At 54.5% G+C, this 216,218-nt stretch overlaps 14 protein-coding genes and 1 long non-coding RNA gene across 21 annotated transcripts; 8 read left to right on the top strand and 7 right to left on the bottom strand.

The window, feature by feature from the left end:
• Nucleotides 1-14,293: 14,293 nt before the first annotated feature.
• Nucleotides 14,294-26,653, top strand: POU2AF1 (POU class 2 homeobox associating factor 1). Its single transcript, XM_021540483.2, has 5 exons — nt 14,294-14,309; nt 23,617-23,744; nt 24,679-24,721; nt 24,800-25,071; nt 26,342-26,653. Exons 1-5 carry the CDS (start codon nt 14,294-14,296, stop codon nt 26,651-26,653), a joined length of 771 nt encoding a protein of 256 aa, XP_021396158.2.
• Nucleotides 26,654-30,126: 3,473 nt separating this feature from the next.
• LOC116184458 (NF-kappa-B inhibitor delta) lies at nt 30,127-39,132 on the top strand. The gene is made up of 7 exons (XM_031506857.2): nt 30,127-30,198; nt 31,287-31,433; nt 34,248-34,299; nt 34,874-35,040; nt 35,380-35,496; nt 38,695-38,859; nt 39,061-39,132. Exons 1-7 carry the CDS (start codon nt 30,154-30,156, stop codon nt 39,130-39,132), a joined length of 765 nt encoding a protein of 254 aa, XP_031362717.2. The 5' UTR covers nt 30,127-30,153.
• Nucleotides 39,133-56,719: 17,587 nt separating this feature from the next.
• Nucleotides 56,720-63,319, bottom strand: POU2AF2 (POU class 2 homeobox associating factor 2; the record flags this gene model as incomplete). Its single annotated transcript, XM_031506817.2, has 4 exons — nt 56,720-57,112; nt 58,288-58,589; nt 59,271-59,313; nt 63,080-63,319. Coding segments are annotated over 4 exons (978 nt in total), but the record flags the coding sequence as incomplete, so codon positions are not given.
• Nucleotides 63,320-69,646: 6,327 nt separating this feature from the next.
• Nucleotides 69,647-74,927, top strand: HINFP (histone H4 transcription factor). The gene is made up of 9 exons (XM_077788015.1): nt 69,647-69,869; nt 70,344-70,570; nt 71,307-71,418; nt 71,845-71,997; nt 72,508-72,585; nt 72,678-72,798; nt 72,888-73,026; nt 73,109-73,233; nt 73,791-74,927. Exons 1-9 carry the CDS (start codon nt 69,707-69,709, stop codon nt 74,302-74,304), a joined length of 1,632 nt encoding a protein of 543 aa, XP_077644141.1. The 5' UTR covers nt 69,647-69,706; the 3' UTR covers nt 74,305-74,927.
• A 4,884-nt stretch (nt 74,928-79,811) lies between these two features.
• Nucleotides 79,812-92,815, top strand: ABCG4 (ATP binding cassette subfamily G member 4). 3 transcript variants are annotated; one of them, XM_021540490.3, is made up of 15 exons: nt 79,812-80,245; nt 81,654-81,891; nt 84,393-84,510; nt 84,586-84,718; nt 84,921-84,971; nt 85,109-85,254; nt 85,510-85,633; nt 85,826-85,940; nt 86,085-86,221; nt 86,303-86,401; nt 86,537-86,705; nt 87,194-87,294; nt 87,838-87,996; nt 88,090-88,208; nt 88,290-92,815. In XM_021540490.3, the coding sequence occupies exons 2-15, from the start codon at nt 81,663-81,665 to the stop codon at nt 88,513-88,515; spliced, it is 1,926 nt and encodes a 641-aa protein (XP_021396165.1). In that variant the 5' UTR covers nt 79,812-80,245; nt 81,654-81,662; the 3' UTR covers nt 88,516-92,815. The 3 variants fall into 3 exon arrangements, with proteins under 3 accessions (XP_021396165.1, XP_021396164.1, XP_021396163.1); XM_021540489.3 differs by lacking the exon at nt 79,812-80,245 and adding an exon at nt 80,329-80,446; XM_021540488.3 differs by lacking the exon at nt 79,812-80,245 and having other exon boundaries at nt 81,618-81,891.
• A 1,257-nt stretch (nt 92,816-94,072) lies between these two features.
• NLRX1 (NLR family member X1) lies at nt 94,073-102,062 on the top strand. Of its 3 annotated transcripts, XM_077788014.1 has the most exons (14): nt 94,073-94,152; nt 94,760-94,790; nt 94,890-95,040; nt 95,136-95,263; nt 95,441-95,501; nt 95,859-95,956; nt 96,148-96,764; nt 97,152-98,566; nt 99,366-99,452; nt 99,536-99,787; nt 99,880-100,156; nt 101,503-101,530; nt 101,748-101,812; nt 102,012-102,062. In XM_077788014.1, coding segments are annotated over exons 4-13 (2,958 nt in total). In that variant the 5' UTR covers nt 94,073-94,152; nt 94,760-94,790; nt 94,890-95,040; nt 95,136-95,142; the 3' UTR covers nt 101,750-101,812; nt 102,012-102,062. The 3 variants fall into 3 exon arrangements, with proteins under 3 accessions (XP_077644140.1, XP_021396166.2, XP_077644139.1); XM_021540491.2 differs by lacking the exons at nt 101,503-101,530; nt 101,748-101,812; nt 102,012-102,062 and having other exon boundaries at nt 99,880-100,503; XM_077788013.1 differs by lacking the exons at nt 94,760-94,790; nt 94,890-95,040; nt 101,503-101,530; nt 101,748-101,812; nt 102,012-102,062 and having other exon boundaries at nt 94,145-94,152; nt 99,880-100,503.
• NHERF4 (NHERF family PDZ scaffold protein 4) lies at nt 100,106-104,713 on the top strand. The gene is made up of 10 exons (XM_021540494.2): nt 100,106-100,156; nt 101,503-101,530; nt 101,748-101,812; nt 102,012-102,223; nt 102,379-102,565; nt 102,648-102,784; nt 102,858-103,062; nt 103,225-103,421; nt 103,829-103,999; nt 104,158-104,713. The coding sequence occupies exons 2-10, from the start codon at nt 101,520-101,522 to the stop codon at nt 104,200-104,202; spliced, it is 1,230 nt and encodes a 409-aa protein (XP_021396169.1). The 5' UTR covers nt 100,106-100,156; nt 101,503-101,519; the 3' UTR covers nt 104,203-104,713.
• Nucleotides 104,714-105,746: 1,033 nt separating this feature from the next.
• Nucleotides 105,747-107,144, bottom strand: LOC110475963 (uncharacterized). The gene is made up of 2 exons (XR_002466346.2): nt 106,886-107,144; nt 105,747-106,156 (listed from the first exon to the last, which is right to left on the bottom strand). It is a non-coding gene; the product is annotated as an uncharacterized LOC110475963 (long non-coding RNA).
• A 236-nt stretch (nt 107,145-107,380) lies between these two features.
• CBL (Cbl proto-oncogene) lies at nt 107,381-144,314 on the top strand. The gene is made up of 16 exons (XM_021540495.2): nt 107,381-107,624; nt 113,938-114,185; nt 124,635-124,781; nt 126,015-126,171; nt 127,629-127,750; nt 128,199-128,336; nt 128,753-128,840; nt 129,231-129,362; nt 130,381-130,584; nt 132,528-132,659; nt 133,493-133,882; nt 135,021-135,115; nt 135,559-135,714; nt 136,210-136,313; nt 136,961-137,143; nt 139,575-144,314. Exons 1-16 carry the CDS (start codon nt 107,478-107,480, stop codon nt 139,853-139,855), a joined length of 2,724 nt encoding a protein of 907 aa, XP_021396170.1. The 5' UTR covers nt 107,381-107,477; the 3' UTR covers nt 139,856-144,314.
• A 1,357-nt stretch (nt 144,315-145,671) lies between these two features.
• MCAM (melanoma cell adhesion molecule) lies at nt 145,672-155,559 on the bottom strand. Of its 2 annotated transcripts, XM_077788011.1 has the most exons (15): nt 155,451-155,559; nt 151,603-151,730; nt 151,282-151,495; nt 151,121-151,191; nt 150,948-151,035; nt 150,673-150,852; nt 150,468-150,595; nt 150,165-150,324; nt 149,953-150,074; nt 149,559-149,697; nt 148,886-149,007; nt 148,668-148,806; nt 147,860-148,004; nt 147,370-147,487; nt 145,672-146,774 (listed from the first exon to the last, which is right to left on the bottom strand). In XM_077788011.1, exons 1-15 carry the CDS (start codon nt 155,515-155,517, stop codon nt 146,745-146,747), a joined length of 1,851 nt encoding a protein of 616 aa, XP_077644137.1. In that variant the 5' UTR covers nt 155,518-155,559; the 3' UTR covers nt 145,672-146,744. The 2 variants fall into 2 exon arrangements, with proteins under 2 accessions (XP_077644137.1, XP_077644138.1); XM_077788012.1 differs by lacking the exon at nt 147,370-147,487.
• A 9,882-nt stretch (nt 155,560-165,441) lies between these two features.
• RNF26 (ring finger protein 26) lies at nt 165,442-169,009 on the top strand. Its single transcript, XM_021540484.3, has one exon. It carries the CDS (start codon nt 165,442-165,444, stop codon nt 166,828-166,830), a length of 1,389 nt encoding a protein of 462 aa, XP_021396159.2. The 3' UTR covers nt 166,831-169,009.
• A 4,240-nt stretch (nt 169,010-173,249) lies between these two features.
• Nucleotides 173,250-174,638, bottom strand: C1QTNF5 (C1q and TNF related 5). The gene is made up of 2 exons (XM_021540486.3): nt 174,415-174,638; nt 173,250-173,929 (listed from the first exon to the last, which is right to left on the bottom strand). Exons 1-2 carry the CDS (start codon nt 174,626-174,628, stop codon nt 173,412-173,414), a joined length of 732 nt encoding a protein of 243 aa, XP_021396161.1. The 5' UTR covers nt 174,629-174,638; the 3' UTR covers nt 173,250-173,411.
• A 2,198-nt stretch (nt 174,639-176,836) lies between these two features.
• MFRP (membrane frizzled-related protein) lies at nt 176,837-181,533 on the bottom strand. The gene is made up of 13 exons (XM_077788065.1): nt 181,385-181,533; nt 181,194-181,305; nt 180,891-181,019; nt 180,442-180,603; nt 180,121-180,364; nt 179,916-180,046; nt 179,664-179,788; nt 178,742-178,828; nt 178,468-178,616; nt 178,164-178,294; nt 177,722-177,856; nt 177,500-177,627; nt 176,837-177,398 (listed from the first exon to the last, which is right to left on the bottom strand). Exons 1-13 carry the CDS (start codon nt 181,436-181,438, stop codon nt 177,174-177,176), a joined length of 1,812 nt encoding a protein of 603 aa, XP_077644191.1. The 5' UTR covers nt 181,439-181,533; the 3' UTR covers nt 176,837-177,173.
• A 2,021-nt stretch (nt 181,534-183,554) lies between these two features.
• USP2 (ubiquitin specific peptidase 2) lies at nt 183,555-197,882 on the bottom strand. Of its 2 annotated transcripts, XM_021540496.3 has the most exons (13): nt 197,647-197,882; nt 193,384-194,138; nt 186,559-186,609; nt 186,197-186,320; nt 185,296-185,407; nt 185,107-185,217; nt 184,891-184,955; nt 184,698-184,801; nt 184,538-184,618; nt 184,345-184,423; nt 184,139-184,246; nt 183,823-183,943; nt 183,555-183,731 (listed from the first exon to the last, which is right to left on the bottom strand). In XM_021540496.3, the coding sequence occupies exons 2-13, from the start codon at nt 194,095-194,097 to the stop codon at nt 183,644-183,646; spliced, it is 1,758 nt and encodes a 585-aa protein (XP_021396171.1). In that variant the 5' UTR covers nt 194,098-194,138; nt 197,647-197,882; the 3' UTR covers nt 183,555-183,643. The 2 variants fall into 2 exon arrangements, with proteins under 2 accessions (XP_021396171.1, XP_021396172.1); XM_021540497.2 differs by lacking the exons at nt 193,384-194,138; nt 197,647-197,882 and adding an exon at nt 189,117-189,340.
• Nucleotides 197,883-199,213: 1,331 nt separating this feature from the next.
• THY1 (Thy-1 cell surface antigen) lies at nt 199,214-204,573 on the bottom strand. Its single transcript, XM_021540498.2, has 4 exons — nt 204,441-204,573; nt 202,162-202,243; nt 201,722-202,057; nt 199,214-201,158 (listed from the first exon to the last, which is right to left on the bottom strand). Exons 2-4 carry the CDS (start codon nt 202,196-202,198, stop codon nt 201,046-201,048), a joined length of 486 nt encoding a protein of 161 aa, XP_021396173.1. The 5' UTR covers nt 202,199-202,243; nt 204,441-204,573; the 3' UTR covers nt 199,214-201,045.
• Between the last annotated feature and the right edge of the window lie 11,645 nt (nt 204,574-216,218).

The following is a 216,218-nucleotide window of genomic DNA, read 5'->3' as shown; positions in this document are numbered from 1 at the left end:
ATTGTTTGGGTTGGTTTCTTGCCAAGTGTTTGTTTTGTTTTGTTTTGTTTTTTAAATTATTATTATTATTATTATTATTATTATTCTCCAGCACTCAGTTCCCATGAAAGTGCCAACAGCTTCCCCTCCTTGCTGGGAGTTAATATTTCATTAGCATAAATCATTCTGTGTCTTCTGGAGTCTGACCTAATTTCTCCATGGCTACAAAGCTGCATCTCAGCCTTCCTTGCTGGGGAAATTCAGCACCACTTCCTTCTGCTAAATCCCTAAAATCCCTGCCACTAAAAATTTAACTCTTTAGCATCAGGGATTTCACCTTTTTGTAGCAAAATCCTTTTACCTTTGGCACAGAAAAATGGGAGCACGCTCCTGAAAACCTGAAATTTTTAGGGCCATGCTGGCCAGAGGATGGAAATACCCATTAAAAAAATGTGGATGGAAAAAGAGGATGGAAATACCCATTAAAAATACCCCCCCAAAAAAGTTACATTCTCATAAAAAAGGTTCATAACTCTCACTTCAAACCATAGACTGAGCTGTTAAAATTAAGGAATCCCTGATTCCAGCAGGGCTTTGCACAATGAGTGCTGAATTCCTGCAGGAAGCAGCATCTTGTTCCCAAAAAATGACATTATGATGCAATTTTCTAGGATATGCAGCTGGCTGAGGGCGAGTTTGGGTAGGGAAATGAGGAAAATGCAAAAATACAGGTGTTGCTTGGAATTTGCTCCTCTTTATCCAGGGTTAAGAGGCTAATGGAAAACACAGCTCACACAAGGGGGATCTTGGCTAAAAGAAAAATAAAACATAATAAAAAGGCAAAAAATTAAATATTTACCCAGTGAGGGAAATGCCAATTGCCAGGTTAAATATGCAGGTTCTTTGTTATCATTCCTATGATTCCAGGACAAAAAATCAGAGGTGAAGGAGGAGTAAATACCCAGGAAAAACCCTCCACCTGTGCAAAGCCAGAGGGGACTTGCCCACCTGGAGAGCAGTGACCCCCAGGAACACTGGGATTAATTCCCATCCCCTCCCACCCCAATTTTAGCCTGGTCCAGGTCAAGTTTTATGTGGGATTTACGCCTAAGAGCCACCAAAACCTAAAGGTTATTCCCCAGTATTCAACATGGGCTCTAGTGAGTGGTGGCTGCTCTAAAATTCGGTGCTGAATGGAATTTTCTGGAGGAAATTGTTAGATCTCCGGGTAATTCACAACCCTGAGAGGGGCAGAACCAGATGAGAAGCCTCAATTTTTTTATTTTTTTTTTTCTGATTTATTTTCTCCTAAATCCCCCTATTTTGATGTAGAAATAACTTTGAAAACTGCATTAAAAACCCATCAGATCACGGTGCTCTCGTGCTGGGAGATGCCACCTGAGGGGGTGACAGCTTTTCGTGACTCTGCATTCATGTAAATAAATCCGAGAGAAACTGCTGCTCCATGGAACCCCATTTCAATTTGCATTTCCTCTCCAGAGGCAGAGAGGAAGTGATGGAGTCAGCAGAACTCACTGAGGGAACCGTTCCATTGCTCGTGATCCAAACCTGCCCCGATTTTACCATTTCTGAGCAGTTTTTCTGTGGTTTTCCTGCGGCTGGGATGGTCAGTTCTGCCCATCTGATTCCTTGCAGGGCTGGATTTTAAGGAGACACATGGAAAACAACGCCATAATTCACGTTATTATCTTAAATATTTAAAAATCCCCAATCTGATCCTCAGCGATTGGCTTGAGACTAGCAGGATTAAATAAAACTCCGTGTTTTTCATATTTGTAGTCTATTCTTAAACCTCAAACCCACTCGAGCTCGTGTTTGCAAGTCCTTCCCTGCAGCTGAATTTGCCTTTTTTAGAATTAATTACAGAAATACTCTCACCCACTCGATTGCAGGTGCTGCTTCTTGAAGAGAAATGTGAAATGTCAAAAATTTCAAAATAAACCAGAACAGTTGGAAGGAAGGGAAAAAAATGAAAAATCTTGGTGCCTCAGGACTGGCAATGAAGTAGCACAGAGATATTTCAGTTTTTCACCCACTTCTCTCAGATAATTGTTAATTTGCTCCTGATTGAGCAAATCCTACTTTTCCTGCAGGACGAGTGGTGGATTTTAGGGTGAGTCACATCCAAAGGGTCACAAAAAAAGGAATGGTCCCCATAAAACAGGGCCCAGGCAGAAAAATCCCCATAAAACACGTTTTGTCCTGCCTGGCTGACTTCATTCCCTGCAGGGCTCTCTTCTGTGAGCAGAGTAAATGTTTGGGCAAAAGCTCCAAATAATCCAAAATTGGATTATTTTCTCTGGTCCTGGGATTATATTATTGGAGGTTCCTGATGGAACTTAGGCTTGGTTTAGTGGTTCTGTGTGGTGGTAAAGTTGTTTTTTTCAAACTTGTGTTTTTCAAGACTTAGTTTCTTGTTGTTTGGTTTTAAGGCAGTTTATTGTGTGTTATTTAAAAGCAGATTTTTTGCTTCCTGAGTCCCGAGTTTTTCATAGAGATGTTATTATCTATGACAGAATTTTGAAAAGATGCACATATTTAGCAATATTAAAAAACCAATTTACACCAAGGGTGGGAACAGCAGGAACCTTTTATCCCTGAACCATGACCTGGGTGCTCTGTCAATTTGGGTTTGGTTGGCTTTATTTAGCTAATTTGAGTTGGTTTTGTTTGGTTTTTTTCAGACAGAAAAATCAAAAAAAGCTCATTCATTTTCTGAGTGTTCAGTGGTTTAATGGCAGGATGGGATTTATTTTGCTGTGCTTTGGCTCTTTCTGCCTCACTGAAAAATCTGAAATGTTCCATTCGCTGTGGCTGCCGAGAAAATCCATCGAGTGTTGACAAAGCTTGGAAGGGAAACTGAAAAACAACATTTTTCCTGATATGAAAATATTCAGCACCTCAACTCATTTGTGTATTGCCTCCTAATGTTTCATTTAGAAGTCGCAAAGCCAGAGGAAACATCAGAATAAATGAGTCACAATATTTTTACAATATCGAGAGCTTTGGCTGGGAAAGTCCACGTTGACCTCACTTGCAGCAACCGATGGTTGAAGCAGCACAATCTGATTTGTTTTGGTTTGTTTTGTGTTTTCTCTTTTTTTTTTTTTTTTTTTCCCCTCTGATGTTATCAGAACAGAAAACTCCATGCAAATTTTGGAGAGCCCTCAGCAGAATGTAGATATCCGTGCCTTACCTCGCACTTTCCAAAGGTTGCAGAGAAATTAATTATTGCTGAAAAAAAGATTTTTTTTTTTTTTTTTTTTGCTGCCTGCCAGGATTTAGGGAATTTTTCCCCTTTTCCATGTGAGAAAAATCTGCTCTGCTCCATCCTCTCCGCAGGTGAGCACGAGGTGCTGTTTTTCCCAGGAGTGCACAGGATGACAGGCTTGGAAAATTGGTGTTCTACAGCCAAGTGTTTCCCATACTTGGCAAATTCTCCCCCAAAAAAGTGATTTTTTTTCCCCTGAATATATTCACCTGACCACAGCCTGCACTCGTGATGCGCTTGAGCTCACTGCCTGTAACTGGGAGGGAATAAATGATTTTAACATTGTTCAAGGTGTGATCCAAACCACAGATCTGCCCTTCTATCAAGAAAAAACACCTTAAATTATTATTTTTTTTTTGGCCTTGTCTAATAGGAAAAGAAAAAGACTCCAAAAAACAACCACAAATATGTCCTAATATTTGGGTTTAGGTCTCCTAAAATGTGACATTTGCAGTTAAAACCAGTGCTGGTGTAAAAGTGGACAGGTCCCAGCATCATCCAAAGAGAATTTGGGTTCCAGGGGACATCTGGGATTTTCCTTGGATGCTGAGACTTTCCAGTGCCATCAGGACATGGAATTGCAAGGGAAAAAACATTTTTTTTTTAATGCCTGCAGAATTTATTTCCACTTTTGCCCACATGCATTGTAATTTCCCCTCAATTTCTGGTATCCATGCAAATCTGACATGTTGTAGAGCATGGAAAGACAGAAGGGATTCCTGAAATTTGTGGTTTTTCCTGATATTTTCTAGTGGGTTTTCTTTTTTCCCCACTAGAAAATATCAGAAGTGGTAAACCAGGTTTGTTCCAGTCTTGTTTTATTGGTTATTTTTTTTTTACTTATTCAGCATTTTGTGTGAAGGGAAATCCCCAAATTCTCCTTGCAGAACTTGGATATTCCAACAAAAAAACCCCACCTGAGAGCGAAAACGAACATTTCACCGTGATAGCCACAACACTTGAGGTTCCTACACCTCACACTGAGTGTAAAATTGAATTTAATCTGATTTTTTTTGGAGATTTGGGTCAGCCAGGGTTGCAGGAGTGGCAGTGCAGAGGCGAGCAGGAGCTGAATGAATTTTGGCAGGTGAGGATTCCTGAGGCCAGACTCCCTGGCAGGGTAAACGTCCCTCATTAATATTTCCCTGGCTCAAAGCACCTTCAGAGGTGAAATTGTGTGGAAAATAAATAACTGCAGAGTGTGCAGAGCTGTTGACAGGCAAACAAAGGGGGGAATTAAATGGAAAATTAAATGCCTTCATTGGTTCTTGCAGGAGAATCATCGAGTTCAGTTCTAGCTGGTTTCTCTACCTCGATTAAACACAATTAAAATCACCCATGAGAGCCCCAGGCACTCAGAGTGGGGAATTTTCACAGCTGAGCCCTCCAGAGGGAAAATCCTTATTTTTTCCTCTTTATTTTTATCATTTTTGTGCATCTGGAGTAGGAGAAAACCCCCTTATCTCTCTCTGCCCTGCAAGAGAGGAGGGAGATTATCCAAAAATCTGTCGAAATGATGGTGAGGGAGCAATCAGAATTTTAAATGGGAATGTCTGGTTTGAGCATTTTTCTCAGATACATTCTTTGCTGCTGATGTTGCTGCCATGATGATGAAACTTTTAAACATCTGCTGCGTTTTATATCTCCCTTTTTTTAAAAAATAAAAAATTAATTTGGGTTAAAGAAAAAGTCGGCAGGCAGAACTGGCTGACAGAAAATTCATGTCTGCCGAGGGCATTTCTGCTTTAAGGGGGGTATTTTATAAAATGTGTCATAAATCTGCCTGTGAGTCCTGACCAAAAATCAGAGCAAAATTCTCTGTTTGCCCTGGGACATCTTTGCCGTTGATGCACTTTCCTTTTTTTTAAAATCATGATTTACGGGATGGAATGAGGGGCAAACCAGGTTGTTCCTGATTTTTTTTTTTTTTTTGAGAAATAAATAAATAAATAATAACAAAATAAAGACATTAAAGAAATAAAATTATTTATTTCCCTCGATTTTACGATTTAATCCGGAGCAGCAGGGAGGGGACCAGCAGGTGGCAGCTTCACCCAAGGAATGCACATGTGTAAAGCTAAATTCCAGGATACATGCTGACTGCAAAACTTTTGTTTTTAGCTAAATGATGGCTTTTGCTTGAGCTTTGTCGTTCATTTGGAGTTTGTTGTTTGCCATTTGGAGTTTTTGGATGGTCGTGCTGCATTTTGGGGACAGTGACAGTGAGGAACAGGAGGAGGAGGAAGAGGAGGAGGAGGATCTCGCTGGGGTCACGGGGATGCTCTGGCTCAGTGCTGGTGTGGGTTCAGTGGGTTTCTGACACAAACAGGGATTGTTTGTGTCAGAAAATCGAGTTCAGATTCTGTCCAGCACCTCTGCATCCCAGGCTGAGTCTGTTTGTGTCAGAAAATCCAGTTCAGATTCTGTCCAGCACCTCTGCATCCCAGGCTGCGTCTGTTTGTGTCAGAAAATCCAGTTCAGATTCTGTCCAGCACCTCTGCATTCCAGGCTGAGTCTGTTTGTGTCAGAAAATCGAGTTCAGATTCTGTCCAGCACCTCTGCATCCCAGGCTGAGTCTGTTTGTGTCAGAAAATCCAGTTCAGATTCTGTGCAGCACCTCTGCATCCCAGGATGAGTCTGTTTGTGTCAAAATCGAGTTCAGATTCTGTCCAGCACCTCTGCATCCCAGGCTGAGTCTGTTTGTGTCAAAATCGAGTTCAGATTCTGTCCAGCACCTCTGCATCCCAGGATGAGTCTGTGTCAGAAAATCGAGTTCAGATTCTGTGCAGCACCTCTGCATCCCAGGATGAGTCTGTGTCAGAAAATCCAGTTCAGATTCTGTGCAGCACCTCTGCATCCCAGGCTGAGTCTGTTTGTGTCAGAAAATCGAGTTCAGATTCTGTCCAGCACCTCTGCATCCCAGGCTGAGTCTGTTTGTGTCAGAAAATCCAGTTCAGATTCTGTCCAGCAGAAATGGAAGGGGGAATACATGGAGTGAGTAAAACACAATTTTTTTCCTATTTCCCCTCTCCCCCAACTAAAGGACCAAGCAGAGAACGACTCTGACAGCGGAGACGAGCTGAGCTCTGGGGTCAGTCCTGCAGGCAGAGCTGTCCAAACCCTCACACTCCTCATGTCCTGGGAAAAGTAAACGTCCCGAGCTCGCAGAGGCAGCTGCACCTCAGGGGGCTTTCCCAGGGGTTTGGAGGAGAGCACAGAAAAGTAAATGAAGCCAGGGGAGCTGTGAGTACACTCCGAGCTCGCTCTTGTTCTCTGCGCTCTCTGCCCGCTCCTCCGCGGGGATTTGGGGCAAGGAGGGCAGAGGATGATGCCAAAGCTGCTGGGTCCCGTTCCCCCCGAAATTCTGGGGGAAAATGTGCTCAGAGAGGCCTCTGGATGTGATTGTTTTCCAGAAGGTGCCACACAAAGGGGACTTGGCTTTCCTTGTGACTCACTTTGGGTTTGAACTTTTGCCTTGGTGGCAGAGTCAAAATTTGTGTGCTGAATGAGGCAGGTGGAAGCTGTGGGACTCAGATTCAGTGAAAGGAAGAAACGGAGAGTTTCTATCCAGGCAGAGGCCTTGGGACTCAGATTCAGTGAAAGGAAGAAGCTGAGAGTTTCTAGCCAGGCAAAAGCCTGGGAAATAATGTAACTAATTCTTTATCTCTCTTGTTTTTCACACTGTTTATACTTAAGTTCTATCACTGTGCATCAAGCACTCTGCACCAATGCTGTGCGTTGTTTTCACTTCAGAACCAATGGATTTGGTCCTTGCAGAGCTCTGTATAAAGAGTGGTGTATTTTGAATAAATCAGAGTTTTACTCTCACAGCCTTCTGACTCAGTCTCTTCATTCCCATCCTGCCTTGACAGCGACAGAAGCAGCTTGATTTTCTGACCTGATGGTGGAATATCAAGCACCCTTGGCTTGAAGAAATGCTGGGTGTTGGGTTTTGGCAAGCCTGGGGCAATAACTGAGTGTGGAAGGAGGTGCTGGAGCCTCTGGATTGCTGCGCTGAGCTGGGCACAATGTGCCAAGGGTGAACATGGCTTTTCCAGAAGGGTTTGAGATGGGTTTGCTCCACTGTGTGAGCTGAGCACATGGAGTGGGAGCTCTAAAATGCCTTCCTAGGACTTGCCTTGGTTGCATCCAGTCAGAAGCACTGTTCTCAGAAGCTGAATTTGTGTCAGCAGTAACAGGAATTTGGAATGAAAGCCTCTTCTGCGAATGGTGAATGTAGGGCGTGAGAAGCAGCCCTGAGCTCGTGTTACACACCTTCCCTGCCCCTCAGTTGTGCTCTGCGAGGAGAAAGAGGCCATGAAAAACCCCTTAAAATCCTGCTCTGCTTTGGCAGGCTCGGCAAAGAGGGAGCAAATTTTGGGCAAAAACAAATCTTCCATCCATTCAGTGCAGGACAGGCAAAATCTGCCAGCCCAGAGGGAACATGGAACTTTCTGCTGTGTTTATTTCCCACCTCAGGCTGTGTGGGAATCCAGAGCATCCCTCTGGCTGCCCTGGAACCCTGGCAGGGGTCAGAACCCCCCTGGACAGAGCCCCCAGAGACACTGGCTGTGATCTCTGCCCATGGAAAAGAGTTTTCAATCTTACAGGATCAATTACCAGCTCTGAGTGTTTGATATCAGTAATAATTAAGTGTGGCACGGGTGCAAAAGTAAAATTTTAGGGTTCTAGATGAGGGGTCCAAAGGGGACAAGCTGGAGGAAATTGGGTGTGCCTTGTCCTTTTTCTCCTTCTCCATGCCCTCCATGTCTCACTGTGGTGTTGGCATTTTTCTGTTGGTTCAGGCTGGGGACACACTGTCCAACGTAGGTGACAGATATTGGCACGTTCTTGTAAATGCAGCCCAGGGAGTTTCTGGTATTGAATGTTTGTCACATCCCACTGAGGGCAGAGCCCCACACGCTGCCCTGCAGGACAGAGCTGGGCAGGGCAGCAGAACATGTGAGAGATAAACAGAATAAACAACCTGGAAACCAGCACAGACCAATTATGGCTTCTGCTTTGGCAGGGGCTGACAGACAGAGACTTTCTACAATCTCAGAATCATCAATAGCTCAGATTCTGACAAGGCTGCCCTGGGGACTCACCCTGGCAGCTCCCACAGCCATTTCAGTTTTAGCCTTAATCCTGTTTTCCCTCCGTGAATCATTGGGGAGCAGTATTTGATTTCTGTCAGCGCCAGGGGTTTGTTTTTGGGGCGGCTCTGTGCCCGTGATTTCCCAGCAGATGCTTTTGGGTGGCCGCTCTGCCCCGTGAGTGCTGCTGAGCACAGGCTCTGCCAGCCAAAAAACCACCAGGGTGGTGCTGCTGCAGGTGGGGAACTCACAGAGGTGCTGCTGCCCCTTCTCCTTTCAACCCAGGTGCTTTAGGAGCCTCTCTGATGGAATTTAGGTTTGGTTTAGGGCTTTTGTGTGGGGCAAAAGTTTCTTTTTTAACTTGTTTTTCTAAATATTTTTTTTGTTTGGTTTGTTTTTTTGTTGTTGTTTGGTTTTTAAGCAGTTTATTGTGAGTTATTTAAAAGATTGTTTTTTTGGGTTACTGTGGTTTGGTTGGTAGCTTAGGTAGAGGCACACACACTCTTGACACCTTCTCTGTTTGTTGTTTGTTTTTTTTTCTCCCCTCACCCCTGGGTTGTTATTCGTTTTTATATAGTATATTATGTGTTAAATGTTTATAGGTTTTTTTAATACTTGTTATTTACATTGAATGGTGCTTTTTTATTTTAAACTAATTTATGAGTGCTAACATCATTAAGAACATGGAGGTAAGGAAGAAGAAAGAAGAGGAATAGGATTGGTTTATATTTTTCTATTTTATTTTTTTTACTCTTATGTATAGAATAAAAAACCCCCTGTACAGGTGTTAAAACTCCCTTGTACAATACTAAAAAAATATTCCCTCTACTTTGTGACTACTTCTACTCTAATATCTAAACTTTTGTGACTTCTTGTTCTTCCTGCAAGGTTGGTAACTCATTCCATGGCTCAAACCCAAAATCACAGCTGTTTGCAGCTGTGCCAGGGTCTCAAATGCTTCTGACCAGGGCCTGGAACCTCCAAAATGTCTGAGGGACATTTTGAGTTCTGACACCTCTCAGGGAATTTCAGAATTCATTGAGGCCGTGCTGGGCTGGGGCTGTGGGAGCAGCAGGAAGGGACAGGCAGGAGCAGAGCTGAGAGGAAGGGGTGATCACAACAAACAGTGCCATAAATATTTCTATATTCTGAAATGTGTCCATCTCCTTAAATCTATAAGAAGTGCTGGGGTGGTTCTGCATCTGTTTTTTGGAGAGGGTGGAGCAGTCACATCTTGGAGATCAGGAATACACCAGATCATTTCCTAGGGATAAAAAATCCTGGGGAAAGCTCTTCTAGTACTTGGTGTGTGTTAAAAACCCCACAGGTACTTGCTGATGGGGAATTCTCACCTTGCTAAGTGCAGACAAAATATGGTTGAGTTGGATATTTTTTATTTTCTCTTTACTCCAGAACTCAGAATTTTCTTGAGGATGTTTAGAAATATTTTCACTCAGGCAGAGTTCTGAAGGGTTTCCCCCTTAAATATTCATATTATTTCCTTTGTGCCTGATGTAAAGGATAATTTATTGTGTGAAAAGTTCCATGTAATAACCCTGGAGAGGAGCTGGGACAGGCCAGGGTCAGGTCCTGGCTGCCTGCAAGGGTTCTGGTGGTTTATTCTGCCCAGGGACTTCGTCTCCAGTGCTGAGCACACACCAGGGCTGCATCATTTGTTCCTTATCAAAGCTGAGGAATGAATCAGAACTCGCTTCAGAGGGCGCAGTGGGAGGTGTGAGGCTGATATCGATATTAAAAAACGAAAGAAGAAGAAGAAAAAAACCCAAGAAAACTCAGTTTGTTGCACCACGCTCGTTTCAATGTTAATTATGGGACTGAAAAAAAAAGGGTGATGCACTTCTTGGGAAGCACAGGAGCAGCAGGACCTTGCTCACTGGGCTGGCCCCAAAATTTGGCCTCTGCTCCTGGGCTTAGTACAGATTTTTTTTGTGACTTTGAGCAAAGCTCTTTTGTTGTCTGATCACCTCATCCATCCCAGAGTGAGGAGCTTTGCTGCTTTACTGCAAAAAGGGCTGAGGGGTGGGATTGGGGTGGCCCAGAGCTCAGGGAATTCTCCAGGTGAGATGTTCCTAAATCAGCTGGCTGGAACACGTCCAGCCCCTCTGAGCTCTGGTTCTGGGTGGCTTCCTGCAATATTTTCCCTTTCAGTATCAAGCTACAAAGTCAAGGCGCAGATTGTAGAATTTGTGATCTGAAATAACAAATCTTGCCCAGCCTTATGTCAGATTTGGTTGCCTTAAATGAGACTCAGATTTCCATTTCCTCTATTTTCCCTCTTGATTAGGAAAGGAGTATGAGAACCTTTCCTAGGCACGGTTGTCCTCTAAACTCTAACAAAGATCCACTTATTAATTTTTGTGTTCTCAAGGTAAATGTTTGTGTTTGCAGACCACAAAGCTTTCTGAAATATCAAACTACTCCTTATATATTCCTACCTCTCGTAAGGATTGAAATGCTAATATTGACTTGTTTAAAAACAAAGGAAAATAAACCCCACACCCCACAACAACAACAAAACCCAACACTTCTGTCAACAGCATTAATCCAGTCTGGGGAGAAAATCTCTGATTCCCTGGAGCTGGGCTGGTCAGACAACACCAAAGAGCTGAGGGAGTGAATTAAAGCTCAGGTTCAGACTGGTAGAAAATCATTGGGATATTTCTGTTTGTCACCCAAAATTCTTGCAGGGCTGGACCAGACCAAGCAGAGCCAGCTCTTGGTTTTAGTTCCCCTTAAGAGCAGCATCAGCTCAGAGGATAAACCCGTTTTTTGCAAAGAGCTGAGCTGTGAGATCACCAAAAATCTGCTTTATTTCCATCCCTTCACCCTTCACCTGCACTGCTGGGCTGAGGAGGAGCAGTGCAGGAGGGATGGGGGGTGGAGGAAGGGTTTGCCATGAAAAAAGGGGAAGGATGGATGGTCTGCAACAGTTTTGAGGCTCCAGGCTTATTTACAGACCTAAAGCTGATCGTTTATAATCATTCACATTCACATTTATAAACCTGAATAATGAATTACAGAGTTTTCAGAGGAAGAGGTGAATATGATGTTTCTGATCTTTGTCTCTGCTTTTGTCTCTTCCTTTGCACCTCATAAATGAATGGTCCCTATCTAAATTGCATTTCTAAAATGCATTAAATGAGGAAAAATTCATATTTTTACTTTGCTTGGTGTGGGGTGATGTGGCCTTTTATATCTTAATGTACAATTGAAGTTACTTTTTGGAGAGCGATTCTTTGTTAAGCACATCAAAAGTTAATCTAAAAACCATGTGTAAAATATGGAAATGGATTATTATCAGCCACCAAAACAGTTTTATCTGAGGAAAACATGCCCCTTTTCTGCAACTTCCTCATTTTAGATGTTTATTACAATAAGACTTTATCTGCCTGGCTTTGTATTTTTAAAGTATCGATGTAAAGACCTCAAAACCTGTTTAATCCTGAGTTATTTTATCTTGCCCACAGCTTTTCTAAGCTCAATTAAAGCACAGTTAAGGGCAGGATGATAAGCACATATAGATTCTTTTAATATGAGTCTGTATATTTACTTTGGGCTGTGAAGCAATCTGCCTTCAGCTGCACTCCAGCCCCGCTGTGTGCAGAGCCCAAATGTGCACAGAGTTCTCAGGGTGAAAAGCCAGCCCAGAGTCCTGCCTGAGCCCTTCATTTCAGGCTCTGGAAAATAAAATGATCTGGTAAATAGAAAAGCAATAAATGTACCTGAGAATGAGCAATTCCATTTGGTCAGACCCCACTAATGGGTGATTTCATTGTGCCTAGCAGTGAATATCCCAGGAGCAGAAAGCTCAGGGCTGACAGACATTGCCAGTGAGATCTTTTCCCCACACAGTCTCTGCAACCAGCCAGACACAAAGGGCTTCACTGAAAACCTGTAATGCAGCACTGCTACAGGGGAGCAAGAAAAGCAAAAAGGGACAAAGATATTCTTGCATCTGTGGCCAGGTTTCCATCCTGGGCTTTGCTCTGCTCCAGTGGCTCTGTGCTGTCAGAATCCAGGGCTTTCCACAGGAAAATTTCGGCAGAGAGCACTTCAAACCCCCCTTAAATGCTGCTTTTCCTCCAGCCAAACTCCAGAACTTCCCCTGGCATTGCCCTGTCCTCCAGGCTTCCAGCAAAGCCAGGGAACTCTGGCTTTCAGCTTGGATTTGTCAGGAAGAGATTGTGCTGCTGCACTATCTTAATTCTGCACGTGCAGGAGGTTTCTGAAACGGAGTTTCATTAGGTTAGGGAGAAACACAACACAGATATCTCACAGCCAGGAGGGCCCTGAAATGGAGTTTCATTAAGTTAGGAAGAAACACAACATGGATATCTCACAGCTAGCAGGGCCCACGGTTCCTTTGTGCCCTGGAGTGGCTGAAATTCCGGTGGAACCAACCTTTCCTGGCTCCACTGGGAGCTCCAGCCCAGCCTGGCTGTCTGGTTTTGCAGAATCAGCTGTTACTAAGCACTTCAGCAGCAGGGAGGATGTCCCAGCGTGGTACTCAGCAGTAATTCAGATATGCAAAATGTGGCTGAACAATGCCCTCGTGCCTGAGAACAGAGGAGGTCGGGGCTGCTCTGGAGGGCAGACATGCACATCCCTTCATTCTTTCCACTCCACTTACTCTGGGGTTTGCTTCTTTTTTTTTTGGTTTTTGGACAACTCTTTGAAGTAGAGTGAGTGCAGTTAAAATATTCATCTCATTAATCTGTGTTTCCCCACTAAATGCAGTCACAGAATGGATCTGTTCCCAAGAGGTGCCTGAAACACCTGAAAGCATAAAATTCCTTTAGCAGAATTCTGGCAAAAAAAAACTCCACCAGATCCTGCCTTGATTTTTTAATGGGAAGAGAAATTTGGGTGAGCAAATTTTTGGGGTAACTCAATGATTAAAAACTGAACAGCAACATGGGACTGACAAGATCCTGACCTCACTGTGCAACTCCAACAAAGATTTCTCTGGGAATGAAGCTCCTAAGTCAGTGTGAATTGTGAAAATTGATCCCAGGGGACTGATTTTTAGAGGGAAGAGGGTTGTGCTCATGGTGTGGATGGAATGGTGCTGTCATTAATGCCAAGAAGTTCTCCAGGCTCCCATAGCCTTCCTCCAGCTTTGCAGGCTCTTCTGGAAGGGCTGCTTCTCCCTGGGTAGGAAGTGTTGTATTTTGACAAAAAACAAAACAGAAAAAAAAGGGGTTTCTTTTTTAAATTAAGGACGCCCTGACTTAATGGGGCTTGAAGTGTTTACAGGTGTTTCCTCACAAGTTCAAATTTAGTGGCCCCGGGGAGTTGAGATTCTCATAAGGCAGGAGCAAGCATTAAATTCTGGGTTTTAGAGGGGTGGCACATTTAAAGAGCCAGGCTGGCATGGCCTGGCGGCTGGTTTGGCCGTGTGAAGACAAGAATTGTGCCCCCCAGAGCAGCAGAACGTGAGAAAAATCAACCTTCACTGCCCCAAGAGGTCAAAATCTTCCTAAAACCCCTTTGCTGCTGCCCAACCTTTTGCCCTGAGTTTGCAAATTTGTGGTGAAAATCTCAGGAGAGGCAGGTTCCACCTTTGATGTTTCAAACCCATCTCGGTGACAACTTTTTTATGCAGGACATCTCTTCAGAGGAGCTGCTGAGCGTGGGGAAGGAGAAGGAGGAGAAGAAGAAGAAGAAGAAGAAGAAGAAGAAGAAGAAGAAGAAGAAGCAGCAGAGCAAAGGGAAAGCGCACAGTGGCTGTGGTTGGAGGGGTGATGATGTCACCGGGCTCAGTGGGAACACGGCGCTTTTAAAAAGCTGAAAGAAACATCCTGACCCTCACTTGTCACATCCCCACCCAGGAGCCACACACAGGCACACAGAGCCCAGTTCTCCTCAGCCAAGAAGGGAGGAAGAAGCTCCATCCCAGCACAGAATGCACTGGCAAAAATGTAAGTGAGCTCTGCTTTGCTTCTCCTACCTCTGGTGGCAGCTGAGGGTTGGGAGGGATAAGGCAGCAGAGAGTGGCAGGGGAGGGGATGCTCAGGGATGGCTCGAGGGAGGCCAGTGCTGAGGTGTGATGCTCATTTTCCAGCAGGGATATGAGCTCGGGGCTGCTTTGTTGGCTTTCATCACTATGAATCAAGTGGAAGACTATGATTCATAAAAACAATAACAGGATGCAGGTATTATATCAAAGGTTACGGTGGTTACGTAGCAGAAAATTTTCCTTCTGAAAAGTGAAACCTGTGAGAAATCTTATTTCTGTGCCCTCTTTTTTTTTTTTTTCTTTTGATATGTACTTCTTACAGCTAATTAAAAAAGATAAGGAACAAAGCAGTTGAGGGCAATACAGTTATGACTTTACAGGAAATCAGTTTTCTTGTTTTCAAGATAATTTCGCTCCTCTGGGCCCACCTTTGCTGGAGTAGTTTACTGATCCTGCTCCAGGTAGGTGTTTGCTTCTTGCAAGGTTTTCATTCTCACTCTTATCACCACCATATCTCACTTGTCATCAGGAGGAGATGCTCATTTTGGCACCTGTGCTGCCACCCCTTGCCTCTCACCCTGCTGTTCCATTAACATAGAATGGTACAACACACCTGAGTGGAAAAATTAATTTCTTAAACCCTTGCCAGTGACTTATCTGACATTACTCATCTATTTATCTCAGCTTGTAGGTTGTTCTGCTGCGTGTAGTAAACCACCCATGTGCCTTGGTGAGCTTTGAAATCCATTTCCTCTATTTTTTTTCCTGCCTTCTTTTTTTTTTCTTCAGCTGAACATTTTGGAAGCTCAAATGTGTATTTAGGAAGTTTTGTTTGTATTTCCCCCTTCACCTTGAGCAGTTTTCAGGAGAAGACGTGGAAAAAACTGCAAGATGATTCCATGCAAATCCTGATTTTAATCTTTCAACTCAGAAGTCCCTGAATGGTTTATTTGGGTTGGTTTTTTTTAATTCCTGCAGCGACAAAGCAATGCTAACAATAATGCTGTGGGTAGGGGGAAACTGGGAACTGAATTGATGTTTTTATTTTGCTTTTTTCCTTTGACACTTGCAGGAATTACAAATCCAGTTAGGTCAGTCACTCCCTGATGAGAATTTGTAGACAGCTCCTGGCCAGTGTCCCCTGAGCTTGTTAATCCTCGAATCTCCCTCCTTTTGAGGTTTTGTCAGAATTCCCTTTTCCAGCATGGAGCTGTTGGGAATCTGGTGGATGCTGCTGCTTTTCCAGGGCATTTCTGGCTTTGAGGGCAGGCAGGAGGGGTGTCCTGGGTGAGCCCTGAGCAGATCCAGGGGCAGATCCCGCAGCTTTCAGGGGGAGCTGGGGTTCCCAGTTTGGTGTCACCTCTGTTTGCTGTCAGTGTGACCAGCTGGGACCTTTCCCCTGTGTCCCCACGATGTCCCCACCCACCCATGGCCTTGCTCTGGAGCAGAAATCGATGCACAGGCAGCTCAGGTGACCTGGGAACTTTCCAAACTGAAACCCTGAGATTTGACTCATTTGGTGCTGACAACACCAAGATTTTGGGTTCAGCCCCTGCACGGGCCATTCACTGCAGTGTGGATGATCCTGAGAATATTCTGTGAAAACCCAGAAGGGACACAAGAACTCCCTCCAGCAGCAGGTGCGACCTCACCTGAGGGAATTCCTCAGGGTGGTTTCCTGCTCCTTCAGGGTCATTTCTGCAGGAACATGGGGGAAGCTGGGACACTTTGCTGCCGTGGCAGAGCCTGGCTGTCCCCTGGGAATGTTCCCCAGGTCACGGTGAAGCGATAAGCGGAGTAAATAAATAGACTCCACAACTGGATGTGGTTCTGGAGTGGGTATGGATGTCAGCACCTGGCACAAGTGAGATCTCTCTCCAACACCTTGTGCCCCGAGCTGCCCTCTGTCCCACATCTTTATTCCCAAAGCTGTTCCATATTCAGTTCATTCCACAACTTTTCTGTGCATATCCAACCCCTGGCCCCGCCTGTCCTCCCCTCTCATGCTGAATAGCTCCACGCCCTCCTGGACATGCCTGGTTTGCTGTGGTGGTCCCGCGGGGGTCTCTGGTGGTCTTCTGAGGCTGAAGATCGTGGTCTTCCTCTGGGTTGAACTTTGGAACTTTTCCCCTCTGCACAGGCGCTTTTGGTCCTTTGGTGTCTTATCTGAGTATGTCTGTCAGCCTTGACATGATTGGAGACAGAGGGGTCTCCTTAACTGTGTCCTTTGCATTCCCTGGTCTTCTCTGGATTGTCTTTTCTGCAGGAAGCTCCAAAGATTTCCATTTCCCTCTGCCCCTTGTCCCATGGCAGAGGCTTCTTTCACGACACATTCATTTTGTTGGCTCAAATGAACTCCGAAAATCTCTATTTCAAGGGCACAGTGACTCCCTGCAGGACTGGGGCCCTGGCTTTCCACCCACAGCCCCTGAGGGTGGCTCAGCCCGAAAGCCTCTCCTCCCACGGCCCAGGAGCCGTGACTGCTCGGGGTTCCCCAGGATTCTGCTGCTCCCAGCAGCCCCTCAGGGATGGGAAATTCATGGGCAGCACCAGCCATTTCCCCTTGGCTTGCTTTGTTACCTCCTCAGGGAATTTTTCAAACCCACCCCAATGGACCTTCCGTACCAACGGTTTGTGTTCTGCATCTCGCTTGGGCTTGATGACCTCAAAGGTCTTTCCCAGCCTAATTAATTCCAATCCTGCAGGAATCTCCTGCTCAGGTGCTGGTTTTGCCAGTGTCCAAGTTTTTTGGGTGCTCAGCTGCTGCTGCAGTCACTGGCAGGGACTGAGCCGCTCAGATTCCCTTTACCACCAAGAAATGTGAATTCACACCTCTGCAAATCCCTTCCCAAACACTTTTAAAGTGAATAAAAAAGCTTTTCAGCCCACAACAGATGTGGGGCTGCATGGGGCCACCCTGAAAGTATCAGCTAATGAGACTGAGAGGTGAAACTGCCACATTCTGCACCTTGTGAGTGATAATTTTGGTAAAACCCCACCGGGAAAGAGGGATAGCACGAAAGTTGAGCCCATCCATGCTTTGCAAAGCAGGTGTCAAACTCTACGAATGACCACAGCAGCAATTAAATGGAAAGCTTGCATTACTAAAATGGAAAGAGTATTATGGGCTGGGAGGAATTAGGAGCTGAGGGTGAGACTTAAGGTTAAAGACACTTTCTGTCTATCTCAGCTTCCCCTTTGCACCAGGGCTCCTCTTATTCTGAAACAGAGAATTTTTAGTGGCCCTCACCACTACATGGCCAAAGCATCCAACTCTCATTTGGCACTTGAAAGTTTTTCATTTTGTAATTAGAATAATTAGAGCAGGAAGGATTAGCCAGCATTTTGTGTCTCCCCTTGATTTGGGTTTCTATCCAGGTGGAAAAATCTAAAATCCACTCTGGATTTGTCCATCTGCAATACATTCCTTTTGTGGGAACAAAATGTAGGCTCTGCCCAATGCTCTCCACTCATTTAGATCCTTTTAGGTGTGAAGGAAATATGTTTTAAAAGATAGTTATCAAAAGCTTTCCTCAAAAACAGCATGGGCCACATGGGTTTACCTGAATCCAAGGCTAGTTTGATTCCTGGAAAATCTTCCAACACCTGAACATGAAGATATTAGGCATAAATCTAAAATATTCTTCCATCAAATGAATATTTCACTGAATTTGGGGGTTATAATGCAGTGTAAGAGACCTGGCTAAACAGGATTCTGAGGTGTTGGTGGCAGGTGAATTATTGAGGCTGTTGCATTACGCCCAGGACCCTCCTGAGTTCATTTCCTTGTGCTGAGCAATCATCCATCCCTCAGCCCTTTCTGCCCCTGCTCCGAGCTGGGCTTGTTTTAAAGCAGAATCTCTGCCCAGATGTTTGGTGGGTGCTTTGCATTGGCAAAAATCTTGATTGAATTCCCCACCCACAGTGCTTTGAACAGGATAAATGATGAGTTGGGGATGAGCTGCTCCCCAAAATGTTCATTGCTGCCACTCCAGCAGCTCTGGCAGAGCTCAGGCTTGTGGAGTTGATGTTTTCATGCAGCACCCAGAACTGCAGAACTCTTTAGTATTTGCAGTGAAATAAATTAATACAAATTAAATTCAAAAGGCAAAATGTGAATTGTATCAATCCTCTCCAGCCCAATTTTCTTTGTGTTCTCTGTAACATCAAGGGAAATTTGGGTTGTGTCAAATGCACAAGAAGCTGCATGTCCAACCCTTCCAGTGGCTGTGCAAACCTGGGGCTTTGGGATGTATCTTTTGGGAGTGAAAAGATAATGATGCAAGAAATGGCCAAATGGAACTCAGATAAACATTTTCTGAGTTGTTCATGATTTATTTGGTTATTTATTATTCACTCCCAGGACCAGCCAGAGAATTATCAGTCAGGTGGGTGTTAATTAATTTAAATCAGGTACCAAGGACCCGGTGCTCAGCAGCCACCCCAGCCTCTGGCACCAACACAACTGGATGGATTCTGACAGAAATAACTGGATTTTTGTTTGAGGGGCTGGAGTTGCAGGTGGGTGGTGTCAGTGTTTCACCTTTAACTGTTGGTTGGGTCAATTAAAATATTAATTAGACATGCCCTGAATGCTGCTGAGGGATGGGGATGGAGTTGAAGATTTCTGAGTGACTCCCTGTCACGTCACTATCTGGGATTTTGGGCAATTAAATGCATTTCTGTGCTTTGCTCCCCTGCCCTGGACTGACCACAAAGCAGAGATAAAGTTCACCCTGGTTTTTTTTTTTTTAGGGAAACTCTGTAATTAGCCAGGAAATAAGGACAGGATCATGACCAATGTTGAGTCCCTTGCAATGGGCATGGATGTAAAAAGGTTTTGATTTGACTCTAAGCACACAAGCCTATGAAACGAAGCCTCTTACTTCTTTTTATTAGCCTAAGTTCACTGTGTCTGATAAAAATGTGATTTGTTTCCAATATACGAACCATTAACTCAGGGGGTTGCTAATTGAAATCTCGATTTTTCTTGTTATTTGCAGCCAGCGATTGCTTTTCGGTGTTAGTGCAAACAAGAGAAACGATTGTGTTTCTTTTCAATTATTTATTCCACTGGAGGGTGAAAGGAGGGGGAAAAAAAAGGGAAAACCATTTCTAAACACTGATCAGCTGATAACTTTATCCTGTGTCAGCACTGCGAGCACAGAAATCTCCTGCGAGAGGGAGCGGTGTGCCACTTGTGCTGCAGGCAGGAGCAGCAGGGGGTTTAAAGTGAAATCTGCCTGCTGGGATGTTGGAATCTGAGGTATTGATTATATCCAGATTGTAGAAAGTCTCTGTTTCAGCCCCGCTGCCAAAGCAGAAGCCATAATTGGTCTGTGCTGGTTTCCAGGTTGTTTATTCTGTTTATCTCTCACATGTTCTGCTGCCCTGCCCAGCTCTGTCCTGCAGGGCAGCGTGTGGGGCTCTGCCCTCAGTGGGATGTGACAAACATTAAATACCAGAAACTCCCTGGGCTGGATTGACAAGAACGTGCCAATATCTGTCACCTACGTTGGACAGTGTGTGCCCAGCCTGAACCAACAGAAAAATGCCAACACCACAGTGAGACATGGAGGGCATGAAGAAGGAGAAAAAGGACAAGGCACACCCAATTTCCTCCAGCTTGTCCCCTTTGGACCCCTCATCTAGAATCCTAAAATTTTACTTTTGCACCCGTGCCACACTTAATTATTACTGATATCAAACACTCAGAGCTGGTAATTGATCCTGTAAGGTTGAAAACTCTTTTCCATGGGCAGAGATCACAGCCAGTGTCTCTGGGGGCTCTGTCCAGGGGGTTCCTGACCCTGCCAGGGCAGCCAGAGGGAAGCTCTGGATTCCCACACTGGGAAATTGCTGTGCCGTGGCTGGAAGGCTGGAGGGGAGCTGCAGCTCGGGGTGTGTGTGTGTATGTGTGTGTGTGTGTGTGTGTGTGTGTGTATTTCTGTGTGTTTCTGTGTGTGTGTGTGTATTTCTGTGTGTTTCTGTGTGTGTGTGTGAAGCTCAGTGATCTGGAACTCGCCGCGCTTCGCTGCCCGCACCCTTCCAGCAGCTGCTGCGCCGCTCTCTTCCCTCCCATGGTTAAACCAAAGCGGAGGGGAGGACAGAGTTTGAATTTTTGCTGGTGTCTTGACAGAATCACAGAATAAAGAGGTTGGAAGAGACCTCTAAGATCATCAAGTCCCACCCATGCCCTGACACTTCACTAGACCATAGCACCAAGTGCCATGCCCAGTCTTTTTTTAAACACATCCAGAGATGGTGATTCCACCACCTCCCTGGAAGACAATTCCAGTATTTTATTATTCTTTAAGTGAATTTTTTTTTTCTAATATCCAAACTAAACCTTCCCTGACGTAGCTGAGGCTGTGTCCTCTTGTTCTGTCAGTGCTGCCCGGGGGCAGAGACCGACCCCACCTGTCTGAACCTCCCTTCAGGAGCTGTGGAGAGCAATGAGGGCACCTCTGAGCCTCCCCTTCTCCAGGCTGAACAACCCTAACCCGTGCTTTCCCTGCCTGGTTTTTCACTCAGATCGATATTCTTGAGAATCAGGGGGTGTGTCTGTGTAAATTGAGGGTGACAGATGCTCTGGAACCTTTTTGGGGCAGTTTCGATGCTTCCAGGCTGAGCTGCAGCGTGGTCTGGAATCCAGCATCCTCCTGCTGCTCTCACTTGATGTTTTGAGCCATTTGGTGCCTTTCCAGCAGCTCTTTTAAAGGTTGCTCACAAGTTTTGAAGGCTTTTGTGGACTTTTAGCAAATACATCAGGTGATAACATTGATGGAGGGAGCTTGGGGCTGAGCACACACCACGCTGGGGAGGCAGCCTGGCCAAAGCATTGAAATGGGCCCAAGTGAAATGTGGGAACCATTGCAAAGTGGTTGGATTTGGATTCCCTCTCTTCTTCCTCGACTGGAGATGTCTCAAACTGCCCCAGCTTCACAGAGCAGGTGCAAACCAAAATGTGCCAACAGCATGTGGGTGTTCTGTGGTCCTGGAACCACAGGAGAAATGCCAGGACACTGCTGCTATTCCTTTATTTCCTTTAGTCCCATTTTATTAAATGGAGTTTGGGTTCTCATGACTAAAATTAAAATAAAATGGAATATTGGTCCAAGACAGATTTACACTTTGTTAAAAACTTTATATATATTGAATGGAACCTGGGCTCTCATGACTGAAATTAAAATAAAATGGAATATTGGTCCAAGGCAGCTTCACACTTTGTTAAAACCTTTATATAAGGATGACTAAATCCAGGTTCTTCATTTACGAAGATATTTTAATTGTCATTATTCCCCCGAATGCTGATATTTGTAAATGGCCATGTATCTTCAGCTCGATGAGGAATTGCACCCTGAAGCCCCAGAGTCATTTTGCTGTGGTCTGTCTGTGATGCTCAGACCCCACAGGCCCCCGAGCAGTGGAAAAGCAGCTGTGCTCACATTATTTTTATTTCTGGAGGTCAGCTTGGGGGAACCGAAATATGATCTGCAGACTTTGGTTTTTAAAAAAATTTTTTTTTCTCTTTATTTTTTTTTTTTTTGGGTTACTTTGCTTACTTACACCGGAAATTCTGAATAGGTATATTTGTCAGCTTTTACAGTAAATTTCTTCTTTCCCATCCCCCAAACCTGGAGCCTGAAACCACCATCCTTCCCCACCCTAATTCTGCAGGGAGGCCCTTTGATGAGTTGGGGATGAGCTGCTCCCCAAAATGTTCATTGCTGCCACTCCAGCACCTCTGGCAGAGCTCAGATTTGTGGAGTTGATGTTTTCAGAACACCAGAACTCTTTATTATTTGCACTCAAATAAATTAATACCAATTAAATTGAAAAAGCAAAGCGTGAATTGTATTAAAAGCCCTTGTGGATGCTTGTATAGAGACTTAAAGAATATTTATTCTCAATTAAAGTTTGCTTTTGAAAGCCACAGGATTCAAAGGAATGCAAAAAAACTGATTTAAAGAACCAAAAAGGATGTCCACAGAAAGCAAAAGTAGATCAGGCAAAGGCTGGAAAATCATCTTTGCTTCAACTACTGTTTAAAAGTAAAGTATTTCCTTAATGTGCATAACAAAGGCAACATTCAGTGCATAAATGGAGTTCTGTCTGGTCCCAAAAGAATTTATCGTGGCCAATCAAGATTTCATAATTAAATTATCTATAATGAGTTAATAGAAGAGCCAAGCTGAAGGGGAAAAAAAGTATTTTTGGAAAGAAATTAGAGCAGAAACGTTTATTCTGTTGAGTAATTTTTGTGGTGGATTTATGATCTCTGCATTTAGCACTCCATTTTTCTCCTCCCAGGAAGGTGCAACAGAAACATCTCAGCGTGCTCAGATGGGCAAGATGATCTGAGGTGAAATGATTCGTTCTTGTAGGACACAAATCTAAATAAATGCTCCCAGGGTGGAATAATAGTTTAAAATTCAGATTGGAGCTGGGTAGCCACCTGTACCTCAAAACCAAAGGGCAGTTCCAATCTTTAAAAATGGAAAATTTACCCATTGATGTATTTGCACATCAAAGTGCAGTGGAAGGGGCAGGCAGGCACTTCTGCTATCGGTGGCTTTGCAAACAGCAGCCTTTGATATCCCCTGGCTTCCTTCTGCTATCGACTCCCTCCAAACACTCCACGTAAAATATGAGTTGTTAATTCTGGCTCTGGCAGAAATGTGCTTCCCCTGCTTTCCCTGCTCACACGGCTTTGGGAGAGGCTTTTGGAGCTGGCTGGAAACGTCATTCTTCAGAATGGAGCAGAATTTATGGGTGGGAGCTGGGAGGTTTTTGGGTGTGAGGTCTGTGATGTGTTGTCTCCTGTTTATCAACCTCCTGGCCAGGCTATGAGCAAAATTTGTTCAGAACTGAAATACAAATCTGGTCTAGGCTGGGACTTCAGCACCTGCTTGATCTCAAAATGAGATATTTAAGTCAAATTAATGATGTTTAAATAGTTTTTCAAGTGAGGATGTTTTCCTGATTTGGGTTGTTTGTATACCTTCTGCCTAAACAGTGAATATATTTCTTTTAAATATATAATCTCTGCTTTTTTATGTCCCTGACTGGCCAACAATTCTGGTGTGTCACCTTTTGGGTATATTTGGTCTGATTTTCCTTTGGGAAGCTGCTCCGCAGGACACACAGGAAAGGAAGAAGAAAATAAATGTGTTGTGGTATAGCCCCCAGGCTGCCGTGGGGATCTGGAGTCCCTGAGAGGAAAATAAATGTCACATAAATTTTAAATGTCTTTTTTTTCCCCTCAGCTTCTGCCCCAGACCAGCAGCCACAGCCTCGTCCCTACCAAGGTGTGCGAGTGAAGGAGCCCGTGAAGGAGCTGCTGAAGAGGAAAAGGGGGAATGTCCATCATTCCAGCACAACTGCAGCTACAACGGTAGGGAAAAAACCAAACAGGAGGGAAATTCTCAGTGCTTGTGCTGAGGAAAGGAACCTTTGCATCCCTAAAGCATTCTGAAGGCCCTGCAGCCCGGTGTTACCTGGCAATGCCATTAATACCCCTTTAGTTTTTGGTGGGCTGAGCACCTTCCAACGCTTATTAGAAAGGGGAAGGGCTTTGCAGAATTTGACTGCTGGGGACTGAAAGTGCCCTGGGAGGGAGGCAGCTTGTTCAGGGCTCTGAGAGACCATCCCGAGCCATCCCTGGCCCTTTGCTGCTCCTTTTCATCCTGCATTTGCCCTCCCAGCACCCGGCAGCTTGGCTGGCCCCTCTCCGGAGGAGAATTCTTTCTGCTGCACAAGATCTCAACACACTTGAAGGTCTCCTTGAGCTGAGGGGACGTGGTGGGTGTTTGGGGTGTCCTTGGCTGTCAGGGTCAGTTCTTCTGGCCCTTTTTATGGGGTGGGAGGATTCAGAGCCTGGCATTGCTCATGCCTGGTGTGGTCTGTGTGCATGCAGCCTGGTCAGGCAGAGAGAAACAGCAATCGTTTCTCACAGTGCTTGTGAGAATTTTTAGGGAGCTGTAGGAATCACTTCTTAGTCTAAACCATCTGCAGGTGGTGTTTTTCCACCTTGCTTTTCTGTTCCTCTCAAGGACGGTGTGTGAGGAAGATGTTTTTATTAATTAACCAATCAAAATGTGCCGTGTCGGTCTATTTAAGCCAAAATTTTCCTTTCCATTAAAACCTCCTTTTCTTCCTTTTCACGCTGTGTCCTCTTCTGTTCTTGTGTCATTCTTGGTGCCAGGGTGACAGGCGTGTGCTTCTCTAAGAGAATTTAATGAATGTATTAATGAATTTAATGAATGAATTAATGAATTCCATGCTGATGGGCTTCACCTCTGATTTTTATTCTTTCTTCTCTCTTCCAGGTCGTTTTGCCCCATCAGCCAGTCCCTTCCTACTCACCCATGGGTAACGTATCCCTGCCTCTCCGGGGCTCTCCAGGGAAGGCTGTGCTGAGCTGGGCTTTAACCCTGTCCTGTTTTTCAGGCCAGCCTTGCCTCGACGTGGACGCTGCTGGCCCTGCTGTGCCTGGCCCAGAGGAAGGAGCTCTGGCCTCTGGGTGGATCCCCCAGCCCTCTCCCACCCCGCTGCAGCCCCTGGCTCAGTGGAGCCCTTACCCTGACTACGTGTCCCACGAGGCTGGCAGCTGTCCCTACACAGCAGATATGTACGTGCAGCCCGTGGGTCCCAGCTACACCCTGGTGGGACCCTCCTCCGTCCTCACTTACGCTTCCCAGCCTCTCATCACCAATTTTGCAGTAAGTCAAAACCACCAAGCTGGAAATGATGTTGATTCCCACCTTCTAGCAAGAGCTGTGGGGTGTAGTTAGGCTAATTTATTTAATTAATGTAATGTTGTGTGTCTTTCATCTATGCCATGTAGTTCCCAGCACAGTAATATGGTTTGAGCAGGGCAAAAAGTTGTGGTTGTGCTGGAATAAGGCAAAATTCACAACCTTTTTCCCAGCTCTCTTCACTCTTCCATTCTGAGCAGGAATTATTTCCTGAGCAGGAATTATTTCTGAGCAGAACCTTATTTCCAAGTTTAAAATTAAAAAAAAAAAAAAAAAAAAAAGTCAGTGGAGTTCCAGGAAACATTGATCAGGTGAGGCAGGAAGGATGACTTGGCAATAAATTTCTCAGAAGTGGCTGCTAAGGGATAAAACACCAAGGTCAAAATATGTAAAGGTAGCAAAATATTTGGCTTCAGGCTAGACCAAATCTTCTTGGCTGACACCAGGTGATGCAGTCCCCTTTAGAGGGGAACAGAGAGCTCTGCTCCAATGACCTCAGGAGCTGCTTTTCCTTTCCCTGGTGCAGTTTGGCTGCTCAGGCACACCCAGCCAAACGTCCAAGGAGATTTCTGTGTCCTGGTGGCCCCTGGTGCTGAGGAAGGGCAGCGGGCTGGCTTTGGGATGTGGCTCCAGAGCCACACGGAGCTGCCTTCAGCCCTGCTGGCAGCAAAGCTGGGACTGTCCAGCACAGGCTGTGACAGGTCACAGCGTGGGTGTCACTGTTGAGGCAGGACGGGAATGGAAAAGACTCCGAGTCAGAAGGCAAGGAGAGAACTGAACTTTATTAACAAGCAGATAATGAAGGAAGAAATGTCCAAATTATAACCAATTTATAACCAGGATCACTAAGGTGAAATGTGGTTGGTCTCAGAGTGAAAACATCTCACATCATTGGTGCCTTGGACTTTGGTCAATGTAGCAGAACATATCTATAAACAATATGAACACAGAGAGAGATAATAATGGTTTACATTCCTTTCAAACTCTTGCCCAGGCTCAGCCTGGTGGAATCTCTCTCTTTTTCTCTCTGACTGAACTGAGAATATCCATAGGTGGGAATGGGGACAGAAAGCTGGAGGGAGCCTGAGGAAAGATGTCACCCTCAGTGCCGAGCATCACCCAGAGAGGAAGGACAGGGGATGTCAGAAATGGGATGAGCACCCCCATCCTGCATCCCCCCCTGCCCCAGCAAGCCAATTCTCTCATTTTGCTCTATTTCTGTCCCCTTGCCCAGCCCCGCAGCAGCACCCCGGCCGTGGTGCCACCGCTGGAGGTGACGGAGCAGCAGCCGCCCCTGACCTACTTCCCGTGGGCACAGCCCCTGTCTGCCCTGCCAGCCTCCAGCCTGCAGTACCCTGCAGCCTCCTCCTCCTTCCCGGGGCCCCAGCTGCTGCCCGTGCCCATCTCCATCCCCGAGCCAGCCCCGCAGGAGCTGGAGGACGCCCGGCGAGCCATCGGCGCCTTGCCCATCGAGAAGCTGCTGCTGGAAGATGAAGACAATGATACGTACGTGTTAAGCCACGCTCTCTCTGTTGAAGGGCTTTAGGTTGCACATCTGGGTCCTGCTCCTCAGCAGCTCCCTGGGTTTTGAGTAGGGAGGAGAAGCAGGCAGGGTGGGGTGGGAATTTTAGCGCGCCGTGGTTTGTGCGTTGAGGGAAATTTGCTTTGTCCTGGCGCCCAGCACAAGGTTCCTCTGCTGTCCCAGCTCCTGCTGCCTGTCCCAGGCAGGTCTGGATGCTGCACGCTTGTGCTCAGCACCAGCACCAGGTGATTTTCACCCTCATGGCCTCAAAATTCATTTGGTGAGGGTACAATTGCTTCTAAATATTGCCAAACCCCGTTCAATAGGGTTGCTTTTGTGTAAATGCCTTGTGACCTGTCCAGGAAGGAACTCTCACCAGATTTAGGCCACTAGAAAATGTTGAGGGGGCCCTAAATTGACGTTTTTCCTCTCCTGAACTTTACTATTCCTTTGGAAATCAGGAAAACATAAAGTGTAGCTTTGTTCTGCTGGTGCAGGTAGGTGCAGCAGTCTGAGAGAAATGCCAGAGGAGTCAGAGGTCCCTGTTTGCAGAGCAGGAATTCACACCCAGGTGTACCTGGAAGCTCTCCCCTTGTCTGCAGGTGTGGAGCAGTGGGTTGGGGTCGTGTTCTTTCAGCTGCAGAGGGGTTTGGGGCTCTGAAATATCCAGATTTGGGGTGTGGGGGTGATTTAATGGCTGGCTGGTAACACTGCCAGTGGACAGATCCTGTCCCATGAAATCTCTGGGAGTTTGGTGTGAGTCAGGACTGCAATCCATGGCCCTAGACCAGGAGGTCATTGAGGAGACAGGGATTTTCCAGAACCTGGACTGCAGCCCACCAAGGACTCCATGGCATTACTGTTACCTGGCAATATTTTCGCTTTTCTGTAGAATTTGAGAGTGATGTGCTGAGCCAGGAGCTTTAGTGACCTCTCCTTGGAAAGCTCCCCAGGCCCAGAGGTGCACACAAGTCCTTTATGGCTTTCTGATTTCCTTCCCTGGAGAATGAGGAGCTTCACTTTTCCCTCTGATACAAGTGTAAATATTTTGGTTGAGGCTCAGGAGTGCCATGCACAGGCAAATATATTTCAGGAGATGCATCCCCTTCAAACCCTGTTTATTGTTTTCTTGACAAACAAGAGGCTCTTGGCTGGTGAACACAATTTCTCTGGGTTTTTCTGCTTTCTAAAGCCCAGGATTGTTAGATGATTTTAATATTTGCAAGACTAACTGCAAAATGATTTCTTGTACTCTTTATTACCTGGAGTCCAGTTGCCACCCAGGCAATATTTCAAGTGGCCTTACAGTTCATGCCTGAGTGAGGTTTGAAAACCCAGGTTGAAAGTCTTAAAGACTTTCCAAGAGTATTTTTCATTGAATATTGACAAATGTGGAAGACATGAGCACTAGATCATGTAAGCGATTGGAAAAGAGCAGTAGTTGAGGTTTGCATTGAAATCAGTGGCTTACATTTGCAGAAAAACCCAGCAAAGAAATTAATTTAAAGGAGCTTAATCCACCACTGCTTCCTCCAGTTTTATGAAATTCAAAGACATTCCCTAGGTAAGACTGGGATAAAGCAGTTGTGAATCAAGCCCGTGGTTGCTCTGATTGCTTTTCAATTCCTTTCACTCCAATGTATGTAAATTCTGTGTGTGAACATAAAACAAAGATGAAACTGTTTCATCATTTCTTTCTGGGTTGTTCTGGTTAGAAAAAAAAAGAAAAATTCTTTTTTTTTTTTTTTCAATAAAGATCTACAGTAACTTTTCTATGCCTAGAGTGTTTTATTTCCTATCCACGAGCGTTGGTTTAGCAATCAATTAGTTCAATAATATATGTACAGGCTAGAATCAGAGATTAGCTGTCAGACTTTGTGCTGATTTTACACATTAAGCAGACTAAGAAGGAATTCCTTGATCCAGCTGTGGCCTGGAGGCATTTCCTGCAGCAGTCCTTGCTCCTGCAGTTCAGCTTCAATCACTCTCATCCTCTCCTGGCACCCTTGGGGATGTGTGGGTGTGCAGCCACAGCTCGTGCAGAGCTTGGCTGAAAATCAGGTTAGCCAGAAAATTGTATTTCCACTTCCTGAGATTGCCAGGGGTGGCTCTGGGGTACAAAACTGCCCCAGGAGAGAAACAACTGCCCGCCACCTTCTGCCTGAAAAGCATCAAATATTTCTGTCTTGAGCAGAGTAAGCCAGGGGTTGGTGTGACCCTGCATGGGGTGGGCTCCTCCTGCTTCAGGAGGTTGGAATTTCCTTCAGGTGGGACCTGGGGGAATGGAAGTGGCTCCAGCCAGAGCCAGATGAGCAAAGTGAAGCAGAGAAGTGTTTCCCCCATCACTAAGGGCCACTCCCGTGGGCTGTGCCAACTCTTTGTCTTGTGCAAAATATAAGGAGTGTGTCCCTCTTACCGGGAGTTTTGATAGAAATTAGAGTTTAACAGGTTGATCTATTACAAATCCATCAGTTAGGGAATTTAACAGGTTGATCTATTACAGATAGATCAATTAGGGAATTTAACAGGTTGATCTATTACAAATCCATCAATGAGGGAATTTAACAAGTTGATCTATTACAGATACATCAATTAGGGAGTTTAACAGGTTGATCTATTACAAATCCATCAATTAGGGAATTTAACAAGTTGATCTATTACAGATACATCAATTAGGGAGTTTAACAGGTTGGTCTATTACAAATCCATCAATTAGGGAGTGCTTGTTACCCCGGCTGCTGAGGTTTCACCAACACACCCAGAGCAGTATCACCCCAAAAAGTGATTTATACATGCAATTCCCCAAACTGGGAATGGTGGAGGACTTTGACACCTCCCAGAGGTGAATCTCAGCTGCAAGAAGGTGCTGAAGTGGGAAGGAGGCATCAGGCAGAGCTCAGGAGTGCTGAGGGCTCTTGGACACTGCAGCTCCTGGAGGTATGAAGCCCTAAAACCAGGGTGAAACCCCCTCATGAGGTCTCTGTCATGGCAAAAAATTGTGTCCAGACCCAAGGCAGCAGAAGAGAGATGAGATGTGACCCTGCAGGCAGGGGCAGCCCAGGCACAGCCTCCAAAATGAGGCACATTTTTCACATTTCCCTTCAAAACCTGACTGAGATGAGCAAATCTTTGCTTCCCTGTTGCTTCATGGATTTTTCTGCAGACAGACCTAAGCTCTCTGCCAGCCCCGAAAAACAAATCCACACTTTCCAACAGGCCCTGTGGGCATTTTGGGAAGGGATTCCACAGCAGGGATTAGCCCCAGGGATTATGGGCCAGAAAATTAAATTAATTAAAAAACCTGCCTTGAGCCTTGCCAGGGGCTGAGCACAAGCAGAGTTCTGGGAACTTTTGATTTGTGGAACCCTGGGTGGAAAAGCCCAAAAGTGGCAGTGCTAGCCTGTAAAACTGTTTGGTCCCAGCGTGGTCCATCAGTGATGGGTGTCTTTATTTGCTGTCTTAGAATTCTGCATATTTATGCAGCTAAAGGCCTGCGGGCCCACACGCTGGCAGCTGCAGAGCGCATGAGAGCCCTGAGGAGACTCGATGCCAAGGAGCACAGAGGAAAGGTAAAAAAGGGACAACTTTCTCCTGCAGGCACCAGGGGTTGGGATGGGAGCAGGCTTGGCGTGGCTGACAGCAAAGAAACCCTAAAAAAAAATCCAGCTCTGCCCCTCTGACAGGCTTCACTCGTGGGCAGGATTGTAAAAGTGTAATTCAGTGGCAGGGTTGTAAAATTCAGTGGCGTGGTCATAAATCACCAGGGATGAGAGTGAGCCCGTTCTTTTTTTCAGCCCATGATTCATGGAGGGATGTGAGAAAACACTGGTCCAGCAAAATATTTGTGTGTTGGCATCCAGTCTCTGAGGAGGAAGGGTTGGCAGCTTGTTTTACAGACTTGTTCTGTACCTGTTGCAATCGGGGTTTAAAAAAGGCTGGGTTTGGGTTGCCATCAAATTAAAGGCTGAAGAAGACCAGAGGGAGTCCAGCAAGAGCTGGAAATCCCCATCTCGTGTGGGATTCCAAACCATCCTGTGAGCTGTGCTCACAGCCTCCAAAATGAGGCACATTTTTCAGATTTTCCTTCAAAACCTGCCTGAGAGGAGCAAAATTCTGAAATCCTTGGGATTTCAGCCAGCACTTTCCCCACTCCTTCTTTTACACCAGCAGCTGCTGCCTTAGGATTTTAGCTTTTATATTTTTCATATATTTATAATCCTGCAATTGTTCAGTGTGTAACTCTAAAGCTTCATAGCCTGGCAGCTATTGTTCTCCCATTTTATTCAGACAAAACAATTCCTCTGTAGGCCTGGAACTCAAGAACACCTCAATGTCTCAGTCCAAAAAAATATTAACAAAAGTGAGTTGGAGAGGGGGAGCAAACTGGGAGTAAATTACTTCATTACCTGAAGCTGTAATTGGAGGATTAACCCAATATATAACATATGTAAATGGACAAAACTTATAATTGTCTAAAAAACTTGTGACCATCTTGGGTGTAGGTCATCTCATGACCTCTGGGAGGTTTTTGACTGCCCAAGGTGTATCTAATAAATAGGGTGTGTTTAATAAACACCCACTTTTATTGTGTTAATCTTGTCCAGCCTCTGTTTTGGGTGTTAGTGTGAGGTCTCAACGCTCTCTGCTGCTGTTGCAGACTGCCCTGCTGGTGGCTGTCACTGCCAGGCAGACGTTCATCGTCCACGACCTCATCCAGGCAGGAGCAGATGTCACCGCCGTGGACAACAAAGGGCAGTCAGCTTTACACCTTGCTGCAACTTATGGCTACAGCCAGGTCCTCCAGGTAGGGCAAGCTGGATGGATTTCATTGCTGGCAGGATAAAAATGCAACCAGGTGTTGATGTTGGTGTCTTTAAATAAAGGTAAGATCTCAGTTGTGAGAATCCAGAGCTTCCCTCTGGCTGCCCTGGCAGGGGTCAGGAACCCCCTGGACAGAGCCCCCAGAGACACTGGCTGTGATCTCTGGCCATGGAAAAGAGTTTTCAATCTTACAGGATCAATTACCAGCTCTGAGTGTTTGATATCAATAATAATTAAGTGTGGCACGGGTGCAAAAGTAAAATTTTAGGATTCTAGATGAGGGGTCCAAAGGGCACAAGCTGGAGGAAATTGGGTGTGCCTTGTCCTTTTTCTCCTTCTTCATGCCCTCCATGTCTCACTGTGGTGTTGGCATTTTTCTGTTGGTTCAGGCTGGGGACACACTGTCCAACGTAGGTGACAGATATTGGCACGTTCTTGTAAATGCAGCCCAGGGAGTTTCTGGTATTTAATGTTTGTCACATCCCACTGAGGGCAGAGCCCCACACGCTGCCCTGCAGGACAGAGCTGGGCAGGGCAGCAGAACATGGGAGAGATAAACAGAATAAACAACCTGGAAACCAGCACAGACCAATTATGGCTTCTGCTTTGGCAGGGGGCTGACAGACAGAGACTTTCTACAATCTCGGAATCATCAATAGCTCAGATTCTGACATGTTGGCAGTATAAAAATGCAATCAAGGATTGATGTTGGTGTCTTTAAATAAAGGCAAGATCTCAGTGAGTGATGGAGGCTCCTTGTGTCAGGGATTGATTTCCCAGGGTGGGTTTTATCCTTTTTTTAGGGCTGTGCTTGCAGCCTGTTGTTACAGAGGAAATTTCTTTAGTGGCTCTGTGAGGGGAAAGAAATTCTTTCTGCACATTACAGCTCTGCCTGTAATCTGCAGAAAGATTTAATTTAGAGCAGATTACAGCTCTAAATGTGCTGGTGGCAGTCCCCAGTGTGGCTCAGCACTGGAGGGCATTCCCCAGCCATGAGGTGTGAGCAGAGGGAGCTCTAAAACCAGGGTGAAACCCCCTCATGAGGTCTCTGTCATGGCAAAAAATTGTGTCCAGACCCAAGGCAGCAGAAGAGAGATGAGATGTGACCCTGCAGGCAGGGACAGCCCAGGCACAGCCTCCAAAATGAGGCACATTTTTCACATTTCCCTTCAAACCCTGACTGGGATGAGCAAATCTTTGCTTCCTTGTTGCTTCATGGATTTCTCTGCAGACAGAACATGCACCTGAGTTCTGTGCCAGCCTGAACAGCAAATCCACACTTTCCAACAGGCCCTGTGAGCATTTTGGGAAGGGATTCCGCAGCAGGGATTAGCCCCCTGTGAGTTTTAAATGCTTCACTATGGGCCAGAAAATGAAATTAATTTAAAAACCTGCCTTGAGCTGAGTCAGGGGCTGGGCACAGGCAGAATTTGGTGGTTCTGCTGAGCTCCCCGAGGGCAGGGGACAGGTGTGAGGTGCCAGGGGGTGCTGGCACCACGTCCAGCATTCGTTAGCTGTGCCCACACGTGCCCCAAGCGGGCAGTTAATGTGTAACACAGCCAGTTCTCTGGAAAACAGGTGTTTCCTTAAGTGGGAAAAAGGCTTTTCATCCAGGTGATGCCAACAAAGCCTCGCAGGGTGCCTTGTGGTGCTTTGGATTGCAAGGTTCCTTTGTTTGGGTTTTCTTTTGTGTTATTCTTTCTTCCTTTTTTTTTTTTTCTTTTTTTTTCTTTTTTTTTTGTTGGTCTTTTTTTGTTTGTTTTTGTTTTGTTTTGTTTTGTTTTGTTTTGTTTTGTTTTGTTTTGTTTTGGTTTTGCCTTGCCATAAAAAGGGGCAACAGGCAGAGACTCGCTCTTCGATGTGGTCAGAGCCATGAAAAGCTTTATGGTTTGTTTGTTTATTTTATTGGGGTTTTTTTTCTCTCCCTTAATGGATTAACAATCTAATCTCTAATAAGCACCTCAGAGCTAGCTGGCAATATTTGATCTGTACATATTTTGTTTTTGTTAGAAGAGGTAAGTCAAGCCCTAACCGTTCTGGGTGATCTTTCAGTGGGAGGATCCTGTCCTGAGCCTTGTCTGACTTGACATGGATGAGTCACTGCAAAAATTCTCAGCCATTAACAACTTGCTTCATTCAATCAAAAGAAATAAATAAATTCTCTGTAATAATATAGACAAGGAGCTGCTTAAGTCCATGGTGTTAAATCGATGATTTTTTTATATTAAAGAGTTTTAAAGTTTTGGTTCTCTGCTAAACCCAAGAAATTCTCAGATTCCTGGTGTTTCTGTAGCCTCACTGCCACAAGCTGAGGCTTTCACTTCACACACTGCTGCACTCTGAAAACAAAAAGTAAATAAATCCAGCCTGAGAATTGTCAGTGTTGGCAAACTTTTAGGCCATAAACTTGGGCTACATCTGTCAAGGAGAGATTTTAATTTCTCCTTGTCAAGGATCACTCAGAGCAAACATGTCCTGGTGTTACTGGTGGCTTTGCCTAATCCGGGGTGAAAGTGAAGAGTCTGGCACTCCTGAGCTGGGGGCAGAGACTGGGTTTTGCTGTCCTGAACTGAGAATCTGAAAGGAAAATTAGGTGGGAATTAGGAAACCAGGGAATGTCATCACCTTGAATGTCCCTCTTGGGAGCATTCACAGCACTGGAATCTAGAGTCAAATAATTGAAGTTAAATTATCGTTCTCTGATGTTGTTTGATTTTACATTTTGTTAGTTTGGGCTGATTTTGGCTTGCACAGTGTTCTGCTGGACTAAAATTCTGCATTTCTCTGCTGCCTCCAGGTTATCCTGGCACTGGGTTTCCCTCTGGATCTGGAAACGAAGGATTTTGAAGGTAAAAGCCTTTGCACAAGTGGGGTGAAAACCTGGATTGGATATTTCACTGCTCGTTGGGATTTGGGGGTGTGCTGGGAGGCCAAAGCAAGCTCAGAAAATGCCTGGGGGAGAGAGAGTTGTGTCTGTGCAGTCAAACACCACAAAATTCAAAGCTGCTGATGGCTCAGGGGGGATTCAATTGGAACTAAAAACATTCTGGAATGCCCCAAAAAGTGTCCATAGAGCCAGAGAAGAAACCTGAGAAAGGCTTGTGCCTCAACAACTCCTGCACAGACTGAATAAATGGTTGGATGAATGGTTGGACGACTGGTTGGATGAATGGTTGGATGAATGGTTGGATGAATGGTTGGATGACTGGTTGGATGAATGGTTGGATGAATGATTTAATGAATTATTGGGAAAATGACTGAATGAATGATTGAATGAATGATTGGATAAATGACTGAATGAATGATTGAACCAATTATTGGATAAATTATTTTATGAATGCTCTCTGTGCCAGCCCTGTCTTCTCTCTGCACAGCAGGGTTTTCCTGGCGCTGTCCTCACCTCCATCCCATGTTCTTTTCCAGGCCATACCCCTCTCCACTGTGCTGTCCTGGCTCACAACACCCTGCTGAGGGAGCAGAGCAGGCAGGCACTGAGCGAGGAGCAGCACAGGGAGCTGCAGCAGCAGAGCAGGGAGCTGGAATCCTGCATCCATCTCCTGGTGCAGACCGGAGCCTCCATCTACAGCCGGGTGAGGATGGGCTGGGTCATCCCCGGCTTTGGCTGGGAATTCTCCCCCCTTTGGTGCTCAAAACACAGGATTGGAGAAGGAACGAGCTGCTGGCACAAGGGCCAAGCCTGTTCTCCTTCCAAGGGACTGCTGGCAGGGTTTGGTGCTGCCTTTTGGAGGTCCTGAAGCAGACAAGGGACACTCAGAGGACCACTGGAGGGAGGGAGATGCTCCCCACCAGCTGCAGAGCTGGCCTGGGTTTCCTCTGATGGGTTTGTGGGATATCTCCAGCTTGTCCTGCAGAACAAGTCTTATTTAGATTGGGTTTTTTAATATTCTTTTTCTCTGGTTTTTAAATAGGATGTGAAAAGCAACAAGACAGTTCTTCATTACACAGTCCAGGACGGGAACGTCTCCCTGCTCAGGTACTTCCTGGAGCTGAACGCTTTCAAGCCCAAGGATTTTGTCAACAACAAGGTAAATTTTTGCCAGCAACAGGGTTTTTTTTAACAGAGGGAAAGGGTAAACGTTGCTAATCTGAACTTCTGTTCAACCCCAAACTACATTTTCCAGTAAACAGACAACTCACAGACAAACAGCACCTGGCTTAAATTCTGTCATGAAAAGCGGAGCCCTCTCCCAGCAGGAGATGAGAATGAGCAGGAGATAAGCAGGGAGGAGGGAGAACATGGGAAGTGGTTGCTTGAGGAGGAGCAGGAGCTTCAGATGAGGCTGAGGATGGAGCAAACAGCGCTGCAGTGCTGCAGGGTTTGACAGCAGCATGAACTGAGAGGTGGCACTGCAGGGCAGCCAGCCATGGATTCATCTCTGCTGGCAGCTGTGGCACCACAGGAAGGACCCAGCCCCTGTTTCTGTCAAGGTCTGGGAATGCAGAATCAATTCCCTCTGGCTGCCCTGGCAGGGTCAGGAACCCCCCTGGACAGAGCCCCCAGAGACACTGGCTGTGATCTCTGGCCATGGAAAAGAGTTTTCAATCTTACAGGATCAATTACCAGCTCTGAGTGTTTGATATCAGTAATAATTAAGTGTGGCACGGGTGCAAAAGTAAAATTTTAGGATTCTAGATGAGGGGTCCAAAGGGGACAGGACGGAGGAAATTGGGTGTGCCTTGTCCTTTTTCTCCTTCTTCATGCCCTCCATGTCTCACTGTGGTGTTGGCATTTTTCTGTTGGTTCAGGCTGGGGACACACTGTCCAACGTAGGTGACAGATATTGGCACGTTCTTGTAAATCCAGCCCAGGGAGTTTCTGGTATTTAATGTTTGTCACATCCCACTGAGGGCAGAGCCCCACACGCTGCCCTGCAGGACAGAGCTGGGCAGGGCAGCAGAACATGTGAGAGATAAACAGAATAAACAACCTGGAAACCAGCACAGACCAATTCTGCTTTGGCAGGGGGCTGAAAGAGACTTTCTACAATCTCAGAATCATCAATACCTCAGATTCCGACATCAAGGGACATGGAGATTCTTTCTGCCTTAAACATTATTTGTGATTTTCTGGCACAGCCATGCCTAGGCTGGGTAAAGCAAGCTGGAAACCTCCCCAGTGCTGCCCCACAGCTCAGCTCGGAGCAGATCCCCTGCACTGATCATCTCTACAGGCAGCAGCTCCACCCAGACAAAAATCCTGACATTCCTGGGAGCGGAGCCACCACTGCCCACCAGAGCTTTGGGACAGGCTGCCCCTCTCAGCAGGGCTGAGGGGGTGATCCTGGCTGCTCTGCCCTTCTCTTTTGAGGAAGGAGACAAGCCTGGGGGTCCCTGGGTTCATCTCAGCAGTCCCAGCCTTGCTTGTGCTCCCCAGAGCTTGTGTCCCTCAGGGGGGAACTGAATTTCTCTGTCAGCTCCATTGCTTGTCAAAGGGCAGCTTCATTTCTTTTACCCCTCCAGATTTGGACTGGAGAAAACCTATTTTGGGCTGTGTTTGTGGGTAATGGCACCGAGCTGGTGTTTTTCTGTCCAGTGAAGGGCTTTTCACTGCATTCCATCCGTATCTTTGAGGACCCTTCAGGCAGGTGAGAGCCTGTCCATGGGAGTCTCTGTTGTCTCTTGATCACAGTCCTGGGGGAGCTTCCTCCTGTGATAGGATCACTCAGAGTCTTCAGTCTTGTTGCTGGGCTGTCTGGGGCAGGGAGAAATGAGAAATCCTGGGTTTTTTGGCTCTTCAAAGAGTGAAGAAGCCAAGGAAGCAGCCACGTTGAGGTTTCCCTGGCTCACCCACTGCTTGTGCTTGTCTCACTCCAAATCTGTTTCCGTGGCATTTTCACAATGAGGAAAATATTGAAGCCTTGGAGGTGTTTTTCATTTGGAGGATTCCTGGAGCCCACTTTGTCTCAAATGAGACCTATTAAAGTCAGCCTGAGGCTTCAAGGTCAGGCCTTGTCAGATTGTCTCATTATCTTAGCCCATGCCTGGATGGGGAAGCTCTAAAGTGCAGAACTTTCCATTTTAACAAGAAATCCTGTAAAGAGCTTGTAACCATCCCTTGGCTTTGTGGGATAATAAACTTGACAAGGATCTGCTTGTTCAGGGCTTGTAAAACATGCCTTGTCTGAGAAAAACTGTTAAAATTCTGCAATTTTATTTTCTGCTTCACTTCTCCCTGATGTCTCAGTGGTTAACAGGACCTGAAAATCACATTTTTCATCTCACATTTGAACAACTGGAATACTAACACAGGCTGCAGTTTGTGGACAACCATTCCAATGCCATGACAAACCCATGATTGTTTCTGAGAGGGGAAAAAAAAAGAAAAAACAAGCAGCTGCCTCAATGAGACTAAAAATACCTCACCTTGTGCTTTTGTTTATCAGCTTTTTCTCATTTACAGCCGTTACCAGTCATACCTGACCAGACAGGGCACAGATTTCTCCACGGTCTGGTGGCCCCAGAGCTTCTGCAGCACCCTCCATCCATGGCTGCCTTCACAGCCAGCTCTGTCCTTGCTGTGCAAATCCTCTCACTGGAACCAATCCATGCCTGAATTTGGGAATTTGAATCTTCCTGGCACTTGGAAGTGTGGGAAAAGTGGGGATGTGTGGAGCACAAATGGGACTGGTGGTGTGGGGCTTTGTGTGGTGGGCAGCAGTGTGATGTGTTGGGTGTCTAAAATCCAATTTTGCATATTGTATTGTTATAATTTTATGTTTCCCAGTGAAATATTTTCATGCTTGTTGCACTCTTCTCTTTTTTCACTAATTCCCCAGTCTCTGTTTCCACAAGGATGTGATTTAGGGAATGACTTCAGAGCAGTTTTAAGGTGGGATTTCAGTACAATCATACAAGAGGCTGTGATTTAGGGAGTGATTCCAGAGCAGTTTTAAGGGGGATTTCAGAGCAACCAGGCTATGATTTAGGGGGGATCTCAGCAATCAGGGACTGTTCCTGCCTCAGGGCTATTAATCACCCAAATGCATCAAACCCCCCCAGTTTGTGGTGCTCTTTCAAAGAAAAAAAAAATCTGAATCCACAAACCTCCTGCCTGGGAGAAGCAGAGCAGAGATCCTCCCTCACCTCCTGATGACAAATCCCATGAGGATTCTTCTCTCATTTCACACCTCCATTTCGAGGATGATTCTGGGGAGATGGCACAGCTCACCAGGGGATTTAGCTGGGGTTTTTACTCCATTTTTTCCCCCTTCTCCCTGCTTTAGGCCCATGGCAACACAGCCCTGCACATGGCAGCTGCTTTGCCTGGTGGCAAGAACCAGAAGGAAATCATCCAGCTGCTCCTGGAGCACGGGGCAGACCCCAGCATCCGAAATTTGGACAATGACCAGCCAATCCACATGGCCCCTCCTGGAAAAGCTGGGGATCAGGTAAGGGATCCCCACTGCTGCTCTCCCCTAACACACCTGCACGCTCCAGGGGTGGCTGGGTTTCATGCTTGCAGGTGTAAAAATATTCCTGGTGTATTTGGATGTTTATTTAGTTGCACGTGTACACATAAATAATCGTGTGTGTGAGTGTTTTGGGGTGGCTCAGATGGTGCTTCCTGAAATCCCACATTTTTTTGGCAGGTCAGGCATTTGCTGAAGAAAGGGAAAGTCACACCTGCATTCAACTCCTGCCACAGAAATGCCAGATCCTGAGTTCTCTGCAATTTATGGAACAGCTTCACCTACTCCAGCTTCTGCCTCCTATAAAAACTGTGAGGGTGGTTCTGCAGCACATCCCTGCTCCTGCAGGCTCCCACCAGGGTGGGGTGGGAGTGTTTCTCAACCTGTGGCCACGAGCAGCACGTCAGACAGCAGAAGATGAGCTTTCAAATGGTCGAAAACTCAATTTTGGTAACAGAGAACACCAACAAACCTCCAGCAAGGAGGTGAGCGAATCGAGTAGCTGCTACATAAATAAGTAAATATTACAAATCATTTCAAAGCACAGGCAAGCTTTGAAACCCTTGGGGCTGACAGAGCACAGGGTGACAGTTTGGCTCCAAAAGGTTGAGAAATGCTGCTCTGAGACACCCCCAAGCTGTGCCTCTGGCTGGGCCTGCACACAGGGAGTGCTGGAAATGCTGCACCTCTGTGGTGTGCAGTTCCCACTGCCCCTGCTCCCCTGGGAATGCAGGATCCTCAGGGGGAAAAAGCCTGGATGGAGAACTTGGGTCAACCCTGGCTGGATTTCACCCGGGGGGATGGACACCCAAAGCCAGGAGCTGCACGGGAGGGTCCTGCAAGCTGGAATTCCCATTCTCAGCACTTTGGGAGGGCTCTGGAGCAGCTCCCCTCAGCCAGCCCAGGGAAAGAAAGAGCTGCTGTGAGAGCAAGGGCATGGGGCAGGTTTGTGTGATCCTGAGGGGAGACTCCAATCCAATCCAGCCCAATCCAATCCAGTCCAATCCAATCCAATCCAGTCCAATCCAATCCAATCCAATCCAATCCAATCCAATCCAATCCAATCCAATCCAATCCAATCCAATCCAATCCAATCCAATCCAGTCCAATCCAATCCAATCCAATCCAGTCCAATCCAATCCAATCCAGTCCAATCCAGCCCAATCCAATCCAGTCCAATCCAATCCAATCCAATCCAATCCAATCCAATCCAATCCAATCCAATCCAATCCAATCCAGTCCAATCCAATCCAATCCAATCCAATCCAATCCAATCCAGTCCAATCCAATCCAATCCAACCCAACCCAATCCAATCCAATCCAATCCAATCCAATCCAATCCAATCCAGCCCAATCCAATCCAATCCAGTCCAATCCAATCCAATCCAATCCAATCCAACCCAACCCAATCCAATCCCATGAATGCAATCCCATCCAATCCCACCCAATCCCATCCCATCCAATCCCATCCAATGCAATGTAATCCAACCCAATCCCATCCAACCCAATCCCATCTCATCCAATCCAATGCAATCCCATCCAAACCAATCCCATCCCATCCCATTCCATGGATCCCATCCCATCAATCCCATCCCATCCCATCCCATCCCATCAATCCCATTCCATCCCATCAATCCCATCCCACCTCACCCCATTCCATGGATCCCATGGATCCCATAGATCCCATGGATCCCATGGATCCCATCCCATCCCATCCCATCCCATCCCATCCCATCCCATCCCATCAATCCCATCAATGCCATCCCAGCCTCCAGCTCTGGGGGCACAGAACAGCTCTGGAAGCCCCTCAGGTGGGAGCTCACCTCACCGGTGTGGGAGCCAGAGAATCCCCGAGGTCTCCAAGAGCTCTTGGGGCAGGGATGGGCTCTGGGTGCGTGGTCAGGGTGTGGGGGTGCTCTCCTGCTCCCATTCCCACCTGGGAAGGGTTTGGCAGGATCTTTGGAGGTTTCTGTGAAATGGTTTGTGAATTGCTGTGCAGTCAGTGACTCTGCAGGGCCGTGTTTCGTGTTTGGGCAGAGGCTGGCCCGTGCTGGGGCTCACTCTGAGCTGTGCTTTGGGATTTTGCTGCTCTCCCGGCGTGCACAGGTGCTGTTCTCCAGCAGGATGAGCAGAGAGGTGAAGGGCACAGCTCCTAAACCACTGCAGCCACTTCCTTGAGCACCGCTGGCTGCCTCGGTGGGATTTCCTGAGGCACTCCTGGAGTGTTTGAACAACTGACACCACCAAAAGCTCTTAAGAAATGCAGAGATCTCGATTTGCCAGCCCTCCTCTCTGCTCTTGGGCCATTGCCTCTCACTACATGTACCTACAATCCTGCTGACAGAGAAGCAGACGTGTATTTGCATGTGTTTGCATAAATTTTCATGTATCTGAGCACAGGCCAGCAAAAGCCTGTGCTGTCTCACTGGGAAGGATGGTACAATGAGCCCTGAAAGGAGTGAGAAGTGTATCAGGGATTTAGTACCCTGTGGATGAAATATTCATTTCTGGAACCTGCAGCAGCACAACTGTCAAACTGTGAGCAGCACGTGGCACATGAAACTGTAAAAAGCTCTTTGTCACCTAGAAATATCTGTAAGGTAAATTAAATCCTTTGGCAGCAAGTGAAAAAAAAAAAAAATACAAGAGATTTTTTTCCTCCAGTGGTTTTTCTCTTTATTCTGTCATCTCTTGGGTATCAGTGGGAGTCTGGAATCATCCCAATCTCCAGAGTATCAGGGGAAATATCCTTTTAGGGGTGGAATGTGGCTCCATTAAAGCATCACCCTGGCAGCTGGTGCTGCTGGGTGAGGTTTGCAGTGGGAAGAGCCCACAGGATTTCTTCTCTCTGTGCTCAGCTTCCCAAAGCTCAGCCACAGAGATCAGCCAAAATCCACAGGCTGCTCCTGTTGGGCTGGAGCCACCAGAACTTTGGGAGCTGCTGCTTCCCCCTGTGTGTAAAACAATTTTCCTTTTCCCAATTCCTGGCCTGGCTGTGAAGAAAATCACTTTTAAATCTCAAACCTGTCCTGAGTGTCTTCTCTAGCAGGGTGAATTTCACTGATTTAAGCAGTTCACAGTTCACCCCTCAATTTTTTATTGCTCTTTCTGGGGAAATGTAACTTCTCAAAGCTCAGCCTTGCTGGCAGTGTGTGATATCCCTTTATTTGCACAGTTTATCTCTTCCTACCCGTGGCTTTGGATAAATTGTTAATAACAAAGGCTCCTTATCACCAAACAAACGTTCTGAAGTGGCACCAGAGAAAAGCTGTCAGTCGGCTGGCAAGTGAAACTTTCAGATCAAATTCTCTATTAGAGAAGCTGAAAATAAGAGCCTTTTCTCTGGAACTGCGGGTGACTTCTGGAGTTATTCATGGCTTTGTAAGCACGAGATGATCCTCGGGTTTGTGTTTCTAAAGGCAGCCAGGGCTTCACCTGGCAGGCACAGATGAAATGCCAGCCTTGCAGCAGAGCCAGCTCTGCTTCAGGTGTTTCCTTTAACTCCTTTTTACTTTTGGGAGGCATAAAGGAGGGAAAGAATACATTTCTCACAGCCAGAAAACACACAATCCACCTTTGAGTGGCTCCTCTGTTGTGCTTTTTTCCCTTTCTTGTGTCAACAAGGCCTTGTGTCAACAGCCAGCAAGCTTCTACTTGTCCTGAGTGTGTCCCTGGGGCTGTTGACAGGGAGGTGGGGACAGCATCTCAAACATATTTGAGTCTGGCACTGGGGGGGATTGCAAAACCACTGGAGAAGGAGCAGCAGGGAAAGAGGGAGAAGCTGCAGGGGATGGGAAGGTGCTGCTGATGTGATGGAAGCTGACACAACCTGGAGATTTTGCTGGAAATATCTTTGCCTCCTCTACTGAGGAGGGATTTTTTTTTTTTTTTTTTTGGCCTGGATCAGGCACGATCCAAGGATAAGGGTGGGATTTAGGGTGGTTTTAGTGCTGACATTGCCACATGGCTGTGCCCAGCAGTGGGATGGGCACAACCACAGCCCTTGCACGGGGCAGTCCTGGGGAGGATCCACACCACAGGATATTGATAAGTGTGCAATCTGCCAATAACCTGTCAGAATTACACAGCTGGAGGTCAGAGAGACCCTGTCAGACCCTGACACTGGCCCTCCTTGCTTAGGCTGCTGCTGTGAGATGTGTTCTTGAGTGCTTGAAACCTTTATTTCTCATTTCATGATGCCCTTTTACCCCCAGAGAGCATCTCCCTGGCTCTGCTAAGCTCAGGCCAACCTTGCCAAGTTATGGCGAGGATGTGGGCACCCCGTTTCCTCTAGGAGCCTCCAATTTCTTGCCTCAGCCTTATCTCCTGGCTTTTTCTTGTTGCTGAAAAGGGGTTCTGACATGTGGCTCGAGGTATGCCCACTGCTGAGGCAGCAGGCAGGAGCAGCTGGCACTGGGTGAGCTCTGGGGCAGAATTTCAGCCCTTCAGTGCCCCAAAATATCACTCAGGGGCTGAAGCAGCTGCCAGCACTGCTAAAATGACACTTGGTGGGGTGTCCCTGCACAGGGGTGATCACACCTTTAACTGCTGCAAAGTTACAGCTCTTTATAATTGATATAATGATATATATTTCTTGCTGTGACCTCATGAATTTATCACTTGGGCTAGTGCTGAGATTAATCAGGAGAGAAGAGGAGATATTATTTCAAGGTGCCAAAATATTTTTAAGCACGTTTTAAGAAAAAAACCCTTACATAAGGGAAAGGAGCTGGAAAGGTTTTCAGTTCAGGATGAGATGAGCAAACAGCTGGATAGAATTCATATTTCTCTTCACAGGTGTAGTTATTTTCTCTTTTTTGTGGAATTTAATATGAAGAGATGCTTCTTGCTTTCTTCCCAGTCTGGGTGCTCAGCTGAGAAGCTGAGTTTGCCTCACCAAGAGGAGGCAAGACAAAATGTTAGAAAGGTCTGGGTTTGGGCAAGAAGCAGGAAACCCTCAGGTATCACAATTTCCCTATTATCTACTCCTTTTAAAAAATAAATCATTTAGCTCCTATTCAGTTGATTATGCTGAAAATCTTTTATCAACAGTCCAAACCTGACCAAAAGCTGCCAAACAACAAATCTCTCACTGAGAATCTGCCTCCACTGGTGCTGAGCAGCAGCCAGAGAAGTTTGGCTCTGGATTTGACCTCTGAGGGGCCATGGGCTAAACCCTGGTGTGGCAAACACCACAAGAAATGTTTTCCTTTCCTGCCAGAACAACTGGGAAATGTCACCAGGGCAGCCTGAGCTGCAGCAGAGGGTGAGGAGCTGCAGATCCAGCTTGGAGCTGGGTGATGCACAGAGTTCTCTGGGAGAAGCTGGATGCTGGATTCAATAAGGACATTTTATCTGCTGGAAAGGGTGAGTGAGAGCTTTCACGTCACTCAATAGGCTGCTGAAAATCTCATCCTCACCCCTGTGAGAACAGGGTCAGCAGCCTGGCTCAGAGCAGAGGAGAAAAGCACTGAGCTTGAGCACATGAAAAATGACCATGCTTCAGCATTTGCACCAAATGATTTATTTGTATCAAAAAGAGCTGCTTTAATGACAAGTGTTTGATAAGGCAGCTTGAGATTTATTTTTAAAAAAAGAGCAACAATGAAAAAAAAAACAAGGAAAAAAACCCCACCAAACCACCACACCAACAACAAAACACCCCTGACCGTAGATCAATGTAGTGACAGCATCGTGTAAAAAATGTGTAAGTAGTGAAGAATAAACTGGGCTGTGTTAGGCAGCACAACTTTGCATAGTTCACGGGCAATTTAATCAGATTTGGCTAGAGTGGATGTGTGAAACCACAGTGCCCATTAGCTGTAGCAAATGTCACAGCTCCTGTCCCTCCTGAAGAAGTCCTCGGCCAGGGGTGGCAGGAGCTCGGCGCAGTCCGTGCTGGGGGAGGGGAAGCTCTGCGGGCCCCTGCTGTCCCTGCCACAGGCTGGGCAGCAGCAGGCAGGGCTGGGCAGGGGGCACGGGGGGTGGCAGGGCCACTCCTCCATGGGGCAGCTGTAGGGTGGGCTGGGGGTCAGCGGGGTGAGGGGAGAGAGCTGGGCAGGAGAGCAGCTGGAGTTCCACGGGCTGGGCAGGTCGGCTGGGCTGGGCGAGCTGGCAGCCTGGAGTGGAGAGAGAGAGAAACACAAAAAAGAGGGGAAAAAAGAGATTTCAGGGAAATGTGGCCAGCAGAATCCCTGTGCTGTTGCCTTTCTCATCTGGCTGCCCAGGGAGACCCTGGGGACCTAAACCCAAAGGCAGTTTGTTTTTGTAGGGACAATCCTTGCCCAGGGAGATCCTGGAGGTCTAAACCCAAAGGCAGTTTCTGTTAGCAGGGATAATCCCTGCTCAGGTAGATCCTGGGGACCTAAACCCAAAGGCAGATTCTGTTTCTAAGGACAATTCCTGCCCAGGGAGATCCTGGAGGTCTAAACCCAAAGGCAGTTTCTGTTTCTAAGGAAAATCCCTGCCCAGGAAAATTCTGGAGGTCCAAACCCAAAGACAGTTTTTGTTTGTAGGGACAATTGTGCCTGGGGAGATCTTGGAGGTCTAAACCCAAAAGCAGTTTTTGTTAGCAGGGACAATCCCTGCCCAGGGAGATCCTACAGGTCTAAACCCAAGAGCAGTTTCTGTTTGTAGGGACAATCCCTGCCCAGGAAGATTCTGCAGGTCTAAACCCAAAGACAGTTCCTGTTTGTAGGGACAACCCCTAGTAGGAACTGTGCTTCTATTTGCACAAAATCTACAGATGTAGAATCTAGAAGGGATATTCCCCATCCTGCAGCCTCTCCCAGTTTATCTGGGGCTCCCCGTGGGAAAGCATTCAGAGCCCATGAGCATCCCAGACTCCCAAAATCAGCCGGATTCCCACATTGCTGCTGCTCTGCCCCAGGAGGGGACCCCCTTTCCCCCTGGGGACAGCTGTGGCTGCTCCCCCGGGTCCCAGAGCTCACCAGGCCCTGGTTGAAGCAGAGCTGGACTGGCTGGAAGGGGTCTGGGGCGTAGTGGGAGGATGGCTGGAAGGCACTGAAGGCTGCCTCGGAGGGTGCATCCGACTGCAGGCAGGAATCTATCAGCTGCTCCAGGTACCCAGGGCTCTCCTCACAGGAGAGGCAGCTGGAAAACTGCCAGGGCGGGCAGCAGCTGGGCACAGGAGGGATGGCTTCTGCTTCAAAAGGTTCTAGGAGAGAAAGGAGCAAATTCATCAGCGCCTGGGCAGGTTTCAGTGCTCTCCTGTGCTCAGTAACCCTGTGGGTTTAGACTTTCAAACAGGCCTTTCAAGGGCAAGGTGGATTTTGTAGGAAAGCAGAAACCACGAGGGAGATGCTCCAAAGCAGGTGAATAACTCAGGGAATGCAGCCCCACAGCTATAAAGCTCTTTGACTGCTGGAAACTCTTGTGGCCCCAGGTATTTTGGACAAGGATCCACCTGGAAACTCCCTCAGACTCTTCACCCTGTGGCCAGGCAGTGATTTGTGCTCCCCAGCCTGGCAGGTGTCCCTTTGCCTCATCTCCAGACCCAGGGCAGCTACACCTGCAGGAAAAAGGGGATTACAGGAGGATAATTTGCTTTTTCATCCTCCAAACAGCCAGACAGGAGATGAAATTCTGAGCAGAACAAACAGAGCAAGCCAGGGCTGATGTGGCACTGTGACTATGAAGTGCTGCTGGCCAAAGGGTGAGCTCCTGGAAAGCTCAGAGCAGATCTGACTTTTCAGAATTATTATCTTTTCACACCAAGTTCCACGTGAAGGGCACAGGTCTGAAATGCACATTGCAGGGTCAAAGGTGGCAGCGTTTAGCTGGCTGTGGAGAGTGAGAAACACCCAAAATACATAAACTGATGGAGGCTTTCCAGCCTGGAAAGGCTTTGGCGTGTCAGCTTTGGCGTGTCTCACGTTTCTTTATTAACATAAGCAAATGGATCCCCAGCTATCGATGATTTAACAATTTCCTTGTCCATGCAATGCGTGCACTCACACCTGCCCAGCCTTTCCTCTGTGCTTTGGCCGGGGATAATTGAAGGATCTGCGAGCCCAAAGCGCCCCTCCCCTCACCCCTTCCCCCTTTTCCTTGGATATTGGCGGGCAGGAGGAGGAAACTCTTGGTGCTGTTGAAAATCTGGTATTTCTCTGGCTCCTGTGGATGCTGGCAGGAGAGGGAGGAGAGAACAGAGCCCAGCCAGGGGCTCCAGGGAACGCTCAGGGCCCCCACAGCCAATGCTGCCCTCGGGACGAGCATCCCTTCCCATCCCTTCCTGGAGGGAATGGAATTCCCTGCTGGGGGAGGAATAACCTCAGCAAGGAGAGCACCCAGCTCAGGGATGGAATTCCCTGCTGGGGGAGGAATAACCTCAGCAAGGAGAGCACCCAGCTCAGGGATGCAATTCCCTGCTGGGGGAGGAATAACCTCAGCAAGGAGAGCACCCAGCTCAGGGATGGAATTCCCTGCTGGAGGAGGAATAACCTCAGCAAGGAGAGCACCCAGCTCAGGGATGCAATTCCCTGCTGGAGGAGGAATAACCTCAGCAAGGAGAGCACCCAGCTCGGGGATGGAATTCCCTGCTGGAGGAGGAATAACCTCAGCAAGGAGAGCACCCAGCTCGGGGATGGAATTCCCTGCTGGGGGAGGAATAACCTCAGCAAGGAGAGCACCCAGCTCAGGGATGGAATTCCCTGCTGGGGGAGGAATAACCTCAGCAAGGAGAGCACCCAGCTCAGGGATGGAATTCCCTGCTGGGGGAGGAATAACCTCAGCAAGGAGAGCACCCAGCTGCTCGTCTGCATCCTCGCAGGCGCTGATTGGCTTCCAACAAGGGCTGGGAAGGCTCAGGGCTGTGGGAAAATTTGGGAATGGGGCGGGAAGGGCCGTGTGGATGGGCTTCGTACCAACCTGGGTGAGGCGGAGACACAGACTCTGCAAACTGGATGTTGCTGCTGCTGCTGCTGTCCCAGGGAACCTGAGCAAGGAGAAGGGAAGGAGAGGAGCTGTGGCACGGAGCAAGGTGAGTCTGGATTTCAGAGAAAACTCTTTAAATAAACCTGATTTCCCTCCTTGTTCTGGCTGGGAAAACCTCCCCGGCATCAAGATTAGATGAATAACAGGATTAGAACATTAGATGAAGAACATTAGATTAGATGAATAACATTAGATTAGAACATGAGACGAATAAAAGGATTTTTCCTGTTATTCAGGATGTTCATGTGCATAACAAGATTTTTCCTGGTGGCAGCCAGGATTTTTCCTGGCAGGATTTTTCCTGGGAACCACAGCACCCACCCGGTGTAAAGCCCCTGGATCAGCTCCGTGCTGAGGGTTATTTTTTTTTTTGCTGCATTCCCAATTTTTACAGAGCTGCCTCTGCAACTAATGTGTCTTCACTTCCAGGAGCGTGAATTCCACAGTGGAGAGAACCCCAGGGAATTCCTAGGGATGGATATTACTGGGAATGAGCAATTAACTACAGGTATCACATCAGACTGGATTGATGTCATTTGGTTGATCTACAGGATGTAGAAGGGACATTCCCCATCCTGCAGCCTCTCCCAGTTTATTTGGGGCTCCCCATGGGAGAACCAGCTCTGGCAGAGCTCCTCGAAAAAGGGACAGCTTCGTTTTTTAAGGAATGCTGAAGCAAGACAAATCGACCACTTCTAGGATCCTGACCTGCTGGAAGGAAGAAGTCCACCCCAAAAGGAGTTTTGTTGTTTGGGGGCCAGGATTTTACCCTGCAAGTACAAATACTGGTGGGGTTTCTCCCCCTCAGTTTTAATTCGTACAACCCTCCACTTCATCTCCTTTATTCCAGATGCTCTCCAGTGAACAGCTCATTTCCCTGGCAACAACTTCCCAGCACATCCCGTGCATTTAATCCCTTAAAGGGTGTCTCTCTGGGCTTTTTGTCCCTGCTGCAGATGTGACCAGGCAGAGATGGAGTCCCCAGGCTGAGCTTTTCTCAGCACACAGCCCAAAGCCTCGGGGGTTTTGGGGCGGGCCATCCCTCGTGCAGGTCACCGAGGTGACTTCCCTCCCTGCCACTTTTCACTTTTTCCTCTGTGGGCACCGCAGGGGTTGTGGGAAGTGCTGGTGGGAAGTGAAAACCGGTTCCACACAGCCCTGGGACACCTGGCAGTGATGGGGAGGCTGCTGCTCGTGGGGCTGCAGGAGAGGAGTGACCCAGCGTCCCCAAAACCTGACAATTCTCTTCACCCAGACCCCTCTGCCCCTGGATCTCAGGCTGATTTTTGTGCCATCACCTGCAACTAAGTGAAATAAATTTCAGGAGCCGAAATCTGAAAGGCTTCGAGAGCTGCTGTGTCATGAACCAGGAAGAAATATTGATTTGCCAAGCTCTTTATGCAAATCCCTGGAGTGGCTGGAGCTGGAGGAATCCTACAAAGGCTGGAAGAGGGAATGAGAGGGAATGTGCACCTGTGTGTGCACACAGAGCTCCAGCCCCTCCTCCAGAAGGGATGGGGCTGCCCAGGTGAGCCTTTTATCCCGGAGGGAGTGACTTTTCTGGAGGAGCAGCTCTGCTTTCTCCCTGTATTCCTCAGACTCTCACTCCTTGAGGTCACTGCTGCAGCTACTCTGACTGAATGTTCCTTTCCCCCATCCTCACCAGTCTGTCACACTCAGATTTTGGCCCAGAGATGACAGTCCTGGCAAAAAAACAAAACAAAACAAAACAAAACAAAACAAAACAAAACAGTAAAAGAGAAGTTACAAAGCAAACACCACAATATTTTTACTCACTGCTGAACCAGTGGCTGCCTGTCGTGCTCTCCTCTGCTGCAGCAACTCCTTGACTGTGATCTTCACCCTCACACCTTGGTACACCTTGGGCTTTCCTGGAAGAATTTGTGGGAAATCACTTTGCAAGGAGGGAGAATCTCAGAGCAAACAGCAAATCCAGCAGGTGTTCAGGTGTGCTCTATGTGGAGAACAGTTTTAGACTGAACATGACTAATTGGTCTCTGTTTGCAGCCACACTCACAGCCCCCTTTAACACCTGCTTTTCTAGCTTGGGACAAGCACACACTCGTGAAAATCTTGCTGTTGATAATATTTAATAACCACATGTTTATTCTTTTCTAGCTTCTTTTTCCCCTGCCCCCCCTTCCAGCTTTCCCAACACCAAGCTCCATCTGGTGCTGCTGCTGTTGGATTCATTGAAATTCCTGACATATTTGCCTCTCTCAGGACCTGAAAATAAATGTGGGAAGCGTTTCATCTGGCAGACGAAGCCCAGGAATAAAACAATGGAAATATGTGGGTGGTTATTCAGAGAGCTCCACAAAACACCAATAAAACGACTGCTTTCTTGCAAAGCCTAGATTATCTCTTTATTCTGCTCATGTACAGCCCCTATTTATTTCAAACAAGAATTTAGGGTGTGTTTAATCCAGCCAAAACCAGCCAGCAATCACCAGTCACTACCCAACGAGGGATTTATAGGACAGGAAATGATAAAGAATTCACTTCTTTTGACAAACCACTTTCACTCGTTGCACTCATGGTAAAACACTCAGATCCTCTGGCAGTTGTTCCTGCCCTGACTTTCTGCCGGTGTTTTAATCCAAATCACACAATAAAAGGAAACACACCCAGACTGCTCTCAACACTCCAAAAAATGCCCGACCAGGGAGCAGACAGCCCTGGAGGAGGCACCAAAAATAAACTCCCAGCAGGAGAAGAGCAGTGCCAGGGCTAAACCTGGCATTCCAGTGCCACCTCTGGGCACGGAGCGCCGTCCCCAAGGCAGCTGCACAGTGCCAGCAGATCCTGGCACAGAAACAAGGCTGGGTTGGCAGGTTGTGCCCACCCAGCCAGGGAATCCTGCACTGAGGGCACTGTCCCTTTCTGCTGTCACTCTGCCAGCCCTCCCCGTGCCCCCTGGCTGCTCTGGGCAGGACAAGCTGGGGCAGGCACCCTCCAGAGAGGTGACAGGGCTGCCTTCAGGGAGGTGTGCTGAGCTGGGGATTATTCATCTCATGGTTTGGTGTTTGGTTTCTGCTCAACAAACTACAGCTGGGGAAAATGAGGGGAGGGGAAGGTGGGATTTGAGGAGAACACCCCCATCACCAGACCTCCCTGCAGCCAGGGAGGGCTCTGAGGCAGCAGGGCCAAGGGTAGGATGGGGAGGGTGGGCACAGGGTGGGCAGGGAGCAGAGTGGTGGCTCTGGGGTCAAGGGCAGGGTGGCAAAGGTGGGCACGGGGTGGGAAGGGCAGGGGGGAATCAGGAGCAGGGTGATGAGGACAGGCTGGGCTGGGCTGGGGGTCGAGGGCAGGGTGATGGATTTGGGAGTCAGGGGCAAAGTGATGGACTGGGGGTCAGGGAGGAGGGTGACAAATGTGGGTTGGGGGTCAGGAGCAGGGTGATGATTCTGGGGGTCAAGGAGCAGGGTGATGATTCTGGGGGTCAGGGAGCAGGGTGATGATTCTGGGGGTCAGGGAGCAGGGTCATGATTCTGGGGGTCAGGAGCAGGGTCATGATTCTGGGGGTCAAGGAGCAGGGTGATGATTCTGGGGGTCAAGGAGCAGGGTGATGATTCTGGGGGTCAGGAGCAGGGTGATGGGGCTGGGGGTCCAGGGGCACAGTGATGGTGCTGGGTATTGAGGAAAGGCTGCTGAGTGTGGGCTGGGAGTAGGGGGACAAGGACAGGGCAGGGATTTGGGGTCAGGGAGCGGGATCGGGATTCAGGGGCAGCGTGGCCGGGGTGGAATGAGGGCACAGAGAGATGCAGGGAGGGCACAGAGATGCAGGGAGGGCACACAGAGGTGCAGGGAGGGCACAGACGTGCATGACAGATGCAGAGAAGGCACCCAGAGGTGCGGGGTAGGCACCCAGAGGTGCAGGGAGGGCACGTAGAGATGCAGGGAAGGCACCTAGAGGTGTGGGGTGGGCACCCAGAGGTGCGGGGTGGGCACCCAGAGGTGCAGGGTGGGCACACAGAAATGTAGAGAAGGCACCTAGAGGTGTGGGGTGGGCACTCAGAGGTGCAGAGAAAGCACCCAGAGGTGCACGGAGGGCACGCAGAGATGCAGGGAGGGCACCCAGAGGTGCGGGGTGGGCACCCAGAGGTGCAGGGAGGGCACAGACACGCATGACAGATGCAGGGAGGGCACCCAGAGGTGCAGAGAAGGCACCCAGAGGTGCGGGGTGGGCACACAGAGATGCAGAGAAGGCACCTAGAGGTGTGGGGTGGGCACACAGAAGTGCAGGGTGGGCACCCAGAGATGCAGAGAAGGCACCCAGAAGTGCAGGGAGGGCACGCAGAGATGCAGGGAAGGCACCAAGAGGTGCAAGGAAAGCACCCAGAGGTGCGGGGATGGACACCCAGGGGTGCGGGGTGGGCACCCAGAGGTGCAGGGAGGGCACGTAGAGATGCAGGGAAGGCACCCAGAGGTGCGGGGTGGGCACCCAGAGGTGCGGGATGGACACCCAGAGGTGCAGGGATGGACACCCAGAGGTGCGGGGTGGGCACCCAGAGGTGCGGGATGGACACCCAGAGGTGCAGGGATGGACACCCAGAGGTGCAGGGAGGGCACGTAGAGATGCAGGGAAGGCACCCAGAGGTGCGGGGTGGGCCCCCAGAGGTGCAGGGAAGGCACCCAGAGGTGCGGGATGGACACCCAGAGGTGCGGGGTGGGCACCCAGAGGTGCAGAGAAGGCACCCAGAGGTGCGGGGTGGGCACCCAGAGGTGCAGGGGAGGCACCCAGAGGTGCGGGGTGGGCACCCAGAGGTGCAGAGAAGGCACCCAGAGGTGCGGGGTGGGCCCCCAGAGGTGCGGGGTGGGCACCCAGAGGTGCGGGATGGACACCCAGAGGTGCGGGGTGGGCACCCAGAGGTGCAGGGAAGGCACCCAGAGGTGCGGGATGGACACCCAGAGGTGCGGGGTGGGCACCCAGAGGTGCGGGGTGGACACCCAGAGGTGCGGGGTGGGCACCCAGAGGTGCGGGATGGACACCCAGAGGTGCGGGGTGGGCACCCAGAGATGCAGAGAAGGCACCAAGAGGTGCAAGGAGAGCACCCAGAGGTGCGGGGATGGACACCCAGAGGTGCAGGGAGGGCACCCAGAGGTGCGGGACCCCTGCGTGTCCGGCGGTGCCCGGCCGTGCCCGGCCGTGCCCGCGGAGCCGAGCCGCGGGCACCGCCGCCGGTCGTGCCGTGCCTCCTCCCTCCCTCTCCCCGCCCTCCCCGCTCCCTCCTGCCTCGGCCGGCGGCGTCGCCTCCCGGGGGGTGAGCCCGGGCACCCCGAAGCGGCCCCGGGGCCGGGGGCTCCGCACTTACCGGACATGCCGAGGGGGAGCGGGCAGCGCCTCGCCGGTGCCCGCTGCTGCAGCCCAGCCCAGCCCCGGCCCCGCACCGCCGGCCAAAAGGGGCGAGAGGAGCCAGCCCTGGAATTTTGGGGGTGAAAGCACCCGAGCGCCCGGTGGGAGGGCAGGTGGATCCCGGCAATATTATTGTTTTATCCCTACGGGTATAAGTTTGAGTTTTTCTCTCCTAATGGCAAGTATTTAAAACCTCTAGAAACCAATGATTTGACAATCAATGATTGCGCGATACTTTCAATTTGAATATTCAAAGGCTCCACAAAATGGGCTATCTTTTTGTGAAAGCGAGCACATCCCCATCTAGCAGAGGGTCTGGGGGAATAGGATTTGCCGGGGTCACCCTCCCCACCCTTTGCTTTTGGGACATTTGCAGGGTTTTAGCCATCTTCCCCTGAATGAAGCTGATGCCTGCGAAGCAGCTCAGTGTTTTCTCCTCAGATGCACAGGCTGGCCTCCAGCCCTCTCATATTTCATGTGCTACCTGCAGTGAGCACTCTGCAAGGCACCGACTTGCTTTTTGCTCGGTTTTTTTTTACGTTTTAAGGACAAATCCTGAGGGTTTGGGGCCAAAGTGGCAGTGGGCAGGCGTGGCCTAGCAAAGAGGCTGCCCTGGGCAGGCAGGAGGCTGAAGTGAGCTGGAGCCACTTTCCCCTCAGCATTCCCCCGCTCTGCCGGGATGCTGGGCTCGCTCTGGAGTTTCTCTGTGCTTTCCCCCAGCCCAGGCTGTTTGCCCGTGCTGCACAATTCAGCTTTTTCCTCACAAACCTCGCTGCTGGCCTGCCCTGGGAGCGGCAGCTGTGGGGTTCAGCGTGTGCCTCAGACTTTTGGGATGACCAGCAGTGCTGGAAGTGGGTTTTTAGGCTGTTTTTAAGCTTTTCCCTGAGGACCACAGGCTCAGCGAGGCAGAGAGCAGGCCAGGCTGTTAATCATCTACCAGCAGCTCAGGCCGGCTGTCGTCACAGCCGAACCTTTTCCTTTAAGTTGAGCAAATAACACTTGATTTCTGCGGGGACTGAGGCCATTGCTGGCTCTGAAATGTGCCCCTGCAGCTCCTGCTAGGCCAAGCCTGGCCTGGGACAGATTTATGGGGATATGTCCCTATAAAGAGAGGAGCCCAGAGCACAGAGGAGTGTGCTGTGCAGCAGAGAGAGGGGGTCTCACTGAGGAATTTGGGATGTGAAACCCTTCCCTCCGTGGGGCTGCTGCCTGCTGGAGCTGCTGTGGGTGGGTGAGGGCTGCAGGGAGCTGGGGTGGTGATTGCTGAGCCCTGTAAGAGGGAGCAGAGCCCGCAGGCTGCCCAGCTCCAGCTCTGGATGCCCTCAGGAGCCACGAGGCAGCAGAGCTCTGGCTGTTCCTGCAGGGCCTGGGCTGCAGAGCCCTTCCAGGCTGCTGAAAATCCTGCCTGGCTTAGCAGCTGAATGCCTGAACACCTCAAAAACAGCTCCAAACCCTGTCCCTGCTGGTCCTCCAGAGCCCAAGGGCAGCACAGCCACCCTGGTCTGGTGCTCCCACAGCAGGAGCAGCTCAGATGTCACTGGGTGACACAAGGGTGACAGCAGTGACACCTCCACAGGTGCCAGATTTTCCAGCCACTAGCACGCTCCAAGCTGAGAACTGAAGCAGGGTGGAAGGGCAGCTCTGGCTGCTCCTGCTGCTCCTGGGCTGCAGAACCTTTCCAAAAACCCTGCCTGGCTTAGGAGCTGAGTGCCTGAACACCTCAAAAACATCTCCAAAGCTCCAAACGCTGTCCCTGCTGGTCCCCCAGAGCCTGGGGGCAGCACAGCCACCCTGGCCTGGTGCTCCCACAGCAGGAGCAGCTCAGATGCCACTGGGGCTCAGGCCAGCAGTGGTGTCAGCTGTGGAGTGGAAAAGGCTCAGGTTTGGGGGCAGGAGAGCTGCACACACCCTGAGCTGATGGGGAAAAGGCTCAGGTTTGGGGGCAGGAGATCTGATGGGGGAACAGCTCTGGCTGGGCTGGGGCCACCCCTGGAGACTCCACAGCTGCCACTCGTGGGCAGGTGCTGGGAGGTGCTGGGAAGGCTCCAAACACCCCCAGGATTTGAGGAGAAAAGGCAAGGAGGGATTGACAGCACCTGATCCCCACACATTCCCTGGGGCTGGAGTGCTCCAGAGCCTCCTGCTGCTGCTGCTGTGGGTGCCAGGCTCGTGGGCAAGCTGGGGCAAAGGGGGTGACCTGCTCCGTGGGACACAGCAAAGGGATGTGGGGCAGAGCAAAGGGATGTGGGGCAGGCACAGCAGAGGGATGTGGGGCACACAGAGGGATGTGGGGCAGAGCAAAGGGATGTGGGGCACACAGAGGGATGTGGGGCAGGCACAGCAGAGGGATGTGGGGCACACAGAGGGATGTGGGGCACCCAGAGGGATGTGGGGCACACAGAGGGATGTGGGGCAGGCACAGCAGCGGGATGTGGGGCACACAGAGGGATGTGGGGCACACAGAGGGATGTGGGGCAGGCACAGCAGCGGGATGTGCTGCTCCGGGAGGAGTTTGTGTGTGCAGAGCTACCTCTAGTGGCCACGGGCCCCGCAGGGTGCCCAGGGCTGGCTACCGGTCCCATTGGCACCGCCAGCCCACCTGGATGGCTCTGAGGCTGGCTACCATTCCTGTGGCACTGCCAACCCACCTGGATGTCAATAGTTCTGGCTACCAGTCCTGCTGGTACTGCCAGCCCACCTGGATGGCTCTGGGCCTGGCTACTGGTCCTGCTGGCACTGCCAGCCCACTGGGATGCCCCTGGGGCTGGCTGCTGGTCCTGCTCCCAGTGCCAGCCCACCTAGGTGCCCCCGGAGCTGGGTACCACTCCCATGGGCACTGCCAGCCCACCTGGATGTCAATAGTTCTGGCTACCATCCTGCTGGTACTGCCAGCCCACCTGTATGCTTCCAGGGCTGGCTACTGGTCCTGCTGGCACTGCCAGCCAAGCTGGATGTCCTTAGGGCTGGCTACTGCTCCCGGGGCACTGCCAGCCCACCTGGATGTCAATAGTTCTGGCTACCAGTCCTGCTGGTACTGCCAGCCCACCTGGATGGCTCTGGGGCTGGCTACCATTCCCGGGGCACTGCCAGCCCACCTGGCTGCCCCCGGAGCAGCCCGCTGTGGGTGTGGGTCTGCTGTGGGCTCATTCAGGGTATGAGGGGGGTCAGGGTGTTGGGGGCTCTGCAGGTGGCAGGGGTCAGCGGGCAGGGCAGTGCCCACACCCTGCAGAGCCTCCAAACTGCCCCGGCTGGAAAAGCCCGCTGAGGAGATACTTGCTGGCAGGAAAAACCCACAGAGCACAGAGGGTTTTCAGGCTGAGGGTTTTACTTGTGGGGTGGGAGAAATTCCTTTCTCGAGGCACTGGAAGGCACCACCCCGAGCTGTGGTGTGTCCAATGATTGTATTTCTAACCAGAGCGCATCAACTTTGAAGGAACCGTTTTAGGAAGGAGCGTACAATCTGCTTTATAATGGTCTGGTGTTCATTCCTCCAGCTCTTCTCTCTCCTCAGTAAGTTCTCCTGCCTTCATAAGTCCCCCAGAGGGCACTTCCATCCTCTTTAGGCCAGGCAGAGTGCTCGGGAAGGTGTGGTGGCTCTGGGGGCTGCTGGGGGCACGGGTGGCTCATCCTGGAGGGCTCGCTGGCCACCAACGGGGACAAGCCGTAGGGCGAGGTGGCGGCGTAGCTGGGCGAGTAGTGGGCATCTTCAAAGGGGTGCAGAGGGTAGGGCTGGGCTCCAGGGAGGCCTGGGGTCCAGCCTGAGCCTCGGAACGGGGAAGCAGCTCCGGGGTCGGGCAGGGAGAGGCAGCTGGAGCTGGCAGGGAGCGGCTGCAGCGGCTCTGGGCAGGCACTGTCCGGCTGGCCGAGGCTCTCGGGTGAGGTCTGCTCCCAGGGCTCTCTCTGCAGGCAGACAGGGAGAGAAGGCAAGGAAAACGCTTAGGAACAAAAGGCTGCGCTGGAGGTAATGGAGTTTCTATCCCTGGCAATGCCCAAAGGGTTTCTGTGGCTCTGGAGCGGTGGTTGGGGTTTAGCTGTGAAGGGTCCCAGTAGGGCTGAGCAGCCCTGACCCTGCAGTGTGAGATCCCAGCACATCCCTCTGGCTGCCCTCGCCCCTACCCTACCCTTGCAGGGGCTCAGAGACCCTGGCACGAAGTCAAAACCACCTGTGGCTTTGATTTTAGCCCATGGAAAAAGCTGCCAAATCTCTATGAGGAATTACAAGCCACAAGAGTTTGAGGAGTGTGGTAGTTGAGTTAACACAGGGTGGAAAAGTAGAATTCTGGGGTTTTAGAATGGGATTCAGGGGGTCTCAATGGAGGAATCTGGGCGTGTCCTGGCCTTCTCCTTCTCCTTGCCCTCCATGCCTTGCTGTGATGGTGACACTTTTCTGTTGGTTTAAGGCACAGACACACTGCCCAACATAAATTATAGATATTGGCACGTTATTGTAAATATAGGTAATAGGCATTGGGGAAAAACTGTACGCATGTAACACGTAATGTACCATATAAAAGATAGAAAATCACCATTTAATATAGGTAATGGGCATTGGGAAAAACTGTAAACATGTAACATGTAATGTACCATATAAAAGATAGAAAAGCACCATTTAATATAGGTAATAGTCATTGGGGAAAACTGTAACCATGTCACACGTAATGTACCATATAAAAGATAGAAAAGCACCATTTCATATAGGTAATAGGCATTGGGGAAAAACTGTAACCATGTAACACGTAATGTCCCATATAAAAGAGAGCAGCAGCCCTGGGTGGGAGAGAAGAAGCAGTCGGGGTCAGAGAGGGTGTCAGGGTGTGTGTGTGCCTCTGCCTGAGCTGTGAGCAAACCACAGCAGCCCAAGGAGAAAATCTTTTAGATAACTTGCAATAAACTGCCTTGAGACCCAACAACAGAGACTGCTGAGTTTTCTTTGGAAGCTCGGATTGGAGGAGAGACTTTTCCACCACACGAGACACTTGACCTAGGGTGACTCTGGCACCCCACGAGTCCCCCTGACCAAACCCCACATTTCAAGGGGTGACCTGCCCTGGGGGACAGAAGCACGAGGCACTCACGAGCAGGAGGTGCCCCGTGTCGCTGGGGAAGGATGGCAGGAGAGGGGGCACGGCCGCGGTGCTGAAGAAGGAGCTGGTGGCAGCTGGGAGAGGAGGAGGAGCACGGTGATCCCCGAAATGCTCGCTGAGATAGGGGTCCAGGAGGGCTGGGTAGCCCTGGGGGGCAGAGGGGTCGCAGGAGAAGGGTTTGGAGCCCAGAGGGGAGGGGTAGACATCGCTGACAAACTGCTTGCTGCTGTGGAAATCCAGCTCGGCTGGGAAGGATCTGCGGCCGCCGTAGTAACCAGCCGTGGTGGGCGAGCCTGGGGGGCAGAAAGAAGGGTGGGAAAGTGGAAAGAAAATTCCAACAGCTGCCACAGCATGATGGGGACCTTGGTGGGTGCAAAGCAGAGCCCTTTTCTCGCCAGCATCACCCAGGAGCCCACCCTGCCCTGGCATAGGTGTTCCTTGTTCTACATTTTGGCTCCATCTGGTGACCTCCACCAAAAGGGTTGGGGAAGTTTTGGATAGGAGGTCAGCTCAGCCAGGCTGGGCTTCTGCCCTGCTCTGCTACAGCCCCTGGGGAGGAGGTTCCAGACTCACTCTGCTTTCCTTGCCCCAGAGCTCAAAGGATAAAACAGGTCAGCTACTCATTTTGTGCTTTTTCTCTCCACCTCCAGGGAGAAGGGGAAAACACAGGAGGAAAAGGTGAAAACACAGGAGGAAAAGGGGTAAAACACAGGAGGAAAAGGAGAAAACATAGGAGGAAAAGGAGGGGTTCTCTGCTAAAAGAGGTGGGAACTGCTTTAATTACTCTGTTTGAGGATTTTATACAAGATTATCGCTGTTCTTTTTGGGATTCTTTTAATTGCTTTCCTCCTGGGCTCGCTCGGAGGGGTGGCCCCGCTCTGGGAATTGTTTCCCATCTCTGGAGGAGAACAGGAGGGCTCTGCCCACCCTCCCACCTGCACGGAAGGTGTTGAGCACTGGAGGGAAAACCTCACCTGGCATTTGGCTGAAGGGCGACTGTGCTGTGCTGGTGCTGCCCTGCAAAAGATAGAGAGATGTTTGAAAACACGACTTTTCAAAGCTGGGCAGCCCTCTGAGTGAATTCACACACAATATTTGAGCCTGGGTGCTGTGAAGGTTTAACTCCATGGTTTCCTCACAGGAATCAGCAGAGATTGGGAAGGTCTCGTGCAGAACTGCAAAGAGGAGGAGTATCAAGATAACTGACTTCTTCCTCCTGTCCCACAGGGTCCCTCAAAGCAGGCAGAATGCTGAGGAGTCCTTTGGGTGCTGGCACAAAGCAGGCAAGGTGAGATCTGAGCCCCTGGGTGGCCAAAATGGGCAGATTCCAGCTCGTGCTGCTGCCCCAGGGCTGCTTTACTGGCCCTTCCTGGCAGCATAAGCAGGCTGGGTGGAAAAAGAGTTCCTAGATCCTATTTGGGTGCTACGACAATGGTTATGATAATAATTATATTATTAATCATCAGACTCTCCTCTTGGTCCCTGGGTAAAGGAGAATTACCCCTGGAGTAACCTTGGTGCTCCCAGTGCCTAAATCCTTCCAAAGCACCCTGGAAAGGCATCTGCTCCTCTGGAATCCCACTGAAATGTGGTTTTGGGAGCTCCAAGCCCGCAGAGCAGGAACAGAGAGCCCCCAGCAGCACTGGTGTCACTCTGCTGTGCCCTGGCCAGTGCTGATGGCACGCTCTGTCCAGTTTGCATAGTGCAAACAGGAGGTTCCTGCCGCAGCAGGCAACCAAATTTAGAGGTTTAGATTTGAATTAAATTTGCCAGCCCTGAGGACTTCCTTCTCCTGCCGAGGGAAGGTCTGCAGCTGCTCCCTGCTCCTCCAGGGAAATCAGCTCTGAGCCTGCAGAGGTGGCAGGAGGGGACAGGAGGTGTCAGGAAGGAGCTCCAGAGCTTGGGGACAGAGGAGTGTCCTTGTCACACGGGCAGGGCTCGCACCTCTCCCCAGCTGAAGCCATCACATGCAAATCCAGGTCCTCTCCCAGCATCCAGGTCACTTTTAGAGGAGAAAGCCAAGCTGGCAGGTCCAGGCAGCACAGCTGCTGCAGGGATGGGAGCTGGGATGCTCTGCCCAGGCCCCTGGGCATGGCTGGCAGCCTCCAGCAGGGATCATTTCCAATTTCCAGAGCATTTAATCTTTGATCCTGTCTGTTCAACAGCCACTGGAACTGCCTGGCCGTGTGTGCACACCTGTGGTGGAGAGTCCCAGAGGTGCCAGGAGCTACCAGGGCTTTAGCTGCCTGAAATCACTGCAGGAGCCTCTGCTGCAGCCCGTCCTTGGCCTCATCAGAGCAGAGCCCTGCATTTCATTCCCCTCCTTGCTCCTTCCTGGCCTTAATTGAGAGCCATTAGTTCATTTCCTCCCGGCTCTGCTTCTTCTCCCTGCCATGGGAATGGGGAGCCTGGATCTGCTCAGCCTCCCCGGGGCCCAGAGTGTGTCCAGCTGTTGGTAAGCTGGGCTCAGCCTGCCCTGCCCATGGCCAGCCTCAGATCCTGCCTGGGGCTTCTCCAGACAGCTCTGCTGCTTCACTGCCTCCTAACTCACCGAAAAATCTGCCTGAAATTTAAGCATCCAGCTCCAAATCATGACCTGGCCCTGCCCCGTGGCAATGCTTCGGCTTCAGGGCAGCACCTCTCTGGGCCCAGTCTGTAGTGGAGCAGCTGAAGGAATAAAAATTCTCCAAAAATCAAAGCTGAGCCTGGGCAGGGCAGTGCTGGCTGTGTGTCCCTGCTCTGGGAGTGCTGCTGGGTGCTCAGCAATGAATCCTCTCTGGACCACAGCACTGCACTGCTTCACCTCTGCAGGTGCCCACTTCCACACCTCGGAGAAGACAGGAACCCTTTCACCCTGAGGAGGACAAGTGCAGCTTCACACCTGTGCAAAGGAAAAGCCAGAGCCTCCCTAAAGGCCAGGCTGCAGCCCTGCAGGTGGTGCAGAGCCCAGATTTTGTGTGGCTTTCCTCACAGCCCACCTTGATCTCCATCACTCACCGTTTCTTTCTGCAGCAAACATCACCCTCCAGCAAAAGAAGCAGCTGAATTACCCTGCACCACCAACAGGCAGAGGGGTGCTCAGTTACCTGCCCCTGCCTTTGATTTTGGGCTGGGTTCTGCCCGACAAACAGAGCTGCACTTCCAGCTGCTCTTTTCATCCGAGCAAATACGGATGTTTGCCCTGCACAATCATTTTCTGTCTCCTGCAGGCAATGAGCAGCAGGGCTGGTTTTGCATCAGAGAGACACGCTCAGCTGCTGGGCTCTGCAGCACAAAGCCAAGGGCAATAAAGCCAGGAGGATTTTACAGTTCCAGGTCGTTTCCCCTGGGGCTGTTGAAGCTGCCGCCTCCAGAGAGGGAGCAGGTCCGTGGGGATATCACCAACAGGAGCTGTTTTCTCAGCTGCTCCCCAGGAATTCCTCCTAAATTCATTATCTGCCTGCTGGCAGTGTGTCCTCCCCAGTGGCTCTCCATGGCTCTGGGGCTTTCTGCCTCCCTGCAGCAGCTGAAGCCTGTGGGGATGGATCTGTGGCTGGATTTTGCTGTGTTTGGTGATGCCCAATCCTGGTTTTTTGTTGTTTGTTTGTTTGTTTTCCTGCCTGTTTTGTCACACAGTCAATGAAGCTGAAAGTCACAGCAAGTAAATCCCCGTGAGGCTTCTTCAGCATAAAAAAAAAAGCCAGAGGTAAATGGTTTGGGGGAAAAAAACATCAGAACTCCCAGTTTGTGCTGCCGGTGACCCGGGGCTCTGCTCCCTGTCTCTCCTTGCAGGACACAGCTCCTGCTCCCCCTCCTCTGGCAGCATCCCCGGGCTCCCAGGCACTGAGGAGCTGCTGCCCAGCAAAGGTGAGTGCCAGGAGCACCCAGGGAAGGGCCCCTCGTGCCCCTGGATGCCACCACATCCTGGCATCACCGTGCTGTGTCCCCTTCTGGGGACAGCCTGGCTTTGTGGCTGCCAATTGAGAATAAAAAAAAAAAAAAAAAAAAAAAAGCAAAAAAACAATGTAGTGCAGTAGGATTTGGGTTTCCTGTTGCCATAGAAGCACTTTAAGAGGAAATCATCCCTTCCAGGCTGATGCTTGGCCTCTTTCCAGCCCATCACATCCCTGGCACTCGGAGAGGAGCTGGAAGGAGCTCAGCTTTTGGGGAAGAACAGATATTTTCGGGGCACTGACTTGTGCAGGTGTAGCTGGAAAAGGAAGTCGACTCGGTGTGGATATTCTCAGTTCAGTCAGGGAGAAAAAGAGAAATATTTCTGCCAGGCTAAACCTGGGGAAAAGTCTGAGAGGAAAGTAAACATTGATTATCTTGTTTGTTCATATGGTTTATAGGATGTTCTACCACACTGACCTAAGTCCAGTGCGCCAATCAGGTGAAATGTTTTTACTCTAAGACCAAAGGAATTAATGTTCACAATGTTCTCTATAAAAGAGAGAAGCGCTTTTTGAATAAACTTTCATTTGCCTTCTGAAATCGTGCGAGTCATTTCGCCTGCCCCTGGCCCACCAGCGTTAATTTGGGAAGGCGTCACACGTAGGATGTGAAAGAGGAATTGAACAGCATTGCCACGATTAAAAAAGGAAAATTAAGGGGATATTTAAGACAGACAGATATGAAATCAAGGAGGCATCAGCAATGTTTTGGGGCACGCATTCTATTAATTACATTAACATTGTACTAATTACATTAAAATTAAATGAATTACAGTAACATTACATGACCAATGCAAGCAGGGGGCGGGACGCTGGGACTTTAGGGGGTTAAAAAAGGGAAAAGGACTCACGCTGCAGCGGGAGCCGCTGCCCTGCCGGGAGCGCTTTTCAGCCAGCAGGTCCTTGACCGTGTGCTTCACTCGCACTCCTTGGTACACCCGGGCGCCAAACTCTGCGGGGACTGAGCAAAGGCACAGGTCAGGGCAGTACAGGGCGCCCGGAGCAGCAGTCTGTGCTCCTGCTAGGCAGGGGAAAGTATTAAAAATAGATATATAATATATAAAAAAATATATATAAAATATACTAGATATAAAGTATAAAATATATATATATATATATATATATATATATATATATATATACTAGATATAAAATATTAAAATATATATAATATATAAATATATATTATATATACCAGATATAAAGTATAAAAATATATAATATTATATATATATATATATATATATATATACTAGATATAAAGTATAAAAAATATACTAGAAATAAAGAAAGAGTTGTCATCCAAAAAGATATCCATTTCTAGACATAGAAATTATTACATATATATATAATATATATTCCCATATATAGAAATAGATAGAGAGAAAATATCGAAAAGTGATTTAGAATATAAAATGTCAATGTATTATTAATAGTAATAAATATTATAATATAGCAGCATATTATATATTATATATTATATATTATATATTATATATTATATATTATATATTATATATCATATATTAATTATAGGATTTTCAGAAGGCTAATTAATTCCTTTATTAAACGGTATTATACTATATTAATGTAGTATTGATATTATATTATTCGTGTATTAGTATATATTAGTATATAGTACTAATGTATTAGTATATAGTACTATAGTATATAGTATATAGTACTATACATGCTATAGTACTATATTAGTATGTAGTACTATAGTATATAGTATATAGTACTATATATATAATATAGACTAATATATATATTAGTATTTATAGTACTATATACTAATATATATATATAAGTATATATATAGTACTATATACTAATATATATATTAGCATATAGTACTAATATATACACTAATAGTATTTCAGAAGGCTAATTAATGACTTTATTAAACTGTAAAATTAATTTTATTTTTTTATTATTAATAAAAAATACTTTGATAAAAAATACTTTGATAAAAATTTCCTTTGATAAAAATTTAATAAAAATTTACTTTAATAAAAATTTACTGTAGCAAAATTTTGCTTAAAGAAAAAATTGCTTTAAGAAAACAATTTACTTCATTAATTTCCAAATTCCTTTATGAAAGGGGAGTCGGAGCACATCATCCCGCCCACGCCAGGCACTGCAGCACCTGCGGGCTGTGGCGCGGGTGGGAGCTGCGGGACAATGCAGGGACAGCTTTGCTTTTTTATCCTGCCCTGAACGCAGCTCGCACCTGCGGAGCCAGGGAGGAGCTTCCCCGTGAATTATCCCGGAAAAATCCTCCCAGCCTTTGAAGCTAATCCCTGGAAAGGCAGAGGCAGAGGCAGGCGATGCCTTTGATCCCCAGGATTTGGCCTTTGGCTCTCCTGCCCCTCAGGACGTGTCCCTTGGCTCCGTTTCTGGTGGCTTTGTGGCCTCGCGCACCTGTGGCAGCACAATTCTCTCCCTCTCAGGATTTTCATAGAGGTGCACAGAGAGAAATAAAAGAGAAAACAATTTCTATTTTTGCTCCTTGTTTTTCCCGTGTGGGATGTGTGTGGAGAATTGTTTACCTGGGGTGATGCTTGGTTGGGTTCTGGTGAGGATTGTTTGAGCCTGGTGGCCAACCCAACCCTGTTGCAGAATTTCTGAGAGACGGAAATCATGATTTATGTTTGGAAGGAGGTTTGAGCTACCCACTCAGACTAGGCCTGATGAGCAGCCTTGATGGGGCCTCGAAGCCTTTGATGCAGTGAGAATTCAGTCGTGGTGCAGTCAGAAATTATGTTAAGGTAATTACAAAGTAATCAGCTATCCGAGCGTGAATTAGAGCAGAGCTGCAGTGTGAAAAGTTTGACCACCTTAAGGAAAAGTTAAATGATGCTAGTGTGCCAATCAGAGTGTCTTTGTTTTTGTAAACTATGTAGGAGCTGGTATAAACTGCCATCTTATCTCCAATAAAGGGAGAAGGTTTGATTAACCACATTGGTTCAGATCTGTTTGTCTTGTCCAGCTTCCCGTTTTCCTGAGATTTCCCTGGCTTTTCAACCCACCTGGGGCTGGGCTCTCAGAGAGGGTCACCAGTTGTGTTGGAGTCTGAGCAAGTAGTATGTAGCTTTAGTATCCTCCTTTTATATAGTATATTAATGTATTTTAGCATAGTTCTAATAAAGAAATCATTCAGCCTTCTGAATTGAGTCAGGCATTGTCATTTCTTCCCATTGGGTTCACGTGCATTTACAATACACACCAAGAGAGGTGAGAGGGTTTAAACAACGCACTGCTGGCTTGGCCAAATTGCTGATTTTTTAAATTTTTTTAATTTTTTTAATTTTTTATTTTTTTAATTTTTTAATTTTTTTAATTTTTTAAGTTTTTGGGGGCATAGCAGCTGCAAGTTTGGGCGAGTGGCATTTCATTTTGGTGTTTGAGTGCTGATCAAAGAGCTTCAGCCAAGGCCAGGCACAAAGCAAACACAAAGCAAGGGACAGATTGCCAAAAATGAGGTGAGAGTACCCCAAAAAAATGCAACAAAAGTGGTTCAGAAATAGACATCAGCTCTCACAGAGGAATTCCAGCAGGTCTGGCGCTCTGCAGGTTTTCCTGACACCTTTGCTGTGCTCTGAAGGCATTAGAAAATCACTTCCACACCCTTCTGCTGCTCTGGGCTGTGGAGCTCACATCACATCCTCAATTATTCCTCTGCCCAAATTGTTTTAATTCAGCAACACTCAACCCCTCTAACCCCAGGCTGAAGTTATCACACAGCTGAACCCGCTGCTTCCAGTGGATTATCCAGAGGTTTCTGGTGCTGAGCTGTCAGAACTTCAGACAACTCTTCCACTGGCAGCACCAGGGAAGAAAATACTCATTTAGGCCTGAGTTGATATAATTTCCAAGCAAATTGAATCCAATTTCACATCACTTTGATCTAACTGCCTTTTGAAAAAAAAAATAATGATAATAAAGCATAGCACTGTGAAGGAATATAAATTCAATCTGGAGAAGGCAGAACACGTTAATTGATACTATTAAATTTTGGGGGCATTTAAGATGTCACATGTCTATTCTAGACAAATTTTTGTGGGTTTTTTTTTCAATAGGAGCCCAAGGATAGCACAGTTTGTTCCTTCCCTGATGTTGCCATGAAGATGCCTCAGCTTGTGGAGATCTGAGCTGCTGGAACTCACCTGCTTCCATTGTTGGTGCTGCTGACGAGTCCCAGCTCCCGGATCCTGCAGGAATTTGGGGAAGATCTGTCCCTCATGAGCTTCCCAGAGCAGAGTGAAGCCTGTGCTCACAACTCCCTGGGACACTTCCAGCTGAGCCTGGCGGAAATGGGTTTTCTAGAATTTAGGGATGTCTCCAGCACCATACCTCGCTTGGGATTTGCTTAAATGCAAATCCCTGGATCTGGGTTTCGCTCCACTTTGCATGGTCAGTGTGGGTTCTTCCCCAGGAGCTTCCTTCCTGTCTGAGCTGGCATTTCATGGATGAAAAATGCAGGTTTCTGGGCAGAAAAACCTCGTGGCAAAGCAAAATGCTGGCAAGCCTTGCAGTGAGGAAGTTTTCTTCCAGCTGAGGAATCTGTCAGGGAAAACAAGCCTTGGGATGGGCATTTTCTCCTGTGTGGGTGTGAGACCCCCACGGGGTGTTGGAGGTCTCCCTTGGGCAGGAATTCTGACTTTTTGGGAGCCCAGAGGCTGCTCTGGGCTTTGCACAGCTCCAGCTGTGCCTGGGGCAGGAGCTGCCAGGGAAGGGAAGGGAAGGGAAGGGAAGGGAAGGGAAGGGAAGGGAAGGGAAGGGAAGGGAAGGGAAGGGAAGGGAAGGGAAGGGAAGGGAAGGGAAGGGAAGGGAAGGGAAGGGAAGGGAAGGGAAGGGAAGGGAAGGGAAGGGAAGGGAAGGGAAGGGAAGGGAAGGGAAGGGAAGGGAAGGGAAGGGAAGGGAAGGGAAGGGAAGGGAAGGGAAGGGAAGGGAAGGGAAGGGAAGGGAAGGGAAGGGAAAAGGAAAAGGAAAAGGAAAAGGAAAAGGAAAAGGAAAAGGAAAAGGAAAAGGAAAAGGAAAAAGCAGGGGCAGCCTGGCACCGGGCTGCTGCTCCCAGTTCCATCTCCCTCCCGCTGGAGTCTGCTGCCAGCTCGTGGGGCCATCAGGTAAAACCCTGCTCTTCCTCCTGCTGCTCCCAGGGGCTCTGCCCAGCACAGGGATGAACTCTGTCGCTTGAGAAAGAAGCATGCAGGACACATTTTGTGGGGCAAAAAGCAAGGATCCATCCCTGTTTATTTAAGGATGCAGCACATGTTTAATGGTGCAAAAGGAAAGGGTCGATCCCTTTTTATAATGATGCAGGACACATTTTATGGGGTAAAAAGAAAGGATTGATCCCATTTTATTTAATGGTACAAGACACATTTTATGGGGTATAAAGCAAGGATCCATCCCTGTTTATTTAAGGATGCAGAAGACATTTTATGGTGCAAAAAGAAAGGATCCATCCCATTTTATTTAATGATGCAGCACACATTTTATGGGATAAAAAGAAAGTGTTGATCCCGTTTTCTTTAAGGATGCAGGACACATTTAATGGTGCAAAAAGCAAGGATCCATCCATTGAAAACAGAGATCAAAAGCTCGGGCAGGCTTCTTTGAGATGCAAACCTCTCACCTGGTGTTTTCTTTTCAAAAATCCTCACACCCACATTTTCTGGATACTTTGGTGGGTTTGGGCAGTGTTTTCCGTAGGGATGTGGTGGGATTTGCAGGAGCTGTTGTGTCCTGGCATGACACACCCTGGGCACGTTCTGTACAACCCCTTTCAAAAAGGAGTTTAAACCCTTTAAAACCCTTTTTGAAAAGGGGTTTAAACCCTTTAAAATAGTATTTAAAAGGAGTTTAAACCCTTAAAAACCCTTTCAAAAATGGGTTTAAACCATTAAAAACCCTTTTTAAAAGGGCATTTACCTGTGCCAAAGCAAATTTTGGGAGCTGTGCCTCTGCTGTGTGTAACAAAGAGCAGCTGGGACAGTAAATGTGAATTTAATTCCACCTGATGAGGGAGCAGAGGGAATTTGTTGTTTTATCTCACAGCAAAGAGCTGCAGAACTGGTGGGGTTTGTGTTTGCTGTTGGACGAACCAACCCAGGGATGGATTTTCAGTGTGAGGATTTGTTTACGGATGGAATTGTTCCGGAAGCACCAAAAATTATCACGGAATCATGGAATGGTTGGGGTTGGAAGGAGCCTTAAAGCCCATCCCGTTCCACCGCTGCCATGGGCAGTGTGAAAAATGCGGATTTTATGATTGGCTTTTGGCAAATATTCAATTGAATTCTATATGTGTTGTGGAGGGTTAGTTTGTAATACTGCAGTAATCCTTTTTAAATAGTGTGTTAAAAATCTATTTTTAGGTTACAACACAATGTTAAAATAGAAACTCTGCGATATATTTTTTCCTAGCTCAAGAAAGGGATGAGATAATCAAGAAACTCTTCACACAGAGATAACAGCGACAGGGCACCTAAAGAGTTTCTGCCTCCTTATCAGAACAGACAAACATCCTTCCACCTCCTCTCTGTCTTTATGGAACCACCAGGGTTAAGGGGAAGAAGTTCACAAAACCCAGAAAAGTTCTTAATTTGCAAGGAATTCCCCCCACATCCATAGTCTCTATTTTAACATGATGTTGGAGCCTGAAACTGTATTTAACATGCTACTTAAGAGAATTAATACAGCATCACTTTCTAACATTACACATATAATATTCATTATAATATTTGCGAAAAGCCAATCATAAAATACGCATTTTTCACGTGTTCCTAAAAGCTGTTTTTCAGTTTTTATACTCTTCATTATAAACCCAGCTAACTAAACATTGTGTTGACAAGCAATTATTAGTTAACTACTAAGCCTTAACTTCATCGAGGCCTACTCGTTGATTTTAATGAACTCTAGCGAGACTTATCTCTAACTAAAATGTCTAAATTGTAAATCTCTAACTAAAATCTTTAAATTGTAAGTTTTATCTCCTCTAAAATCTCTAAATTCCTTAAAATTTGTGTTTCCCAACAGCTCGGACACTTCAGGGATGGGCAGGCAGAGAGTGAGGAACCCTCGCAGCTCCCGGGGCCGGATTTTCCCAACCCCAACACCTGGGACACACCCAGGGATGGGCGGGCAGAGGTTTTTGTCAGTGAGGAGCGCTCGCAGCTCCTTGCCCGGCTTTTTCCCAAGGAAATTTCCTAAGGAATTCCTAAGGGATTTCCTAAGGGATTTCCTTAAGGAATTAAGCGCATGGGAACCTTTGTGGCGTAGCGCTGCTTCCCGCCGGGGCCGCTCGGGCGCTGCGCGCAGGCCGCGGCTCCCCGCGCGCTGATTGGCGGGCGGGCGCGCGCGGTGCGCCGCCTCGCGGTGTCCCCCGTGGGGCGGAGCAGGCCGCGGCCGCGGCCGGGGCCGGTTCGGGGCCGGTTCGGGGCGATCCCGGGAGCCCCGCCCAGGCCCGGGCCATGGCGGGCGGCCGTGGCGGCGGGAAGGCGGCCGTGGTGCTGCGCTGCGAGTGGCAGCAGTGCTCGTTCGCGGCGGAGGGGATGGAGGAGTTCTGCGGGCACATGGCGCAGCACCTGCGGCAGCACCTGCCCGGAGAGCAGCGCGCCCAGATGGACCCGCTGGGTGAGGGGGGCTCGGGGCGGCTCCGGGGGCTCGGAACAGGCCCCTGAGGGGAGGGCACAGCCCGCGGGGAACGGCAGCAGGAGGGCATTGCCGCCCGGGGATGCTCAGCGGGGACCTGAGGGGGAATTTCCACACGGAAAGGGCGGCGGGGCTGCACGGGGAGGGTTGGGCTGCCCAGGGAAGGTTGGAGTCCCCAGGGAGGTTTGGGGTGCCCAGGGAAGGTTGGGGTCTGTCTGTCTGTCTGTCTGTCCCAGCGGAGCTGTCTGTCAGTCTGTGTCCACAGGAGCCATCTGTCTGTCTGTCTGTCAGTCTGTGTCCCACAGGAGCAGTCTGTCTGTCTGTTGGTCTATGTCCCACAGGAGCCATCTGTCTGTCTGTCTGTCAGTCAGTCTGTGTCCACAGGAGCTGTCCGTCTGTCTGTCAGTCAGTCTGTGTCCCACAGGAGCCATCTGTCTGTCTGTCTGTCCATTCCAGAGGAGTACACCTGCCTGTGGCAGGGCTGTGGCTTCTGCTCCCCGGCGAGCTCGGCCGACCTGGTGCGCCACGTCTACTTCCACTGCTACCACAGCAAGCTGAAGCAGTGGGGGCTGCGGGCCCTGCAGGGCCAGGCGGGGCTCAGCCCCTGCCAGCTGGACTTCCAGAGCCACAACATCATCCCTGACATCCAGGAGGACTTCCTCTGCCTCTGGGAGTACTGTGAGGTGACAGCACGGGGCTCTGTGGGACACGGGAGGTGCTGCTGGGCAGTCTCAGAGCCCAGGACTTCCCTCTGGCTGTCCCCAGACCTTGGCACGGAGTCAAAACCACCTGTGGCTTCCATTTTAGCCCATGGAAAAAGCTGCCAACTCTGTATGAGGAGTTACAAACCACAAGGGTTTGAGCAGTGTGGTAGTTGAATTGACATAGGGTGGAAAAGTGGAATTTTGTTTTAGGATGTAATTCAGGGGTACAAGATGGAGGAATCTGGGGTGTCCCCGCCTTTTTCCCTTTCTCTTGCCCTCCATGCCTTGCTGTGCTGGTGACACTTTTCTGTTGGTTCAAGGCAGAGATTCACAGTCTAACACAGGTGGAGGGCTTTGGCACAAATCTGTAAATAGACAACACGGAATTCTGAGTATCTGATGTGGGAGCTGCCCGAGGCTCAGGGGAGACTGCTCTGGCTTCTGTACCAGGCAGAGCTCGGCAGGTCAGAGAGAGAATTTTATAGATCAGAAAGAATAAACAACCTGGAAAACTCAACTTCACTCATTCCAGACCTCTCCTTCAGCTGCCAGGCTAGGGGAACAAGGACTTTTATGACTTTGGGGTCATTCCAAGCAAGCAGACCCCGACAGTGCTGCAGCACAGCTGCCCAGCTGCTGGCTCTGCAGCTGTGTGGGAGCATCCTGGATTGTTGTGCTCTCTCTCACCCTGTCCTGTTGTCCTTGCCCCCCTCAGAGGTCGTTTGACAACCCCGAGTGGTTCTACCGGCACGTGGAGGATCACAGCTTCTGCTCCGAGTACAAGGCAGCAGGGAAGGAGAACCACGTGCTGCTCTGTGGCTGGAAAGGTCAGTGGGAGCCTGCAGGGCCTCTCCTGAGAGCTTTGGGCTGGGTGGCAAACACGTACAGGGGAGCAGCTTTCAGAGAGCCTCTTGGCCTTCAAAAGCAGATTTTCAAATTTCATGGTTTTGACCGTGAAATATTCCTGCAGGAGTTCCCTCGGCGAATCCAGCTGAGTGATTCCTATTTATGTGTAATCACCACCTTTGAGAAAAGCTGATTTTTTTTTTACTTTGATTTCTTTCATTCATTCCTCCTGTGTTTGTGCAATTGCCTTAACTGCTTGGGGGGAGCCCACACTGTTTGCACCGTGCCGATCTCGCTCTGCCCTGCGGGGATTTTGGAGCTTTGCTGGCCAAAACAGCATGAAGAAGCTGCTGTTGAGTGAGGCTATGTCCCTTGGGAGGGCTCTCAGCTGTGCTGTCCCTCCCCAGACTGCAACTGCAGCTTCAAGGGCCGCTGCAAGCTGCGGGAGCACCTGCGCAGCCACACGCAGGAGAAGGTGGTGGCCTGTCCCACCTGTGGGGGGATGTTTGCCAACAACACCAAGTTCTTCGACCACATCCGCCGCCAGACCGCCCTGGAGCGTAAGCCCCGGGGGCAGGGAGGGGCTGGGGGGTCCTGGGCTGGGGTCTTTGGGTGGCTGGAGCTGTCTGTACCCTGTGAGCCAAGGGCAGGGTGTGCTTGGAGCAGCCTGGCTTGGCTGCTGAGTGGTGGGAGCCACAGAATTCCAGAACCATTTTGTCTGGAAAAGACCTCTGAGATTGAGTCCAGCCTGGGATTGATCCCCACCTTGGCAGCCGAGCCGTGCCCTGACCAGGGGTAGGGACTCTCCCACCTCCCTGGGCAGCCCCTTCCAGCATCTGCTCACCCTTCCCATAAGGAAATTCCTCCTGATGTCCCACCTGAACCTCCCCTGGCCCAGCTGGAGGCCGTGTCCTCCGGGAAGTGTCTCCTGGCAGAGGCAGGATGGGGGCTGTTCCTCCTGTGGGGACCCAGGGCTGCCCAGCAGGGTTCCCAGCCCCCTGGCACAGCTCTGCTCGCCGCTCTCCGTGCTCTTCTCCCTGCCCTGCTCTCCCTGTGCCCTCCCTGTGCAGAGCAGAGGTTCCAGTGCTCCCACTGCTCCAAGAGGTTTGCCACGGAGAGGCTGCTCCGCGACCACATGAGGAACCACGGTGAGTGCAGGCCCCAGCTCCCAGCTCAGCTCCCGTGGGCTGGCTGCTCTGCCCTGCTCTGGGCTGATGTTTCCTCCCCGTTTTTGGCCCAGTGAACCACTACAAGTGCCCCCTGTGCGACATGACGTGCCCGCTGCCCTCCTCGCTGCGCAACCACATCCGCTTCCGGCACAGCGAGGAGCGCCCCTTCAAGTGTGACTACTGTGACTACAGGTGAGGGCCAGTGCTGGCCCCCTCCCCGACCTCCCAGAGCCTCTGTGGGTGTGTGGGGGTGTGTGTGCTGCAGCTCTGCTCCCTCACAGCTGCAAGAACCTCATCGACCTGCGGAAGCACCTGGACACGCACAGCAAGGAGCCGGCGTATCGCTGCGAGTTCGAGGCCTGCAGCTTCTCTGCACGTTCCCTCTGCTCCATCAAACTGCACTACAGGAAGGTCCACGAGGTGGGAAGCCATGGCTCGTGATGCCCCCTGTCAGTCTTCTCAGCTTTTTTTTGTCTCTGATGTCGCTCTCTGTGTCCCTCAGGGTGACTCCGAGCCGCGGTACAAGTGCCACGTGTGTGACAAGTGCTTCACACGGGGGAACAACCTCACTGTCCACCTCAGGAAGAAGCACCAGTTCAAATGGCCCTCGGGACATCCTCGCTTCAGGTACTGCTCACCTTTAGCTGCTCGGTGCCTCCTCTGCAGTGCAGGAGCTGCACCCTGCGTTGTGCTGGCAGTGCCTGGGCTCTGATGTTTGCAGATGTGCTCAAGACCCTTTTCCCAGTGGCTGGGAGGCACTGGGCAGTAAATGTTCAGTGGGATCTGAGCAGCGCTGCCTGGCAGCTCCAGAGCGGTGGTGCCATCACTGCTGCCTCTGTGGGACAATTCTGAGCTGGGCAGGGGCCAGCTCCAGGGATCCATCTTGGCACAGGAGCTTCTGCTTCCTTTGGAGGAAACTCCAAAGGGTTTCCAGAGCCTGAAAGCTGGGAGGGGAAGAGGAAGGACTTGAAATGCTCCCGGTGAAACAGAGTGGTGGAAAGAGAGGGGCTGGGGAGGGGATTGAGCCTGGCACAAAGCTCTGAAGCTGCCACATGGGGGTAGAGGCTGAAACAGCATCTGTGCAGCACAGGGATGGAAACCTCAGCTGCTGTGCCCTTTCCTGGCTGTTGCCCATCTCCTGGGAAGGGGGTTGTGCCTGGCTGACCCCTCCTGTCTGTGCCCAGGTACAGGGAGCACGAGGATGGCTACATGAGGCTGCAGCTGGTGCGCTACGAGAGCGTGGAGCTGACAGAGCAGCTGCTCCAGGACAGGGAGAAGCGTGGCGAGGCTCTGGATGGCCCCAGCGTGGTGCTGCCCGAGGGCGAGGGCAGCCTGCAGGGCATCCTTCTGGAGCCTCCAGCAAACCCTGCCCCAGCAGAGAGCAGCACAGCCGAGCTGCCCGTGCCCCCAGCCCTGTGCTCTGCTCCCAGCCCTGAGCCAGCACGGCCGAGCCCCTTCCCAGGAGCTTCCTCCTCCTCCTCCTCCTCCTCAGAGCAAGGAGCCAGCAGCACCAGCAGCCCCATCATCCGTGTGGTGAGCAGGACCAACGAGCAGGGCCAGAGTGAGACTGTCTATTACGTGATGGCCAGCACGGCCTCGGAGCAGCAGGGCATGGCAGCCCCGGCCCTGGAGCTGGAGGAGAACGTCATGGACAGGCTGCAGAAAACAGCTGAGGAGCTGGGCATCCAGATCCTGTGAGGTGGAGACCTTCAGCCTGCTGGAATGCTTGGGGACAGGGCTGGGCTTGCCTCCAGCCCAGCCTCGCTGGCTGCTGGTTCTGGTCAGCATGTGAGAAGGGAAGGACAGACGTCCCGGGTGTGAATCAAGTGATCTGAGCTGGAAAGAGCTGTCTGCCTCCTCCTTTTGGGGACTGCAGCCTCTCAAGCTTCTCCCACCCTTCTGGGGGGTTTGGCCTAGGCCTGGCAGGGTGGGGTGCTCAGCAGCTGTGCCCTTGTGAGGTGTTCCCCAGGCAGGATGGGTGTGGAGCACACTCTGCTGCTGGGAACGTGTGGCCCTTGGCAGGCCTGTCCTGCCCCAGCCCTTCCTTCTCCAGGGGGTGTCACACCTTCATCAGCACGTCCTGCACACATTTCCTGCCTCCCCTGCTGCTGGGGGTGGTGTTTGCCCCCCTGATCCCAAGCCCAGCCCTGCTCTCTGGGAGGACAGTGCTGGAGCTGTGCAGGCCAGCGCAGCACCGCGACGTTGGGAGCTTCCTGCTGCTTTTGGCATCCCCTGGCTGCCCTCCCCACATTGGGGTTTGGGCTCCTGGCTGGGCAAAGTGTTCTTTGGCAAGACAAATAAACATCAGGCTGCCAGGCCCAGCGGTGTTTGCTGTGTTTTTCTGCTCAGCCCTGCACCTGCCAGCCGTGCTGGGCTGGGGATGGCACTGGGCTGGTGCAGCGTGGGAGGTGGGCACCGAGGAGCTGCCAGGCGCTCCTGGCGCTCTGCAGCTGGCACTGGAGCGTGCTGCTCCCCAGAGGTGGCACTGCAGGGCTGGGTTTAGCTCTGCCACTCGTGTTGCTGAGTTTTGCTGCCTCCCCAGGGCTGGCTGCAACATGGAGTAGCCTGGGCTTGTGAGCAGAGCCAGAGGGACAAGTGACAGGGTGAACTGGAGTGGCTGGACGAGGACAGGGTGAATTTGGGGTCCCTGGAGTGCCATTTAGGCCCTCCCTGCCCTGTGTGTGGAGGTGATGTGCCATGGGGGGCACAGGGAGGCACCTTGCTGCTCTTGGCTGGGCACTGACTTTTCCCCATTGCTCCCTCTGGAGCAGCTGAGCAAAAGCTGCTGGAATTTCGGGGTGTTGAGGGAAAGCCCTTGGTCCCAGCACCTCCAGAGGAGAGGCAGGAGTGTTGTGAGAGCACAGCACTGCTGGAGGCTGCTCCCTGCTCCAGGCAGAGCATCCCTGCCCCGGGCACTTGCCTTGCCCAGCCTTCCTGTCCCTGCCTGGTTGGGGCAGAGCTGGGCTCAGGGTTAGGATTGTAAATTCAGGTGAATCCAGTGGATTGACAGGAAGATGCTGATGTCTGACTCCAGCTCAGAAGGCTGAATGGTTTCTTTATTATAACTACGCTGTAATACATTAATATACTATTTAAAGGAGATACTAAAACTACAAACCTATTTTTTCTAACTAACTCCCATATCTAACTCACAACTCATGCCCCTCTTTGAGAGTCCAGCCCCAGGGAGGTTGGATTGGCCACCAGGCTCAAACAATCCTCACCAGAATCCAACCAAGCATCACCCCAGGTAAGCAATTCTCTAAACACATTCCACATGGGAAAAACAAGGAGCAGAAATAGAAATTGTTTTTCTTTCCTCTGTGCTCCTCTATGAAAAAAATCCTGAGAGAGAGAAGAATGTGCCTGTCACAGGTTAGAGCTGGGCTGGCCCTGGCAGAGCTGGGCTCAGGGGTAGATTTGGGCTGGCTTTGGCAGAGCTGGGCTCAGGATTAGAGCTGGGCTGGCTTTGGCAGAGCTGGGCTCAGGATGCCTTGAGAGAAGGGCCCTGTGCCAGCTTTGCATTCGCAGCACTCCAGCCTGGCCCTCCCCTGCGTGCCCCAAACTTGGCTGTGCTGCTGCTGCTGGGTTTGGGGCTGGCTGCGGGGAGTGGCCCTTTAAACACTGCCCAGGCAGGGTAATCTGCCAGAGATTATCTGCTGGGGAGAGGATTGGCATTAAAGGGAATGTCTCCTCCCTTCCCCCCGTGTCCTGCAGCATCCCCTGGCCTGGGGGTGTGTGGCAAACCAAGTTCACTTTCTCCTGGGCGAGCAGAGAGGGCTCTGGGCTTGCAGGGGCAAGGGGAAGAGGGCAGATGATGGCACCGGGCCTCCTCTTCCTCACCGTGCTGGCCACGCTCGCCTCCTGCCAGGACCCAGAAGGTAACAGGGGCTTGGGGGATGAGGGGGTGATGGGGTGCCCAGAGCTGGCACCGCTCCTGCCCAGTAAGGAGCCAGAGCAAGGCTTGGCACAGGGGGCCTGGGAGCTGAGCTGGCTGCACTCAGCACAGCAAGGGCTGGGATGGGTTTTTGTGGGCTCCTACCCGTCCCTGCGGGGCTCTGAGGGCTGGGCAAGCACTGACAGCGCTGTCCTTGCCCCCGGTGGCCCCAGGAGAGCTGGACACGTACTGGTCTGGCACGGCTCCCATCTGCGTGGGGGGCTGCAGGGGCAGGCACAAGGAGCTGAAGAGGAGCCAGTGCGGCAACGGCAGCTGCTGCTGGCTGGGCTACAAATCCTTCTGCAGAGGTAAAGCCGGGGCAAGGCCGGGGGATCCCTGGGGGTGTCCCCTCCAGCAGCCGGGGCCACCCGCATCCTTGGCCGGCGAGCCCCGGGGCTGTCCCGGTGGCCGTGCCCGGGCTGCCAGCGCCGGCTGCATCGCTGTCCGCAGTGAACTGCGGGCGGCCCGAGGCGGATTTTAACTCGGTGGTGCACGGCAACGACTGGTGGGTGGGCTCCGTGGTGCGCTACAGCTGCCGGCCCGGCTTCCTGCTGCTGGGGGACCCCGCCAGCGCCTGCCAGCCCGACGGCCGCTGGACCCCCAAACCCTCCTGCCTGCGTGAGTAGCAGCGCTTGGGGCACGTCCCCAAAACCTCCTGGGCACATCCTCAAAGCCTCCTGGGCATGTCCCCAAAGCCTCCTGGGCACATCCCCAGAGCCTCCTGGGCACGTCCCCAGAGCCTCCTGGGCACATCCCCAGAGCCTCCTGGGCACATCCTCAAAACCTCCTGGGCACATCCCCAAAACCTGGGCACATCCTCAAAACCTGGGCACATCCTCAAAACCTCCTGGGCACGTCCTCAAAACCTCCTGGGCACATCCCCAGAGCCTCCTGGGCCTGGAGGGCTCCGGCTGAGCCCCCGGGACGGGCTCTGCCCCTGCAGGGATCTGCCTGCGCGGCCGCATGGAGCTCAGCGAGCGGCACACCGGCGGCCGGTGCTCCCCGTCGTGCGGCAGCCCGGAGCTCCTGGGAGCTTTCCTCAGCAGCGGCTGCATCCACATCTCGGCCTGTGCCACCAAGGCGTCGGGCTGGCCCCGCTGGCTGCGGCGCTGCGACACCTGCGAGTGCGACTGCCATGTGCCCTGCGGTGGGTGCCGGCGCTGGCACTGCCCGCCCGTGGCTCGCTGGGCTCGGGGGAGGCTGGCGCTGGGAGACGGGGGCTGCAAACAGCTCCAAATCTGCTCTTTGCTCTCCTCAGGTTCTTCCAGGTAGAGCTGTGGCCACCCAGGGCTGTGGCCACTGGCCCCATGAGGCTTCCACCCTGGGTCCTGCCTGCCTCCAGCAGTGTCTGCTCCTTCCATAAGCTCTGTGTGTCCCGAGGTGACATCTGAGGGATGTTCTGGACTCACTCTTGCAGGGCTGGCTCATCCCAGCCTCTCCAGGGCCGGGGATGCTCTGGGACTGGGATCTGGGAGTGTTTCCTGCAGCTGGACTTGGGGATGGTGCTGTCAGCACCCATTCCCTGGCTGCTTCCCAGAGGGGGCTCAGAGCCCCTTTTCGGGGGGAGGCAGCGCCTGTGCCTGTGCCCGGTGCTGAAGAGCTGTCCTTCAGTGCTGCAGGCTGTGATTTCTCCGTGTCAGGTAATTCCAGGCCCTGAGCTGGGAGGTGGAGCTGCCCTCTGAGCTCGCTGAGGCCAGCTGGAGTGTGGCATCTGCCTCCTGTCCCCACGGCAGGGACACGGCAGCCTGGCCAGGGCTGCAGCAGCCACTGCTGAGGAATCCAGCTGCCCTGCAGCCTCCCTGTGCACAGTGGGCAAAGGTCTCATCTCCCAGGTGGAAAATCTTCCCTGCAGGCTGCTCCATGCACTGCTGCTGGTCCTGCTCCTTCCAGGGAGTCTGTGCTCCTGCCCTGAGAGCCCCTTTCTGCAGGGGCTTCTCCTCCAGCAGCTTGGGCCCACAAAGGGAGAGATTTGGCTCCAGCCAGGAGCAGTTTTGTGCTCCTTGAGGACATCTCTGGCTCCTTAGGAAGCAGCCAGGGAAGCAGTTTCATCCCCCAAGGGAAGGAGAGGGTGGGCTGGGGCATGTCTGATGGTACTGCTGAGGGTGCTGCAGGACCAGCCACGGGGCATTAAAAATATATTTGCAGGGAATCCCACGGGTTCTCCTGTCGTGCAAAGAGGTTCTGCTGCCTTCTCTGTCCCTGCAGCCCTGAACATAGGTGACAGAACCAGGACAGGCTCCCTGTGCCCCTGGCCTGAGCAAGTGAGCCACCACGGGGACACAGCTGTGGACAAGGCCACTTCAGGAAGGTCCCAGCTGGGGATTAGAGGGATGTGAATGTCCCTGTGGCACCGGGCTCCATCCCTGCTTCCTTCCCCTTGCAATGACTCCCCAGCAGCTGCTGGTTGCTTCGTGGCCACCAGCTTGGGCCCAGCTGAGCAGAAAGGGGTTCAGCATCCCTGAGGTCGTTCCCAGGCCCTCCCTCTGCCCCTGCAGGGAGGAAGGGCTGGGACCTGCTAACGGGGAGTGCCCCAGGGCTGGGAGGCAGCTGGGTACGGAGAGAACTGAGCGAGTCCCAGGTGCCTTTTGCTCCACGACTTAAACCTCCCTGAGGAGCTTGGCTCCATGGAAAACTCCTCGTGCCCTCCCCTGCTCTCCTCTGCCTGGCTCCTGCCCTGAGATCTGTCCCAGCCCTAAGCTGGCATGGGGTGGGGAAAGCTCTCCTTGGCTCAACAGATGGTTTTTTAATTAATACTCTTGCTGCTGCCACTCATTTCCATATGTCTCTGGTGTTTAAGTGCTGTGGTGGGTGAGAGGTGTGAGTAACAGCGAGGAGGGAGCCAGGCGTGCTGCCGGGGGGGTGCAGGGGGATCCAGGTCCTGCAGGATGAGCTGCCCCAGGGGGGGCGTGCTGGGGGTAAAACCCCAAAGGGACACCCCCCTGCCACAGCCCTTTGTCACCAGCTGTCACCCCGCCAAGCCGCCGCACGCCGTGCCTGTTTTGGGGTGTCTGCACAGGGTTTGTGCAGAGCTGAGCGGGGCAGGAGCAGCTTTGGGGTGCGTTGGGCTCGCTCGGGGGGGTTTGGGGTGGGCAGGGAGCTGTGGGGGCTGTCCCAGATGTGGATGGGAGCCGGCACCGGGGTGCAGGGGGGTGCGGAGGCAGGGCTGGCACACCCCGGGCGTGTGCCCAGGGATGCTCAGGGCCTGCTGGCAGGCAGCGAGAGGAAATAGGGCCGGTCCCTTTAAGAGGATTTTTCGCTGCCTGGCAGCGCTGCCCGCCCGGGCAGCCCATCCATCCTTCCATCCATCCATCCATCCATCCTGCCGCCCATCCTGCTCCCCGCCCCGGCAGCACCGGCCACGGGGCTGGCGGAGAGCGGCGCCCCCGAGCAGCCCGGCCCGGGGGGCTGCTGGCCACTGCGGGGCTTCTGCTAGCCACTGCGGGGCTGGGCCCGGAGCCCCCCGCCCGCCCTGCCACCCAGCCCCGCGGAGGGATGGGGAGGAGACCCGGGCCGGGCACTCGCGGGGGCAGCGCCCAGCCCGGCTCCCGCCGCTGAGCACCGCAACCGAGCCCAACCGAGCCGAACCGAGCCGAACCGAGCCGCCCCCCGCCCGGCCGGGCCCCCGGGCATCGCCCCTTTGTCTGCGGAGGAGGCGAGGCGGAGGCGCTGCGGGAGCGGAGCCGCCGCCCCGCAGCCTGCCAGGTGAGGCTGCGGGAGGGCCGGGAGCCTCGCCGGGCCCGGGGGGGGCTGGGGATGGAGGGGCCGGCGGGGAGCAGGGATGAAGGAAGAGCATCCTCGGGCAAAGCCTCCCCGTCCCCACCCCGCGCCGCGGGGCTGGGCTAAGCCGCGGAGAGCCGCTTGCGGGATTTAGCGCTCCGCAAACGCCCAGCCGGAGGAGTCAAGGTGAGCCCGAGGGCGCTTGGAGCCCGCTGCCCCCCACCACCACCCCCGGAGCCCCTCTGCTGCGCCCCGCGGATGCCGGGAGGGGACCCGCGGGCGGGGAACCCCCCACCCCTCCTTCCCCGGGGCTGGGCTGGCTCCCTTCCAGCGCTGAGCGGGGTCTGCCTGCGGCCGGGGTGGGCTGGGTGGGATCTCCCGGAGCTGCCGGCGCCGTGGGAGCGCTGCAGCCGCAGGAGCCGCTGCCCGCAGCCCCGGGAATGTAGGTTAGCGAGGCGCTGGCACCGCAGGCTGGGAGGCGAGATGGGTGCAGGGCACAGCCCGAGCTCCGGCACGGCCCGAGCTCCTTTTGCCGCTGCCGGGGCGATCCCCGAGCCCCTCGCAGGCGCTGAGAGCCGGCGCTCCCCGCCCTGCTCGCTCAGCATCCCCGGCGCCGCAGAGCCGAGCCGAGCCGAGCCGAGCCGGGACACGCGGGGCCCGGCCGCGCTGCAGCCGCTGGGCAGCACTGCGGGCAGGGCAGCGCTGGGGAAGGTCTGCCAGCGCCACGGCCCCGGCTCAGGGCTGGCCTGGCCTCCGAGGCTGTGCCCAAAGAGCCCGGAAGGTGAAAGGATGAGCCGGGCAGAGAAGGAATGGCAGCAGCAGGGCCCCCTCCCTGCTCTGGTAAGGCTCTCGCAGCAAGCCCGGGGGGACCCCGGCACTGTCTGAGGCTCTGATGCTCCCAGGACTGCCCTGCCCCAGGAGCACGGCGTGAAAGCAGCTGGAATCATCTGCTTGTTTAGGATTTCGTGCCTGTGTTCCCTAAGGCCAGGGCAGGGCTGGTTCCTGGAGAGTCCTTGGGGACATCCAGGCCCAGGGCAGGACATCAGCTCTCCCACCCTCCATCCTGGGCCCAGCGGCACAAACGGGGCTGGGGCAGGGACCCGCGGGGCTGGGGGAGCTGAGCAGCTCAGGCAGCAGAGCCGGCCCAGGCTGCAGGAGGGGCAGGAATTACTGACTGTGCAGCTGAACGAAATCCTGCTGTTCGTCGCCCTGGGCGCAGGCTCGGCTGGCTCCATCCTCCCGGCCAGATGTGGGTGCTGGCCCCAGCTGGGCGGAGGGGCCGGCGGGGCTGGAGCCAGCAGGAGAAGGAGAGACAGGAGCTGCTGTGGGCTGCTCCCTGCAGTGCCGGGGAGAGGGAGCCCGCTGCCAGGCGATGCCCGTGCGCTCCCCACAGAGCGGCGGGATGGCAGAGAAGGGCATGGATCCCGCCTGCGTCTCCATCGCCCTGGAGGACGCGGTGTGCCACGCCGGCCCTCCGGACGCCCCGCTGCTCACCACCCACTTGAAGAAGGTGGAGAACCACATCACGGAGGCGCAGAGGTTTTCCCACCTGCCGAAGCGCTCGGCTGTCAACATCGAGTTCATCGACCTGTCCTACTCCGTGCGGGAGGGATCCTGGTGGAGGAAGAGAGGTAGGAGCTGGCGGGTGGGGAAGGGCAGGGAGGGGAGGGGACCTGCAGGGCTCTCGCACCGCGTTCCCGTTCTGGTTCTGCGTGCCATCCATGACCTCACCCCGCTCCGTCCGAGCGCCAGGGGCTCTTTGTGGCTGCTTGTTTGTGCCGGGTGCCCGTGGGAGGGAGGAGGCAAGGCTCGTGTCCCGCAGCAGTTGAAATGCCAGGGGAAGGCAGAGCGCATTCCAGGGAAACCTGGCCAGACACCCTGGGCCGGCCGGGAGGGGTGGGGTGGGATGGGATGGGATGGGATGGGATGGGATGGGATGGGATGGGATGGGATGGGATGGGATGGGATGGGATGAGATGGATTCCTCCAGCCCTGCTGTTTGGGGTACAATGGATGGGATGGATTCCTCCAGCCCTGCTGTTTGGGGTACAATGGATGGGATGGGTTCCCCAGCCCTGCTGTTCGGGGTATGACAGCACTGTGGGATGCAGCAGGAGACCTCAGGGGTGCCCCAGCTCAGAGCCTGGCAAGGAGAAGGTGTGGTTTGTGGGGGATTTCCTCTCCCTGTGCAGCCGAGGCCGTGGCCCCTTCCCTGTGTGCGACTCTGGCCGAGAGCTCAGGGAGGGGAGAGGGGAGGCAGATGGCAGCTGGTGGGTGGTAGTCTGCTTTAATTAGCGCTCTCAGTTAATGGGATGCCAATCAGGCAGCCCGGTAAGATGGAGGGTGAGCTGATCTGCAGAAGCTGAAGGCAGGCGGGGACCGAGGTCACAGGGCTCGCTGAGGGGCTCTGCCAGCCAGGGATGCTGGATGGGGCTCTGCCCCTGTCCCCGGGCCGTGCAGCTCGGGAAAGCGAGGCGCTGGAACACGCTGGGAGCAGCCCTGACATCTGCCGGGATGGTGCCTCCCTGTTTGCCGGGATGATGCCTCCCAGTTTTGCCGGGATGATGCCTCCCTGTTTTTCTGGGATGATGCCTCCCAGTTTTGCCGGGATGATGCCTCCCTGTTTTTCTGGGATGCGGGATGATGCCTCCCTGTTTTTCTGGGATGATGCCTCCCTGTTATTCTGGGATGATGCCTCCCTGTTTTTCTGGCATGATGCCTCCCAATTTTGCCGGGATGATGCCTCCCTGTTTTTCTGGGATGCTGGGGAAGCATCCCAGAAGGATCCCTGGCCCAGCCGCGGGCGGACTGTGCCGTAGCACCCAGGAGGGAAGCGGCTGCTTGCCAGCGGGCCAGTGCCCTGCAGGGAGGGACGGGGGAAGGCTGGGGCAGCCGGACCGGGGGGGAGCGAGCCGAGGGGTCGCGGGGTCCGTGGGATGGGGAAGGGAGGAGCGCTTCTCTGCCCCGTCCGGGCGGGTGGCGGCGGCTTTGGCCACAGCCCCCAGCCCCGGCGGCGGCTTTGGCCACAGCCCCCAGCCCCGGCGGTGGCTTTGGCCACAGCCCCCAGCCCCGGCGGCGGCTTTGGCCACAGCCCCCAGCCCCGGCGGTGGCTTTGGCCACAGCCCCCAGCCCCGGCGGTGGCTTTGGCCACAGCCCCCAGCCCCGGCCGGCCCCGCTGCGCCGAGCCGGAGGTTACCGGCAGTCAATGAACGGGAGTAACCGCTGCGCAAGCTGCAGTGGCTCCGACGTGAGCAGCATGCGCGGTGCGGAGCCGTGCGCGCTGCCGGGGGGGGCTGCCAGCCCTGCTGGCCCCCGGCCACCCTGAGCAGCCCCCTGGCCACCCCCCTGCCCGCGGGACCCCCTCCTGCCGCGGGGCTCCCGAGGGGCACAGAGGAGGAGCGGGGGGTGGCGGTGCGGGTGACCTTCCCAGGGGATGGACGAGCTCAGGGCTACCCCAGCCAGGTGGGGCTGAGTGCTCTGGGCTTCCCTCAGCCTGCGTTTGTTGCCCTTGCCCCACAGCGGCTGTCCCCGTGGGGCACAGAGAGATCCATCAGAGGGATGCTCAGGCTGGGTCCGTGGGGTTTTCATCCCCCTATCCCATTGGTGTCCTGCCAGGGCTCCATTTCAGGGGCAGCTCCTGAGAGCCTGAGGCTGTGTTTGTTCCAAACTCCCGACACATCATGTTCCTTCTGCCAGAAAATGCTAATCAGCCGCGTTTAAAGCAGAGATAATTCCAGGTCTGATTAGCAGTGGCTGCTGCCGGGCGCCACGGCGTGAATGCCAATGAAGGCAACAGCCGGACTGGGAATTCTGCCTGCCCCCTGTGCCCTGCTCGGAGCTGGCCCTCCCCCCTGGCCTTAGGGATCAGCATCTGAAGACACGGCCAGGAGCAGTGCCACAGCCCGGTAATCCTCCTTAGCAGCAGGATTTCCCTGGTCCTTTCTGTGATCCAGGTCAGGAGCTTCTTCAGCACTGGGAATCAGTGGGATCAGCCAAGGAGCAGGGGCAGGGATCGTGCTGGAGGTGACAGCTGCAGTGGCCAGAGCCCTGGGGATGCTGATGGAGCACACACAGCCCCCGGATGGCGTGGCAGCCCCTGGGAAGCCAAACCCCTGCTGCTCTCTCCCTGCAGGGTACAAGACTCTCCTCAAATGCCTGTCAGGGAAATTCTGCCAGCGGGAGCTCATTGGCATCATGGGCCCCTCGGGAGCTGGGAAATCCACCCTGATGAACATCCTGGCTGGCTACAGGTGAGGCTGGGGGTGGCCAGCGGGGCTGGGGGTGCAGGGCTGTGCCAATCCCCCCCACGTCCCTGCTGCCTGCAGGGAGACTGGCATGAAGGGGCAGATCCTGGTGAACGGGCGGCCGCGGGACCTGCGCACCTTCCGCAAGATGTCCTGCTACATCATGCAGGATGACATGCTGCTGCCACACCTCACCGTGCTCGAGGCCATGATGGTGAGCTCTGGGGACATCCTCTGGGCTGTCTCCTTGTGGGCACTGAGCCCACATCAGGTGTTTCCAAGGGTTCTGGGATGTGGAAATAAAGCCCTGCTGTGCGTGCTCCCTTCATCCCGAGCAGACAGGGTGGGAGCACGGTGCAGCCAGGTCTGTCCCCTGCCTCTGACGGGCTGTCGCCCTGGCCATCCTCTCCCTGCAGGTCTCTGCTAACCTGAAGCTCAGCGAGAAGCAGGAGGTGAAGAAGGAGCTGGTAAGTGCAGAGGAGGCTGGGCCCAGACCCCCTCAGCTCTCCCCACGATGGGCACAAGGGGAGCAGGGGATGGCAAGGGTGAAGGGAGGCAGCAGGGCTGGGATGAAAGCCCGTGAGAACCCTCGGCTGTGTGACAGGTGAACGAGATCCTGACGGCCCTGGGGCTGCTGGAGTGCTCCTACACCCGCACCAGCTCCCTGTCGGGGGGCCAGCGCAAGCGCCTGGCCATCGCCCTGGAGCTGGTCAACAACCCGCCCGTCATGTTCTTCGATGAGCCCACCAGGTGAGCCACAGGGCTCCCAGCACTGCCTGCCCAGCTGGGCTGCCCCTGCTGCCGCGGCCAGCACCCTCTGGTGCCCACCTGAGCACGGGATGGGACAGTGCCCTGGGGCTGACGCTCTTCTGCATCGACCTGAGGGGTGGGTGCCCACAAGGGGAGGCAGGTGGGGGCATCTTTAGGATGTTCTTCTCCCCCTCTCAACTCTGCTCTTCTCTCTCTGCTGTCCCTGTCTCTCCACCCCATCCTGCGTGGCCGCAGCGGTTTGGACAGTGCCTCCTGCTTCCAGGTGGTGTCCCTGATGCGCTCCTTGGCTCAGGGCGGGCGCACCATCATCTGCACCATCCACCAGCCCAGCGCCAAGCTCTTCGAGATGTTCGACAAGGTTTGGGCTGGGACAGGCTCCCTCTGGCCCCATGAGCAGGAGAGAGGCCACGGGAGGGGTGGGCTGCAGGCATCTGACCTGGGGGCTCGTGTGGCCGGGGTGTGGCAGGGGTGGCTGTGTCACCCTGGGGCAGGAGCGGGTGACAGTGCCCTGGCTGCCCTGCGCCTGCCACATTCTGCTTTTCTCGTGCAGCTCTACATCCTGAGCCAGGGCCAGTGCATCTTCAAGGGCGTCGTGACCAACCTCATCCCCTACCTGAAGGGCCTCGGCCTCCACTGCCCCACGTACCACAACCCCGCTGACTTCAGTGAGTGTCCCCACCCCAGCAGAGGGTGGCGAGCTCCAGACCCAGTGCCCGAGCCCTGGGGGCTGCCCAAGGGAGATGCCAGTGCCCTTCCTGTTCGGTGCTGGTTGTCTCAGCACCTCTCAGGGGTCCTGTCCTCCCCCACAGTCATCGAGGTGGCCTCAGGGGAGTACGGGGACCTCAACCCCGTCCTGTTCCGCGCTGTCCAGAACGGGATGTGCACCATGGCTGAGAAGAAGAGCAGCCCTGACAAGGCAGATTCCTCGTGCCCAACGTGTGGGACGGTGAGTGGGGCTGAGAGGAGCCCCCTGTGCCAGCGGGGACCCCGCAGCATGAGCCTGACCCGCGTCCCCCTGGCCTTGCAGGACGTGGATCACATCGAGAGCCACACGTTTGCCACCAGCACCTCCACTCAGTTCTGCATCCTCTTCAAGAGAACCTTCATCTGCATCCTACGGGACACGGTGAGGCCGGGCCAGGCCTCGGGCTTGGGGTTTTTTGGGGCTGGCAGCAGCAAGGAGCTCCATGGGCTGCCCGCTGCTCCCTTGGGATGTTTTTGGGGTGTGGTCCTGCCCTGCTGAGCCCCGCTGTGCCCACAGGTGCTGACCCACCTGCGGTTCATGTCCCACATCTGCATCGGGGTGCTCATCGGGCTGCTCTACCTGCACATCGGCAACGACGCGGGCAAGGTCTTCAACAACACCGGCTTCCTCTTCTTCTCCATGCTCTTCCTCATGTTCGCCGCCCTCATGCCCACCATCCTCACCTGTAAGGAGCTCCCTGCCCCAAAACCCCCTCGCTGCTCCCAGCTCTTGGGGTGCTCCAGCTGTGGGGCAGTGTGGGTGTGCCAGAGGGATCGGGCAAAATGGGGAAAATAAGAGAGAAGGGAAAAAAAATATTGAAGAACACGGGAAAACTTTCTGTTTGCCTGTATTGCAGTTTTGCCCTTTATTTGGCTATAATTTGGCTATTTGACCCTTGTTGGCTCAAAGCAGAATGCTGGAATTTTAATCTTTTATTTTTTTTAATCTGAGAAAATGTGTGTAAACCTGCTGCAAAGCCCCAAGCTGACTTTTCCACGTGGAAATTTCCCATATCAGTCACTGATTTTTTTTTTTCCCCAGTGGAGGTTTGGGCACCCTCTCATGATGCAGGCTGGGGGTTACCTGGTGCATCCCACCTGCCTGCACCAGGGAGAGGAGCTGGAGCACGCCAGGGCAGGGAATTGCTGCTGCTCACTCCTTGTTTCCCTGCAGTCCCCCAGGAGATGACCGTATTCCTGAGGGAGCACTTGAACTACTGGTACAGCCTCAAAGCCTATTACCTGGCCAAGACCATGGCAGATGTGCCCTTCCAGGTGAGCTTTCCGTGGATTTGGTGACTGTGGCACCCTTGGCACAGCCCCGGTGCCCCAGGGAGGGGTCCCTCGTCCCCCAGGGAGCTCAGTGGGGTGGGGATGGCCGTGGGGCCCTGGGGCAGGCACATTCTTCTCTCTCTCAGGATTTTTTCATAGAGGAGCACAGAGGAAAAAAGAGAAAATTTCTATTTCTGCTCCTTGTTTTTCCCACGTGGAATGTGTGTGGAGAATTGTTTACCTGGGGTGATGCTTGGTTGGGTTCTGGTGAGGATTGTTTGAGCCTGGTGGCCAATCCAACCCACCTGGGGCTGGGCTCTCAGAGAGGAGCACGAGTTGGGAGTGAGTTGGATATGGCAGTTAGAAAAAGTAGGTTTGTAGTTTTAATATCTCCTTTAAATAGTATATTGATTATTGTAGTGCAGTTATAATAAATAAACCATTCAGCTTCTGAGCTGCAGTCAGACATCCTCCCTCCTTCCCGGCGGGTTCCCTGCGTTCGTGGTGGGCCCAGCAGGGTGGTGTTGGTGTCTCTGTCCCCTGCAGGTGATCTGCCCCATCGCCTACTGCAGCATCGTCTACTGGATGACGGGCCAGCCCCCCGAGGCCACGCGCTTCCTGCTCTTCTCCGCCCTGGCCACCGCCACGGCCCTGGTGGCCCAGTCCCTCGGGCTTCTCATCGGAGCTGCTTCCACTTCCCTGCAGGTCTGCCGGGGCTTTGCCTCCTCTCTGGAGAGCTGCAAGGGGCCCCGTGACCGTGTGGGGTGGGGCAGGGCCGTGACCCCCTCTGCTCCCCAGGTGGCCACCTTTGTGGGACCCGTCACTGCCATCCCCGTGCTGCTCTTCTCGGGCTTCTTCGTCAGCTTCAAGACCATCCCCACCTACCTGCAGTGGAGCTCCTACGTCTCCTACGTCAGGTGGGCCCCCAGCTCTGGCCACAGCTCGCTGTCCTGGGCTCCCCTGGACCCTGCTGACGCTGGGGGTGTGCTCTGCCCTAGGTACGGCTTCGAGGGGGTCATCCTCACCATCTACGCCATGGAGCGCGAGGACCTGGAGTGCCTCGAGGAATTCTGCCCTTTCCAAAAGCCCATCAAGATCCTGCAGGAGCTGGACGTGGAGGAGGCCAAGCTCTACCTGGACTTCCTCATCCTGGGCATCTTCTTCGTCATCCTGCGGCTCCTGGCTTACCTGGTCCTCAGGTACAAGGTCAAATCTGAGAGATAAAGGGGCCGTGGGGCCCCGGTGCCGCTCCCGGGCCTGGCCTGCTGTGAGAGATGTTCTGCAGATGGACACGGTGCTCCTGCAGGTCCCGGACCGTGGCGGAGGCACTGGGAGGTGCCAGCCAGGCCTGGCTCAGTCGAGAAGGGTTTTGAGACATCTCGGAACTGTTTTAACCTTTCCACACACTCTTCATTGCAAAAACGTTTTGTACAGCCCCGGCATGTGCCGCTCTCCCCCCCAGGACTGGCGAGCCCCACGGAGCTTGGGTCCCCTCTTGTTGTCCCTGCCTGGCGCTGCCCTGGGGACACCAGGGACAGCCCAGCCCGGGTGGTTTGAGCCCAGCACGGCTGGGAGGATCCTCTCTGGGCTGGGGCTGGGCTGGGAGCAGAGAGCTGCAGAGTTGGAAGGGCAGCTCGTGGCCCCGTTCCTCGTCCTGGCCAGCAGCGTGTGAGTCAGTGCTGAGAAGAGCCCAAAGATGCCATAGGTGACATTGCACCAGGCTTTAGAGTTTCCTGCCACTGTAACCACAAGAGATTGCTTCATCCCCCTTTCCTTCCTGCACAAACCCTCCTTCTTTTTTTTCCCTTTTTTTCTTTATTTTCCCCCCTACCACAAACCCCACTGCATCCCAGTCTTGGTGGAGGGGTAGAGGAGGATGTGGGGCTCTGTCTCAGGCTCCTGCTGGGACATCATCCTCAGAGATGGGATCTTCACAGCAGGGTCTGTGGGAGCAGGACTGTGTTCTCAGACCTTAAGGAGTCTCACTTCAGTCCCTGTTGTCTCTGGGGTCTGAGACAAAAAGGTCTGAGCCAAATCTACCAACACGGAGAGGAGTGACTGGTCCCTTGCATGGAGCAAGGAGGATTTGGGTTCCCACAGCCTGCCTGTGCCAGGAGGCTGAAAACCAGGGCTGGGCTCAGCTGTGTCATCACTGGAGGCTCTGCTGCAGGAGGAGAGCTGGCCCTGAGCCCTTCCCTGCCACCTCTCCCCCCCAGCTCCACTGGGGCTGTCTCAGCAGGACAGGGCAGACGAGCCTCGCTCAGCACTGACTGTGCAAGGAAGGGACACCAAGGACACCTGGCCTGTCACAGTGCCACCCCCCCAGGGTGACACTGTGCAGAAGGGGGTCCCAGCAGTGCCTGAACTGGAAACCAGGTGAGATCCCAGGCTGGTTTAATGCAGCGGGTGACCCGGACACTGGGAAGGCCTTGGCACTTAGTGACTGGTACCAGAAGGTCCCTTGTGGCACGTGGTGGCTGCTCCAGAGTCCCACGCTTTGCAGAGAGAAGGCAACTCAGCACCTTGTGGCTCTCCAGAGGAACTGAGCTGAGCCCAGAGCTGGTGGGGCATCTGCTGCTGTGCTGGAACACAGCACCCAGCTTACCTGCACAGCACAGGCTCCGTGGGTGCGCTGGCACTGCGGGCACCGGGCTGCACGTGTCACCCACAGGCGTGGCAAACAACAGGGTTTTGGCAAGCCCTGGCTCAGGTCAGCCTGGGGATGCTGCTCCTGGCACTCTGAGCAGCCAGGGATTGCAGGGCAAATGCCAGATTCCAGCAGAACCCTGGAGACTGAGCTTTGGCTTGGCTGGCTTGGGTCGGGGCTGGCCTGACACTGATGCTGGGCACTCAGCAGAGCCCAGTCTCCCCTGCCTGGAGGGCATCGAGCAATGTTTGGCCATGGGGCTCTCCTGCACCGAGGGTCTGGAAGCAGGACACACCCTGCTGCCCTTTCCACACTGAGCATCAGGGTTCTCCAGGGGCTGTTGTCTGAATTTTCACCGTCCCTCACAAAATTCCTGGATCTCCTTTCAGTGCCGTGCCCTGCAGTGGAGCTGTGCCAGCTGGAGGGCTGCAGTGCTGCCAACCACAGCCACAGGGGCACGGAGGAGTGGGGGACAATCCTTGTGCTCTGTCACGGGGTGCACGGATGGGCAGGGGGGATGTGGGGCTGTCACCCTTCTCCATCTCCCTGTCCCTGGAGCTGATGGCACTGATGTCCTGCTTCTGCCCTGCTCTTGGGCTGGGACTGGTCTGTGCTGGGCTGAGGCTTTTCCCTGGATGGATGCCGAGATGCAGGAGGTGTCAGTGGGGCAGCTGTGCACAGCTCCTGCTTCCCCCCTGGCATTTGGGGCTCTCGTGGTGGGTCCTGGGGGTGCTGCTGTGCCCAGCACTGTGTCCTGCACCCAGCACGCCTGGACAGCCCTGTGCCATCACATTCAGGGCCACCAGCGCTCCCAGGAGGACCAGGACAAGATGGACTCATGTGTGGAGCAAAGGGGCTACCAGCAGGCACCAGGGACTGCCACTGGCCGTGCCCCCCACGCTTTGTTGACCAGGCTCTGCTGCTTGCAGAGAAACCTCGTGGAAAAGGCTTCCCCAGCTCGGAGCAACACTGCCAGGGCTCCCAGGTGGCTCCCACTGCTGGGATGGGGCAGCTGGCAGCACCCCCGGGATGCCCAGGAGGGCTCAGCACAGCCTCCTGTGCCCGTGCAGCGTCCCAGTTGCCCAGGTGTGTGCCCACTGCGGGGCAGAGGGCCAGGACAAACCCCAGAGCTGCAGGACGGCTGTCCCCGAGCTGGGCAAGGGCTCTGGGCAGGGGGTGGCGGGGCAGGCTGCTCGTCCCCAGGGCAGCAGGACACGAGTGAATGTGCTGGTGTGAAGGGGCTGCTGAGTGAGGGGAGTGGCACAGGGCAAAGGCACCCTCGCTGCCAAGGTGTCCTTGCCCTCGCCTCAAGGACAGTCCCAGAGGTGGTGGAAGGTGCAGGGAAATGCGAGTTTGCACTGAGCCCCCAGGCTGGGCTGAGCACCCCGGGGATTGCTGCCTGGGTGGTTTTCTCTGCCCAGGCACGGCAGAGGGAGAGGGTGCAGCCATCCTGCTCCAGGGGGCCCTTAGGGAAGCAGCAAGGATGCACTTTACCAGAGCAGGGAAGCAGAGCCGTGGGTGCTCCTGGCTGCAGGAATGCCAGGAGAGAACCCGTCTGGATAATCAGGAGTGTGATGGAGGAGAGCAGGCTTCTTCCCCCACACCTCCTCTCCTGCCCCTGCCTTTGAGCGATGCACTTTGAGTGGATGAGGGTGGGGGTCCAAAGTGTGGCTCTGGTGATGTTCCCCCCCTCACACAACCCCCTGAATATCAGCTAGCCCAGAGATTCGAGGCTGTGAGGGGAGGAATATCAGGAGATGGCAAAGATTTCCAAAAGAGGCTCTTACCCTAATATATGTTGGTTCAGCTCTCTTTATTATGTGGTGTCCATGTGGAGAGCGGGGCAGAAGAGAACAGGAATTGTCAGGGGTCTGTACAGACTTTGGACAGGGTGGGCTTCCCTGGCTCCCCCGTTGGGGCAGGAAGGAGGGTCCAGGATTATCTGAGCAGAGTCACAGGGGCACAGAGTGCCCATGAACTCCCTGTAACACTCTGGCTCCCTGGGAACATCAGCTGAGCCACCAAAAGCTGCTTCAGCCCCTTTGGCTGTGTCAGGTTCTGCCTCTCACGGGTGCTGTGATGGCAGGCAGGCAGGCAGGGGCATGGCCACTCACCTCCATGCATGTCCAGGCCACTTTTGTCACACGCACAAGAAGAGCAAATGCTTCATCACCTGGCTGGGGTTTGCTGGAGGGCAGACTGGGCTAGAGCAGGGAGGGGATGGGGCTTCTCCCAGGGTTTCACCCCTCTCCCAAATCAGGCAATAAAACAGTGTTTCCTTCTCACTGTGTGTGGGCAGCGTTTGTCCTGTCCCTGTGCCACGGGCTCTGTGTGTGTCCCTGCCACGCTGCACCCTGTGCTTTCCCAGCTTTGCCATGTCAGCACACCAGGCTGGGCAGCGGGGGCACACGTCAGCCAGGGGGGCACCTGGCAGAGAGAATTGAAACTCAGACCAGAGGTGTGAGCTGCTTTCTCCCCGGCACAGCTTGCCAAAACAAGGCACAGGTAACAGCTGGAAGGCCGAGGGAGACTGCTGGCACAGCTCTGTTGTGGCAGCTGCTCTGGGTGGCGTTTGCCCAGGTCTTTCTTACCTTGCTGGGAGGAGGCTGTGAAGCAGGACCAGGGCACTGCTGCCCACAGCTGCAGCCTGGCAGGAACCAGGCAGGGTGGAGGTGAGGCCTGGGGCTCTCCAGGCTGGGCTGCACATGCAGGTAAGTGCCCCGCAGGGTCGGGGTGCCAGGTGCCAGCTTGCTGCTCAGCAGAGGGTCCCGGGAGGCGTCGGGCAGGAGGAGATGTTGCGGTTCGTGTCGGTGTTTCCGAGATGCCAGCTGTACTTGTTGGGTTTCACACATCAATAAAACTTATATTTATAGTGTACTTTCTGGATGTCTGCCTCTCCTGAGAGCCTCGAGGGCACACGTGTGATGGGGGGTGGTGAATTTGGGGTGCAAATATGCAGGTGTGGCCCCCTCAGCCCCAGCACCCCTGGGTGGGCTGGCACCTCTCAGGGCAGCACCCAGGTGTCACAATCTGAGGTATTGATGATTCTGAGATTGTAGAAAGTCTCTGTCTGTCAGCCCCCTGCCAAAGCAGAAGCCATAATTGGTCTGTGCTGGTTTCCAGGTTGTTTATTCTGTTTATCTCTCACATGTTCTGCTGCCCTGCCCAGCTCTGTCCTGCAGGGCAGCGTGTGGGGCTCTGCCCTCAGTGGGATGTGACAAACATTAAATACCAGAAACTCCCTGGGCTGGATTGACAAGAACGTGCCAATATCTGTCACCTACGTTGGACAGTGTGTCCCCAGCCTGAACCAACAGAAAAATGCCAACACCACAGTGAGACATGGAGGGCATGAAGAAGGAGAAAAAGGACAAGACACACCCAATTGTGTAGGGACCACTGAGCTCCAGGATGGTTTGGGTGGATGGAGACGAGAGATCTCTGAAGCTGCTCTCAGAATATCAGGTTTATTAGGGATGGTGAAAGGTCTTGCTTGGAGCTGCCAGATGCAGCACGGGGCAAGGCCTGAGGGGATGGGGAGGGGAGAGACAAGGGGCAGAGAGGATGCTCCAGGAGAGGGTGGAAGTTCTAAGAGGGGGGAAGATCCAAGAGGGGGGAAATTCCAAGGGGGCGTCTGGCCCCTCAGAGACCCCTTATCAGGGGGCTTCAAGGTGAGCTGGAACAAGACTTGGGCCAATGGGGTCACAGACACCTGATGCTTCAGGGGAGGGTTACAGGTGTGGGATGAACTTTACATTTTGGGGGTTGAGATCGAACAATCCATTTGACTTTTGGACCCATCTGTAGGTTAGGGCGTTGTCCAGCCAGCAGGGAGGATTGTTTTCATCCTGGCTGTACTATTGTAAATCTTCTGCCAGGCACTCATATTTATCCATCCTTCCCAACAGAGGACAGCACATCTGGCGCGGCACATCTGGCGAGAGCGGAGGGAAGCCGGGGCAGCCGCGGGCGTCTCTGCCGGCTCCAGCCGCTCTCCGTGCGGCTCGGGGGAGCTGGCAGCCGCCGGGCACGGGGCGGGACGGGGCAGGGTGGCGTTGCAGGGTGGCGTTGCATTGCAGGATGGCGTTGCAGGAAGTTCTGCCAGCGAAGCAGCCGCCTCCGCAGCGGGGCCGGCCCCGGCAGCTCCGGGCGGCGCTCCGCCAGCCCGGCCGCTGGAGCGCTCGGCGATCCCGGCTGGAATCCTGCTGGACGAGGTAACCCCGCCGCCAGCCCCGGCTGCGCCATGCCGCGGGAGGGCACGGGGAGGAGGGCACGGGGAGGAGGGCACGGCTGCCACCACTGCCGGGGGGTCCCAGAGGGGTCCCCGGGAGCGTCCGCAGGGCCCTCGGCTCAGCAGAAGGGCTGGGAAGGGGCTGGGAACGCGGCGCGGGTTTGCTCGCTGCAGAGGCACCGAGCTCGGGACACCTGTGTTCAAGGTCAGCTCCTCTGCCCCCGGCCCTGAGCCTAAATTTCTCCACCTGGATCACGCATAAAGGGACTGTAAACAGCGTGGCTTGTAGGAGGTGTGAGCGAGCGGTCTGTCTGTCTGTCTGTCTGTCAGTCAGTCAGTCACTCTGCTCGTCCCTTCCTCTCGGCTGGGCTTTGCTTATCTCTTTCGCCGTGTGCCTCAGTGTCACAGTGAGCTCCTGGGCACTCTGTGCCCCCTTCCCCGGGACCCTGTGGCTCTGATCTAATAATCCTGGACCCTCCTTCCTGCCCCAACGGGAGAGCCAGGGAAGCCCACCCTGTCCAAAGTCTGTACAGACCCCTGACAATTCCTGTTCATCCTCTTTTGCCCCTCTCTCCACATGGACATCACAGAATAAAGAGAGCTGAACCAACGTATTTCGGGGTAAGAGCCTCTTTTGGGAATCTTTGCCATCTCCTGATATTCCTCCCCTCACAGCCTCGGACCTCTGAGCTAGCCTAGGATATTTTGGGGGCTGTGCAGTGGGGGGACATCACCTCAGTTTCCCAGGATGTCGGGGGCTGTGAGCACCGCCCGGGCTCCTGAAGGATCGCCCTGCTGAGCGCTGCTGGGGCGGGAGCCTGAGTCAGCGCCAGCGCAGCCGGTTCTGCCGGACTGGACCACGCTGGGGCGGGTAAGGCTGGGCAGGGCTCTGCTGCACCACATCCCGCAGCCCCCGTGCTCTGCCGAGCGCCGCGGAGCCCCTCTGCCACCTCCCCCGTCTTTCAGGTGGACGATGTCCCGGGCCGTGCAGTGCCAGAGCTGCCTGCCCTGGGGCAGCTGGGCACAGCTGCCTCGGAGCCTGGCAGGGCGCAGGGGGACCCGCAGCGTGTCCGTGTGTGCCGCTGCCGTGCCAGGTGAGCTGGGCTCTGCGCCTCTGGCACTCAGCCCTGTCCCCAGGGAAGCCTGTCCCTGTTGGACAGGCAGCAGCCCCTGGCCCTGTCACACCTAGCAAGGTGTGAAGCTGGGTGGGGTTAGCCCTGCTGGGCTGGAGAGGGCCATCCCTGACCATGTGCGTTCTTCCTCCCCACCAGGTGGTGCAGGCAGGTGTTTCCTCAGGAAGGTCCTTGGCACAAGCAGCATCTCCCTCCCCAGGTACAGTGTCACACGGCTGGGGCTCTTTGTCACAGAACCTGGGTGGCTGAGCTGGCTGCCTTGGCAACGGGGACACTGCTTTGCTTCCACCTAGACAGACACCCAGACCCACCTCCCTGCCTGCTCTGAGTCCTGCCCACCTCCTCTTCCTCTCCACGGGTTTTCTGGGATTGCACAGCCCATGGCTTGCTGACCTAGCTTCACCCTGCCCTGGCCCTGCGCTCTCCCGTGGTGTGGGGGAAGGAAGGGGCGAGCTGGCTCCTCTCAGCACTTCCCACAGCCTCGCTGGGGATCTGCCCACCCTGCCCCAGGTGGGGTTTGGAGCTGCTCCCTGTGACACTCTCCCTCCTCCTGCAGGAGCTGTGTTCACTACCAGGGAGACTCCCAGGAGAGCTCTGCCCAGCCCAGCTCCTCTCGCCATGGTCAGTCCCAGCTGAGGAACGTGGCCTTTTCTGGTGAGTCTTGCAGCCATGGTCTGGAGGGAGGGTCCTACACAGCGGGGTGGGGGCAGCTGCTGTCCTGGGCAGTGTGAGGGTTCCCCATACCTGGGTGCTGTCCCCTCTCTGCAGTGGCTTGGGGCAGGCAACTTCCCCAGTCCCCTGCCAGTGAGCAACCCTCGTCATGTCCAGCACCTTCCTCCTTCCAGGTGCCATCAAGAAGCACCAGAAGAGCCTGTCTGCGTGGTTCAGCCACCAGCCCAACGAGGAGAGGCAGTTCGGCCCTTCCTTCTCTCTGGATGCCGTCCACGTGGACCCAGTGATCCGGGAGAGCTCCCTGGAGGAGATTCTGAAGCCCTCCCCCGATTTAACCATCCAGAACCAGCTCCAGCAGCCCTGTAGAAAGGTGATCAGCCTCCACAACCTCTTTGACGTGGACGCCTGTGGGCGGCAGGTGAAGAACGTGGTGCTCTACGGCACCGTGGGCACGGGCAAGAGCACCCTCATCAAGAAGATGGTGGTGGACTGGTGCCACGGCCGCCTGCCCCGCTTCCAGCTGGTCATCCCCTTCTCCTGCGAGGACCTGTCCCACAGCCACGCCCACGTGTCCCTGCGGCGCCTGGTCACCAAGAAGTACCAGCACCTCCGGGACGTGGTGCCGCTGCTGGAAGCGTCCGGCCTCAGGGTGCTCTTCATCCTCAACGGCCTGGAGCGTCTCAACCTGGACTTCCGCCTGGCTGGCACGGAGCTGTGCTGCGACCCCAACGAGCCCGTGCCTCCCTCTGCCATCGTGGTCAACCTGCTGCGGAAATACCTCCTGCCCGAGGTGGGTGTTGCCCTGCTTGGTGCTGGGGAAAGTTTGGGGGTGAGCCCTGCAGCATCACGGGGATGTTTTGGTAATTGTTTGCAGTCCAGCTTGGCTGGGAGCAAGCAGGCAGCTTCTGTTCCTGGAGGGACTCACCAAGGTGGCCTCATGTCACTGGTGGGATCTTTGGGGAGGCCTGGTAAGGTAATGAATGCTGTGATCTTCCAGAATTTAGGGGGGGAATGGGGAGAATTCTTCTGTCCCCTCTGCCTGGGCCAGATTTGATCCAGTGCCCTTTGTGCAGGAGCTTTGTGAGCCTCACCCTGTGGATGGGGCGGTCCTTGTGCACCTCTGGGTGGGTTATGTCCTGCTGAGCAGCCCCAAGCTCACCCACGCCCGTGTCCCCAGGCCAGCATCATCGTCACCACGCGCCCGTCGGCCGTGCGCCGCATCCCCGGCAAGTATGTGGGGCGCTACGCCGAGATCTGCGGCTTCTCCGACACCAACCTGCAGAAGCTCTACTTCCAGATGCGCCTCAGCCAGCCCGGCTGCTCCGGAGAGGAGAGCCAGGATGGGCGCTCAGCGGAGCAGGAGAACCTGGTGGAGATGTTGTCGAGGAACTTGGAGCGCCACAACCAAATAACGGCTGCCTGCTTCTTGCCCTCCTACTGCTGGCTGGTGTGCACCACCCTGCACTTCCTCTACTTCACCAGGACGGTTCCTCCCAGCCAGACCCTGACTGGCATCTACACCAGCTTCCTGAGGCTCAACTTCAGCGGGGAGGTGCTGGATAGCAGCGACCCCACCCACATCTCCATGATGAAGTACGTGGCCAAGACAGTGGGCAAGCTGGCCTACGAGGGGGTGATGTCCCGCAAGACCTGCTTCTCAGAGGAGGACCTGCAGCAGTGCTTCGAGGTGGAGATGAAGACTGAAAGCGAGCTCAACCTCCTGGAGGTTTTCCGCAGCGACGTCTTCCGCTTCTTCCTCAGCCCGTGCGTGCAGCCGGGCAAGGAGCATACCTTTGTGTTCACCATCCCTGCCATGCAGGAGTACCTGGCAGCCCTGTACGTGGTGCTGGGCGAGAAGAAAACCCTGGCCCAGAGAGTGGGGAAGGAGCTGTCGGAGGTCCTCGGGAAGGTGAGCGAAGATGTGGCCGTGGTTGTGAACATCATCTCCAAGGTGCTGCCCCTGCGCTTCCTCCCCGTGCTCTTCAACCTGCTCAAGATCTTCCCTCGCTACTTCTCCCGGGTGGGCGGCAAGGACAAGGACACCATTGCCCACACCATGGCAGAGGAGCTGTTCAAAGAGGAGGACTACTACAACGACGATGTCTTGGACCAGATCAACTCCAGCATCCTGGGCGTGGAGGGCCCCATGCGCCACCCCGACGAGGCCCCGGATGATGAGGTCTTTGAGCTCTTCCCCATTTTCATGGGTGGGATCCTGTCCCGCCGCAACCGCGCCATCCTGGAGCAGCTGGGCTGCTCCATCAAGAACCTGGCAGCCTTCGAGATCGCCAAGGCCATGAAGAAGACGGTGATCAGGAAGGGTCGCAGGGGCCTGCCCCCCTCGGAGCTCATGGACTACCTGTTCTTCCTGCACGAGTTCCAGAACGAGCGCTTCACGGCCGAGGCCGTCCGCTCCCTCCGCGCTGTCAACCTCTCCTCCGTCAAGATGACCCCTCTCAAGTGCTCTGTGCTGGCATCTGTCATGAGCACCACGTCTCACGAGGTGGAGGAGCTGAACCTGACCTCCTGCAACCTGGACAGCGGCAGCTTGAGGACCCTCTTCCCCGTGCTGCTGCGATGCAAGGCTCTCCAGTGAGTACCACCTCCTCCTGCCCTTTGGCACTGCTCAGAAATCAGGTTTTCTCTCACCTCTGCCCGTCACAGGGATGCTTTAGGAGCCCAGGTATGGAAAACTTAGGAAAGGACGTGTTTATCCTCAGTGCAGACCTAGGGAACTACAGCTTCCAACATGCAGCACTCCTTGAGCAGCCTTTCCAGGGCGCTGCATGCTGGGATTTGCAGTCCCAGCTCACCCTCCCGCAGGAATTTTTTGGGAAGTTCCCCGCAGCTGCTACAGGCTGGGCGGGCTGCCAGCTGTCCTGGCAGACCCGAGTCCCTACGGGAAGTTACCCGGCATCATCAGTGTCGTTAGCTCTGTGAGGAGTTTGCTGTCCCAAAAGTGGGAGTCCGGGCTGTGCAGATGTTCCCAGAAGCGTTCCAGAAGGTTTGTGGAGCTGCAGGTCTTCCTGCCGCCCAGGTGGTGGCGAGACGTGCTCAGCGCAGATGGATCGGGCTGTGCAGCTGGGCTGTGCCGCATTTCCTTCCTCCAGATGCTCAGGAGGGCTTGATGGAGCCCCGATCCCTCCTCTGACCTTCACCCACCTCCTCAAGGCTCCGCCATCCCCTTCCCCTCGCCCTACTGGCACTGGCTCTGCTGGCTCATGCTCCGGTGCGGTGTCACTGTGCTCCCTTTGGGAGAGGAAACCTGGAGTGGCCTAGTTTGGGGAGCCCAGGGAGGATGGTGATGGGCAAAAAGGAGCGGGCAGGGCTGCCAGGCTCACAGGTAACAACCATTTTGTGTCTGTCACCTTCACGCCTTGCTCTGCACCAGTCTGCAGCTCAACAGCCTGGGCTCCGACGCCTGCAAGGAGATTCGTGACCTGCTCCTGCATGACAAGTGTGCGGTGAGCAGCCTGCGGTGAGTACGGCCCCAGCCCCGCACGGCACTGCCGCTGCTGCCCGCCACGTGCCCGGGCACCCCCTGAGCTCCCGTGCCCGCAGGCTGGCCAACAACCCCGTGGGCGAGCAGGGCGCTCGCTACCTGGCCGAGGCGCTGGCCGGCAACCGCTCGCTGAGGCAGCTGTCCCTGCTGCACACCGCGCTGGGGGACGCCGGCGCCGAGGCCATCGCCCAGCACCTGGCCCACAACCAGCACCTGCAGGAGCTCAACCTGGGCTACAACTCCCTGACGGACGCGGCGGCCCTGCGCGTGGTGGAGGTGGCCAAAAGGCACGAGACGCTGGACAAAGTGCAGTGAGTGCGGTGTGCCATCCCCGTCCCTGTGCTGTGCGCCTCTGTCCCTCCCCTCGGCCCTCACCTGTGTGTCACCTGTGCCTCTGTGCCAGCCTCTACTTCAACGACATCAGTGAGGATGGCAAGAGGGCGCTTGACAGCCTGCGCATGGACCGGGACGGCGTCAGGGCTCTGGTTTTCCTCACGGCGGGCACCGACGTCTCCGACTACTGGTCCCACATCCTGAGCGTGGTGCAGAGGAACCTGCCCTTCTGGGACCGCGAGCGGGTCCGGCAGCACCTCGCCCTCCTCCTGCAGGACCTGGAGAGCAGCCGCAGCCAGACCGCCAATCCCTGGAGGAAAGCCAAATTCCTGCGAGTCGAGAGCGAGGTCAAGAAAATGCTGGGGGAACTGCAGGATGGGAGCCTCTGACCTGCTGCCCATCCACCAGCCGGGGGTGGGACGGTGGAGTGTGCCCAGCAGCACATTCCCTGTGCCATCGCCCACCCGGAGATGCTGGGTGGATGGTGCTGTCTAAGGTGCTGGGTGCGTGGGGCTCAGCCTCATCTGCAGGCCAGGCTGAAGTGTGGGAATGGGACAGAAACCAGGCCAGGAGCAAATGGGACGTGTTCTTCTGGGCTTGCTGAAAGCCAGCCCCTGCACCCCAGGGAGCAGGATTGGGGCTTGTCTGTGAATCTTTTGGGAGCATTAAAGTGCACCTCTTTATTTCCACTGAAGCACACTAGTACCAAGACTTGATCTCCTCTTCGTGCCCTTCCTGGGGGGATTGTGGAGCCGCCCCTCCACCAGCTGGAGTGGAGGGTTCTGCCTTTGCCCATCTCACAGCACTGGCATGGAGCAGCCCAGCTCTGCTCCAGCACTGACCCAGTCATTCTCCCTGCCCGGTGTCCCCCTGGCAGCCACCAGGAGCTGTCCCCAAGCTGGGTGTCCCGGGGTGCTGGTCCCTGCTCCCAGCTCACACTGGCAGTGCCCTGGGGCTGGGAGGGCAGGCAAGACTCGGGGCTGTTTAACCATTAAACCTGGGGTGTCTTGGGGGAGGCGGGGACACTTCCCTGCCACTTCACCCTGTACCTTGCTCCCTCTGGCAATCCCTGCAGCCATGAAGCAAACAAAAGGTACGTGCCATGCCAGGGAATCCTCTGGAGACCCTTCCCCACACACACAGGCCCTGCTGCCAGGTGGAGCAAGACAATGTCAGAGCCCAGGCAGCCTGTGGAAAGGAGCCAGGGGCATGCAGGAAAATGTCTCCTTGTGGAGGAGACATGCTGGGGAGGCATCTCCTCTCCCTGGGTTTGGGGTTCCTTGTGCCCAGAGAGGTGTGGAGGGATTTATGGGGGGGTGTGTGCCGGGGAAGGTCTCTGTTTCCTTCTGGCTCCAGCAGCTCTTTGGGGTCCTGGTGAATGTTCTCAGCCCTCACTGAAGAGCCCTGTAAACCCCCAGGACTGTCCCCATCTGCTTGGCCCTGCTTTGCCCCCACAGTGAATGCCCTGAGCAGCAGGTCCTGCTGTTGGGAATGCAGGAGGACAGTGGTGACAGGGCAAAGGACAACCTGTGCTGAGAGACCGAGGGGCCTGGGGGCTGTGTGGGCTTGGCAAACCCCTCACCTGGCACCTGGCAGGCTCAGCCTGAGAGTGGACAAGCCCTGGGTGCTCGAGAGTGTGGGGTCTGCTGCCAGCCTCCCACCTCCTGTGCTGACCTCTCCTCTCCCTCTGCAGGGCTCGAGGGAGACAAGATGTCCATCGTGTAAGTGCTGATCTCCCCTTGACCAGGGGCTTTCTGGGGCTCAGGAGACATGTGGGGAATGGTCCAAGAGGGAAATCCACTCTGTCTTTTCCCAAGGAAAAGGAGGCACAAGCCCCACTCGGCCCTTTCTGGGAGGAACAAGCTCCCTAAGGCTGGGGGAGGCAGGGGCAAGGCCGTCCTGCACTAACATGGCCTGTGCTTCCCTTTATCATTTCAGAAAATTTGAATTTAACCCCAAAGTTGGGATCGACAACCCTGCCTTGACACTGACTGAGGACACGGGTAAATGCATGCCCTCATCTTTCAGGGTGTCCTTGTGTCTGCACGGGGCTGTGGCACCTGGGCACTGCCGGGGCCCTGAGCTCTGTCACACTGGGCACCTGTGGGAGCTGAACACAGAAGGGATGAGCAGCTCTCCAGCCCAGGATGGGGTGGAGAACCTGCGTGAGGATCCCTGCTGACGGGCTGTGCCCCTACACAGATGCTGAGGGCGTGGGGGAGCCCCGCTTCTACCTGCTGACCAAGGAGAGCACAGAGACCTTCGGCTTCTGCCTGCACGAGGAGCTGGGCTGCCAGGGCCACGTCATCCGGCAGCTCGAGCTTGGGGGGGTGGCCCAGCGCAGGGGGCTGCAGGACGGGGACCGGCTGCTCCAGGTCAATGGCCACTTCGTGGACCACATGGACCACCTCAGGGTAAGCTGGGAGCATCCCATGGGAACGCCTGGGTCCTCCCCAGCCAGGGGCACGGGGGATGCATGAGCCCTGCTGACCCCAGGGACCCTGATCCCAGCCCGTCAGAGGGGTGACCATGACCCCAGCCCATCAGTTCACAGCCTGGGTCCTTCCAGGTGGTGCAGAAGATCAAGGCCAGCGGGAACCAGGTCCTGCTGGCGGTGCTGGACGGTGGCTCCTACGAAGCAGCCAAATCCCTGGGCAGGGACCTGTCGCAGATGCTGCCGGAGGACATCCGCCCGCGCCTCTGCCACGTCACCAGGGACAAAAGCGGCTTTGGCTTCAGCGTGTCGTGTCCAGAAGGTAAAGCAGGATGCCGGCACCGCGAGCATCCCTGCTGCAACACCTCGCTCACCCCAAAGTGCCCCTTCTGCTCCTCCTGCAGGCACCAAGGGCACCTTCCAGCTGTCGGTGCTGCAGGACGGGCCAGCGGACAGAGCGGGGGTGCCGGCAGGCTGCTGGCTGCTGGAGCTGAACGGGGACAGCGTCAAGAGCTACTCCCACACGCAGCTCACCAGAAAGGTGCCTGCTCCCGGCGTGGGGGGCGAGGGATGGGGCTGAGAACGTCGCTGAGCGCCCCGTGCTTCCCATGCAGCTCAAGCAGAGCGGCAGCAAGGTGACACTGCTGGTGGCATCCAGCGCCGTGGAGGAGTTCTATCGCCTGCGGGGCCTGCGGGTCACGGCGGCCTTGGCAGACACCTCCAGGCTCCCCTTCAAGGTCCGGGAGCTGCACCTGGTGAAGGGTCCCGCTGGCTACGGCTTCCTGCTCAAGGAGGATGACTGCAGCTCGGGAGGAGTAGGTGAGGGGGCTCAGAGGGGCAGTTTGTACCTGAGCAAGGCACTTCTGAGGGTTGGGAAGAGCTGACAGCTCTGTGCCTGCAAGGGGACGCTGCACAGGGGTGTCAGCAGAGCCAGTTCCCCTCTGTGATTCCCTTCTGTGAGCCTCTGCCCCGCTGTGGCAGGCCAGTTCCTGTGGGAAGTGGATGTGGGGCTGCCGGCCGAGCAGGCAGGGATGAAGGAAGGGGACCGTGTGCTGGCAGTGAACGGGGAGAGCATCGAGGGGCTGGACCACGAGCAGACCGTGCACAGGATCCGCGCCCGGGAGGACCAGGTGACCCTGCTGGTCATCGACCCCGCCGGTGATGAGTTCTACCACTCGGTAGGTTTTGGGGGCACGGTCCTGCTCTGGCTGGGCAGCCCTGTCCTTAAACGTTCTGCTAATTAAACTGATAGTGAGGAGCAGCAGCTCAGCTGAGAAGCAGTTGTTGCCACACTGCTGTCAAAGGCAGGTGCTTTCAGAGGGCAAAGCCCCTGGTCCTGCTGCTCCCCTTGCTGTGCACATTTACCTGTGCAAGCAGAGGGGAGGTACTAGGGGGACAGATCCAGAGGACATCCCCATGGCTCGGGGTGGGCCTGTGGAGTGTCTGTCCCTGGAGCAGCCCCGTGCTGGCTGCAGGGCTGCAGCAGTGCCCTGACTGCAGCAAGGTGGGCACAGCTGTGAGGCTGCACGGTGGCATGGGTGTCCTCCACAGGGGCTGTGTGTCCATCCCTCTTCTGCTCTTCCAGATCGGGCTGTCCCCGCTGCAGTTCTTTGAGGACAGTGACCCCGCCTCAGGCTCCTGCACGCCCTCCCTGCCCTCTCGCAGTGGCTCCCCTGCACTCTGTGACGTTGAGGTGGCACCCAAGGGACCTGTGTCCTGGCTGATGGCTGCTGCCAACAGCATAGAGATCATACAGGTAACTCCTGTTACTGCCTGGCATTGCTCTGAGCACCGCCACCCTCCTATTCCACCAATCCTTACATTTCCCTGGCACCTGTGGTGCTGCCAGGAGGAGGCTGGTCTCCTGGCCACAGGGGTCAGGCAGAAAGACCCCTCCAACCTGTGTCCCCGCAGAGCCAGCGCCAGGAGCAGCACACAAAGCTGTGCCAGGCATTCTAACAGCCCAGGAGCCTCTGGATGGGCTCTCCCACACAGCACCTCCACCCAGGCCACGTCCAGCCCCTCGGGCCTCAGCACTGCTCAGCATGGACCCTGCACACGCAGCTCCTGTGTCTCCATGCCTGGCTCACAGCATGACACTCCCAGGGACTCGTCTCTGCTCACCGAGGCTGGCTCAGAGCTTTTATCAACCACAGTGGCAGCTCCTCGTAACCTGACCACAGACCTGTGTCTTTGCCTGCCCAGCTACCTCCAGGGATTTCTCAGGACATTGCACTGAAGCCCTTGCCCAGCTCCAGGCTCTGGGAGTTCCCAGGAGAGCTGAGGCACTGCCCTCTGCACCACGACCCAGGGGACTTGAGGGTTGGCTCAGATCTGCACGTGCATGGACATCTCTCCTGTGCTTCTCCTCTCATCCTCTCCCTGAACCTGTGGGCAGCGAGTGTCCACCACCCACCACCACCCTGCTCCTGCACCGCCCTTTTGGGGTGTGATTAAAGGACAAATCCACGCTGCTGTTTGTGTGGGTGATGTTATGGACAGCTCTGCCACTTGGCAGCACGTCCCAGGGCCGGATCCAGGCTCTCTTCCCAAGCCTGGGAAGATGTAGGAAGCTCTCCAGGTGTGCTGCTGGGAGGGTAAGGGCTGAGAGCCATCCTGAGAGCCCCTGGGCACTGTGCCTGCAGGAATCTGAGAGCAAACTCCTGCAGGCAGCCCTTGTGCTCCACAGCAAGGGTTGTTCCTGAGGGTTCCCCTTGCAGGTGACACGTCAGGAGCACCCGTTCCTGTGCCAGTGCTGGGGGACGGGGACAGGGGGGAATCCCAGCGGGGAAATTTCACCTCTCTGCCAAGCGTGGGAGAGTGAAAACCAGCACAGAGTTTTGCATGTGGCCAAGAACCACAAACCTCTGGCTGAGGTTTTACCTCGGCCCCCTCTCGAGCGTGAACAGAAACACCACACTGGAGTTCCTGCCTCTGTGTCCTCCGAGCTCAGTGCAGGCAGCTGGGGTGCAAAAAGTCCTTGTCCAGCACCCCTGGGAGCTGACAGCTCAGGAGGGAGCAGGGCTGGCCAGCTGCAGGCTGCTTTGGGGGTGAACAGTCAAGGGAGAGGTGGGAAAAGCTTGGCTGGGAGCCCCCAGCAGCACCAAGGTGTGGGGGTCCCTGCATCTGTCCCAAAAGTCCCAAGTGAAACGCTCCCAAGAATCCCAAGTGAGACAGCCACAACAGACCCAAGCAAAATCAACCTTTGCTTGAAGTCTCACAGCCCCAGCTCGGGGTGAATCATGCCCAGAGAAGCAGATAGTCAGGAATGCAATTACTCAAGCGTGTTCCCTGATCTCTTTGGATCAGAGCCATGGTGATTTTTGTACTTGGCTCTCACAAAGCCAATGTTGCCCTCCCCAGCTCTCTCCCCAGGTACTTGTGGTAGCGTGGAGCTGGCCAGGGCACCTGCTGGTGGTCAATCCGGCTTGACTATTAGCCAGAATCCATTAGCACCTAATGGGAAAAGCCTCAGGAACACGGCCTCAATAAACGTTGACATATTTGAGGTCAATATAATCCTTAGGAAAATTTGCCTAGGTAATTAAAGCCAGACAAGGAGTTGCCTGTCCCAGAAATATTTACCAAGCTTTACCAAAGGCAATAAAATGAAGGCAGGGAGTTTTATAACCAATCTATGCTGGGTTCCCTTGTGTTTAGTGCTGCTTCCTGCTGTGCTGCCCATTTGGCTCTCCAGCAAGTGGATGCCACAGGGGAAGCAAAGCTCCCTGGAGAAGGCTGAATCCAGACATTGAGGCTGTGCTGTCCAACCTCCAGGCCCAAGTTTTGGGGTGCTGATGTGGCCAAACCCACAGGTTGCCTTTGCCTGGTTTCCCCTCGCAGCTCCTGTGTGAGGCCGATGCTGCGTGGTACCAGTCACAGCTGGTTTTTGCAAAAGGATGTGCCCTTCTGCCTGGAAGGGAGATGAAAAGAGGATCTGAGGGCAGCAAAGAAACAGAACTCAACTGACTTTCAAGCCCATGTTGTGATTTTTAAAAAAGTTTGGTAGTGTCAGCTCTGACAAACTCACTCCTTGGTTCCCTTTAGATTCCCTGGTCCCCTTTCCTCTCCCTGGTCCATTTTCACTCCCTGGTTCCTGTTTCTCTCCCTTGTCTCCTTTTGACCCCCTGGTTCTCTTTTCTCCCCCTGGTCCCTTTTCACTCCCTGGTTCCCTTTTCTCTCCCCCGTCCATTTTCACTCCCTGGTTCCTGTTTCTCTCCCTTGTCTCCTTTTGACCCCCTGGTTCTCTTTTCTCCCCCTGGTCCCTTTTCACTCCCTGGTTCCCTTTTCTCCCCCTGGTCCCTTTTCTCTCCCTGGGTTCTCTTTTCTCTCCCTGGTCCTTTTTCTCTCCCTGGTCCCTTTTCACCCCCTGGTCCTTTTTCTCTCCCTGGTCCCTTTTCTCTCCCTGGGTTCCCTTTTCTCTCCCTGGGTTCTTTTTCCCCTCCCTGGTCCCTTTTCTCCCCCTGGTCCCTTCTCTCTCCCTGGTCCCCTTTTCACTGCCCGGTCCCACTTTCTCTCCCGGCTCCTCTTTTCTCTCCCCGTTGCTCTCGCTGCCCGCCTACTGCTCCTTCTCCCATTGGAGCCGGGATGCCGGGACCAGGCTCTGCCTGCCCCTGCCTTTGCGGGGAGAGGCCTCAGGTACCTGCCAGGTCTCCGGTTCCCGCTCCCTCCCTGCCGTGGGGATGCCGGCGCCGCTCCCGCCGCGGGCACATCCCTCTGTGGGAGCGGGGCCGTGCAGCGCCGCTCCCCCGCGGCCGGGCCGTTCTTAGAAAAGGGGAAGGCGTCCTCGGGAAAGGGGAAGCGATCCCGTTTCGCAAGCTGGGCGAGGGCCACGCTCGGGAAGGGCCGCGAAGGCCGCGGGTCCCTCCCGGGGCCGGCGGGGCGAGCGCGGCCCCCGCGTTCCCATGGCGACCGCGCCCCGCCCCGCCCCGCCCGCACCAAGCATGGCCGCCGCACCGCCCTCACGCCGCCAGATGCGCATGCGCTTCCCCCTCCGACCAATCAGCGCCGGATCCACCCCGGAGGAGGAGGCGTGGCCGGGCGCGCGGGGGGGCGGGCAGCCAATCAGCGCCGGCGAGGAGGGCGGGGCCTCGCTGGAACCGGGCGCCACCGCCCACGGCCGCCGCCGCCGCCCTGCCCGGCCCGGCCCGGCCCGCAGCGCCCTCAGCCCGGTCCCCTCCAGGGCCGCGGCCCCGGTGCCGGACGGGCCCCACGGGCCGGGTGTGGGCGCCCCCATGTCGGCACCGCTGAAGAAGGGCCCCGGCGGGCTCATCGGGCTGATGAAGGACGCGTTCCAGCCGCACCACCACCACCTCGGGCCGCACCAGCCCGGCGCCGTGGACAAGAAGATGGTGGAGAAGTGCTGGAAGCTCATGGACAAGGTGGGGAGGGCGGTGGGGTGGAAGCGGCCGAGGGGGCTGGGGTGGCATGGGGCTGGCCTGGGGGGTTTGGGGCTCCGGGATCAGGGGGGATCTGGGATGGGGCTGGAGCATGGGGGTGGCTGGGAGAGGGGGTCTGTGGCTCCAGGGGGGATATTTGGGGGGCTGAGAGGTGTGGGGGCACGGAACGGGGTGCAGCGCTTTGCGGGAAGGATGTAATGAGCGTGGAGTGACAGGACAAGGGGGAATGTCTTTGCACTGCTGGAAGGCAGGGTTAGATGGGGTATGGGGTAGGAATTTCCCCTGGCAGGGTGGGCAGGCCCTGGCACAGGGTGCCAGAGGAGCTGTGGCTGCCCCTGGATCCCTGGCAGTGCCCAGGGCCAGGCTGGGCAGGGCTGGGAGCAGCCTGGCACAGTGGGAGGTGTCCCTGCCAGGGACTGGGATAAGATGGAACTGAAGATCCTTCCAACCCCAAGCACTCTGTGATTCCATGTGGAACCTGTGGAGAGGTGAGGATGGAGGAGAGGCAGCGTGGGAATGGGATGCCAGGATGGGAAGGCATGAAGGGACATCAGCAGCTCTGCAGAGAACAAGGTGGAGGAAGAGGGGAGAGTTTGAGATGGAGGATTTGGAAGTGCCTAAGAGGATCTGGAATCCTTCCCTAGGGCAGTGGTCACAGCCCTGAGGCTGCCAGAGCTCAGCAGCTGTACAACACCCTCAGGCACAGGATGGGATTGTTGGGGGGTCCTGTGCAAGGCCAGGAGTTGCACTGGATGATCCTGGTGGGTCCCTTCTAAGCCAGGATATTCTGTGATATCTGTATTAATCATGTACAGATAATGCCAGTCCTGTAGGTGCTGGGAATGGGGTGGGAACTGCAGGTGGTGACAGCAGCAGGACAAGGGAGAAGTCTAGGATTTGCTCTTTGGAAGCAAACAGACCTGGTGTGTGGGTAGTGGATGGTGAAGCTTTGTGGCAGGTCAGGTTATTCCTTTTGGAATGAACAGGAATATGTTGCTGCACCTTTTCCTTTAAAAAGAGGAAAAACTGTAAAAGCCTGAATAAACCCTTTTGCAATAAGCACATGGAGTTACAGAAAGATAAAGTATCAAGTGATGTTTAACAAGAAAAACTTGTGCTGTGGGAGCTGGAAAGGCCTTCTTCCAGCCCCACACCTTTAGGAGGGGCATGGCTCTCTGGGGTCATTAAGACTCTCCACTCCTCCTCCTCCTCCTTTTCAAATGCCAGGAAATGGCTCTTGCCAGGGGCAGGACACCAGACCTTTTGGCCTGTTGGTGTGATGGGATATTTGATTTACTGGCCTGGCTAGGTGTGCTGGTCAGTCCAGTGGTTTCAGAAATCCTGGGGAGTTGTCAGGGAATGATCAAGCGAGTGAAAGCAGACACGAAGAAATAGGCACAAAATAAAAATATGACATTTTAATGGAATTTTCATTGATTATTACTGTTCAGCCCTGAAATCAAGGCTAGGTTTGACACGTTGCAGTCTGAAATGAGCAGTGCATTTTACGACACTGAGTTCAGGGCCCTACAAGTAGTGTAGAGTAAGAGGATCACCCAAGTTGCACCCAGGCTTTGGGGACTGTCACCTGGCCACCTCCTTCCCCTCTGGCAGCAGAGCAGGCAGGGATTTTGGGCATCCCTCATCCAACTGCCCCTCAGGCTCATGGATTTTCCTTCTCTTTCCCCTGCATTGTTTATCCATGCAGTGTCTGAACCTCCTGCAGTAAGTGCTAAAAGCAGGCAGAGCAAATGACTTCTTTAAAGGCGTATTAAATTCTGTTCCTGCCAAGAAATCACTCTGTGTTGGCTGGCTCAACAAAAGGCACGGTTTCTAGTTGTGCCTTGCTGTGCCTGTGATGAGCTTTGATCACCTACAGAGGCTGGGCCAGAGGAAAGAAACCCTTTTGAGAAGTGCCATTGGCTCTGTTACAGACTCTGAGGGCCAAGCAAGCACAAGTGCTAATGTAGAAAGGCAGTTTGGGCATTAAACAGCACCCTAAATAAATGTAACCTCTAAGGATGCACATCTTCATCTATGGAATATGTAGATAGAGATGGCAACTTGTGTTTGGCCTCATAACCCGCTCTGCTCGAAGGAGAAGACTAGCCTGGAAAAAAAGCTGATTATTGTGGCATTTTAAATGCAGTGGGATTTTTTTTTTTTGGGGGGGGGGAAATTTCACAGCTTTATGTCTTTATAGCAGGCTGGATGTGTTCTCTCTCCACTGGCAGAAAAGCCAAGGCTGCTGCTGTATTTGTCACAAGTTACACCAACCTCTTTTGACTCCAGGTTTACTCATAGGCAGCATCCAGAAGCTGTCAGGCTTGAAGTCTTGTTCAGTCTACAAAAGGAGAGATCTGGCTCTGAAAAGCCTTTCAGATTTCAGTTAGATTTCAGCTGTACTTATGCACACTCGGAGAACACATCTGAATTAAAATCTCTTCAGTGGTGTAGCAAAAACCCAGAGAAGCTGATGCTGAGAAGGGCTAAATGAATGGAAGGTGTTGAGAACGGGTTCGATTTCTGGGCCAAGAACATGAGAATCCAGGTGCAGATAAAAAACCTGCTTGTGTGCATGTTTAATAGATGATGTTTTTGCCTCTCAGAGCTGCGTGCTGTGTCTGTGTGGGTACACTACACTCACGACCTCATTTGTTAGTCTGCATAATTAGCTGGTGTTGTCAAAGCATTCGTGCATCTCTGCTTTCGGATGTGACTGATGAATTTCCTATGCAAGTTGATTCTTGTCCAAATATTTTCCCTGTAATGCTCTCCATAAGCTGCCTGACATATTTATGTCTTTCAGATTCTTTCATTTGAAGCCCTAATTTTTTTGTCAGTGCCATTCCTCCCACAGCTACATGTGGTCACACAGAGCATGGACACAAAATAGCCCTTTCCATCCCTGTTGGATGTTCCCCTTCAGCTGAATGAGGTGATATTTATGCATTTCTCTGCAGAACAGAGATGAAATGCAGCCCCCTGGAGTTCACTGCTGTGGGTGGTATTTGAGGAATAGGTGGGTTAGTCATGAGCTGCTTGGGATGGAGCAGAGTGGAATAAATGTGGGAAAGCACGGAGGAGGAAGAACAGCTTTGAGATAAAGCTTCTCTAAAGGGTTTCCTGATACCATTCAGTTCCTAGAACTGATGTAGAGAAGTGCCACTGCAGGTCACCTTCTTCGTGAGGAGAAAGGCCAAACACAAATCTAGTAAGAGATAGGAGATGTTTGAGTAGGTTTTGTTTTGCTGTTGGCTTACACTGGAATGAGGTGTGATCTCAGTGCAGTTAGCTGTTCAGCTGCTAAAGGAAGGGAAAAATGAGTTTTCAAAACTACCCTGGGAGGGAAAAATCATACCTGGGAGTAGCCCCTGGATGCTCATCAGGCCTGGGAATCTGAAATCCACAATTAGTCAAAGCAAGCTGCAGATTGTTGAGGGGAAAGATTCAATTCTAGGCCTCGAAGATCTAAATGAGATTATTTTTCCTAGAATGAGTATGTAACAGATTCTTTCCTCAAAACTCAGTAGGGGAAATGGAGGTTTTTGGGGTTTTTGACTTGTATTTGGGAAATTGAAATGTATGAAGTCAATTTTCAGGTTCTTCACAGGCCCACCTCTCTTCATGCTGAGCTTTATTGGCATGTCTGAAAACCCAAAAATATCTCCCTAAATGGTTTGTTCCTCAGAGAACACAACGTAAGCCAGACAAACTTTTGGATGATAATTTAAAACCATGAATTGCTTCTGTTCGTTGCCATCACACCTAAACAAAAAAATATTTTTCTGCTTTTTTGCTCAATTTCCTTCCACGTTGCTGGTCCCTGTGGAAGGCTGCTGAGGGGCAGCTGTTCCCAGGGCTGGGAACATTCCTTTGGATGTTGTCATGATGCTGCAAGTGCACACGTAGAGAAATGGAGAAAATGCCACTGCTTTTGTTGCTGCTGTGTTATAAAAGCACCAAGTTTGCTCAGGAGGCAGCAGTTTTGTTGAACTGCTCATCTCAGCTAATTTTGATCTGTTTGGTAAATAAAGAAGCTGATTTGATAATAAAATACCAGCACTTTTGACCTTTCTGTTAACTGTTAGAGGCATCTACACTGTGGGAAGCATTTTACAGGGGCTCTGAGAATGAGCAGTTTGCAGAACTCTCTGCTGGTGTGGGGGAATTGTTTTAATTGCTACCAAAGTCTGAAATGCAGCAGGTCTGCTGCTCCCATAGCTGGGTATTTTCAAAGTGTAACAGCCAAATTATTCTCTATTTCCAGCTGGCTGAGGGAAGTGCAGGCTCTGCTTGCTTCATGTGGCTTCCTCCTCTGAGCTGACTGTGTTTGTTAGGGTTTTAAACCCACTGTATAATAAACAATTTCTGCTGAAGAAAAGGTTTTGCTGCCCAGAGCACAGCTCAGCTGGGTCTGAAGAGCATATTTAGAACCTATTCATGCTCATAGTGAAACTCTTTTTTTTTTTTTTTTTTTTTTTTTTTCAGGGGACAAATGGTTGACTCAATTTGTTGATATGGTTCAGTGTACAATGTTCACAGGCTCCAAGGAAGCAGCAGTTGAGGCATTAGCATCAATTGACTAAATCAGCTCTCTGGCCATCCATCTCTTTATCTTAAGGCCTTGGCAGCCTCCTCAAAATGGAGGGAAAGTTTTGGTAGTTTGTTTTTCCCATATATTCTTGCAGAGGCTTTTTTAGGTGTTTATTTTTATTTTATTTTTTTTTTTTTTTACCAGCAGTCTGATTTTTCTGCTTGGAGTTTTTGATACACTGTGTACCTTTCTCTTGGCTGAAATCAAACATTTCACAGGTCAGCTCTTGGTACAGGCACTGCTGTAAGTCAGATAAAATTGGAGGTGTCACTTCACAAGGTTGCTTTTTGCACAAGCCCTAAATGCCAAAGTGAAAAGCTAAAGCACTGTTTCAGAAGGAATGACTCTGTTTATCATCTATATGTAAAGGAAGTAGATGTTTAAGCCTGCACTGTAGGGAACTGCTCAATTCCTCTTGAAGGTTTCACAAAGTTTTGTGGAAATGAGGGGCTGCAAAAGGACGTTAAACTGTTCTTTTGCTTCTTATCCACGTCACTTAAGTTTTGCATTCTGCACTGTTTGATATCTGTAATTTCCTCATGCCTGGCTGTGTCATGAATTTAAACCTCTTTTATATGCTGGGTGTTAAGCAGCCAGATAATATTCATTACAGGGAAGAACTTTAGGAGTAGCTACATTTTGTGGTCAGGTTTGCTGGAAATCAGAATATAGAAATGTCAGACTGCTGCTTACCTTGTAAACTTGATCCAAAACTGACCTCACAACTCTAATTCCAACCCTTTCTAGAACTGAAATTTCACTAAATTTTTCAAATGGCTGTTTTGCCATCAACTCTCCCTTTAATTCTCTCAGTTTAGATAATGGAAACATTTGGCTATGGCGGATGGTGAAGTGGCTTCCTTTCCCCTCCCCTGTCACATAAATTTATTATCATGAGTTTCATCAGTCCACATGCACTTCAGCCCAGAAACTGCATTCTTTTATGGTGGCTGGGCTCACTAGCTGGAGAAAATAGCCTGGAGAAAAGGAGGCTCAGGGGAGACCTGATCACTCTAAAACGCCCTGAAAATTACAGTGAGCTGGGGGTTGGGCTCTGCTCCCAGGCAGACAGTGACAGGACAAGAGGAAAGGACCTCAAGCTGCACCAGGGAGGTTCAGGTGGGACATCAGAAGGAGTTTCTCCATGGAAAGGATGGTCAGGCTGTGGAAGGGGCTGCCCAGGGAGGAATTTCTCCATGGAAAGGATGGTCAGGCTTTGGAAGTGGGTGCCCAGGGAGGTTCAGGTGGGACATCAGGAGGAGTTTCTCCATGGAAAGGATGGTCAGGCTTTGGAAGGGGCTGCCCAGGGAGGAATTTCTCCATGGAAAGGATGATCAGGCTTTGGAAGTGGGTGCCCAGGGAGGTTCAGGTGGGACATCAGGAGGAGTTTCTCCGTGGAAAGGATGGTCAGGCTGTGGAAGGGGCTGCCCAGGGAGGTGGTGGAGGTATCCAAGGAATGCCTGGACGTGGCACTCAGTGCTCTGGTCTGTTTGGCGAGGTGGGGACCAGGGTGGACTTGATCTCAGAGGTCTTTTCCAGCCTCAGTGATCCTGTGATTCCATCTGGACTTGCCCAACAAATGGGATTTGTTGCAGCACACGTTTCAGAGCATCATGTTTGTGACAGTGAGTTGTGTTTAACCCCTGACCGTGCTCCTCTCCCGGAGTTTTCACAGAGCTGCTTTCCCCATTCCCACAGGTGGTACGGCTGTGTCAAAACCCCAAACTGGCCCTGAAGAACAGCCCTCCCTACATCCTGGACCTGCTGCCTGACACCTACCAGCACCTGCGCACCATCCTGTCCCGCTACGAGGGCAAGATGGAGACCCTGGGCGAGAACGAGTATTTCCGTGTCTTCATGGAGAACCTGATGAAGAAAACCAAGCAGACCATCAGCCTCTTCAAGGAAGGGAAGGAACGGATGTACGAGGAGAACTCCCAGCCTAGGTAACGGAGAGAAATGGTTTCAAGTGTTTCTTGGAGGAATTAAATGCGTCGGGTTTAAGGTAGATCAGTTGTCAGCTCGCCTTTCATTTTGTACAAAGGCATAGCTGAGGTCAAGGGACATCTTCAAGGTGAACAGCACTTAAGAAAAGGAGAGGTGGAGGTAGAAACTGTACTTGGCTGAATATAAGGCTCTCTTGAACAAAATAGTGTGAATTTAGTGTACCTGAGAAGGTGTTTCCTCATCCAGCTTTAAGAAAAGGAAAGACAAGGTGATTTAAGAGCAGAGTAAAGCTCTGGAAAAGATGAATCTTATACATTTGTGCAAGGTCTAACAGGCAGAGATATACAAGGCATACATTTGTAACATACATTTCAGGTTTTTGAAGTAGATTTTGAATTTTTTTTAAAAAAGAAGGTGGAAAAAAAGTGAAAACCACTCAGTGGCTGAACATAATTGCCCTGGGGAGAATGTGGTTAACAGCTTGGCAACAGCTTGGAATTACTGGAGGGGGGAAGAGTGTTGGCACATGTTTCTGGTTTAATATTGAACTCTGTGTAGCATATTTTATGATATTGAGCTCCAACCAAGGCTGTGACAGTGGCTCCAGAAGGCATTGCTGGTGCTGCTTGCATTGCTACTGACTGTGTTGAAGAATGGATTAAGAAATGGAAGTTTCTTTCTGGAGTGCTGTTAACTGTGTGTGTATTGTGATCTGTCATAAATCAGGAACATCTGATGAGTAAATGGTGGCTGTCAGTCATGAATCCAAAATCCCACCTCCAGTGCCATGGTTTTTCAGAGAGGAGCAAAGAGAAGTAATTCCAGGGGGTTAATCATCCTGTTGGTTTGTAATCCAGCTAATTGACTAGAGGGAGCAGGGGAAATCCAGACTGATGGATGTGAATGTCAGGAGTGCAGCAGAGGCTGCTGTTCTCACAGCGGGCATGGCAATCCTGGGGGAATTGCTAATTGTCCCATTTATGAATAAACAGCTTTAGCAGGGAAGGAACTGTGGGGAGACTTGTGTTAAACACAAGCATTAAAACAGCATCACATCCTGGCTGCTCTCATGGCATCTTCCTCTTCTTCTGCACAGCCCAGGAAGCAGCAGTGACTGTGTGGTCCTAAAGGAGAACACCAGAGAGCCTTTTCCTTGGGCTGAACTCAGGAACATTCTCAATTCTTTAATTTGTCACAAAAAAGGACAAGAGCAGAGCAGCCAGTGCATGTGATGAGGATTTTGGTTTTGGGGATTCTGTTAAATGCTGCACTGTCAGTGCCAGATTCCATGGTTGTGGGAGCTCTTGGAACCCAATACTTCAGTGCTATTTGCTAATTAAATTAAATTAAATTAATTTCTGCTATAAATGTACCCAGAGATATTAAATATGTATACTAATCTAAGGTGAAGAAACTGAAATTTTCTCACCTTGCTAGGAGCTGAAGAAAAAGACTAATATCTTTTAGTATTAATTAATAAATTCAAAATTAATAATAATTTATTAATACATTAATAAATTCAAATACTCCAAGTGTGGGAGAAGCTTTCTGGAAGGTGGTCAGCAGTCTGTAAAGCAAACAAGTAGAACCTGAATCTCTGAATCTGGTATTCACTGGGAATGTACTCATGGCAACTCATGGCAGTGTGTGTATATATATATATATATATATATATATATATATATATATATATATATATATATATATATAAAATCTAGTTTGCTCTTGATCTCATGAAGGTTTGTGACCATTAGTCTGCAGTGTTTGGAGAACAGGACTTTAAAAGTTTAATAAATGTGTTGTTTTGACTTTTCTCACTTTTTTGTCCCTGTTGTTCTTGAAGCCTTTTTTCTTCCTCTCTTGCAGACTGTGCATTCATTTTGCTTCCTGTTGTGTATGACCTTCTTTTCTCCCCCAAATGGCTCCTGGTGTAGAGCAAAAGGCACAATTTTGACATTTGCAGAAGCACAGTGAAAACTGCAGTTTGCTCCTACAGCCCAGTCATGAAAAATGACTGAAGGAGGATCAGAACTGCCCTGATCACTTGAGCATCACCTTTCAATCCCTGTTATTTCCAACTTGCTCTTTGTGTATTTCCCCTCAGACATTCGGGGGAGGTCTCTGTGGTTTTGGTGTACAGTGGTTCAGACTATAAATATATAAATTAACCATGCTTGTACCTCTCCTGCCTTAAACTCACGCTGTGATTTTTGTGATGAGAGCTCAGTTGTTTTGTTCAGAGAGCTTTCAAGATGCTATTTAAATTCTGCTTTAGCTCACTTCCATGTCTGTTTAAAAATTCATGCTGCTGAGGGTGCTTTTAAAGCTCTGTCTGCATTTCCTGACTGATAGGTGCGAGCAGTAAGTTTAAAACTGAATTTAAAGTAGATCAGATGCAACTTGGTGACTTTGTGGTTTTTATTAGAGATAACGTGTTGCTTCTCTGAGTTTTGATAGCTAAAAGTAACATCTGCAGGCTTGGATCAAGTAGTGTTTCTACAGTTAAGAATTTTGGATATTTTGTTGTATGCTTGTAATAAGGTAAAGACAAATGATCCAATGATTTGTTGGCTGAGTGCAATAATTAGGAATTCTTGGAGCTGAGCACATTTCCTGAGGTGCTGCTTCCATTTTTTTCATAGGTCCAGGTGTAAATGCATGACTTGTCTATTGTGAACGTCTTGAGTTTCCATTTTAACAACAAAAAAAGGATGAAATAAAGATATTTTTCCCTGCAATGTAATGGTTGCATTGCTTGACAGTGCCATTTTTGCTCTGAACATGCTGAACCTGCCTCAGGTCTCAATTTCAGTTTCATTTAGAGGCTTGGTGGTTTTGCTGAACTATTTTTTTTTTTTTCTGTTTCCATTGCAGGAAGCTTTTACTTCTCAGCCCTCTTGCTTGCACAGAGGAGCTGCAATTTGTCAGCTTTCCACACTACATAAATTACTTCTTGCAGCAGTGGTTTTGCAGTTGTGTAAATAGATTATACCTGACATGGCAGGAGTGACAAATAGCTTGTTGGTCAGGAGACAGGTAGAGGAATGGTCTGTTCCTTGGGAAAGGAATAATTAGGCTGAAGAGTCCATTTTTCAGCAAAGAATCAAATTTACTAATTATGTTAAACCAGTCTATAACGAGGGAAAATTCAGAGAGGTTATTTTCTAAATAAAATCAGAGCACTGCAAATGTTTCCACATTAGAACACAGCTATGGAAGCTGCAGGGTGAGTGAAGAGAAATAATTTTTCAGGATGTGGACTGGATGTTTAAGGAAATAGCACAAGTTATTTTTCTAGTTCAGCTGTGGGAAACAAACTGTTAACAAAGCTAGTTTTAAAATAAATATATCTGTAGACAAAACGAGGTTAAGCAGGAATACAATCAACTTTTTCCATAGAGCATGGAGGTGAAAAAAAGCTTTGGGAAGCTGGTCCATGTTTAATTTTCTTCTGACAACAGCTTAGGGGATGCTGGCTCAGCAGGATTTCATATTCTTCTCCAGCTCCAATGTTAAGACTCACAAATTTACACAGGAAAAAGCTACCAGTGTTTAATGTCTCCTGGAAATGACCATGCATATCTCTGAAGGGGAAGGAAGTGCATGAAGAATGACTTGGAGAAAAAGAAAGAAAAAAAAAAAAAAAAAGAAAAAGGTTGGAATCTAAAGAGGAAAAAGTTGGAAAACACTTGTGTTAAACCCTGAACCAGAAAACCTTCTGGGAGGAGGGGGGCTGGTGCTCTAATCTCATCTTTGAGACCTCTTGCACACATTCCTGCCCAGGGAAAATGAGATAGTGCAAAATGTGGAACTCAAAATGATGTGTTTGAGTCCTCTTTCTGTCACTTCCTTCTAATACAGCAGCACTTTTTTTTTTTAACAAAACCCACTAGTGTGAAGTCTACATCTGCATTTAAATTAGAACATCTTAAAGAAAAGAACAGGCTCCAAAGCTGCCCACAAGAAAGGTTTCCTTGCCAGGCTCCAGCATATGAACACTAACTAACTGCTTATTACCCAAGAAGAAATTCATTGTCATGTAAATGTTGTTGGAGGGGAGGAATGTGAATTATTTCTTTCTAATTTGGTTTTAAATTGCAGTTTAGGTGATAGTTTTGGAACTTAAGTAACACTTAGCATAATTGGCTTAAGCTTGCATTCATTATAGTTTTCTTTCTGTCTAAAATTGGACCACCACCGTCTTGAAAATCGATTTGTGGACAAATGCAAACTTTCAGATGATTGCATAATAAGGAAGGAAGATTTTTATTTTCCTTTCCTCTCAGAGCCTATAAAACTGGAGTTTTATGGGAGGCTGTGGACTCGCTGTTGTGGGTGGAATTACAAGCATGTTGGTTCATTTGTAGTAATTATCATTGGAAATGTGATGGATTTCTCCATGCTGGCAAAAATCTGCTGCTGCTACTTGGCAACTGTGTGTGTCTCTTGGGTGCTTGGCTGGGGTGTTGAGGGTTGGGATGCCACATTTGGGATTTCTGGGTTGGATTTTAGCCCATCCCACTTTCTGCCATGGGTGGGGACACCTCCCACTGTCCCAGGGATGAGGCAGCTGTGCCAGGACCTGCCCACCCTAAAATAAAGAATATTTTTCCTTAGAATAAAGATATTTTTAATGTTCACTCTGAACCTGCCCCAGCTCCTTGTTGATCCCACTAAGTGTCCAGTTTTGAGGTGGCTGAAGATGAATCATGCAATGGTTCAAGGATAATGAATCAAGGAAAATGGAATTTTCCTTGATTTGGAGATGGGGCTTCTGTGCTCTGTTTTTCTCTTTATTACACATAGTGCCCCTGAAATACAAATATTGATTCCAGTGCAGAGAGCCCAAAATTAGGTATAATGAGAAGTGTCCTGAGCAGTACATTTGTCGTGTAATCCCCTGAATCTGGTAAAATAAATTAATCTATTACCTGAGTGAGGATTTTACCCTTCACCTTGTCAGTCCTCTGAATACATGTTGAGCTCTTTAAAGACCATTAATAATATCAAATGTATTTATCTCTTTAAAGCATATTCTCTAAAATTTAAATTTTAGAAGTGGATTTTTAGCTTCCTAACAGTGAAAAAAAAAATGTAACAGTGACACTTGTACCTAAAACAATAATTGAAAACTTTTTAAAGCTCAGTTGGTTTGGTCCTTGTGGTCTGATGTCCTTTCTGCTTCCCATCAGCCACAACCATTTGCATACTGACAGGAATATATGACGTTTTTTGGGTGGTTTGTGGCTTACAGTGTGTTTTGTGTTACCTTTTGATGTGATGGGCAGGCTCTACTCACAGAACTCAAGGTGTTAAAATATATTTATGTGACCTGAAAAGAGGCAGGGCTCAGCAGAGCATAAGGAAAGTACCCTGTAATACCTAAAGCACTGAAAAAGGAGGGGCTGGTGGTGAAAAATGCTACAGAACAAGCAATAAATGTGATGTTAATCCATTCTTTTAGTCACTCTGAGGAAATCCTGTAAATATTACAGGGCCTGACTCTGTAAGGTGCCTTCTGTTGAGCCAGCAATAGTTAAGTGGAATTTCATTCACTTCCTGTGTTGCAAGTTTTGTTGAAAGTAGTTCCGCTGTTTCTATTTTTATCCCCATCAGAGGAGCCTGAGCTGCTTCGGGGTTACAAAAGACAGCTTGGGATCACCTCGAGCATTTCCACTCAGCCAACACACAGAAAACTCCTGGCTGGGGTGGGAGCACAGCATCAGCCAATTCTTCTTTTTGAAGCCAGGCACGTCAGACTCTCTGCTGAAATCAAACTGCTCGTGCCTGGTGCATCTGAAAGCCCCTGTGACATGAGAACCTCTCATCTTTGTGGTTTCTGAAAGATGTATTTTACTTGTTGGAGTCGTTAAAAGAGCGGTTTGGGTTTGGTTTTTTTAATTTATTTTATTTTTTTTAGCTCTTCAAGTATAAAATTGTAAGATGTAGTTATAGGAAAAAAACCTGTGGGTTTGTGGTTTGTGTTTTCATAAGTAGTGGAGCTTGCACTTTATCCAGTGGATGCTAACTGTGTCACCTAAACAGAATCTGGTGGTAAGAGTGTAAGAATAAGAAATAAGGACAATAATTACAGAGAAGTGAAGCATTTAGAGGTTGTAACATGCCTTCAGCAGAATGAGCTTTACAGACACGACAGTGTGTGCACGTCAAATGATGGCATGTGAGCACAATATTGTGACTGAATCAGCCTGTGGAGCTGATCCGTGCTACGTGTGAGGAGCTAAATTATATTCTGTCAGCTGGGTAGCTCTGAAAGAGATGAGAAATACTGGAAGAAAATGAAAAAAATCGTAGCTGGCAGTGGCAGAAATGGTTGTGCCACGTTAACATTGCCTTGAGGGGAAAAGGCATTTAGTCACAAAGCACATTAATTTAACTAATTGTGTCAGCATGGCTGAGAGAGACATCCCTGATTAAACCAAACCTTTAATGGTTTTCCAAGATGGAACCCATACAGTGGAAGAACTTCTGTCCAGGAAACTGGGAAAGAAAAATCTGCTGAGGGTGTGGGGAGGGGGAGACAACACCAGCAGAACGCCCGGCTGGGGCTGGCGGTGGGGGCTGCAGCTGGAATTTCTCCTCAGCTCCTGAATCCCACAGGAATGTGGAGCAAACCCGTCCTGAGGCAGGGAGGAAGAGCAGAACCACAGCACAGGGGGCTCAGAGCAGGAAGGAGGAGGAACCTGGCATGGGGTAACTGAAGGAACACTCTTGCTTCACGCTGGTTTTGGTTCCCCAAAGTTCAGAGCCTGGTGGCTGCTGGGGTTTGACAGATCTGGGCTGGCTCTGGAGCCCTGTCTGACCCACCCAGAACCAATTCCCAGCTCGCTCTGTGTGCACAAGCACTGATCCCTCCACGCTCCAGGTGTTCCTCACCACCTGGGAAACACCTGGCTACTGTATACAGTGGAAAAAAATATTTATCTTTTGACGTTTTCACTTGTTGATTCGTTATTTCCAACCATAATAAACCCAAAGCTTTGCACGTACGTGTGAAAGCACTCGGGGCTGTGAAATCCCACCTCAGCTGGTGCTGTGAGCACAGAACAGAGGCAGCCTCTGGTTCTTTGAAGCTGGTGCAGGTGTTGCCTGCAGCTGCCTGCACACTCTGGGGACAGCTCTGTGATGTGGCCTGAGCTCCCTCAGTAATGTTTTCAGGTGTTTAAATTCCCCAGCAGCAGGATTTAGGTGCTGCAGTCAGCTCTTCCCAAACTGGGCTTTCATTCTGCATTTCGTTCCTGCATTTCGTTCCTGCATTTTGTTCCTGCATTTCGTCCTGCATTTCGTTCCTGCATTTCCTTCTGCATTTAAAACTGCATTTCCTTCTGCATTTCAAACTGCACTTCAAACTGCACTTCAAACTGCACTTCATTCTTCATTTCAAACTGCACTTCATTCTTCATTTCAAACTGCATTTCATTCTTTAACTTGTAAGATTTCATTTGAATTCATACTTTTAAGATTTAATTTTAACTTGTAACATTTAGTTCTTTAATGTGTAACTTGTCTCTGGTGGAGCCCTTGGTGACAATTTTATGTGCATTACTGCATTTAGGTAAAATTCTGAAAAATGGCCATCATGGGACATTTTTGGAGGTCTGTGGCCAAAACTCTTTAGGAATCTCCAGTCTAAGACCCATAAATGTTCTTTGAATATGTGCCCCTTTTTCTGAGTGTAATTCACATCTGTTTAGTTGAAGCAATAGCAATAAGGACAGTTCTGATGTTACTAAAAATAAAACACAATCATCAGTAAGCTTTGACATGCCAATAAAAATATTCTTTAGAATTGCAAGTGTTTATTTGGTCTGTATAAATTTACAAATATGTAAATTGTTAAAATAATGTTTGTGCTTTTACCATAGCCTTGGTAACTGCTGTATGTAAAAGACAGTAACACAAACTATTTTGCAATTTGCTGCTCTTTATGTTTACTTCCTGTGGTTTTTCCTGTTATTTACCTACAATATAGCTGAATAGTTATAAAAAAATATGATAACCTTGAGAATTTAAAATGTTCAGCTATCCAAAATGCTTTTGGAAACTGAGTCCTTCAATGTGTGTGTGTAAAAGCATTTGTTTATCCATCCTTAAGCCTGAGGAAGTTCTTATTTCTCTCCTTAACTGATGTGCTCAGCTGAGTGCAAGCACTTCCTGGAGCTCAGCTGAGGCAGAAGAGATAAACAACTGGGCACAGGAATATTCCCTGGCTTCTTGCAGTGTTTTATTTAAACCATGCACTTGTTCAGGGTCAGAAATGCACCAAAGCGCTTTTCTGTCATACCCAGATTTCCAACCACATTGTGCTGGGCAGCAATAGGAGAGTACAAAATCATAGCAGGTTTATTAAAGCCTGTATTTTTATAAATTCAGTTTTAAAATAAAGCCCATTATTTTTTGCTCAGGTTGTAGATGGATTAAATGATTGATAACAGCCTGATGTTTGTTTTTTCTTCTTGCACTAACACAAACTGTCCTATTTTCTTTTTGCCATTTTATGGGAGTGAGTGCTTTTAGAATTCCACACCTCTGATTTACATTTTTTTCTAGTGTTTATCAGGAAAAGGCATTGCAGGGACACGGTGGGAATCTCCACAAGGGAGGAGGGAACTGGGGTGTGAATTTGCAGTTAAATCATCTTCCTTGTACCACGGGCTCAGAATCTGAGCCTTCCCCTCAGAAATGCAAAGAGAAATACACGGCTTGGAATTACTTAACGTGCCAAACCCAATCTGTAAAACTACTTTAAAATAAATACCCAGTTTGAGAGTGTGACACATCCAGAGACAGCTGGGGAATGGGACAGCTCGTGGAAGAGCAGCTGGGGGTTTTTCCTTGTGTTAATCCCAAGCACCTGCTGTTGTTGGACATGTATGAAATGACAAAAAACAGAATTCTTTGTGTAGCTGGTGTTTTCCATAAACACTTTGAGCAGCTTTCATTGCTGCACACAAATTAAAATGCAGCTGAATAAAGAGGGGTAAGACAGAACTGCTGTCAGAGAAAATTTAGAGTTTTGGGCCCTTTTAATCTACCCAGACTGTCAGGGTATGGAGAAAGGGCTCATGAGGGGCTGAGGAAATACTGGAATATATATCAAGCAATATGGTCACTTCCAATGCAGTCTAAACCCTGTGAAAATATGGGAAATGTCCCAAATATCCAGGGAATTTTTGTGGAAAGGCTGGAGGTCAGTTCTGCAATCAGGCACATTAACAGGATAAGTTCTTCAAGTGGCTGTAGCATGTTTGGAGCAAGGGGTACCTGAAAAAACATCCAAGTGAAAAGGAACCAATCTAACCAGAACACCAAAACTGGTGAAAAGGCTGGAGCTGGGGGAGTGGAGTTTGCTTCCCTGTCTTCTGCAACAGCAACAAACTCAGGGAGAGAGATGGGAGAAGAAGAAAATCCAAAGTGTCTGTGGATGTTCCCTCCCTCTGTGGTTCAATATTTAAATAATCAGTGCCATAAGAGTCTGTGCCATGCCTGGCTGCTTGATGCAGGTTTCTGGTGTGTTGGGCACAGCTCACAAGTTGTTCTTCCCCACATGATGCCAGTTCCTTCTTTTACCTTCAAGCATGTGATGTGGGGGTGAAAAAAAAAACCCTCTGGTTTAGAAATATCCTTGTCTGTTTTCAGGAAGTTTTCCTAGCAATGCAGTGGAAGAGAATATTTGGAATATTTATTTGGATAAAGGAGTGAGAGAGAGAGGTGCCTCTGGTGAACAGAATAGCAGAAAATATCTATTCTCTTCTCCTGCTTAAAAAAGGGCAAATCCTGTGGGATAGAGCCATCTCCTGATGTCTCAGTGCCATCAGGCAGAGAAGGGACTTGAGCTGTAATTCAAATTGGATAATTAAACACAATCTGTTTGAGAGCTTTCGTGTGTAAGTTGTGACCATTTTAGGAAAAACCTGCAGATGTTTTTTGCATTCCCTTGGGAGCTTGGGCCTGTTAAGATCAGTTAGAGATTCTCTGAGCACATCTATTGTGTTGGGAGCCTCTGGAGACCTGGACAGGCATTCAGCTTCCATTGTCTGGGGCAGGAGGAGCTCTAAGTGCTCTCAAAAGGAGTTTTCAGACCCAAGGCTGATGAGGTTTTGTCTTCAACACTCAATAGGTGAGGTCTGAGTATTGGTTTTGCACATTTTCTGTGAATGCGTTTTTCCATGGGAGGATTTTTGCCTGCCCACCTTAAGACATTACACAGAGTTTGTCATTGTGGAAAATGTCTTGACAAAGACCTTGCTGGTAGTTCCCGTGTTTTGGATGTTCTAAATGCTGGAAAACACTTGAAAGAGAGCCCCAAATAAGAGTTTTGCATGCTGGGATCATTCTTGAATTGCAATGAGTGCTGGTTCTGCTTTGCTCAGAGTGCTCAACTCTTTTTTTTCCCTAAAATAAACAAATGTTGTGGTCTTTTGCAGGAGGAACCTGACCAAACTGTCCCTGATATTCAGCCACATGCTGGCAGAACTCAAAGGGATTTTCCCCAGTGGCCTCTTCCAGGGGGACACGTTCCGGATCACCAAGGCAGATGCTGCAGAATTTTGGAGAAAGGCTTTTGGTGAAAAGTAAGTTTCTAACTGTGCTTAAAAATAGAGGTGTGGGAGCAAATTGCACCCAGTGCTTTTTAAGAATTCTGTTTGGCCCTTCAGGAGGGGCTTTGTCAGGTTAAAATAAATTATGGGCGAGACCTACTGGTCATTTCTGGGGTGAGGTAAGGAATTATTTCTACATTAAATTTCCCAGTTTTTGTCCTGTCTGGTTTTAAATCTGTCAAGTGATGAATCTTTCCCTACTTTCCCCAGGAGACTCTTGTATTGTCACAGTGTTTCTCTTGATTATTAAGCTTAAATTTTCCTCTCCTCCATTTAATTTTTTAACTTTTAAGTAAGCTCTACAAGCCAGGCAAAATAATCCTTTGTTCTTCCAAAGGTTACCATGCCCCCAACATGGGTTGTTCTTTAGCTAAGCCATCATTTTATATTCTTTTCATCTTCCCTCCAATTAGTCTTTCCAATCATTTACTCACCTCTCTTCTTCTCTGAATTTCTGTTTGCAAAATGGCTTTGCTGAGAGTGAAGGGGAAAGGGAAATGCAACAATCTTTGTGTGCAGACTGCTGAAATGTCAGGTTTAATTTCTGTATCTAATGAAACACTGACTAAATGAACCATGGAGGTGTTCACAGCAGTATTTGGGGATTAAAGTGAATGGACTGGGTACTGCTTTCAATCTGAGGAAACTGAGGTACTTCACCTAAAGAGTTTAATTAGTAGCTGTCAGAACAAAAAGCCATAATGTATTTACTCATGAATAGCACAGTTGTCTGAAGTGAGGCATTTTCTTTCTGTGTTTCTATGCCACTTGATTCATTTTTAAAGGGAAAATATTCCTTTAAACAGGAGCCTGTGTTTTGGCTTGTGATTCTCTTCCTTCTCCAGTTAATCCTTCTTTAGAGAGTTGGTTGCAGCTTTTTTTTTTTTTAACCATCTAGACTTAACTTCTTCTCTACCAGCTGCAGCATTATGAAGTTCTTATCAAGTGATGCTGTGGTAGGACTGCAGAAATAGGGAAAAGAGAAACCAGAGGGGGGCTTCTAATTCCAAAATTAGAAGAAATTGCCTTCAATTCATTTGGCTGCTGGTTTCCCGCAGTACCAAGAAATCTGTGTTTGCATGAAGTGAATAAATCTGATTTTTCTCTGTTCTGTTATCACAATGTGGATCCTGACAAAGAGACTGTGGAGGTGTGTTGATGGTGGTGGTGGTGCTCAGCCATTTCTCATTCCCTGCTTTTCCCCAGGACCATTGTTCCCTGGAAAAGCTTCCGCCAGGCCCTGCACGAGGTGCATCCCATCAGCTCAGGGCTGGAGGCCATGGCCCTGAAGTCAACCATCGACCTGACGTGCAATGACTACATCTCCGTGTTTGAGTTTGACATCTTCACACGACTCTTCCAGGTGAGAGCTCAGGAGTGGGAATCACTTGAAGTCTCTCAGTGCCTCAGCTTATACTCTTCTTTATCCAGTATTTCACACACATTATTTGTATGGGATTTGCTTGTCTTGCCCTCCATCCCTTAAAGAGTAATACTTAAGACCCCATACTGCAATAAAAGTGGGTGATATTTCTGACTGTAGAATAAAAAAAAATTCCATAAATATACACTGCAACTCCCAGGCACATTCAGCATCCTGCCATAAATCAGGTTTTCTCTTTCAAAGGTCACTTTGAGACTGAAGCTCTGACACAGCTTCTGCAAGCCAGGAAATGTGAAGCTTAGTTTATCACTCTGTCTTCTCTCATCCCTTTATTTATTGTAAGATTTGTTTTCCATGGAGGGGGGTTGTTCAGGATGGAGCTCGAGCATGGAAATTTGGGCTTCCTAGCTTTTGAATTGCCCCAGCCAGGATCTTGTGAACATGTCTGTGTGTGTGAGAAATCTCTGTATCACTGAAGGGATATTAACAGTAGGTAAAATTCTTCCCCCCCAGTCTCTAACAGTGCTAAATTCAAAAACACAACTTCTGATGGTACAATTGGGTATTTACAAGAACAATCACTTACTTCTTTGGCTCTGACTTGCCTTTTCCCATGTGATGGGGTGGGTTGCAATTAAGATATGTCTAGATGAAAAATTCCCATGTTTGGTGTTGCAATGTAGCTGATCTCATTCAGCACTTTTTCCAAGTGGTGTACATAAAGAACAAGTCAAGAGCTGCTGCAAATTCCAGGGGATGCAGAGTTCTTAGGGAATGCTGATACCTTCCTGTAGATGAGTTTAAAAACTTGGAAAAATCAGGCGGGATTGACACACCCAAACCCTTCTGAGGACTGAGAGATTTGAAATGGTTGTTATGACTTTTGGGGCATCATTTTAAGCAATATTTGAGATGTGTGTGCTGGTTTCTTCATTCAGATCTCAGACCAGCCTCAGTCCTTGCCACACCCGGGTGAGGTTGGGTTGGTGAGGAAGAGTCACAAGTTACAGACAGGGAAACTGAGACTCAGAGGGGAGGTCACTGTCCCCAGGCCATGCAGGAAGTCGGTGTTGGAGAGCAGAACAGTCATGGTTCCTGGGCCTGTGCATAATCTCATTAAACTCCTGCCTTTATCCCTGTCTGGGGAATGAGTCATTCTCTGCAGAAGCAGCACAATTGATGGCTATTCTTAAGATGTGACCTCAGTGACTTCTCCTTTTGTATTTATTAAAAGAGTTTTGATTAAGGTCTGTCTTAGGTGATAATTTTATCCCCAACAAGCAACAAACTCAAGTGCTGCATGGGAACAAATATTTTGTTTTTTCTACTGGATTTGTGGTGGAACAGAAACATGTTCCTTGAACTGAAGAACCCTTTGATTCAGGAATATCGACTCTTTCCAGAAGTGTTAATTTGTTTCTTTGGTGCTTCCCCAGCCCTGGTCATCCTTGCTGAGGAACTGGAACAGCCTGGCAGTGACTCACCCTGGGTATATGGCATTCCTCACCTATGACGAGGTGAAGGCCAGACTTCAGAAATTCATTCACAAACCTGGCAGGTGAGAGAGAGCTCAGCCAGCAGGGAGGTTCTGGCTGCCACCACTGATTGCAGCAGGGCTGACAGATTCTCTGTGTTCCTTTTGCAGCTTGGGTGGTTACTTCTGGGCTGCTTTTAAACATAGAAACCTCCTGTAGTCCTTTGTTTGTTGGATTTTTCAAAGTTGATTTGAAACAAATGATTTTAAGGATGTTAACTCCTCTAGGTTTGGATTCAGGGTTTAATTTCACCTGGAGGCCAGTGCTTGGGTTCTTTTCTCATTTTGTATCATATTGCAAAGTTCCCCTTTGAACTGCCTGGGCCTCAATTGAGGAAAGCTGCTACAAATCAAGTTATTCCTACTAATTTCATTTGCTGTCTTGATATGGCCAGACAAAGGCTGCCAACTTGTCATTGAATCTTTTCTGTCTGTTCCAAGCTGAGGTTCCTTTTCCTTTGTGTGTTTTTAGTTACATTTTCCGCCTGAGCTGTACCCGCCTGGGTCAGTGGGCCATTGGCTATGTCACTGCAGATGGGAACATCCTCCAGACAATCCCCCACAACAAACCTCTTTTCCAAGCACTGATCGATGGCTTCAGGGAAGGCTTGTAAGTAACTTTGTAAAAATTAGGACAGCAAAGCAGTTAAAATTTGAATAGCCCCATTGCTGTCAGTGGAATAAGTCATTGCTGAACTATTTTGGCACTCAGGAATTACTGACAGCTGTCTTTGCACTGTAGAGCTGTGCAGTAGCAGATGATAAATGTGCACCACTGTTTCCCTTCTCATAAATCCCTTTTTTTTTTGGTCAAACCTTTAATTTGAACCAATACTTTTAAGGATAACATGTTTAATTTTGGTCCAATCATAAAATCCCTCCAAAACGTTAGATTTCAGAATACCTTGACTTCCCACCTTCATTCTTTCTTCCCTTCCCACCTCCAAAAGAAATCCTAGATCTGTGTGTGTGTAAAGATGTGTGTACAGGCACATGTAGAGATATTTTTTCCCCAACTTCTTCCAGTTATTTATTTCCTGACGGCCGGAATCAGAATCCTGACTTGACTGGCTTATGTGAGCCCACACCTCAGGACCACATTAAAGTTACACAGGTGAGTAAAATAATAATATTTTAAAAAATAAAACATTCCATTCCATCCACCTTCCTGCCTTTCTCCCTGATTTCTACCCTCCTTAGCTATTCATCCAGTTCTGTCATACTTGGTATTCCCAAGACTTGTTTTCAGGGCTGAATTTTACAGGAATTCAGAAATCCTTGTGTGATAGGGATGGGCAGATGAGATTGCAAAGACAGATTTTAAGGATTTATTTTTAGAATTGATGCTTGAACCCTGCTTTTCTTGGGATGCTTAAATGATAATTATTGGATAATTTGATGTTCACTTTTTTCAGAGCTTGACAGATGCATCTAGCACGTAAAGTGATGGTAAAATCTTTGCATATTTCTGTTGTCCCTGTGCTTTATGCTGTCTTTCCCTCAGGAACAATATGAGCTGTACTGTGAGATGGGCTCCACGTTCCAGCTGTGTAAAATCTGTGCTGAGAATGACAAGGATGTGAAGATTGAACCTTGTGGGCACCTGATGTGCACCTCCTGTCTCACAGCCTGGCAGGTGAGCCTTGGCCTCTTCTCTATCTCTCTGAGGGCAGCTGCTTGATCTTTTACAGGTATTCTCTTCTTTTACAGATAGCTTACAGAGTCTTATACAGAATATCTTTTACAGGTATATTCTCTTCTCAGAACTGTTCAGATGTGGAGAGAATATAGCAGAAACATTGTCTCATAATGGCACAGCATCACAAGCTGTTTAGATGCCTGATCTCTTAATATGGAATAAGGAAAAACTGTAAATACTTCCTAAAGTGCTGTTTTTCTACTGCAAGGAGAAAATATTCCACATTTCTAGCCCAGTTTGCACGTGTTCCTCTCAATTGAAAGCTCACCTGGTTAAAAGCTGGTTGTTTGTTGGAATCTGAGGTATTGATGATTCCAAGATTATAGAAAGTCTCTGTCAGCCCCACTGCCAAAGCAGAAGCCATAATTGGTCTGTGCTGGTTTCCAGGTTGTTTATTCTGTTGATCTCTCACATGTTCTGCTGCCCTGCCCAGCTCTGTCCTGCAGGGCAGCGTGTGGGGCTCTGCCCTCAGTGGGATGTGACAAACATTCAATACCAGAAACTCCCTGGGCTGCATTTACAAGAACGTGCCAATATCTGTCACCTACGTTGGACAGTGTGTCCCCAGCCTGAACCAACAGAAAAATGCCAACACCACAGTGAGACATGGAGGGCATGAAGAAGGAGAAAAAGGACAAGGCACACCCAATTTCCTCCATCTTGTGCCCTTTGGACCCCTCATCTAGAATCCTAAAATTTTACTTTTGCACCCGTGCCACACTTAATTATTACTGATATCAAACACTCAGAGCTGGTAATTGATCCTGTAAGATTGAAAACTCTTTTCCATGGGCAGAGATCACAGCCAGTGTCTCTGGGGGCTCTGTCCAGGGGGGTTCCTGACCCCTGCCAGGGCAGCCAGAGGGATGCCCTGGACTCGCCCAGCTGTTGATGAAGCAGGTGATAATTGTGCTCCCCAAAGGCTGCTGTGACAGATCTCTCCTGTCCCCTGCAGGAATCTGAAGGCCAAGGCTGTCCCTTCTGCCGCTGTGAGATCAAAGGCACGGAGCCCATCGTGGTGGATCCTTTTGATCCCAGAGGAGGAGGAGGATTGTCCAGGCAAGGGGCAGAAGGAACCCCCTCTCCCAATTATGATGATGATGATGATGACAAAGCTGATGATTCCCTCTTCATGATGAAAGAACTGGCTGGTACCAAAGTAAGGTCGCTGAAAAATGTGGCAGGGCCTTTTCTGCAGCAGTTTTCTCTTAGTGATTGGTGCCTGTGAGGTTTGTCAGACTGTGTAACAGTAAAGATCCTGCTCCCTGTGGAAAATAAGGATTTAGGTCCAGTTTTGTGAGCTCACTTCACACTGCACTTTGGGATCACACTTTGAAGCTTTTGATGATTTGTGTGTTGTCTGGGAAGAATCCCCAGAGGAATGAAAAAGCTGGCCTGACCTATTGGAATGGAAGATTTGGGTTTGGAACACTCCTTTATATGTTAAATTTTGATTTCCTAGCCAGAATTCACCCAGATCAGCAGAAATTCATCCATTTTTCCCCAGTGATGGATAGAGCCAGGCAGATACAGCCTTCACAAGTCCTGATAAATAACAGGGTAGAGGGAATGCTGTTCTGCTGAGGAACTCAATTTGGCTGTCATCTTTTTATATGGTGGCTGATAAAACTGTCTAATAAAGGTGTGATAACTCTGCCATTAATGCTGCTTCCCTCCAGGAGCTGTGTACAGGCATTCTTTGTGGATCCCTGCATGGCATTTTTATTTAATTTTAATTTCTCATTTCAAAATCTGATTGCTGCTCTTACATTTTTTTACTGCATAGGGAAGTGGGTTTGAATTTGGTTAATTTTTAATAGCTGAATCAACTAAAATAAGCTGCATTCCATAGTCAGGAAGAATCTTCACCTCTGGTTTACCTGGAGTCTTTTTTCCCTTTATCTTCCATCCTGTGAAATAATGTACTAATCAGTTAGCACTGTTCCTGGAGGGCTTTTTATACATATTTTGGGGAAACAAAGCAATTTTCTTGGAGTGACATCCTGTCAGTGTTGGTATTTTGTTTGCTTTAGTGAGCTCAAACATACATGAAGCTTTTCAAAATTAAACAGCACTAACTTTGATTGTAAAAAAAAAAAAGAGAAAATAAAGAGAATAACAAGCACTGTGCTGCTTTGTTAAGTGGAAAACCAGTTTTCCAGAGACAGAAATGGAGGGCTTGGTGCACACCAGTGCTCTGTAGTGAAAGCAGTTTGCAGGGACAGGAGGCTTTGCAGCAGATCGTGCCCTCTGGTGTTGAAAAGCAGCTTGTCCCTGCTCAGGGCCCATGTTGCATTTTCACTTCTCCATCAGGACAGCTTGGTTTGTGATTCTGAGTTCCATTTTTTGTTACTCCATCAGAACAGCTTGGTTTATGATTATAAGTTGCATTTTTATTCTATCGGAACAGCTTGGTTTATGATTCTAAATTGCATTTTCTTTAGTTCATCAGGACAGCTTGGTTTGTGATTCTAAGCTGCATTTTCACTACTCCATCAAAACAACTTGGTTTGTGGTTCTAAGTTCCATTTTTGTTACTCTGTCAGAACAGCTTGGTTTATGATTCTAAGTTGCACTTTTATTCCATCAAGACAACTTGGTTTATGATTCTAAGCTGCATTTTTATTACTCTATCAGGACAGCTTGGTTTGTGTTTTAAGTTGTATTTCCATTACTACACCAGGACAGCTTGGTTTATGATTACAAGTTGCATTTTTATTCCATCAGGACACCTTGGTTTGAGTTTCTGAGTTGTATTTTCATTACTCCATCAGGACACTTGGTTGGAGTTTCTGAGTTGTATTTTCATTACTCCATCAGTGCACCTTGATTTGAGTTTCTGAGTTGTATTTTCATTACTCCATCAGGGCACCTTGATTTGAGTTTCTGAGTTGTATTTTCATTACTCCATCAGGGCACCTTGATTTGAGTTTCTAAGTGTGCATTTCAGTGGTGTCTCACAGCCAAGCTTGCATTGCTCCAATGGGCACTGCCTTCATTCCTGGAGGACAGCTGTTACTCCCAGAGCCATTTGTAGCTGGGGAGGCTCTCCAGAGGACAGGAATCTGAGGGCTGAGCCGTGTGCTGATATTCTCCTCTCAGGTGGAACGCCCTCCCTCGCCCTTCTCGCTGGCTCCTCAGGCTGCCCTCCCGCCCGTGCCGCCCCGCCTGGACCTGCTGCAGCAGCGAGTGGCCAACCCCCCCGGGGCCTCCAGCCCTGGCACCTCTTCCAAGGTCAGACAGGCCTCTTCAGTGGGATTTGAGTGGGGCAGAACGATCTGGGACCCCAGCACGTTCTCTCTGACATCCCCAAGTGCTTTCTTGTTTCTCTGTCTGGCATCCCGAACTACCAAGTTATTGTTACTGCTATCACATTCTCTGGTTTTCAGCTTCAATCCCTGCTCCCTTTGTATTTTCCTCATATTTTGTTCTAGCTGATATAGAAGGTATCATATTTCTCTCCCCCAACTTTTCTGCACGCATATTTTACATCAAGCATTTCTTACATAGAAAATGAAGGAAGGAATTCAATGTGTGTGACTGGGAAAAATCAACTGGCTTTCTGACCTGATCAGCAGAAGGCAGTAGGATGATCTTGGTGGCATTGAGTTAATGGTTCTTGAGGTGCAGCAGCAGTTCTTCATCTGGTTGAGATGAAATAATGAAATTAGAGAAGTTCAGGCAGAAGAAAATATCTGTTTCTGTGAATACTCATCACTGACTGATGAACGTTAACTTGTACAAATAACCCACAATTGAACCATTTTTTAAAATAATGGGGAGGCTCTGTTTGGATTCCAATCTAAAGCTGCTGTAAGCTCATGTTTTCCCTCAAGAAGAGGAATCTGGGGTGTTCAGAGCCTGGCTGGAGCGCACGTAGTTCCTGTGTTATCTCCTCAAGCTTGTGCAGAAGGTGCGGCGATATCTCCACATTCTCGCAGATAATTCCTCGTAAAAACATAAATCTGTAAAACCAGATAAAACCACCCCAAAGCTCTCCCCGCCGCCCGCACCTCCCTCCTGTTTATCTCTTCTTCCTGTGTGAAGCTGATCCTTATTCCCCGCAGGCTGCTCCAGGTGCTCTGCACAAGGACAAACCTCTGCCGATCCCCCCCACGCTCCGGGACCTGCCCCCGCCGCCGCCCCCGGACCGGCCGCACGCCCTGGGCACCACCCTGGGCACCACCCTGGGCACCACCCTGGGCACCGAGGGCCGCCCGCAGCGACGGCCCCTGCCCTGCACGCCGGGGGACTGTCCCAGCAGGGACAAGCCGCCCCCGCTGCCCTCCGGCCGCCAGGGCGAGCCCTGGCCGGGCAGGCCGATGCCCAAAGCGCCGGCGGGTGCCGCGGAGCCCTGGGCTGGCAGGGAACTCTCCAACCGCCACTCGCTGCCCTTCTCGCTGCCCTCCCAGCTGGAGTCCAGGCTCGGCAGCACGCTCAGCCTGGACGGCCCCGCGGTGAGTAGGTGTGCTGGGGCTGGAGGGAATCTGGGGCAAAAGGTAGGAGTGGGGTTTGTCATGGCAGAGATGGAAAGAAACTGGTGAATTCCAGGCAGGGGAAGTGCTTTCATTCCTTTTGGGAACAAGGTTGAAAGCCCATCTGAAAAAGTAGTTCAATTTATTAACTCCACATTACTATGGTGAATGAAAAGAATTAACCTTGCTCAAAACTTATTTCACATCCTATGCTGTAGATTGCTGATGAATATGGAAATGACAAAAAGAGACATAATCTCCTGGCATCCGCCCATAACATATCCATGATGCTCCTCAAAGTTAGCTCTTCCAGGCAAGGGTTAAATTTGAGTATCTTCCTCACATTCAGATTTGTGTTGTCATGGTGGGGTTGCTCTGCTAAGCACTAGGACGTGGTTCAGGGGGAAAGGACCACTAAGATCCAAAGGAAACCCACTAATATAATCCCAATTGCCTGATCATTGTTCACTTTCATTGTTCACCTTTCAGTGTTGAAAAGTGCTGAGAGTGTTCTCTGAAAAAGTCTGGTTTACTCTGCTGGCTTTTCAGCCCTGAGAAAACTGCCACATCTCCAGTGAGGAGTTTGACTGAATAAAATCTGATATCAGTTTGGGTCTGTTCACCTGCAAGACACTGTTGGCAGTGAACTGATAAATCCAACGTTTTGTTCTCTAAAAGAAATAGCAGGCAGTTTTGCTTTCCTTGATTCCATTTCCTTAATTTTTCTTTCTAATGCTTCCAGCTTTCTAAAATTGAAAGCAAGCACACTTTTAGCCAGTTTTTCTAAGAAAATGGCACATGCATGGTTGTTATCGTGTCTCCAATTGTGTGTGCTTCTCTGCATCCTTTTCCTCTTGGCTCCCATTTTGGCCTGTTTCAGTTGAATTTTCCAAGGCCACTGGAACCTCAAAACGTGAAGTTCTTCCTGCAGGAAAACCCCTGCAATATCCTCACTGTGAGGGATAGCTGTCAGGGAATTCCTGGATTTCTGAGGTGTCAGTAAATTCTGTGGAAGAAATGAGGGTGCTTCATTCCCACAGAGGCTGTGGAAGGAATGGTTTTGCAGCTACACTGGGCCGTGCATTGTTTCTGATTCCTGGTTTGGAATTTTGTCTTCCAGAGCTCCAACAGTGGTCCAGCAGCAACCTCAGAGTGTGAACACCCCAAAATCAAACCCTCCTCATCTGCCAATGCCATCTACTCCTTAGCTGCCAGGTCTGTTGGGATTTTTGTACCTTTCAGAGTGGGAATTGCAGGGTGCTGGTGCCAGGGACAGAACTGGCACAATTCTTCCAGTCTTAGTTTTAAACTCTGACAGGTTCAAAACACAATTTAGAGAAAGCAGCTGAGACCAAAGAGCTGTGGAGAGTGGTGGGAGTTCCCCTGGGCTGTGGCAGTAGGAATCAGGCTCCAGTTGCCATCAGCTCTTGAATAAATTCATTTTTGAGTGGGGCTTTTTGTGATGCAAGTGTGCATGATGTTGTCGATTCCTTTTGCATCATGACCTTGTGCTGGTTTGACCTTGTGGGCTGCATCCTGAAAACCAAATTATTTCTCCAGACAGACTTGCTGTGAGGTGACTGTGGATTTTAAAGGGCACCCTTGGTATTAATTAGATTTGGTGTAAATGTTTTATATCTTGTTTCTCCTGCCTCCAGACCACTGCCTGTACCAAAACTGCCTCCTGGGGAGCAGTCTGAGAGCGATGAGGACACGGAATACATGTCACCATCCTCTCTGCCTGTGGTGCCTCCAGGTCCTGCTGTGCAAAAACCAGAGCTCAAAATGCCTTTGGAAATGACTCAGAGTTTACGGTGAGATCCTGGCTGGTTTTGCACTCCTCCCTCCCAGCTCTGGGGCAGCACATTTGGGACATCAGGGTGGGAATTTTGGTTGCTCAGATTTCTGAATTCCCCCAGTGATATTCACCAGATCTTGACTAAAATAGCAATAAAGGAAATGTGACCACTGCTCTTGTGCAGAGTCCTTGTACAGTATTAAAGGACTCACATATCCCCTTCCTTCCCACTCTATCTGCCAAGAACCTTTTGAGAGCAGAAACAACTGAAATTCAAAACCCTAATTAAAATGTAATTTTTGGTGGTATTAGATTTGGTGGTATCATTTTAATTCTTTTAAGCTGAGATGCTGTACTGCAATAAACATTAATAGAGCATTTTCTAGAACAAGCATTTCACAGAGCAGTGGTGGTTTCGCCTTAAAACAAGAAGCTGTGCACAGACTCTGTCACAGAGACAGGGTGGAGGTGGTGGCCACCTGTGTGATGGGGAATGTCTTCTCTCCCTCAGAGTTTTGGACTGTGACCAGCAGCCCGAGGGCTCCATGTATGAAGCAATGTACAACATTCACTCCCAAGCAGCATCCTCTGCTTTCGAGGCTGTCACCACTTCTGGTGAGTGGGTGTGCTAAAAAACAGCTGAGGAACTGGGCTACCATGAACTGCTCCCAGTGGAACAGCATTTTAGGCTGAATTAAAGGAAATACATTTGTTTTTGTTATTAAAATAGCTGGGATGTGTTGCTGTCGAGGCAGGATGGGAATGAGAAGACTGACTCAGAAGGCTGCTGAGAGTAAAACTCTGATTTATTCAAAATACACTGCTCTTTTATACAGAGCTCTGTGAGGACCAACTCCATTGGTCCTGAAGTGAAAATAATCTACACTATTGGTGCAAAGTGCTTGATGCACAGTGATAGAACTTAACTATAAACAATGTGAATAACAAGAGAGAGAAAGAATTATTTACATTTTTCTCTAGTTTTTTTCTTAGGCTTCTGCCTAGCTAGAAATTTTTCGTTTCTCTCTGACTGAATCTGAGACCCACAGGGATGTATGTGAAGTATGAGTCTGTGCATGCACACTTCACCTATCAAGTACTTTTAACCTCATTTTCCCTTCTGCAAAGAACTGCCATTAAATGCGAGGTTTTAACAGCAAAACTTTAGCTCCGTGTCCTGTCAGTGTTTGGCAAACGGGGGAGCAGAGTCTGCCTTGAGAGACAGCTCAGCTCCAGAGCTCAGAACGTGCCTCCTCTTCCAGATGAGGGGAACCTGGCAGCAGGCAGTGCCAGCAACGGCCCCGAGGAGTCAGAGAACGAGGAGGACGGCTACGATGTCCCCAAGCCACCGCTGCCCGTGGCCACCGCGCGCCGCACGCTCTCCGATATCTCCAATGCCACCCCTGCCTTCAGCCGCATGTCCCTGGAAAACGACCCTGGCACAGGTCTGGGAGCCCCCTCCCCTCCCCTCCCCAGAATTGTACTGGTTTGTAGGTATTTTATTTGGTTTATTTTACCTTTTGTTTGATTTATAGCTTGGAATGTGCTGCCTTCGACATTTAATCCCCGAGCTTGCAAATCACACTGAAATCTCAGGAGAAGCTTTTTTCTGTTTGAAGTATATTTCCTAAACCACTGTTTTGTACAAAGCATAGATTATTTTTGTAGCATGGTGTACTGGGGTGTGAGATGGGATTTCCCATCCCTGGAAGTGTCCAAGGCCAGGTTGGATTTGGGATTGAAGCACCCTGAGATAGTGGAAGGTGTCCCTGCCCATGGCAGGGGGTGAAGGACCTTTGAGGTCCTGTCCAACCCAGACCACTCAGGGATTGTGTCCCTGTGCCAAGTGGGGGATGCAGGGCTGGCCTGGCAGGGTTTGTGGCTCTGCCAGTGCCTGCAGATGGCACAAGTGTTCTGCACACAGCTCCTGCTGCTCCCAGCTCCTCTGAGCAGGGACCAGGGGCTCAGCAAGGTCAGCTTTTTGTCCCTGGGGAATGGAGGACATCGTGTCCTTCTGGCTGCAAGGCACATTCTCCGAGGGAAAAACTAAAGCCTCGTGTCTCCTGGAGCCTTTCTGAATAATAATTGACTTATTCCCTGCTAAGCAGCTCTTAGGGAAGCTCTGAAACTCTTCCTGTTGGGGGTTTTCAGTCTGAATGTGTTGGTGATCTGCCCAGGAGGAGGAATGAGTTTCTTGTTCCTTCTGGAGGCAGAACCTCCTGTACCCAGAACCCCTTCCCCCACTGAGTCTTCTCTTTTCCTGCTTCTCCATTCCACTTCCCTGACCTTCTTTAGCACAGAGAAGAGTTTGCTAGCACAGAAAAGTTGGTTATTTTTGCCCCACTTCACCATTTCACTTTTTAAATCTGTCCCTCTGTCTGTAGAATTTGGCTGAAAGGGATGAAAAAGGAACAGAGCGAGTCCCACCCCTCCTCCCAGCTGAACTACTGAGTTTAATCATTGACACTCTGTTTCTACAGCCCTGAAATAACACTGCTGTTGTCCTGCTTTAGGGGTAGGAAAATGGAAAATGTGGAAAATGCTGATTGTTACTGCTGTGGGAAGCAAGGCACTGGTGCAGGCAAGCCTGACTGCTGCGGGATTCATCTTGGCAGATTTATGCTCTCAGGAGCTGGACCCTGCAGTTTTAATTAATGATTTACCAAAATAACTGTCTTAGCAGTTGTCCTTTCAGACTGACCCATGGTCTCTGAAACTTGATCCAGCTCAAGCTGAAGCAGCTATTCCAGAAGGCAGTCTGGGGCAGAGGAGTGGGCAGACCTTTTTCTCACATGTACAAAAAGCTTTTTATGCATGAGAAACTTGAATTCTGAAGATGAGGGAGCTGGACTGAGCTGTGGTCGCTGAGGAAGCTTCAGGGAATCTGGTTCCTGAAGAGCCTTCTCTGTCTTAGGGCTTTTGGTGCAAGTTTTGCAGAAAGGCCCCACAGTGCTGCTTCTCTGAGCAAGCTGCAGTGCTCACTCTTGAAAAGGGCTTGTGTGGACGTGATTTGTCTGTTGCACTCCAGTTCTGCTGCCAGAAAACTCTGTGGAGTGCCCTGAGGACTTTTTCCAGGAGACAAATAAATCTTTCTTTAAGGTGATGTCAAACATCCGCGTAGAAAAGTTTCCTGTGATTGGCAAAAAATGCTTTCTGCAATGATACAGGAGGTTAAAACTCAGAAATAATCAGATGCTGGATGAGCACATTAAACAATGTGTTTTTTCCTTGGAGAGTTTGGTGACTTGTTTGGTTTATTGGCTGTTATTTCCTCTTCCCAGCAGTGCACGATGTGGCTGCAGGGCAGTGTCACATCAGAATGACTCAGGGAAAAGCGAAGCAGGCTGAGCTTTATTGATCTGCCATTAGGCAGGAGAGCTTCGGCAGAGGAAGAGGAGAACATAATTCAGTTGCTGACCCTTGAGAGAGCATAATTCAGTTGCTGAAGCAGTTGTGGTGGCTCAGTTGGGACTGAGTTTGTGCAGAGATGAGGGAGCAGTCTCTGGGCAGTTAAATCTGTCTGATTCTGGGAGGAAATGGGATGTCTGGTGCATTGAATATTCACTGGGTCATTTTTTCCGATTATAAGGCTGATATCTGAGCTCTGCTTACACACATAGATCCTATGTCATTTTTTATATGGTTTTACCTCAATAAATGAGCCTTGCTAATTAAGAAAAACCTCCCCAGCTGTTTTTGCACACAAGCAGAGAAGCTGAGCTGCTTGGGAAGGAGGATAAAAGGGTCGGAGAAAGCGACAGCGCTCAGTGACAGCTTTTTGAAGTGCCATTTATCCCCCTGCTGTCACCTCAGCTTCGTTCCAAACAAAATTCCCACGTGTTTCCGTTGGAGTGATGCACTTGTTTCTCCTTGCAGGTTTTTCGGAGGGCTCCCAGGTCCCCGAGCGGCCGCCAAAGCCGCTGCCCCGGCGGATCAACTCGGAGCGCAAAGCCGGGAGCTGCCAGGCAGGAGGAGCCAGCAGCGGGGCCAGCTCCTCCCTGCAGCTCTCCAGCGAGATCGAGAACCTCATGAGCCAAGGCTACTCATATCAGGACATTCAGAAAGCTCTGGTCATTGCACATAACAATATTGAGATGGCCAAGAATATTCTGCGGGAGTTCGTGTCCATCTCCTCCCCGGCGCACGTGGCCACATAGCACACGAGCACCTCCACGCCTGAGCTGCTGTGGACCAACTGCCTGGGCAGCTGCTTGCCCAGCTGTGCACCAAAGGGGAAGGGGGTTCCTTTAGAAACTTCGTGCTGAGGTCAGTCCTGCCTCTTTAAGAGAATCAGTTATCAGGTTTTCGTGGTTCCAGATTTCAAAGCAGTGCGATGGAGCGGAGCGGTGTTTTATACAGTGTGTGTCTTGGAGTCCTTTACCCCTACCTCTTGTCTGAGAGAACAGATTTATTTCCAGGGTGTTGGTAGAGAAAGGTATGGTGACAAGGAATCCCCGAACTGATGCCCTGGAGGCTGGGGGGAGTTGTTTTGTGCTGTGAATTTTAAGTGGATGCTCAGAGAAACAAAGTCTCGAGGTCGGTGTGGTGTGTCCTGTGGTTCATGGTACTAGATTTGGATCTGTTCACTGCTGTGTGTTTGGCTCAGGCTTTTTAGAGAAGCTGGGAGGTCACTTTCTGCTGGGAATTTATAGGAGACCTTGGAAGAATCCTTTGATTGCTTCCTGTTTGCCGTGGTGTGTCCCTCTTACCTGTAACAATAGCAGTTATTGCTTCTGATTCCAGTCCTCCCTTGCTGCCTGGTAGCAGGATGAGCTTCTGTCAGGGATTTTGGTCCTGGCAGTGCTGGGAGTTGGATTTCTCTCGTGTGTGGTTGTGCTCTTGCACTGGCAGCACCAGATTCCAGCAGCTGGAGGAGCTTGGCATGGTTTTGAGGGGTGGGAGAGGGGGCAAAGAATTTGAGCAAGAGCAAAGAACTGAGGCTGCTGCTTCTCCTCTGTTAGCCTTGAGCATTTTGTGCTTCAGTGCTCAAATGTGATTTGTGGCCCTGCTGGGCTGGAGCAGCCGTCACTGGACACTCCCATTGCTCTTCCCCAGGAATGTTGCACCTGGTAAATAGGATATTTTATTTATCTTCATTGCATGGTGGCTGTTGCAGACTAGTGGCCTTCACACACATTCCTCCAGAGAGCTTTTGCAGGAGCCATCGTCGTGCCAGGCTGTTTCGTGGAATTGGTAGATGCAGCTGATGTGTTTGTTGGAATTTCACCTGCTTTGTAGTCACAGAAGTGCAGCAGTTCTCTGCATGGTTGTCCAAATAACATGGGGGCTCTCCTTTCCATTTCCATTTCTCTAAGGTATTGCCAGGTCTGATGTTAAAACAGACCTGGGGAAAAAATTCCGTATTTGTGAAGTGATCACATGGTTTTAAAGGTCAGAACTCAGCTGTTGCATTGGAAAAACCTGACTTGCCTACTCAGCTACTTAACTCTGTTCATATTAGAGGAGTGGATGGTTCCTTTGGAGAGGATTTAGATCCAGGAGGCACAGACAAATCACAGTGTGACAGCCTGAGGGGCTCTTGGCCTTTGGAGCATGTCCAGCATTATTTGCATCTCCCTGAGGTCAGCAGAGGTCACTGGGCTGAGGGCTGCAGCTTGGAATATTGCTGGAGTGGTTCTGGCAGTCGGGTGCAGTCTGGCCTTTTGAGGAATCCAGAGGCTGGGCCAGATGGCTGCAGTGGCAGAGAGGCCTTCAGGAGCGTTTGCAGAGCAGAAAGTGGGTTTTTAATTCAAGCTGAGGTTTCTCTCTAGACCTACAGCTTCCTGAACTGCTGCAGTGGCTTCCAGGCAGGCTGAAGTGTCTCTCTTTACTCCTCTCTGTGGTGGAGAAAACACTCTCAGGCAGGGTGGGGAGATCTCCTGCCACGCTCCCTGACCCCCTTTGCTGTTTTGGGCTCAGGGCTGGCACTGGGCAGGGGGCTCTGCAGGGCTCAGCCTGGGGAAGCTGGGCTCAGTGCCTGGGGCAAGAAGAGGGGGAGGAGGAGCTGCTCTTCCTCCTGTGCCCCTGCCAGGGCTGCCAGCCCTGCTCCCTGTGGAGGAGCAAGGCCAGCCCTGGTGCTGCTGAGGCAGGAGCAGGGGACAGCTGTGGCTGTTGTGTCACACTGAGGAGCCCAAGCAGCCAGGCAGTCCCTTGCCCTGGAGATCCAGGTGCAAACCCTTCAGTGAGGGGTTTATTTCCCTCTTTTTCATGCTCCTGCTGGGCTCTGTGTTGGTTTGGAGCCGTTTGGTGTCTGCCCTGCTGTGTGAGCTGTGTGGCTCCTGCCACGGCTGAGCCAGGCTGATCCAGGCAGCTGCAAAGCCTTAACCTTGTCCTGCCCAGCGTGTGTGGCACCAGTGATTCCCTGTCCCCTGCAAGCCCCTCAGGGCAGGCTGGCTGTAATTTCCATGAAATCCTGCTTGGCAGAGCTGTTCCAGGCCTGTCCTTGGGGTCTATGTGCCAAGAGATGTTCCTGTGGGTGTTGTTCTGGGTATTAGAGATTAGAGAGAGCAATCTTTGTGGCATGTATCGCTGATTTCTCTGCATGTGTCCTTTCTGTGCACTTGTTTATGTCTCAAACTGATTTAAGAAACTTAAGTCTTGCCTTTTCTTCCTTAGACAACGTTAAGAATTTGCTGATTCCACTGAGGGCAGCAGAGTCCTGGCCATGTCTTGTGGCTGTGCTCTGCCAGCTCCATCTAGGCACTGCCCAGTGGATTTTTCTTGTTCTTTCTAAGCCCAAGATCGATTGCTCTTCTTTCCCTTGACCTCCCTCTTCTTTATTCTTAAGAAAATTACCTTTCTGATGCTACTTTAAAAAGGAAAAACAACCCAAATGTCTAGTGCCTTTCTTAAGGGGATGCTGCATGGCCAGGCTGGATAGAATCCACCCCTCTGGGGTGATGAGCAGAGCTGGACAAGCAGCACCAAACTGCTTTGGGAAGGGGTGAAAAGCAGGAGCAGGAGAGATGGGCAGTGCTCACTGCACTCTGCCACCGTGTTTTGTAAAAGCATTTCAGCCGTGGAGCTGCCGTGCCTGGACTGGTGCTGTGCTGAGCTCGGGGCCAAGTCAGGATTGTGGGATGGGGTCAAAAATGTTGGGGCTGTCCTCCACTGTCCCCAAAAGGAGCAGGAAACACTCCCTAAAGGAGTGGGGAATGCTTCCAAAAGGAGTGGGGAATGTTCCCAAAAGGAGTGAGGAATGCTCCCAACAGGAGTGGGGAATGCTCCCAACAGGAATGGGCAGGAAACACTATTAACAGGAGTGAGGAATGCTCCCAAAAAAGAGTGGGGAACGCTCCCAATGCTCCCAACAGGAGTGGGGAATGCTCCCAGCAGGAGAAAGGAACACTCCCAAGAGGAGGAGAAACACTTCCAACAGGAGTGGGGAGCACTCCCAAAAGGAGTTTTTTTGGGAACACTCCCAAAAAAGAATGGGGAACGCTCCCAATGCTCCCAACAGGAGTGTGGAATGCTCCCAGCAGGAGAAAGGAACACTTCTAACAGGAGCAGGAAACGTTCCCAACAGGAGTGGGGAGCACTCCCAAAAGGAGTGAGGAATGCTCCCAGCAGGAGCAGGAAACACTCCCGAAAAGAGCAGGAAACATTCCCAACAGGAGTGGGGAACACTCCCAAAAGGAGCAGGAAACACTCCCAAAAGGAGAGGGAAGCACTCCCAGCAGGAGAGGGAAGCACTCCCAAAAGGAGCAGGAAACACTCCCGAAAGGAGTGGGGAATGCTCCCAAAAGGAGGGAAGCACTCCCAGGAGGAGCAGGAAACACTCCTAAAAGGAGTGGGGAATGCTCCCAAAAGGAGGGAAGCACTCCCAAAAGGAGCAGGGAACACTCCCGAGAGGAGCAGAGCTGTGAGAAGCAGGAGTGCCCTCCTGAGCAGGATCCAGGTGAATTCCTGTGCCCAGAAGCAGGAATCCCAAATCCTGCCCTTTCCCTGTGCGTGTCCTGGCACCAGGCTGGGGCGGCTGCTGGAGCTGACCTGAGGCAGGCTCCTTGCTGGAAACGTGCTTTGGTGGGTTTTGTTCTTTTTATTTTTATTTTTTTTCAGCTGAGCAAGAAAAAATGCAACGCCCAGGGCACCTTCTCAGAGGTGCTGCTTTAAAGATTAGTGGGGAATAAGGACATTTATTTTTAAAGTTCCTCCTAAAAATCTTTTTTTCTTTGAAATTCCCAGTGGAGAAAGAATCGCTGTTACTGTTTTTCTTTCTCGCGGATGACAAATACCAATTTGTAAAATATCAGTGTTAAAAAATGTTGAGATTTTCACGAGATATTTTAAAAAAAAAAGTATAATAGTGTCATTAATATAAAATTATAATAGCAGTATTTAATCCTTTCAGATCTGTAAAGAATAAGGAAAAACAGAAGGTAAATATTCTTACAGAGAGTAGCTGAGCTTTAAGGTTCACTTGGTTTAAAGTCCTCGTTTTGTTTGCAGATGCATTGTTAATGTTTAGAGGTTATACTAATGTTATTTATTAATTGTTTCCATCCTTGTATGCTGCCCACTAAGAGCTTCTTTGTTTGGGATTTCATTCACCTGTGTCAGTAAGAAAGAAAACAAAACAAAGTTTTATTTTTAAATAAAATTTCCTTTGTTGTAGCAGATGTGTGTGTGTCGTGGTGCTTCTGTGAGTGCTGGAAAAAGAAAATATTAGGATTTCAATCTCCTGGATCCTTTGCAGACTGACTTTGGAGCAGTTATTTTATAACTATCACCACAATTATCTGTTAAATTCATATGTATATTCTGGGCACTGACAGAGGCCAGGAAAGATTGATATAAAGATTATAACAATTAAACACATTCCAAGAGGATCAATGAATAAATGGATCTGATCCATCAGGACCAAGAAGAACCTGAAGTTACCACCCAGGAAGAGAATCCAAGGGAATCCATGGGAATATTCTGCAAACTTTTAAAGTTATTGCATGGAAATTCTAGATATCAATAAATATCTCACACAATTCTAGAACTACATGTATATTTATCACAATTCTAGAATAGAGTTATTAGAATGTACTATTAATGAAGATAGGAAAATAAAATGTATTATTAACAAAGTGAGGAAAATAATTATATATATTTGAATCCATTAATTGAATCCTCATTGATATCTTCTCATCTATATCAATATATGCATATTTCACGTATAAAGTAGAGACAATAAATAGAAATAATAATAAAGTTATTATTAAAAAGTTATTATTTGTCCCCAAAGGGGGACACCCAGGGGTCAGTAAGGGTGGCTGGGGATATGGGAGACACCTGAATTTGGGAAAAAACCTCCCAGAGAAGCCAGTGTAGGGTGAAATGAGGGTAATTTGGGTGAAATGAAGATATGGGGTTACTTGAGGTCATTTGAGGCCATTTTGGGGTTATTTGAGGTCATTGGGGTCATTTGAGGCCCTGTTTGGGGTTACTTTAGGTCACAGGGGTTACTTGAGGTCATTTGAGTCCCCAATAATTGATCAAGGGCTCAGATGAGGACACAGGAATTAATTCTTACGAGCTGGGGCCAAAGGAGAAGGGACACTTTGGTGTCACCCATCATTTGCCCTCTGTCCTCTCAGGGTAGTGATGGGCTGCTTATTAGCTTTATTAATTTTATTAATTAGTTGTATTCATTTATTAGTGTTTATTATCATCTCCTGTATGCATTAGCACCTACACTTCTGATATTAGCTATTAATTCAATAATCAATAGATTCTAATAGTAAATTCTATTTACAGTATTATTTGTTAAGATCCAGTGGTATCATCACCTATTACAGCCTAAAACTAGGTTTATTTATTATTGTATTTATTATTAGTAGTATTAGAATGAACAGATTTATTAGCACTGGCAGTAATTAGTGTTTTATTAGCAGCCACAGGGGCATAAATGGATCGTGTTGGAACCTCCACGGGATTATGCAATGCCCTTCCCACCCTTCTGCCTGTGGCAACAAACTCCACCAACTCAGCTTTGAATCCGTACTTTATTTTCACATATATATAAAAAAAAAAACAAACCAAAAAACCTCGCAAGTATCGGACAACAACAAAAACGGAAAAAAAAAAAGAAACAAAACTCCTGGAAATGTACACACAATCCAACAAAAATATATATATAAACCAAAGCTTTTGCTCGGACAGCACGTGTAGCAGGCGGGGACGGCTCCCCTGTGCCAGGGGACGGAGTGTGTGGGCAGAGCTCGGAGGATGGCACCAAGGCAGGAGGGGCTGGGCCAGGAGCTCGTGGCTCCTTCTTGCCCATCTCCTGCCAGCGAAGCACAGAGAGGAGCTGGACCTGGGGCTGGCAATGGCCGAGCACAAAAAAACCCTGAGACGTCACTGACTGGCCCTGCCTAAAGTTGAATTTCGGTGGCTGGGAGCTCTGGTCCTGCTGTTGCAGCAGCTGGGCAGCGTCCCTACAACGAATCCAATGGAGAGGGGAGCCCTGCCCCTCGTGCCAGCACAGCCAAACCAGACACCCTCAAGGCTTTCTGGAGCTTGGCACCCCTGCCCTGCTCTGCCAGGTCCTCTCCTCCTCCTGTGGGGTCACAGCGCCGCTGGATAAACCGACCCGGGAACGGTTCAAAGCACTCCAACCCCCTCCACTGCTCCCTCCTCCACCCTGCACCCACTACAGCTGAGGTGCCTCAGACATCCCCAAACCCCAAATTTCACCAGCCTCTCTGAGCCAAGGTCAGGGTGAAAAAAGAACGCGTCGAAACCTTCCCACGACACGTACAGAACAGATTACCTGAAAGAGCCTCCAATCCTTCCACCAAAGTAGGGATTAATGGGATATAATTCTTCCTAATATTGCTGTGGCTTCTCTGGAGTAGTAAAGCGAGTCCAGCTTTGCTGCTAAGGCAACACCTGCGAGCCCAGGGCTGAGGTAGGGGCCAGGTGAGGCAGGGAGGTGTCCCCAGCACGGTGACACGCGGCTGCTCCCCGGCCGTGCTCCCCAGGGGCTGCAGCAGGGGTGGGAGAAGGCAATCCAAGAGCAGGAAAGGCTTGAAGGAAGAAAGCACTTAGGTTTCCTCTCTAGTTCCTCAGATTGATGTATTTCTCGCTCTTCAGTCCCGCCAGAAGAGAAAGGGAGAGGGGAAACACACGGTTAGGGACGAACACAAACCCCGCAGGGGTGGCAGTGACACACACAGGGGCGTGGGGACAGCTGGGGCACCCCAGGGTGGCACAGTGTGAGCCGTGCAGAGCCGGGCAGGGGCTCTCTGCTGGCCCGAGGCAAATCAAACCACATCCTGTGGCTGGCATGGGCGGTGGCGGCCCAGCAGTGACACTGTGACAAGCTGCTCCATCCCAGGTGAGGGGAAAGAAACGTCCCAAAGGATTTATCCCAAGAGCTCCGAGGACCCATCCCTGCAGCCCCTGCTCTGCCTTCTGGCCGCACATCTCCCCATTTCAGTCCTTCTCCCCTGGGAGCTCTGCGAAGCGGCAGAGCCAAGCAGGGCACTGCCACCAGCAGAGCTTTGGCACCTGCCAGAACTGTCCCCTCCCGTCCCTCCCACGGCCCCCCCGAGCGCTGCTGATGGATGATGGAGCCCGTGCAGGGTGGGCAGTGCCGGAGGAGGGGAGCCAAGCGTTACCTGGGTGCAGCCCCGTGCCCGAGCGGCGCTGGCAGCCCCGGGCGGGCGTCGCTCCGTCCTACCTGGTCAGCTGCGGGTCTCTTCTCGCCGTTGGCGCCCTGCAGGAGCCCCGCCTCTTCGGGAAGTTTATCTGACTTAACTTCAACTACAATCTTGTCTTTACGGGCCTCTGGCTTTGTGCTAGGGGAGGGAGGTGACAATTTTTGAGACGCGCTGGCGCTACCCGGGAGGGCACGTGGCTGGCCGAGCCCTGGGGCTCCATCTCAGGGGACAAAGAGACTCCAGCTCACAGAAAGCTTTGGGCTGCCCAGGGAGGGGGCTCTTGGATGCTCTACCACTCTGCTGTCTCCTCCCTGCATGGCAGTGCCCTGTGGGAAGCTGGAGAAGCCGCCGAGCCCCCGGCGTGGTGCCAAGGCTGCGCTCCCGCCGGGCAGGGAGAGCCAGAGCGTGGCATGGGATGGGGTGGGATGGGATGGGATGGGATGGGAAGCATGAGTGATATCAAGCACCCCCAGCCCCACAAGCCCCTGGGGGATTGCTGGCAGTGCTTACATGTCCTGCTTCCCGGCACGGCCACACGGGATCTTGCCTTTCTTGTGCAGGAAGTAGATGACAGCGCCCAGCACAGCCACCACGAGGATGGCCACGATGATGGCCACGATGATCACCCCTTGGCTCTCTGCTGTTGACTTTTGATCTGAACACAACATTGAGAGGAAGAAATTAATGCCTGTCCCACCGTGACCCTCTCCAGCTTCCCTTCTGCATTAGGAAAAGGGTTCCTTCTCCCAAAAAAGCTCCAGTGCTTCCCCCAGCTGCCTGCAGGATGCAGATTTCATACAGAAATGCTCCGTTGGGGCAGTTTCTGTAAGAAACTGTAATTCTGTACGTTTTACAGAATTACATTCTGTAATTCTGCTTCTGTAATTCTGGGCTGCCATGCCACATGTACCACAGGAGGGTGGATAACAGGAATTCCTGCAGGGCACCAGGCCATCCCTCTGCTTCCTTGCCCAGCAGGTTTGGGCTGCAGAAGCTGCACTTGGTGGCCTCGCTGAGGACAAGCAGGCAGCTTTCCACCATGGGGACAGAGCCTCCACCTCCCTCCTGACTTGGCAAGGAGAGAAGCAGCAACAGAAGCAGTGCAGAGCCAGCAGCCACCTTCCCCCCCCAGGCTAGAGGCGAGCATGACTCGTGTCCTGACGGACACCATCAGCAGACTGACCTTTCCTGATGGAATCATCTGGAGGAGCAGGAAGGGAGGGAAAGACACCGAGCTCAGCCACCCCACGGCAGCACTGCCAGCCCGGACTGGCACTGCTGGGGGCTCCTGGCACAGCAAGCAGTGCCCGACACTCACCCACCAGCAGCTGGATGTGCTTCTCACTGACACCCAGCTCGTTGGACACGCGGCACATGGCTCCCGCCTGCAGCAGGTCGTGGCTCACCCGCACCGTCAGGTTGCTGGCGACGTGCTGGTTGTCCATGTACTCGTGAGCCTGGGCAGGGCAGGCAGGGCAGGATTGAGTGCCTGGGCAGCCCCTGGGCCGTGCCAGGCTGGGCCCTGCCCGCTCTCACCGTGCCGTTGATGCTCCACTGCACCGTGGGCCGGGGGAAGGCGATGGCCTTGCAGGTCAGGTTGACCAGCTCGTCCTGGCGCACGTAGAGCGGGGAGCTGATGGCCACGATCCGCGGCTTCCCTGGGGACAGGGGACATCAGCACCCACGGCTCCCGGGGAACGGGTGCTGGGTGGGCAGGGGTCACTCTGCACCCACGGCTCCCGGGGAACGGGTGCTGGGTGGGCAGGGGTCACTCTGCACCCACGGCTCCTGGGGAATGGGTGCTGGACACCCAGGGGTCACTCTGCACCCACGGCTCCCGGGGAACGGGTGCTGGGCACCCAGGGGTCACTCTGCACCCAGGGGTCACTCTGCACCCACGGCTCCTGGGGAACGGGTGCTGGCCAGGCAGGGGTCACTCTGCACCCAGGGATCACTCTGCACCCACAGCTCCTGGGGAATGGGTGCTGGGCACCCAAGGGTCACTGCACCCACGGCTCCCAGGGAACAGGTGCTGGGCAAGCAGGGGTCACTCTGCACCCACAGCTCCCAGGAAAATGGGTGCTGAGGAGGCAGGGGTCACTCTGCACCCACATCTCCCAATGAATGGGTTTTGGGTAGGCACGGGTCATTCTGCACCCAGGGGTCACTCTGCACCCAGGGGTCACTCTGCACCCAGGCCAGGCCTTACCCTCCACAGCCACAGACACCTTCTTGCTCTGCTCCAGCCCTGGCACGCTAGGGGCCATCACCCTGCAGCTGAAGTTGCTGGAGGTTTCGAAGGTGAGGTTCCTCAGGAAGAGCTGGTTCCCTTCCACCAGCTTCTTGCCCTGTTGGGAAGGAACATCCCCAGCAATGAGCCCTCTGTGCCCACGTCCCAAAGGGGTTCAGCCCTTCTGTGCACAGTGAGGGAATCTGCAAGCACAGGGCCTCCCTGCAGTACTGGCCAGGAGGTGACAACACTGGGGTGCACAATGCAGCTGCATGAAAGAGGGAATCCTTCCCCTGGCCTCTCAGGAGAGATGGAGCAAGATCCTGACTCTGCCTGATTTGCTGCAAACAGCAGAACTGGGATGCCTACTCACCTTCTCATCCCTCCACTGGTATTTCAGGCCCACGGGGCTGTGGGCATCACAGCTCAGCATCACACTGTCCCCTTCACGAAGGGTTGAGGATGGCTCCATCTTCACATGGACCCCTTCAATGTCTAGGAGAGGGATGGAGACCAGGGCAGGGTGAGCAGGAGGTACAAAGAACCCACCACGAGGTCCACAGGCTCCAGTCCCCTCTCTCTTACAGTTCACAACAAGATCCACCTCCTCCTCTATCTGTGACAGATCATCCAGGTCCAGGGTCTGGCACCTGTACGTGCCGCTGCTGGTCTTGTCCACATCGTGCAGCTTCAGGACGCCGCTGTCGGGATCTGCCAGCAGTGTCACATCCTGCCACTCATCCAGCTGCAGGCAGTGGGCACAAACAGAGTCATCCCCACACAGCCCCCAGCCAGCCAGCTACCGCCTCCCCCTCCCTCCGGGCAGGACAAGCAGCAACCAGGAGCTGTTTGCCGAGGGAGAGGTGCCCCGGTGTCCTCCAGCCTCACGTTTTTCTTAAAGAAGCTGAAGACGGGCGGTGGGTTCCCATCGGCCTCGCAGACCAGTGTCACATTGTCCCCTTCCTTCACCAGCGTCGAGGACGGCACCACCTGCAGCGTCAGGTGCTCGGCGGGGTCTGGGGCGGGCATGGGCAGAGTCAGAGCCCAGCCCCGCCACCGGGCACTGGCGCGGTGCCCCCGGCCCCAGACTCACAGAAAATGTTGATCTTGACCCGCTGCGAGTCCCGGGCGCGCCTGTGTCCCTGCAGCCAGTAGTGCACGGTGCAGTGGTAGCGGGAGTGGCGGTCCTCGCGCGTGACGGGCGCGTACAGCGTGCTGCTGAGCGTGTACAGCCCGCTGGACTCGCGCGTCACCGTCGACAGGATGGTCACGTCTGCGGGGGACACGGCCACGCGGGAGGGCTCCTCCTCCTGCTGCCAGCCCCCCAGCCCCTCTGCCGAGCTGGCTGCCCGCCCCCGCCCAACTCACTGTTCTCCTGGTTGTGCAGCTGCTCCCCGTTCCTGTGCCAGGTGATGTTGGGAGCTGGGAAGCTGTTTTTGCTCACGCACTTGGCGATCTGTGGGGGCAGAGAAAGCCGTGAGCACAGCTCAGGCTGAGCAGGGAGCCTGGCCCTGCTAACCCTGCGTGCAGCCTCTCCTCACCTCTGGGACTTCACTGTTGTGCACGGAGATGCCTCCTGAGTTGGGCTCGATCTCAGGGGTCATGGGGACCTCTGGAAAGAAAAGCCACCCCAGATGTATTAGGAGGGATGGCTGGGATGGGATCCCAGCACCCAGGGGTGCTGCCCTCGTGTGCCACTCACTGTAGACGCTGAGCTCGGTGCTGCTCTCGCCCACGCCGTAGCTGCCAGCTCCCACCTGGCACATGAAGGTCCTGGGGTCCTGCAGTGTCACGGAGCTGAGGGACAGGGCCTTGTCCTCCCCCAGGGACAGCCGCTTCTTGTAGTCGGTGTCGTCCTCCACGACCCCGCCGGCCGTGACGTGGTACAGCCTCACCTGCTTGTTGCTGCGGTCCACCTGCAAGGCGAGGGGCCAGGCTGGGCTGGGGAGCCCCGGCTGCAAGCCCTGGGCTGGCTGCCACCCCAGGCCAGCAGGCAGAGCTGCCCTCCCAGGCCGGCACTCACGTAGAACCAGTCGATGTAGGTGAAGGAAGCATTCTCAGGGATGTAGAAGTTGCACTCGATCCTGGCTGTGCCCCCCAGCTCCACTTCCACCACGGCTGGCATGGAGATCTCCAGCTTGCTGGCTGCAGCTGGGGGGCAGAATTTGCTGGTAGGGGCAGGAAGGATGGGGAAGAATGGACTGTCCAAGCACAGCCTGTCCCCATCTCCATCCCCCAGAAGCTGTGGGGCAGAGCCGTGCCTTGTGCTCTACACGCCGTGTCCCAGCCCAGCAGGGAGTGACAGCCAGGACCCCACTGCCACGCTGCCTTCAGCATCCACAGGGAGCCCACGGGCTCAGGCCAGTGATCCTGAACCCAAAGGGGGCACATGGCATGCCGTGCCACCACCAGGACACTGATGGAAGGGAGCATGTCCCCAGCCAGGACTGCCAGGTCACTCCACAAGCTCTGATCCTGCTGCCCCAGCAGGAACCCAGCATTTCAAGCATCCATCCCTGCAGCATTCCCAAGGCTGGGAATGGCTGCTGCTCTCCCTGCCCAGCTCTTGCCCATGCACAGCACAGGGCCCACGCCCCTGTGAGCAGAGCTTGCCCATCCCTGCACCCTCTTCCTCCCAGCCCATCTGGCCACAGCAGTAATGGAGCTGCTGGCCCTGCTCCAGAGAGGATGGAAAGGTAATGGCTATCGATCCAGGACAGGGCACGGAGCAGCTTCCCAAGGATTGGGAGCAGAGCAGAGACAAGGGCGGCATCACGGCGAGGCTGGCAGTGCCACTGCCACCATCCCTGCCCAAGCAAAGGGGGCTCTGCACGCCCTGGGCTGGCACACGGCCCTGCAGAGGGGACAGCAGCCTGTCCCCAAGCCACAGAGCCAGCCCAGGTATGGGAGCTGGGGACAGAGGCTTGGAGGAAGCAGCTGTGTCAACATCTGCCCTGGGAGCGCCCGCTCCGCAACAGCCGCCACCGAGGCGACTTCAAAGGGCAGCGCCGTGCCCACAAAATGTTTTGTTTGGAGTGGGTCTGTGGTGGCACAAAGCCAAAACGCAGCCAGAGGCCCTCCTGCCACAGCAAAGGCCCTGACAAGCAGGACTGGCCACCTCAGAGCTCCCCAACACACGGGGTTTTGGCCCTCGCCCATCCCCTCAGCGTATCACAGCCGGCACCAGGCAAAGAGGGACGAACAAATCACAGCACAGCAAAGAAGGTGCTGGAAAAACAGGTGAAAGTCCCAGAGATAAGCACGCGGCGGGGACAGGAAACTGGCTGAGAATTCAAAGGAAAAGATAACTTTGCACAGGAGGCAGTATAGCCACGACTTGGCTGCCTGCTGCAGGAGGGCACCTGCACAACTGGGCAAGCTGGGCTGGGTCCCTGCTGACCCCGTGCTGCCTCCCCTGAGCCCTGGCACCCTGAACTGCAGGCAGCCAGGCCAGATTTTGCCCCTCCATCATCTTCAGAGCTTTGGCGAGGCCCTGGGCAGAGCCAGCCCCTGGAGAGCAGCTGGCCCTCCCCCTGACCCGCTCGGCATGAGAGCCCTCTACCAGGCAGCGGAGCGAGCGAAATCATGAGCTCAGAGCTGGAGAATGGCTGGCATCCGGGGCTGGCATGAGGATCACAACCCCCCCAGCCATCCACTGCCCTTGAGGAGGCTGACACGGTCGCTGCAGCCCCCACCCTGCCTGGAAAAAGGGCTCACTGCTCCCCACCTCCTCCGGGACAGGCTGGAACAGGGACACACGGGGACACTCACAAGGTCCCCCACAACCCTGGGGACACAAGGCTCGCTTCTACAGCTCCGAGACCTTTTGCTCTGTGCGTGGGCAGGCTACAGAGGCGCCGGGCACAGCCAGCCTGGCACAGCAGTCTGCAGGGACTTGGCGATCCTCCCTTGTGCCCGGCGCAGCTGCAGGCTCGGTGACGGGACCTGGGGAGCTCCACCAGCCACGCGTGGAGCAGCCCAGCTGCATTAGGGAGCTCCATCCACCCCAAGAGCCTGGCACGGCTCCAGCCGGAGACCTCGAGATCTGGAGAGGGCGTCTGCAGGCAGCGAGCAGGGAAGGAAGGAGAGCCCCCGTGCCTTTTCCATCTGGCTGGCGGACAGCCGGCCGGCAGCCAGAGCTCCGCAAGAACAAAGATTTGCTTTTAGAGCTGGGGAAGGGGGTGGGGAGCAGCCGAGTCCCTCGCCAGCCTCCTGCAGAGCCGAGGTGTGCGGCGAGAAGGCGAGGAGAAGTGCGGCTGCGTTGGCGGCACGGAGCCCCCGGCCCGGAGCAAGAGGAGAGGCACCGCAGGGCTCTGGAGCCGCACATGGGATTCCTGAGGTTTCCCTGGGTTTGTGCTCCCTTCTCGAGGAAACCAGCTGCGGCCAGATCCCGCCTGCTCCCGGCACAGCCACACAGGCTACCCTCCTATGCCCTCGGAAAGCGCACAGATCCCCGAGCCGGGGTGCCCCAAAACAGCATCACCCACATCCTGTCTTCTTCCCAGAGAGGAGAAAGAGCGTGCAGAGCCCCAGCCCTGCAGGAAGCAGCACCAGCAGCAGCGCCCAACATCTCCACGCACCAATGGCCTCCGCCCTGCCCGGGATGGAGACGGAGCCAGGGCTCTGCTGCAGCGGGGACCAGCACCTCGCACCCCAAAACAATCCCACCACCCTGTCAGGACCCTGTCATGTACACCTGGAGAGGCAAAGAAATCAACCCCACCCCGCAGCTGGGTGACAAGGCGCAGACACCTCTCTAACAGCCAGCCCGCGGTGCACAAAGGGATGGGGTGGCTCAGGCAGCCCCGAGGTGGCTCAGGCAGCCCCGGGGTGGGCTCAGCCCCCCGTTCCAGCAGCTCTGGCTGGCCTGGGAATGTCTTGGCCGTGGCCCCTTGTGCTTCTGGGAAGCATCAAACCTTTCACGTGGCTGGGCTTCCAAATACACCGACGCCGCCAAGCATTGAGAGACTCCTGGCTCGGCACATGTGCTGTGGGAAGGGGATCCCGGCACGGGACGGGGGTGGGAGCAGCCGGCTCTAGACTCCGCTCTGAGCCTGACTTTGGCTCCGGCAGCTCGGCCCGGGCAGGTTCCCAGCGCCGGGGCCACCTCCGCAGCTCAGCGGGGCAGGGAGCAGCCGGCGCACCGGGAGCGGGGCAGGGCAGGAAGCGCAGCCACCCCCCGAGGGTGAAAATGGACTGGAAAGCGGATAAAAAAAGAAAGCACGAAAAAAAAAAAAAAAAACCAAGAGAAACACAGCGCTCGGGGGAAAACTCCTTAGAAGGAAAGGGGTGGACGCATCCTAACAACAACCAGCTCACCCCGGTGCGCGCTGAACGCACGTGGGGCTCCCCTCAACCTGCGCTGCGCCGGGGGGCTGCAGCGGGGCCCCGAGAGCGGCACGGGGCGCGCAGCCCCGCCCCGCCGCGGACCGCGGGGCCGCCCGGGCGGGGACACACGCTGGGAAGGGCCGATCCCACCTGCGCTGCCCCGACCCCGCGATCCGAGCATTCCCGGCGCCGCGCCAGGCACCGCCCGAGGGGCGCAGCGCGCCCGGCTGCCGGCGCCGGCTCTGCGGGGACACCCGTCCGCCTGCCAGCCCGGGGAGCTGCACGGGGGCCGAGCCCAGCCCCGCAGCCCCGCGGGGTCCGCCGGAGCGAAGGACATCCCCGCCGGAGCGAAGGACATCCCCGCCGGAGCGAAGGACATCCCCGCCGGAGCGAAGGACATCCCCGCCGGCGCTCCGCCGGACCCCGCGCCGCGCCCCGGGGCGCTCCGCAGGTGCGCGGGTCCGCCCGCACCGCGCCGCCCGGCCCCGCACGGCACAGCCCGGCCCCGCACGGCCCTTCCCGGCCCTTCCCGCAGCCACTCACCGCAGCAGAGCAGGAGGCAGCAGCCCCAGCCCAGGGCGAGCCCCGCCGGCCGCCGCCCCCCAGCCATGCCCGCCGCCGGCCGCCCGAGACTGAGCGGGGCCGCGGGCTGACGTCAGGCGGAGGAGGAGGAGGAGGAGAGGAGGAGGAGGAGGAGGAAGGCGCGGTGCCTGCCCACCGCCCGCAGCCGCTTATCACCCCCAGCAGCAGGCGGGCGGGCGCCGTGGCCGCCCAGCCCCGCAGCGCTCGGTCCGCCCCGCACGGCCCGGCTCGGCCCCCGCCGCTCTCGGGCCGGCCCCGCCGCCGGAGGGGCTCGCAGACCTGCCAGCTCCTGCCTGTCCGGGCGTGCAGCGGCTGAGGCAGGCAGACAGCCGGGCGCTGGAGGTGGGATCACTCCCAGAGCCGGAGAAGGGGGCCGAGGCGTGGGATGTGTTTTTCAGAGTGTTTGGGGAACGCCGGCGGCGGTCCTTGAGAGTCCAATGTGCAGCTAGCAGTGGCGATAATGAAGTGACCTAGTGCCCTGCTCAGCCCCAGCCCCACACTGCCCTGGAGCCCGAACACAGCTGGGGAATCACCTCTGAACCCACGCCGAGCAAGGACACACTCAAAACGGGGAGGCAAAACACTCTTTGTCATTATCTGGGCAGTCCGGACCGGGGTGGCGGAGCAGCCCGTGTGCCAGGCGGGTCACCAGGCTCGGCAGGGTCCCCGCTGAGCCTCGGTGTCCCCCAGCCCCGCTGGGACCCCGTCCTGTCCCCGAGGCGGGGTCCCCGGGCATCGCCGCGGTCCGCCCGCAGCTGTTGTAGGATGGGGCGGCTGTGGAGGAGCTGCTCCCTGCGGCGGCCGGGGCCGGCCCGGGGGCCGCACAAGGCTCCCATTATCCCGGGCTAATCACCCAGCCCGGCCCCTCCCGCAGCCCGGGGCAGAGCGGGGAGGAGCACAGCGAACCCCGCCAGGTGCGGAGCAGCCCGCAGCCAGCCACGCAAGATACCCGGCCGCAGCGTCCCTGCCCTGGCACAGCCTGGCTCCGTGCCTCAGTTTCCCCCGGATTAATCGGAGTCAGAGGGGCTGTTGGAGGACAAAGGTTTTCCTCCCTTCCAAGCCGTTTTGTTTCCCCATTCACAGGACACCCAAAATTCGCTGATTCAGGTTCATCACACATGGGGGGCTGCCCAAACCCCCAGGAGCTGTGACAGTGCCCTCCTCCCGCTCGCAGCCCAGACGCTCTGAACTTTTGCACATCCTTTTCTCTCCTCCACTTGCTTTCCCCGCAGCACTCCCGTCCCCCGGCAGCAGGGGCTGCATCCCTCCCACCCGCCCTGAGCCACTCCAGGGCTGGGCTGCAGGTTCGCCGGAGCCACAGCATTCCTCCTGGGAATGCCCAGGCACCTCTCCCACCGCCAGCCCCCTGTGCTGGCCCCCAGCGCTGCTCCCCGGCTGGTGCCATGCAGCAGCCCTTCCCATGCCCTCCTCCTCCTCCTCCTCCTCCTCCTCCTCCTCCTCTTCCTCCTCCTCTGCATGGCTGACCAGCACCCTACCCACAAGTCTTTCTCAGCCAAACACACTCAGTGTGATTCATCGGAAATGATTTTTTTTTTCCCCTGGAGATCAGTTGCTTAAAATGGCAATGCTGGGCAGCGATAAGGCTGAGAGCCCTGGCGCTGCTGCTGGGCAGGGGAGGCCTCCTCCTCCCTTTGCTGGGAAGAACAAGTGCAAGGGAGCTGTGCCGTCATCCCCAGGATGCTCAGGAGCTGCTCTCCGGCCTCACAGCTGCAGTTTTGGGATTCTCTCACACCTCATGGAAGGAGCTCACTGTCTGTGGTGGGGAAATCCACCCCTGAGTGGGTGCTCTGGGTGCAGGGACTCTCTGACAATGACAAGGACAAAAAACTCTTCTCTCTCCAAAAGGGCAGGATGAGGCACTGTATTGTAAATATAGTGAACCCAGTGGGAAGAAATGCTGATGTCTGACTCCAGTTCAGAAGGCTGAATGATTTCTTTATTATAACTACACTATAATACATTAATATACTATTTAAAGGAGATACTAACCTACTTTTTCTAACTCCCATATCTGACTCATTCCCAACTCGTGACCCTCTCTGAGAGCCCAGCCCCAGGTGGGTTGGGTTGGCCACCAAGCTCAAACAATCCTCACCAGAATCCAACCAAGCATCACCCCAGGTAAACAATTCTCCACACACATTCCACGTGGGAAAAACAAGGAGTAAAAATAGAAATTGTTTTCTCTTTCTTTCCTCTGTGCTCCTCAATGAAAAAATCCTGAGAGAGAGAAGAATGTGCCTGCCACAGCAGCGGAGGAGCCTCAGGCTCTGCTCTCCTTGGAGCAGGGAAAGGGATGTTCCACTCAGCACAAAACACCCCTCAAATGTCACCCCAAGAGGGAAGGAGGCCCACGGGAGAGCACCCACCAAAGTCAAACAAACAAAGCAGGAGAGCTCAGCTGACGCGCCCCTGGTGCATTTTGTTCTGGGGCTAACTTTTATTCCACGTTAAAAATAAAGCGGAACGTTGCTAAGAAAACCTCTGCAGAAAATTCCCAGCAGTTGGAAAGGGCAACGCCACTCCCTGGGGAAAACAGGCTGGGGAGCATGCCACCCTCAGGCAGCCCCCCACTCTCCCTGCATGGCTCTGCCTGCAGCTGGTCAGGATTCAGCCTGCTTAACTTGAAAGAAAACGTGCTTTTTTCCCTCGAGAAACGAATCGTTCTGGGGAAGAGGAGCAGAATTCGAAATCAAGGCATGGGCAGATGGCATGAAATCACCCCGCCACGCTGTGTGTGGCACCCGGCGGGCTCAGGGGCTGTGCGTGGGGAGCGTGGCAGGCTGGCCACCTTCACCTCCCCTCCCTGCTGCCTGATCTCACGCCTTCTTGTTTATCTGCTCACTTAATGGGTTTGGCTGCGGTCCCCGCTCGCAGCGATGTGCACACGCTGTGGATGAGGCCCCTGTGTCGCAGTCCCACGCACACAGCTGGGGTGCTGTTAGAAATGAAAATTTGTCCAGCTAAATTAATATGAAAGAAATAAAATATTTATTTTGCACTCCAATTCTATCTAGCTAGCCACAAGGAAAGAACAGAGCCGAGCCCGGGAATCGACCCTGGGTGTGCGACAAGGAGTCAGCCTCAGCAGAGGTTTCCTCTGCGCCCACACACCTCCATCCTGGTGTTATGAATGAAAATTTGTCCAGCTAAATTAATATGAAAAAATAAAATATTTATTTTGTAATCAAATTCTATCTAGCACCCACAGCACCCACAGCACCCACACTCCCACAGCTCCCAGTCCCTGGCAGTGCAGGGACATTGGTGCCCGGGCCCCCGCGGCTCCCAGCGCTCTCCTCCTCCATCCCTCCTGCCACCTCTCAGATGAGGCTGTGCCTGGGCAGGCAGTTCTGCCCCTGGCAGAGCTGAGGCTGTGCCAGTCCCTGGCACAGCTGCTGGGAACCCACAGGACCCTGCCCAGGGCAGGGCTGATTTCCTGGTGTTATCCGGGCATCGCAGGTTGCAGGAACGATCTGGAAGTGTGCAACTGCATTTGCCTCCCTGCTCTGGCTCCTGCTGGGCCTGGCTCTCTGCAGCCAGAGGGGAACGATGGCCAGCAGGGAGCCAGGCCTGGGGTTGTGCATCCCAGCACACACCTCAGCCCCTTCCAGCTTTTCCTGCACTCCCAGACAGATCCCTGCTGATACGGGGACCTGGGGATGCTGCCAGAGGGAGCTGGCCCAGCGTGGGCTGTGCCTGTGCCTGTCCTGACAGGCAGCCTGTGTGTCCCAGGTGGGACGGGCGCCCTGTGCCTTCCCCGAGCCCTGCAGCCACCCCCAGAGCAGCTGGGGTGGGCTCTGGGGGTGCTTGGGGTGCTCTGTGCCAGCTGCCCCCAGTGAACCCCAGCAGCTCTGTGCCCACGGGCTGGGGGCTGATTCTGTGCCCATGGGCTGGGGACTGTCCCAGCTCTGTGCCCATGGTCTGGGGGTGTCTCTGTGCCCATGGGCTGGCCCGGCTCTGTGCCCATGGGCTGGGGCTGTCTCTGTGCCCATGGGCAGGGGGCTGGCCCGGCTCTGTGCCCATGGTCTGGGGGTGTCTCTGTGCCCATGGTCTGGGGGTGTCTCTGTGCCCATGGGCTGGGGGCTGTCCCAGCTCTGTGCCCATGGTCTGGGGTGTCTCTGTGCCCATGGGCTGGCCCAGCTCTGTGCCCATGGGCTGGGGTGTCTCTGTGCCCATGGGCAGGGGGCTGGCCCGGCTCTGTGCCCATGGTCTGGGGGTGTCTCTGTGCCCATGGGCTGGGGGCTGTCCCAGCTCTGTGCCCATGGTCTGGGGGTGTCTCTGTGCCCATGGTCTGGGGTGTCTCTGTGCCCATGGGCTGGCCCAGCTCTGTGCCCATGGTCTGGGGTGTCTCTGTGCCCATGGGCAGGGGGCTGGCCCGGCTCTGTGCCCACGGCCCCGCTCCCTGCAGGTCTCCAGGGTGGATGCAGGGCAGCCCTGCAGGGTGGAAGCCTCTGGCCGTGTCCAGCCAGGTCTGAGCCCTTCCCACAGCACCGGCAGGGCCGAGGGGGCCGTGCTCCCTGGGGATGGGATGGGATGGGGTCGGCGCCGAGCGTTCCCACACGCCCGGGAGCGGCCGGCTGCTCCCCTGCCACTGTTCCCCTCACCCTCGGGGCACCTTCTGCCAGTCCCTGCTGCTCATTTTGGGGGGCTCTAGAGCATACACAGGGGCTTTGCACTCTGGGGTAAGAACAGGAACCCTCCTGGGCTGTCCAGCTGTTGGTTCTCTGCTCCCTGGGTGCCATGGGGTCATTTTGGGGTACCCCTGCCCCGTCTCCACTGCTGGGAGCCCTGCTCAGGGCTGTGTCCTCCAGCTCAGGAAAACGCCTCCTTCCAGCCCCTTCCTCGGCTTGGCTCCCAGCCGCTCCTTTGTGCCTCCCCTCTCCTTCCTCTCCCCTCACAGGGCCTTTCTATGGGGATTATTAACCATGGCTACGGGGCCTTTGTTCAGGAGGGGCCGGGAGGGTGGAGAAAGGAAGGACAGGGGCGGAAGGGGGGAAGGAAGATGGGGGGGGAAAGGAAGGTGACATCTGGATGTCTGTCACAGAGGAGGGCGAGTTTTGGAGCAGCTGTGCGGGGATGGCCAGGGCTCAGCGGATGCAGAGGAGTGGCAAAGCCCCAAAAAGCAGCCGGGCTGGCAAGGGTCACCCCAGCCCAAGCTCAGCATCCTGCCCTGGTGATGGTGGTGCTGACACGAGCAGCACCCCAGGGCTCCAGGACTGGCTTTGAGGACTGGTTTGTGGCTCACAGGGGTGGCAGGGAAGGCTGTGGAGCTTTCCTTGCCTCGGGAGCTGTGTGCAGAGTGGATGGACAAGGACAGCTGGAGCACGCCTGCGAGAACCTTATCCAGCTGAGAGCCACTGCCAAGGCACAGGAGAAGGAGCCCTCTGCCCAGGGCTGTCACTGCACATCCCGGGGGCACAGGAGCCCCACGGCCCGAGCAGGTGCAGCCCTGGGACAGGGTGTGACAGCCACGTCCTGCCCTGCCTCAACCGTGCAGCTGAGCTGGTCACGTCCGTGCCCCAGGCTGCTCTCCCACCCAGCCTGGGAGCGCTGCGGGCACGGAGCAGGGGGCAGGATTTGGGGATGGGCGCTGACGGGGGAAGCTGGGGCTATTTATAAACCGTCCTTTTCCTTGGGAGCACTTCCGAGTCCCTGTCCCCCAGCGCCGGCCGGAAAAAGGCCCCATTGTGCTGGCGCCGGCCGGGGCGGGCACTCGCCCACACCGTGGGGCAGATGCTGCCTCTGGCTGTGGGGTTGGCATGGGCTGCCCAGGGCACGGCCAGGGCTCCTGGCCACGCTCATCCAGCGCCTGCCAACACCACGGCTGCCCGGGGCAGCGGGCAGGAGGAGCAGCCTTGCCCTGTGCTCCCTGTCACCCGGCTTTTCCGGCTCCCTGCTGCCAAGGAAGGGAGGAGAAGCTGGGATGGGGACACAGCATCGCTCCCTGGGCTTGCCCGCTGGGATCTCTTCCTCCTGGCTTTGTCTGCAGGGCTCCCCCAGGACAGCTCAGCTCATTAGGATCATCTGTGAGAAAGCCTAATGAGAGATTAGTCCTGAGCAGGCCGGGCTTTGGGGGAGCCCCTCTTGCAGGGGAGCCATGAGATTAGTCCTGAGCAAGTCCAACTTTGGGGGAGCTTCTCTTGCTGGGGATCCATGAGAGATTAATCCTGAGCAAGCCCAGCTTTGGGGGAGCCCATCTTGCTGGGGATCCATGAGAGATTAATCCTGAGCAGATCCAGCTTTGGGGGAGCCCATCTTGCTGGGGATCCATGAGAGATTAATCCTGAGCAAGCCTGGCTTTGGGGGAGCCCATCTTGCAGGGGATCCATGAGATTAGCCCTGAGCAGACCCAGCTTTGGGGGAGCCCCTCTTGCAGGGGATCCCTTTGGAGGCCTTTGGGGAAGGTTCCCTGTGGAAGCAGCTTTGGGCTGACTGGGATAAGGCAGCAGGCAGGGCACAGTCCCCGTGTCACACCCCCACGGCACTGGGGACACAAAGGAGCGCCAGCGCCCTGGGGAACCGTGGGGCTGGGCTGGCCAAAGAGGAATTTCTTCTTGCAGGATTTTCCCATGGAAGAGGACTTGCCTTTCCCAGGGCTGTCTGGCCAGGCTCCAGGAGGAGATAGATATCCCAGCTCCCGTGGTGGGGAGACACAGAGCCCTGCAGAAACACGGCGAGCAGCCCTCGTGCTCCTGCTCCTGCACAGGGCTGCAGGGTGAGCAGAGGCAGGGAGGGCTGTGGCTGCTGGGGACAGGGTTCCCTGCAGCTCCAGGTCCTTCCTGAGGGCTCTCCCCAGCAGCCTGGGGCTGTTCCCTGCCCCAGGGGTACGTGCCGTGGGGCAATCCATCAGCTGCCCCTCCAAGGCCAGAGGAAGAGCGAGCCACACATCCTGGAGCGCAGCCCGAGAGGGGCCGGGGGATTTTCCGCAGCGGATGCCACGGAATGATGCAACCAAATGATGCATTGTTCCTGCCCGGGCTGCAGGGCTGCAGGCACCCGCCTCGGGCTGCCAGCGCTGGGCAGGGCTGTCCCGAGGGGACCCGAGGTGAGGCAGTGCCCAGCAGGACCGTGCCCACCCCTGCAGGTGCAGGGCACCCGGGCATGGTGCCCGCTGCTCGGGCAGCTGGGAGCGCACTGGGAGCGCTGGGGTGATGCCAGCAGGACCCACACGGCAGAAATTCCCTCGGGATGCGCCCAAGGAGCAAAAGAGGCAGGGCAAGGCGCTGGGGAACCCCTCAGGCATTGCGACACGCAGCCCTGGAATTTTTCCCTGATTTTTTTTCCCCCCGTCTCCCTCTGCTTCCAGATCAATCCAGAAGGACTCGGCGAGGGCTGAGGCAGCCCTGGAGCTGGCATGCCCTGGCTGCTGTTTTTCGGGAATGCGGGGTGAGCTCAGCAGCGGGAAGGCAGCTCAGGGATGGAGCGGTGATGCAGCAGCCCCGTGGCCGGGCTCGGTGCCAGCGCAGCCCCGGGGCTCCCGCGGCAGGAGCCGCACTCGTGCCGGGCTCTGCGCTCCCAGGGCCGGCTCTGGCGGCCCCCGATGGCAGCAGGGCTCCGTGCCCAGTGAGGCTGAGGAGGGGAGGGGGCTCACAAGCGGGGTACACCCCCTGTGCCACCTGCAGCTGCCGTGGGCACGGCTGGGAGCACATCCCAGACCTCCAGCAAGTCGTGAAAGCTGGGACTGTCCCAGTGAGGAGGGGTCCCAGGCGCCTTGGTGGGGAGCTCTGTGTCCCCCCAGAGCCCCGGGAAGGGTTTTCTGTCACAGTGAGCTCCTGGCACTCTATTTCCCCTTCCCCGGGACCCTGTGACTCTGCTCAGATAACCCTGGACCCTCCTTCCTGCCCCAACGGGGTTGGCACAGAGCCAGGGAAGCCCACCCTGTCCAAAGTCTGTACAGACCCCTGACATTTTCTGTTGTCCTCTTTTGCCCCGCTCTCCCCTTGGACACCACAGAATAAAGAGCTGAACCAATGTATTTCGGGGTAAGAGCCTCTTTTGGGAATCTTTGCCATCTCCTGATATTCCTCCCCTCACAGCCTCGGATCTCTGGGCTAGCCTGATATTTAGGGGGCTGTGTGAGGGGGGATCATCAGGTTTCCATCCAAAGCCCCACTCCTGCCAAATCACTGTCCCAACCTGAACTGCTGCCAGGTGTTCCCAGCCCCCTCCTCACCCCTGTGCCTGTCTCCTGCAGGTCTGGACGCCCAGGAGCTGGACATCCTACCAGAATGAGGGCGGGCAGGGCTCCCCTGCATCCCACGGAGCAGCCCTGCTGTGGAGCCACGACCCCTGAACGCGGCAGCGGAGCCCACCGGGGTGCCCCGGGCACGGGCGGGCACCAGGAGCGGGGAGGGCGAGGCAGGTGCACAGCCGGAGGCAGGCAATGAGCAGAGCACGCCCAGCCCTTGGCTCGGCTCTCTTTTCCCTTCTCCTGTTTGGGAAAGCGATGAGAAATCCAAACATTACCATAAATGCTGAAAGCATCCTGACTCCGTCACTGGCGTGCGCTCCCTGGGGATGCAGGAGCGCGCTGCTGCCTCGGAGCCACAGGGGCAGGGCTGGGCACGACAGAGCCCCGCAGGGACAGACAGACACGGGTGTGCCACCCCTGCTCAGGGAGGTGACCCCAGCTCCCTCTGGGGCTCTGCCTCGCTGCCCGGGCCCCACTCTCCTGGGCTGCACATGGCTTGCCCGTGGGTCATCATGCACTGCACTCGCCCTCTCCTTCCTTAAAAAGCCGTGTCCTTCAGGGCAGGATTTTCCTGAACTTGTCATCAGCTTCGGGGCAGCAGGGCAGGACCGTCCCCTGGGGCACGGTAGAGGCAAGGCTTTGATAGCCCCACGCCCTGGCTGGGATCCAGCAGGGAAGGCAGGACCTGCTCCAGGGCTGTGACCTTGCTTTGAGCCTCGGCCATGCCTTTATATTCAAACCTCCTGCAGGAAACTGCTTGGCCGGGTCACCCTGGGCTGACTCTGTCCCAAACAGGCCCAGGGGATCCTGCTGGCAAGTGCACACCTTTCCTGTGCCAGGACTCAGGCTGGCACAAACTCCTCTCATGCATGGCCACTGTTGGGTGGTGGGTTCCCCCTGTGCTGTTTGGAGCCAGGGTGAGGGGGCTGGTATCAAGCCCTGCCCATCCCCTGCACTGTGTCCTGGCTCCTCACCCCCATCCCATCACTCCATCCCTTCTGCAAACTCCCTCTTCAGCTCTCCTGGAGCTCCTTTAGGCAATGGAAGGGGGCTCCAAGGTCGCCTCCTCCTTCTCTTCTCCAAGCTGGACACCCCCATCTCTCCCAGCCTGTCTCCAGAGCATCCCCGTGCTCTCCTCTGGGACTGGCGGGACAAGGGGGAATGGCTTCCCACTAACAGGGGCAAGGTTAGGTGGGATATTGGGACGAAATTCCTCCCTTTGAGGGTGGACAGGCTCTGGCACAGGTTGCCCAGGAAAGCTGTGGCTGCCCCATCCTTGGAAGCATCCAAGGCCAGGTTGGACTGGGCTTGGCTCAGTCTGGGATATCGGAAAGTGTCCGTGCGCCAGGAGCTTTTCCTCCTTATGCAGCGATCAGGCAGCTCCACCTCCACAAGGAGATCAGGAATCACAGCGCTAGTGCTCATTCCGCAGTTCAGCTCCACTTCCACAAGGAGATCAGGAATCACGCAGTTCAAACGCCGCAAAAACCGCGCTCGGCGAAGCGAACGCTGCGGGCCAACGGCGCTGCTGGCCCTTTAAATCAACGCCAATGGGCGTGGCCAAGCGCCATCCTCTGCTGGAAGCCACGCCCCCGCCGCATCCTGCGAACCGACCAATGGCAGGCGAGCGCGGGCGGGGCCGCCGCCGCTGATTGGCCGCGCGGCGCACGGCGGCGGGCGCCAAGATGGCTGCGCCCAGGGCGGAGGGGCCGCGCGGCTGAGCTGCCGTACGGGACCATGGACGTGCTGCTGGCGCTGCTCCGCGGGCTGCGCCTGCTGCTCGACCTGCTGCTGCTGGTGCTCGACCTCAACTTCTTCCTGGTGTCCTCGCTGGTGTCCGCGCTGCTCTGGCTGCTGGCCGCGGCCTCCAGCCTGCCCGCGGCCGCGGCCGCCGCGGCGGTGGCGTGCTGGGATGCGCTGGTGCTGGTGCGCGGCTGCTGCGGGGCCATGGAGGGCGTGCGGGCGGCCGGGCACCTGCTGTCGCACCTGCTGTCGCACCTGGCGTCGCACCTGGCGTCGCAGCTGTCGCACGTGGCGCTGCGGGGCCGGGAGCTGGCGCAGCGCGGGCTGGGCGCCGCGCTGGGCTGCGGGCAGGCGCTGGGCCGGCAGCTGTGCGAGGCGCTGGCCATCGCCACCAGCCTGCTGATGTACCTGGTCAACAGCCTGGTGAACGTGTGCCTGATCGGCGCGCAGAACCTCTTCACGCTGCTGGCCGCCCTCTGGGACTCGCTGGCCGGGCCCGTGCTCAGGGCGGCCGAGGTGCTGGCCGCCTTCCTGGCGCACGTCTCTAGCGGCGCCATCGCCGTGTCCATCCTGCTGTGGTCGCCCTGCCAGATGTGCTTCGAGCTGCTCTGCGCCGCCGCCGAGCTCTTCGTCAGCGTCTTCTTCGTCAATGTCTACGGCCTGGGCTTGCTGCTGCTCATCGTGGCGGTCAGCGCCCTCGCCTTCAACCCCGGGCTGCTGTGGACGCTGACGGGCTACCTGCTGGGCTACTTGCACACACTGCCCTCCCTGCGCCGCCTGCAGCGGGACGCCTGGCGCCTCTACCAGGTGGCCGTGCTGACCCTGGGGGTGGCCGTCACCTCGCAGCCCTGGCGCAGGCTGGTGGACTGGATCCAGCAGGTGACCAACTGGAGCCAGGGCGGCCGGGTGCCGAACCAGGGCAGCGAGCAGCGGCGCGCCGCGGGTGCCCCCAGAGCCGCGGCCACCGACAGGGTGACCCTGGGCCAGCTGCTGGCCGAGCTGGAGGAGCAGCTGGACGCAGAGCAGGGGCCACAGCCACGTCCTGCTCTGAGCCGTGCTGGGGCTGGGCAGCGTCCTCACACACCCCGGGAAGAGCCGGGCCCGTCCTGCTGGAAAACGGCGAGGAAGCAGCGGCTGAACGCGGCGGCCGGGAGCGCTGAGGGAGCCCCCGACAACGACCCCTGGGCGCTGCTGAAAGAGCAAGAGGAGCGTAAGAAATGTGTCATCTGCCAGGACCAGACCAAGACAGTCCTGCTGCTGCCCTGCAGGCACCTGTGCCTGTGCCAGGAGTGCACAGAGGTGCTGCTGCAGCAGGACATCTACCAGCGCAACTGCCCCCTGTGCCGCCAGGTGATCCTGCAGACCCTCAACGTCTACCTGTGAGCCCACGGGGGGCTCGGGCTGTTTTCCCAGGAGGTCAAGGGCACCCCTGTCTGCACTTCCCAGGGCTGCCTTGAGCAGCTTCCAAAGAACTTTGGATGGTGCTGGAAGGGCAGAACGCTGAGGGGTGTCTGCTGGTCACATTTGCTGCCTAACTAGGTTGTAGCTCTTGCTAGCAAGCACAATACTGATCTCTGCAGCGGGCTGGAAGAGTTACCTGGTTTTTTGTTGACAACTTTTGCTGTTTCAGGGCCTGCTGCCTCGAGCCTGCAGCCTGAGATCCAAAGCAGAGCACATAAAAAATGCTCTGGTCCCTCCTAGCCAAAGCTGATGGAAGGTTAGAGGCAGTGCCCTCCTGGCAATCACAGGGGCTGGTGCAAGGCAAGGGAGATTTTTTCCAAAGGTCTCACTAGAAAATTACCTGGCAGGCTGCATCCAGGCCTGTTTCCTTCTCCCACCATCAAAGTGGAGGAGCTGCATGGGAAAAGGGAGGAGTGCCCTCTTAGCGAGGCCCCGGGAGAGCAAGGAGCACACTCGAGATTTTAGTGTTTGCTGAACCTGGCTCTCAGCTGGAGAACAGGGTTTCTGGGCTACTTCATCACCCCAGGGCTTTGCTTTTTGAGGGATCTCTCTTGCCAGGACAGCGTGGAGCTGTGATGGACTCGGGCTCCCTGCAGAGCTCAGCGCTGCTGCTGCTTCCACGCATCACCTATGCAAGACTAGGAGCACACATCAGGTTACCTGGAGGGACCACTCCTTCTGCAGGGCTGCTGGTGCTGCCTGGGGAGCCTCAGGAGTGGCCCCCCAGCCCTGGCAGCAGCAGCAGCCCAGATTTGAGCAAGGCTGGAGAATCCTCTCCAAAACCCACACATCTACAGGCTGATGGAGCAGGGAGGCTCACTCCAGAGCTTGCTGGCTCCTTCCCACGCTGGGCTGGCTAAGAGGGAGGAGCTCTTTGGGAGGAGAGGGAGCACCCCAAAGCTCCTGGGAGCTCACAGACATTCCAGCTCCAGGCACAGTTTCTGCACATCCGTGCTGTGGATGTGCAGTTGTGCGTGTGGAGCCATACCAGGACCACGGATATCTTGGATTAGGGATTAGGGCAGGGCTGTGCCATCGTTTTGTCTTGTTGTCTGTCACCAACGTGGCTCCTTCCGTTCAGAAGCGTCCCCTGAAGTCCAAGGAGTGCATCCCATCCTGGCTGGGGCAGGCCTGAGATGGCTCATCCCAGCTTGGGCAACCAGCACCATTCCAAGAACCTGCTGGGCTGCAGGAGGGCCTTGCACTAAAAAGCTTTTCCTTTTCCAGCTGCTTGCCTGAGGTCAGCCACACGCCACAGCCAACTTTGGCTGGAGCCAGACCGGAGAGAGCCTTGACTCTGGACTGCAAGCCAAGAGCCTGAGGGCAGCTGGCATGCTTTCCCTCTTATTTTCCTTCTTGATTAGCAATTTAAGCCAAACCAGAGGCAGCAGAGAGGCCAGGCTGTGCTGGGAGATGCCTCTGAGCTGTGGAGCTGAGCTCTAGCAAGGAATCATCTTCTTGTTGAGTGGCTTTGCTGGGAAAGGCACTGCCAGGGCTGGTTGGTCCCACATTTCCTGGGAGCTGGAAGGATTCCTGGCCAGGCCAGGCTCCTGAGCACTAATGGGTGTTAGAAGAGCTCTCAGCTGCTTCCACTCCACTTCAAAGAGATGCAAAGCTCCCCTTTGCTCAAGCTCTTGTCCCTGTGCCTCCCCACACACCTCCCTTGGTCCTGCTGGCTCTCTCCAGCCACCAACACTTGGGAGCAGCCAAACCCTCAGCAGAGGAGTGCGAGCCCAGGCTCTGCCTTTCCCAGGCACTTGCAGAGGAGTCAGGGAGCTGCAGCTGGAGTCACTCAGGAGTGGGACTGTGGCCCTGCTTCTGGCCACAGGCAGCAGCATTCCCTTGGGACCAGCTCATGGATCGAGGGGTGCAACGTTCCCTACATGAGTTACAGGCCAGGGGGGAAAGGACACCCCCCCAAAACTGCAGTTTCTTCCCTTAACCCTTCTTTTTTTTTTTTTTTTTTTTTTTATTATTATTATAGCAGTCACGCTTGTTTGTTTAGGGCCTGTTTGCTGTTTATAAGAGAAGGCTTTGCCTTAAGTTTAACTCTTTGCACTATGGACTAGATACTGAGCAGATTAAAATCTCCTTTACCAAAAGCTGGGCGCCGCCTCATTCTTGGGAAGGGTTATTTTGGGGAAAATGTGTGTTTGTCTCCTTTATCCACCCCTGGACTCCATCACTCCTCACAAAGGGTCAGCATCACCTGCAGGCTCAGGGGCGTTTGCCCCCAGAAAAGCAGTGCTGTGGGATACCCAGGGAAAAGCCAGCACCCTGGAGATGAATTTACACCCAAACCCACGGCGAGAGGAGGTGCTTGTGGATGCACCAGGGGACAGGGAGGAGGGGCTGGGGTTTCCCAGCGTGTTCCAGGCTGGCAGGATCATGCTGGGACACGTTCATTCCTGTTCCTGCACGTATCTGATGCCCCAGCATCCTGTGCCAGGCTGTCCCTGGGATGGGGCAGGGTCTTGCCTTGCAGAAAGGCAGTGATTGCTCAGGGTTACTGCGAGCAGGCGCCTTTGCTGCACAAGGAGCTGCTCCCTGGCTCAGATCTGAGCTCCTGGCAGGTTGCTTTGTGCTTTTAAGCACTCTCTGCTTCCCCCAGCATCCTCATAAATTGTTTGGGAAAATGGCTCAGGATGCTGATGGGCAGAGACTCCAGGAGTCCTGGCTTGCCCTGCCCTGGCAGGGCCGTGCCAGAGAAGTGGCTCATTTTAATCAGGGTGGGAAGCAAGAGAGAGGAGATGGGAGCTGCTGGGAGGCCAGAAGAGGCAGATACCTGCTCAGGCACGGGGAGGAGGGCAGTGCTGCCAGGTGCCTGATAGCTGGGCAAACTGAGGCACTTCTCGTGCTCCCAGGGGTGGCCTGAGGCTGGCTGGGCACCCGGGGAAGCTGCAGAGGGGGCAGGAGGGTGGGATCAGCAGGGCAATGAGGGAGGCAGGCTCTCCCAGCCCAGCAGCCCCGGCTGGGGGTGGGAAGGATGCTCGGCCACCTCAGGCCACTGTGGCCGAGCTTTCCCAGAGAGGACAGGATGTGCAGGACACAGCCCTCCCCCGGGAGCATCCTGCACACACTTGGCTCAATCTCTGCTCAAGCAGCCAGCAATTGCAGGAGGAAAATGCAACCACCTCGGTGCTAATGGACAATGTCCTGAGCTCTGCCTGCCCCGGCACTTGGGGTTTTGGTGCAGGGCTGCGCAGCCTGGGCCACTCCCAGGCAGGAGATTTGGAGTCCTGGGGGTATTCCCTGCTCCAGAACACGCCTGGGAGGCTCCCACGTGAGGCAAGCAGATGCTGTCAGCTCATCAAAGCGACCCTTCCCCAAGGAGGGAGCAGCTGATGCTGCTGCCTGACCCCGGCTCGGGAGCACTGGGGCGGTCGGCTCCGGCAGGAGCCCCCGGACGCTGGGAAAATCCCTTTGTCAGCCCAGCTGCAGCTCCCCGGCCCTAATGAGGGGCTGGCCCCAGCCTGGGGACAGCAGGCACGGTCCTGCCTGCCAGCAGGGAGCAGGGGGGGACAGCCGGAGCGCAGATGTGGCACAGCAGGAGCGGCAGTGACACCCGGCCGGTGGGGAGGGAGCAGCTGAGGAGCAGCAGCACAACCACGGGGAGCCTTTGGGCTGCTGCCGGCACCAGCTTGGGCTCTCATTAGTGACCCAGCACCCCTCACGGGCTCCCCGGGCACGGCAGCAATGCCCGTGGTGCCTCGCAGCCTCAGGGGCACGGAGGGGCTGGCGGGACACCGAGGTCACCCTGCCTGGAGCAGCTGGCACGGTTCTGGGGACAGCAGGGCTCTAAATGTCTCAGCGGGGGGAGACTCTCCTGCCCCTCTGCACAGCCCATGGCAGGGCTTGACCAGCACCTCTCACCCCTGCTCGTCGTGATGGAGTTTGGAGGAGCTGATCCTTCATCCTCTGGGACAGTGCTCCAGGACGTGGGATTCTCCTAGAGACATCCCTGGAGGAGCTGATCCTTCATCCTCTGGGACAGCTCTCCCTGGATGTGGGATTCTCCCAGGGACATCCCTGAAGGAGCTGATCCTTCATCCTCTGGGACAGCTCTCCCAGGATGTGGCATTCTCCCAGGGACATCCCTGGAGGAGCTGATCCTTCATCCTCTGGGACAGTGCTCCAGGACGTGGGATTCTCCCAGGGACATCCCTGAAGGAGCTGATCCTTCATCCTCTGGGACAGTGCTCCAGGACGTGGGATTCTCCCAGGGACATCCCTGAAGGAGCTGATCCTTCATCCTCTGGGACAGTGCTCCAGGACGTGGGATTCTCCCAGGGACATCCCTGGAGGAGCTGATCCTTCATCCTCTGGGACAGTGCTCCAGGACGTGGGATTCTCCCAGGGACATCCCTGATGGAGCTGATCCTTCATCCTCTGGGACAGTGCTCCAGGATGTGGCATTCTCCCAGGAACATCCCTGGAGGAGCTGATCCTTCATCCTCTGGGACAGCTCTCCCAGGATGTGGGATTCTCCCAGGGACATCCCTGGAGGAGCTGATGTCTGCTCTGCTGAAATCCAGGCTTGTGGTCCTTTTCTTGCCCGCCAAGGATTGTCCCCTCCCCTGCCATTCCCAGGTTAAAGGTGTCCTTACCAGGTCAGCAGTCCTGAAGATGTCTGGGAGTGGTCCCTGCACCTTAGCAGCAGGGAGGCCTCTGAACCTGGGCCATAGCCAAGATTTTGGGTGGAGCAGGAGCCATCCTGCTGCTGCCAGGAGTCACCAGGCCACCCTTCACCACTGGAGCAGTTCCATGCTCTGACACCTTGATCCCTGTGGAGCTGCAGGGTCTCAGACACCATCCAGTTGATCTCTGGTGCCTGCTGACCTCCTCAGGTGACCTTGGAGAGCCAAGGACACGAGTGCTGCTCTGAAAAGAGGTGCTGACATTTATTTTTGTTTCTAAAAACCCACAAAGCCGCCGCAAAAAAAACCTCAAAAGAAACAACAAAACAACCCAACTGCTGCCTCTGTCAGCTGCACTCAGCACCTGTGAGCTCAGCCTGGTTCTTATACAGGCTCCTGGCTCTCCTAACTTGGGGCAGCTGGCAGAGCTCATCAAAAGCACTCACTAGGAAGCTGTCAAAGTTTTCTGTGGCTCTCCTTCCTTTTTCCTTTTCCTTTCCTCTGCCTCACCCTCCCTAGGCAGCAGCAGACGTGCTCCCCTGATCCCAAAGTGTCCACACAGCCAAGAGCATCCCAAAGGAAGCAGAGCCCAGGAACTGCTGTGGCTGTCTGTGCTGTGCGTGATCCCCACATCATGACGGGGACATGGGAATGCTCCCAGCCCCCACAGACATCATCCAGAAAATTCCCTTTCCTCCTCCCAGAATAGCCATCGATCTGCTCTGCGGCGTTGTTTGCCCCCTGAGCAGCTCTGCTTACAGAAAATAAAAAAAACAACCCAAACAGAGGCTTCTGCTGCAACCCGAGCCCGGGCTGGCTGCAGCAGAGCCCCCCTGCCCCAAAAAGGGGCACGAGGTGTCACCCCAGCACCTCCACAGGTCCCTGCGGGTGGGGGTGGCCCGGGTAGGTTGCGGTGATGTGCCCAAGGTGCTCAGTGGGCAGCGGGGGTTCCCTTGGGGTGGCACTGGGTACGGGCACCGGTAGAGGGGCACGCAGGCTGGTGCCAGCCTGCTGCAGCTCCTGCTGAGCGGGGACACGGGTGTGCTGATGCCCATGGGCACAGCTGCAGGTCTGGGGGTCCGCCCGGCACAGATGGGGGGCAGTGGGGATCCGGGCCAGGGCAGGGCGGACTGTGGGGTTGTGTTCCGCGTTCCTGGGCTGGGGAACGCTGCGAGGTCCCCCTGGCACGGTCAGGAGAGGAGCCGGTCCCAGCTGGCACCCTACAGCCGGGCAGGGCAGCGTCCCAAGCCCATTAAGGGGTTCGGCCGCTGGCCAGGAGCCCCCTCCCCGGCTGCTCCCCTCAGGGACCTATTTTGGGCAAGGAATGAGGAAGCTCTTCATTCCCCCTGCTAAAAATATCGACCTTTCCCAGCGGCGGGTCACCGCTTTCGCAGTGGGGCGGGGGGCTCCGCCAGCCCCGCTCGGGCACCGAGCCACCCCCGGCCCCGTGGCTCTGCTCGCCCCGGGACGCTCCGGTCGGGCGGAATCGTTCCTCGGGGGGACCGCGGGTGCCTCGGGGAGGTGCCAGCGCTGCGCTCACGACTCCAGGACGCCGATGCCACCATCTAGCGGCTCCCGCTGTCCCTGCGGACACATCCCGACACGGTTCCCCCGGGCCGGAGCCCCCCGGGCGGGGCTGCGCAGCCCGCTCCGCCCGCGGGGGTCGCGGGCACACGGGGGGCGCAGGCAGGCGGCACACGCGAAGATGAGCAGCCCTTTATTGAGGGGAGGGATGGCGCTCCTGGCCGCTCAGCCCGGCTCGCCCTCGAGGTTTCTGTGCCCCGGGCAGGGCGGGGGTCCCGCTGCCCCGGCTCCCACCGCGCTGCGGGCTGGCAAGGGGCACCGAGCGCGCAGCCGAGGGCGAGCTCAGGCGAACACGGCGGAGTTCTGCCAGTAGGAGTAGACGAGGAAGCCGGTGAAGGTGCTGTCCGTCTTGACGCTGGCGTAGAAGCCGATGTAGTCCCCCACGCCCACCTGCACCCACACCTCGTCCTCGGGCTCCAGGCGGACCAGGGTGCCCCCCGAGAGCGAGGTGGGCTTGGGCCAGTTGCCGTAGTACTGGAAGAAGGAGGCGATGGAGCGGCCGTTCTTCATGATGTCGAACTGCAGGCTGGTGCGGTACACGGTGGCGTGCACGGCGAAGTAATAGAGGCCGGGCACCTCGCAGGTGAACTTGCCCGTGGCCGGGTCGTAGTGGCCCTGCTCGTTGATGAGCACCACGTCGAAGAGGATGGGCTGGTCGGCCAGGGGAGGGCTGCGGGACTCGGAGCGCTTGGCGCTGAAGGCGGAGCGAGGAGCCACGGCGCACTCGCCCTGAGCGCCCTTCTCGCCGTGCAGCCCGTCCACGCCGGGGCTGCCCACCTCCCCGCGGGGACCGGGCACTCCTGGGGCAGGCAGGAGGGGACAGGGTCACCTCCAAGTCACCAACACCTCTCCACCCCTCCTGCCCAGTCCCAGCGCCACTAATTCCCTGCCACGGCCAGGGCACTGCGTGGGGAAGCAGTGGGGAGGGCTGGGTGTGTAATTTAGCACAGCACCAACAAATCGTTGGAGAAACCCTCGCAGAATGGGGGAAGCCCGGCCCAGGAGCCAGGGCAGGGATGATGCAGTTCCTGGTAGTCGCTCCTAAAGCAGGGCTGGAAGGGAGGGGTGGCATCAGGGATGGGGACAAATTCAGCTTCTTCTGCCTTTTACACAATACAGGGGCACCACCGGGGTGGTGGTGGCACGGGAGGGGCGCTTCTACAGGATTCATTCTCCATTTGGCAATTTGTGCCAGCATGCAGGACTCACCCCCTGGCACGGGGGTGTTCCCCACGGGCAGGGAATGGCAAATCCCCCTCCCCAGCAGAGATCTCTCCTTCCTTACCAGGGGGGCCCATCTCGCCCTTCTCCCCTGGCATCCCCGTGGCTCCGTCCCGCCCGTCTCGTCCGTCTCTGCCTGGCAAACCCTGGCCCCCGTGCAGGCCCGGGGTGCCCGGGATGCCCGGCTGCCCTGAGCACAGCCCAGGGATCTTGTTGTCTTCGATCTGCAAGGACCTGCTGATGAGCCCGAGGAGGAAGAGGAGGAAGAGCCGCTTCATCTTGTCCTGGAGGGGCTGGAGGGGGGCAGAGAAGGATCACAAGCTCTGGGGACGGCAGTGAGGAGGGCCAGGGGCGTTTGTCAGGGAATGCGGGGGGCCAGCAGGGGACATTCCCCCCTTCTTTTCCCTTTACCTTTTGTGCTGCCTGCATCTGCCCCAGCATCCCCGTGGCCCGTGTGCCACCACATCCTCCTGCAGCCCCGGGACAGCCCAGGACGGCAGTGGGGCGCGGGTGTAGGGCCGGGACAGCGTTTTTGCGCGTGTGGCTGGGTGCTCTTTGGGGTGGGCACTGCCCCATCACGCCCAGCTATGGCAGGACGGGCAGGGGGATCCCGTGAGCGTGCCAGGGTGGTGGTGTCGGCTCTGGGGGTGCGCGGTGGGGCGGCAGCTCGGCGAGCGCGGGGCTGCGCCGTGGCCCTGCCCTTGGCAGCATCCCGGCGGCTCCGCTCCACCCCCGGCCGGCTGCAGCATCCCCGGCCGTGCCCACCCCGCTGCCGGGACCACCCCCCTGCCCGGGCTGCCCCCGGCCCTTCCCGCAGCAGCGCAACGAGGGCTGAGCCCCGGGGCCGCCGCTGGCCCCCTCCCCGTGGCTTCGACCCAAAAAAAAGCTGCTCTCTTCCCCCTCCACGACGGCAGCAAAGAGGAAAAGGAGGAGGAAAGCGTCTCTCCTCCGCCCCGGCGCCGGAGCCAGGACGCCGGGGAGTCCCAGCCGCCCCCGGCTGGGTGTCCCCACTCACCGCGATCCCCCGGCTCCTGTCCGGGACCCTGCTCGCCGCTGTGCAAGAGCTGAGGCTCTTCCTGGCCACTTGGCTCTGACCAAGGCCCTAAGAGAGGCAGCCTCTCCACCCTCCCTCCTCCCCACGTCTCTCCTCCCAAACTCCAAAGGAAATCGAGGGCCTTGGGAGCCAAAAGCTACAAGACAAGGGGAAAAAGAAAAATAATCCCATGATGTCGGAAGTGCTGTAGGCAGGGGGAAGGGAGAGCGCTGCAAACGGCCTGGCCGAGGAAGGGGAGGCACAGGCTGTGAACCACCTCAGCTGGGCATGGCTGGGCACCCGGGCAGCAGGGTGGAGGGGAGGAAAATGGGGAAAACAGGCAGCAGAAGGAAAGGAAACGAGATAAAGGCTGAGGGAGGGAAATCCAGCGAGGCAGAGAGAGTGACAGGAAGAAGAGGGAGCTCTCGGGGTGAGCGGGTGCCCTGACTGGCAGCAGAGCTGAGGCAAAGGGGATGGCAGCACACACTCTGCCGGGCAGTGCCAGCCCTGGGAACACGCAGGGGAAGATGCAGGATCCATCTGGGCAGTCCCAGCACGCTGGGCTGGGCGTGCAGGGCAGGTGGGAGCGCGGGCAGAGCAGCGCTGTGCCCGTGCCAGGAGGCAGGGCTGGCCCTGGGGACCGCGGCGGAGCTTTCGAGGCGCTCCCAGCTTGCCTTCAACTCGTTCCAACGCCGAGTTTATCCAAGGGACACGGTCACACGCTGGCCAGCGGGGCGGGGCTGTGGCTGGGGATGTCCCTGTGACCAGCAGCAGCTGGGACATGCAGGGGAGAAGGAGCTGGGTGGGCTCAAAGCCCCTGAGCTGGGTGGAAGTGGCGGCTCTGTGCTGGGTCCAGGGGCAGAGCGGTGCTGGCACGAGTGGCTCCTGACCCCAGCGACCCCAGCCAGGCTGGGGATTTCTCAGGGCAGTGGGAAACACGATGGCACTGCTGGCTCTCTCCTCCCCGTGCCAGAGCCTGCAGTGCAGCTGGGGCCATTGCCAAATGTTCCTTCCAGGCCTGGATACTCACGGCCAGGCGGGGTGGTGGCAGGGAGCCGCCTGTCTCCTCTCTCCCGAGGTGTGAATGGACTGTTGTTTTTGGCCAGCTGGACACTGGTTTGTGGCCGTGGGTGTTGCCAGGCCTGTGGCCACCAGGGTGGCCTTCAGCCAGCACAGGCAGCTCAGCCAGCAGGGCCACCACGCTTTGGTGGGGCAGGATCCCTTCCCTGCACTGTGAGGCCACCAACTGGACCCTGTCTGACACCCATCCTTCTCCCTGGGACCCTGCAAGCCCAGTGAGGGCACAGCCAGCTGCCCACCCTCTCCTGAAGTGTCCCCTGTGCCCCTCCATCCCTGCTCAGATCCCCCACCCCAATCCCTGCCTCCCCTCCCTCCAGCCATTCCTCAGTTTCCCCTAGGATCTGGCAGACCCCAAATGAATCACCCGCCCTGCTGGGTTTGTCAGCTGCTCATGCTGTTTATTCTGCTGGATTTGGGGCTGTGGGACACGGACAGCCCTGGGCTCCTGTGCCTGCAGCCTGGCTCACCTCTGCCCAGCCTTGCTCCTTTCCCTCGTGCCCCTCCAGCACAAGCCTTTCCCTGTGGGATATGTCACCTGCTCTTGAGGGAAATGGAGCTGTGGGCAAGCCCGTGACACCCAGGCAAGCGCTGGGCAGAGGGGCTGACCTTAGGGCAGCTGATGAGCCACCCCAACAGCTGGAAGGGAGAGCAGGAGGAACATTTAAGGTGGGGAGGGTGGCTTCAGCCCCTGCTGCTCTCCTCTCGCCGGCTCAGGGCTGGAAGCACTCCACGGGGTCGTTGGAGTCGGGCAGGATGTTGCAGTTGATGGGCCAGAGGATGCCGAGGAGGCCGAGGGACTGCTGGCAGCGCAGCTCGGCCGCCTGGCACACGGCCCGGCAGGGCTGCAGCACCCCTCCATCCGGGGTGCACTTGGGCACGAAGAGGCTGCAGATGAGCAGGCGGAGGTGCTGGTAACACGCCAGCTCCATCAGCGTCTGCGGGACAGTGGGGACAGCAGGGGGACAGCAGGGACAGCAGTGTGAGCCTGGCACAGCAGGATGAGGGCAGCCCCACGGGCAGCTCCCAGCCCGCTCACCTGGTAGTCCTGCAGCACCTCGGCGGCTCCCTCCTGGTCTGGGATGGCCAGCCAGATGTTGGGGAAGGAGGTGGCGTTGTAGCCCAGCCCCAGGCACATCTCCACTTCCACGGGCTCGCAGACAGAGCCTGCTGCGGGGAAGGAAAGGGGTTGTGCCCGCGGCAGAGCTGTGCCCCGGGGCCGGCTGGGCTCAGCGGGGCTGGGTGCCAGGGTGACACTCACCGAAGGCCGGGTAGGACACCCCGGTGCAGTTCAGCTCGTCGGTGCCATCGGGGCAGTCGTGCCAGCCGTCACACACAGACTCCAGCGCCCGGCACTCGCCATTCCCACAGGAAAACTCGGCGGGGCTGCAGGTCTCTGGAAGGGGAGAGGGCAGGGCATGGCTGGGAGGCAGCGTGGGATCGTGCTGATCTGATCTGGCAGACCCAGCTAGGGAGATCCCAATTCCCCGGGTTATTTGGGGCAGCCCTCAGGTCACGGATCCTGCCTCTGTGCCCTCCCAGGTCACATTCCCACGTCTGTGAGGTTATAGGGTAAACCAGGTGAGCCCAGCAGGCCCAGCCGTGGAACAAGAGCTGCTTTTCACAGGTTTTTATCCAGCCTGGCCTTGAAGCCCCCCAAAGATGGAGGTGGCACAACCCTGTGCCTCCACTTGGCTACCTACTCTCTGTGGCATTGCGGGCTTGGTAGGTGGCAAAGAACCCAACATCTGCAACTCCCTCGTCTGCCACGAAGAGGACGGTCATGACGTGCCGCGAGGAGGTCAGGGTGGGTGGCAGCTGGTGGCCACAGAACCTGCCGAGGTCATGGGACAAGAGATGGGGTCAGGGGGCTGACCAGCACCTCCCCAAACCCTGCCTCTTCCGGTGGATCCTCCCCACCAGCCAGCCCCGTGCCTCAGTTTCCCCAGGTGAGCCGCGGCCCCTGTGTCGCCAGGGGGGCGCAGCAGGCCTGGGGGTGTCGGGTACCTGCCCATGAGGCTGGCGGTCCCCGTGCCCGCGCTGTCGTGCACCTCCACGAAGTCGAAGCTGCAGTCCTCGTGCGACTCCAGGCTGAAGTTGTGGAAGTGCAGGTCCACGACGTGGCCCAGGGGCACCGAGATCTGCCAGAGGCACAGCTGTGGGGCAGGGGGGCAGCCGTGAAGCTGGGCAGGGGCACCCCCGGCTCTGCCCGCGGCCGGGGTTGCCTTCCTCCCTGCCCATCCTCACCCTCCCTGTGCTCCCAGAGCACCCCTCCTCTCACCTGCTGGTGCGGGTACGGCTGCGGGTGGCTCGGGCTGGACAAGTGGCCCTCCAGGGCGGTCAGCGGGCCCCCGCATTCTGGAGGGACACGCACACACACACGTGCACACACGCACACACACACATGCACATACACACACACACACACAGATTTACCCCTGCCCCTCTCCCTTCCCTCCATGTTCCTGCTCCCCGTGGTGCCATGGGGCTGGGGGCTGTGGCTGGGGGTCTGTCCTGTGGCCGGGGGTCTGTCCTGGGGGGCTGTGGGCAGGGGTCTGTCCTGTGGCCGGGGGTCTGTCCTGCAGGGTTGTGTGCGGGGGTCTGTCCTGCGGGGCTGCGGGCGGGGATCTTCCCGTGGGGCTGCTCCGGGGGTCTGTCCTGCAGTCGGGGGTCTGTCCCGCAGGGCTGTGGGCGGGGGTCTGTCCCCTGGGGCTATGGGCAGGGGTCTGTCCTTTGGCCGGGGGTCTGTCCCGCGGGGCTGTGGGCAGGGGTCTGTCCTGTAGCCAGGGGTCTGTTCTGTGGCCGGGGGTCTGTCCCGCAGGGCTGTGGGCGGGGGTCTGTCCTTTGGCCGGGGGTCTGTCCCCTGGGGCTATGGGCAGGGGTCTGTCCTTTGGCCGGGGGTCTGTCCCGCGGGGCTGTGGGCGGGGGTCTGTCCTGCAGGGCTGTGGGCAGGGGTCTGTCCTGTAGCCAGGGGTCTGTTCTGTGGCCGGGGGTCTGTCCCGCAGGGCTGTGGGCAGGGGTCTGTCCTTTGGCCGGGGGTCTGTCCTTTGGCCGGGGGTCTGTCCCCTGGGGCTATGGGCAGGAGTCTGTCCTTTGGCCGGGGGTCTGTCCTTTGACCGGGGGTCTGTCCCCTGGGGCTATGGGCAGGAGTCTGTCCTTTGGCCGGGGGTCTGTCCTTTGGCCGGGGGTCTGTCCCGCCCACCTTTGTGCTTCAGGCTGCAGTTGGCCTCGTCGCTCTTGTCGCTGCAGTCGTGGAAGCCGTCGCACACGAAGCCCAGCTGGAGGCAGAGCCCCCGGTCACACAGGTGCTCGTCCCAGGCGCAGCTCTCTGCACGCAGCCACAGACACCCAGGCTGCTGGGGGGGTTCTGCCGGGCACCCTGCCCTCCCCGCTGGCTCTCCCCGCTCCCTGCCAGCGGGGAGGGACCCTGGCAGTGCCCAGGGCCGGGCACTCACTCTCGGCGGGGTCCACGGCGCGGTAGCGGGCACTGAAGCCCTGGGCGCCCACGCTGCCGTCGGACACGAAGGTGACCCGCAGGCGGTTCGAGTCGGTGTTGAAGGTGGGTGGGAGCACGTTGCCACAAAACCTGGGGGCACAGCAAGGGCTGGCACCGCTCGCTGCCCCCACGCTGCCACGCTCCCCGGGTGTGACGAGCCCTACCTGGCCGGGCTCCCCCGGGCTGGGGCAGGGGCTGTGCCACCCGTGCCCTGCTCTTCGTAGAGCTCCAGGCGGTCGAAGAGGCAGGAGGCCGTGCCCTCCACGCTGAACGTCTCCATCCTCAGCTGGATGGCGAGGCCGGCGCCCACCTCGATGTGCCAGATGCAGAGGGCGTTGGGGGGGTAGGGGCCGGGGTAGTTGGGGGAGCTGAAGGAGCCCTCGGGGCCCTGCAGGGTCCCTCCGCAGCCTGAACGAGGCGACAGCGTGGGCATGAGCCGGAGCAGGGCACCCCCATCCCAAAACGCTGCCCCGCTCGGGACTCACCCGGTTCTGCCGTGCGGGCCGTGGGCAGCCAGCTCTCGGTCGGGGTGGCAGCTGTTTTGGGGGCCGGGGGGTCCCTCCGGATGGGCGCTGTGGGGGTGGTGGCGGTGCCGCGGGCGGGCAGGGCCGTGGCCGGGGTACCGGGTGGGAGTGGGGACGTCAGCTCTGTGCCCAGGGAAGAGCAAGGACTGCTCAGCCCCAGCGGGGAGGGATGGCTGCGGTGCAGGGAAGGAGCTCAGGAAGCCCCCCCAGCCCTGTGCTCCCACCTTACCCACCGGCGTGCAGCTCCCAGGGGACCCCACACTGATGGGACACATCCCACGGACACGGAAATCCCCCTTGCTGCTGTGCATGGGGTCACCCTCTCCCCACAGCGGGCACAGCCCGGGCTGTGCCCTGCGTGCCCCTCTCCCACTCGCAGCCGGCTCCGCGTCCCCTCGCTCGGCACTCACGGTGGATGACGATGCCGAGCAGGAGGGCGATGAGGAAGAGCAGGATGGCGCTCATCAGAGCCACGCAGAGCCAGGTGAACTTGCAGTCGGCGCGGTACCTCCAGCCCACCTGTGCCCAGAGCTGCCGGCCTGGGGGCGAGGGCAGCGGGCAGAGCGCTGCTGAGCCATTCCCGCAGCTCCCCGCACGGCCGGGCCCGTCCCCAGCGCTGTCCCCGCGGGGCTGATGTGTCCCCAGGCAGCCGCAGAGCCCAGCACCCCGCTCCTGCAGGGGTGGAGGGGATGTACAACCCCCCAGGCTGGTACCGAGGCCGTCCCGGCGTGGTTCGGGGCCGGTGCCATCCTCGTCCGGCGGGTGCTCCGCGCTCGGTGCCGCCCGGGGCTCCTCGCCCTCAAAAACGGGGTTGCAGAACTCGGTCTGTGGGACAGCGAGCGCGGGTGGCACCCTGGGGACCCGCGGGGGGACCATCAGCAGCACCCACACCCCGCAGCCCTACCTTGCTGCCGTCCAGAGCCTCGGGACAAAGCGTGATTTCGGTGAAGTCTTTCATGGCAGCGGGCGGGTCCCGGCGCAGCCTGGCTAAAATCCTGCCCGGTGCCCTGTGCCCCCCAGCCCCACCGCCCGCTCCTGCCCAGCTGCCCCCATGGGCGGCGTGGGGACCCCTGCTCCGCGCTGCGGGGCGGGCGCGGTGGCAGTGCCAGCCCTACGCGTGGCCCAGCACCGGAGCCCACCCGAGGGCCATGCCCGCCGCGCCGGGAGTGCGGGGAGCCCCGGCAGGCAGCAGCCCCGCTCCCCTCCGCAGGCCCCTTCCCCCTCGCCCCGTTAATCCAGCTCAGCTGAGGATGCCGAGGTCAGGCTCTGGCACGGAGAACCAGCGTCTTAAAGGGGAACGAGGGCTCGCACCCATCCCGCTGCCAGCCCGTCCCCGAGGACGCTGCTGCTGCTGGGGTGCCCACTCGGCGCCTCGGTTTTGCAGCTGCCTGCGGCTCCTCGTGCTCAGGGCAGCGCTGAAGGGGCTGTGCTGGGGACCCCGGGCTGAGCGTGGCCCTCCTGCCCTCCTGTGCCATGCCACCTGCATTCCTGCTGCCCCTTAATGCCCGTCTCCTTCCCTAAGCAGGGGAGAAAGGGGCCATTGTTCAGGGGTTCGGAGGGAGGAGTGCGGGCTGGGAAGGTTCCTTCTGCCAGCTGCAGCCACATCTGCCCTGCTCCAGGCCAGCCCCGAGTGTTCCTGGTCCTAGGGCTGGTCCTGGCAGCTCCCCACCGCCTGCCAGACCACCCAGAGACAAAACACACGCACCCGAGGCCCTGTTCAAGCTCAAATTTATTCCTGTACGAGTCTCCCTTGTATGAGACACTTCCCACCCGTCTTGCTTACACAGTAAACAAGCCACCTGCCAAGCAGCATCGCTGCCCCAGCCCAGCTCCTGCTCGGGCAGCCCCCTTTCCCACCTGCCCCCTCTGAGCCCCGCTGGGATGCCCCAGGCAGGGCAGGATGCTGGTGCCAGCGCTCAGCCTGTGCCCGCAGGGCAGCGAGGCCGAAGCCGGCCGGGTGTGGGTTGGATGGAGCTGCTCCGAGGGCTGGGATGGTGCCCGTGTCTCCTCCCGCTGCACCTCAGGCAAGGCAGGACGGGGAGGAGAATAAATTAAAGGCTAAAAAGGCCACTGGCATTTGCTAGCTGGAGGACAGAGCAGCAGGGCGAGTCCCCGGGCACCCAGGAGGGCTCCTGATCACAGGGAGAAAAAAGCCCCGATTGCAGATGGTCCCGGAAAGCCACCGTCCTCCCCTCCCTCTCTGAGCGACCCCCGCGGCCCCCCACTCCCCTAAATGGTTTAAGGCACCGTCGTATGAGGAGGCAGGTAAAAACCTACCCGGAGCAGCCCCGGCACAAGTCCCTGGAGAGGCAGGAAGCGGCGAGGGGGCTCCAGGTTGAAGCAAAGTCCGTTATAAATACATATAAATTCCACAAAATGGTTTCCTCCCTCCTGTCCGTGAGTCTGGGCTCAGGATGCTTCGAGGAGTGTGTGTGGGGCAGCTGCAGGGGATGTGCTGCCTGAGACGGGACGGAGGCCACCGGAGGGCTGGAGTCCTTTGCCAGGAGGTTTGGAAGTGCCAGGAGGAGATCGGGAGCAGTTCACGAATCCTCTGGGACGGCCAAGCAGATAGAGGAGTGGCAAGAGGTCAGGAGGGACGTGTGAGGCTCTCTTGGGTGCTGTCCCAGGGGAGCAGAGGTCCTGGTTGAGTCAGTGGGACAGGTGGCCCCATTCCTGTAGAGTCCCTTGCTCAGGATTTTTATTACACACCAAAAGAAATAAAAGGAAAAAAGGAAAAAAGGAAAAAAGGAAAAAAGGAAAAAAGGAAAAAAGGAAAAAAGGAAAAAAGAAAGAAGGGAAAAAGAAAAAAGGAAAAAAGAAAAAAGGAAAAAAGAGAAAATACAGGGGAAAAAAGAGAAAAAACAGGGGGGGAAAAGATAAAAAAACAGGAAAAAAAAAAAGAAAAAGAAAGAAACTAAAACCCCGAGGTAAAACCCAAATGCCAGCAATCAGAGGCGCCTGAGTTGCCTGAGCCCTGTCCTGTCACGAGTCCCTCCTCAGCTCGGAGCTGGGGTGTCCTTGCCCGGGCTCTGCTCCTGGCTGTCCCCAGCCTCCCTCCGCAGCCACCTCGGGGGCGTCTCCTCTTCGCCTCCCCCTTGCTCTGGGGCCCAAATGCCCGGAGCCTCTGGCTCCGAGGGGTGGCCCAGGGCTTCCCCAGGGCTGGCTACATGCGGGAGGACGGGCTGGCCAGCTCGTAGAAGAGCAGGTAGGCATCGCTGCTGCGCACGTGGCTCGAGGACATGGGGGTGACGCTGCAGAGAGGGGAAGGGGAGAGCAGTGAGCAGCAGGGATGGCATGCCCTGAGCAGGGGGTCCCCGCTCGCTTGTGCCACGCCAGGCTCACCGGGAGTCGTTGAAGCTGTGCCACTCGCTGGACACGGGGCTCTTGCAGTAGGCCGTGTAGTGTCCCCCCATGGTGGTGCCCGAGTGGTTGGAGACGGCGTAGAGGTTGTAAACGGCGTGGTCTGTGGGGAGCAGGGGTGCTGCTCAGCCCTGCTGCCCCACAAAGTGCCAGCGCAGAGCCCCCCGCCCTGCCAGCAGCTCCAGCAGCCTGCATCCCGTGCCTCCCACCCCCGATGCCTCTGCCCCCAGCAGCTGGGCACACGAGGAGCCCAGGAGCTCCGGGCTGGGACTAGAGGCATGCAGGGGCTGGGACTCACTGCAGCTCTGCGAGGCGAATTCCCGGAGGTCCAGGTCCTTCAGCGGGAAGTTGACGAAGGTGGTGAGTTTGCTGCTTCGTATCCTGGCCTCAGAGAAGCGCTTCAGGTCTGGAGGGCCGCGTCAAGGAGCCACAGGGACAAAGGAGAGCCTGCAACAACCCATCTCTGCCCCCCACGACAGCCCCATCCCTCTGCCCGAAGGATACGAAGCACCAGGATCTTGGGGAACTTCTGGATGCTGAATTTTTTTGTGCACCTTGTCCTGGCTTTGCAGCGACAACACGTCTGTGGGAGGAAACGGCACAAGCAGGAGGGTGAGGGCACTGCCCACAGTCCTGGCAACACAAGCACAGAGGGGAAGGGGCCCAGCCTGCCCCAGGGAGCCCCCCTGCCCCGTACCGGTTTCTCGTCCCCATCCAGCACGTCCTCTTTGGTGAAGAGCCGGAGGCAATCCATGAGCGTCACCTCCCCGTAGCCTTTCTGTGGGAGCACAGTGATGGTCAGGGACAGGGGGTGTGGGACAGGGGGTGTGGGACAGGGATTGTTGAGCCTCCCTCACCTTGGGGATGGGCAGGGACAGGTCCCAGAAGGGGTCGAAGGCTGTGGAGCAGTAGCCACACTCGCTGCAGGTCAGAGAGCTCTTCAGCTGCCCAACGAAGAGGTCTGGTGGGGTGGACAGAGCAGGGTGAGAGCCCTGGTTCCCCCCTCGCCCCCAGCCCAGCCCTGTCCTCCCTTCCCCCAGCCCTGCTCACCGCTGATGCGGCTGTCCTCCCTCTCCTGGTACCTCCTCCACATCTGCCGGCTCTTCTCGTCGTCACTGCGAGGATGGGGACACAGCGGGGCACTGAGCATGGCCCGGGGGACCCCAGCCCCACCACCCGGCCCAGAGGGACCCGTGAGGTCACTGTCCCTGGGCTGGCCTTGCGGGCAGTGAACTCTCCCGGGGCTCGTGCGGTGCCAGCACTTACGGGAGGTGATCCAGGCTGTCGGTGCTGGCCCGGGGCCGCACCAGCACGCGGTTCACCTCGCTGTGCAGCCCGTCCAGCAGGAACCGCAGGAACTCCTGTGCATCCTGCTGGCTGCAAGGCATGGGCACGGCCGGTGAGAGGCTGCAGGGGGCTCAGCTCCCCCACCGCCCTGCAGCCACCCCCCCTCACTTGTAGCCGACGAAGCGTGGGGCGTATCTCTGGATCTGCGTCTTGAACTCGGAGGGGCTCACGCTCTCGTTGGGGGACGAGGTCCAGAGCAGCTGGATCAGCTTTGCAAACTCTGCAGGCAGAGAGGAGGGTCAGCAGCGGAGGTGGCACGGCCGTGCCCCCATGGCGACAGCTCAGGGCCACACTCTGGGGTCTCAGGGCCTGATCCTCCACTGGCTGGGCAGCCCAAGGAGCAGCACCGAGCTCTGGGTGGGGGTCCTGCGGGATGTGGGGTGTCGCAGGGGTGTGGGTGGGGGTCCTGCAGGATGTGGGGTGTTGCAGGGATGTGCTGCAGGGATTGCTGCAGGGATTGCTGCAGGGATTGCTGCAGGGAAGCCCTTGCAGTCACCAGGGGCCGGGCCGGGCAGTTACCTGCTGTGAGTTACCTGTTGTGAGTTATCTGACATGAGTTACCTGCCGTGTGTTACCTGCCGTGTGTTACCTGACATAAGCTACCTGACATGCATTACCTGCCGTGCGTTACCTGACATGAGTTACCTGCCATGAGTTACTTGACATGAGTTACCTGCCATGAGTTACCTGCCGTGAGTTACCTGCCGTGCGTTACCTGCCATGAGTTACCTGCCCTGAGTTACCTGCCGTGCGTTACCTGCCGTGCGTTACCTGCCATGAGTTACCTGCTGTGAGTTACCTGCCGTGCGTTACCTGCCGTGCATTACCTGCCATGAGTTACCTGCCGTGCGTTACCTGCCATGAGTTACCTGCCGTGCGTTACCTGCCGTGCATTACCTGCCCTGAGTTACCTGCCATGAGTTACCTGCCATGAGTTACCTGCCATGAGTTACCTGCCGTGAGTTACCTGCCGTGCGTTACCTGCCGTGTGTTACCTGCCGTGCGTTACCTGACATGAGCGCCGTGCGCATGCGGCTGTTGTTGTTGAGGTCCCGCAGGTACTGGTTCTGCAGGCAGTAATCCCGCAGCTCCTTGGTGTTGCTCAGGCACTGCAGGATGGAGTTCATGAAGCACTGGGGGAGGCAGAAGAGAAAACCATGGCAACGGGAGGCAGAGGGAGGCAGGCCGTGGCAGGGGGACACCTGGGCTGGGACGAAGCCGTGAGGAGCAGGGGAAGCTCTTCCTCCCGTGGGCAGAGGGGTGCGGGGAGATGCCGGGCTGCGGGTGGGGTGCTGGGGGCGAGGTGAAGGGACAGGGCTCCCCGTGCCCCACTGACGTGCCCGGTGCCAGCAGGGCTGGGGGCACACTCACCGTGTTGCCGAGGTTCCGCAGCCCGGTCAGCCCCTGCACGGCCTTGGAGCTCTGCAGAGAGAGGGAACTGTGCTGGGAGGGTGGCGGGCTGGCCATGCCCGCGGGCAGCCCGGCGAGGCCATGGTGCCACCGAGCTGCCCGTGGAGCAGAGCCTCGGCGCAAGGAGAGGCCCCATCCCGCTGTGACATCATGGGCAGGGCCAGCACCGAGCAGCTCTCCGGGCCAAGGGCTGGTGACAAAGCACAGCCAGCCTGTCCCGTCCCGCTGGCCCAGGACTACGCACAGGGCTCAAAGTTCTCCCTGCCTGGCAAGGCTTGTGCCCCATGCCCTGGATTGCAGGTCAGGCCGGCAGCCCAGGCTGCTTCCTCTGGGGACACTGAGGCACGGCAGTGCCCTGTGCCTGCCCCACGCCGCAGGAGGAGCACGGTGCCCGGTCACTGCCTGCCTGCTTCACGCCAGGTGTCCATCCCCTGCAGGACACCCCCACGAGGGCAGCCCAGACTTTGGCACAGCTGTCTCACGGGATAAAGTCCACCTGGGAAAGTGCAAGCCCAGCCCTGCGACAGCCAGCCCGGGGAACAGGGCTGTGTGCCCAGTGGTGCCTCCCCAGCTCCTCCTGGCTGTGCTGCACCTGTGCCATGGGGTGGCACTTCCAGGTGCTCCAGGTGCTCCCTGAGCCGGGAAAAGCAAAGATGGGCACGGGCAGCTGGGCAGCACGGGCAGGGAACCATCAGCACTCTTTGCTGGAGAGACTGAGAGCACAGAGGGGTTGTAGGGGTGCCACCACCCCTCTCCCAGCATGCAGGACAGGATGCTGGGAGTGGCACTGGTGGGAGCCCGGGGTCCTGCTCCCCGCCCTGCATAGGGGAGCAGCAGGATGAGCCTCCCCAGAGCAGGGTGGGGGTCTGACAGGGCCTGCAGGGGCAGACTGCTGATGGTGCTCCCCCAGATGCCCCGGATTTAAGGATCCTTAGGCAAACGCCCCAGCTGCCCACCTGAGGCTTGAGGAGGAGGAGAGGAGGCGAGAGGAGGGGAGGGGGCCCAGCAGCTCCGAAATAGCAGCAGCTGGTGTGTGTGTGGGAGGTGCTGAGCACCCAGCCCTGACAGCAGCCCAAAATAACCCAGATCCAGTTACACGTGCTCCCTAGCGACGGCGCAGGCATCACCCACCGCGGCAGGGACCGGCACCAGCGGGGACCCTGCGTGGGCACACGTGGCTCTGCCACACTGACCGGCTGCCCTCTGTGCCATCGGGTGCCCCCGCAGTGCCCAGAGCGCAGGGGTGTCCCCAGGCGTGGCTGCCCATGGCTGTCAGTGCCGGGGGGTCGCTGTCCAAAAGTGCCAGGTGCCTTCTTGGGCTGGGGGCAGGCTCAGATGGGCACAGGGTACCAGCAGGATGTGACAGGTCAGTGCTGTGCCACGGCTGGAGGAGCTGGCCTGGCTCTGCTCCCTGAGCGGATGGCGGCAGGAGATGTGGGCCTGTGTCCCAGCAGCCTACATCCATCCCTCGGAGGATCTGAACCCCAAGGCCGTGCTCGTGTCCCCACTGCTACCCCGGGGAAGGTCACGGTGCCAGGGGTGAGCAGCAAGCCCTGGGAGCTGCCCCAGAGTGCCCCAGCCATCCCCGCCAGGACGTGCTTGTCCAGTTACCCTGGTTGGGCACCTCCCGCCGTGTGCCAGGAGGGACCGGCCAGTCCTGCCCATGTGGGTGCAAACCTCCCCACAGATCCTGCATTCCCCCACAGCCAGGTGCCAGGCTGTCCTCCCAGAGCCTGGAACAACCCCAGGGGAGGGCTGGGGCCGAGGAGGGGGTGTCAGGTGCTCCCCTAGCTTGGCACAAGCCCTGTGTGCACCGAGGTGTTATTTCCCCCTCTGGATTTCCCTCCCCTGGGTGACTCAACTCCAGCTAATCCCCCTCTCCCGTACAGGGCTTTATCTAGGACACGACATGCTCAGAGGCAGTGGAGGAGAGCTGGCTCACGCGGCGCGGCTGGGGACTCCCCGAGGCTGCACCGCAGGACGGGGACAAGGGACAGGTGATGGGGACAAGGGACGAGATCCCGACCGTCCTGCCCCATCCAGGTCCACATGCCAGGAGCCTGTTGGGGCAGCAGGAGAACCAGAGCAGCCAGACTTACATAAGTGCTCAGACCTTGCCCTCCTTGCCCCTTGCTCTGCCATCCTTGCAGGAAAGATCTGTCCCGGCACTGTGGCTCTGGGGACAGCCAAGTTCGCTCCGATGGCACTGCCAAGGGGCTCAGCGTGGCCAGCACGCCCTTCCTTGTGGTGGGACACGAGCACCTGGCCAAGGTCACCGCAAGGGCAGGGCTGGCAGAGGAACCCAGGTGTCCTGACACGTGCAGCTCACCTGCTCCCTGCTATCCTGTGCGACACCGGGACACGCCGTCCCCACGGGCAGCTGGGAGGGCACCCACCCCAGGCACCCCATCCTCGGGCACGGGGGATGGCACAGGGCACTCCGTGCTCCCCAGGGCGGGCAGGGGCTGCCCCCTTCTCTGCCCCCAAGCCAGGGGACGGGTGCTGCGGGCATCTCCTACCTTGGTCTTGTTGAGGACGAGCCCGACGAAGGTGGAGACCAGCAGGGACCCTGGCATGGAGGCGCGGGGCCGCAGGTCCTTGTGAAGGTCGGGGAGCGCGGGGGGCTCCTCGGGCAGCGTCACCGTGTAGGAATCCCTCATGGTGGCCCCGGCGGGCACCGCAGCACGGCGGGGAGCAGCCGCGGGCAGCGGGCTGCCGGGGGACACCGGCGGGGCTGCCCCGGCCCGGGGCCGGCCGCAGCCGGGGGCGCGGGGTCAGGCGCGGAGCCCCCCGCGCCGGGCGAGCGGGGCCGGAGCCGGGGCCGGCTGCGGGGCTGACGGCACCTGAGCGGCTCTGACATCAAATGGGTGGAGAGGCGGCAGCCGGGCTCGGTGACGGCTCGGTGACGGCTCGGTGACGGCCAGCCCCCGCGCACCGCGTGGTACAGCGCGCCGGAGCCAGGGGGGACCGCGAGGGGCGGCTGTGCCCCGGGGGGGACGCGCTCCGGGGGGATGCTCCGGGGGGATGCTCCGGGGGGATGCTCCGGGGGGATGCTCCGGGGGGCTCCCGCGGCGTCTCTCTCAGCGATCCCGCAGCCCGGCACCGCGGGGGAACGAGGAGAGGCGGCAGCCGGAGGAGCGCCTGTCCCCCCAGTGCTCCCCCGTGCTCGCAGCTCGCCGTGCCCAGGGTTGGTGAATGTCCGGCCCCGGGCACGCACTAGGCAGGGAGCGGGGCTCCCCAAAATTGCCTTGGTGAAAGTGGGACAGTCCCACAGCGCGGGGTGCCTGTATCCAGAGAGGGGCTGCGGGCTTGTGGGGCTCCCGGCCGTGTGTCTTTCCTGCAGGGCCGATGCCAGGTTGCCAGGCAGTGACATATTGGGGGTACCCCCTCCTCTTTGGGGGATGTATTAGCGCTGAGCTCAGAGGATATTTCAGTGCCCTGCGCTGGGGAAAAACTCCCTGCAATTCCTACGTAGAGCAAAGACCCCACCTGGTGTCTTCCCTCGGTAAACTGAGGCACGGCACGGGCAGGGCTCCAGCTCTTCTCCTGCAGCAAGGGCAGATGCAGAGACTGGCAGGGAGCCCGGGTGTCCTGCGTCCTAGTCCTGCGTCTCCCGCTGCTTCACCCCTCTGACCGTGGCAGGACGAGCGCCGGAGCCCTGCGTGCCTGCCCAGGTGCTCCTCTGCCTGCTCAGGGAAATTTCCATGGGCATCCAGGGCAGGGAGTGTGGTTGGGCTGCTCTGACAGAGCCACAGCCTCCAACCTCCCCGAGAGGGCTCTAAGCAGAGCCTCCTTTCCCCCTCTGGAGCCCACAAAACACCCTTATCCAGAGGCAGGGGCTGCCGAATCCTGGTGGCTGCAGATGCAGCCTCCCTGTCGAGCTCTGCTCGGCACAGCCAGCGGAGGGGCTGGCTGGGGACGGAGGGAGGGGAGGGAGGAAGGGAGGGAGACTATTTTTGGCACCAGCAAAAATATCCGAGGAGGCATCTTGCAGCGTTATTCATCTGCAGGGCCCTTTTGCATCACAACAGGAGGGCTGTCGTAAGCGGGGCCTGCGCGTGCTCACACGTGTGTACATGTACACACCCCGCGCTGTGTACGGCGTACACACACGGGGACACGGTGTGCACACACACCCACCGCCCTCCTCCAGCCTGCCTGCGTGCCCTGCCAAGCCCGGGGCACAGCTCCCCAAAATCCAGGCTCCTGCCAGCCTTCCGGCAGTGTGGGTGGTACCGTGGGGGCAGGATGGGCACTGCCAGCCCCGAGCACTGTGCAGGGAGCTGGGGCAGCTCTCCCCGTGGGGATGCACCGTGCTGGCCCAGCCGGTTCCGTGGCAAGAGGGCGGTTCAGCCACATCCCGTGCTGAACCTCGTGCCCCGGTGACACCGAGCACCCCAGGCCAAGGAGCCAATTCCCCTCCAGCCAGAGCGCAGCGTGCAGGCTCTGAGGGCGAGGCTGGAGCGGGAGAGAGAAGGGGACACCCAGTGGGATGGCATCACCCAGAGCAGGTCCCTGCCCTCAGCTGGCCCCTCTGCAGTGGTGACCTTCTGCCGTGGGCAGAGGTTGCCACAGGCCCGGTTGGCACGGTGGCGGCAGGCAGGGCCAGCCAGTGCTGGCTGCGGGCCAGGGACGTCAGCTGCTCAGGATGGAACTGCAGAGAGCTGCCGGCGGTTTTGTGGGTGGCCCTGGCCTTCTGACCCTGTGTACACCCGGGGTGGTTAATGGGCCGGCACAGCTCCAGTCCTGCCCCTCGCCAGGCTGCCCTTCCCAGGAGCCAGCACGGCCCTGCAGCTCCGTGGGCACAGCCCTCCGCTGACACCGCACCTTCACACACCTCCCTTTGCCCACGCGGTGGTAAACTGAGGCACGAAGTGCTGGTGAGAGTATGGACACATGGAGACACCCTCACTCCTGGCTGCACACCCCTCAGGATGGCGGTTTCTGCGGCACAGAGGCAGGAGGTGGTGGTGGAAAAAGGGATGGGAGGAGGCGTGGGGCCAGCCCCGCTGTCGCCTGGCTGCGTCAGGAGCGGGTGCTGCTGACTCTGCCCTCGGGGCTGGGCAATGGGGCAGAACCGAGGGCAGCTGTGGGGCCGCAGCCTGCGCTTGTTTCTGGCACCTGGCACGGCCGCGGGCACCCAAGTCTGGTTTACGGTCGGGACATTTGCTTCCCGGCTTGGGAAAGGGAGGGAATAAACCACAGCAGTGGAAAGTAGCGGGTGTGCCCATCAAAGCACCAAGGAAAGCTAAGGCAGTGTCACTGACCTGCCTGCCCTGGCACGGGTGCCTGTCCCAGTGCCCTTTGCCACCTTTGCCACCCATCAGCCCAGGCTGTGTTCACGTGCAGGTTGTGGGCTGGGACTTGCACAGTCCCTGCTGCCCCACGGGCACCCCACGGGAGCAGGCTGGCACCCCACACAGCAGTGTGTGGGCACACGGGGTGGGGACCCTGCAGTGTCAGCTTTAGGAAGAGTCAGTGGCTGCAGCAGCCGCTGGATCCCCCCTTGGTGCCCCCCAGCAGGGCCTGGTGTGGGAGGGGGAGGCAGGAATTCCCTTCCACAGCACTGATCCTCCACTCCCCTGACTCCCCAGCCCTTCCCTCACCCCAGTGCTGGGGACCAGGCATGAGGCAGGTGGGCACAGGGGGTCCCACACCATGGCACGGCACTGCTGAAGGTGGTTCCGTGGGGGAAGGCACTGGGGAAGGGGCACAGGGAGGGCTGTGGGGGCACTGGCTTCAAAGGGAAAAATTGCTGGGGGATTCTTTTCTGCTTCCCTGAGAGCAGGACAGGACTTCTCCTCGTGGTTTGGCGGACGGCAGTGGGTAGAGACGCAGGGAAGCAAAGGGCAGGTCAGACCATCGGGGAATGGAGGGTGACTGGAAAGACAGCGGGAGACAATGCAGGCAGAGCCTGGCCAGATCTTGGAAGGAAACCTGAGTGGAAAATTACCAGGCTGCTCCCCTGCACGGGCTGCGTGTGCGCTGCCTGCTCCCGGCCCGGGCTGGGGCTCCGGGGACGCTACAGCACCGACGGGGACGTGGGGCACCGAGCACCCGCCACCACGCGTGGTGCTGCCCATGGGGAACCCCTGCTGCCACACAGGCTGGGGCTCAGGGCCCCAAACTGGCAGCAGTGCATGGTGCCAGGGAGCTGGCATCGCTGGGCACCGAGTCACTGTGGCAGAGCCAGCACCAGCCAAACCAGCTGTCCCAGCAGAATGAGTGCCCAGCCTGCTCATGTCACCTTCCCTACCTGGGGTGAGGCAGCAGGAAATCCTCGTCAGCCCCACATGGGGACGGAGCCATCACCTGCTGTCACACGCACACCAAAAGTGCAGCGGGCACAATCCCGGGCACAGGCTGCTCCTGCCTCCTTGGGGAGCGTGCCCTGCGAGCACAGCCCCTCCGAGGACACCCGCCCGCACACGGCTGCCTCAGCAGCTCCAGCCGGGACTGCTGCGCCAGCAAGGGCATCTCAGAGGGTCACACACAGAAACTGAGGCACGGAGCGGCACAGCCAGGCTCCCAGGCAGAGCGCGGGGACCTCGGGCTCCTCAGCTTACCATAAGCACAGCCCACATTCCCCCAGCACAGCTCTGTCCTCAAGCACAGTCCATATCCACCCAGCATGTCTCTGTCCTCAAGCACAGCCCATATCCCCCCCAGAACAGCCCATATCCCCCCAAGAACAGCTCTGTCCTCAAGCACAGCCCATATCCCCATCAGCACAGCTTTCATCCCCCCAGAACAGCTCTGTCCCCCACCCCAGGCAGCCCCCCGTACCGTGGAGTCCTGGGTGGACACGTCGCAGTGCTCATCGCTCCTCTCGCACAGCTGGCTGGCACAGCGGGTGCCCGACGGTGGCAGGCTGGCCTGAGAGGGGCTGAGGTGTCCAGTGGAGAGGCTGCCGGGGTGGCTTTTCCTCCCGTAGCCCTCCAGGTAGCCACGGACATAGTCGGAGTGAGTGGCAGCCTGGTACAGGCCCTGCAGGTGGCCGAGCTCCGGCCGGCCGCGGGCGCCGAGCGCGCCGGCCGCGGGCAGGTAGGCGCTGTCGGAGGTGTGCAGCCCCGAGAACTCCCGCGCCAGGTCCGAGTGGCTGATGGATTTGTGGCGGCTGAGGGGCGCTCCGGAGGGCAGGTAGCCCGTGGGGCTGCCGGGGGTGCCGCTGAAGGTGTAGCAGGCACCGCCGCTGAGCCCGGCGCCGGGCGGCCGCGGCTGCGTGCGGATGTACGAGGGGCTCAGGCGGATGCTGGGGTCGGGGTACAGCCGGCCGCTGTCATAGCCACCGGTGGGGGACAGCCCCCCGGCGTGGTGGTAGCGAGGGGAGGGCAGGTAGCTGGCTTTGAAGCCGATTTTGTCGCTGTCCGCGTAGGCGGTGGACAGGGTGGATCCATAGGAGCTGTAGGAGCTGTAGCCGCTGGGCACTTTGCTGTAGGTGCTCTCGGCGTAGCGGGAGGAGTCCACGTATCGCTTCAGCGTGGAGGAGAGCTGGGACATGCTGCAGGCTGGGGCTCAGCAGGCTGTGCTGGAGGCATCGGCTGCAAGGAAGAGCCCAGGGATCAGTTCCGCAGGCCCTGGCCAGCACAACACCCAGCAGCTCCCACCCAGCAGCTCCTGCCTGCCCTGGAGATCCTGCGAGACACAGGGCATCCAGGGGCTGCTGGTGACAGTGTGGCCATGGCTCCTGCCACCTTCCAGCCTTCCTGGAGAGCCTGGGACAGCAGGACCCGGCTGGCACTGCCACCCCCATACCCCCAGACACCTCATACCACAGAAGGGAGCCCCAGGGCACAGCCACAGGCACCCAACATCCTCACAGACACCAAGGAATGGCAGTAGTCACCTCTGCCCCAGCCCTGGCATCCCTGCCACACTGTCCAGTGCCACTCTGAGGGCTGGAGAGATATCCCCAGTGCCTCCTCCAGGTGGGAGGCAGTGCCTGGTCACAGGATGATGCTCAGGCCCAGCTCTGGCTGAGACAAGCAGGTGGGATGGGCCGATCCAGTCAGCCCAGCACCTTCCCCTGGTTACTCACAGGGAGTGCTGGGGCTTGGCAAGGGGCTGGCACAACAGTGAGAGGGAAACTGAGGCAAGCTCAGACCTGAGCAGTTTTCCTGTCTCCCTGCCATGGCTGAACCCCGTGTGCCCCATCAGTAACTCAAGCCCAGAGTCCTCCTGGTGAGGTGGCAGCCGTGCCCCTGCCAGCCGGGCAGAGCCAGCACTCGGTCCCCACAGAGAGCTGGTGGCTCCCGCACAGGGAAGGAGAGGAGCACACAGAGACAGGGACAGAGGTCCCAGAGCACACACAGAGCCAACCCAGAGCAGGGATGGCAGCGTGGCAGCCAGCAGTCCCCAAACACGGGCTGTCAGGAGAGTTTGCCCTCAGTGCCCATGCCGGCACTGATGGCTGGATCCCTACCTGTGCTGGGGCTGTGGGTGGCACTGGGGCAGGCAGCACCCAGGCGAGCTCCTCTGCCCCGGCGCTGCTGGTGCTCAGCTCCCGGGGTGACTGGTGTCCCTTCCCTGGCAGGACAGTGGCTCATGTGGCTCCGAGAGTCTCCAGTCACCCGGGAGATGACCCTGATTCAAAGGCTTTTCCCAGCCCAGCCGGGGCGGGCTCTGGCCCGGCTCCAAGCCGGGAGGTGCCGGAGCCTGTGCCTGGCCCGTCCCTTGCAGCACCGAGGGTGCCACCGGGGCTTGGGGACGAGGCACGAGGAGCCACCGCGGGTCACCGCCTGCCTGGCCCTGCGGGGACACAGCCTCCTGCTCCGAGCCCCGCGGGCTCCGCGTGGAAACGCCCCGGGAATGCTTCAGGGAGGGGCGGTGAGGGACGGCAGCAGCCCCCGTGGGCTCCCACGGGCAGCCTGGCTCTGTCCCGGCCGCTGCTGCTGCTGCCCAGGGAGCAGCCGTCCCACCGCGGACAGGGAAATATTTACAAGCAGCAGCGAGGTGGAGCGCACAGACCTGTTTGGGGACGGAGGCTGAAGGGTGAATAATCTGCTCCCGGGCACGGGAGCCACGGAACACCTGGCTCTTCCCAGCCTGGCTGCGGCCGCCCTCACCAGGAGCGGGGCTCTGCCAGTCGGCATTTGACACGGACAGGGAGTGGGACCCCAGCCAGGAGACTGGCATTGAGTGCCAGGATGGGAGTGACGGAGCCCCTGGGCTCCCAGGGAGCACATGCCTGGCTGCCTGCCCTGCTGGGGCACGGAGCAGCCTGGCACAGGGACTGCCCCTACTCCCCATCCTCGTCGCCAGCAGAGATGATCTTGGCTTGGGACAGTGCCAGGAGAGCCCCATGCCATCATCCCCTGCCAGGTGCCCACGCTCTCTCCTGGCACCGGCAGTGCCAGGAGAGCACAAGTTTGGGAGCAGGAGGGCAGCAGGTGCTCCTGGCAGCAGGACAGGTCTCCACAGGGCAGCACCTGCCCTGGGGATGCGGAGCAGCCGATGGAGGGATGCAGGGTCAGGAGCGGGCACCGGCCCCGGCCACGGGAGCTATCCCATTCCTTGGGAAGAGAGGCCTTACCATGGAGGAATGTCACATCTGCCAGGCTTGCCTGTGCTTCCAGGTCCCCATGTCACATCCGAGCGGACCCCAGGGCGGTGGGAGAGCACAGCGTGCCAGGAGCCAGAGGAGCTGAGGGGGTGTGAGAAAACCCCGGTTCCTCCCAGCGCTTCCTGGGCTGCCTGGCCCCTCCCTACCCGTCATTGTGCTGAGCTTTCCTGCTGCCTGGCAAAGCCCTGGGGCCAGCACGGCTGAGTCAGGCCGCCTGCACCCTCATCATCCTCCCGGGCTGTCAGGGGAAGCTGAGGCACAGGAATGTCCGGTCTGCGCTCACGGGCCCGGCGGGAGCGGTGCCACCACACGGGAGCGGGACACACGGGGCTGCTCGGGGCGCTGGGGAGTCCTGCCCTGCCCTCCCTGGGAATCTCAGCTCAAAGTGAGGAGGCAAAACCCTCACTCTGAGGCAGAAAAGCAGAGGCCTGCTCTGTCCCCAGCTGCCGTCCTGCCCGTGCCCGGTGGCAGGTGTCCCCTCTGTCCTGCCCGTGCCCGGTGGCAGCTGTCCCCCTCGGTGGCCACGGAGCCCCAGAGCGGGCTCGGCTCAGCTTACACAGCGCTGGCTCCATCCAAGGTGTCACAGCACAGCTGCTTCTCGCTTACGCAGGCTCAGAGCCGTCCCCTGAGACACAATGTCCCGGCCTGAGGTTACGTGGGGGCTCCCGGGACTCTGCCGTGGTGGAGGCAGAGAGGGGACCCTGTGTGAGGCACTTTGCACGCTCCAGAGTACAAGTGCTTTGGGGCTGAGGGGCTCTGTGTCCAGCTGAGCGAGGTGGGACAGCCTCCTGCCCATTCCCCAAGGGAAACAAGGCACAGAATCCCTCCAGGTATCCATTTCCCTCTAGGAAGGCTGACCCCGAGCAGCCCTGGAGGGAATGAGCCACAAAATGTTTGCTCCCTGGAGGGGACAGGAGTGACCCTTTCGACAGATGGGGACTGCAGTGCCTCTGGCACAGCCTGGCTCCTGCGTTCCCCACCACTCCCACCCCACAAAGTGACAAGCCCTGCCCAAGGTGACTCACCCAGCCTGGCCAGGGTCCTTCCCCTGCCAGCCCTGGGCCTGAGGAACCCCCAGGCTCACCCCACACAGCCGGGAGTCACCACCCTGGCCCCGCTCCCTGCTGCTGACCCATCCCCACCCTGCTGCAGAGCCTGCTGCTGCTGCTCCCGGGCCACCCCCCAGGCAGCAAAACCCCAAACCCACGGGGGACCCTGACGTAAGACCCAGGGCATGAATTACTGCTTTGAGTCTGTGCGTGCCAAAAAAAAGAAGGGACCCTCGGGCAGGAGGCTCTGCCCACGCTGGGGAACGAGGAGGGTGCCGGGGAGGGTGGCTCAAAGGCAGGATTTTGTGTGTGAACTCAGAACCTTCTCCCTGGAGAGAAACCTCTCCCCCGGGCTGTTATCCGGCTGCAGGAAGAGCGGGACAGTTTTGTCTGTCTCCGTGTCCCCCTCCCCGGGGCCGTGTCCCCACCTGCACTCACCTGCATGTGGCACGGGTGGCCGATGGCTGCTCAGGACACGGCGAGGGGTGACCAGCCAGGCATTCGGTGATGCCCTCGGCGCTGGTCCTGCCTCCTTGGGGAGCTTGCCCCGGCACCGGAGATGGGCAGCAGCCGAACCCTTCGCAGGGGACAGGACGCCCCCGGCTCAGCCCCTCCACGCTGGGAGGGAGCGCAGTGGCCGGAGGGGGCCGAGCCCGAGGGCTGTGGGGCCACGTAAAAACACCACCGCAGAAATTCAGGGCTCGGGTTACCAGGCAGATAAATATAGTGTCTTTATCTGACCTCACAGGGCGCTGAAATGCTCCTCTCGCATTCCAGCTTGGGGAGGCTTAAAGGGGACGCGAGCCCGGGTGGGCTGGTGGCCCTCGGCAAGGGGGTGCTGCCAGGGGAGGCTGCGGGGGCTGTGCGGGGTGGAGCAGGACTAAGGGTAAGCGTGAGGGACGGAGAGATTTGGGGAGGCAGGTCGAGGTCCAGGAGGCGAAGGATAGAGGGAGGGTTAAGGGAGGGAGCGGTGGTGGGAACACCGCTTGGTGCGTGTGGGGCAGGGAGGCACAAAAAGGGGCGTTGGTGGCTGCCAGCAAGGTTTGGAGTAGAGCATCAGGGTGAGGGGAGGAGCTGGACTGGGTTTTGCCCCCCCCTGGGATGAGCTGTAGGGAGAAGAGCCCACTAAACCTTCAGCAAAGGTGGGTGTGGGGCAGCTGGCGTGGCGTGGCCGCCCCTCGTGGATCCATGGGGACGCCTGACCCGCCCAGGCTACGGCACCTGCGTGGCCGTGACTCAGCGAGCACCTGCCGAGGATAATGGGGAGGGATGTAATTAGGGTGGCATCTTCCTCCCTCCCTCCCTCTGGCTCCAGCCCTTAAACAGGGAGGGGCGCGTCGGGGCGTCACTCTGGGAGGTGGCGCAGGGTCACCAATGGTGTCAGGGGGTGGTGGCTGAGTCCTGCTGGTGGCTCCTGGTGCCAGGGTGGCATCTTGACGCTGGGCAGGGCAGTGTATGGCTGCTGCAAAGGACATGAGAGGCCTTGGCAGCCCCCAGGCAGTGTGTGGGCACAGGAGCTCCAGCAGGACCCTGGTGTGATGGGCACAGGAGCCCCAGCAGGACCCTGGTGTGATGGGCACAGGAGCCCCAGCAGGACCCACGTGTGATGGGCACAGGAGCTTTGGGACATGTGCACACCCAGCCCCGCTCCCATGGCCACTTCCATCCCTGGCAATTCCCTCCCCAGAGGATGGAGGGGCCAGGGCCAGACCTGGTCCCCTGCTGTGCCTCCCTGCCACCATGGTGTCTGGGATGGAGCTGGGGGTTTAGGGACGGGGATGGGGACAAAGGGTCTGGGAGCAGGGGGCCTCACTCCAGATGGGCAGGAGGGGGTTGCCCTGCCCAGGGAAGCCACATCTTGCCCCTCTGCCTGCTCCTCTCCCACAGACATTGGGGTGCTGGAGGCACATGGGGGTTGCCTGGGGGGCTGTGCCCCTCAGCAGGGTCCTGGTGCCCAGCCCCACACAGCCCTCATCCCCAGTGCCACACACACGGCGCCCGTGGCTCCAACACAGAACCTAGGTAGGGTTTTATTGTGCAGACAGAGAAACACTCCTTGGATGGTAAGGTGGTCTTTTTTTTCTTGTTGCTTTTCATAGGGTTCTTTTTTTTCCTTTTTTTTTTTCCCCTTTTCCCTTAACAGAATTTCTTTGACGACAAGCTGTGGAAATAACTACAAATGTTCACAAAAAAATGAGACTCGAGCCGCGTCCGCGCTCTGCCGTTGGGCTTTGCGCCTGCCCCGGCGCTCACCAGTACGCCCAGGGAGCTGGGCACAGCCAGGCCTCAGCTGGGCACGGCCTCAGCAGCACTAGACAGCAAGCAAGCAGGCAGGGATGGGCAGGGGATGGGCACGGGGGTAGGAAGCAGCTCTGGAGAGGAGCAAGGAGTGGGGAGCAGCTGCTGTGTATTGCTCTCAGCCGTGGTGGCACAGCCCGGGCTGCACGGGTGGCACAGCTGGATGCTCCTGCCTCTTCCTTTCCCTGTGCCCTCCCCTGGGTGAGGCTCCTCGGGGTCCCGTGGGCAGCCCTGGGCTGGCAGATCTGAGCTGTGCTGGCCATCCCTGTCCCTGCTCTCGCCAACCCCTGGCACCATCCTGGCCTTGCTGAGGTTGTGGGCTGCCCTTCGGTCCTTTGCTGCTCTTAAAGGGAGACGGGGAAATGCTGAAAGGGAGGAGGGAGAGGGGAGGGGGCACACGGGCTCCTCCCAGGAGCACAGTGGGATTTGAGGAAGACTGCTCTGCCTCTCCATGAGGAAGGGCTGGGGATAGCTCCAGATGTTCCCTTCGGGAAGACAAAGTGCCCCTACAGAGGAGTCCCTGCAGAGACCTTGGGGTCACGCTCCCAGAGGGGAACCCCCTCCTCACCAGCCAGCCCGGGCACAGCTCTGAGGGCTTGGGGAGGGCAGTGGGGCTGTGGCTAGCTCAGAGAGGCTCTGCTTGCCTCCACTGGTGCTGGCAGCAATTCTCTCGTCACAGCTAAGGGCTGGTCCCTGGGGAGAGCGAGTGGTGTCTCTGGCTTGGGCAGCCCAAAGGTACCAGATGGTGTCTGGAGGAGGCCTCACTTCCAGCTCAGCTGTAAGAAATAGATTAGGAAAAACTTGTTGCCGAAGCACATTTGCACTGAGCCCGTTCCCAGGGTCCCAGAGGAGCCCTAAGGAGGCAGGGGGGGTTCATGGTGTCTCCTAGACCTGCTCCCCTCTCTCCTCCCAGCCTGCCAGGCCCAGCAGCGTCCCATGGCTCCCCATTCACTGAGTCATTCTGTGCCCTCTCCCAGCCGTGGCAGCTCAGGGTGAGAGGAGCAGGGTGAGGCAGGCAGGGCGGGTGGGGACACCAAGAGCCCTGTCACCTCCAGGGGCCACGGGCGCAGCACCCACCACGGGCACCCTCCGCACGCTCTCGCATCACCCCCCTCTCTTACCTGCCAATCCAGCTGTCTTTCCCCAGTTGAGAACAGGCAAACCCCAAGAGTTAAAGGGATGGGACAAGCGAGGCTGAGGCCTCCAGTGCTCCCAGCACAAGCAAACCAGCCAGCCTACGGAGCGGGGAGGAGCGATGGGAGAAGCAACGCTGCCTAGCAGAGCCACCATGCTTCGGAGCGGGGCGCGTGTGCGTGGGATGGTGGGCCTCGGCACGGGACGGTGGTTAGCGTAAATATACGGCTAAATAGAGATAACACAGAGAGGTTTCACGGCTTCCAGACGCTTCAGCTTCTCTTTCCAGGGGCTGCGAGGAAGGCGGGGTGGCTGGGGTGCTCGGTGTGTGCGTGCGTGTGTGTGCGAGCGCTGTGAGTGTGTGTGTGTGTGTGTGTGTGTGTGTGTGTGTGTGCGTTTCGCCTTTCACAGGGACACGAAGTCCACGGCTTGCAGGAGAGGCAGGGAAAGGAGCAGCAGCAGGAGCCACGAGGTGTTCTGGATCAAGAGGCTGAAGCCGGCGCATTTCTCCAGTTTGTCTGTGAGGAGAAGGAATGGGGAGGGAGAGAAGAGAGGCCATGAAATCCCTCGGGAATGGGGCTCAGGCTGGGAGTTCTAAGGGTACAGGAACACAGCTTTGTGCTTTTGCTCTGTCACAGAAGTGCAGCACATCCCATCCTGGCCTGTTTCCCTCCCAATGGAGGGAATGTAGTAGCAAAGACTTTTTGGGACCCTGAGAAGCATAACCCTGCCTGTGCCTGACTGAGGTGACAAGTGGGTGGGCACCAGGTGAGACAAGGGTCTCTTAGCCCCTTTCTGGAGGACAGATCCTGTGGGCTGTAGGTGTGGAGGATCCCCACTGTCCTCTCCATGGGAGGATATCAAGGCAATGTGCCTGAAGTGGGACTCAAGAGAGGCAGGAAAAGTGGTGTGAGATGGAGTAGAGTGAACCCATCTGTGAGACGAAGCGCACCTGAATGATTGGGACACATTTATAGATCCTCCCTGAGGATCCACAGGGAGTTGTGGTGCTCTCTGCTGGCCCTGCCAAGCCAAGGAGCAGGTGGGAAGGGCTGAGGCCAGGTGCCACTGCCTGTCTCACCTTTGATAACAGTGATGTTCTTTATCTGGTTGCCGGTGTAGTCGTTGGTGGCCTTCAGCTCGCACATGTAGATGCCCTCATCGCTGGTGGTGAAGCTCTGCAGGTGGAGGCACACCAGGTTCTTGTGCATGGTGACGTTGGCTCGGCTCCGGTAGATGTTCTCGGAGACGCTGATGGTGCTGTGGATGACGTGCTTCCTGTTGTCCTTGGTGATGCTGAACTCGTAGGTCAGGGGGTTGTCGGTTTTGTTCTCATAGCGACAGTCCACGCGCAGGTTCTGGCCCAGCAGGCAGGCACTCAGGTCCTTGATCATCTGGCAGTGGGCGGCCTGGAGGACTGGGAGAGGCAGGAAGGGGTTGGACAGGGATCAGCGAGCTTTGGGGGTGCCCGTGCAGCCTCCAGGCTGCTCTGGGCCGAGCAGGGAGCAGGGAGGGATGTACCTGTCAGGATGACAGCGATGCCCACGGTGGGGTTCATCTCGCTGCTGAGGTGCCTGGTGGGGGCTGTCTCTGAGAGGGGAACCTGGGCAGGGGGAGAGAGAGGCAGTTAGCCAGGCCACTGCCCCATGGGTGTGGGCACTCGGTGGTGCAGGCTGCCCTTCTTGCACAGACAATGCTCTGGCGTCTGCTCCTCGTCACCAGCGTCTGATTCACTGCACAGAGCCTGGCTGGCACTGCACCCAGCTGGGGAACCAGGCACTGCGTTTCTGCCCAGCATCATCTTTGCACTTCCCCATCCACACTTTGTTTTCCCTGTCCAGATCTCCCCAGCAGACATTAAATGAGCATAGCCAGACCCGCAGCAAGGCCTGCCTGTCCCCTGTCCAGCCTTCTCCCCCTTTTGCCCTATGGCCAGCCAAGGTTCAGAAAGGTGAAACCAGGCTGCACCCCAGTGCCTGCACACCTTGACCAGAGGTCTGTGGCTCACGGCGAGGGGCTACCAGCTGAGGGACCCTCTTTGGGGGCTGGTGGGCGCCTGCCCTGCCAGCCCTCCCACAGCTCCAGCGGGTGAGCTCAGCAAGGATGAGTCATTGCAATGCAGTGAGGGAAAGGGGCCAAGAGCAGCGAGGAAGAGGGACACAGCAGCTGGACAGCGAGCCAAGACCGCCAAAGGATGGCACGAAGCCTCCAGGAGCTGAGCTCAGCCTGCCCGGCCACGGGCTGGAAGGGGTTTGGGTGGCAGCATCCACTGTCTGTGTCCCTGCCCGGTGCCCGTCTCTCTCCAGGCTGTGTGTGTGGGTAAGGGGCCCATGATGTGCCATGCAAACACCAGGGCTGCTGATTGCAGCCGGCCCAACGCAGCCACAAGGAATCAATTACAGGTTTGCAGGCTGGCCAAACAGCCGCGTGGGGAATCCAGCCGCAGACATGCGGAATGGAGGGACAGGGTGGGGGAGCAGCGAGGCAGCCAGCCTGAAGGACACACCAAGCATCTTGCAGTCAGCCCTCCAAGCTGGCTGTGTCAGGCCAGGTCCAAGAGGGGGAGCTGATAAACCAACCCTTCGGGGCTCCAGGCTGGCACAGGGGACAACAGACCCTCAGTTTGTTCCCTCTGAGCCTGGCAAAGCATCCAGGGAAGAGCTAGGAATTGCCTGTACCACTGCCAGCTGCATTTTTCTATTTAGCAATTTTTGGGTTTTTCATATAATATTCTAAGAGGAAATACCAAACCCATTTACTCACCCTGAAGCTCTGAGAAATTTCTTTATCCAGAGCCCTAAACCTTGGCCAGGAAGAAAAATTCCCTTCTCTTGATCTCACTGGCAACTCAAGAGGTTGCCAATGGGGTAAACACTTGAACTTCTGGATTCCTAGAAATTGTTCCCCCGTCCCTTGCTTTGTCATTTCCCAGCACCAATCTGCTCCCTTTTGAATGTCCTGTGGCACTATCTAGGTCATAGCCTGGCTTTCCTCCAGAAAATCCATGCAAAGAAGCTCACAGAGAGGGGTTTTCCTCCCATCTATGTGCCCAAACACTCAGATTTTCTAGGCTCTGGGGTGATAGCCCTTGGAGCCTTCTTCTCCTGCCAGCAGTGCTGGGAGCAGAGCAAGCCAGGTCACTCTCACCCCTGCATGATCCCAGGGGTTTGGCGTGGGGACAGGGCTCAGGAGGACGGTGGCATTCGGGGGGCTCCAGCTCTTAGAGGGCAAAGCTCCCGGCGCAGTCCCCACCAGCTCGGGGCACACCATGGACCCTATACCTACCCCCTGTGCCCACCAGCGCGACAGGCTCGGCGTGACAAACGACCTGCGGGGATGGGGACAGGGGCAGGCTGGTGGGCTGAGGGAACGCAGAGCCGCGGGAAGCCTGGCTGTGCCGGGGGGTGGCTGCCAGCAAAGGGGGTGCGCAGGGCAGAGCGATGGGGCGACCCTCGAGGGGGGCAGGAGGGCTGGGGGTGGGCGAGCTGCCCCGCCGCAGCAGCGCGGAGCGGGAGCGCTGCCGCGGTGCGGGCGTGCGCGCGGGCGCGCCCACCGGGAATGCCGCAGTCCCGAGCCGAGGGTGGGGGGCACCGGCAGCGGGAAGAGAAGCCGAGCCCGTGCCCTCCTCCAGCGCGCTCCGTCCGGCCGAGCATCCCCTGAGAGAGGGGAGAGATGCTCCCGGTGCCACCGCCGCGCCCGGCGGACCCTCCCCAAGCCCGCAGCCCCGCGCTGTGCCCCGAGCGCAGCGGCTGCTCCCGGCCCGGCGGCGTGCGGGGCGCTGCGGGGCGGTCGGTGCCTACCTGCGGGCGCTGTCCGGTGCTGCCCGCTGCCTGCGGGGCTGCCGGCGCTGTCCGGGGCTGCCCGGCGGGCTGTGGGCGCGGCGCTCCCGCAGTCTGGGCAGGGCTGGGCGGGCGGACCCAGCGAATGGGGGCCGGGAGGCGTCACTGAGGTTCGGCCCCCGGCCCTGCGGCGGGGGGCGGTGCGGGGGGGCCCTGCCTCTGCGGGACTCGGACGCCCCCGCCCCGGACAAGGGGCGCGCACTGATGCGGAAGGTGCCGTTCGCCAGCCTTATGTTCCTCAGGAAGGGTGACACAGCCCCATCGCCGTGGGAACATCATTTTGCGGAAGAGCTGCCAACCCTCATCTTCCCCGGCAGCGTGGGAGGTGTTTTGCTGGGAAAGGAGGATGGTTGGGATGGGGAAAAGAAGCATGGTGTGGGCTTTGCTGAGGAGGGGGCAGGTATCATCCACATGAGTTCAGCTCAGGTGCTCCGAGGGGTCACTCTGCACCAGGTCACCACAGGTCTCCTCCGTATGGGAAATCATTGTGGGAATGGCAAGATACTCAGCTGAATCAAAGAACCACACAATCATTTAATTTGGGAATGACCTTTAACACCATCAAGTCCAACTGCTAACCCAGCACTGCCAGATCCACTGCTAAGCCATGGCCCCAAGTGTCACATCTACAGCCTCTGTCTGTGATGTCACTGGATACAGACTTTCAGTTTTTGCTCCAGGTCTGGTGACAATGGGGACACAGCAAGGGCTTGCTCCCCACAGGCTCCCACAGCATGTTTGGGAAGGAGATGAGCAGAGCTGCTTCTGCACAGGCAAAATGTGACAAGAAGCCTGGGACAAGACCTCTTCCCTGCTCTTTGGCAAGGTCACGACAGCAGAAGAGGACAGCAGCAGGGAGCTGTTTTCCCTGGGAGTTTGGGTCTGGAGGTATCCCAGGAAGGCATAGAGACATACAAGATGGCCTGCCCTGCCCTCACCTCCTCCCACAGCCCTGGCTGGGCTCTGCTAAAAGGGCTGATACTGGGAAAGTTGATACAAAAGTCATGTTCTCCTCCAGCAGAACCTGATCCCAGGTGACACTTGAGTGCTGAGGTTTTGCAAGCTGGCTGTGCAGGTGGTTTTGCTAATTCTACAGAAGCTTGGCTCTGGCTGCTCGCTCACTGCATGGGCTGCAGGTGTGCTGGCCCAAACAGGGACAGTCCCTCAAGCTGGCCAGGTGGCCTGTGGTGTCCTAGGAACGTTGAGCAGGGTCCAGTGTGCTGCCATGAGGAGGGCAGAGGGCTGACCCTCGTGGCAGAGGGGTATTAGAGACACTGTGGCAGCATGATGCACCACACTACTGGCTCAGACTGGCAGGGCTGGCTATGGATGGGAGGAGAGGCATGGCAAAACAACAGGGAAAGATACCGAGGCTGGGAGCAGATGGATGCAAGGCAAAGAGACAGACACGAGGCACGCTGCAATGTTGTCGGGGGGGGGGGGGGGGAAACGTTGTAAGCACAAGGTCTATGTCCAAACACAGCTGTGATGTGAGGCAGCCCCTGTAACCACACACACACACACACGGGTACTTTTCACATTTCACATCTCTACAAGCTGTCTCCTCCACATCCCCACTCTCAACCACAGCTATTGCAGAGTGAACCAGGGAAGTCAAGCTCCAATGACTGGCTTTTAGAGGCGTGCAGTGGCTCAAGGCCCACTGTAAGATATTTGGGCTTCTTTTCAGTCTCTGGCTGTGGAGGCAGGCATGAGTGTGCAGTTTCTGGGCAGTGCTGGCAGTCACTTCTCTGCCTAAGTATTTGCAGGAGGCTCCTTGCAGAGGTTTTCCCTCTGGATAGTCCTTTTGCTGCAGATTGCAGCCTGGCTGCTATCCCTAAACCAGAGAAAAGCACCCAAGTCACACCGACTGCAGAGGCCTCCCAGAGGAAAGGGGTGGGGAGGAGAAAACCTAATAGTGACAGAGCAGTGGAGAGGGGGGCAGGCAGTGTTTGCAGTGGCAGGTGTCAGTCAGGGAGACAGACAGCAAGAGGAACAAGGAGGCGGCCAAACAGGCACAGTGCAGCACAGCAGTGCAGACACCAGCAGGAGCGAGTGGATGCGGCAGGACAGACGGACCAGCAGGCTGAGGCAGGGCACAGACAGCTCCCCTGGGAGCTCAGAGCAGCCAAACTGCCCCTGGATCCTCTCTAGGGAGAAAGCCAGGGCATGTGGGGGTCCCCGGGGGGAAATTCACTGCTCCCAATAGCTCAGTTGCTGCAGAAGCCAGCCTGGGAACAGAGGTTCTGAGCGGCACCATGACTCGGGTGTCTGGTGATGCTGCAGCAATTAAAACCTGGCCTTGCCCAAGGACATCCTGCTGCAGGAGACACCCTTCTAGGAGTAGGGTGGGTGCACATCCTTCCCAAGGGGAACATCTCTGCCCTGCCCTCAGCCTATCCCAAACACAGGAATTGGAGAGTCTCTCCCTTTTCCTCCTGCTCATGGATCAAAGCACAGCACCATACCGTGGGTCCTGCTCAAAACAATGCCCATGCAGCAACCATTTGCTCCCACACTGCCAAGTGCTGGGGAGAAGTGATGTGAGGACATGAACAACAGGACTTGAGGGTGGCCATGCTGTGGAGAGACCCCTGACACCCTCCCCATGGCCATTAGAGCTGGGACATTGCAACATGGAGGAGTAAGGGAGAGCATCTGGGAATCAGTGGTGGAGCTGCAGAGATCACAGCCCAAGGAGCAACTGATGCTCACTTACCTCACGGCTCAGCCCAGAGACAGGAGGGCTGCAAAGGGTTTGCTCCTCGCTGCACTAAGCCAAACCCAGGCCCTTCCCACCCTGTCTTTGAGGGACCAAGGAAGGGAGGCTGCAGAAGAGCTGTGCCCTTGATTGGAGAGACAGAATGGCCCTCGGGAGCCCAGCAAGGCCCCACAGATGCTAAATGTAGCACGGCCCAGATATGAAACCCCTGGGCTTTGTGGCAGTGCTGCACAGAACAGAGGTGGAGGAGACTGTGCTCCCCTGTTTCCTGCAGGCAGCCCAGAGCCATGGAAAACAGGGGCAGGCAGGATTCCTGCTGTACTGCCTGGGGTCACATCAGCCTGGCAAAGATGGCCAGCACAGAGCCCCAGCCTTCGTAGCCTGTACCTGCTTTGTGCCTGCGTCCTGCATAAAGAGAAGCCCCAGAGAGTGAAGATCTCCAGCAGTGATCAGGGCTAGGGAGTGCCCGTGAGCAATCAGCTCCAGCCCTGCACTGACACACTTGCCAGCAGCAACATCCCTCCCTTCCCTCCCTTGCTGCATACTCTGTCCTGGAGCTGCCTCGTAGCTCCCGGCTCTGTGCTCACAACCAGCCACAGGAGTGCCCCAGGGTGGGAATGTTGTCGAGGGGGTTTCTCTGGGAGGCTGCCAGCACTGAGCATTCACTGCAGTGTAGGATCCTCTGCAGTAAATCCTGCTTCACCTGCACTTCTGCCTTCCCAGCCTGCTGTGATCCACCAGACAGGACCTAGCAGTGGAGCCATCCTGCCAAAGCAGAGCAGAGCCATTGTCCCTGCAGCTTGACATCCATCTGGAGGAGGGGGTGACTATCTTTGTCTGCCTCCAGTCCCAGGCCACTAAAATCTCTTTGCAAGTCTTGGGAATCCTTGTGGGAGCCAGCCAGGACATGAGGAGCCAGCTCAGCTTGGAAGAGGAGGTTGACTGAGGTAGAGAGCTCTTGGTTTGCTCCATCTGCTCTCCAGACTGAGTGGGAAGGGTGCTTGGCTGCCTGCTCCAGCCTCCTCCTCACCGCTTCCCATCACATCCTGTTAATTCTTGGCAGGGAGTGGGTTTTTTTGGGAGAGCTGCTTTTTGCACTGTGCCCTGCAAACCTGATCTCTGCTGAGCTGCAAGGGAGACTCATCCCTGCAGGCAGGAGAGGCATCTCTGCCAGCTGAGCTGGGCAGGTCTGGCAGGTAACTCCTGGCTCAGCTTGCAGACCTATTTCTTACCTGCAGAGTGTGGTCAGTGGCCACAGGGCCTGTATTCCAAGCTCTTTGCAAGGTGCCACATCCCACGGGCTCTTTGGAGGGGAGTGAACATGGACAGAGCTAGAATTGGGAAAAGCTGCCACTTCAGATGGTGAAACTCCCTTGTGCCACCTGCTGAACACCTGTGACACTGCCACGCTCACTCCTTTTAAAATGGCGAGTACCTGTGGGGGCTGATACAGGATGTGCAGCACTGGAACCCTGAGAGGGAACTGATTCCCAGATAAACCTTAAGGCCCTTTGTTTTAGGGAAACTTGCTCATGTTGGAAAGGAGAAGCTGCTGGGGGTTTCCAGGAGGTGCTGGACGGAAAGAGAGGTGTAGAGCAAGCACCATTTCTGCTAACCATCCCTAGCCACACTTTCCCCTCTGTCTCAGGAGACATGACTAATGCAAGTTACAGAAAGTGGAAATAGCTTCCTTGATTATTCTCTTCCTATCTGCTGGGCCTTAAATAATAGAAAATGATTATTAGCATTCCTTATTTATGAGGGAACCATTAGGACAGGGTGGTTAACTCTCACCACACAGGTTCCTAGGGATAGCACCAAAGAACCACAGGAAGCATCTGCCTGCAGGGTCTCCCAGTGCTAGGAAGCCCCAGATTCTGGAGAGAGACAGGTTAAATCCAGTCTACAACTTCCTCCTGAGGGGCAGCACCAATCTCTGCTCTTTGATGACCAGGGACAGGAGGTGCAGGAGTGGCTGGAGCTGTGCCAGGGGAGATTTCTGTTGGATATTGGGAAAAGAGGGTGGTGGGGCACTGTCCAGGCTCCCCAGGGCACGGTCAGGGCCCAAAGATTGCCAGAGCTCCCAGGAGTGTTTGGACACTGCTCCCAGGGATGCACAGGGTGGGACTGTTGGAGCTGTGCTGTGGGAACTCAATGACCCCTCCCTTCTCAAGATATTCCATGATCCCATAAATAACGGCAGTTTTGCCCCTTTCTAGCACTGCACAGGGCTCAGTCCTACCCTGAGGCTGTCGGGAGCCTTGGCTGGGACCCGGGCAGTGCTGGCAGGGCAGCGGCTGTGGCTGCACACACAGAGCTCCCCTTGAGCAGCCACCAGCTGCTCCTGCCCTGGGGTTTGTGTCATAGCTCCAGCGCTCCCTCCTCTCCCCATTGTTAGCAGGGACAATGGCACATGTGCAGGGCTGAGGGAGAAAGGGCTTCCCCTGCTCTGAGGAGCCCTCCTGCCCCAGCCGAGTGCCTAGTGGAGGAGGCAGCCCTGCCTGCCCACACCCCGGGCTGTGGCTCCTCCAGGCACTCTGCTGTTTCCCTTCTCGGCATCACCACCCAAACACCAGCAGCCCTCCAGCCACACCAACCTCTTCTGCTGTACACGGACACTCAGGGATTCCTCCCGCTTCAAAATGGCAAATTGTTTGGAGCAGGGGGGTATTGGAAATCAGGCGACCCCTGATGGGAAGAAATTATGGTGTTTGGTTCTAGATCAAGACTGAAGGATAGCTTTATTAAAACTAGACTATATTACATTAATATACTATTTAAGAGATACTATCCTATTCTACATACTTCATTCTTATCTAATTAACTTACAAACTTGTGTCATTGTTGAGGCAGGACGGGAATGAAATTACTCTAGAAGGTGAGAGAGTAAAACTCTGATTTATTCCAAATACATCGCTCTTTTATAGAGAGCATTGTCCAGACCAATTCGATTGGTCCCAGAGTGAAAACATCTTACCCATTGGTGTGCAGTGAATGACGTTCAGTGGCAGAATTTATCTATAAGCAATGTGAAGAACAAGAGAGATAAAGAATTATTTACATTGCTTCCCAACTGTTTCTCAGGTTCCTGCCTGGTTAGACACCCTCTGTTTTCCTCTCTGACTGAACTTAGAATATCTATAAACTCATGACTCTGCTGAGAGCCTGAGCCACAGCTGGATCCCACTGATCACTGAACCCAACCAACCTTCACCAGAATCCAACCCAGGTGAACAATCTCCACACCACATTCCACATGGGGAAAACCAAGGAGCAGAGACAAAGATTGTTTCCTCTTCTTCTCTCTGTGAAATCCTGAGAGACAGAATTCTGTCTGTCTGTCCAGAGAATGTGAATGTCACAGGGGGGGATTTTTAAGTGCTTCCTGGGCAGCTCAACACCCATTTGCTGTCCAGTCCTGCTTCGGCTGGAGAAGACACAATGTCTGGGCTCTCAGAGCAGAGCTGGGAGCCCCAGTCCCCCATCCCTCCTACTGTTACCTTCAGGGACAGCAAGGGGGTCACTCCACATCCCTGGGGAGCAGTTTTGCCACAGAAAAACACACCCTTAAAGAAATCCCTTTTTTTTTTTTTTTTAGCCCAAGCCAACCCTCTGCTTTGAAATATTAGTGTAGGAGATATTGTGGATATAGACAGTACTGTCATAAAGGGGTACTGAGCTCTAGAAAGGAGAATCCTAATGTTAGAAAAAAGTTAGAAATGAAAGCAGAAAAAAGAATCAGGATTGTAGCAGTGAGAATTTACCCAGGCACACAAAGAACTGTGCTCATCTCTCTGAGCTATTACTTATTATCCATTATCATTAATTATTTATTATCTACTATTATTATCAATTAGTTATATTTTTATTAGTTATTATTATCTACAGTACCTAAAACTCAGCAAGTGGAGGCCCTGCCACGTGGAGAATTCTTTATGTTTGGCCAAGAAGCACAACAAACATGAGTAAAACCAGGTTTTGCTGAGTTTGCTCTCCTGTTGCTGAGGAATTCACAGCTGGGAATACCAGGAACAAACAAGAAAAGGCAACGCATGCTTAATAAATCTCCTTTAAATGTTACAGTCCTCATTGCAAAGAGCACACACCTCCTGTCTGTATTTAATGGAAGAAATGTCTCCCTGTGGCTGAGGGAGCTCGAGTATGTTCCAAAGCAGAAGCTACACAGCATCTGCTGTAACATTTATGCCTAAGGGGTTTGAGATCCTGCCAGTCAGCACCTGATTACAACTCACTCTCATAATCTTTTCAGATAATTCACATAAATCTGCCCCTAAGATGTCAGCTTTAGCAGGGTAATGGCACCTACCTGGACACCAAAGCATGGTAACACACCTGCATTTAGGAACACCAAGGATGGATAAACACCTCATGACATCACAATCTGCAGCTGCAGGGGAAAACATTAAAGAAATGCAGGACAAGTGCAAAAGCATGAGAGATTAAGGTGTATGATAAATTGTAAACCAGAGACTGAAAAAGCATTTTATTGAGGGAAAAGGAGATGGAGGAAGAGAAAAAAAGTCACAGCTGCTGCTCCTGGGGAGAAAAAAAAAAAAAAAAAAAAAAAAAAAAAAAAAAAAAAAAAAAAAAAAAGAGAAGGATTTTGTGAAGGCTGAGATAAAGAGGTTTTCTCCACAGTAAAACTGCTGTAAAAAACAATAAACAGGGGGCTGGAGCGCAGGCCAGGTATGCTGGCAGGTCACCAGCAGGACAGGCAGCCCTGCAGCACAGGCACACACCCAGGGGAGAGAACTTCATTCTGTCCCTCATAGTTCACTTCAGATTTTACCTCAAAATTCTGTCCCTCATAGCTCGCTTCAGATTTTACCTCAAAATTCTGTCCCTCATGGCTCACTTCAGATTTTACTTCAAAAGATTCCCTCAGCTGTCCCCCGCAGAAGCTGTTCTGTCCCACTGAACTCCCTCAGCTTTTCCTTAAGCATCCCAGGCAGACAGGTCACCAGCAGGACAGGCAGCCCTGCAGCACAGGCACACACCCAGGGGAGAGAACTTCATTCTGTCCCTCATAGTTCACTTCAGATTTTACCTCAAAATTCTCTCCCTCATAGTTCACTTCAGATTCTACCTCAAAATTCTGTCCCTCATAGCTCACTTCAGATTTTACCTCAAAATTTTGTCCCTCATGGCTCACTTCAGATTTTACCTCAAAATTCTGTCCCTCATAGCTCACTTCAGATTTTACCTCAAAATTCTGTCCCTCATAGTTCACTTCAGATTCTACCTCAAAATTCTGTCCCTCATAGTTCACTTCAGATTTTACCTCAAAATTCTGTCCCTCATAGTTCACTTCAGATTTTACCTCAAAATTCTGTCCCTCATAGTTCACTTCAGATTCTACCTCAAAATTCTGTCCCTCATAGTTCACTTCAGATTTTACCTCAAAATTCTGTCCCTCATAGTTCACTTCAGATTCTACCTCAAAATTCTGTCCCTCATAGTTCACTTCAGATTTTACCTCAAAATTCTGTCCCTCATAGTTCACTTCAGATTTTACCTCAAAATTCTGTCCCTCATAGTTCACTTCAGATTTTACCTCAAAATTCTGTCCCTCACAGCTCACTTCAGATTCTACCTCAAAGCATTCCCTCAGCTCTCCCCCTCAGACGCTGTTCTGTCCCGCCTGAACTCCCTCAGCTTTTCCCTCAACAACTCCACCGAAACACCCTGCTGCCTTCAGACGCTGCTGCCCAACACTCCCTCCCTCTGCAAGAGCCCCTAATTTGCCCAGGGCCGCTGTAGCCCTTTTCCGGAGCCGCTCGGAGCGCCTTTCGCCGGCACTGCCCTCACGGGCCGCGGCGCTGCCGGCTCTGCGGGCGGGAGGGGCGCAGCGGGAGGCGCCCCCTCGCGGCGCGGGAGCGGCACGGCCCCGCCGCCCTCAGCGCGCCGCCATGGCCGCTCACGCCGCTCCCGGCGACACAGCGGCGCTCGGGACGCCCGATTTCCCTCAGGGACACTGCGGGCTCCTGCCTCTGCCTCAGTGACAATCGAGACACCCAATTTCCCTCAGGGACACTGTGGGCTCCTGCCTCTGCCTCAGTGACAATCGGGACGCCCGATTTCCCTCAGGGGCACTGTGGGCTCCTGCCTCTGCCTCAGTGACAATCGAGACACCCAATTTCCCTCAGGGACACTGCGGGCTCCTGCCTCTGCCTCAGTGACAATCGGGACACCCGATTTCCCTCAGGGACACTGCGGGCTCCTGCCTCTGCCTCAGTGACAATCGGGACACCCGATTTCCCTCAGGGACACTGCGGGCTCCTGCCTCTGCCTCAGTGACAATCGAGATACCCAATTTCCAATTTCCCTCACGGCACTCCAGGGATGCTCCAGGCTCCTGCTTCTCCCTCAGTGACACTTGAGACACCCAATTTCCAATTTCCTTCAGTGGCACTCCAGGCTCCTGCCCGTCCCTCAGTGACACTTGGGACACCCAATTTCCAATCTCCATCAGGGGCACTCCAGGCTCCTGCCTCTCCCTTAGCAGCACTCGGGACACCCAATTTCCCTCAGGGCACCCCAGGGACACTCCAGGTTCCTGCCTCTGCGACACTCAGGACACCCAATTTCCCTCAGGGACACTCCAGGTTCCTGCCTGTCCTTCATTGGGACACCCAATTTCCCTCACAGCACCCCAGGAACACTCCAGGTTCCTGCCTGTCCCTCAGCAACACTCGGGACACCCAATTTCCCTCAGGGACACTCCAGGCTCCTGCTTCTCCCTCACAGGGACACCCAATTTCCCTCAGGGGCACTCCAGGTTCCTGCTTCTCCCTCACAGGGACACCCAATTTCCCTCAGGGACACTCCAGGTTCCTGCTTCTCCCTCATTGGGACACCCAATTTCCCTCAGGGACACTCCAGGCTCCTGCTTCTCCCTCACAGGGGCACCCATTTCCCTCAGGGACACTCCAGGTTCCTGCTTCTCCCTCACAGGGGCACCCATTTCCCTCAGGGACACTCCAGGTTCCTGCTTCTCCCTCACAGGGACACCCAATTTCCCTCAGGGACACTCCAGGTTCCTGCTTCTCCCTCACAGGGACACCCAATTTCCCTCAGGGACACTCCAGGTTCCTGCTTCTCCCTCACAGGGACACCCAATTTCCCTCAGCAGCACCCCAGGTTCCTGCTTCTCCCTCACAGGGACACCCAATTTCCCTCAGGGACACTCCAGGTTCCTGCTTCTCCCTCATTGGGACACCCAATTTCCCTCAGGGACACTCCAGGCTCCTGCTTCTCCCTCACAGGGGCACCCATTTCCCTCAGGGACACTCCAGGCTCCTGCTTCTCCCTCACAGGGACACCCAATTTCCCTCAGGGGCACTCCAGGTTCCTGCTTCTCCCTCACAGGGACACCCAATTTCCCTCAGGGACACTCCAGGTTCCTGCTTCTCCCTCATTGGGACACCCAATTTCCCTCAGGGACACTCCAGGCTCCTGCTTCTCCCTCACAGGGGCACCCATTTCCCTCAGGGACACTCCAGGTTCCTGCTTCTCCCTCACAGGGACACCCAATTTCCCTCAGGAACACTCCAGGTTCCTGCTTCTCCCTCACAGGGACACCCAATTTCCCTCAGCAGCACCCCAGGTTCCTTCCTCTGCCTCTCTGTCCCTCACGGCCCCTCAGTGTCACAGGGACACCCACATTCCCCGTCAGCGACCCCTGAAGCCCCTCAGTGACAGCCATGGTATCCAGTGTGAAAAATGACAATCGCTTGGTTTTTAAAATTTTAAAAGTTTAAAAATAATAAAATGGTTATAAAAGTAGTAATACAATTAGAGTAATAAAAATTTAGAGTTAGGGCAATTGCAAGACAATAAAAAGTGAAGAATTATGGATGTCCAGATGCTCTTGGACTAAGTCACGATAAGCATGCCTTGTGAACAAAGGAATAGCTCTTTAAAACCATACATTTTTGCATATTCAGACATACTTCATGGTTATGCATACATTCTATTTAAAATAAGAATCTCTGTCTGGAATGCGTCAACTCCTTATTTTAACCCCCATGGCGTCTTCGCCTGAAGAAATTAGCTTCTTCTGATAAGAAAACCATAAATTCCTCTTCTCTGGAAGATTTAGGTGTTCTGTGACTGTTATCTCAAAGCGAGTATCTCATTCTTTTTTAAAAACCCCACATACATAGTCTCTATTTTAACTATGAAACTACCATACCATTATAATGTTAATACAGCATTTCTAATCAATATAGCATAATACATATAGTATTCAATTTAATATTTGCGAAAAGCCAATCGTCAAATATACATTTTTCACATCTTGCTACCCCTCGGTGACCCCCATGGACCTCTCATCAGTTCATGGGGCATCTGCTTCTCCCTTCAGTGCCAATCTTCTCCAGTACTGCTAAAACTGAGACCTCTGAGGTATTTAAAGTCCTGAAACAAATCTATAAGATTATTTTTAACCCTCCCCCCCAAAAAAAAAATTCCTATTGAAGTTCATATACTGTCTTAAAACCCTTTGGAACAAGTATGTTTCTCAGCTTTTTGTTGCAAGGATTGACTTGTTTACTATGCTTATTTACACATGAACATAAACGATATTTATGCAGTTCTTTACTGTTGGAAGAGTGGAAGGTGTTTGTGTGAGTCAGTTATGACATGATTTTTCATTTTACTGTTTCCATGGAATAGAATTTTTTATGCCACTGTTATGGGTTCTTTTTAATGTCATGAATCTGTTTTGAAGAGATTCAGATTTTGGTTAAAAAAATGTTGGGCAAGATACTCCAAAAACCAATGTTTTTTTAACTTGAAGGACATACTAATAGTATACTTATTTCTGTGGTTACACATTAGTAAATTAAAAAAAAAAAAAATTAAAGCAAGTTTGTTGTTACCAAAGGAAAACGAGAAAATTCTGTTGGTGTAAATCAGAGGCAGGCATAAAAAATAATAATAATAATAATAAGAGAGGTAGGGAATGAATTAGATGAAAACCAGAGGAAAACATT

The sequence above is a fragment of the Lonchura striata genome, chromosome 23 (assembly GCF_046129695.1).
Source record: "Lonchura striata isolate bLonStr1 chromosome 23, bLonStr1.mat, whole genome shotgun sequence".
In the NCBI taxonomy this organism is placed as follows: Eukaryota; Metazoa; Chordata; class Aves; order Passeriformes; family Estrildidae; genus Lonchura; species Lonchura striata.
This window is presented reverse-complemented; position numbering and strand designations above follow the sequence as displayed.

What these genes read in the sequence shown, in the direction of transcription:
- POU2AF1 (XM_021540483.2), top strand. An exon ending in GCACAACTGCAGCTACAACG is followed by an intron (nt 23,745 to 24,678) that starts GTAGGGAAAAAA and finishes TCTCTCTTCCAG; the next exon opens with GTCGTTTTGCCCCATCAGCC. An exon ending in CCCTTCCTACTCACCCATGG is followed by an intron (nt 24,722 to 24,799) that starts GTAACGTATCCC and finishes CCTGTTTTTCAG; the next exon opens with GCCAGCCTTGCCTCGACGTG.
- LOC116184458 (XM_031506857.2), top strand. Translation starts at nt 30,154, where the DNA reads ATGAGAGCCCTGAGGAGACTCGATGCCAAGGAGCACAGAGGAAAG. An exon ending in GCTACAGCCAGGTCCTCCAG is followed by an intron (nt 31,434 to 34,247) that starts GTAGGGCAAGCT and finishes TGCTGCCTCCAG; the next exon opens with GTTATCCTGGCACTGGGTTT. An exon ending in CTGGAAAAGCTGGGGATCAG is followed by an intron (nt 38,860 to 39,060) that starts GTAAGGGATCCC and finishes TTTTTTTGGCAG; the next exon opens with GTCAGGCATTTGCTGAAGAA.
- HINFP (XM_077788015.1), top strand. Translation starts at nt 69,707, where the DNA reads ATGGCGGGCGGCCGTGGCGGCGGGAAGGCGGCCGTGGTGCTGCGCTGC. An exon ending in CGACCACATGAGGAACCACG is followed by an intron (nt 72,586 to 72,677) that starts GTGAGTGCAGGC and finishes TTTTTGGCCCAG; the next exon opens with TGAACCACTACAAGTGCCCC. An exon ending in ACTACAGGAAGGTCCACGAG is followed by an intron (nt 73,027 to 73,108) that starts GTGGGAAGCCAT and finishes TGTGTCCCTCAG; the next exon opens with GGTGACTCCGAGCCGCGGTA.
- ABCG4 (XM_021540488.3), top strand. Translation starts at nt 81,633, where the DNA reads ATGCCCGTGCGCTCCCCACAGAGCGGCGGGATGGCAGAGAAGGGCATG. An exon ending in ATCCTGGTGGAGGAAGAGAG is followed by an intron (nt 81,892 to 84,392) that starts GTAGGAGCTGGC and finishes CTCTCCCTGCAG; the next exon opens with GGTACAAGACTCTCCTCAAA. An exon ending in CCACAACCCCGCTGACTTCA is followed by an intron (nt 85,941 to 86,084) that starts GTGAGTGTCCCC and finishes CCTCCCCCACAG; the next exon opens with TCATCGAGGTGGCCTCAGGG.
- NLRX1 (XM_021540491.2), top strand. Translation starts at nt 95,143, where the DNA reads ATGTCCCGGGCCGTGCAGTGCCAGAGCTGCCTGCCCTGGGGCAGCTGG. An exon ending in GTGTGCCGCTGCCGTGCCAG is followed by an intron (nt 95,264 to 95,440) that starts GTGAGCTGGGCT and finishes CCTCCCCACCAG; the next exon opens with GTGGTGCAGGCAGGTGTTTC. An exon ending in AGCAGCATCTCCCTCCCCAG is followed by an intron (nt 95,502 to 95,858) that starts GTACAGTGTCAC and finishes CTCCTCCTGCAG; the next exon opens with GAGCTGTGTTCACTACCAGG.
- NHERF4 (XM_021540494.2), top strand. An exon ending in GACACTGACTGAGGACACGG is followed by an intron (nt 101,813 to 102,011) that starts GTAAATGCATGC and finishes GCCCCTACACAG; the next exon opens with ATGCTGAGGGCGTGGGGGAG. An exon ending in ACACGCAGCTCACCAGAAAG is followed by an intron (nt 102,785 to 102,857) that starts GTGCCTGCTCCC and finishes CTTCCCATGCAG; the next exon opens with CTCAAGCAGAGCGGCAGCAA.
- CBL (XM_021540495.2), top strand. Translation starts at nt 107,478, where the DNA reads ATGTCGGCACCGCTGAAGAAGGGCCCCGGCGGGCTCATCGGGCTGATG. An exon ending in TCTTCACACGACTCTTCCAG is followed by an intron (nt 126,172 to 127,628) that starts GTGAGAGCTCAG and finishes GTGCTTCCCCAG; the next exon opens with CCCTGGTCATCCTTGCTGAG. An exon ending in GCCCTGGCACCTCTTCCAAG is followed by an intron (nt 132,660 to 133,492) that starts GTCAGACAGGCC and finishes TATTCCCCGCAG; the next exon opens with GCTGCTCCAGGTGCTCTGCA.
- MCAM (XM_077788011.1), bottom strand. Translation starts at nt 155,517, where the DNA reads ATGGCTGGGGGGCGGCGGCCGGCGGGGCTCGCCCTGGGCTGGGGCTGC. An exon ending in GCTGCACAACCAGGAGAACA is followed by an intron (nt 150,853 to 150,947) that starts GTGAGTTGGGCG and finishes TGTCCCCCGCAG; the next exon opens with ACGTGACCATCCTGTCGACG. An exon ending in TCAGCTTCTTTAAGAAAAAC is followed by an intron (nt 150,325 to 150,467) that starts GTGAGGCTGGAG and finishes CACTGCCTGCAG; the next exon opens with CTGGATGAGTGGCAGGATGT.
- RNF26 (XM_021540484.3), top strand. Translation starts at nt 165,442, where the DNA reads ATGGACGTGCTGCTGGCGCTGCTCCGCGGGCTGCGCCTGCTGCTCGAC.
- C1QTNF5 (XM_021540486.3), bottom strand. Translation starts at nt 174,628, where the DNA reads ATGAAGCGGCTCTTCCTCCTCTTCCTCCTCGGGCTCATCAGCAGGTCC. An exon ending in GGGCGAGATGGGCCCCCCTG is followed by an intron (nt 173,930 to 174,414) that starts GTAAGGAAGGAG and finishes TGCCTGCCCCAG; the next exon opens with GAGTGCCCGGTCCCCGCGGG.
- MFRP (XM_077788065.1), bottom strand. Translation starts at nt 181,438, where the DNA reads ATGAAAGACTTCACCGAAATCACGCTTTGTCCCGAGGCTCTGGACGGC. An exon ending in ACCACGCCGGGACGGCCTCG is followed by an intron (nt 181,020 to 181,193) that starts GTACCAGCCTGG and finishes CCTCGCCCCCAG; the next exon opens with GCCGGCAGCTCTGGGCACAG. An exon ending in CGCCGTGGACCCCGCCGAGA is followed by an intron (nt 179,789 to 179,915) that starts GTGAGTGCCCGG and finishes GGCTGCGTGCAG; the next exon opens with AGAGCTGCGCCTGGGACGAG.
- USP2 (XM_021540496.3), bottom strand. Translation starts at nt 194,097, where the DNA reads ATGTCCCAGCTCTCCTCCACGCTGAAGCGATACGTGGACTCCTCCCGC. An exon ending in GACAGCCTGGATCACCTCCC is followed by an intron (nt 184,956 to 185,106) that starts GTAAGTGCTGGC and finishes CCATCCTCGCAG; the next exon opens with TGACGACGAGAAGAGCCGGC. An exon ending in CACAGCTTCAACGACTCCCG is followed by an intron (nt 183,732 to 183,822) that starts GTGAGCCTGGCG and finishes CCCTCTCTGCAG; the next exon opens with CGTCACCCCCATGTCCTCGA.
- THY1 (XM_021540498.2), bottom strand. Translation starts at nt 202,198, where the DNA reads ATGAACCCCACCGTGGGCATCGCTGTCATCCTGACAG. An exon ending in CATCGCTGTCATCCTGACAG is followed by an intron (nt 202,058 to 202,161) that starts GTACATCCCTCC and finishes TGCCTCTCCCAG; the next exon opens with TCCTCCAGGCCGCCCACTGC. An exon ending in GAACATCACTGTTATCAAAG is followed by an intron (nt 201,159 to 201,721) that starts GTGAGACAGGCA and finishes TTCTCCTCACAG; the next exon opens with ACAAACTGGAGAAATGCGCC.